Consider the following 252,384-nt stretch of genomic DNA (forward strand, 5'->3'; position numbering starts at 1 on the left):
GCCCTACATCCAAGCTTCTGGTCACTGTCTGGGATCCTACTCCAAACCACTTAGGCCACCAGGCAAGCAGACCTGTCACTTATTTAAAATCCCCATTACAGTGGTCACACTGGCTGAAGCTTATTCTCCCAACCTCGGGTTCAGCCATCACACTGCGCTGAGCTCAAATGCCCACGACTTTTAGAACACCCTCCACGGAGCCACTAGTGCAAGGTTATCACAAAGCGCAAACCTTAGAAACTACTTAGCTGCCTTGTCTTCCATCCCATCCCATATCATGATCCCTTCTCTTCCTTCATTCCTTTTCCTCCTCCATGTCTTCCTCCTCTTCTGTCTTTTCTATCTGTTCTTCCTCTACTTCCTTTTCTCTTCTTTCTTGCTTCTGCATCCCTGCATCTCTTTTTTCTCTTCACCTCCACACCCTCCACAACACTTCGTATATTTTATGATCTTGTTACAGAAGTTGTAACAATCTCTAGATCATGCCACCTTCTCTAGATCTTGACCACTAATCAGGTGAAGTCTTAATGATGATGAAAAATATCATCTGTTTCCTCTCTGTGTGTACCATTTCTAATTCTTACAGCCGCTCTCTCAGGGGCCGAGAAAGGACAGGCAACTTGCCAAAGGCTGCTTGGTTAAATCAGTGAATCTGAGATTTCAACCCATGTCTGTCTGGATACAAAAATCCAACCCTGTTACACCCAACTGCCCTGATTCCCCTGATATGGGTTCCTTTGCTATTAATACCGTAACCTTCTCAATTCCAAAGTAAAGCCAATCTTTCTCAAAGAGAATCTGCGAACAAGACTAATACCTCCCATGTGACTTTCTCATCCTCAGAAACCCCTGAATTAAGACAGAGCAGCCCTTTGCCTGTCCTGTGTGCTCTTCCTTCTTAAGTCTTACTAGCATGAATTTAAGTATTGCTGATTTGCTCATTGGCACTTTATTATAATCTTCTTTACATGTGATAGCAACATAATGAATTTTTTATTGTATGTCTTATATGTTATTTATACTGCTACTCTTGTAAATCTGGATTGTATTTTGGGGATGGATTACTTGGCTACCTACCAAAAGTCATTAAGGTATTTATATTCCTTGCTTCATTGGTACCATTACTGGGGATTGATCACAAGGAAAAAAAGCTACATATAGTGATGTTTAGAGTGGCATTAAGAGGACAATTTAAAATCAAAGACCCAAAGGTATTCTAAAACCTAGGAATTTGTTGAGGATGGTGAAGTAAATTGTATATGAATGATGGGAATATTATGTAGCCATTAAAATAATAAATATGATGGTTATGTCATAACACTGAAATAAATGAAAAAACTAGAGCACAGTTCTATATCAGACTATATGAAAGCTATATGCATGTATCAATACAGATTGGAATGGATTTCACACTCATAGATGTGATATCACGACGAGTGAGATTTCCTATTTTTAAAATTAGAATTTCTTTTTTTTTAAAGATTTTATTTATTCATGAGACACACACACACACACAGAGAGAGAGAGAGAGAGAGAGAGAGAGAGAGGCAGAGACACAGGCAGAGGGAGAAGCAGGGAGCCTGATCTTGGACTCGATCCCAGGTCTCCAGGATTATGCCCTGGGCCGAATGTGGTGCTAAACCACCGAGCCACCCCCGGCTGCCCTAAAGTTAGAATTTCTTTGCAACATTTAAAAACTGATGAAATGTGGATTGTCAAAGTTCTGAGGCAGTTTAAGAGGACTGGTCTTTTCATTAATACTGGAGTTCATCTATAGGTGACAATGGCTCTTCACAGTCTACTCCAGGTGAGGGCATGTCAGCCTCAGGCATCAAGCCTCGAGTGCTGGCTTGCTCAACAAACCTTATATCAAGAGTAACCTACTAGACAATTTAGTTTGGGATGAGTAAATCCCATCGACATTGGAGCATGAATGGCCAGGAAGAAAGGAATTGGGGTTGAGTTGCACATCATTTCAGCTGGAGTACTAAACCGAGATGGTCTCTATATAGGCAGGAACCTTCAAGGCAAGCCTGGTAAAAATTCAATCTCTCCCCAAACAAATTGGAGATTGTATAATTTTCTCCTCCCTAAATTCTTTCTAAGATCAACTCCACCCATGTGTTGCTAATATACATCCTCCTTTGCACAGTGAACAAGGTAGGAATTTTTAACGATGAGAGATTTAATGTCTATAACCAACACAAGGATCCAAATATTAAATGTCAATCAGAGCTGGTAAGTAGACCATTTGAAAATTCTTTTTCACGCAAATACCTCGTCAGCAATGAAATGGACATGACCAATCTAGTCCCAAAGACATTCAGAAGGAAGAGTCACCTGCAGAAGTCATCTCAGAGACATTCCACAATGATTGTGCATCCTACACGCCACAACGTGAAAGGATTTGGTCAGGCTGGAAGTCCACAGTTCTCTTGTGAAGCATTTCATGCTTGAAAACTAATAACATTATCTTGGAACTCTGAAAATGATTAATAATTGAGCTTTACCCTTCAGATAACACTTGGTTTCTCCAGGATATTAGAATCTCTGAAGATGGAAAGAGGGAGTTTTGCAGTTATATCATAGCATTAGAAATACTGAACTTTAGAAAAGGCAGAAGCGATGGATATTTGACTAACCTGAAGGGTGTGTCTATTTGTCACTGGGTGGATCGAGATGATGCATTAGTACTACTTCACCTACGGACAAAAGGGTGATCTCAGCCCCCAGGAGCAGCTCTGTACTTGGGTACACCTCTCATGAAGCTCAAGTTGAAATTATGTCTTTGCTTTATTAGTCAGGTACCAATTCTTCTTCTTTTTTTTTTTTTAAGTAGGCTCCACACCCAGTGTGGGGCTCGAATTCATGACCTTGAGTTCAAGAGTTGCATGCTCTACCGACTGAGTCAGCCAGGCATCCCTATCAGGCACTAATTATTCTTAAGACAAATATTCCATTCATCTTTGCCATGTGAGCTCTGAAGTTTGCAAGTCTCAACTTACTGACATACAGATTGATGATCTTGGACTGCATCTCAGTGGTTAAGAGGCAGGATGCTGTGCTCAACTGAGAAAAAGTGCTATTCCTAATGCACAGAAAGTGAAGCAGATGGCCAAGAGCCAAGGACCTGACATACAAGTGCAGTTACAATGTGTATGTAGGGAAAGCACCAATAAATAATTTAATGGCTGTGAGAACAAGAAGCTGTGTCAGTGCAGGTCTTCCAACAATGAGATGTCAAACTGGGATTCAATGTGCAAGGATTTGGGTGGAGAAAATGCCTGAGTAAGAGAAAATTGGGAGAAAACCAAGTAGGGCTGGGAGAACCGTCAGACCACCAAGTACATGGAAGGTGAGATGTGTCCTCGACTACCGTGCAGTCAAAGGAAGGCTTAGCAAGGCCACCTGGTAGTCTGGAAGCTAAAGTCAGCTTTGGAGAGTCTTCCCTGTGTACAGAACAGCCCGTCTAGCATCTTTGCTTCCCTCAGGCACCTACCGGGAGCAGCCCTTGGGAGTCATCACTCAGCTTACACACTTTAGTAGATTTCAGAGCACAGTAGCAGGGTCCTTGGTGAGTTACACCCCCAAAGTTGGAGGTCTGTGAAGCATAGAATAAGGGCTGTCTCAAAGCTGCCTACAAACCCAAACCCATTAATACGGAGAAAAGGGTGATTTGTGATACGTATATAAATAAAGTGTATGTGGGCCACCGATGAAAGAAAACAAAATAAAAACCAAATCCATGCTTTGGAAGAAAAAAGATGAGCAGAGAAATGGTAGGAAATTTCTTATCTAACTACTACGAGCAGAGTCTACTAACATGCTAACTTGACCCACACACACACACACACACACACACACACACACACACACAAAAGACACCTGAAACTGATACTATTTTGCAATAACAAAGTGAAGATCAGTTAACTAGTACAGACAAGGGCACCTGGGTGGCTCAGTGGTTGAGTGTCTGCCTTCAGCTCAGGTCATGATCCCCAGGTCCTAGGATTGAGTCCCACATCGGGCTCCTTGCAGGGATCTAGCTTCTCTCTCTACCTCTTTCCTCTGCCTCGCTCTTGTGTCTCTCATGAATAAATAAATAAAATCTTTAAGAAAAAAACTAATACAGACAATAGTTATGGTTTGGACTTTAGCCTCAACAGATGACTGGATTTTAGCAGATGTAGGGCTTTAGAATATTTTCCCCAAAGAGCAATTCATATGTTGAATATATTGCTCTGGATAGAGTTCGAATAAATTTATGCTAGAGTCTTGGATATCTGCCTGTTTATTTTTTATAAAACTTGACTAATATAATATGGACCAAAGCATCTAAGACAGATTAATAGAATCACATGAAACACACAAAAAGACCCACGTGCAAATAGAAGTTTACTACATTGTAAGAGTGGCATTTCTAACTAGTAGAATAATAAATTGATAAATTGGGTTGGAACAACTGGAAGCCATCTGGAAAAAAATAAATTTGGATTCTTACCTCATGTGTTATCCCATAATAAATTCAGGAAGGATTACAGATTTAAATATCAAAAATAAAATAAAAATAGGGGCGCCTGCAGGTTCTGTCGGTAGAGCATGCAACTCTTGATCTTGGGGTTGTGAGTTGGAGCCCCACACTGCGTGTAGAGATTACTAACAAAATCTTTTAACTTTTTAAAAAAGATTTTATTTATTTATAAATAAATATGTCTCTACCTCTCTGTGTGTGTCTCTCATGAACAAATAGATAAAATCTTTAAAAAATTAATATATAAGAGATGAATTGGGGGACATTCCTATGAAGGAAAAAAGGGAAGGGAAGCCAGAGGAGGGAGAGAGAGGCTTAGGACCAGGATCTCTGTGAAGGGGAGAAGGAAGGAAGGAGGGAGGGCTGGAAAGGGTGAGTCTCAGGCTGCAGCACGGTTATAAGGGGGTTTGGCTAGGTGATGGAGAATCCCTGAGCTAAAGAATCCCAAATTCTGCAGGAATGGGCCTTCTCTTGTACCCAAGCTGCACTCAGTCCCTGGCTCAGAGCAGGGAAGTCCACCCTGAGTGCTTGCACGGTGGCGGATTACAGAGCACAGCAATAACTACCTCTTTTGTAGCAAGAAGTCTGAGTGGTGCACTTTCAAGACCCTCACACAGGCTTTGTTAGCAAAGGTAGAGGGAAGCAGGCCTTCTCCTATGTAGCTGATGGGACTGTAACTTGGGATAACTCAATGGAAGCTAGCACCTCTCAACATTTTACATGCACAAGCCATTTGAGCCAGCAATCCCACTTCTACAAATTTTTCCTAGAGACACATCTATATCTGAGAATAGTCACTTCGGCATTGTTGGTAATAGTAAAAGATTGATAACAACCTAAATGCACACTCAATAAGGAACTAGTTAAATAAATTTTAAGATATCATATAGAAACAAAGGAGGAAGGTCTTTGGGTACAGACATGGAATAATCTTTAAGATGCCTTATTAAGTGATGGGGCAAAGTGAAGAGCAGAGCAAGTGACATGCTACAATTGAGGTTAAAAATTTTAAAGGAGGGGGAAAATGTCTGGATGGCTCAGTCAGTTGAACGACGAACTCTTGGTTTCAGCTCAGGTAGTGATTTTAGGGTTATGGGATCAAGCTCCATGTTGGCTCAGAGCAGAGTCTGCACCTGCATCCTGGCAGTGGCCAGAATAAGACTGTGACTGATGCTGATATCCCACTATTGTTAAGTCTACATGAAGTCCTGCTGACAACCTGAACTCAGTCATGGGGAAGCATTCCCCCATTAGCTGCAGCCCCAAGGACAACACATCCTAAGACACGTGGGAATCCCCATGATAACACACAGCGTTGTAGGAGATCCTCCTATTACTGTGTCACATGCCAAGAAACCACCTCACTTCCAATTGGTGGGGCTTAGGAAATTTGCTTTTACTTTTCCACTAATGTAAAGACTGTAATTTGGCTCACATGTTATAAAAATCTACCAACACTAATGATATTCCTATTACAGTTCATTGACATGGATAGGAACTACTTTAGTTACAAATTATCAAAGATACACTTTAAAAAATCCCTCTGATTGTTTTAATCTAAAAGATAATTTTGGGATTAATGTAAATAAAGTGTATCTTATATTATTTTAAACTTCTGATTACTTTATTTTGGTGAGGCTTCTGTGTTCAATACCATCATTGTGTCTGCTCGACAAAGTTCATTGAAAAACTAAATTTGATTTGCACTATGATGAATGACCTATTTCAGGTTCATTATTATTTCCATTTGCAAAAATGCTTCATTTCTTTTCTGAGAAATAAAGCATTTATAGTTTTAGAGGCTTTTTGAATTTTTATTTGTATCTATTTTTATTTTTAAACATTATAAATCAAGAGAATATTATAATAAATCCCAACATAACACTCACCTGTTTAATAATTGACATTTATTCATTTTTGCATCATCTGTTATACAGATTTCATAAAACATTTAAAAGCAAACCCCAGACATCATAATATTTACCTTCACTTATTTCAGTATGCATCTTCTTAATAGTGGCATTTAGGGGTGCCTGAGTGGCTCAGTCGGTTGAGTGACCGACTCTTGATTTTGGCTCAGGTTGTGATCTCAGGGTCATGGGATCTGGCCATGTGTCAGGATCTTCTCTCTTTCCTTCCCTCTGCCCCTCCCCCCATAAGTAAATAAATCTTTTTATTATTATTTTATTATTCAAAAAAAGTGACATTTAATTACATAACCAGAATCCTATTATTGCTTCACAAAAGTAACCGTAATTCTTTAGTTATCAAATACCCAATCCATATTGAAGTTTTTCTAATTGACCCCCAAATATCTGCCTATAGTCAATCAGTTCGTTTGAATCAAGATACCGCATGCCCACATGCTATGTTTGGTCAAGTTTTGCATTAAAAGCTCTTTAAGGGAAATTTTATTGTCACTCTCCTCCTTGTCCAATATGTGAGGATATTTGACCTTTTATAATAATGATTTCATAGAGTGCGGAGGCAATACATATACATGTAGCTAGAGCCTTCTTAAGGTCAATGGATGCTTGAACTTAACTATCTCATTTGGAGAAAGTATTCCCATAGCCAGAGTGGTTCTCAATGGCCTTAACAAGTGTAGCCTTGCAATCTATTTTTGGAAACACATCTGTCCACTGCAGTATCTAACTTCCTCCACAAAAATGTGGGATTTTCTTGTTCGAAAAGGAACATTTTCAGAGCTGTATTTCTTTCACTTGTGTCAAAATTTTGTCAGTCTTTAGGAAATGCTTTCTAAGCTTACAAAGCTACATCTGCAGCAATACCTGGAAAGCAAGCCCACGAGTGGGAAACAAACCATTACTCAGTAGTGCTTCCTATGGAAACCCGAACACCCCCTAGCTCTCCCACCAAGGCACTTTCTCCCAAGAAAGATTTTGCATGTTACTGTTTTCCTTCCACCTTACCGACATTCTGGGAGACCACTACAATCAGTGCAGGCAAAGATCTATATATGTGTTTAATGAGGCCCCAGGAGGTTAGGAGTCATAACCTACCCTCGAAGATATTCGAAGGAGTAGATGGGTATTCTGAGTCTTCCAGCGAAGCAAAAGGGTCTTTTACTTCCATGAAGAAGGAAATATTTTTAAATTTACAGCTGCTTTGGGACACCTGGGTGGCTCAGTGGTTGAGCATCTGCCTTCGGCTCAGGGCGTGATCCCAGTGTCCTGGGATTGAATCCCACAAGGGGCTCCCTGCAGGGAGCCTGCTTCCCCCTCTGCCTATGTCTCTGCCTCTCTCTCTGTGTTCTCATGCTATGTTTGGTCAAGTTTTGCATTAAAAGCTTTTTAAGGGAAATTTTATTGTCACTCTCCTCCTTGTCCAATATGTGAGGATATATAAGTAAAATCTTAAAAAAAAAAAAAAAAAAAAAAAAAAAAGAAAAAGAAAAAGAAAAGAAAGGAAAACAGACCTGTGACCTAGCCAGGGGTTAACATACAGAGAGCTGCCAACTCACACATGCCAGTGATACATCTTGGCACTTTGAGGACTCTTCCCTTGGAATTGCCTTCACTCCCATAGGAGCAAGGCGACCAGCCCTAGTTTATTTTCACTCAAACCTCCTTTTTGAACCAATCAGGACGTCCCAGCTGATTCATCCATTTTATCTCTAGACTTAACCACAAGTGACTTTAAGCTCTTGATGAAAATCAAGCCCATCTTGCTGGTTTTGTTATTGCCCAGCTGTGTGACATTCGGCACGCCACCTGATGTCTCAGGTACCAATTTATGTGTCTAAGCAAAGCAATTGGATTAAATGATTCCCAAGATCTCTTTCAGCTTGAAAATCCCGGGACCAGGTGATGAATGAACGATGACCAGCCAATGTCGAAAATGCTCACAAGAATGTGCCACAGCCTCTGAAGGGAAAAAATTTAGAAACATCACAATAATCAGTGCATTTCCTTCCATGCTGATTATTTTGAAAAAAACAAAAAACAAAAAACAGAGGCCCAACTATTCAATTCATTCATCCAATGGATCTCCAAGTGAGAAGATACTAGATGTTGGGTTCTATGCCCCAGGCTCACGATATTCAGATGAGCAAGGCAAGTTTTCTACCATATTCGACAACAACAATAATAAAAATAACTTCCTTTTACAGAGTTTCTTTGATGTGCCCATCACTTTACGACTCTAATTCCCACAGTCTAGGAGAGAGACAGACTCTAATTCCAGCCCAGGAGGGAAACAATCAAACCAATGGATTATGATGCGCCATGATAATGGTAGCTAACATTTACTGAATTCTTACTATGTGAATGCATAATGCCAGTCACTTTACGTGAATGACCTTGTTTAATTCTGACAGTAAACCTATGAAGTAGTTCATTCTTGGCCACATTTTGTAGATGATGAGGCATTTGAGATTTGGGAAGTTATGTAATTTGCCCTAGGTCATAGATAGTAGATATGTAAGGTTAAATGGGGCTGCTTCTGAGGAGTAGGATAAGAGGGAAAAAAGGCTGAGGATTTATAAATTCTCTACCTATCCAATATTTGAAATATGTGAGAGTGTGTCATCATATATGCAGGCCATGAGCCAAGAAACAGACAAGTATCCTTGCAGAAGGAAGCAGGCTAGGACAGTGGGATACTCAAAGTGGCCTGGGGAAAGTAGAAATGAGCACAGCACCAAAGACAGGCATTCGGGACCCAGACTTCTCGAGACATTCATCATCTCCTTCTGTCTCATTGAGTGAATGCTCTGGGAACTTCTACCTCTGGGACAGGATGTATTATTTATGATCCATAAGTGACAAGACAGTTTAAGAGAAACTCCACCCACCAGTCCATGATTTCCAGACCATTTCTTTTTTTTTTTTTAAGATTTTATTTTAATTTATTCATTAGAGACACAGAGAGGCAGAAACATAGGCAGAGGGAGAAGCAGGCTCCCTGTGGGGATCCTGATGCAGGACTCGATCCGAGGACCCCGGGATCATGACCTGAGCCAAAGGCAGATCCTCAACCATTGAGCCACCCAGGCGTCCCTCCAGACCATTTATGTGTCATAGATTATACTTCCTTCACATACTCCCTCCGTGGCATCCCCACCTCCACCCCAACAACCAACACTTGCAGAGTATGCAGAAGTATAGAACAGCCCAGACTGGCTCCCCTCTTGTTCCAGGAGCTCCTCCTTCTTACTTAGGCTGCTTTCTGTGGTTGATTAGATGTAGATCACATCTAGAAGAGGAATGGCAGGCAGGATCATAGGGACAGGAATCTGACTGAATGCTTTCACACTTGGGCACCTGGCTGGCTCAATTGGAAGAGCATGCAGCTCTTGACATTGTAGTTGTGGGTTCGAGTCCCACGTAGGGTGTAGAGATTACTTAAACACATAAACTTTTAAAAAAGTGATATAGAGAGAATTGTCATCTGTTTTTTTGTGAAATGAAAGCAAACACCTCTTCTGGAGGAACCACAGCAGCAGAATAAGCATGGTGGGAATGGGGATGTTACTACCAATCCCACCACACATGGGACCAGAAAATTTAAAGCTCCATCCAGGGGGCACCTGGATGGCTCTGCCAGTTACTCTTGGTTTCTTCGGCTCAGGTCACGATCTCAGGGTCCTGGGATCAAGTCCTGTGTCAGGCTCCCTGCTCTACAGGGAGTCTGCTTCTCCCTCATCCTCTGCCTCTTCCCCTTCCCCAGCTTGTGCGTGCATGCACATTCTCTCAAATAAATTCTCTCAAATAAAAAAATAAATAAAGTCCCATCCACAGCTCCCCTCCCTTCTTCCCTCCCTCCTTTGTGCCCTGGACTCTCTAACCCCCACTTCATGATCTCTCTCTGTCTCTCTGTCTCTCTGTCTCTCTCTGTCTCTCTCTCTCTCTCTCTCTCTCACACACACACACACACACACACACACACACACACTCTGTCTTTAACTGAACCTAAATTTACTTAGAAGACAAGCTATCACTTGCTGCTCAGTACTGTTGGTTAGGTGTTATCAGGAAGTAGAACAAGAAAGCCATACACAAAGTTGTCAAAGGGGGCCACTTTGCATGATGTGTTCAAAGTTCATCTAGAAAGAGAGAAGATTAAATTAAACATGCAGAAAGAGATGAAAGATCACAGGGTTAAAAGGAAATGAGACTGTAATTTGAATTCTTGACTTTCTAGACTCTGGCGACAGCCCTTCATGAGACCCGGGGTACTTAGCTCCCCAAAGAGACATGTTCTTCCAATACGCTTCTCTTTTTGTGGCAGCCAGTTTGAGTTTCTTGCAACCCAATGACTTCTGATTAAGATATTCACTTTCCCTGCTTGGCAAACTACCCCTGAGCCATTAGGATCCAGCTCAAATGTCCTCTCGAGTGTGAAGCATCCCCCAGGATGGAAATTGCTGCCTCCCACCTAACTGGTTCACACGACCATGGGAGTGTGGCCCACTTTCTAAGGCATCTGGCACTTCTTCCCTTACCCTGGAACCCCTTGTTTCTGAATCCCTAGCAATTCCCATAAGCACTTCATGTGCCAGCTGCTCAGTAAACACTTAATAAATGAGTAGATTCATTAGCAAATGGGGTGTGGGTTGCGGGGGGAGAGCTTTTCCATTTTCTATCAGTGATCTCTATAGAATTAAAACCAGATTGCTCTGGTTCCCCTATACTTACCCATACAAGTTCCAATATGAAGCCTTTGCAAAGGGTTATATTCCCTCGGAAAGGCCTATGGTTTATTGTGGGCCTCTTCTCACCTTGTTTTGTCTTGTTTTCCGCTAGTTCCATATCATTCCTGAGCCCAGGTTCAAGAACTAAGGCTATTCAACATCTGGGGATAATCTCTTTGCCCTCTCACTGTGGGTTGCAGCCAGTGTGACTTGCCAAGCTATTTCTAAGCCATTTCTAAATGCCGGTCCAGGCATGTGCTATTCCAGAATCAGCCCAGCCCTGGCCTCCTAAATGTCTGTAGGAGAGAAGAGTCAGGAATCGCTGTTTCAAAGAATGGTCAGCTGAGTTGAGACACTTGGCGAGGTCATTGTGCTTATGAGGGTGAGTTATGGGTCTATGCACCAAGAGAGACCTCAGGGGCGCCAGGATGAGTCAGTCAGTTAAGTGTCTGTTGATTTCGGCTCAGGATGGCTTCCAATCCCACCTGAAGTATAAACGTAAAGACTCCCACCCAGCCATGTCTCCCAACCTCTCTCTTCCTCACTATGGTTCCTGCTCATCCTCTACTTCAAGGGCTCCTCCATGCAGCTCGCACAGTCCATTCCCAGATCATTTTCACCTTTGGATTTCCCCCAGGGCTGACTCTCCAGCACATATCACCCCAGCAACTTTTATTGTTTTCCTGCTCCAATGTCCCTGTGGTCCTGGCGCTCCACCTAAGACTGTACTTCCACATATACTCATATCACACCTCTAGCCTTCCCTAAATAACAGCAGCAGGACGAGTAACAATCAGTTACCACTGGCTGAATGTTTCATTTGAAGATCTTAATTAATTAATTAATTAATTAATTAAAAGAGCAGACAGAGGGACAGAGGGAGAAGGAGAGAGAGAGTAATTCCAACCAGACTCCCCGCTGATCATGGAGCTAGACACGGGGCTCCATCCCATGACCCTGAGATCATTACCTGGGCCGCAATCAAGAGTCAGATGCTTAACCTACTGGGCCACCAGGTGTCCCTGAATGTTTCTTTTGTATGTGGGGGTCACCAAGCCAGGCATTCTACACATATTATCTCATTTCATCCTCACAACAACCTTGTGAAACAGATACTATTGTAACCACTTTACATGTAAGCCTGTGGGCTTGGATAGCCAACGTAAATACAGCAAGCAAGTTCCAGAAGTAGAAAACAGACCACACTCAGTCCACACCAAAGTCTGCTTTTCTTACTATGCCACAGTATGGTAAGAGCCCAATATTCTCGGCAAATCCCACCTGCTACATCCTAGATCAGTTCCACAGAAAAAAACGGTTTTCTCTTGTATCTAGGATTCACCCTAGGATTCGGTGACTCTTTTGTGAAAGCTGCTTTATGCCTTAAACGGAGAAGCATAATTCCAGCAGACTGTTATTTATATTGCTTATTTTTGTGCCAAAAAATATAGATGAATCAGGGCAAATCCATTATCACCCTTAGGAAAACGATTCACACGCATGTTCCAATTTGTATGGCTTTCACATCCCAAGGCCACCACACCCCAGGTATGTGAGCTTGAACAAGTCACTCTAAACTTTCTCTCCTAAACTTTCTCTTTATTTTTTATTGATCATTATAATGAAGGATAATGATAATTGTATAAAAATATTATTTTTAATAATAAATAGGGTTATTATGAGGATTAAATCATAGAACTTTGCTTGGTAAGTAGTCAGTATCAAATAAATGGTACTATTAACTATGGCAAAATATCAATGCTTTTTTAAAAAAATATTTTATTTATTTATTCATGAAAAACAGAGAGAGAGGCAGAGACATAGGTAGAGGGAGAAGCAGGCTTCCTGCGGGGATCCCAACCAATGTGGGACTTGATCCCAGGACCCCAGGATCACTGCCTGAGCTGAAGGCAGATGCTCAATCACTGAGCCAACCAGACAACCCGAAATATCAATGCTTTTGTGGCAGATGGCTTGGAGCCCTTCTGTAGATGAAAGGTTTTTCTTGTCTACTGACTATTCACTAAAAACTTTTGTACTCTAAATGTGTGGAGGGTTTTCTTCTCACCAAGTAATTCTTCTATTATCAAGGGATCCCAATTGCATTTCTTACAGTTTAACTCAATTTTGACACTATCCATCCATCAGATGATACAGGTAAGGGCTCAATCCTACAAGACTGTCCTTCTGGGGGTCTGGGGTGGCTCTGTCAGTTAAGCATCTGCCTTTGGCTCAGGTCATGATCCTGGAGTCTTGGGATCAAGCCCTGCATTGGGCTCCCCACTCAGCAGGGAGTCTGCTTCTTCCTCTCCCTCTGCCTCTGCTTGTGCTGCTCTTTCTCTCAAATAAATAAATAAAATCTTAAAAAAAAAAAAAAAGACTGCTCTCCACTACCTTAGAAACCAGTCTAGGTTGTCACCATGTTCCTATGACCCACTCCTCCATTTGATCATTTGCTTGAACAGTTCACAGAACTCAGAAAAAACAGTTTATACTTGACCTTCAGCAACACAGGTGTGAATTGCATGGGTCCATTTATATGTGGATTTTTTTGGATACGGTACAGGACTATAAATGTGTTTTCCTTATGATTTTTCTCAACAATGATTTCTTTAGCTTACTTTATTGTAAGAATATAATATATAATACATATACAAAATATGTATTAATTGACTATATGAATTATGAGTAAGGCTTCGGGTCAGCAGTGGCTATTAGCAGTTAAGTGTTTTGGGGAGTCAAAAGTCATATATGAAATTTTGACTGTGTAAGGGGTCAGCAGCCCTAATTGACCCCATTGTTCAAGGGTCAACTGGACTTACCAGATGACTGATTGATTATAAAAGAATACACCTTAGGAACAGCCAGATGGAAGAGATGAATAGGGCAAGGTATGTGGGAAAAGATGTGGAGCTTCCATATTCTCTATGGGTGTACCACCCTACCAGCACCTCCATGTGTTCACCAATCTGGAAGCTTCCCAAACCCTATCCTTTTTTTTTTTTTTTTTAAAGATTTATTTACTTATTCATGAGAGACACAGACTGAGAGAGAGAGGCAGAGACATAGGCAGAGGGAGAAGCAGGCTCCTCACAGGGAGCCCAATGCGAGACTCGATCCTGGATCCCGGGATCATGACCTGAACCGAAGATAGGTGCCCAACTGCTGAGCCACCCAGGTGTCCCTTTTTTTTTTTTTTTTTTTTTAATGGAGGCTTCACTGTGTAGGCCTGATTGAATAAATCATTGGCCATTGGTGATTTATTCAACCTCCAGCCCCTCTCCCTTCCCCCAAGTCAGGGGTAAGAGGAAGTAGAGCTGAAAGTTCCAATCCAATCACATGGTTGGTTCCCCTGGCAACCAGTCCCATCCTGTGGCTTTTCAAAAATCACCCTAACTCACTGTTGATGCTCTGGAGCTATTCCAGGAATGAAGGACAAAACCCCTAATATTGTAAGGAAAGATGATCCTATACTCTAATCACTTTAGGTAATTACATGTTTTAGGACTTGTGAGCCACCAACCACGGATGGACACCAAAATACGTATTTATTGTATGACAACACAACACCCTTCCAGGGAGAGAATTATACCTTCCTGCCACAGTGATGTGAGGCTAGACCATGTGACTTGCTTTGTCTAGTGAAGATCAAGAAGTGATATATGCCATTTTGGAGTCAAAGCTTAAAGAGCTTTTGTGTGGTTTGCCACCTTTTCCTTTCCCTATGTCACAAATCTGGCATTATCCTGGCCAGGGGCTGTTTCATCAGCCTAGAACTCAGAATGCAAATAATAGCAGCCAAGTCACCACCAGGCTGTGATGGACGGGTCACATGAGTGAAACATAAAGCTCTGTTCTTATAACTAAGATTTGAAGGTTATTGATCATCATGATGTCACTTAGCCTCGGCTGACAGATACGGTTGTTAAACAGGATTTATAGAAAACCTCTTATTTGACAGTATTTGTCTGTTCTATCATTGCTCTTTGACCCTCTGTAGACTTGAGCCATTAGCAGTTCTTCCATCAGCCCAGTACCCACTTCTAACCAGAATACATCAGCTATTTCCAGGGTCCCCGGTATATTTATCATCAACTGCCAGTTCTTCAGAACCCATGGCGTTTCCAGTTTCTAAGGTAAAGCACGATTAACAAGCTTCTTCTAACAAAGAGCATATGCATGAAGGGGCGCCTGGGTGGCTCAGATGGTTAAGTGTCTGCCTTCAGCTCAGGTCATGATCCCAGGGTCCTGGGATGGAGCCCCGAACCTGGCTTCCAGTTCAGTGGGGAGTCTGCTTCTCCCTCTACCCTTCCCCCCACTCATGTTTTCTCTCTCCTTCTCTAAAATAAAAGTCTTTAAAAAAACCCAGCATATATATATTAAAAAAAAACAGCATATGCGTACAGTGCATATACTGGCGCACACAGCAGCTGTATTAGTTAACTAAGATAGTCTTTGGGGATTGTAGAGATGGTTGAAAAGAACATCTGGGCAAGGCTGTGCCTTTGGAGAAAGGCACCCACCAGTCTTTCCATAGCTCAGCCCCAATCCAGGGTTCTTCTCAGGCTAAGCCAGCTCCCCAAAGAGCCTTTACTTCTACCAGCAGGGTCATGACCTCAACAAGCTGCCTTCCAAACCCTAAGCTTCTTTTTCCTCTGACTTTCGAGTGGGACACTGTCTGCTCGACTCTCAGAATTTTCCTTGATGTTGCTCAAGAAAAGCACTTGCATGCTTATTATCCTATTTTTATATAGGCAGGAATAAGGAAAACACCAAGCATAGGTATCTTAGAAAGTTCCAGATTCTTCTTAAGAAGATGTTATTGGTACTTCTGAGGGACTCTTAGGAGGGCTGATCAGCACTGACATACTGAGGGTTTACCCTGTTGGGGATTGTTCTAAGGACTGCTTTTCATTTCATACTGTGAAATACCCCAGACACCTAGGGAATGTGGGAGGGTCCCATGTACTGAGTCATGTTGAGTAACCTAGGCTCACTGAAGAGAGTCCTGATCCATAAATAATAGTGATTGTAGGGGATCCCTGGGTGGCTCAGCGGTTTAGCACCTGCCTTTGGCCCAGGGTGCGATCCTGGAGTCCCGGGATCGAGTGCCGCATTGGGCTTCCGGCATGGAGCCCGCTTCTCCCTCTGCCTGTGTCTCTGCCTCTCTCTCTCTCTCTGTCTATCATGAATAAGTGAATAAATAAATAAATCTTAAAAAAATAGTGATTGTGGTGGTAATATAACAACGACACTTGATGCTTATTTTACCCTTACCCTGGTCAGACCCTGGTCTAAGTGTGCCTGGCATGGCGAGGTAAGCGCCATCCTCATCACCATTTAGAGATCAGGCAATGGAAGCAAAGAGAGTATAAATGACTGGAATAAGGTCACACAGCCTGCAAGTGACAGAGCTGGAATTTGAACCTGAGTTGCAGGACCCAAAAGTGAGTGTTTTCATTTCCTTTTTCGACATGCTTATCATCTGTGCGTATCCAACTGTAAATATTACCCTTCTAAAGGGACTTATGGAAGGAAGGTGATGTTAGTAATATTTTGTGTAATTTATTGGCACTCTCCATGCTGACAGAATGGATGGATTAGTTACTGTTCATTGAGCATCTTGTCTTCTCAGTCACATTGGTGCTCTTCCCAGGCTAATTCTATCCTCACTGTAGAATCTAGGAGCAGGAATGTAGCTCAGCCTTGATAGAGCCTAGAAGGCTTTCGAAACCCCAACAGGTCTCTGGGCCCTAAGTGTCCTACACAACGGCTTCATGATTATTCTTCTTCAGAGCAGCATTCTGATCCTTCTGTAACTATGAAAAGAACAGCCAGTCTGCAGCCCTCAGGTTGACTGCTGGGAGGTGCCAGGCCCCATTCACAATGCTGTGATGAGAACTTCACAGGTATTAACTCATGTTTTCCTCATAACAACCCTGTGAAGTCAGGGCTTTTCCTATCATCAATCACCATCATCCTATTTTATGAATAAGGAAACTGAGGCCCCAAAGAGTTAGTATAGATTTTCTTGCTCAGAATGGGAAGGTTCAGAATTCCAACCAGACAGTCCAATTCCAAGGGTCACACCCTCTGTTACAACCCTTAGAGTTCAAAGCCCAGATTTCCAGGGGGAAGAACCTGATAGACTCAGCATGTGGCAGGAATAGCCAGGAATACTGGCAGGTGGGGTTATACAGTACAAATATGGCAGCTGAAGCCTAGGAGCCAAGGGGTGAGGGGAGGGGAGAAGGAACTAGGAAGGTAGAACATTGTACATCAGGCATTTACTCCAACAGGCATCTCCCACGTCCTGTGTGGTAGGAGTTCAGATTCCCCATATATGCATGAACCTATTGAAGATTAGTGGGGGTTAAACAATTAGTTCCAAGCTATGCGTTAAGTGAGACAAGATTTGAACACAGCCCATCTTATTCCTAGGCCTTACTTTATTACAACACACTTCCAGAGGAGGATGGCCAGAATAGAGGACGAGAGGTGTTACATGGCAGATTGCATTTTCCATACAGGACTGCAAATATCACCCACCCCACACGATCTTCTGAATATACTACACTTTGACATTTCCCCCATTGAGATAACAAACAGAATGATAGTCCTCACCTTGGATTTGGAAGGGCCGTGATACCAGAGGACTTCTAAGGTATGTGCTGGTGGTACTCTTGAAATGCTCACACTTGGAACCTCACCACCATGCTGTGAGCAAGCTCAAGCCTACCCAGGCAGAAAGGCCATATGGAGACAGAACCTTGAGACCACTTAGAGACAGAGTAAACGCTGGCCTGCTCAGCTGTTCCAACCCCCTCATGGTTCCTGTAGTTACCATCTGACTACAACCTTGTGATAGAATAAGAGCCAGAACTGCCCAGGTGAACCCTTCTCAAATTGTTTTGAGTTGCTAGATTTGGGGAGGATGTATTATATTATACACAACAGCAAAACCCAGAACAGCATACTCAGAGGAAGAGAAGTTTTCACACGGACACGAGAGCCATCTTCAAGTATCTGAGGGGCTGTCACATATAAGAAGACACTGACTCGGAGAGTGAAACTCTAGGAGACAGCACTCATGTCAACACTTGGGGTTTACAAAGAGGCAGATTTGATTCTTCATGGAGATCCGCTACAACTATATAATGTTGGAATAGTCACCCAGCAGTGAGCACTGTACCACCGAACATACTCAAGCACAGGGAGGACCATTTTGGGGGATGTTATAGAAGGGTCTAGAAGACCCCCAAAAGGCACTTTGTCACTCTAAAAAGATATGATTCCAAGTGAGTTAAGCCTAGACTGTCTTGAAGAATAAAACAGTTTAGTAAACCCTTCTTAGAAGAGGTGAGGACTAATCTAGACCTTTAAAGTTGGAGAAGTTTGGGAAAGGAAAGCAGAAGGAAGGACCACTCAGCAAAGAGCCACTGGGAACTGTTTAACTAGCAGCACCTTGTTAACCATTCCCCCTCTTCCCTTAAGACTTCTCATCCATTTGTGATGGGTTATGGGCCATGATTTTTCTAGATCTTTCCCTAGCCACCAGCACCCCTTTTCCTCCCCAGTCCTCACATCTCATCGATTGCTGTCATTCATTCCACTCCTTACAATATGCCCCACATCTGTTATTCCTGTTCCCCCTGCACTGTTGCTGGCTTTGTTCTGGCCATTGCCACCTGCCATTGAGATGACACAACAGCCCTGAGTCATTCCCCAGGATGCTCTGAACCTGTCAGTCTCCCGCTTCCAAACCAGAACCTTCCTTCAATTCCCATTGCCTTTAGAAGTGAAACTTAAAAAAAAAAAAATTATTTGAGAGAGAACAAGTGAGCAGGAGCAGGGGGAGGCACAGAGGCAGCTCCCCGCTGAGCAGGAAACCAGACTCAGGGCTCAATCCCAGGACCCTGGGATCATGACCTGAGCAGAAGGCAGATGCTTAACTGACTGAGCCACCCAGGTGCCCCTAGAGCTGAAACTTTTTAGTCAGAAATTCCAGGCTTTCATGATGTAGCAGAGGGGAGGAGGAACACAAAATAAAAAGTACTGGGGTTGGGGGAAGAAACACTAATCTCTCTATTTGTTTCTTAGGGTCACTGTAACAGATCACCACAAACTGTATGGCATAATACAACAGATATTTATTCTCTCACGGTTTTGGAAGCTGCAAGTCCAAAATCGAGGTTAACACCTCCAAAGGCTCTAGGAAAGAATCTTTTCTTGCCTCTTTCTAGCTTCTCAGAGCTTCTGGAAATTCTTGGCAGTCCTTGGCCTATGGCTCCCATTACTTTGATCTCCACCTCCATCTTCACATGGCCATCTTCTCTGTGTGTGGGGTTCCAAAACTCCTGATTCTTTCTCTTATAAAGATACCAACCACTGGATTCAAGGCTCATCCCAGTTTGACCTTACCTTAACTTGGTTATGCCTGCAAAGGCCCTGTTTCCAACAAAGGTCACATTCACAGATTCTAGGAGTTCAGGCTTGAACAAATCTTTGGGAGGCACAATTCAACCCTCTATAATTCACACTGATGGAAACTACAGAACAATGGCTTCGCATGGGGATGGAATCCTGCTTGTGAAAAGGTTCTGGATGACTTTAGGAACAGGGGACATAATATTAAATAGGGTACTAGATCACCAGAAGGGGTTTTTTTGAGCAATGGAATAGTATGCATGATGAAAGGATTATCAGGAAAAAAATCAGTCGGGAAGCTGGATTTAGGGGAAATTATAGGAGGTAAAACTAGGAAGTTAAGAGGATGTCTGAGTAGCTGGAAGGTGAGGAGAGACGCACAGAACTAGCTGGTTGACCTCAGGAGGTTCTTAATCTTGCCTTCTTAAATTCAGCATTATATTGCAAGAGCGTAGAACAGGGTCACATAGTAGGTCCTCGGGTCACATTTGTTGGGGAGGCGAATGGGTGGACAAAGTAGGCTTTTGCTAGTAGGAATGGAAAAGAAAGAAGATGCCGCAGGCCTTTCGGAGGTGAGCTGAATTCGTGGACCCTAGAACAAGACAGAAGTGAGGTGGGGCATTATTTAAAGGCAAGCCCACGCCTGAATTGAACCTCTCACGCCACCTGCGCACACAGTGGCCTTACACCTGACTCCCGCTCTAGTTTTCCCCGCCACAGAGCGTGTCTGGAGCACGGGACGCCTCACTTTACTCCTGTCTGTGCATCTTCTCCCGCACTCTGCACACAGTGGGCCCGCAGCTCACCTTTCGGCGAACGGATGAACAACTGAATTCCCACATCTAAGCAAACTCTCAAGTATTTCCCCCAGATTCAGACTCTTGAATTTTAAACTGTCCTACACTTCAAAATGCCTGGCGCACTCTAAGCTCCCGATAAGCACTTGTTGAACCAAACCGAAGAAGTCAGATTCACCCAGTTCGGCCCCGGCAGCCAGCGAGGTCTGCATTTGGCAGGACCACGGAGCCCAGGGCTCGTACCTGAAGGACCGTCCTGGGCTCCCGGGCGCGTGGAGGGGGAGGGAGGCGAAGGGGGGAAGCGGGGCGAGGAGCACGGGCTGTTGGTGGCGGACGCCCAGGCGCCCCTCGCTTCGGGCGCCCGCTGGGACCCGAGAGCACCGCGGCGCGCGGGTGCGGGGCGCGCGGGGTGCGGGTGCGGCGCGTGGGGGATGCGGGGCGGCGCGCGTGTGCGGGTGTGCGGGGTGCGGAGGTGGGGGCGCGGCGCACGGGGTGCGGGGGTGCGGGGCGCAGAGCACCGGGTGCGGGGCGCGCGGGGTGCGGGTGCGGCGCGTGGGGGATGCGGGGCGGCGCGCGTGTGCGGGTGTGCGGGGTGCGGAGGTGAGGGGCGCGGCGCACGGGGTGCGGGGGTGCGGGGCGCAGAGCACCGGGTGCGGGGCGCGCGGGGTGCGGGTGCGGCGCGTGGGGGATGCGGGGCGGCGCGCGTGTGCGGGTGTGCGGGGTGCGGAGGTGAGGGGCGCGGCGCACGGGGTGCGGGGGTGCGGGGCGCAGAGCACCGGGTGCGGGGCGCGCGGGGTGCGGGTGCGGCGCGTGGGGGATGCGGGGCAGCGCGCGTGTGCGGATGTGCGGGGTGCGGAGGTGAGGGGCGCGGCGCACGGGGTGCGGGGCGCGCGGGGGGACGGGGTGCGGGGCGCGCGGGGGGGGCGGCGCACAGGGTGCGGAGGTGCGGGGGGCGCGGGGGGGTGCGGCGCACGGGGTTCAGGGCGCGCGGGGTGTGGAGGTGCGGAGCGTGAGGGAGGCGGAGCACAGGGTGCGGGGCACGCGGGTGCGGGGCGAGCGGGGAGCGGAACATGGGGTGCGGAGGTGTGGGTCGCGCGGGGTGCGGGTGCGAGGCGCGCGGGGGACGGCGCAGGGGGTGCGGGGCACCGAGGTGAGGGGCGCGGCGCACGGGGTACGGGGTGTGGGGCGCAGAGCACCAGTGCGGGGCGCGCGAGGGGGCGGCGCACGGGGTACGGGGCGCGCGGGGAGCGGAGCGTGGGGTGCAGAGGTGCGGGGCGCGCGGGTGCGGGGGTGCGGAGCGCGCAGGGGGCGGCGCACGGGGTGCGGGGTGCGGGGCACGCGGGTGCGGGGCAAGGGGGTGCGGGCGTGCAGGGGGCGGCGCACGGGGTGCGGGGTGCGGTGCGGGGCACGAGGTGCGGAGGTGCGGGGCGCGGGGTGCGGAGGTGCGGGTGCGGGGCGCGCGGGGTCCGCGATCCGGGCGCGCTCCGTGCCGCGGGTGAGGCCTGCCCGGCCGGCCCGCCCCGGAGCTCCGGGGTGCGGGAGACGGCGGCCCCGCGGGGAGCTCGGGTCCCGGCCGCCCGCCCGCCCTCCGCGCCCTCCGCGCCCTCCGCGCCGTCCGCACCCGCGCCGCGCTCCGGGGACACCGGCCCTTCCCGGCGCTCGGGGCCCGCGGGCGGGGCGCGGAAGATGGCGGCGCGGCGGGGCCCGGGGCGGGCGCGAGCGGAGGCGGGCGGCGCGCGCGGCTGGGCCGGAGCGGCCAGAGCGGCTAGAGCGGCGCCTGGGCCCGGCGCGCGGCCGCCGCCTCCGCCTCCGCCTCCGCCTCCGCCTCCCCGCCCCGCCCCGCCCCGCCCCGCGCGCCCGCCCGCCCGCCCGCCCGCGCGCCCGCCCCTCCCCGGCCGGGCCGAGCCCCGCGTCGCGCTCCCCCGGGATGGCCCGCGCGCCTCGGCGCTGCCTGGCGGAGCTCACGGCGGAGCGGCGGCCGTGCTCGGGGGGCGCGCGGCGGCGGCGGCGGCGGCGGCGGCGGGGCGCGTGAGGGGCGGCCCGGGGCCGCGCGGGCGCCGCCAACATGTCGGACACCAAGGTAAAAGTTGCCGTCCGGGTCCGGCCCATGAACCGGCGAGGTGAGGAGCTTTCCGCTCGTTTTTATCCGTGGTCGGGCGGAGGGCGGGGGCAACTTTGCAAAGTGCGGGGGCGGCGGGGGCGCGGGGGGGCGGGGGCGCGGGGGCCCGGGGGCGCGGGGGCGCACGGCTGCCGCCTGGGTCCGGCCCCGCGCCCCCGCCCCCGCCCCCACCCCCCCTCCCCGGGGACAGCCGGGCGCCCGGGGCTGCGGGCGGGATGCTCGGCGCGCAACGGGCCTCTGCCCTCCGCTTTCAGAACTGGAGCTGAACACCAAGTGCGTGGTGGAGATGGAAGGCAACCAGACGGTCCTGCACCCGCCTCCTTCCAACACCAAACAGGGAGAAAGGTAAAGCGGGCGCGGCGAGGGCGCGGAGGAGGAGCCCACCCGCCGGCTCCTGCGAGTTGGATCCCGGAACACGGGGGGCTCCTGCCCATTGTTAGGAGGCCGCCTCCAAGTTTGTCGCACGCTCCCGGCCGAAGCTGCTGCAAGTCCAAGTTCCTCCCCTCCCGCTGCCCCCGCGCCCGCCCCCTCCCACCGCGAGCGCTGCAGCCGGGGCGCCGGGGCCGGCCGGGTGCACGCGGGGGGCGGGGGGCGGGGGGCGGTGCAGCCCTCGACGGCCAGTTCCACACTTTACAGATGAGAAAACTGAGGCCCGAGGCCGGCAAGGGACCATCCCAAGGCCTTGGTTTCGTGGAACCCAGTGCCCCCCCCCTCCCCCCCCAGCCACTGCACAGTTTGCTTTATTTGGCAGAATTGTTTTGGGACTTTGTACGTAAGATGGGGGGGAGCCCCCCCCCCCCCATCCATCATAAAGCAGAACAGTATTGTAGGATGCGAGCTCAGGCGTGGACCATTTAAAATCTATTATTTTGTTGGTGCTGGGTCGAGATAATGCCTGCATGTAATGCGCGAATTTTGATTTTCAAGGAAACAAAAGTAGTGCCCTGAGCTGTGTAGACACTGGGGGGGATGTTTAAAGGGGCTGCATTTACTAGATGGCAACATATTTGCATTTGAAAAGTGGTAACTCTTGGATCCTTATTAATTCCGCTCTCTTCCACGCAGCAGTATGGGAAAATGCCTTAAAATAATCTGAATATTTGGCATTTTTCTGGTAAGCCCCTGAGAAGAAAACGGTTGGAATTCATTCAGTATAGCAATGCAGTAGCTTGTAAAAATAGAAAAGGAGGAAAAAAAAAAAAACAAAAACCCGGGAGATTTGACAGAATTAATTCCTCTGGGACGTGAGGATGCGTGTGTTTCTAAAAGTCACCTGTTGATTGATGTGCTGCATTTTAGTGGTTTTTGCTCTTGGGAGATTTTTCACTGAGTATAGACTGAAGTAGGGTTTGTATATTTTACCGCTAAAGGGAGCAGCTGCGTCTGTTTTGTAATCATGCCATGTTCAGGCACGGTTTTGCTAAATTTTGGGGAAGAAGTTGTCGGGAGATAAGCCGAGGAGGTCTTGGCTTTTTGTGTTGAGGCTGGAAATTTTTATTCAGTTTGCAAACATTCTGCTACCTATAACAGATCGTCATGGTGATAGGAAATAGCTAAAGTTATATTGAAAATGATGTGTGACTAAATGCTTTTCGGTGATAGATGTATCCTTGGATAATACTTTTAGATCCATTTTAAAGATTTATAGTATTTTGGGTACGTTTGTAGTGGTGTAGTATATTTTGCGGTGCTAGTGAACTGAGTAAATTAAAAAATTTACAGATTTAATCAGATGCCCACATCAACATTTTTTCCCGCCCTAAACCTGGATATTTTTCTATTGTTTCCTCCCCAAATTCTGCTGGGTCAGATTCTTCAAGGCAGCCTGGGAAACAGGTAGAATGTTAGCTCCTGTTAATGTAGCCACTGCTTCTGTGCTCCTTGCTGGCTTGGCACCTGCTCCTTGTCACTCTTAACCGTAGGGAGTATTACTGTTAGCTACTGTTTAATGAAATGAAGCTTTGTGATTTGTGGAGGGAAACATTTAATTTTGTGGTACTTGGATGGGAACGATTTAACTGTAGAGGATTGGTTAGGAATGCTAAATAATGAGTTGATCATTTTTAGGGCCACCACTGCAGTTATGAATCAGGACATTTTAAATAAAGATTTGTAGGGTGATTTGGGGATTCATCCATCTGCTGGCTTATTGGAATAGCCCCTTATCTGAAATTGTTAAGAGCAGCATTGAAACCTAGGCGTTCTGTTGTTTCGTCCTCCTGACAGATAGGATTCTTTGGTGGATGGACCCTCTCTGTGGGATTCTGCCTGGGGACTGGTCACTCAGTTTATAGAAAACTGGAGTGGAGTCTATCCAGCAGTGCTGCTTGTAGGTTAGGATTACTGTCTTTGCAAGGATGGAGACACCAAATGCATTTTGATTTTCATTATGCAGCTTGGTTTCATATTTCTCCACCAGGTTTTCCCTTAAAGCAACAGTGCATTTAAAAATAGAAAGGATTCCTCCCTTGGGCTCTGGGTTGATTAATTACAACAGTGCTTCGTGTTTGCATTTCATTTCTATCATTTGTTTTGAGATAGAGCTCAGGGAAAGGTGGGAATATTATTTTTCTTACCTAGAAGTTCAAGGCTTGAAGTATAAGAAGTCTTTAAATAATATTGGCAAACCCGTGTCAAAGTTAGAATTATTATTTTCCTGAAAATTGCCAGAAATTGTTAATGTATTAACCACAAATAGAATTTTTTTTAAAGATTTTATTTATTCATGAGAGACACAGAATGAAAGAGAGGCAGAGACACAGGCAGAGGGCGAAGCAGGCTCCATGCAGGGAGCCTGACGTAGGACTCGATCTCGGGTCTCTAGGTCAGGCCCTGGGCCGAAGGCGGTACTAAACCGCTGAGCTACCCAGGCTGCCCACGAATAGAAATTTTAAATTAGTAAGTGAGAGTTTTCAGTTCTCCCAGTAAAAACAAGCAGGGATGTTTTGATTTCCAGGGAAAGAAACAAATAGGCTTAGCTTTCATAATGTCCCTTCCCCCACCCCCATGGAATCAAAGCCAAGACTACACGTTAAAGGCTAAAAGACCATAGAGCTTCTGAGGTTAAAGATATTTGTTTTGAAATTCTAAAATTATAATACAACACAGAGGTCCTGGTTAATACTTGAGATATATATTGATCACCATTTTGAAACATTAAGATATATATGAACATGTTTTTAAAAGTAATACTGCATTTATATCCAGGAGATATTTATGAAGTTTATATCACATGGCTCCCAGCACAGAGGATCCAAAGATCACTGTGGGCCTAGTGCCTATATCAGAGGTTCGCACCTTTGAGAGATGTGAGAAGGAAGAGGGAAAAATAGAATACAGTGAGGTAGATTATGTAGACTATACTTTTGTCATCATATGCACTATATTATTTGGAGATTACCTGTTTCCTCTTCTGTCTCCTCCTGAGGATGCACGCTCCCTGAAGGCAGGTACCTTATCCTGCTTACCTTTGTGTCCCGTGCCCTGAATAGCACATCGCAGGTGCTCAGCAAGTGTCAGCACTGAGTAGGCTCCCTAGTGTGATGAGGGTACTGAGGAGGGGCTATGGAAGTGACCCAGCCTGCAAGGAAGGTGGCATTTGTGCTAGTCATGTGGGTGCTAAGAATGTAGGTTCACTTTTTCAAGATTAGGAGAAAGTCTTCTGTCAAAGAAAGTGACAGCATGCCTGCTGCAGATTACTTCTGGCTGGTTGTGTGTATGTGTGTGCACGCACACGCGGTGCATGGAATAGGATGCAGAATCAAGGCAAGTCAGCAGGGGGGAAGAGAATGAGAACCTCAGTTTGCCCAAATTAATGGCTTAACAACCAAAGTATGAACAGATACATAGGGTAAAGTCTTCTTTTGCACTATTACCTCCCGTTCTTCTCATCCCCTCATCTCTCCAAAAAAAAAAAATAAATAATAATAATATTTTCAGACACACACAAACACACATACATGAATATATTGTTTATGTATGTTTCAACAAATGTCTTTTCTAACTTTACCCATATTTTAATACTCATTCTTTTTGTTTTTTTTACATCTAGTTTGGATGAGAGTGGTGTTTTAAAAACATAGATGGATGGGATCCCTGGGTGGCTCAGCGGTTTGGTGCCTGCCTTCGGCCCAGGGCCTGATCCTGGGGTCCCAGGATCGAGTCCCATGTCCGGCTCCCTGCTTGGAGCCTGCTTCTCCCTCTGCCTGTGTCTCTGCCTCTCTTTTCTCTCTCTCTCAGTGTCTCTCATGAATAAGTAAATAAAATCTTTAAAAATATATGTATAGATGGATGGCTTATGCATTTGATTTTTATAACTTTTAGGAAGTAAAGCTTTATCATGAAGAGAGTATAATGGAACTTGTTTCTATAGAAGTTTTTGTTCTTGTTTTATATAAGTGAATCTTTGGGTAAGCATTCAAAGCGAGGTGCATGTATAACTTGGCTGGGCTAAAAGAAGAATGGGATAAATTTAGGCTCTTAGTAAAAGAGCATCAAAGTTTTAGCTACTTGCCCAATTTTTCCATACTGCAAAATGTGCCGTGTAGTGTGTAAAGTGTATCTCCGAAGGTCAGTGGTAGAAAGCTACGTTTCTTGGTTGACTGGTTGACTGTATATATATTTTTTAGTTCATGTATCGTATGTTGCAATTTTTTTTCCAAGCTGGCTTCCCCTGCTATTCCAGTGGCTTCTAGGATGGCTCTTTCTGCTTGAGTATATTTGCAGACCAGAAATTTAGAAATTAGTGAAAGTCATGTGAAATTTAAAAAATAGATCATCTAAGAATCAGTAATAATTCCACCTTATAAAATTATTTGATTTTGAATTCTCTTTTGTTTCCTTGTGGTTGTTATGTTTCTTTCTAGCTCAAATATTAGAGTTGGCTGTAAAAAAGCAGAGCATTTAGATTTCATTAATATAAGAGTGATTATTCTTCATGCATGACATTAGTGGTATTTTATTTATATATATATATATTTTTTTAAAGATTTATTTATTTATTCATGAGAGAGAGAGACCCAGGCACCCCCCATTAGTGGTATTTTAAAGAGCATTATAATGGAATATTGTCATTAGCTGTCAGTGTTTGCCATGCCTTTGTTTTATTTTTTTTATTTTTTTTCTTTTTTTCCTTTGTTTTAAAATAAAGGTAGAGGGACACCTGGGTGGCTCAGAGGTTGAGCATCTGTTTTCGGCTCAGGTGGTGATCCTGGGGTCCTGGAATCGAGTCCCACATAGTCTCCTCTCAAGGAGCCTGCTTCTCCCTCTGCCTGTGTCTTTGCCTCTCTCTCTGTCTCTCTTGAATAAATAAATAGAACCTTTAAAAAGTGAAAGAGATTTCAATCTACCTTTATATATTTTTTTAAGATTTATCTATTTATTCAAGAGAGACACACAGAGAGAGGCAGAGACACAGGCTCCTCAAGAGGAGCCTGATGTGGGACTCGATCCCAGGACTCCAGGATCACCACCTGAGCCGAAAACAGACGCTCAATCGCTGAGCCACCCAGGTGTCCCTGGAATCTCTTACTTTTAAAAACAAAACTAAAACTAATTATAATGCAGTGTAGATTAGAGTAGTGATTTAAAAATCATTTTGTTCACAGTCCACAGTTAAAAATACATTTACTATCACGGACAGTGTGTGTGTGTGTGTGTGTGTGTGCATGCACGTGCGCACTTGAGTGAAGGTTCATGAAAATATTACTGTGTGCAGCGTATTTGTTACTTCCTATCCCTCTCTGTTCTAATTCATTTTAGAAATGATGATTGACTTACTGAATTAATTTCACAGTCCATTAATGATTTTTAAATATATAATTTGAAAAACAAGGTTAGTGGTTAAGAGGTTGGGTTCTGAATGTGTGTTTGTGGTTGCACACGTACATGTATATGTGTGTGTATGTAAAATCAGTGTATTTTAGTGGTGCCTGGGTGGCTCAGTGGGTTAAGCCCTTGCCTTTGGCTCAGGTCATGACCTCAGGGTCCTGGGATTGAGCCCCGCATGGGGCTCTCTGCTCTGCAGAAAGCCTGCTTCTCCCTCTCCCTCTGCCTGTCGCTCCCACTCCTTGTGCTCTCCCTCTGTCAAATAAATTCTTAAAAAAAATGTAAATTCAGTGTACTTCATTTTTTAAGTAATCTCTTTTGATTAATTAATATAAGGGGGCTTGAACTCATGACCCTCATGATCAAGTCTCATATTCTTCTGACTGAACCAGCCAGGTGCCCCTAGTGTACATAATTTAAAGTGTAAAGTAGATTTTATAATTTGTAAAATCTATGATAAAAAGAAGGAATCCTCTTTTTTCATTTCTTTCCTCAGAAGCAACCACATATAGCAATTTTAGCTCATCCTTTTGGAATTTTCCTCCATATTTCTAACAGGCTGGTAGTGCTAGTTTTTTTTTTTTAATTTTTTTTATTTGCTCTGTGTTTTCATTCTATGTCCCATCCTCCCCACCCCCAAATTCTTCCCATCCCCCATTTTCCCAAAATACTTATATGGTAATTTTGGTTGTGTCAATATTTAGTGTTTATATTACTTATGGTTATATAATATAGTCAGCTACTTACAGTTGAGCCATGTGCTCTTCTATGATTTCTTTTACAGTCATACAAAATTTTTTGTTTTCCCTGGAGTTAACTATTGTTTTTCTTTTTTCTTTTTTCCTTAATTTGCTTCGTTTTCTATGTACTTCTCCTTAATTCAACATTTAAATTTTCTGCCCCTTGCATAAATCTCCTTTCAAGACATTTAAACACATCAGGTACTCTCTTGATTTCATCTCCTTAGAGACATTTCTTCTTAAGCCTTCCAACATGCTCCTTATGAACTGGCAGTCTTCTCTGCCTGATATAGCTGTCATCTTGGGGTTGCCTGTCACATCATTTTGAGGATTTTACCTCTCTTCTATGTGGAATCTGTTGTTTTTTTGTTTCTGTTTTCTTTCTTGGTTTACTGCCTTAATTTTGTAGAGCATATTATTTAGTAGCTTCCTTTGAAAGGGTGTTTGGAAGGTAAAGTTTTTGAAGCCAAGAAAATATCTATTCTACTACTCATCTCATTGGTAGTTTCCATGGGTATCAAATTCCATTTTTATAGACATTTGGTTGCTCTGTTGTCTTTTACTTACCTGTGTTTCTGTTGAAAAGTCCAAAGCGATTTGGGTTTTTTTCTTTCTTTTTTTTTTTTTTTGAATTAAAAAATTCTTTTAAATTAAAAAACATTTTCTTTAAAGACTTTATTTATTTACTTGACAGAGAGAGAGTGAATGCCTGTGTGCCCACAAGCTGGGGATAATGACAGAGGAAGAGGAAAAAGCAAGCTCCCCACTTGCTCTCTGCTTAGCAGAGAGCCTAATGTGGGGTTTGATCTCAGGACCCTGGCTGGGATCATGACCCAAGCCGAAGGGAGATATTTGACCAACTGAGTCAACCAGGTGCCCTGCTCTTTGGGTTTCTAATCTTTTAGATGTGACATGGATTTTTACTCTCTGGAATCTTGTAGAATATTCTTTTCTTCCCCATTTTTGAGAAATCACAGTAGGTCTTTCTAACCTGGAAATGTATATGCTTCTTGTCTTTTTGTTCTGCCTTCTGGGAGATTTCCTCTTATCATCCATCTTCTATGTTTAATTTTTCTTTTACTTTATCATTTTTAATTTCCAAGAGCTCTTTTTTTTTTTGGTTTCTGGCTTTTTTTTTTTTTAAGATTTTATTTATTTATTCATAGAGACACAGAGAGAGAGGGGGGGGGGCGGGGCAGAGACACAGGCAGAGGGAGAAGGAGGCTCCATGCAGAGAGCCTGACATGGGACTCGATCCAGGGTCTCCAGGATCACGGCCTGGGCTGCAGGCAGCGCTAAATCGCTGTGCCACCCGGGCTGCCCATCTGGCCTTTTTTTTTAAATTAAAAACTTTATTTATTATTTTTAAAAAATTTTATTTATTTATTCATGAGAGACACACACAGAGAGGCAGAGACACAGGCAGAGGGAGAAGCAGGCTCCATGCAGGGAGCCTGATGTGGGACTCGATCCTGGGTCTCTGGTATCACACCCTGGGCTGAAGGCGGTGCCAAACCGCTGAGCCACCTGGGCTGCCAGTAAATCCTATAATTGAAGGTAGTAGCTGCCCTAGTCAATGCTTAATTAATAGCATTCATGAAGATAATTAGCTATAGTCAGTACAAGAAACCATGTAAGTAGGAATATCCTGTTTCTGTATCACTAAAATTTTAGTTGATTTTTTTTTTTTGAGTTATCTTTAATTTAAAAATATCTATGTTTGTTTGGCTGGGAAATTTTTTCTACCTGATACCAAACTGGCCAGTTTATCACTGTACCCGTTAAATTGGCTGTTTTTGAAAAAATCTAGTTAGAGATAAGCAGATAACTTGGATTGTTTCTGATGTTTAACAAAATTACACAGGCCATGCACTCATATTTTTCAGGAATGAATTATATTTTTCAGAAATTTTTCAGGAATGAGTTTCCCCAAATAGGCCTTTTGAAGACATCAAGGTTTCTCAGAATTATTCAGCCACCCCCTTCTCAAATCTTCCCTCGAGCTATACTAGAGAAGGTGTTTATGCATTTAGAATTTATTTATTTACTTATTTTCTTAAAGATTTTATTTATTGATTCATGAGAGACATAGAAAGAGAGGCAGAGACACAGGCAGAGGGAGGAGAAGCAGGCGCCATGTAAGGAGCCTGATGTGGGACTCCATCCCAAGAATTCAGGATCACACCCTGAGCCAGAGGCTGCTCAATGGCTGAGCCATCCAGGTGCCCCTGCATTTAGAATTTAAAGGAGTTTGGAGAACATTACCAGCATAGGAAACAGAATAGCAGAGAAACCAACACAGAAACACCCAGAAAGATTACATTGTGCCTTGACAACGTAAGAAGTTCAGTTTATTAGCAACAGAGCTGTCAATAAAGGAAGTAAGGCTAAAATTTATATGAAAACATCTATTAGGGGCACTTGGGTGGCTCAGTTAGTTAAGCATCTCCCTTCAGCTCAGGTGATGATCCCAGGGTCCTGGGATTGAGCCCCGCATTGGGTTCCTTGCTCCGGGGAGCCTGTTTCTCTCTTTACCGCTGCCTGCTGCTCCCCTGCTGTACTTTCTTTCTCTGTCAAGTAGATAAATAAAACTTAAAAAAACCAAAAAACATGTATTAAAACAATCAAGAATTGTTTTTTTTAAAAAAAATTATTCATTTATTCATGAGAGAGACACACAGAGAGAGAGAGAGAGAGAGAGAGAGAGAGGCAGAGACACAGGCAGAGGGAGACGCAGGTTCCATTCAGGGAGCCCCATATGAGACTCTATCCCGGTTTTCCAGTATTATGCCCTGGACTGAAGGCCGCGCTAAACCACTGAGCCACCTGGGCTGCCCAAGAATTGATTTATGTGGGATTCAGGAGTTTTTTTGTTTTTATTTTTGTTTTTTGTTTTTGTTTTTTGTAAGATTTATTTATTTATTTTAGAGAGCACATATGTGTGAGCAAGGGGAAGGGCAGAGGGAGAGGGAGAATCTTCAAGCAGACTCCCTGCTGATCATGGATCCTGACAAGGGGCTCAATTACAGGATCCTGAGATCATGACCTGAGCCAAAATCAATATTTGGTCACCCAACCAACAGAGCCATCCAGGTGCCCCGGGAGCTATCTTTTCAGAGAAAATCACTCTACAAAATATTTCTGGGGTTTTAGACTTGCAAATGTAAGAAGAAAATGTGAGAAATTCCTCCTTCAGAATTAGTTTATTTGGAATTTTATCACCCAACAATTCTGTGAAAACTAAATAAACAAGTTAAGTATTCACATCTCTAAAATTTTACTTGTAAAAATGCATAATTCTTCCATTTGATTGTTGGATCTAAGGTTAAGAGGGAAAGTAGAGGGAAGATATCCTTGCAGACTCTTGGGAATTGGACAACCCATCTATGCCTCATTATTTGCTTGAGTCCTGTCTGGATTTCATGTTTCTATGAAATGAACAATTCAGTAAATCATGATAAAAGTAGTAGAACTGTTTTACCAGATTATTCTTGCAGTGGATTTTTCACATCAAAGCACAATTATATCTTTTAAAACGATTGCTTCCTCAGATACTCTAAAATTTTTTTTTCATAGGTAACTTTATGAGATGTATGGCAGAAAGACAAAGGGGTGGGGGTCATTGTCTGTCCAGACCTAACCAGTTCTTTTCCCTCTACCTTCATTTTGTCTGTGTCTAAGTAATACACAAATTTGCAGTCACAGTTTTGTGTTTTGCTTTTCTCCCATTTCTATTCTGTTATGCTGTATAATTTTCATAATTATAATTTTAATAGTTCAGTAGTCTGTTTAGTTTCATAATTTTTAACCATTTAAATGATTTTTAGACCTTAAGGTTTCTCTTAGGATTATAAATAACAGCATCTTTATGACGTTTTTTAGAATCCTTTGCTAACTGAAAGGTGTTTCTTGTCAAGCACACATGCTAACAAAGAAATTTACCTTTGAAATGGTTATGACCAGCATGAACTATTCTCTTACATTATAATGGAATTAAAAGTTGATAATTTGCAGATTTAAGTATGCTATATAGGTCATGAGAAAAATGATTTTGTTTGGGCAGTAACAGAACCAGGAGTTCTCACTCTTGAGTGTGCATCAGAGTTTTGGAGAACTCCACCTCAATCAAAAGGTTCTGATCCAGTAGGTCTCAGATGTGGCTTGAGAATTTACATTTCTAACAAATTCCTAATGATGCTGATGCTGTTAGCTTAGGATCAGACTAGTGGTTTAGACTAGTACAGACTAGTGCTTTAGGTTGAGACAACTACTGGTTTAGACTAGTACTGTCCAATAGAATTTTCTGGGATGATGGACATGTTCTATATATCTACATCCAGTATGGTAACCACCAGCTGTATATGATAACTGAGCTCTTGGTATGTGGCTGGTGCAACCAAATAACTGAATTTTAAATTTTGCTTAATTTTCATTAATTTAAATTTAAACAGCTGCATGCTTGTGGCAGGTGGCTACCGTATTGGACAGCAGCGGTCTGGCCATGATTGCTCATTAGAATCAGCTGGGGTGCCTTAAACAGATGCCTGGGTCCTACCCTTGGAGCTTCTGGCTGAATTGGGCTGTAATACACCTTAGGTATTGAGATTTTTAAGTGCCTTTCAGATGTCCCAGTAACGATCATTGTTCAACTCATTGCCCCCAAACTTAGTGGTTTCTAAAATAACCATTTTCTTATGTTCATGGATTCTGTGGGTCAGGAATTCAGGCAGAGCAAAGCAGGTATGACGTATCTGTTCCACAAGTCTGGGACCTCATCTTTGAAGACTAGAAGTCTGAGGGTTTAGACATCTGAAGGTTTGCCTGGGTTGAGTGTCCAAGGTGGTTAACTCACACGGTTGGCAGTTGATTCTCGTGTGTAGCCAAGATTGAGAATGACTGGTCCAGTTTAATAAATCAGATTTGATAGCCCAAGTGTCACACCTTGTCCCTTGGTTGGTTTATTTTGCCACTTTGATTGTGATCATGTACTCACAACTATTAACTCTCTGAAAATTAATGTAGGAAAGCTCATAAAATTGGCCTACGTATTTACCTTATTAAGGTAATTTATGGAACTTTCATAGGACTTTCCTGTGCCAAGGGTATATATTACTGTGAACATAAAGTCTCATAAAGCTAAATAAATTCTCTCCCATTAAGAAGAAAAGAAAGAAAAAAAAAATGCCTCCTACTCCCTAGCCAGGTGTGTTTAATAAAAATGCCTCTCCTGATTCGTTTTTTCTTGAATTCCGGCAGCAGGGGAAGGAATTACCTAAGTTATCTAGATGCAGAGTACTTGCCTCCTGCCTATCCTTTGCCTAGATGCTGACTTCTTGGGAAGCACGGGCTCCTCAGCTTTCGAGTGGCCTGTGGGCCACAGTTCCTGCTTATAGGGCCGGTCACGGTGCAGCCCTTCAGCTTCAGCTCCTGTACAGTCGCGGGGCCTGGGGGCCCCGTGTATATGGAGGGTCAGCATGGCGGGATGAACTGGCAGTCGAAATGCTGTCTGGTTCTGCCGCTAACTTGGCATATATCCCTGAGCTAGCCATCAGGCCTTTTCCATCTGAATTCCTACATCTGTATAATGGAGGGCTAGACAAGGTAATCTTAAAATTTTTTGAGGCCTAAGATTCAGATTTATCCCACCTGTACTTAATATGTAGCGTTGAGTCAAACAGGGTAAGTAGGTAAGATTAATAGGAGCTTTGTAACTTGCTTCTCGGAGCGTCAGGAAAACCGGGGTGGGCAGGGCTGGTGTTCTCGACAGGCTCTGTTTGCCTGCAGTAGCTGATGCAAGAATTGAAGGTGTCGAGTGAAATAAGACAGCCACTTGCTCTTGCGCTCTGAAGTCGTTACCAGCTAGCAGAGGAGCCTGGGTCCCTTACAGACATTCTCCATGCCTCCTGCCTCAGCTGGGGCAGCAGCACATATAGAGCAGTATGCGTGGGCCGGGATGGTCGATCATCTGATTTGGACTTTTCGATTAGTTTTCATCTTGTACAGTTGGGGTTTCTTGGGGAAGCAGTGTTTTTTTTTAAGCTGTTCCTTGCAGTCATGCAGCTGTTTTATGCAATAAGCGTCTATATACCGGGGTGTAGAAATGACATTACCAGAAATGTTTGCTTCAAGTGTCCTTGGGCAGCTTATTTTTGTTTCTTAGGGTTCTATTAGAACCCTACCAAACTGTGATTGATCCTCATTATTTCCTGTCTTCCACTGTGGGACCAGCTCTGGTTAGTGTGTGTGTGTACGTATTTGCCCTCTGGTTTGTGCTTTCCTAACATTTCTTTTATTTTTTTTGATTATTTTTAAGATAATTTATTTATTCATGAGAGACACAGAGAGAGGCAGAGACAGAGGCGGAGGGAGAAGCAGGCTCCCTGTGGAGAACCTGATGTGGGACTCGATCCCAGGACCTGGGATCATGCCCTGAGCCAAAGGCAGACGCTCAATCACTGAGCCACCCAGGTGTCCCTCCTGGCGTTTCTTTTAAAAGCAAAGTGGAGGTATCGATTCTGGGCGGCCCTTTGGTGTCTGGTCTGTAGGTGTGATGAGCTTTGCTGCTGTAAGAAGCAGTGTGAGGAAAGCATCTGTGTGCCATTCCCTTGGCGGAAGAAGTTTGGAGTCTTTTTTTTTTTTTTTTTTTTAAGACAGGGAACAGGAAGGAAGCCTTTGAGGAAAGGGAAGCTTTACTTTTTGCTGTTAGCTCTTTGTGTTGTCTTGAAGAGACACTCCCTAGATTGTACTTCCACCACCAAGAACCACAGATATTCCTGTATCTCAAGCTGGGAGCCTCAGAGGAAAAGGGACATACAGAAGGGACACAATGGTGACACTCACAGACATTGCAGTACTAGTACCAAGTAGTTTTATCCCAAATTTTGGAAGGGCACAGTGAACACACATATAGTTTGTTGAACAGATTAATGAACCTTTTAACAGACTTACATTCTGTGGTTTAATAAAGCAAGTCTTCAGAATTGATGCTTTGTGTGCCTACCTATGTATTATCCCAGCTAAACAGAGAATGTGTAAAGATTTACAGGCTGAACCTCCAGTTGAAACTGCCCTTTTTAAATTGGATAACAAACTGTTAGGATTTTTTGTTTTGTTTTGTCGTTTTGTTCTCTATCTTGAACTTCTATTTATATATTTAATTAAAGTTTAGAATTCACTATACAAATTGTAACGGAATAGTTCCGTTACTACATTGAGAAAGATCCTTAAAATTACTTGTTTCAAGGGTAATGTTTTGAGTAAGTAGGGAGGAGCATGGTCGGGCAAGCTATCAAGATAATGGTGTTAAATTTGAGCAACCCTATCCAATTTGAAACATCTGCTTTTTTGATCTAGAGTTACAGTACAAATAGGTAGTATTAGCATGGCAACATCACTAAGTATTTTTGAAGCCTTGAAGTATTGCTGGCTTTGATAGTTAGAATAATATTCCTCTCTTGAGGATGACAGCTTAGTCTGTGCTTTTATGATGAATTATGCAGTGGAAATAATTTTCCAAAATTGCTGGTCCTGCACTGTACTCCTAAGGGACTTTTTTTTTTTGGTTTTGTTTTATTTTTAAGTTCTCTAGCCAGGTTATTATTTAACTAGCTTTTTCAAAGAGTGACTTCTAGCTCTCCTTGCTCATTGGTTCCCAGACTTGAGAGCCAATTTTAAAAAGAAACCGTAGAAATAAGGGCACCTGGCTGGCTGAGTTGGTAGAGCATAGGGCTCTTGATCCTCGGGGTCATGAGTTCAAACCCCATGTTGGGCAGAGAGCTTACTTAAAAAAAAAAACAAAACAAAACAAAAATTAGGGGCAGCCCCGGGGTGGCTCAGCGGTTTAGCACCTGCCTTTGGCCCAGAGTGGGATCCTGGAGACCCGGGATCAAGTCCCACATCAGGCTCCCTGCATGGAGCCTGCTTCTCCTCTGCCTGTGTCTCTGCCTCTCTCTCTCTCTCTCTCTCTCAAGAATAAATAAATAAAATCTTAAAAAAAAAGTAAATTAAAAAAATTGTGATAAAGAGCTTCTAACTTCTTTTAAATGTGCCAAGCAAGCACGCTAAAACAAAAACACTGCGTCTTGATATTTCATTTAATAAAATAAACCTCTTAACAACAGAAGGAAGGACATAATTAGCATTTAAACATGGGCTAAATTTAGTTTTGTAAAATACTCAGCACATTGTTAACTTTCTCCTTTCCTGGGAATTGATGGAAACATTACCACATGTCACCTGTAGACTGTGACATGCATTTCAATGACCCTGGTGTCTGTGATGTCTAGTAGGACATCACCTATTATATTATGATTGTGAGCATCTTTGCCACCTTTAATCCTAAAAGCCAAAGCACATACTATGAATGTTAAAGGAGTTTTGTCTTTTAAAAATTGAACAAAGTGGGGCGCTGGGGTGGCTCAGTCTTTTAAGTGTACAACTCTTGATTTTTTGGCTCAGTTAATGACCTCAGGGTGGTGGGATCAACCCCATGTAGGGCTCTGCACTCCGTGCAGAGCCTGCTTGAAATCCTCTTTCCCTGTGCCCCTTCCCCCCCCCGCTCTCTTTCTCTCAAATAAATAAATCTTTAAAAAAATTGAACAAAGCATCCTCTTTATTTGTATATATCATTGCATTTTTGGAATGGTACAGGAAACATCTTTGCTTTTGTAGTTTGGTGGGTTGAAATAAATTTATCAATCTAGGTAAAAGTTAGTTTAAACAGAGTTTAAAATTTCATAAGTATGGTAAATTACCTCATATCTGAGCCAGAGCCTTTATGCTCAAGGAAGGGAAATCTTTTATTTGCCGTCTGCAGTGTTTCTGTGGCCATTAGTTGGGTATAAACAACGAAGCATCGTGACAGAATGGTGTAGTGGCCAAGAGCCCCTTTGGGGGACTTTGGAGGCTAGTTGCTTGCATGTGAGTCACTTACTGGCCATGAAATGTTGGGCGAGTCCCTTAACCCTCATGCCTTGGTTTCCTCATTCATAAAATGGAAATAGTGAGAGTGCAGACATTGTAGGGCTTTGGGGATTAGCACCATGCTTGGCACATAGCACATGCTAACTGTAGATAATTTTATTATTTTTATTACTGTGGGACACTCAATGCTCATTGACCTGGGTTTTATTTATTTTTTTTAAAGATAGATTTATTTATTTATTTGTTTGTTTGTTTGTTTTAGGGAGGGTCAGAGGGAGAGAGTCTCAAGTGAGCTCTGTACTCAGTGGGGCTGATCCCATGGCCTTGAGATCATGAGCTGAGCCGAAACCAAGCAGTTGGATGCTCAACCTACTAGCCACCCAGGCACTCCCAATATGGGTTTTGTTTCTAATCTTCTTACTCATTCCAAGTTTAATAAATGTTTTTTTTTTAACATTCATAAAACAGCAATTAAAGTAGGAAACTTTACCATTCCCATTCTTCTTTTAAAAAAATATTTAATTTATTTATTTAGAGTTGGAAGGAGAGGCAGAGAAGAGAGAGAACCTTAAGCAGGCTCCATGTCCAACTTGGAGCCCTGTAAGGGCTTGATCTCATGATCTGATGAGATCATGACCTGAGCTGGAATCAAGTGTCTCGGACACTTAACTGACTGAGCCACCCAGATGCCATGAAAACCTTACAGTTCTTTTAAGTATTATAACGTTTCTTGTTACTTTTGATTGAAATCTCTATACTTTTGTCTTTGCAATGATTATGGGCCTATATGTCTGTGTTCTAGTTATTGGATGCTGGTCATTATTACCTTAGACACAGCATGATCTCAGAAAGTGTCTATTGTGCTAGACTATATTTCTATTAATTGGATGTAATGAATGGTTAGTAGATAGACTTTATTTAGTGTAGGGGATTTATAGACGGCTAGTACTCCCTAGACATAAACTGACTTCTGAGGAAATCACTCTGAAGGTACTGAAACATCGTGTTCACTAATGTTGGGTTTCTGTGCTTCCATTTTTCTTCCTTGAGGCAACCACCTGTATTATTCCAGTCCCAGGCTGGTCACGTTTGTTCCAATGGTTTATTGGAGACACGGACTCATGGCCTCTCTATTAAAAATTCAAAATAAAGAAGTGTTTTTACTTATCTGTCTGGCTCTCAGGCACCTGTTAAGTGAGTGTATTTTATCCTTGGACTTATTTATTATAATCTTCTTGGTTTGGCTTTTTTTTTTGTTTTTTTGACACTCTAAAATTTGGAAAATATATTTGAGCTGTTTCCTAGAAATACCATACAGTAGTTTACTTTGAATTTACTGGTTGTTTTCTTAAATATATATATTTTAAAGATTTATGTATTTATTTGAGAGCGAGAGCACACAAGTGGGAGGGGCAGATGGAGACAGAGGGAGAGAATCCTCAAGCAGAATCCATGCTGAGCCCTGATTCCAACCCAGGTCTCGATCTCATGACCCTGAGATCACCACCTGAGCTGAAACCAAGATTTGGATGCTTAAATGACTGAGGCACCGAGGCACCCTGTTTCTTAAAATATTTTTCCAAAAAAATGTACCATGCAAATGTGTACCATGCATATATGGTGGCCCTTTTAACAAGGGAGCAATGCACGCCCTCAGAAATTTTGATCAGGTTATCCAGTTGTTTGCAGAAATACCCCAAAACTGAAGAGGAACAAAATGAAAAGTATTGATATTCTAAATACTTTGTATGTTTACTTGAAGGAACGTGGTGTGTGCGCTTGCTTTTCTCTTTGCTCTTGGTAGGCGTAGAACATCTGAGCCATTGTCTGGGCTTGGGAAGTGGGGAGGAGTGCGGGCTGTGTTTCTCCCATTGGCCTCTCCCTCCCCTCAGGGTGCTCTCTGAGTTCCCTGCTACCACCCCTTTGCTCCACCCCTGGAAGCAAAGAACTGGATGGGGCAGAGGAAGCAGGAGGAGTGCCAGCTTCGTGATGGCCTGGACTTCTCAGCCTTTCCCCCTAAAGCCATCTCAGTGATCTGGAGCCGCAGTGGGCCAAGTGGGAAAGCACAAAGCCAGGCTCCATGTGTCTCACTCTGGAGCTGGAATGTTTTAAAGTATCTGAGGGATGTATTAGATAAGCTGCAGTTTTAAATTGGAACAAAGCCTTTTACTTGATTAGTCAGCCTGGGTGATTAAACAGCTATTAAGCAGCATGTATCAGATCCTGTCAGAAAGTATCATTCCTGGTGTGACGCTGACCACAGAGGAACGTTTTTTGTTTCAGGATTCGGAGAGAGGAGATCTAATGACAGGGTGAAAGTAAATAGATTTCAGATCAGTTACATGCTTGCAGACCTTTGCCTGATTCCATTACCAGGTTGTTTGTTTGTTTGTTTTAATTAACTTGAATGCAGTCTTTGACTTAAATGTCTGTGGATCCTGGAAAGGCTTGGCTGTGGGTGGTGGCGACCAGCATCTCCTCCCTAAACCTTTCTCTTATTTGGTGAATTCTTTCTAGGGATGTTGGTGACTGGCTTTTATGATTGTTGAACCGAAATAGGTTATACTCATTTAAAAGCATTGAATCCATTCTCCTTATCATTCTGATGCCCTTCCTCCATCCATGTGGCCACAACCTGTTGCCCTGAATAATGGGAAAAAGAAATGTTGCAGAGGGCCAGCTTGTTCACATGTGTTAGCGAAGAGGGGCTGCTGGAAATGCAAGCCAACTGGTTCTTGATCTGAGAGCCTCTGGGAGCAGTGTGGTGTAGGGTAGGGAGGGGGAGAGGGGCCTGAAAACTCTTGTAAGAATCTGAAGTAGAAATTTGTTTGTTTGTTTGTTTATTTATTTATTTATTTATTTAAGATTTATTTATTTATTTATTTATGATAGACACAGAGAGAGAGAGAGAGAGAGAGGCAGAGACACAGGCAGAGGGAGAAGCAGGCTTCATGCCGGGGGGCTGATGCGGGACTTGATCCCTGGACTCCAGGATCGCCCCCTGGGCCAAAGGCAGGCGCCAAACCACTGAGCCACCCAGGGATTCCCCTGAAGTAGAAATTTAATCAAACCAAAGCTACCTCCCCTGGCACCTCCTTTATTGCACCAAGCCCCTGTGTAGAATGGGGCTGTTGGAGAGTACTTTTGTTTCTCGCAGGGTTTGTAGTACAGAACGCTTGCTGGCTGGAGCCTCGAAGTGTTGAGCATGATGCTTTCCTCACTGCTCGTCCCACTGGTGTCCTGGTGCCCTGGTGCCCTGGGCTTGTCCCACTGAGCCCTGGGCTCAGGCTGCCCTTCTGGGAGTGACATGAAGTTGAGAGAGGCTGTAGTTTAGGCTGAATTTCAGGGCCTGTAAATTGGGGAAAAATAATAACACATTTCTAGTTTTCTAAAGAGGTCTTTTTCATGAAAGCTCTTCAGTTGCTTGTGGCTTCTCTCCTGCAGAATGTGGCCCTGTAATACAGACTTCTAATTTTACAGCGGGGTATTACATCAGCACACAGAGCCACATGGCCCTGGAGTCATAATTGTGAATGTCCCTGCATGAGCATCGTTAGCGGGGGCAGAAGGCCTGGCTGGTGTGTGGCGCTGTCTGCTCTGGGGGCTGCTTTGGGGAGGCAAGTGGAGCTCTGGGGGCTGCTGTGGAGTCCCCAAGTGGAGACTGCCTAGCATCTCATATGCTCTGACTGGGGTTGGCAGACATATGCAAGCAGGGCCCCATGCCACTTTGCACCATGTTAGCAAATGATCATTGGGGTTTGTTATCTTCAGAACTTGGAGCACTTCTCATTTTGGCCAGGCTTCAGCCACAGCACTCTTCTGGAGTTTTGGGAGGGAACATGGCATTTTATTTTTTAATTAATTGTCCAGCCTTCCTTTTCTCCATTGGCAATTGAGGAGCTCCGTGGAAGGTGGACAGGAGATCGAGCCCATATAGGAATCATATGGGTAAGCCGCCTCCGCCCTAAAGGTCAGCTGATCCCCTTAGGAGGTGGGCAGAGCTGGACAGGCATTGAAGTCTGGGAAGAGCTGTTCCAAGGCTTTTGATCCTTCTCTAGTAGTTTCTGTAGTATTTTACAGGTTTGAGGCACAGCTTACTGTGAATGTTTTGTTGTGTGCATACATGTTTAATGTGTTTACTTGTTTACTTGCTTATCTTACTACAAGCGAAATGATAGTGGTAAACTGCCCTGTATTCTTTTACTATCAGTTCATTATGGTTCTGTGAGTTCAGTCACCGAGTGCTGGGTAAATTTTCTAAACACTTGAGCAGAGGATAATAGATAATAACCAACTCCATTCCTGAAGAGTGTGTGCTTTTGGCTTATTGCCCCTTCTAGACTGAACTTGAGGTAGAGGCCTGTGTCTTCGTTATTGATTCTCCCCTCTTCATTCCCCCCCCCCCCCCCCCCCCCCGCAGCAAGCACATGCCCTGTACGCAGTCCGTGTCCCTCTAGATGCTTTACGACTGGGTGCCATGAAAGATGTGGATATGCATTTTAGGGGAAGAGTTGTGCTTCGGTACATGAATGAATCTGTGGGTGGAATGTTTTTATTTCATCCTCAGGCTGTCACATCACTTGTGGTTCTACTGCTTCTGGTCTGGGACCTAGGAGACCTTTAATTTCTGTATTGGATTATTACATAATGATAGGCTCTGCACTGTTGTGTGGCTTTTTTGGATAATGGCAGTATGAATGTGGTTCCAGACCCTTACAACTTCAGCTCCTGTTGCCTTGGGCTGACAAGCAGAGGCTAGAGCTCTTAGTACTACTTCAGCAAAGACTGATCAGCCAAGGAGTCATGCAGACTTTGACAAAGTTCATTTTTATTTTAATTAATAAATTGGTTAATTATTAATTTTTAGATTTTATTTATTTGGCAGAGAGGGAGAGAGAGAGCACAAGCAGGGTAGTGGCTGAGGGAGAGGGAGAAGTAGACTCTGGTGAGCAGGGAGCCCAATGTGGGACTCAATCCTAGGATCCCAGGGGATCATGACCTGAGCTGAAGGCAGATGCACAACCGACTGAGCCACCCAGGTGCCCTGAAAGTTCACATTTTGAATGTCCTCTGGCTTCAACAGCGAGCTCTGTGCAGGTAACTAGTGAAAGAGAATACTGTCCTGGGCAAAATGATGACTTCTTATAGTGCCATAGCTGCTGTCTGCACGGGGCTGGTATGTGGTCCTAGACTTGGGTGGACACCTATACCACCCTGACTTAGTGAATCAGATTCTTGAGAAGTGTTGTGGAGTTTCCTACATTTGTCATGGAGAGAGGAGGGGAAGATACTGGAAAGTTGGCCACATACCTCTCTCCAGCCTCACCGGGAGTTGGGTACCTCTTAACCTGGGACAGCTCCGTGAGTGGCAAGGGCTGCTGGCCTGCTTACTCTTCTTTCTTCTGGTGGGTAGGGGAACTTCTTATTCTACGGTTGCTGAATGGAGCTTAGATTGATGCTGCATCTTCTGCTCACCCTCATGGCAGTTGTCATTTTTTTTTTTTTTTTTTAATTTTGAAGCATTTATATCAAATGAATGCTCCTAGGTAAGTCTGAACCCCAGGGATTCTGAGGATTGTGGGCAACTTGCAGCATGCACACAATGTCTAGAAATGCACGTTGGAGTGGAAGTCACATGAGAATGGTGTTCTACAGGGATGGCTTTGAATCTGTTTATATTTTTAAGTAAGCCATTACAGACTTTATTAAGTCTTTATGAAGACTATACAGACTTTATTAAATAAGCCATTACAGACTTTATTTAATAAGCACCTCATTAACACGTTACTTTTGATATATCTCCCAACAGTTATGAAACATTCATGAGTCATAGCTTCATGGCTGGGTCTGGTTGGTTCAGAAATCAGAGCAGGAAGACAGAAGAAGCTCAGTGGCTAACCATTTGAGAGCAGGAGCAAACCCCCTGCATTTTTACCTGCAGGGATTGAAAGAGGAGGGGCAGCTCAAATTGTTACCAGTAGCAACAGCTGGCTGGTGGATTAGTTCCTGACTGGAGGTTACCTGGCACCTCAGCTCCTGCAACCAGCAGTCTTCCAGAAAGGCTTCGGTTAGTTTCTCTGCCTCATACAAGTTTGGTTTTCCTGTCTTTGTGCAATTAAGTATGAGATGGACTCCTGTTAGCTTTCCTTATTCAAAGCACTTGTAAATTGACAACATAGCAGACACAACAGTTCAACTTTTATTATTATTATTTATAATCCAAGTGTCTGTGTGGCTGACTTTTTAGGGACTCAGAGCTGACTTTTGCATGGCACAGGCTTTCTTCCTGCAAGGCCAGTGAGAGGCATGTATCCTTCCTTCATTTCTTTTGGAAATCTCAAGTAACTTTTTAATATAGATTTTTTTTTTCTAATTAGAAAAAGTGGTGCTCAATCATTGTTAAATAACTTAGAAAATATGGGATATTAGAGATAAAGTAAAATTTTGCTCATCATTCTATGAATATCTTGATGCATTTCCCTTTTTCTGTGCATATTTCATACCCCTGGAGATGAAGAACTTATTTCTTTTTTTTTTTTCTTTTTTTTAAGAACTTATTTCTTAAGTGAAATCACAGCAGTTGCACGCTGCCTCTTGGCTGTACCACCATCTAAAAATTGAGAGCACTCAGCCCAGCAAAGCATCAGTCCAAGTCAGAGTTCTGGCTTTTGTTTTGTTTTATGTTTCGTTATCTTCCTTCATTGCAGTTTTTCTCTCCTTAGACTACTATTCCCCTGAGAAACTGTGCTCAGTATCAAAAAGAAATAGAATGCCAAGCCAAGTTACGTGCCATTGGAATATTTGGAATTTTCATTCCCTAATTGATGAAGCAGCATCAGGAGAACTAGGTCTGCTGTGTAGGCTCCTCAGGAGTCAATCTTGGCACCTGCACTTGGTAGCGGAGTGATCCTGAGCACACTGCTTAACCTCGCTGTGCCTCAATTTCCAGCTTGTATACAATAGATAAAGCACTTAGAATAACTTGTAGCGCTTGGTAAATAATAACTGTTAACTCTTTTGATTAGTGGATTATTATTATTATTAATGCAGTAGTCAGAACCACGAGGCAGAGGGAGAATGCTGAAGTATTGTGATGCCTAATAGTGATGAAATCAACCAGACCAATGATTTTTCGAAATGATCTGATGGAAAGGATGCATGTAGTCAAGCGCATCCTCGCCTGATCTGTGTTGAAATAATCAGGCTTTGTGGTGTATTTGGATGAGCTCTGTAGCTACTTTCTATCCACACTCCTTTCTAGTGCATGCTCAAATTGTCACATCGTGACCAGTGCTCATCTTAATTGTGTTTTCTCAGCCACTCTTCAGAACTTTGAAGTGGACTTGCTCACTAGCAAAAAATGTTTCAGAATAAGGAATACTTACTGTTTCAGGATATAACTCCATTCAGTGGAAAAGAACATTAGCGACAAATTAAATGCTAATAGGTGCACTGAGGCATTTCTGATGAGTACTAAAGTTAAGTCACTTTGAAGGTGGAATTAAAGATACAGACACATTTTTTTATGAGTTGACATTGATCATTTTCCTTTTAACCGTATCTTTCTCCTACTACCTACCTATTGGAAAATTTATAGCCCCAATCTAATACTACTTCTACATGCTCCTCAAAATGTAATTATTCCTTAATTTAAAATTATGACTAAAGTTAGTGTGTTATCTGTCACCACGAAGATCAATCTCAAGTAAAACAACAAGGGTAATACCGACCGTGGTAATAAAGGTGCTGGATTAAGTCACAGGATTTAACATCACAGATGTCTTCAGTGGCTGTGCTTTGAAAGCCTCTCACTAATGAAGCACAGTTAAATTACTTTGTTTTGAGTCACTTGTAATCATTTTGTTTTCCTTCCTGCTTCTAAAAAGAGAATGGAACTTTTGACTCAGTAAAAGCAATGTGAAATTCTGTAAGAACCCGAGAACCAGCTTCTATGTCTGAACTCCGAGTTTCTCTCCAAAATTGTTGGAATAGGGGCTTAAGGAGATTTGAATCAAATAGAACAAAAGTCTTACTCTTCCCCATCTATGATTTTAAATATTTAGATACTCTTCTCAGATTGTTAAGGTTTAGATGGTTTGCATGGCTAGCCTTTCTGGAAACATTTTTTAATCACCTAATGAAATTTGCAGACGCACCATATCTAGAGATGAAATGTGACTGAAAGTAAGAACTATTAGGAAGAATTAATCAGTGGAGACATGTGAGCCACCTTTGATTTTTTTCATGCCTTTCAGAATTCTAAAAACAGTTATCTGGGATAAAATCAAGCCAACTTTGAAGCTTCACAGATGGCAGTAACCTAAGCCCATGAAGAACTTGCCAGACTAGTATCATTTTTGTCTAATTTTGCATGTTATTAACACACACAAAAAAAATCCAACCCCATAAACTTCTGGGTTTCTTTTCAAGAAAACAGCATTGGTATATAATTTGACAGAATTACACTTATATTTTCTTTTGTTCTTTTCCACTTATATTTTCACTTTTTGGTATAACTGAAATTTTCCACTATTTTTATGAATTTGATTTGCTTGTCTTTAATGATTGCATTCAGTACTTTTTATTTTTCTTTCTTTCTTTCTTTCTTTCTTTCTTTCTTTCTTTCTTTCTCTTTCTTTTCTTTTTTCTTTTCTTTTCTTTTTTTTTCTTTTTCTATGTTTGAGGTAATAGGGAATAAGGTTTCCTGGTGTCAACTTCTAAGAACCAAAGACCAGATTTATTAAAACATCTTTTTAGGCCAATGAATGATCATAGCTTCTAAAAAGGAGACACATTTTCATTTTGTGTACAATTTGAAAGTATGGGTTTTAAGTGCAGTGGCTTCACAATATGAATATCTAAAGAGACAGAAGAGTGTTACTGGAGCTGATTTTACCCCAAACTGAATAATTGGTTCCTAGATGATATTCTTTCAAATCAGCTTTAGTGAGGTATTATTTACCTACAACAAAATGCACCCAAGGCAGCAATAGTCAAAGTTGTTCATTTTGGAGTTAATGTGGAAGTTTAATAAATGTGATTGAAAATGATCCATCCTGCCTAAAGTTGCTGTTTTATGTCCTCTCTTTTTCAGGCAGGATAGATCTCTACTTGCTGGGGAGAAAGCAATCAGTATAGAAGGTGTTGAGATCCATCTTATTTTGGGGTTGTTTGCAGTGACTGCCTGTTTCTAGCCAACTTATTTTTCTTAAGAGTTTCTTTCCTGTGGGGCACCTGGGTGGCTCTATCAGTTAAGCGTCCAGCTCTTGATTTTGGCTCAGGTCGTGGTCTCAGGGTCATGAGGTCGGGCTCTGCGCTCAGAGGAGATTCTGCTTGAGATTCTCTTTCTCTCCTTCTCCCCACTATGCTCTCTTTCTCTCAAATAAGTAATAAATAAATCTTTAAGAAAAAAAAATTTCTCTCCTGCTTTCCAACTTTTAATTCCTATGTGTTCATTTGGAGAAACACATGGTATTCCAAGACTTTTCTTTTTGGTGGCAATTGAATATTTTATACTCTTTTTGCATTGCAGCCCCCAAACCTGATGTAGCTCAATTACTAAAGAGCCATTTGCAAATGTACATACAGTATATGGGTGTTTTGTATGGGTATGGCTGAGTTTTCCATGTAGGCCCTATAAACATAAATTAGAATGTCTCTAGAAGATACAGAAGTTCTCATGAAGCTTCAGGTCTCATGTCAGTTTTGCTTGTTATTGTATACCTAGCATGAAGGCTTATAGTAAACACTGAAAATGTGGTCAGACTTGTGACTTGTATATAAGTTAAACAACATAGCAATTTTTTATTTAGAAATAAATGAGAGAGACAGATCATCAGAGACTTAACTATAGGAAACAAACTGAGGGTTGCTGGAAGGGAGGGGGTGGGGGGTGAGGTAACTGGATGATGGGCATTAAGGAGAGCGTGTGATGTTATGCAATGGATGAATTACTGAACTCTACATCTGATACTAATGATATACTATATGTTAACTAATTGAATTTAAATAAAATAAGTTAAAAAAAGAAATAAATGACAAATATTAGCATTGCCCAAATAATTTTATAATTTGGTTTTTGTACATTCATGAAAATGGTGGATGAAAGTCAATTTAGTGTTCGGATGAATTGAAGAGTAGATTAGATGGAATAAATGAAATTAAAGTACAAGAATAAATTATATGCCAGGCTTGGGGCACCTGGGTGGCTCAGTTGTTTGAGCATCCATCCGACTCTTTATTTTGGCTCAGGTCAAGATCCTAGGGTCATGCAGTTGAACTCTGCATTGGGCTTTGTGCTGGGCATGGAACCTGCTTAAGATTCTCTGCCTCTGCCCCTTCCCCCTGTGCATACACACTCCCTCAAATAAATAAGTAAATAAATCTAAAAAAAAAAAAAAAGAATGAATTATATACTAGGCTTAATCAAGACTATCACATTATACATTCAAGGTGAAGAAGAAGAAATTGAGCAACATTGTCCAATTTGAAATCTAAGGATAATTGGTGGGAAAAAGTAAATTACCGTTAGAATCACCGAATTGTAGTCTTTGCATCTTAAAATTCAAATAACAGCTGTACTACATTTATAGAGAATAGTTTTTACTATTTATAGCTTGAGAACTGATGTTATAAGCAACAAACTATGTATTGAGATATTTATAGATATTTTACTTAACAATTTCAGATACTCAGAAGTCTGTTGCATCTGGTTTTCACCAGATACAGCATTAGATGCATGCTATACAGAACACCCCATGCACATGTAGGTATTATTCAAGAGCAAATTGCAAGAAACATTCCTGCTGAAAGGAATGGTGGGCCAGAGATACAAGTTTTCAGGGAGGAGTTTTTGCAAGCCACTTTAGTATCTTTTGAGGAATTTAAGTTAATTTGATGATCATCTGGAGATAGTAGAAGAAATTAATGTCGCCAAAGACAAATTACAGTTGATTAGAATAGCTGGTGATTTTTCTTTGGTAAAATCCCTCATTCTGCATAAGGTATGTTTGTAACAAGATTAATGGCTTGTAGAGGCAGGTGTCTATTCCCGTGTCAGGTTATCAGACAGAAGGCTGCTTCAGTAGGATAGTTGGTGATAGTTTTTATAGACAATTCACTACTGAAAATGTTCTCTGGATGGTTCTTGGAGGAAGACTGGCCCAGGACTCCAGAATAGCCTTTGAAAGTTTTTTGAAAAAGTGTATGAAGCCATTGAAATGGTGAGCTTCAGGAGAGTGTGAACTGGAGAAGACATCTGTCTAGCTGTTAGATACTCCTTACACATCGTGTCTTCGGATGTTGTGATAGCCCTAACATTACCTTCATTAACTGTTTCATTTAGGTAACTTGCCTCCCTTATTAGATGGTAGATTTTTTGCATATAAGATTGTGTCTTAAATTTCATGTTTCCAACTTGGCTGTTCTTAGAGTGCTAGGCACAAAGTAGGTGATGGATAAGACTTTACTAGTTAATTTAGAAAGTGAGGACCACAAGTAGGTGGTATTGACAGCTGCGTGGGTGATAGTCTCTGAAAGAGTGTGCACATGCTGGGTTTTCTGGGCTTTATTCACAACCGACCTGTTCTGAAGGGTAGTCTAGAGCAGTGGTTAAAGTCACAGACTCCAGAGCCAGTCCCAGCTTTTTCACATATTGCTGTGTGACCCTGGACAAGTTACCTGTCTTCTTCATGTCCACTTTTCTCATTTGTAAATGAAGGTAATAGTATCCATTTCAGAAGGATGTAAGGATTATATGAGTTCATATGTGAAGAGTGCGCAAGACAGTGCCTGGCACCAAACCTAATACAGCTTGCCTTGCTTGCCATCCATCCTCAAACTGCTAGACTATAAGATTTAAAGTAGTGCCTGCTTTTGAAAAAATATTGTGTTTATGATCTGGAAAATATGGCAGTCTTTTCAGGCAAACCTGTAGATGAGGATAGTAATCACTCTTAGTGGCATCATCTTTAAATATACATGACAGTGGTTGATGTGATGAATTAATTTGCATGTGCTTAAGCAATAATGTAGATATTTGAATACCAAGTTGGCATAAATTAGCTTGTACAGGTTATTGTACGGAAACAACCTGCATTGAGTTGGTATAACTCAATCCTCGGACTTTTTTTTTTTTTAAGATTTTATTTATTTATTCATGAGAGACACAGAAAGAGAGGCAGAGACACAGGCAGAGGGAGAAGTAGGCTCCTTGCAGGGAGCCCATTGTGGGACTCGATCCCATCTCCAGGGCCATGCCCTGGGCTGAAGGCTGCGCTAAACCATTGAGCCACCTGGGCTCCCCTAATCTTCGGACTTTTTAAGGAGTCACAATAAATAGAGAATTGCTAGCTTACAAACCTAACACACATTTTTTTTAAAAACTAATTTGAGTAGGGTGTGGAGCCCAACGTAGGACTCAGACTCATGACCCTGAGATCAAGACCTGAGCTGATATCAAAGTCAAGACATTTAACTGACCGAGGCACCGCTAATACACATCTTCTTTGATTTAATAGACCATGACTTGTTTTTCTTAGCTCTTATCACATCCAAATAGACCAATCATTAAGAGTAGTTCCATTGGTGTACAGGAGTAAGATACATTTCAATCTAGAAATGGCTACTTCTTGTGTTACAGGTAGGGTAGTGAATGCATGTTGCTATGTAGTGCCCAAGAAAAGCACTTTTTCAAGTATATTTGTGAAAATTATACGGTAGATTTTATTTATTGTATATATAATTTGTTTTTTTTTTTTTTTTTAAGTTTTTACTTATTTATTCATGAGAACCAGAGAGAGAGAGAGGCACAGACACAGGCAGTGGAAAAAGCAGGCTCCATGCGGGGAGCCCGATGTGGGACTCGATCCCAGGACTCCAGGATCACGCCCTGGGCCGAAGGCAGGCACTCAACCGCTAAGCCACCCAGGTGTCCCTGTATATATAATTTGTTAAGTGAGGTCCAGTTTGGTGTGAGAGGGAGGAAATCCCCATGAAACTTTGCCCTGTCATTTACTCAGCCGAGTACTTCAGAAATGAAAGAAAGCAAAGTGGCTGTTCATTGAATCGATAGAATAGATTCATTGTTGTTATGTTTAAGGAAACACAGGTGGAACCGTGGTTCTGGGTGCTAGTCCTGGCTCTGCTACTAATTGAAAGACCCTGGGCAAGTAACTTAACATCTGCAGAAACAGTCCCTGTTTGTAAATTGAGGAGGTTGGACTAGATCCTACCTAAGGCTTCTTGTAGCTCTCATGTTCAATGAGTATGAATTTAAAGAATTATGTGGAAGGCCTTGTAAAAATGTATGTAATAGGCAGGTGAGCTTTGGTCATGAACCAATATAATTCTCCTGTTGTAAAAATGTATCAAGTATAATATAAGATATAATATTGAAAAGAATGCAAAATCAGGTAATTAGAATGAAAGCTAAGGAAAATTTTCCTGTGGACATGTAAAACTATATTTTAAATTATGCTGACTCTTGTACTTAAAGTGGAATACTGGTAGCAGACTTAGTATAAGCTGCATTTGTTGGACAACTGTCTTTAAGGAATGAAGGGATCTCTGAATAGCTTAGGACCTCTTCCATCCCCCACAGAAGGACAGAGATGTAGTCCTTGAACCATAGGAGTTTATTACCTGTTCAAAAATGCTGATATGACTAATTGTTTAGTTTTCTAGGAATTTTTGCAATTTTAATTAAGTGATGGCTCTCACAGAGTGGCTTTTAAGATTTTTAAAAAAGATTTTACTTATTTGTTTATTTGACAGCGTGCGCAAGCAGGGGGAGAAGCAGAAGGAGAAGCAGGTTCCCCACCTAGCAGGGAGCCCGATGTGGGGCTCCATCCCAGGACCCTGGGATCATGACCTGAGCCAAAGGCAGATACTCAACTAACTGGGCCACCCAGGTGCCCTGCTTTAATTTAAAAACTTTTATTGTTACTATTTTTCCTCTTGGTTATTCAGAGAATAAATTATAAAAAACAAGTAACACCTTCCTTCCTTTTAACTTCTGAAGGGCCAGGCACTTTTGAAAGTTGGGGTGTATCCTTTGAGAAAGAAAGAGAATATGGGTGTATATTCAGGCACCTGTGTCTATGTGTATATGCATGTAATTGTATAAATATAAAATCTATGAACTGTTCTTTAGGCTGTCTTTGTTTTTTAGAAAGAGCAGAAGAGGAGGAAGAGGAGAGAGAGAGAGAGAATGAGAGAGAATCTCAAGCAGACTCTCCACTGAGCGCAGAGCCTAACATGGGGCTTGATCTCATGACCTGAGCCAAACCAAGTCAGTCACTTAACCACCTGAGCCACCCAGGCACCTTGGGCTGCTTTGTAATTTAGGATAGTGCTTTCCTTTCCCTGCACATGTGGCTACCTCATTCTTTTAAACTGTATTTCATTATACTGATTAATGGTTATTCACTCAATCCTCTAGTGAAGGATATACATGGATAATTTTTTGCTTTAACATTATTCCAGTGAGCATCATCGTATATTCATCTTTGCTTTTTTTTCTTTTTTTTTTCATCTTAGCTTTATAAATGTTTAATATTAAGTTTTTGAAGTAGAAGCCTACCTAGGAAGGGGACATTTAAATTTCTATTTTAATTAGATTTCTAAAATTTTATTTTTAAGTCATCTCTACACTTAACATGGGGCTTGAACTTAGAACCCTGAGATCAAGAGTTTTATGCTCTACCAACTGAGCCAGCATGGCGCTCCTAAACTTTTAAATACAAACTACCAAATTGCTTCTAGAAAAGTTGTACATAAAAATATTTTTGGAAGTCTAAAAAAAATTTTTTTTGAGAGAAGATTTGATGAAAATGAGGCTCTATATATTTAAACAACCACTGATGAATGGATAAATAAACTGTGGCATATCCGCACAATGGAATGTCATTTGGCAATAAAAAGGAATGAAGTGCTGACGCATGCTACCACATGGATGAACCTTGAAAACATGGTACTAAGGGAGAGAAGCCAGTTATCAAGAATCATATATTGTATGATTCGGTTATATAAGATGTTCAGAACAGACACGTCCACAGAGAAAGAAAGCAGGTGGTTGCCTTGGCTCAGAGGTGGAGTGGGGCGGGGGGGCACGATTTGTGGAAAAATGGAAAGTGACTTGGGAATGGTTTCCTTTTGGGGTGTTGAGAACGTTCTGCAATAAATTGCGGTGATAATGGTACAATTCTATGAATATACTAAAAACCATTGAATTGTACCCTTTGAATGGGGGAGATTATCTGGTGTAGGGATTATATTTTCATATAACCATTCTAAGAAAAAAAATGAAGTGGGGTAAATCACATCAGATAGACAGCTCCTTAAGAGTGGGTTCATGTGGGATCCCTGGGTGGCGCAGCGGTTTAGCGCCTGCCTTTGGCTCAGGGCGCGATCCTGGAGACCCAGGATCGAATCCCACGTCAGGCTCCCGGTGCATGGAGCCTGCTTCTCCCTCTGCCTGTGTCTCTGCCTCTCTCTCTCTCTCTGTGTAACTATCATAAATAAATAAAAATTAAAAAAAAAAAAGAGTGGGTTCATGAGATCCCAAATGTTTTATTCACAGATGATAGTATTGTATTCTTTTAAGGAATTCTTTCAAAAAATTTAAAATTAAGAAAACTTTTAAAGAGTCCTTCAGGAATTAGAGGTTTTTCCTCGTGAGTTGGTTAAGGGATATTTCTGATCCTTCAAGTATTTTTTAAAGTTTTTATTTACATTTGCTTAGGCATGATTAAAAGTATATTTAAGGATTATTAGATAAATAAAGGTAAAATCCTAAGATTGTTGCTTTGTAATTTTGTCAGATGCTCAACTGTTGAATAAATGATGCTTTTGTTAAAATTCCAATGGGGCACTCATCCAGAAACCAGTGTATAAGAAAGGAATGTGTGTTTGCGTACTTAGGTTCCATTATCTGCTGGTTCTGAAGAGTGTAAGATGGTAAATTTGACCAGTGAAATCCATAATTACAGTGCTTTATTGGGTAATCCATTAATAAGTTATTCTATAATAGCACATGTATTTGGGTAATTATATTTTAATCTTCTGTATCAGAGATAAAATTTGCACTCAGATTTGCTCAAATCCCCTCTGGTTTGTTAGAATTGAATCAGATTGCTCTCAACTCTACTTTTCCTTACATTTTAGCAGGCAGAGATTTGTAATTTTGTATTTACAGAGATCAACAGAAAAAATCAGATTCCCCCCCACACTCTGAGATTCTGCCAGATGTAATTTACATTTGAACAAGGATTTACAAAAGAACAAGGATTACGTTAAACAATTAGAGCAGTATGCTACAGACTATATCCTAGAAAAACTATTTAGGTCAATAGTTTTTGTTTTCAACAGACTCTTGCATTGTGACTGCCCAGCAAATTGGTTGTAATTAATAATTGTCTGAGTGCAAGTCTTTGTTTAGGAAGAAGGGAGCTACTAAAATAAGTTCATGACTGCATTTTGCAGGAATGTGTGATGTTAGGTAATCAGTGAATTTTATTAATATAACACCCATTTAATTATTATTTTTAAAGTCCACCAGTAGTGTGTTTATCATCTCTTAACTGTGTTTAGCTTTGGACTCTTAGTTTATCATTCTTTAGGCATAAAACCTTGTGACCCTTTTTTTTCTACCTTAAACGAAGTATTATGATGATCTCTGTAGTGCAGAGCATTTTAAACTTCGGTCAGTGAACCCCTTGAAATTAAACCTAAGATAATGTGTTTGTGGATTGCATGTGTAGTTTCCAAGGGTGAGAGTTCGTATCTTTGATCAAAATTTCAGACCTATCCACAACTCTACAAAATTAAGAACACTGACGTATATTTTATGGTTGTATTTAGAAGCATGTTTTTCTTTCTGTAACTGCTTTCCCTCCTTAGGAGACCTGCACTGACAACAAAGTACTTTTAGGGACCTGCATACAGCCAGGGTCTCCAGTTGTCGATACAGGGTCTCACATTTGTCTATACTGAAGTGCAGAAATACCTCAGCAGCTGCCCATTATTTCTCTAATCACTCAGTCATCAGAATTAAAATGTTGTGGGTGGCTTTACTTCATAGCAGGAAGGCTTTTGTGGTTATTATAATAAACATTAAGCAGAACCTTCCCCAAAGCCATTGGTCACATGCTTTGTCTCACCAGTAATTAACTTATCAATGAGCTATGGGACACTGCGTGACTTTTTTGTAAAAGATTTCTACAATGGCAAATGAGGGCATGATAAATTTTTCTGTGGAAACTGCCATTTTGACCCAGCAGAGGCTAATGTAAATTTCTAATGAGCTATGATGTATGGCAGTAGGTGGGTTTCAGCATCTCCTTTGAGATGGCATACACTCTCCTGTCATTTGTTCTTGTGTATCCTTAAATCATGTTGTATATTGTACATTTGACTTCCGTGCTCATGTTGAATATAATATTGTAAAGCAAGGGGCTGTTCATCTATTATCTATTATAGATCATCTAGGGATCTATTAGAATGTGGATTTTGCTTTGTTTTTTAAAGAATTATTTATTTTAGAGAGAATGGGGGATCAAACGTAGGGGCAAAGGGAGAGTGGGAAAGAGACAGAATCTCAAGCAGACTCCTTGCTGAGCGTGGAGCCTGATACATGGTTTGATCCCACGGCCCTGAGATCATGACCTGAGCTGAAACCAAGAATTGGACGCTCAACTGAGTCACTCAGGTGCTGCATGGATTTTGCTTTATTTATTTTTTATTATTTTTTATTTTTTAAAGATTTTATTTATTTATTCATTAGAGACAGAGAGAGAGGCAGAGACACAGGCAGAGGGAGAAGCAGGCTCCATGCAGGGAGGGGGACTCGATCTTGGGTCTCCAGGACTATGCCCTGGGCTGAAGGTGGGCGCTAAACTGCTGAGCCATCCAGGGATCCCCTGGATTTTGGTTTAAATGAGCTAAATTCACTCTCTTGGGCAGCCCTTCTATTCTATAAAATATATTCTCAAATATGTGTCAGGTTTGGGAACAAAAACATTTCTCTTCAGTGTTCATGCAGCATAACTTACTTTGCTTTAGAAGACCTACAATGCTGAGGGAATGAATCTATTTGTGTCATTGTTTTCTGAAGTCGGGAGACATTTGGCTCTTTGTATTTCTTCTCCAACAGAAACAATATTCTTTTTAGACAGAAATGTGTAAATCTACAGCGTCCTCTCTCAAAGTGCCAGCACATTTGGTACCATAGGAAACCACTTTACTACTCAGTGACAGTTCATTTTAGCCATAACACTTTAATAATGAAGTCAAGCTTGCTCTGGTGCCTTCAGTGTTCTAGCACCTCTTGGTCTGAGGCCAGTGGTAGGGAGCAGGTAACTCAGGTATGTGATTCATTACAATTAAAAAAAATGATTTGAATAGGAAAAGGCATAAAAAGTATGTTCTCCATATCACATGGTATTTCCTATGCTGAGATTTTAGTTTCTCCTTGGGCAACTATTTTAATTTTGAAAAAAATGTGAAATTGCAAGAATAGCAGACTTCCAGATTTTAAATCTTTGCTGCATTTGCTTTACCATTATTATTAGTATGATATACTAATGCACAGTTTATTTTTTGAACAGCTTGAGAGCAGGTTGCATGTGTCACAGCCCTTTAGTCCTTAATACTTTTTAAAAATTCAATTAATTAACATATAGTGTACTGTTAGTTTCAGAGGTAGAGTGCAATGATTGACCAGTTGTGTATAACACCCAGTGCTCATTACATCATGTGCCCTCCTTAATGCCCATCAATCACCCAGTTTAGAGCTTAATACTCAAGGGCACATTTTTGACAAAAATAACAGAATTTAGGAAACTTAGCAAAATTTTGTAATTTTGAAGTTAAGGAAGAACCTGAAGCAAAACAAAGTAGTTAGGCCTAATTACTAATTGTTTAAAATTTTGCTAACATAAATTTGTTCTCTTTAGTTGATCCCTCTAAAACAGAACTATTTAAACTTCCTTTATTTACGATTTTTTGTAAACATTATAGGTGTAATAAGAGAGTCTATCATTTCTGTTTGGTTTTAGTGGTTATGAAGAACTTAGGTACCCTGTATCACCACCCACTTTGTACTTTTGAAGCTCCTTGTATAACTTTTTTTTTTTAAGATTTTATTCATTTATTTATTTTTGAGAGAGAGAAAGTGTGAGGGGAGGAGGAACAGAGGGTGAGGGACAAGCAGCCTCTCTGCTGAGCATGGGGCTGGACATGGGGCTGGATCCCATGACCCCAAGATCACAGTCTGAGCCAAAATCAAGAGTTGGAGGCTCAACTGACTAAGCCACCCAGATGCCCTTCCTTGTATGACTTTCTTAATTACATTCCTTTTCATTGGCCCAAAAGGTAATTACAGTTTTGAATTTTGTATATTTCTTTCCCTTAATTTTCTTTATAACTTAACTACATTTAATTTTATGTTTGTCTGATTTTGGTCTCTTTTGTAAATGGGATGATCCTCTTTGCACTTTTTCCTCCACTTTATTTGCCCAGCTTTTGAGGGAATAGCTTTATTAAGGTGCAATTTACATATAATACAGCTACCTATTTTAAGTGTACAGTATGATGGGATTTGGTAAATGTATACCATTGTGCAACCAGTGCTGCAGTTGACTGTTTTGACTCATTCGTCCATGTTGATCCGTGGAGCTGTGAGTTTATTCACTTTTGCTGTTGTATGGCATTCCACTGTATGGCTCTACTACAGTTTATCTTTCTGTTGATGGACATTTGGGTAGTTTCCAGGTTTGAGCTTTCATAAGCAATGCTGTTGTGCAAACTGGGATTGCTGGATGGTAGGATAGGTGCTTTTTTTTTTTTTTTTTTTTTTTAAGATTTTATTTATTTATTTGATAGAGCACAAGTAGGGGCAGCGGGAGAGGGAGAGGGAGAAGCAGCAGGATTCCCACTGAGCAGGGAGCTGGATTGCAGGACCTGAGCTGAAGGCAGATGCTTAACTGACTGAGCCATCTAGGCACCCAAGGATAGGTGTATATTAAACTTTACTATATATATGTAAAATTGTTTTCCAAGATGGTTATATCATCATCAGTGGTATATGATAATGGTACTACTTATAGTAATAATACTACTTAATATTATCAGATTTTAGAATTTTTATCAATTTTGAGCCTGTGAAATGCTATCTCAATTGTGATTTTAATTTGCATCTCATTCATAATAAAAATTTAACATATTTTCATTTATTTATTGGTTATTAATTTGCTTTTTTTTAATTAATTTGCTTTCTTTTAAAAAGTACCTGCTCATTTTTTGCCCATTTTGCTCATCTTTTTTTGCCTTTTTCTCATTGATTCCTAGGAGTTATTTACATACTATTGACTTACTCTTTTGTCATATGCAAATATCTTTTCCCAGTTGTGATTTCTCTTCTCAATTTTTATTTCTTTTGATTATAACAAGTTCTAGTTTTAAGAATATTCAAATCTAGGAGTGCCTGGCTGGCTCAGTTAGAAGAGTATGCAACTCTTGATCTCAAGGTCATGAGTTCAAGCCCCATGTTGGGTATAGAAATTACTAAAAAAAAATGAACTTAAAAAAAATACTATAATCTCCCCTTTACCTTTATATAAGGTTACTGTTTTCTTTCTTGTTTTAAAAAGATTTTTACTATCCAAAGGTCCTAAAAGTGCTGTCTTGTGTGCTTTCATTTTAAAGTTTTGCATTTCACATTTAAATCCTGGAAATTGATTTTTTAAAATATGGTATGAGGTAGGGATTCATTTTCCCTCTATGTAGATAATCTATTGCCCCAGCACTGTTTATTGATAGCATGGCCTTTCCCGCTGATCTGTGATACTAAGTCTGTCAAATCAGTTTTTCAGATAACTGAGAGTCATTTTCTGAGCTCTTGACTCTGTGTCAGTGTTCAGCTTGTCTAGTTGAGGCAGTATCACATCCTCCACATTACTCATCACTACAGGACTAGCTTCCCTGCTGGCTTCTGCTTCACGGGTAGCTCGGTTCTTCCTATAGATTTCTGTGTAGAACTGTCTAATGATTGCATTGCATATATATAGCTCAATGTGGAAAGAACTGATTTCATAGTGCTGAATTTTCTAACCCAAGAATATGGTATAACCTTTATTTTTTTCTTTAGTAGTAGAAATTTTAAATTTAGGAAGTCTTTATAAAGTTTTTACTCAGCTTTGATTAGATTTGTAATTTGTACTTAGTTTTTTTTCATTATCATAAGTGGTCTCTTTTAAAAAGCTTTTTATTGAAGTATATAATATGTGCATTTGTATGTATAAATGTGTGCTTGGTGAATTTTGAAACCAAACACCAGAACCCAGGTCAAAAACCAGAACTTAGGGGATCCCAGGGTGGCTCAGAGGTTTAGCGCCTGCCTTTGGCCCAGGGCACGGTCCTGGGGTCCCGGGATCGAGTGAGTCCCGTGTCAGGCTCCTGGTGTGGAGCCTGCTTCTCCCTTTGCCTGTGTCTCTGCCTCTCTCTCTCTATGTCTATCATGAATAAATAAATAAAATCTTAAAAACACAACAAAACAGAACTTAGCAGCTTCCTAGAAATCCTCCTCATGTTCCCTCTGCATTACTGCCTTTCTCAGGGGCTGGCATTGTCCTAACTTCCAAAGGCGGGGGTCAGTGAGCTGTAGCATATGCTTGCTTCTGTACCTGGCTTTGTTGGCTTACTGTTGCTTTTGTTATGTCTAATTTGTTGTAGAGTGTTCATTCTTATTACTTGACCTCGAGATGACTAGAGGGAGTCATTTTATTTACTTATTTATTTTTATTTTTTAAAGATTTTATTTACTCATGAGAGTCACAGAGAAAGGCAAAGACATAGGCAGAGGGAGAGGGAGAAGCAGGCTCCCCCTGGGGAGCCTGATGTGGGACTTGATCCCAGGACCCCAGAATCAGGACCTGAGCCAAAGGCAGATGCTCAACCCCTGAGCCACCGAGGTGCCCCTAAAGGGAGTCATTTTAAATTGCATTTTCTGAGTCTTTTTTGTGGTAGCTTCAAAATTCTGTTGGCTTTCATATATCCTGATTTTTATTGGCAGTTAACTGTGCTAAATTCTCATTAATTTTAGTATTTGTTTGCAGATTGTTTAGGACTTTGATGGTCTTATTGTTCGTAGATATTGATATTCTGGTTTTATTTTTTCCTGGCCTTTTTATTTTCATTTTTTAAAAAAGGATTTTATTTATTTATTTGTTTATTTGAAAAAGAGTGAGAGAGCAGAGGGAGAAGGATAAGCGGATTCCTTGCTGAGTGCAGAGCCTCAGTCAGGGACTGATCCTACAATCCTGAGATCGTGACCTGAGCTGCAACCAAGAGTCAGAAGTTCAACCGACTGTGCCACCCAGGTGCCCCATGCTTTCATTTCTTTTGATTGAAATAAGAAGCATAAAACAAGTCAGATGCAAAAATCATGGGATTATATATTTCATGGCTAAGTTAGGCTGGTTTTGTTTACTTTTTGGAAGTGGAATTGAACTAGAATTTCTAGTGTACTTTTTATGGCTCTGGAGTTTTGCTGCCTTCCAGTACCTGTGAAGTTTGGTAGGAATTAGACCTGGGGTACAGGTTACTTTGTCCTTGACCTTCAGTTCGTGAGTGTGAATCTCTTTTGTGTGGTCTTGACAAGCTGTCACAATTGGTTAATCTCTGCTTGGCCTGTCTGTTCATCTTGGATATCCAAAAGATGTAGGGTAGTAATTTTTGTTCTGGTGTATATATTTGTTGTTTAATTGAATGAAATTAGGTTTGTGGGCAGCCCGGGTGGCTCAGCGGTTTAGCACCGCCTTCGGCCCAGGGCATGATCCTGGAGACCCAGGGTTGAGTCCCGCGTCGGGCTCCCTGCATGGAGCCTGCTTCTCCCTCTCTCTCTCTCTCTCTCTTTCTCTCATGGATAAATAAATAAAATCTTGAAAAAAAAAAAAAAGAAATTAGGTTTGAGGCATATTGAACCCTGAAGGCAGTCATTCCACTCTTTTGGGTCTACATCTGAAGGACTTTAGTGTATATGCATCAGTTTGAAACTTCTCCCAAAAAGTGAGATTTTAAGAGAAAGTCAAAGTCCTAAAAAGTCTTGAATCACAAATCACCATGTGATTTCTCAGAAGATGACAGTAATAAAGACAGTGAAGCTTACTTGGGAAGTCAGGGAGTTTTTTTTTTTTAATACCCACAAATTAAAGCTGGATCAATCACCCTGTGTACTAATGTAATTATAGCCTGGGATGCCAAGTAGTGAGAAAAATCTTTAATAAGTATGTGATGATTGAGAAAGCATGTATTTCCAGCTAATGATTCTTTTGTCCGTCTATGCTGAGGATGATGCAGTAAAGTGATAAACATCAAGTTAATGTAGTTGAAGTTTTCAGAACTGTTGTCTGTTTTACCAAACTCACGGTTTTAACCAGTGCTCCCTGCCTTTCTATAACACAGTGGCTACAGTGAGTTGAGTGTCCAAGGACATCCCACTTGGATGCCCAAGAACTTCTACCTCTCCCTGCGGAGTTGTAAGCCACTAGGCATCAGTAATACTTGTTTTTAAGCTATGGAATTCAATGAATTATTATGTAAATTGATGAAGTATGAATGTAGAAAGAAACACTTTTTAAGAAAGAATCAGTGAAGGTCACTTCTCAAAGTGTGATTTCCAGATCAGCAACATCAGTACCTTCTGGGACCTTGTTAAAAATGCAGATTTCTGGGTCCCACTTTCTGAATCAGAAACTCTGGGGGAAGGGCCCAGAAATCTGTGTTTTATCATGCCCTCCAGGTGATCGTGAAGCATGTTAACATTTGAGAGCCCCTCTGCTAACAAATACTGCGGTTAAATTAAGTACAGGAAGGAGAGGATTAGAAAAGTATGGAAGGCTTCTGCACCCAATTTGTTAAAGATCTTTTAGTTCTTGATGCTCTTTAAAGAAACAGAAACCAAAAACTGATGCTGTGCCATGGTGTGGTTTACATAGAACTCCACTCAGCAGACTATTCTCAAAGATACGATCTTTGCCTAAGATCTAGATTGGTGAATGAATGAACTTTTGTATGATTTAAATGAACATAAACATGTTTAAACATACAGGTGTCAGTTTTTATGATTCCCTGATTTACTCTGCTTCCACTTACTGCCTATCTGCCACAGCTAGTCCTGTAACAGAGAAGGGCTTTGATTATCTTGATTAAGAACTGGGACTGTTAGGCCAATATGTGCTGGAAGATCCCGTCAGCCAGTGTCTGATCTGAAATACCTCATTTAATTCTTAAAACAACTTTTATGAGATGAGTACCCATTTTAGATGTGGGACAGAACTCAGATTTGAAGATTGTACAGATAATTAAACAGCACCAAAATTTAAACTAGGTGCACTGCAAGTCATTCTGCTGGCAGCATAGTCTAAGTGTCAGTGAATGGAAATATGTATGTTGATAGAGAATACCTTGCATCATTGAGTATAAAGAGAATAAGTAATTTGGTAAATACCAAATTGGGGGGGGTTTCTGATTCTGACCATGGGTATCCCCATGCCCTCGTTTCCAATAACGTATATAATGAATAGTGCATACACCCCTTTTTCTAAATCACGTAGAGTGAGTTTCTGCTGTTTTTCACTCTGTATTGAGAATCAAAGCAAGAAACTAAAGTATTTGTTTGCCATAATAAAGTACCACAGACTGTGTGATTTCAATAACAGAATAGAACTTTATTTCTTATAGTCCTGGAGGCTAGATGTCTGAAATTCAGGTGTGGGTAGGGTGGGTTTCCTCTGAGGCTTCTCTCTGGTTTATAGATGCCTGTTGTGTCTCTGTGTCTTCACATGGACATCCTTCTGTGCGTGTCTATGTTAAAATCTCTTCTTGTTATAAGGACACCAGTCATGTTGGGTTAGGGTCCATCCTAATGACTTCATTTTAATGTAACTGCCTCTTTAAAGACCCCATCTCCAAATCTAGTCATGTTCTGAGGTACATGGGTTGGGGACTTCAACATAGGAATTTTTTGGTGGTGGTGGGGCATAGTTAAGCCTTTAATAAGCAACTAAGGTGTTTTTAGGTAATTAGTTTCACCAGAAGGTCAAGCTGTTTGATTTGAGATTTGAATGACCTTGACTTCTCTTTCTTTAATATAATTAGACCAGAGTTCATGGAATCAGGCTATTTGAATCCAAGTGAGAGCAAATCAGCTTCTTAATGGGTTTTAGGAGAGTAATATATTGGGTAGCAGTATAGATTCCATCCTTCACAGACCAATTAAAGCTTCTTTGATGATTTAGAATCACATATGTTAATCCTAGCCAATTAAAAAGTTTGTCATAAAAAACTGCTAACTTAAGGAATTCTTGTTATAGGGGAAAAACTTGTAGGACTTGAAATGCAAATAATCTTGTTTTTACATCAAGTTAATTACGCAGCCATTACTCCCCAGCCCTGCCTTCAGCTGTATTTTCCATACGCCCCTCCTAGGAGAGCTGCTCCTGAAAAACCCATCAGTTGTGTCTGGTAAGGGGCTTTGGAAGTTCTTGCTTAATTCTGCTGGTGCGTCTTGAAAGAGGAGAGAAACAGTGATTGCAAAGACAAAGCATGTATTTCCTAGGGTGGATTTTTGATCCCTAGCTAGGTTGAGTCAGTTAAATAACTCTTTATCCTTAATGAATAATTTGCATGCCAATTCCCTGTTACTTAGTGTGGCTTCTGGACCACCAGCATAAGCATCTCCTGGAAGCTTGTTAGAAATGCAGGATCCAGGGCACCTGGGTGGCTCAGTCAGGCGTCTGCCTTCTGCTTAGGTCATGATCCTGGGGTCCTAATATTGGACCTTATATCAGGCTTCCTACTCAGGGTGGAGTCTGCTTCTCCCTCTCCTTCTGCTGCTCCCCCTGCTTATGTTCTCTCTCTCTCTCAAGTAAATAAATAAAATCTAAAACAAAACAAAACAAAAGAATCCTAGTCCCCTTCCAAGATTTAGTAGATTGAAATCTATATATGTATATGTGTGTGTGTGTGTATATATATATATATATTTTAAAGGCTTTATTTATTCATGAGAGACACAGAGCATGAGAGAGAGAGGCAGAGACACAGGCAGAGGGAGAAGCAGGCTCCATGCAGGGAGCCTGACGTGGGACTCGATCCCGGGTCTCCAGGATCACAACCTGGGCTGAAGGCGGCACTAAACCGCTGAGCCATTCGGGCTGCCCGAAATCTATATTTTAACAAGGTAATCAGCATATATATTCAGGTGTTTAGGAGCACTGCTCCGGATGGTGCTAGTAGCAGGACTTTAAATTTTTATTAAAAAATATTCAACAGTGCATTTCCTCTCTGTTTTTTGTTCCAGTGTTCACCCTGGTTGGTCTAGGCAGACCACTGATGACCTCTGTCTGGTTCATCCCTTACCAATTACATTTCCTCATTTACAAATGAGGATATAAGACCTTAGAGCTGAAAGACTAAAGGAATAAACCATCCAGTGTTTTGGGAACAGTGTTGGGCACACTAAGTTCAGTCATGTGGGCTTTTGTTATTATTATTATCTTTATTAATTATTACCACTACTGTCACTGCTACTATACTACAGCCAAGCCAAACAGCAGCTGCTTAGTCTAGGAGGATGCCTACTGCAGAAGTGAATAATGAATGTTACTATTACTTCATGATGAGCAGTTCTCATCAGGAATACAAATGTCACACCAACCCACCAGATAATTTTCCTGAACTTAAATTTTTTTTTTTTTTTTATTTTAAGTAGGTTCCACGCCCAATGTGGAGCTTGTACGCAGGACCTTGAGGTCAAGAGCTCTCTACCGACTGAGGTGCCCCAATTTTAAACCTCTTTTATTTTTTTATTTTTATTTTATTTTTTTAAGGGGTTAGTGGAAGAGAGGGAGAAGGAGGCAGAGAATCTTAAGCAAGTTCCACTCCCAATACGGAACCTGATGTGGGGTTCAATCTCACGACCCTGAGATGACCTGGGCCCAAACCAAGAGTCAGATGCTTATGCAACTGAGCTACTCAGCAACCCTTTTAAACCCCTTTTAAGCCCTCTTTGAAACAAACACAAAAATGTAACAAAATATTTGAAAGCTTAAAGGAGAAAAGATGCCCATGAGCCATCTATATATTTATTTTTTTCTTGCCTGTCCTCCATGAAGAAAGTAAAGAAGAAACTCAGGCTTTGTGTTTTAGCTTAGGAGTTCTTTGTTTAACAGAAATCACTGTGTCCCCAGCAGGAAAGCTCTTGGTTGGGAATAGTTGGGGTGTGTGTGTGTGTATTACGACTGGCAGTCTGGCAGCCTGGGCTCTGGTACTGTTTACCATGGACGAGCCATGCTGACCTGGGCCAGGTACATATATGTGAAGTGAGATTGCAGTGGGTCATTGCTAGTGTTCTGTGATCCCACAAGTGTGTGTAGTATTCCAGGACAGCCCCTGTGAGATTTCATTTCCATTTCAAATGGTTAGACTCAGTCTCTCAAGAAGATTGTGTTCAATGATAGAAAGAGGGTTGAAAAAATAAGCTTGAGCTGGAATGGCTTTAAGGAGCTATTATAAATAAAAACAAATCAGATATAACTTAACATTTTTTTTGTTATGTTACAATGAAGTATATCATCACTGCTTTGCTGCATGTTGGATTTCAGATCTACTAAAACATCTGTTACAAAGTATGCACCAGAATGTTTTCTGTCTTCTTTGCAGGAAATATTGTTTATAGATGTCTTCTGTTGTTTTACTGTTGTTAATATGTAGCAGATGCATGGGAAGGAGGGCAGGGGAGAGGATGGTGAAAGCATCCTGGAGCACCTTAGAGTTTTTCCAAGATTTAAATTGGCTTCCCTTTGAATTTTTATTCTATTGGCACAAATAATGGAGGTCTTAAAGAAGAAGGAATTTGTGCCAACTTGCTCACATAGCAGTTGCATATATAATAGAGTTAAATGGCTCTTGTCTTTATCATCATGGGGTTTTTGACATGCAGGGCTATAAAAATTTCATGAGAGTGATTGACTATATTGAACTGGTTTTTTACAGAATGGGTAAATAAAAATTAACCGAGTATATCCCATGTGTAAAAACACTACCCTTTGTTTGCTGGGTAAGATGTAGCCTCCAAAGGAGTTAAAGAAACTTAACTTTAAGTTTCAAGATAATGATTCAAGGAAAACCTACATATGGCAAGAGGATGGAGGAAAGAGATTTTTTTCTTAAAGTATCATATTGAATCCATTACAGCTCAGAAAACTAAGATACTAGTTTCTGACATTTCAGTGATATTTAGTTGCCAAATTTCTAGGGGGGAAGATTAGTTAAAAGTTAATATTTCTTTATTCTTTGCATGAAGTTTATTTTATTTATTTATTTTTTTATAAAAATTTTATTTATTCATGAGAGACACGCACACACACACACACACACAGAGAGAGAGAGAGAGAGAGAGAGAGAGAGGCAGAGACACAGGCAGAGGGAGAAGGAAGCTCCATGCAGGGAGCCTGATGTGAGACTCGATCCCAGGTCTCCAGGATCAGACCCTGGGCTGAAGGCAGGCGCTAAACCGCTGAGCCACCTGGGCTGCCTGCATGGTTTATTTTAGATCAAGTCACCAGCATTATGTTTCAAGGCTGTCATAATAAGCTTTATTCTTCATTAGGGATAGACTGACAAATTTCCTCATCTTATAGGACCAGTATATATATATATACCCTCTTCATGAAGACCTCTGTGATTTCTCTTCTTCTGGGGGCCGTCTAGACTTCAGGAGCACTTCTTACCTTTCTTACTGCATTTATTGCATTTTATGTTATTTTACCATGTTTGTATGCTGGTTTCATTATCATTCTTCCTTCCACCATCATTCCTTAAACAGATTTTTGTTGAACACCTATGTGTCAACTATGTGTCAGGTGTTTTCTAATTTTTTTTTTTTTAGATTTTATTTATTCATAGAGAGAGAGAGAGAGAGAGAGAGAGAGAGAGGCAGAGACACAGGCAGAGGGAGAACCAGGCTCCATGCAGGGAGCCTGATGTGGGACCTGATCCCCGGTCTCCAGGATCACACCCTGGGCTGAAGGCGGCACTAAACCTCTGGGCCACCCGGGCTGCCCTGTTTTCTAATTTCTAATTGGATTGTAATCTGTGTGAAAGCAGATTGTCAGTTTTTACACTGCATAACTAATAGATGAATATCGATGCTTGAGATGCTGATGACCATCTCTAGAATTCTGTAATTTCACTTATCAGAAGCCTGAGCAAGTCACAAAGTTCTTTCTACATTTTAAAGGCACCTTTGCTTCCCATAACTATGTGAAGAGACCTTTTGTCATTTTTTTCAAACAACGCAATTAGACGTACTGTGTCTTCAGGGCTGTGGCATAAGCTCTTCCAAGTGATATGCGACAGTTATAAGAAGAAACATCTATAGGGGATGAAGGAGTAAAATAGAGGTCACTGCTAACATCACTAAAGTCACAATGTAATCCATATTGAGAGTATGCTTTGTTGGATTTAGGACCAGCCAGTAATAATAGCCTTGGAATTACCAGAGACTTCCAGTTGCTGTTCTCCACTATGAGTTGTTGGTGGCCAATGTTGAATTCAGACTCTATTTTCCTTTCCTCTAGAAAGTTAGAAGTTTCTAGTTGCTGGTACCCATTTTTTTTTTTTCCTGAGGGGATGCAAACCCATACATAAATCTGCTTCCTAGAAATCCCATTATGCTGGTCAAAATGGATGATATGCTTTTTAAAATGATGTGTTAATATTATTAATTTTACTTGTGATACAGGCAGTTGAGATTGTTGCATTGCTGACTTTTGGGATGTTGGTTCACTTCCCTGAGACTCATCTCTATGAACTAGGGTAATAATAGCCACATTATAGGATTACTGTGAGTAAATGAAACAATACGTGTAAAATACTCAACACTGGGTGTGGCACAGAGTGCCTGCAACGCCTTCTATTTCCTTTTTCTTACAACATTGCTTGGGACGATGGCACATCAGATGGTGTATACATTTAAGCCTCTCAAAGATAGGAGACTTGTGGAGCATGGAGGTGGGGGAGTTGAGGGGAGAGAGACAGAGACACGCCTTACTGCATTATTGCAAGTTTAGGGCAATGTTAGAAATGAATTTATCTTGTGACATCTGGGTGGCTCAGTCAGTTAAGTAACTCTTGGTTTCTACTCAGGTCATAATCTCAAGGTTGTGGGATCAGACCCTGCATCAGGCTCTGTGCTCAGCGTGGAGTCTGCTTGAGATTCTCTTTCCCTCTCTCCTACTCCTCCCTCTGCTCATGCATGTGTACACTTTCTCACTCTCCAAAATAAATAATCCTTTCTTATTTATTTATTTATTCATTCATTCATTCATTCATTCATTCATTTTTTTAAAGATTTTATTTATTTATTCATGAGAGACACACACATAGAGAGAGAGGCAGAGACACAGGCAGAGGGAGAAGCAGGCTCCATTCAGGGAGCCCGATGTGGAACTTGATCCCGGGTCTCCAGGATCACGCCCTGGGCTGCAGGCGGCGCTAAACCGCTGTGCCACCAGGGCTGCCCAATAAATCTTTTTTTAAAAAATAAATGAGTAATTTATCTTTTTAAAAGCCTCATGTGGGCATGAGGCTTAATTTTAATTTGAGATAATTCAAATTCACTTTCCTTTGGGAGTTGCTGTGTAGTAATTCTCAACATCAGCTACATGTTAAAAATCATGTGGGTGCTTTATCTACCTATTTATTTTAATTTTATTTTATTTTCATGTGGGTGCTTTAAAAGAAATACTGTGTACAGGCCTGAGCCCAGAGTTCTCAGCTTCTGATCACTTGGTGAGGACAATACTAGATGCAGTTCTTTCCTCAGGGCTCCAGTGAGGACCCAGCTCAGCTGCCTGTAGGATTGTCTACCCAGGTTTCTCTGTATCCCCCTCCCCCAGAGAGTTGGAGCTGCGCCAAGGGTCAGTGGTACTGAATTTCCCTCACTGAGCCCTTGGGCACTCGAGGCTTTTCTGCATCCTACTGCCTTGGGCCTCAAGCTGGCTATCCTTAGCAGGAATTTATCTGCCAAGGACAGAAGGAGGTTATGCAGGGACCATTATTTTCTCAAAAAGAATAAATGTTTCTTTAGTATCTGTGATGTGTGTTCAGGAGAGGGACCAATTTAAAAGAAAAGATTACTAAGGCATTAAAATGTTCATTGTAGAAAATTTAAGAAATATAGAAAAGCACAGACAAGAAAAAAATGTTTTTTTTTTAAAGATTTTTTTTTTTTTAATTTGGGAGAGAGAGTGAGCAAGAGAGAAAGGCATAGGGAGAGGGAGAAGCAGGCTCCCCACTGAGCAAGGAGTCCTACATGGGACTCAGTCTCAGGACCCCGAGATCATGACCTGAGCTGAAGGCAGGTGCCCAACCGACTGAGCCTCCTAGCTGTCCCTATGTATATTTCAATAATACACAATCCCACCATGTTGGTCTCTTAATGCCCTTCCATCTCCTGCCAGGTAAATGGTGAAAGTAATATCCAAGTTGCTGTTACTCTTAGAGTCACAAGAAGTCTGGAGTTCCAGGTATAAAGAAACTTGCTTCAGGTATTGCAGCTAATAAGCCCGTGGAGGATCCACCTGACTGCAAGGTGGGGGGCTTCTCATCCCCGTGAGACCAATATATTTATATTTGTGTATTTCTTAAATAAAATTGGTCACATTCTATGTTACAGTGGCCATATTTATGACATGCAGTTAGCACAGGAGTATTATTTTTAGGGGTATCTGGCTGGCTCAGTTGGTAGAGCATGCTGTTCTTGATCTTGGGGTTGTGAGTTCAAGCCCCACGTTGGGAGTAGTTAACTTTAAAAAAAAGTATTTTTTTTAGATGCTGCCTTTTTTTTTTTTTTTTTTTTATAATGACGTTACTGGGGAGTCTGTGTTTATGATATTAGAATACACTTGCCAGAATGTTTCATTTGACTTTCTGGCTGTGGAAGCGTGTGGTAAATTCAAAGTTTCTGACTTAGGAATGAGGCAGTATTGGTCGTCTCCAGTCCCTGGCAAGCAACTAGTTTAGGTTTCTCCCATGACCACCTGCAAGTGAGTGGGTGCTGCAAGTATGGGTCCTCCACTCCCAGCCCCCCAGGGGCGGCGCTTTAGGATTTGGCTAAGTCCAGCACCCCTGGCCATCAGGCAGGAGTGACCAAAATATGACATCCTTTACAATTACAAAGAAAATCTGCCCTGGATTTTATAGAACTGTTTCCTCTTTTTATTCTTTTCCTCTCAAATGCTAAAAATAAATAAATAAAAATCAACCCTCAATGACACAATTTAAATGGACCTGAGTTATAAAAAGCAGCCCTCTTTGTTTATAAGAGAAAATATAACTCTCAATCTTATGTTTCCATAGTTACATTGCATTGTAATAAGATAAAAGTCCAAGTAAAGGATAGATCTGAAAGGCACCCCAGGAGCTGACGGAGATAAATGGTTATAAAGCTGCTGTGCCAGGTCTTTAGTCAGGAGCTGGGCAGGCAGGTAGAACTGGTTGAAAATTCCCATTGGATAGAAGAAAGGCATTTTTAATGCTTTGTGTTGAAGGTAAAAATGGATCAAGGAAACTCTGACTGCGGCTTCTGTGTTGGAAGTTTATATTTCACCGATACCTACAAACACAGTGTGCTAGAGTAATTCCTTCTGGAAATATATGCAATATCCACCCCCCTCAACCCCTCCCCATGAAGGAAATCAAGTGAAATTTGTTTATTTATTTTTAAACTTTCTATTTATTTATTCATGAGAGACACAGAGAGAGGCAGACACACAGGCAGAGGGAGAAGCAGGCTCCATGCCGGGAGCCCGACGCAGGACTTGATCCTAGGACTCCAGGATCATGACCTGAGCCAAAGGCAGATGTTCAACCACTGAGCCACCCAGGTACCCTGGAGATCAGTAGACTTTGAAACCTAAATTGCTGGTTTGATCATTCTTTTTTTTTTTTTTTAAAGATTTTATTTATTCATGAGAGACAGAGAGAGAGAGAGGCAGAGACATAGGCAGAGGAAGAAGCAGGCTCCATGTAGGGAGCCTGACATGGGACTCCATCCCAGGCCTCCAGGATCGTGTCCTGGGCCAAAGGTAGATGCTTAACTTGCTGAGCCACCCAGAGATCCCTGGTTTGATCATTCTGATTTCTACTACTTTTTTGCTCCCATTCATTTCATTATTTTCTTATTCCAAGTATCTTGGAGACTTCAGGCTGAGTGTGTATTTTGCTTGCCTCCAACTTTTAATTCATTTTGCTTATTTAAACTACATTAATTAAAAAAAAAAAAAGAACATCGGTTACTTTGTGGGTGTTTGTAGTTGGATTACTTGAGAGGACCCAGAGTTGGGGAGGGGTGCTGAACTGGTACCTGGTAACAGAGAAGCCAGCAATGATACTTTTTATTTTATTTTATTTTATTTTATTTTTTAAAGATTTTATTTATTCATTCATGATAGACAGAGAGGGAGAGAGAGGCAGAGACACAGGCAGAGAGAGAAGCAGGCTCCATGCCGGGAGCCTGATGCGGGATTTGATCCCGGGACTCCAGGATCATGCCCTGGGCCAAAGGCAGGCGCTAAACCACTGAGCTACCCAGGGATCCCTGATACTTTTTATTTTAAAGGTTTGTTGTTGTAGTTTTTCCACAGTGAAACCAGGCAGCTGAAGCATCCAGATTGCTTTATTTTTGTTTTGTTTTCTAAACTTGATGTGATCTGGAGAAAGGGTGAAATGAAGATTTGGTATAAAAATTTCTTTTTTTTTTTTTTAAAGATTTATTTATTTTTATTTATTCATGAGAGAGAGAGAGAGAGAGAGAGGCAGAGACAGAGACACAGGCAGAGGGAGAAGCAGGCTCCATGCCGGGAACCTGATGTGGGACTCGATCCTGGGATCCCAGGACCCACCCTGGGCCAAAAGCAGACGCTAAACCGCTGAGCCACACAGGGATCCCCCGGTATAAAAATTTCAAATAGTCAGGGCACCTGGGTGGCTCAGTTGGTGAAGCATCTGCCTTCGGCTCAGATCATGGTCTCAGAGTCCTGGGATCAAGTCCACATGGAGCTCCCTGCTCAGTGGGGAGTCTGCTCCTGCCCCGGCTCATGCTCTCTCTCTCTCTCTCTCTCAAATAAATAAAATCTTACAAAAATAATTTCAAGTAGCAATTCATAATCTCCATATAGAGAGTTGTTATGGATTGGAGACCAGCCTCTCATGTATTACCTTTAACTAGCTCCTCCTTGGTGGATCAGTGTAAATGTACCAATCGCTCTGAGTATAGTCATTGGTGTGCATTTGCACGGCTCTCAATAAACCTTAGAGATGAGCTTATGCTCGTTTCTGGAGACGGACCTAAAGTTTCATGGACTCTCTCCTGTTTGACCATATCACGGTTCGCCCTGCTGTGTTCTGTGTGATGTGCGAGAACTTCAACACCACTGAAGATGTTTTTAGAACTTGAAGCAGGATTTCGGGCAGGCCATTGTTAAGGTTCTACCATTTGTGGAGCTGTTGATCTCATTGATCGTCATTTCCTTAGAAGTCTCCTTTGTAGAAGAAGACTTGTCTAGATCACGAGAAACCCAAAGGTATTTTCTGTGTGATTAAAAAAACCACCAGTTTCCCTCTAATCAGGGGGAGGATATAATTCATTATCTGTATCATCAAGTTAAAGAGACATATTAATAAAAATAAACTAAACTAAAATAGGGGCCCCTTGGTGGCTCGTTGGTTAAGCATCTGCCTTTGGCTCAGGTCATGATCCTGGAATCCTGGGATTGAGCCCCACATCGGGCTCCCTTCTCCTCCTCCTGTGTCTCATATTAAAAAAAAAAAAATCTTTAAAATATAAAATAAAATAAAATAAAATAAAATATCTAAAAGTAAAACCCCAGGTTGGAAAACCTGGTTACTGACTGAATTACTGTCTTAAGAAGAAGCATATACAGTTTCTTCTCTTCTTTTTTTTTCCTGTGATTAGTTCCAGGAAGTATCTGCTCTGAGTCAAAAGCAGGATTCTTCATCTTTTTCACATAAAATGTATTATAAGCCTGGTTTTATTTTCAGAGCCAGGTCCTGGTGGTTATAGTTCCATTCCTTCCTTCAGCTTTCTGTTCTTTGAAAACAGTCCTCCCCAGGGCCCATCCTCATTATTTTCCCACCCAGGTATTGATTGCACCTGTGTTAGCAGGGACTGCTACTGGAGATAGTTTTCCAGAGTCCTCCTTTCTTGAATTGTGTATGACATTAGGCCACAGCAGGAACAACAGCCACAGAAAAATAAGATTTTATTGAAGAGTCAAATCAAAGAGCTTTCTCTAAATGAAACTCTTAATTATGTCGCATCATCTCATGGTAGGGAGAACAGTCAAATTATGGATGGGGAAAATGTTCATGAGGAAAGGTATGTCCTGTGGTGTTTTCCTAGTTACCTGTCAGGGGAAATAATGGTGTCATCAATTTTGGTCCTGGCATGTGGATTCTCATAGTATTAAATTGCTGTTACTATTACTACAGGTGGAGTGGTTGCTTTCTAAAGAAACAAAGTCTGCCATTAAAGCAAAACAAAACAAAAACTTGAAGAAACAGCTGTTTTCATAACCCACATACACAGAATACTTCACCACACAGTTTTTGTTTTCAAGGAGGATAGCCTCTGAGTAAAGCTGTGAATTCTGTGGTGCGGCCTGGGTCTGGTGAGCCCCTCTGTCCATCCCCCGGGTCATCTCTCCTCATCCAGGCTGCTTTCCCCCTCCTGGTGTCCACTGACCGTCCACACTCCCTGCTTCCTGTGTTGAAACACAAAAATGTTGGATGATCTGATGGTCTTCCTTCAGCAGATTTCGTGCCTTACCCAGAGCTTTTATTTAAAGTGTTCCTTCTGTTTAAGACTTAACCATTAGGACTTTTACTGGTCACTTATTATGTGGCTGTTTCCTGTGCTAGGTTTCTAATGGTCTCGTAGGGTAGATGAAGTGTATCATTTTATGACAGGAGGGCCGTAAATCTCAGCCTAAGTGATTTGTTGGAAGCCATGTAGCTCAGAAATGGAGGTGCTCCCTCTTGAATCCAGATCCTCTCCTGACCTGTAGCATTGAGTCTTTCCTTGGAGCACCTTTGCCTTTGATTTCAAGTCATGGGTTGCAGAGTTGCCCTTTGAAAGGTGTTGGTGTTGTAAGCAGGATGGTGAGTAGCCTCTGCTAGGATTTAGGACTAGCATGCCCACTTAACTGATTCAGTCTGTTGTCTGCCTCTTGGTGACCCCAGGTCAGGCAGGTACATATTTCATGTTTCCTAACACATATGTTACATTTTAATGAGGTCTCCAGACCACAGCCGCCTCTTATGCTCTACTTCTTGAGTAGAGCATTCATTCCATATTACTCTTCATATTATTATTCATAGCTAGTACATATAGATAAAAATTGTTCTATGTGCTTTACGTAATCATCGTAAAGCCCTATTAATCCCATTTTCTAAATGAGGCAACCAAGGCTCAGTAGAGTTAGGTAGTTGGCTTGAGCCCCCCAGCTGGTTGGTGGTAAGACGGGCGGCAGGACGTGCAGGCTCTCGTCCACATGTAACCCCATTCCCCACGGTGCCTTTCATCCTCTCCCTGCTCTTCCGTGTCTAGCTCTACTGGTGCAGTTTCTAACAAAGAAGAATGCAGCTGGAATGAATGTACTCTTTTTGTCATTGAGAGGAGAGATCGCTGTTCAATAAATCCTTTACAGATGCTATAAAGTCTTATACCTGTCTGTTCTGGGGTTTCCTTGGCTGTCATCAGGGGACAGCTTTTAAAGCCATCTTCTCTAATCATGTCACTTGTAGAAGAGGAAACCGAGACCCACAAATGTTCACCAGTGTGCCCGAGGTCACCAAGCTTTTCTCTTGTATAAAGGAATAATGGTATATTTGAGATACTACTATTTTACCGTGAAGTGATTTTATTTTCCCCCAGTTGAGCTTTTTGGATAACCTTGAACAAATAAAAAGCTTGACTTTTACCTCTGATTCATGTATGCTGTTGTGGTTTCCATGGGGCTGGCAATGATTTTCAAAAGGTATGGATTCCCGAGCTCGAAAAATAATTTGTCAAAGTTAAACACACCCTCCAGGGGACTTTGGTGCTACCGACTCCAGTTTTCTTCTCTCTTGGACCTCACGGATGTCCTCCTTGCTTTGATCCTCACTCTGTTATCAGAGTCACAGCCCCTGGGCCTGTATGCAGGCTTCCAGAGCTTGCATTGCTTGTCTCAAATTTGTGCAGAAGTGGTCTGCTGTGGCGGGGCAGGGGTGACACGTGCAAGATGGTTTGGGTGATTGTCCCAGTCTGTGCAGCTCAGTGGGTCAGGAAGCTCTTCGCTGGCGCCAGCATGTTGGATAGCAAAGGCAAGTGTCTAAGGAACAATTTCCTTCCCCCCCGCCCCCAAGTAGATTCATGGACAGGATGGAGAAGCTAATACAGATGTTCCCTGTGTTTTTTCCAGAGGACATCTAAAAACCTTATATAACCACTCAGAGATTTCTAGAAATGGATTTTGTTAGGTACCCACATTGCAAAGTGACTTATGTAGGCAACCGTCCATGTTTTAGTTTGGGTGACTCTGTTGTTTAATTGCATCTGTTATATGAACCATTTTGTGATACTCTTCACTATGCCGAAGATATTCAGGCATACTATAGAGCATGTATGCAGTATTTAGGTAGTTTCCAAAATGTAAGCTTGATGCCAAATATGAATTAAATTTTTTTTAAAAGATTGTATTTATGCATTTGAGACAGGAGAGAGAAGAGCACACACGCACAGGAGTAGAGGGGAGGAGCAGAGGTAGAGGGAGAAGCAGACTGCTAAGCAGGGAGCCCCTAGTGGGGCCCCATCCCAGGACCTGGAGATCATGACTTGAGCTGAAGGCAATCACTTAACCATCTGAGCCACTTCGGGTGCCCCTAATTTAAAATTTTATACAGTATGTACACCACGACCCCACTTTTGAATGGGGGGAAGGTATATAGGTGTGTATATAGCATATGCTAGTGGTTCTCAAACTTTGGCACATATGAGAAACATCTGGAGGGCTTGTTAAAATACAGATAGCTGGTCCCACCCATAGAATTTCTTATTCAGTAGGTCTGGGTTGGTGTCTGAGAATTTGCTTTTCTAACAGGTTATCAGATACTGATGATACTATTCTAGGGAAGAGAAGCATAGAAAAAAAGTCTGTGAGGGTAATTCAACATAATGTTAATAGCAGTTATCTCATATCTGAGTAATGGGATTATAGGGGCTCTTAATTTTTTTTTATACTTTTCTGTTTTTTTTTTTAACTAGTGAGTATTACTATTATCAGAAAAAACAGCATTTAAAAATTCTTTTAGTTTCTAGTACTTCTCATGAACACATGTAGGTTTGTTTGTTTGTTTTTGAAGTAGGCTCTGTGTCCAAGATGAGGGCTTGAACTCATGACCCCAAGATCAAGAGCTGCATGTTTTACTGAGTGAGCCAGCCAGGCACCCCCACGCATAGTTTCTATTGTCTAATCTTATACTACTGCCATTATAAAAACAAATCTTCAAGAAATCAGTGTTTTGTGTTCCTTGTTTTTATTTTGTCCTCCCATGATGTGAGCTTTTAGAAGGGCATATTTGTCACATGGAGTTATTTCTGTCATAAATACATGGTAGGTGTTCAGTAGGTTCTCAACAATGTAATTTGTTAGAATATGAGATACTTTTATGCCACATGACTTAAGGCCCAAGAGATCCTATATCATTAATACTAGTTGTATTTGCTATCCCTTTGGAAGAGGAAAGTCTCCTCAGAATCTCAAAGATGAGTAAAGAATTTGTCTAAGGCAACAAAATAAGTCAGGAACTAAATGGGAATCCAGCTCTCATGGCTTCAGAATTAATCAGCCAACCACCGATCCAAAAAAACAAAAAACAAAAAACAAAAAACCACACACTTGGCACTGAACTAGCACTTTATCACATAATAGGCCCCCCTTAGCCTGGCCCTTCTAGTTTTAGGAATAATATGTGTGTAACAGCAGACATGAAAATCAAAGCCTTAAGAATGTAGTGTTTTCCCATAAAAGAGTGTTGTGCATATATGCGTGTTTCATTGACATTTTAGGAAGACCTTCTTCTCATTGGAAATAAATTCAGCTGTTGGCTAGTTGAGAAAACAGGACTTAGAATCCAGAGAACTAGTTTCTAGGTCTGATTCTATAGGCAAGTTACTTAGCCCCTTGGATTAAGCTCTGGTGTGTGAAGGGGAACATCAGCCCTGTGGAGCTCTTGACAGTCACAGTGATCAAGGAGCCAGTGCTCCAAAAAGCAAGTTGGAAACATACAAAAATAAGCCCTATTAAAACTCTTAAGGCAGGGACTCCTGGGTGGCTCGGCCAGTTAAGCTTTTGACTCTTTGTTTTGGCTCAGGTTGTAATCTCAGGGTCCTGGGATTGAGCCCCACGTCAGTCTCCTTGCTCAGTGGAGAGAGTCTGCTTTTCTCTCTCTCTGCCTCTGCTCAGGCTCCCTCTTCCTTTCTTTCTCTTTTCAAATAAAATCTTTTTTAAAAAGCCTCTAAGGCAGTGTTGTGATCTGAACAGTGGAATCACTGCAATCCCTTTCTTTCCCACAACCCTGTGTGGCATCTTATGGACATTTACGTAACTCTGGTCCTTCTGCTTTGGAGAAGGTTATGGCCAAGTTTGGCGGACTCAGGTTCGTGTCTGCCCTCCATCCTACACTCCCCCCCCCCCCCCCCCCCCGCAAATTTGGCAGTAACACCTCTCTATGAACTCTGAGGTCAGACAACTTCAGGAAAAGCAGGATAGTTTCTTACCAGTGTTTTTCCTGATGACACCATACCTCCTTTCAAAGGACGGTGTCTCCAGGAAATTAAAGTAGTTACAGTCTCTATGGAAATTCATGAGTCTGTTGGATAAAAGAATGATCTCTTACCTGAGGAATTTGTCACTTCATTGTTCACTGCCTCTGTTAGGAAGGGCAGGAGGTCTCCCTTGTAAGCTCTTAAGAACTTCACAGTTCCAACTAAACTGACGCTTAATTCACCAGCTTCCAGAGTCCATACTCTGTGTGATTGATGTATATGGATGGCAGTTTCAATATAAAGTGTGGTTTTTTCCAGGGAAGGGATAACTTTGCTCTGCTTTCTAGTTCCCATGACACCTGTCCAAGGTTTGGCTCCCTGTTCATTCATTTTATCTGTCATAGGGCCAAAGATTAATATGTTTCACAAATGGCATCATCTTTTTGAATATCACAGGGAGACTGTAATCTCATTTTTAGTTCTTTTTCTGTGACTTAAGGTTTCATGAGTCTCATGGAACAGTCCTCTTACTTGTCAGCTGTCCTTCAGCTGAGCACTGTCTTGAACCTTGATTGAGACACACCTGCAGTGCTTCCTTCCTGCCAGAGAGGAGCTCAGAAAGGTCAAACCAGCCTCCTGGAATACAGTTTTTAGCCTAAAAGGTACTTTATTGTAGTCTTTGTGAAGCAGTTAATGATTCAGAAAATTAATCTTGAGAGTCTTGTACCTTATTCTTGAAGGGCCCCTTTGTTTGTTGGAGAAATTCTTTTCTTTTGAGTTACTGCTTGTGTCATGAGCTCGTTCTGGAATGCTCACACGATCAAATTGTTTGTAATCTTGTGTTTCGCTTTTATGTTACTTAGAGTGTCTGTGATTTTTACATTGAATTCTACCTTAATGATTCCATTGTAATTTGGTCTTTCTAAACTTACCTTTAAAATATTAGTGTGACCCAAATTAGTCTGCAGTTGAAGTTTAGGGTTTGGTGTGCCCTCTATTTTTTTTTTTATTTTTGATAATGTCATTTTTAACATATCTTTTTGGATGGGTATCTTAGGATAATATACAACATTGAGAGGGAGGAAAAATAATTTTCTCTCTATCCTTTTGAGTTCTTGGCTGAGACCCCAGTAATAAAAGACAGATTAACAAGAGAAAAACTAACAAGCTCATTAACATGTAAACATGGAAATATACATAGAGAATGCGTAGGTGTTTCAGGTGGCCTAAGCTACTACCTTAAGTGCTGCCTTCATCTAAAAACAAAAGAAAGAGGGAGGTGCCTGGGTGGCTCAGTCAGTTAAGCATCTCACTCTTGATTTCAACTCAGGTCATGATTTCAGGGTTGTGGGATTGAGGCCCACCCATGTCCCCATGGTGGGCTCCATGCTCAGCAGGAGTCTACTTGAGATTCCCTCTGCCCCATGCCCCCCCCACCAAATCTGCGCATTCACACACTGTCTCTCAAATAAATAAATAAACGTTAAAAAAAAAAAAAAAGGCAATGTGTGCTTGTGTGTACATGTGTATGTCCGTTGGGCTGTTGTGGGAAGTTACCAGGAAAAGCACAGGTGTAAATGGGAGTAGGTTTATTATGCAGAATTTAAGTCCCTGCCATCCCCATTAAGAGTTTCTTGTGATTTTCTTTTTACTTTTTTTTTTAATGATTATTTATTTATTTGACAGAGAGAGAGAGAGAGAGCAAGCAAGCAAGCACAAGCAAGGGGAGTGAAAGAGGGAGAAGCAGGCTCCTCTCTGAGCAGGGAGCCCTAGGTGGGGCTTGATCCCAGGACCCTGAGACCATGACCTGAGCTGAAGGCAGACACTTAACTGAATGAGCCACCCAGGTGCCCCAAGTTTCTTGTGATTTTAGAGTCATCCTTCTCTTCCTGGTTCTTAAAAGTGGATATTTTCTTTACAAATGTAAATGTCCCTTAAAAGGGGATAACATGTCTGGGTTTTTTTTTTTTAATTTTGTTTTAATATTTTATTTACATTCAATTTGCCAACATACAGTATAGCATTTGATGCTCATCTCATCACATGCCTCCCTTAGTGCCCATCACCCTGTTACCCCATCCCCCGCCCTCCTCCCCTTCTGCAGCCCTTTTTTTTTTCCCCAGAGTTAGGAGTCTCTCATGGTTTGTCTTCCTCTCTAATTTTCCCTCAGTTTCCCTCCTTTCCCTTATAGACATGTCTGTTTTTGAGCTTCTCCTGTATCTGCTGTTTCTCAAAGTAACCCTAATGCCAAAGGGGGCATGTTTTGGGTGGTATAATCTGCTACCCTTGAACACTTATGACCTTGCTCTGAGCAGGGAAATAGAATTTCTTGTTTTGTGTTGTTCTAACATTAAGATGTCTTGGACAGCTTGATACAGAGCAGCAAAGGAAAGGTATTTATAGTGAGGCTTTTCACTACTTTATATTCTCCTTGTAGGATAATATATATAGCAGAATAAAATGACCTCTGAATTTCCTTTTCCCTTGCTCCCTAAGTATCACTTTGGTCAGTGAAGTAGAACCAATTTGTGGCTTCTGTTCCTAAAGCACCCCTTTGGTGGCATCCTCTGATGCAGCGAGCAAGCTGGTCTTGCCAGGTGCTCATCCCTTTTTACCAAATCCCCAGGTTTTTAGTGGCCTGGACCTGCCCTCACCCCCACCTCAGTCCTCCTAAGAGTGTCCTGATTCTCTCCAGTTATCTAGTCTGACTGGTGTGAAAATGTTTCTTTGAACTTCATCTGAGACTGCTTTGGAGTACTTCAAACATTTTGGGGAATAAGAAACTCCAAGAATATGTTCACACAAAGAGCTGTAGAGAAGCACATACACACCAGAGGGTTCACTTTGGTCTATCCAGCCCGACTGTCCAAAGCCCGTTGGAGCTGAGCTGAGCTGACTTGCTTATTAGCTCACCTACCTTGGTTTCAAGCAGCCTGGGAAGTATAGACCTGGACTTTCATAGGTGATTTACAGCTTGTATACAATGCATCTCCTCACTGCACTTTTGCACGTTATCCCTGGTAGGCTGATTCTCAACTGCCTTGCTCCCAAGGCTGTCTTTCACGAATCACCTGGCTGATGATTATGTGTTGTCAAAATGTTGTCACCGCTTGCCAGCGTCTGCCTCTGGGGCGTTTGGGGCTGCGGCTCTGGAGCTGCAGGGGCTCCCACTGCGTGTTTATACTAAGACTCATCTTGCCTGGGCCAGCCTCCCCTGTGTCTTCACCATCGTGTTCCCTCTTGGAGAGAGGAGGAATCTTGCTCCCTTACTGTGTCTCAGTACCCAGTGATTATGGAAGTAGGGATTGTCTGTAGTCTGATCAGATTGTTTATTGTGATGAAATATACATAACATTAAATTGACCATTTTAACCATTTTTTAAGTGTAGAGTTCAGTGGTGTTACATTCATAGCGTCATGCACCATCACTGTTTTCCATGCTCAGAACATTTTCTATCATCCCAAGCAGAAGCTCTGTACCCATTAAATAATATCTTCCTTCCATTCCCACTCCTCAGCCCTGTATTCTATTCTAGCTTCTCCTCTATTTCTTGTCTCTGTGAATTTTTTTTTTAAAAGATTGATTTATTTGAGAGACAGAGAGAGAGAGCAAGCTGCCTCTTGAGAGGCAGAAGAGCGATAGTCTTAAGCAGACCTTGTGCCGAGCACAGAACCTGACTTGGGGCTCGATCCCACGACCCCGAGATCATGACCTAAGCCAAAATCAAGAGTAGGACACTTAACCAACTGCTCCTGTCTCTAGAATTTGGTGCTCTACCTCATATACATGGAATCACACAATATTTGTTCTTTTGTGTCTGGCTTATTTCATGTAGCATGATGGCTCAAGGTTTATCCATTTTATAGCATGTGTCAGAATTTTCTCTTTAAGCCTGAATCATATTCCATTGTGTGGATAGACCACATTTTGTTTACCCACTCATCTATCAGTGGACACTTAGATTACTTCCATGTTTTGGCTATGGTCAGTAAAGCACATGGATGTACAAATACCTGTGTGAGTCTGATTCAATAAATGTCACTATTTGTACTGCTGTCAGTTCTTTTGTGTATACCTAGAAGTGGGATTGCTGGATTCTGATTACATTTTAAGGCACCACTTTCAGATCTGATTGTAAGGTGTCCTCCATCTGAATATATCCTGGTTTGCTTAACCATTCTCTCAATCATTACACACTTAAATTATAAGTCGTTTTTGCATCAAAGAAAGTTTATCTTCTTATTGGTCCTTTGCTTTCCCAGCAAGTGTGTAACTGGTGGTGATGTCTTCTAGCCAAGAAGCAGCTAGTGAAACTTTGTTTTAAACACCGAAAAAACCATCTAACTGTGTCTTAAGAAATGCACCAGGAAATAGATAAACAGTGGAACTCCTGGAACTTTACAAGAACTGAATTTCTTGGCAACCTCCTATTTTACCAAAAGATAAAGAATGTATTTCTTTTCACAATTAATAGAAACTTGGACATAATGACCACTTCAGTTACACGTTTGATTCTGACATTTTCATTATAAGATGAATGGTTTACACAAGGGTGCCATAAGTAGGGCTGTCTCTTCTGGTGCCTCTTCCAATCACAGTGGATTGTCCTAAGAGTTGGGTGAGGGGCAAGGTAGAAATAATTGACAACTTTAATAAAGGTAACTATTTGTATACTAAGTGGATCTTTCTTCTGATTTGCCTCTCTCCCCTTTCTTAGCCAGGTATCCTCTCCATTTATAAGTAATTTCCAGAGCAAAATGACACCAGAGTGTCTTTTACTCATATATTATAAGCCCTTCAAAGAGATAACACTGTTTGCCTTTGTCATTGTTCTTGTGGCTGGCCTATTCTTAATGATTGCAGTTAATCAGACATATTCCTTAATTAAGCATCAGGGTGACCACCTTTGTTTAAATACACTGTACACGTATGCACACACTGTTGATCACCTGCCCCTACCCATAGGAATGTGTTGTTTATGCTCTGCTAAGTACGCAGGGAATATTCTGCTTTCTCTTGTGAAACTCCCAATAGACTGTGTCTTCAACATGATGGAGAAATGGGTTATTTACTCCCTGCAGTCTTGGGATGGGTCTGCTCTGCAGAAGACACAATATAATCTCATCTGGGCACATAGCTTTCAGCATCGTCTTTATTCTGGCCTCTTGTGTATGCATCTAGACTGTCCAAGTAGGTGTCTGGTGGACATCTCAAAGTTAGCATGTATAAAAACAAAGTCCTCATTTCCCCCACCAAGCTTGCTCTTCCTTCAGCCTTCCCATTTTCACAGAAGACAGCCCAGGTTTTCCTTTTGCTCAGGTGTAAGATGTCAGTCTTCTCATTGGTTGCTCTTTTATCCCTACACCTTTCCATCAGTTAATTCATCAGCACATCCCTCAGCTCCCACTGTCGGGTAGCTTGTTTGCCTTTCCATCCCCAAGCACACACTTTGCCTTGGTGTATACGCCCCTCCACCCTGAATATCTTTCTCTCAGTTAAATGCTGGATAGATTTGAAGCATTTGCTGTTTTTTTTTTTTTTTTCTTTTGGAAAGTATGTTTGGAGGGCCGAGTGGTTCTCGGCCATGCTTTGATTCTAATATAGAAACCATGCGTGAAAATAATGTATTTTCTCAATGGTATATCTGTCTGTTGCCTGCTTCCTTAGATATTGTACATCAGAAGGTATAGAAGAAATCAGGCAACCAGATCTTGTAGGAACTTGCTGCTATTACTTCTGAACCAGCCAAGTGTTCACTTCATACCCACCTACAACCAGTAATAAGAGAAAAAATTGTGTGTGGAATATAATCATAATTATGCTGTGTATACTTCCATCCACACATGGGAGACTTTGCTTCTTATTAATAGCCTTTTTATAAGTTTCTTCTTTGTCTTGTCTTGCCCTTTCAGACCTGTCTTGCCCTTTCAGACCCCCCTCCCTTCTTCTCAGAGCATAATGCTCTCCTTCCTATAACTCTTTGCTCTGGTTCTCTTGTGTTTATAAGAGAGACAAATTTTTTCTTTGGGCAAAGAAAGATATTTAGTCCAGTATAAGCACAAGCTTTATTTAAGAGGAGCTGCCCTTGGTAGGAGGTTTGTTTATTGCTTATAGACTTTTCATTTTACCTGCCAACTCCTATTACTTGAGACTGAAAAAATCTGCAGTTTATTTATAAAAGAACTTTTATTGATTAATCCAAGGAGAAACATAAACTTTTAAATCAGACAAAAGGAGAAGAAAGCACACTGGTACATACAACTTTAAATTAACAGCATTGAGAGCATCATATGGGCCTGTAGCATAATTTATTTCACATCCAAGATTAGAAGTTATACAGAAATTTTTAAAAAGTCTGTTTTAAGCAGCTGTAACAGGTATTGTAATTAGTGGCAGGAAAACATTCCAAATCAAGTATGGGTCTTGCTGGAACCTGTGTGTGTGACTTTTCTATGCATGTCAATAAATGGCATTTCAAAAATGTAATTAGAAGTATAATCTCTGCTTATGATCTCTTTTCTTCAGTGGTCCTGCGTTGTTTTTTTTTTTTCTTTTTCCAAAAGTTTCAAATAAAAATAATTTTAAAATTGTGGAATCATTCATATATATGCTTTTATATATATTTACATATATATATAAAAGATTTTATCTATTTGAGAGACAGCATGAGAGTACAAATTGGGGAGGGGGGGAGAAGGAGAAGCAGGGAGTCCAATGATGCGGAGCTCAATCCCAGGCCCCTGGGATCATAACCTGAGCCAAAGGCAGATGCTTCACCGACTGAGCCACCCAGGCACTCCTACAGAATCACAACTTAAAAGATTTTTGAGTACTTCTACATATTATTTACTGAGTCCAGGTGCAGAAGATGCTACGAGATTGAGATGTGGCCAAACCCCAGAGAGCTTGCCGGGTAAATACTGGTTGTTACAGTGCAGAGGCTTCCACTGCTTGTTTATGCCAAGACTCTTGGTCTTAAGGCCGAAGCTCCTACACTGGATGAATTTTAGGGCCAGAGTTTTGAGAGTTGTGCCTGCATTGACATCTGAGATCAGAATTGAAGACTGCTAGCAGAGCCCCAGCTCAGACGTTGGTAAAAGGGTGATTGGAGAATTGGAGGGAGATGGGACAGGGTTAAAGGCCTCTTGTATGACTCCAAGTTCAGCTTGCAGAGAGTTTGGCAGGCTGCCTTTTCTCTGTCCCTTGTTATTTATCTGAGTGGCTCTTTGCAACTTGGGTTCCTTCATTCAGCATCTATGAGAAAGGGTCACTCGTAAGTACTGTACATTGTCTTTTCACAAACACGAAGAACTCTAGAATACCAGCTGCCAAAAAAACCCACCAGAGACTCATGTCTGGCAGCCTCCAGGTCTCTGGAACAGGGAAGATGTCACGAATTTCCTGTTTTAATTGCAAAGATGTATTGAATTCCAGGGGCATTCTTGACCTGACCGTGGTTGAGGAATCTCTCCTTGTTGAAGTCGCCTGACTCATCTAGACCGTTTTCTAAATGTGATTTTTTTTTTTTTTTAAGGACCTGAGGAGAATCACTGATACTGTTTTATAACCAGTATATAAAACATATGTGTAACGTGTGTATAATCAATAATAAAAATGAACCTCTGCATGCCTTCCATGCAGGTAAAGAACCAAATAACCTGTATTTAAGAAGAGCAGACAGAAAAAGGAGCATTACCTTAAAAACAATCTCACTTTCTTGATTTCTCATTTTCTTGATTCCTTGGCTTTTTTTTTTTAAGTTTTACATTTAAAAATGTATGTGTCCCCAATCAATACATTGTTTAGTTTTGCCCTTATTGGGGAACTTTATATAAATGGAATCAAACTGAATATATTATCCAGGGCTTCTTTATTAATCTTTTTTTAAGATTTTAGTTATTTGTCAGAATACAGGCTGGGGTGGGGGAGCTGCAAGCAGCGGGAGAAGGAGAAGCAGGCTCCCCGCTGAGCAGGCAGTCTGATATGAAGCTGGATCCCAAGACCCAAGGATCATGACCTGAGCTGAAGGCAGCCCTGTAAGTGACTGAGCCACCCAGGCGCCCCAGGGCTTCTTTCTTTTAACATCTTGTTGCTGAGCTTCAGCTGCATTGTTGTGTATAACTGTAGTTCATGTTCTTGCACTGCTGTGAAGTATTGCATTGTGTGGATCACCACACTATCTTTCTGTTCTCCAGGGTTGTTGCTTCATTGGCATTTGGAAAACATTGTGAACCCCAAATTTAGCAAATCCACTTGCCATTTAAAGCTTCAAGGACTGACCCCTTCCTGGGCAGATCTCCTGAGTCAGGATTGGGAATTTCCTTTTTTTAAATTTTTTTTTTAAAGATTTTATTTATTTATTCATGAGAGACACACAGAGGCGGAGACACAGGCAGAGGGAGAAGCAAGCTCCTCACAGGGAACCCGATGTAGGACTTGATCCCAGAACCTGGGATCACACCCTGAGCCACTCAGGTGTCCTGGGGTTGGGAATTTCCAAGCGATTTGGTTTCATGAGTGGGAATACTGGATGTCCTCATTTTCGGAGTCCTTCTAGAGAATAGGCCGGTTTTGAGTTCTCTGGGGATTGTTAACTCTTGACCCAATTCTCCTATGTCTGGAATGGAAGACCTGTTTCTACAGAATCTTATGGATGAGCCCTTTCTGTGATCACCACACTCCTTTTAGGGCTCATCAGGTTTTTGGTTTTATTTTTGGGGTGTTTCTGTTTGTTCAGTTTGTTGTTTTGAGCTCTAGGTCGATTGGGGCTAGTTGGGAACTCAAATGCTTTAACTAAACCCATGCTAGTCTTTAGAACACAGGAAGACACTAAGAATATTTCTCTTTCCTGCACTTGGCTGTCCAAGGGCATTCTTCTGTCTTCCTCTCCATCCCCGCCTTGTTTCTCCTCAGTTACTGGCAGATGTCCTGTTCTATTGTCCTCCTACAGAGGAGTCATAGGAGGAGCACTCCCATTGTGGAGTTTGTAAGTACCCCTGTGGAAATGACCAAAGCTCTAAGAAAAAGCTCAGCTGGTTACGTTTATTTTCAAATTTAGAAAATTTTTCTGGAGACGTTGTTCTAAAGGGTTACTGGTGCCATTGTTGTAGTCGTATGACACTTCGGAAGTAGGTCTCTGAGTGGGTTTTTCCTCCTTCATAAAGTGTAGAGCATGACTGGGTTTCTCTATATTAGCTGGTTATTGTTACTTGAGTTCGGTACAGCTTTCCTTGGAATGTGTTCCCTTGAGCTGATGTTAATGGTTGCCACGTAGGGAGAAATGGTTCTGCACAGAGATAAAGTTAAATCACTTGCTTTGCTGCAGGACATCTTAGAGCCTTTGACACTTTGTCCTGCTTCGTGAATATTTAAATGGAGAGCAAGTAGAGGCACAAGTTCAAAAACACATTTGATTATAGAATTCCTCTCTTCCCCCGTGGATCTTGCAGTCATAATCCTTCTCTGCACACATAGGGAAAGGCATCTTTAATATATTCTCCACTGTTTGCCCTGGTCCCATCTACCTAGATGATCTCAGGATTGCTCTGGAATTTTCTGGTAGCGTAAGATATGTCTGTTAATCTTGAGTGAGGTTGGGGTACCTTTAAGGGCAGACTTATTTTTGGTTCACTTTCGATTCAGAACATGTAGGCCAAATAGTTGTGTGTGTGTATGTGTGTGTGTGAGAGAATGAGAGTAGAATGAAGTAGTTTTGTAGATTGACAGGGAGAGTAAGATCTCATGTTTTAAAAGATATTCATTTCCCTTGAATACCATATTCTACAAACGTAGGAGAATAACAAAAAGGGCCCAGACCAAAATAATCTTTTTGTGAATGCCTCTGGCAGAGAAAGATTTTGTGTATAAAAATACTAATAATGAAATGGTTATTCTGGGGCACCGGGGTGGCTCAGTGGGTTAAGCATCTGCCTTCGGTTCAAGTCATGATCTCAGGGTCCTGGGATTGAGTCCAGCATCCCTGCTCCATGGGGGCCCTGCTTCTCCTTCTCCCTCTGCTTGCTGCCTCCTCTGCCTCCTGCTTGTGTTCTCTCTCTCTCTCTCTCTCAAGTAAATAAAATCTTAAAAAAAAAAAAAAGGGTTTTTCTTCCCAATGATTGTAGAACAAGCAAGTATCTTTCCTCCCTTCTCTATCCCTCCCCTCCTTTTTTTGGTAAGTGGGGAGAAGTAAAGAGGAATGTGTGAAGGATGCTGATTCATCTTTTTTGTTTTGTTTTGTTTTGTTTTGTTTTAAGGTGTGTTTTATGACAGGTGTAAGGCCTGCTGTTGTGAGCATTTTGGATAGATTTCAGGTTTTGCCTTGTTGGGAGTATGTTTTCTTCTGTTGGTCACTGGTCTGTGATCCCTGGGCCTTGAACATAGAGACAGAGACTAAATGAAACTATGTGTAATTATACCTTTTCTACCAAAATACAGAAACAGAAACTGGGTAAACACAGTCCTAAACGGTTGAAAATTGGCTAGAATCTTAACCCAGCAATTTTTTTTTTCTACTGGTGGTGTTTTCCCATCCATGAGTTACAATTTTAACCTAAGTTAATTTTTCAGATAGTTGGAACTTATTCTTTCAAACACCAGAGCTTAGCTCCTTTACCTCATCTTCCCCTCCATCTGAAGCAGAGGCCAGATGCTGCTGGGTGTGATCGTGAACATCCATTATCTTCCATGTGGTGAAAGGAGCTTGGGCTGCTTCCAGCTTCTTGTCTCTTGTCACAGTGTTGGGCTGTCAGGACGCCCTGTCGCTCCCCTCACAGCCTTGCATGTTGGCTGTCCTGTCTGCTCTGTGCTGGAAAACTAGCTAATGGAGGTGACATCGGAGGGAGTAAAGCAGCCACAGAATGATGCATCAGGAGTGGAGATGTGACTGACTCGTTGGGGCTGTCGAACATTTATTTCTAGTGCTCATAGGATTTCTTCTGGATACAGGAGGGTCGAGGACCTTGGGAAAGGGAGAGGTTCCTATTCCCACTACCGTGTAAAATGTAGTGAGCCCTCTGAAAATTTCTAATCTGTTGATTGCTTGTCCAAACTGAACATGAATCTACCTTGGCTTGGATGTTAATATAACTTTTGAAATTCTCTAATAGCCATATCTCAGGACTGGCCAAGTACTGATAATTGTTGAAGATGGGCCTGTTCTGTTATGTTGTTATATAATGGGAAGAGGCGTGAGGTGTGTTGCTGTGTGATGTTGTTGTATTCTGTTTCCTGTCCCTTTGTGTGTGTGTTTGAAATTTTCTCCAATAAGCATTTGTGGAAACACTGCAATGTGTATAAATCCAGTTGGTTTTTTTTTTTTTTTTTTTTTTGGAAGATTTTATTTGAGAGAGCGCACAAGCAGGAGGAAGGGCAGAGGGAGAAGCGGACTCCCCACTGAGCAGGGAACCCGACTGACTCAGGGCTCCATCCCAGGACCCTGAGATCATGACTTGAGTCAATTGAACCACCCGAGAGCCCCTATCTGGTTGGTATTTAAATGCCAAAGAGTAGAGTCTTTCAGGGAAATACCACCATTGTCCCAAATGTTTCTAGTAACCTGGTGATGTGAGCAAGGACTTCATATATTCATCATTTATTCACTTAACACATACTCATTCAGGCACTGGGAACATTTCAAGAAACATGATAGACAAAGCCACTATTACCAGGGATCTCGTAACTGGTAGATGTAGGGAGACAGAATTCATGAGATGGTTTAAAATGGGCAACGGAGATGTCTGAGTGACTCGGTTAAGCATCTGCCTTTGACTCGGGTCATGATCCCAGGGTCCTGGGATTGAGCCCCATATGGGCTCCCTGCTCAGTGGGAAGTTGCTTCTCTCCCTCTGCCCTTCCCCTTACTCATGCTTGTTCTTTCTTTCTCTCTCAAATAACCGATGAACACAAGCTTCCATAAGAACCTACCATACAGGGGCGCCTGGGTGGCTCAGTCGGTTGAGTCTCTGCCTTTGGCTCAGGTCGTGTCTCAGGGTCTTGGGACTGAGCACCCCATCTGGCTCTCTGCTCAATGGGAGCCTGCTTCTCCCTTTGCCTCTCCCCTCTGCTCATGCACACTGTCCTCCCTCTGCTTCTGCCTGCTGCTCCACCTGCTTGTGCTTCCTCTCTTTCTCTTATTTGTCAAAGAAATAAAATCTTAAAAAAAATAAAAAATAAAATAGTTAGCATTGCTGTGAAGGCAGTAGAGCAGAGTGCTGTGGACTGAGTAACAGAGCCAAGTAAGTGGAGGTAATGCGGGGGTGCAACCACCCTGACGTGGAGGGTCAAGTGGGGAGGTGGCTGTGGGGAGGCCAAGCCAGGAGAGGTTGCTGCTTGTGCAGATGCCCTGCGATGTGAATGTACTCTTCTCTGAGTGATGCCTCTCTGCTTTAGGAAAGCAGCTCCGGAGAACACATAGTGCAGCTGGTTCATGTGACACGCGTGCTCACTGAGGCCCAGAATTGGGTATTCGCTTTTCTACTCAATACCTGCTATTTTCAGAGCTATTGAGTAACCCAATAAATAAGCCAATCAACACATCCTTATAGAGAGGACTTTGAAATTAGTGGCTAGCAAAATTAGTATACTTTTCTGGAGTAGTAAAAGTTCACAGTTTTTCATATAAAACTAGGCCATGCATTAAGCGTGGCGTAAGTGGCCTGTGGGCATCTATGCTCTTTTTTGGTAGATGGATCTGAGGTTATTTTTTATGCATGTGTGTGTTTCTTCTGTGAACATTTATTCTCTCCTGCACATTGAGCAGACTAGACAGGAGAGTGTGACCCAGCTTCTGCCCCAGGGGCACTCTTAGTGGGCCAGAGATGGGGTCTCTAGCTAGACTGGATGCTCACCTTTTGGCAGGCATGGGGGGTAGATGGTTGGGAGACCCAGGTGCAGCCCCGTTGTCAAGCTGGATGTAGACCGACACCCACAAAGTCCAAAGGTGTCCTGAGGAGAACTGATAGTGAGTAACAGGGGAGTTTGAGATTGTGGGGGGCAGGGGAGGGACAGCCTCTCTAGGGAGGTGATATTTGTGTCATGTGTGAGAAAGAACACAAAAGAACATTCCTGGCATAGAGAACAGCTTGTGTGATGGCTCCGAAGCAGGAGGGAGTTTTATGAGTACTCAGTAGGCAGAAAGAGGGAAGTGACAGAGGCCATATCCTACAGACAACATTAAGGAACTTCCTATTTCTTCCAAGTACAAAGGGGGCGTCATTGTAGGATATTAAACCAGATGAATGGTAGGATATTTTATTTTATTTTATTTTATTTTATTTTATTTTATTTTATTTTTTTAATTATTTCATTTCATTTCATTTCATTTCATTTCATTTCATTTCATTTCATAGATTTATTTGAGAGAGAGAGAGAGAGAATGAATGAGCAGGAGGGGCAGAGGGGGAGAGAGAGAATCTGAAGCAGACTCTGGTGCTGAGCTCAGACCCGATGTGGGGCTTGATCCCATGACTGCGAGATCGTGACCTGAGCTGAAATCAAAGAGTCGGCTGCTTATCCGACTGAGCCACCCTGGTGCCTCAGGAAATTTATCATTCTGGTTGAAGGATAGATGTGGGGTTAAAGGAGGATACCAAAATATCAGAACTAGGTCTTAAGCCTAACTTTGCCATTTACTTGCAGTTTACTCCTCTGGGTATGGGGCTAATCAGTTCTCCCTCGTGTTGTGGTGAGGATTGAGTGAATACAAGAAGGTGTTGAGAACCATGTGTAATGGACAGATGCACAGTAACATTAGTTACCTTCTCCCTGTCCCTCCTCCTCATAAAATATATGAATAAAGTATTCTGGAATCAGTGTCTGGTGGCCTTAGGGACATCACAACCAAACCCAGTGGCAGCCCCATGAAGTGATGGGTACAGTGTCCAGCTGTAGAACCTTTTGTTTTTCTGTTTGAGGTTGATCTGGCCCATTCCAGGATTGGATTAGTAATGGTGGTTTTACCATAACTCATTGCAACTGAGATGATGAGTTTAGTCTATGTAACAGATGAACAGATTTCCCCCTTTTTTTCTTCATGCCTTTTGAAGGAGAGAACTGTTGCTAATGCAGTACTGTTGTTGCTCTTTTACTCATAACTCTCAGCATTATATTAGGGAGGTGAATCTGCTAGACTTTAATCCTTTTGTTCATATCCTGGAAATCTCATTTAGACTAAAGGCATTTTCTTCACTGGTCAATTTATTTGAACTTTCCGTTGTTTTGTGTATGTGCTGCTGAAGCGAGCATTTTCCTGTTGTTTTGAATCTCCAAGTGTCACAAATAATCAATTTCCTTTATAATTTTGAGAGCATTTAGTTCTCAATAATTCCACCATAATGATGGCGATGCATTCATTAGGCCCATGGTGTGACTTTACCTAATGTGTAAAAGATATGTTTGTTTTCAACCATGTAAATAGTACCTGCAAAGAAAATGCTATTAAGTGGTATGGGAGTAATAAAAATAATCCAGAAAAAAAAATCCAGAGATGGCAGCTGTCCTGGAGGACTTTGTAGCTTGATCACAACCTTATTTTAGCAATCTGAAACTGTGAATCAGTCTCAGACTTGCCTGTAGCCAATTCTGCTCTGGGATGGTGACAGGCATTGTATACAGGGAGGTTACACATGCTATGTGGATAGGTGTTTGTTTTGGCTTAGATAAAAATAATTGTTTTTAAATAAAAAAAAAATTAAGAGCTATTTTAGGTTCATGGCAAAACTGAGAGGAAGGTAGAGATTTCCCATATACCCCTTGCCTCTGCCCCTGCATAGCCTCCCCCCAGCATCAAGGTCCTGCCCCAGGTTACAATTGATGAACCTACACTGACATGTCATAATCACCCAAAGTTTATAGTTAATATTAGGTAAGGCTCACCATTGGTGTTGTACATTATGGCTTTGGACTAATGTAGGATGATATATATCCATCAGCATATCATTCAGAATAGTGTCACTGCCCTAGAAATCCTTGCTGTGTTCATTCCTTCTCTCCCCACCCCAGCAACCCATGGCAACTACTGATCTTTTCACTGTCTCTGCAGCTTTGCCTTTTCTAGAATGTCATAGATTTGAAATCATTCACTATGTAGCCTTTTCGGATTGGATTGTTTCCCTTAGTAGTATGCATTTAAGTTTCCTCCATGACTTTTTGTGGCTTGATAGCTCATTTCTTTGTAGTGCTGGGGTTGAATATAATTTAAAATCAATGCATGGATCCTGCCTTAAATGCTTTTAGATATATATGGGCTTTAGCTTACTGTCCATGATGAAGGGTATGGAAAAAAAACCCTTCATGCTTCCTAATGTAAAGAATCACATTGCCATGAATGCTCACCACTGCTATGACTTTTGTTACAAACACATTATTGCCAGGGGCTCATAAGCAGCTCCCTTGTCTGTAGTGTAGACAGGGATGAGGGATGCCATCCTGCCAGTTAGCATGCCATCCTGCCTCCTAAAACCTCTCTCGTATCAGAGATGGGAGTTACTGGAATTGCAATTTCCCTGCCTTTGTGCTTTGACCGATCCGGTGACTTTGAAATTAAGTGGTCCTGCACAGCTGTCTTACGGCGTATGTGGGCTGCTGAGACAGGAGTGCCTCGGTACCACAGCACTCAAGGTGGTGGCTCATGTAGACTCTCCAAGTCCACCAGCATCTGTTGTCAGCAATGGCAGCTATTTCTGTGGCAGATGGGAAAGATGGAGATTATAGGTACAACAAGTGGCTGAAGGTGGGAGGTTTGGGAATCTCTTGTGTAACCGTATTATCTTTAAGGGCATCATGTATATTAATTCATTTAGCCCCTGCATCCAAGGTCACATCAGTAGAAAGTGGTGGGGAAAAGAATGGGACCCCTGCTTCTGAATTCCTGCTGTTCATGACCACCCTGGACTGGATTCATAAGGTGTCATTGTCTGTCCCACTAGGACTCTTCAGCTAATATCCCTCCTTTTATGACACTGTTGCATTAGGCATGATGTTTGGTTCTGACTCCCTAATGGTGGCAATTGAAATGATCATAAGCACTCTATCATAAGTGTATGCTCTCAAGGTGCAAGCTCACATCCATGGAGACCTAGTCTTGGAAATAAAGAGATAACCAGATAGTTAAATGTATGTTTCTTCCAAGCAGAGTATTAATTGAGGTCAAATCTATTAGTAGCAGATAGACTGAGAATTAGCCTCAGGGTGACCTCACAGAGGTGCTTACTTCTTGATTTCAAGTCAAAAATTGGTGCTTTGTGCTGCCTTTTTTTTTTTTGAAAGCCTCACTGCATGATACTTTTGAAGATGCAGCAAAAAAATTGCCCAAGAGCCATGTTTTTTCTCTGCTTGGTTTTGTTTTGGCTAAGCTGTTGTGCATTCTTGCCAGCTTTTACCCGGCTGGGAATTGCAGCTATGGCGATGAGGGGCAGGAGTTGCTTCAAGTGGCCCCAAGAAGGCTCCACAGAGACGCCCCTGCACATGGGTTTCCCAGAGGCCTTGGTTCACAGCTGTAGTTGGCCGCATTTGGTTAGGAAGAACAAGTCAGGTGGGCCTTTCTTTGACCATATTAGGCAAAAGGCAGGGGAGCTGTTAGTGATGATAGCGATCACATGAAATAGTGTTGTATAACTTGAACAACTTTCCATTGCTTTGTGCACCTGTTTTAATTTTGGAGATGTGTATAGACCATATGAGAGCATCATTATATTGGGTTGATAACCACTGTGGATATACTTGTGTATTCATTTCAAAGTTTGCATTTGATTGTAATCCTTTTATTTTTTCTTAAAAGATTTTTCTATTTATTTATTCATGAGAGAGACAGAGAGAGGCAGAGACATAGGCAGAGGGAGAAGCAGGTTCCCTGTGGGGAGCCTGATGTGGGACTGGATCCCAGGACCCCGGGATTACTACCTGAGCCAAAGACAGACACTGTCACTGAGCCACCTGCTGCCCCATGTAATCCTTTTTTTTTACCAATTGATTATATAGAAATTAAACTTTTCTCTGAAACATCTACTTGGCTTCTGGGCAGCAATTAAAAAAAAACTTTCAAAGGACCATTTCTTTTTCCTTTTTAATTTCTAATCCATCAGGGACAGATACTTTTGTAAGTGTTGGATGAGGGATGGCATCATGGCATTTTACCTCTAAAGGAGGATGAGAATGGCCAGGAACTTGGAAAAGCTTCTTAACTCCTCCAGGACTGGCATTGTTCGTGGACTGACACCTGCCCTCAGGAGCACAGAGCTGGAGATATTTCCAGATTTGTTCAAGTAGTAATGACTAGAAAGGGAAAAACTGTGTTTTGTCACTCTGTTCTCCATACTTCTGGCCACCAAATGAGCAGGGCTTGTACCCATGCCAACCAGTTGCCTAGTTCTCTGTGGGCACCAGCGGGATGTCCTACAATTCAATTCAGTTCTGACACCTATCTACCTGGAGTCAGTGTCAGATGTCAGGGGTCAAGGACTCAGTCCCAGGAGACTCCTCCTCCTCCATCCCCACTTCAGGTGCCAGTGTAAGTCCTGGGTTGTCCCCTGCGTTTCTGACTGACCTAAGTTCCCACAACCCCCTCCTCAGGTTTGGTAATTGGCTACAGTGGCTCAGAGAACTCAGGAAAACAGTCTATTGCTAGGTTATCAGTTTATTATTATTATTATTATTATTATTATTATTATTTATTCAGATCTATCTCAAACAGCCAGATGCAAGAGATGACATAGGGCAAGGTGTATGTGGGAAGGGGCACACAGTCCTCGTGTCTGCTCTGGGTATGCCCCCCTCCCAGTACCTCCATCACCTGGATGCTCTCTGAACCCCATCTGTTAGGATTTTATGAAGGTTCATTATGATTGAAGAAGGCAGGATTGATTAATCCCTGGCCATTGGCGATTGGTTTAATCTCTCACCCTCACCCTTCCTCTGGGGTTGGGGTTTTTAGAGAAGTTAGACTCCACTCGAATGACTTTAATTCTGTTTATTAAAAAAGTATTTTTAGCCAACAGAGTTTTTTTTTTTTTTTTTTTTTTTTTTAGAAGCATAGTTATAGTTACCAGTGTTATAGAGAGGTGAACCTGGTATTAGGAGAGGTTGGTGGTAACCCATTGGTTGATTGGGTCCTTTAACCAGACTTCACTGAATACAAATTATTTGTAAGCCATTTGATGCATACCAAAGGGGCTTAAGTCAGTTCCAAGTAGAGAGTCTTCACTGCAGGTCTTCCCTAAGTGAGTGCAAATGGTATGGCCTAGGTCATCTACATTACGTCTTGCTGGGTGGCAGACAATTGTAGACAACTGTGCAGAAGGAAAACAATGATTTAAAAAGTTAGAATTTTATTGTGTTATGTTTGCGCACTCTTAAGGCCTAAAATGCTTTTTGGAATCATCAGAATTTTAAAATAATACCATTAATTTATAAGACCTGAGTGGATTAGGAAACCTCCCATGGTAATTGTAAAGGCTTTGCTATTACTTTATCTCAGAAGTTTATTGCTTCTGTTATAAAGTTGATACATCTTTATTGCAGAAGCTATTTTTGACAACAACTAACAGAATGGCAGTTTTTTGGGTTTTGGTTTTTTTTGTTTCATTTTTTTACATCGCCTAGTCTTGCTGTTATTTCAGTGGACTTCGGTAGTAAACCGTAAATATTCATCCTGGCCTCTAGGGCACATCTTACATTGGTAATCCAATTCTGTTCCTTGGTACTCACTTGAAAATTTAAGTTGCCATTTTAGGAAAAGGAACCGAATCCATTTGCTCCCTGGGTTCTGTTTCTGCTGCTGACCCCTGCCAGCTTTAACAGTACTTCCATTCCAGGTCCATTAGCAAGTGGTTTGGTGAATAACCATTACTTATTAGACTGAGAACATAAGTGACAAGTTTTTAAATACGAGGTCATTTATTAATAAAGACTTTCTTAGAAATCTACCTCATTATTCCTGCGGCCACTTTGCAAGCTGTCATGGGGGTTTTACTCACCCTGTAGTTCAGGGCAGTGGTATGAGAACAGACGTCAGGTGTGATCAGCTTGATGGAGTGTGCTCCAGTGTTTGCACTAATACACCTGCTCTTGATTCTTTTCTAGAAAAAGTAATATAGTTTAGTTCTTATAAAAGTGTTCAACTTTATACATGTTTATCTAATTATTTCCAAGGGATTTTTTTTCTATTCTTTTCCTTCCTTTATGATACATGTTTTTTAAAAAAAACAAAAAACAACTTTTTTTCCAGAAGGGATAAAATCCTGTTTTGGAAGCACCCTCACAGACACAAATCACTGTGGCTTTGGTAGGATGCATCCTTTGGGGTACACCATCACTGGAGTAAACAGAACGACAGGGCACCTTGCAGAGCCTGGGGTCCCCTCCCACCTGGAGCTGGCAACTCTGTTGCTGCCAGGTGGTCCTCAGTGCTGCCGATCCTCCCAGTCATTCTCTCCCCAGCAAGGAAGTATAAGACTCAGTACATGTTGTATTCAATTTAATGTTTAAGTTTTTTTTCTCTAAACCTCATTTCTGAGCATTGAAAATATTTTGAATATCTTGAACTTTTTTTAAAAGACCATAATGACCATCTGTGTATCTGTTAGTTATGCTCTAATAGTTATCAACATTCTTTCCTTGTTTGAAGAGTATGTTTTTAACATCATGAATTTTCTCTATCACCAAAAAAAGTGTTCTCATTCTTCACCTCTCTGTAACATTTTCCTAGATGAAATGGAGTTTGAGCTATCTTGACATTTTGCAAGTGTCATCCTGAAGGGCTAATGGTGTGTAATGTTCGCTTTGCTACCACATGTCATCCCTTCTTGGTCCTGCAGGAGTGCTCTTCTATCCCCATTTTATAGACACAGAAACTGAGGCTCAGAGGAGTTGAATAAATTTGCCCAACCTAAGATGGTCAGATGGTGGCAGAGCTATAGTTGTTTGGCTCCAAATTCTGATGCTTCACTACTATCCTATTTTACTTCCAGAAATTCCAGGGTCTCTTGGCTGGCTCAGTCCGTGGAGTGTGTGACTCTTGATCTCTGGGTTGTAAGTTCTAGCCCTGTATTGGTTGTAGGGATTACTTAAAAATAAAATCTTTTTTTTTTTTTTTTTTTTTTTTAAGATTTTATTTATTCGAGAGAGAGAGAGAGAGAGAGAGAGAGGCAGAGACAGGCTGAGGGAGAAGTAGGCTCCCTGCAAGGAGCCCGATGTGGGACTTGATCTTGGATCCTGGGATCATGCCCTGGGCCAAAGGTAGGCTCTCAACTGCTGAGCCACCCAGGTGTCCCCCAAAAATAGAATCTTAAAAACAAAAACAAAAACAAAACAAAGAAATTCCATGTAGTCATGCCAGAAGGATATAGTGCAAATATACCAAAAAGAAAAATTCAAACCATAAGTTTTTCCATTCCAATACAATATTAATTGTTTTTCTTTTTGAGTTTTATTGCAAATAAAAGCAGGTTAAGTGGACTGATAATTTTTTAAATGATGCAGTTCACTTGGTGATGGGCACTAAGGAGGGCACTTGATTGTATGAGCACTGGGTGTTGTACTATATGTTGGCAAATTGAATTTAAATTAAAATAAATAAATAAAGCAGTTCTTTGTAAAGGAATATTTGGATTATTGGGATTTTATTACAAATGCATTTGGAATTAAAATTTTAAACTCACAACATACTAAACACTAAGATAATTAAAGCTGTCTTAGCCTCCATGCTTCTCATCAGATCTGCCTTAAGATCTGAGATGGAAGGACCGTGTGCACTCACTCTACAGTCCCCAGCAGTGTCTCCATCCTTGCCGTCATCGTGGGGAGGCTGGTCATGGTCGGGAGGCTGGGCGGGTGGGCCATGCCAGTCAGCAGGTCTTTTTTTTTTTTTTTTTCTCTTTTAAGATTTTATTTATTTATTCATGACAGACAGAGAGAGAGAGAGAGAAAGAGAAAGAGAGAGAGGCAGAGACACAGGCAGAGGGAGAAGCAGGCTCCATGCAGGGAGCCCGACGTGGGACTCGATCCCCGGTCTCCAGGATCACACCCTGGGCTGCAGGCAGCACCAAACCGCTGGGCCACCAGGGCTGCCCCAGTCAGCAGGTCTAACAGATTCCTCCTTCAAAATAAATGTCTTTTGTCCTCTCCATTCTCTTGTCTTTGCAGTGGTGCCAACTTTGTGGTGATTGGTGCCCCTTCGAGAATCATTAGTTCGTATCTCTCTGCTGACCCTGTAGATCATGTGGCCGGCCTCCCTCCCTCCCCCTTCTTAAAACACATCTGACTGTGTTATTCTCATTGCACAAACCGTCTATGGCAGTTGCTTCTGGAAAAAGTCAAAGTCAGCATGGTGTCCAGTGCTCCATGCACTTGAGTTGTTATGTATTATTTCTTTTATTGCTTTCAAATACCTCTGTCCACCTGCTACTTCCTGAACATATCGTGTGCTCTCCAATTTTGTTTTGGCTGTTCCCTGCCTAAGATTTGCTCCCAGTGCATCTACATGCACTTTTTGTGGCTTTATTGATAGCTTAATCCAGAAGTGCTCAATTTTCTGCCGTCCTGAGGGAAGTGGTAGTTTGCAGCCTTCTACTGCCACTCCTTTCTTGTACACTAAAGCCATTTCTCCTTTGAGATTCTCCTATATTTTTATGAAAGGCCTTGGCACAGTCGGAGCAGTAATTGATGCCATTAACCACATGGATCATCTCTTTGAGATGGACATTTCACATTACCAGCACCTACATGGATTGCCAGCCAGTGCCCTAAGCTTACAGAGCTTTCACTGAATTCTTCCAGACTCAAGAGACGCAATACTCTAGCTGTTTGGAATGTGTGTGTTGGGGAGTAGACTTGGGGTATACAGCTAGAAACTGCCCAGATTTGAATCTAATGGCACTGCTGCCAGTTGTGTGACTTTGAGCAAGTCATGCCATTGTTGTACTTGTACCTTGGTATTTTTTATCTGAAAAATGATAAAGAGAGCCTTACAGGGTTATCAGGTATGTTAAATGAGTTAAATTAAGTGGAAATAATAGAAACATATCTGGTACATAGTTAGAATTCAGTAAAGGGTAGCTTGTTTGTTTGTTTTTTTTTTTTTTTAAGTAAACTCTTCACCCAAGATGAGGCTTGAACGCACGACCCCAAGATCGAGTCGCATGGTATCAGTTAATCCCGCCAGACACCCTTGTAAGGGCCATTCCATTTCACAGGTGTGTGAAACTATGACCAAGTCAGAGTTTAGAACACCCTGAAACATTCTACCTCTGAAATACTGTATCTTGCGCATTGACTGTCACATCTTCTCTTTCCACCACACCAGCATCGTTGCCCTTTAATTTTATCCAGGCCATGAGTTTCTCATCTTTCCATTTTCTCCTAGTCTGTCTGCCTCCTGACTTTTCACATCCTTCTCTACTCAACCTGGGCCCTATTGGGTCATCCCGCTGAACCATATCAGCCTTTCACCCACCGCTAGGATTTGTGTTCTTGAAAAGCACCACAGTTAGCAAAGTCCATAGGTGGCAAGATCAAAGTCTTATAGGGGTAGGGGATTAAGAGAAACACAACTGAAAAATGATATTAATTATGTATCTTAAACCCAATAGATTCTAGAAGACCTGCTCTTTCATAGCAAACTAGAATACTGCTCTGATAGATAATGCTTCCCTTGAATGAATCGACTTCTTTGTATGTTCTAAAAATTTTTCTGTAGCTTGCTGTGAGCTTTATAATCTCCTAACTTGTTTTTAAAGTTTTCAAACCAGCCTTTGTCATGGAATTTAATGTTTTTGACATTTACATTCTTCTTGTAATAGTTTGTAATAAGCCTTCTTGTAATAGGCTCTTCAAAGTGCATACGTAGCCCTTTCTGCTTTTATAATTTGTAGATGTCCTTGTTATATGTTTTAAATTTTTGGATATATTAACTTGTTCGTACGCAGGCATAAAAACTTCAAGCTGTAGTCAATAAATCCTGGTTGAAGAGGAGCCTTTCTACCCACCTATTTGACAAAACCCCAATCCTGTATCATCCTATGACCCAGCATCTCTGTTTCTGTGGCCAAATTGCTAAACTTGACAACAGAATAATCTTATAATCCTCTGGTCTTCACTTGGGATGTATGTTCTGATACTTTTTTTGCACAGACAGTTGCCCCTATTGGGATGCCATTGCTTTGCCATGTCAGACTGGTGACTCTTTTTGCCTTCTAAATTCTCCTTAGGGGTTTTCTCTTCTGAGACTCTTCCCCTCTTTTTCAACTGATCTCACCTTTTGGGGCTGTTCCTGTGCATATCACATCATATTGTAATATGTGTATATAAATTCTGTTTACTGTTTGAAAGACAACATATCTAATTTATTTTTATACTACAACAAAGTAGCACACAGTGGATGTTAAATATTTGTTGACAGAATAGAGCTTTGTTTCTATCTGTGCTGTGACACTTAATTACAGTCCACTCAGAGTCACTTATACGCATGTGTATCTGTCTCTCTCACAAAGTATTAGCCTCTTGGGATTAGAGAGCATCCCTCATTCCCCTGGACATCCCTCAAAGCACCTATATTTTGCAGCATAGGAATTGGTACTCAATAAATATTTGTTGGTTAACAGAGTACTTGGACAATTTAGGCAGCTCAGTGCTTTCTTCCCTATGTGAAAGTGGAAATGGTGATCAGGGACTTCATGAAATACATGTCCTTGGACTAATCTCCAGGAGTCGGATGTCATATATCCGTACATCTTTCAGATATAAGTTGTGGCAATCTCCAACATTAAATCAATAAAGTAGTTAACACATGGAAGAGAAATTCCTGTTTCAGAAGAAGACACTGAAAAAGAAAAAAAAAAGAAGACGACACTGATCCATCATGTCTCTTGTAGCATTGACTCGTTTTAGGATTCATGCACATTGAGGTCTTTGGCCATCTAACTTCTGAGTAGCTAACGATAATTGATAAGGTGCAAGAAATGGACAGAAGACTCCTTGTCCCATAAATCTTCCAATGTGAGGTATAGGGAAATATCTACAGCTCTCTAGGGTTATTGTGGTGATATGCTGTTTATACTGCTTTATTTCACTTGTTTGTTAAACTTCCCATGTCTGGAGTAGCTACTAAATTAAGTACCAATTCCTCATTTCAAGACCTGGCCCAGTATAGGTCCACCTTATTTTTACAGTCCTATTTCCCTGTGTGTGTATCTCCTGTAGTCTTACCAAAATACCGTTCTGAACTTAGTTGACCTCTGAAACTTTTGAGGGTTTAACCCTTGTTAACATCCATTTGAACTTCTCAATATGAAATGCTGGTCTAGAGAAATAGCTATTTTTAAATAAGTCATTGAAAAGTCTCCATTTGCTAACAATCTCTAAAGTCCTCATTACTATTAAATGCAAGCAGTCTTGCGCCCAAATTTTGGGATTGTGGTGGTAATTGAAGAAAATCTTCACATCTGGATTATGTTTAACTCACTAATGTAAAAAATTAGTTCTGAGTTCTTGTAATGCTTTCAGTTCTGCATGACTGTGGGATTGTGGGTGGAGGTCACAGAAGTAGCATGTATGGCATGACCTCTCCTTTCAGGGAGTTTAAATTTTAAGGATACATGAGATTCAAAGATAGAATTACTGAAGGCTACAGGACTTTGTGTGTGCTTGTAAGTGCTAAGTTGTTTTGTCAACCATAGAGATCCTGGCTGTGTGTGTGTGTGGGGGGGTCCTACCAGTGATGGTAAAGGCAAGGTGTTCTCAAAACAACACTCGAGAAATTGAAGTAGTTGACCTGAGCTTTGATCTATGTCTTGGAGAGTAGGAAAATTTGGTCTGGCAGACCGGGGAGACAGAAATGGCATAAAGGCATGGAAATGACAGGGGTTGTGTGTTGAATATACCTGATATGGGTGACCTTAAAGGGATCCACAGACTTGCTTATCCTGAGAGAGAAAGGCAGCTTTAGTGTTTTGTAGAATAGAGCTACCATCCATGTACAACTACTACTCTTTTCTTTTCTTTTCTTTTTTTCTTTTCTTTTCTTTTCTTTTTTCTTTTCTTTTCTTTTCTTTTCTTTTCTTTTCTTTTCTTTTCTTTTCTTTTCTTTTCTTTTCTTTTCTTTTCTTTTCTTCTTTCTTTCTTTCTTTTTTTCTTTCTTTTCTTTTCTTTCTTTCTTTCTTTCTTTCTTTCTTTCTTTCTTCTTTCTTTCTTTCTTTCTTTTGGAAAATGGGCAGAAGTCAAAATTTCTTTTCACATGTAATAAATGTTAGGGAAAATTTTGAAATGATACACTTACTGAAAATTGTACATTTGATTTAAAAATAACTTCCTTCTTCATGGACTGTACAAAATTACAAAATGGCTCAAATAATTCCTACCAGCGTTTCTAACATCATATATTACTGTGAAACAGTTCCTGAGTAGGAAGAGATTGGAGACGTTCTAGTCCAACCCCCTCATTCTATTTTGTTTTAGTGTTTAAGTTTTGGATGTGATCCTCGGGTGACCTAGCATGCACAGGACCATAAACATCATGGCTAACATTTATTGAGGGCACTTGAGCGCCAGCGCAACGTGTACGTCCTTATTTTCTCTCCAAATCCTAGGATCTAGAAACACAACCTTGTTGGCTTCTAAAATGCCAAATTGTGTTTGCTTTATTTCTTTGGAAGACATACACACACACACACCCCATCATAACTTATAGAGGATTACAGGATTTTTTATTTTTTTTTATTTATGATAGTCACAGAGAGAGAGAGAGAGAGAGAGAGAGAGGTAGAGACATAGGCAGAGGGAGAAGCAGGCTCCATGCACTGGGAGCCCGACGTGGGATTCGATCCCGGGTCTCCAGGATCGCGCCCTGGGCCAAAGGCAGGCGCCAAACCACTGTGCCACCCAGGGATCCCGGATTACAGGGTTTTTAAAACAGGGACTTATTTTGAAGCTGAATGAGATGGGAAGTGGAGAGTAGTGGTTGGTACACATACCTTCCTTTCTCTGAGTGTCCACAGAATGCTCCACTCTCTGATAAGTCAGCAGCCAAGTCTCTCTGTGGGTCAGTGGGGTCTGTTTGCAGGGGGATGTTCTTTATAGTTAATTGAATGTTTGCTTGGCCAAGGATGTTTCCTCTTTCTGAGCCATGCCGGGATCTGCCATAGGCTGGACCTTACTGAGAGTTAGATGAAACTCTTTGTTGAGATGACTTTACTGATAAAATCAATGAGGCCTTAATTTAAAAATATTAATATTGAGTATATTTGTGATACATGATTGATATTATTCATCCTTTTTCATATACATGTATGAAAGCTTTTATCTTTACAGTGTCATTTCATACTAATTTTTTTCAAGGGATAACATACTATAGTTAGTTATAGTATAAGTATTACTCATATTGGAAACATTTTTCTTCACGACTACCAGAGAATGTCATGTAGCCTCTGGGGGCTGGGATAGTAAATCATGGTTCTGAATTAGGATGACTTCATTGCTGGACTCTTAATTTAAATTTTAAGAAAGATTTACCAATTATGAAGTACAGTTGTAGCACATGGAGTGACTTACTTTTCCTTCTTTAGTAAGGATCTTTGTTCTAAACTAAATGATGAGTAAATTTGGATAGCATCAGGTCCATTTAGTGACTTCCCTTTTACCCATGCTTCCTAGTTTCCATTTATTCTTTTTTTTTTTTTTTTTTTTTTTTAAAGAGCGGGAGAAGAGGGGAGGAGGGGCAGAGGGAAGGGGAGAGAGAGAGTCCTACACAGGCTCCTCGCCCAGCGTGGAGCCTGACATGGGGCTCAATCTCACAACCCTGAGATCATGACCTGCGCTGAAAAAAGAGTCAGATGCTTAACTGATTGAGCCATCCAGGCTCAATCAACCCCTCTATTTATTCTTCAGCAGTCCTGAGAAACAGAGAAAAAGGTAGCAGAAGCATGTTGCCATTCCCATATTATGTGCTGTCTCTCTAAGTGAAAGGTGTATATTTTTAATAATATTTATAACGCTGAAATAAGATTGGTTGCCTAAGACAAATAAAGAAAGCCACACTGGAACATCACTGAAGATAGAATAGCTTTATTGTTAGACAACTCAGGAGATAAATATACTACTGGTTACAAACCAGCATTTGTTCTTTGCTGGTGCTGCTGATCATTTATACAGTTGCGGCATAAAGGGAGCACACGAAAACTCTAGAGAGATCCCTGTGATTCCTGTTAGCACGTTCTACCCCCATTAGGTTGCTTGGCTCATTGTAGCCTTAATGTGAAATGTTTATTTTATTAACTTGGTCCATGCTGTCTCATCTGATTGCCTTATGATCTCCCAAGTCGCTTCTCTGTCCTTTGTTAAATAAAGCAGTGATTTAAATGGCTTTTAAAAAGTAAAGCAACTAAAATAAGAGAAAGTTTAGTCAAAAGTACTGTGCACAGTGTTTTTATTATTGTTGTACCTGCTCGGAACTGATGCCCTCCAGAGCAGTGTTCCACTTAAGGAAAGTTTCTTGGCAGAAATCTCCAAAGTTTATGCACAAAGCTCTGTTGCTTTGTTAGAATTAAAAGCAGTCATGCATTTTTATTCTAACATTCATAAATGTTTATCCTGTTTGAAAGGGTAGACAGAATGTTGAGACTTATTTGATGGCAGCCAGAGATACCAGTTTTTCTAGAGAGGGTTCCCCTCTAAAACCTGAAGATCAGGGCACCTGGGTGGCTCAGTGAAGCATCTGCCTTTGGCTCAGGTTATGGTCTCAGGGTCCTGGGATGGAGTCCCATGTCAGGCTCCCTGCTGAGCCTTCTCCCTCTCCCTCTGCCTGCCTCTCCCCCTGCTTGTGCTCTCACTTCTTTCTCTGTCTATGTCAAATAAATAAATAAAATCTTTTAAATAAATAAATAAAACCTGAAGATTAAAAAAAATCACATTCTCATTGTGCCTGTCTGAGGTAATGACCTAAGGGATCCTTTTAGCTCAGTCATACAATTTCAAGAAGATGGTATTTCAGCATGATCATTATAGGAATGTCATGGTTTTCTTCCCCTACATTTAAAACATTCAAGTTGTCTACCTGCTTTTGGAATAAAAAAATCAATGGACATTCTTCTCTTGCTACTGAGCTCTGGGTTTTATCTAGGGCCCTCAGAGCTCCTTGCCAAGTGTTGGGCGCAAAGCTGGAGAAAGGTCACTGTGCTATTTTTGCCTCTACCTTTTGATTTTCATGCCCTCTGCCCTGGAAAATCCATTTTGTTTTTCTCCAGATTTTATTCCTCATGAAGAAGGAATAAAGCCACAGGAAAAATTCCCTCATTTCTATTTAACAGTAATTTCACGATTTATGAATGGATGATACTGGAGGTTGGTTAAAAACAACCACATCAAGAAGGTGCCGAACCACCATAGGATCGCATTATATAAAAATCATAGTTCAGCTCTTTAATTTTATATACATGGAAAACATATGCAGAGCCAGCCGGTCAGCCTACTGGCTTGTTACTCTGAAAACTGTTTGCTTTTTAGAGTTTTCCTCCAGGTGGCAATTTCAGTCATTTTTGAGATATCAACATGCAAAAGTGAAAGTTTAAAAAAGTGCGTGTGTGGCTGGTGATTGGGGGGGAAGGCATAAATTTCTTAAATTTCTCTTCAGTGTTGAAATATGTGAAAATTGTTGAGAACCATGGCTTTTATTTATTTATTTTAAAGATTTATTTAATCATTTGGTGGGGGGTGGCGGGGGAGAGGGAGAGAGAGAGAATCTCCAGCAGACTCTCCGCTGAGTGTGGAGCCAATCTCATGTCTTGATCCCGTGACCCTGAGATCATGACCTGAGCTGAAACCAAGAGTCAGACGCCTAACCAACTGTACCACCCAGGCACCCCATTGAACAAATGTAATACTTTTTCACACTCACACAAAATATAATAGGTTATCACTTCAGGCAGTGAAGTGAATTTGGCTTCTCATCTTTGTAGAGTATCTTTCAGATCATGTTATCAAGATGCTGAGTTTCCCTTATGTTTTTTCTCTTTCATTGCTTCCCTCTGATGTGGCTGCTGTGTTGACAACCCTTTCTACTTCTGCTGCTGAATTTTTGTTTCCATCATTAAGGAAACCTCCCAAGGTAAGCAGTGATGCAGAATTTGGCATGCATACTAAGTGCACAAATGTCCAGGACTTCATCCATCACAGTAACCCATGTGGAACACCTCTCCTATTGGAAGAAAAATCAGCATTCTAATTAAAACTTAAACCATGAAAAAAACTACGTGTGTAATGACATAAAATTAGAATGCTCCTCTACATTCACAAAGCACTTACATACATTATCTCATTCTTGGAATTAATGCTCTGGTCCTCAGAGCAAATCTGTCAGCTTACTGTTTCTGTTTTATTGATGATGAAATGAGGCTCAGAGAGTGAAATAGTGTGTTATTTTGCACATTGGGTAAGTGGAGAAGCTGGGACTATAGAGTATCACTACCTAGAAAATAGACCAAACTGGTGACATCATAGAATGATGATTGACTGGATGATAATCTTTTCTGTATCCTACCAAGAATAGTTAATAGGATTGGGAAAATTCTCCACTTTCAGATAGTGTTTTAGCCACCCACCAACTCTGTGTGCTCCATTGGAGTTTCTTGCCCCTTCCAGACTCCACTGACTAGAGTTGTTCTTGCTCTGGCCAGTCTTCAATGGCATGTTCACCAGTGAGTAACCCGTAAGTTAGAGGCTAGGTGGGGGAAAAAGAATATGAGAAGGAAGGGATCTGAATGACCAACTCCTGAATAATTGAAGGCTGATTTTGTTACCAGTGAGTATTTTATTGTGTACCAAAGGGACACCTAGTGCCAAAAGGAAGGAGAAGTTCAACCACTCCCTGACCAATAATGCTGGTTATAGCTTTGAGATGGAATCAAGACAGGATAACCACTCCCCCCCTCACCCCCCAACCTCCACCATTATATGGTTAGAATATAAGACATGCTGGGGAGGGTAAGGAATCTATAATAAATTTGGCTTATGTGCCTCTGGGGGTATGAAGGAAACTCTAACTTAGCTTTTAGAAATGGAAACCCACCCAAATGCTGAATGTCATCCTTTATGTTTATTGGGGGCGATAAAGGAATTGTCCTTGGCATGAAGAGTTTCAACTCCAGCAAGGAAGGTACATATGGAGCACATACTATGAGCTCTTTTAAGAAAGAGGAAATAAAAGATGTTATAGAAATGTAAGCACTGGCATCTGGCCAACTCTGAGGAATCAGACGTTCTCCTTGAGTACTTACTGATGTGGACATATAGTCCCCCAAGAGCTACAACCAAAAAAGTGTCTCTGTTACTCAGAAAAATGTGAGTTCCCCTAAGTAGTTCTTCCTTCTCTTACTGTAAGTCCTGGAGGTTTCAGAACAAACTGTCCACCTTGTGATACATTTAATTCTTGCCCCACAGAAAAAGGCAATGAGATCCTAATCAATTCCACATATGGCTCCTTAGTGAAGGAGGAGCACTAAAATTACAAAAAGGCACAAAAATACAGTTTTAAAGAATCACTAATTCTTCATACACAAAAATTTCCTTTCTACTCAGTATATAGAGCTTAGTGGTTTCCCTAAGTGTTCTATTGATAGTTACTAAGAAGTATCATGAGATTTTCAAAATAAAATCCTTGTGAAATTACCGCTTTTATATATATACATATATACTTATATATATACACACACACACACATACATGTCGTAAGGCACACCTGAGAAGTATAAAGATCATCTTGAAATTAAATAAGTGACCCAATAGAGTCGTATTTTGAAAAAAGACATTAAAATAAATAAGGTCTTTTCTTGCAGAAATTGTAACATTGATAGCAAACAGGAAAGGAAAAAGTGTTTTTGATGATTACATAAAATTTTATTGATTTAGAACAATTCGATTTTTTTGCAAATGACATATCTGATAAATCTACAAAGAACTTCTCAAACTCAATACCCAAAAAACAAATAGTCCAGGTAAGAAATGGGCAGAGGAAATGAATAGGCGTTTTTCAAAGAAGATACCCAGAAAGACATCCAGATGGCTAACAGATGCATGAAAAGATGCTCAACATCACTGATCGTCAGAGAAGTACAAATCAAAACCATAATGAGATACCACCTCACACCTGTCAGAATGGCTAAATTAACAATACAAGAATAATAGATGTTGGTGAGGATGTGGAAAAAGGGGAACCCTCTTGCACTGTTGGTGGGAATGCAACTTGGTGCAGTCACTCTCGAAAACAATATGGAGGTTCCTGAAAAAGTTAAAAATAGACTACCCTATGATCCAGCAATTGCACCATTATATATTTAGCCAAATGGTAAAAAATACATATTCAATGGGTATATGGACCCTGCTGTTTATAGCAGCATTATCAACAATAACTGAACTATGGAAAGAACCCAAGTGTCCATCAACTGATGAAAGGATAAAGAAGATGTGGTGTACATATACAACAGAATATTACCCATCATAAAGAATGAAATCTTGCCATTTGCAACAACATGGATGGAGCTAGAGAGTATTGCGTGAAGCAAAATAAGTCATAGAAAGATAAATACCATTTGATTTCACTCATGTGGAATTTAGGAAACAAAACAGATGAACATATGGTAAGGGGAAAAAAAGAGAGGGAAGCAAACCATAAGATACTCAGTGATAGAGAACAGAGGGTTGATGGAGGGATGTGGGTGGGGGATGGGCTAAATGGGGGATGGGCATTGAGGGCACTTGTTATAATGAGCACTGGGTTTTTTTTTTTTTTTTTTTTTTTTTTTTTTTTTTATTAGAGACACACAGAGACAGACAGACAAGCAGGCAGGCAGAGGGAGAAGCAGGCTCCGTGCAGGGAGCCTTACATGGGACTTGATCCTGGGTCTCCAGGATCATGCCCTGGGCTGAAGGCGGCGCTAAACCGCTAAACCACCGGGGCTGCCCAGCACTGGGTTTTATATGTAAGAGATGAATCACTCGGGATCCCTGGGTGGCGCAGCGGTTTAGCGCCTGCCTTTGGCCCAGGGCGCGATCCTGGAGATCCGGGATCGAATCCCACGTCGGGCTCCCAGTGCATGGAGCCTGCTTCTCCCTCTGCCTATGTCTCTGCCTCTCTCTCTCTGTGTATCATAAATAAATAAAAATTTTTAAAAAACCCAAGAGATGAATCCGCCAATTCTACTCCTGAAACCAATACTATGTTATATGTTAATTACCTAGAATTTAAATAAAAATTTGGAAAGAAAAACAAAAAAAAATAAAACAATGAAATTTTGACATGAATAATTAGCAAAATACTCAAAGACTGATTGGTTCATTTTAACAAATAATTGTTCTGGGCAGGGGACAGAATGTTGTATGAATGAGACCTGATCCTAGCATTCTAATGGGGGTGGGGTAGGGAATAATTTAATATAAAATCAAGTATGTTAAAGGCCATAACAGGCAAAATTCTTGTAGAAGTCATAGGATGAAGGGTCCTATTCTGATTTCTGCAGATCTGAGGACAGCTAGGACCTAAAATTAAAAAAATATACTTGAAAGCACTGGAGAAAGACAAAATTAGTGAAGAATTACCAAATCAAGATCCAAGAGATGGTGGCAACTTAGAGAAGTGAGCCTGGTTTTGGGGGTGTATACCATTCAGATAGAGGAGCTTACAGGCAGAGTAGTGTTTCTGACAGCCTCATGGGGTCTGCAGAGCCTAAAAGGACAAAAATATTGGAGTTCAGAGTTTTACCAGAGATGGAATCCTTGGTAAACTCTTTATACTTCGGGTTGGCAGAATAGATTCAGACCCAGCCTTGGCTGGGGTATAAAGATGAAACAGAAGTAAACTAACCTTCACATGGATTTCTGTGTGGTTCTAAGTTCTTTGTGTGATCCGGGAAATCGCAAGCACTAAGATTGGATCAGAGTGAACCTAGAATGGAGGTTCCTATAGGCATCTGGCAGAAGCAAATGTTACCTGTTATCTCAAGTCTCTAAAGATTCCACAGGCCGTTCAAAAAATACAATGTCTGGCACACAAAGATAAAGAGGTACATTACAAGGCAATGTGAACAGGAAATAGCAAAAATAATAAACAGTAGAAATAGACCTACAGATGCTTCAGATGTTCACATTTTTAAGCATGAACTTTAAAATAACTCTGCTTATCATATTCGAGGTGATAAAAGATAAGACTTTAAAATGTTGGAGAGGACTAGAAATTATAAAAAGTGACAAAACAGATTTGGAAAATAACCAAGTAGAAATTTTCACCCTGACAATCCCAACCAAAATGAAGAACTTTGTGTTAGGGTTTAACAGCAGACTAGATCCAGTTGAAGAAAGAATTAAATGACTAGAAGGTAGGCTAGCAGAAATGTCAAAATGAAATGCAGAAGAGACAAGGTGCTGGGATAACTGGACATTGGCATGCACAGGAATGAATTTAGATATGGACTTTATACTCTTCATAAGAATTAACTCAATATGGATCATAAACTTAAATATAAGGTGCAAAATTGTAAAACTTCTAGAAGTTAGCATAGGAGAAATCGAAAAGATCTTGGGGTTGCTGATGACGTTTTAGATGCAACTCCAAAAGTGTGACCTGTAAAAGAAAACTTTTTGCAAAGGCACTGTGAAGAGAATGAAAAGAAAGCCAGAGATTGGGAGAAAATATTTGCAAAACATATCTTGCAAAGGACTCTTATCCAAAATATATTTTAAAACTCTGAAATTCAACAGTAAGACAATGAACTACTCAATTAAAAGATGGGCAAAAGACCTGAACAGACACCTCACCAAGGAAGGGAATCAGATAGCAAACACACACATGAAAAATGGTTAACATCATGTGTCATTAGGGAATTGTACATTAAAATGACAATGAGATGCCACTGCATACCTGTTAGAACAACTAAAATCCAGACATCTGATAATACCAAAGCTGGTGAGGATGTGGAGCAGGAGGAACTGTCATTCATTGCTGGTGAGAATGAAAAGTGGTATAGCCACTTTAGAAGGCAGATCGAAAGTTTTGTTCAATGCTAATCATCTTTTTATCGTATATCTATGTAATCATGCTTCTAGGTATTTACCCAAATGAGTTGAAAAATTTTGTCTGTACAAAAGCTATACATGAATGTTTACAGCAGCTTCACTTATAATTGCCAAAAACTCTAAACAACCAAGATGTTCTTCAGTAAATAAATGGATGAACTGAGGTATTTCCATACAGTGGAAGACTGTATAGAAGACTATATGAATTAACAAGCCATGGAAAAAAACATGAAGGAACTTGAAATGCATATTGCTAAGTGAAAGAAGCCAATCTGAAAAGGCTATATACTTTATGATTCTAACTATGTGACATTCTGGAAAAGGCTTAAACTACAGACATTATAAAAATTATGATGTACCTGGGACAGTACCCATAGCACATGGCAGCTACAGAATAACTGTTGGATGAATGAGGAAAGGAAAGAAAGAAATAGAGATCTGCTGGAGCAGAAGGATACTCACCACTTTAGCGGAAAGAAAGGTTTGAGCCCAGCTAAATTTTACTCCCTTTTACTGGGATAGAGCCACTTTGCTAACGGTTATGCCAGAGAACACTATCTACCCTGATTGCATTCTCAAGAAGATCCAAATGCCTGGCTAGTCCATAATCTGGATGCTTGTTTCTAGCCTGACCCGAAAGCACCCATTAGATCTTACAAACCTCACCAGCAACATGGATTCTCTTGTCATTGATTTGGGTTATGAGGAATATTTTTTTGTATAGTTAGTTTGAGCAGTTGTTGAAATTTTGTCTAATTAAGTGATGATGGTAAATAATGATAGTTACCTACCTGCAATATGCACTGTTTCTATTATGTATAAGGATTTTGCACGTTTTACTAAGAAATGTTCTAAGGTAGAAGTACTGATTAGGAGAAGGGAGGGACTGTCATTCTGAATATTTATTTGAGTTAGCACTATTCTGACCCAACTGTTGTGCAGGAAAGGTCTCATAGTCTTTATATTCATCCCTGGTACTGTACTCTTAGAATGCTGTTTCCATTGTTACTATTAATAGTATCAGTCTTTAACTTAGTACTCACCATATACCAGATTCCCTTTAAATCCAAATTAAAATTCAGTGAAAACTTAGTTGCCTTCAAAGGAAAAAAACTCCAAAACAATCAGTGGTTGCCAGGGGGAGTGGACGTTAATTATTAATAATGTATCAGTATTGGTTATAATTGGTTATAATTATAACAAATATAACACACTAATCAAGTTATTAATAGATGAAACTGATGAGGGACACTCAAAAAAGACCAAAATAGGATCTCTGCACCATCTGCTCAGTTTTTCTCTACACCTAAAACTTCTTTCAAAATAGTCTATTAATTATGAAAAAAATAATGTAAGAAATAAAAACGATATGATCACCTCAGTGGATATAGAAAAAGAACATTTGACAAAGGTCAACACTTATTTATGATACAAACTTCAAGCTACAGAGATGCAGAAACCTCATTAATATAGTAAATGGCATCCATTAAAAATCTACAGCTGTCATCATAATTAGTGGTAAAGGACTGACCACTTTACACCTAAGATAGGGAGTAAGGCAAATATATTACTTTAGCCACTTCCATTTAGCATTGACTAGCGCTCTTTGCCAGTGCAATAAGGCAAGAAAAAGAAATAGAAGATGTTTAAATTGGAAAGGAGGAAGCAAAAGCATCTTTATTTATAACTCCAGTCACATACTTGGAAAACATTAAGAAATCTCCCAACAAGCTCCCAGAACTTATAGATGGCAAGGTGGCGGGAAAAACGTCAAAATACAAATTGTATTTTTCTATACTAGCAATGAACAATTAGAAAATAAAATGTAGGGGATCCCTGGATGGCTCAGTAAACCATCCCTGGATGGTTTAGTGACTGCCTTCAGCCCAGGGCGTGATCCTGGAGTCCTGGGATCGAGTCCCACATCGGGCTCCCTGCATGGAGCCTGCTTCTCTCTCTGCCTATGTCTCTGCCTCTCTCTCTCTCTCTCTCTCTCTGTCTCTCATGAACAAATAAATAAAATCTTTAGAAAAGAAAAGAAAATGTAACAGAAGCCCAATAATTTACAGTAGCTTTAGAAACATTAAATACTTAGGGATGTACTTCGTGAAAAATGCACAAGACCTTTTTATTAAAGCTCCACGTATATTTGGTCATCTGATTGTAGGTGGATGTGCCAAGAGAAAAGAGCATCAGCTGTGTTCATAGAATGATAAGGCACAGAATTGGGCATGATGGGCAGTCTTAGGTGACACATCTAGAAAGAGGTTGAATGCAAATCCAGCTTTGGAAGGCCTTGATGCCGGGGTTGTTCCTTGATACCTTCAGTGTTTCTGTCTCCTGCCTGTCTTGAACAAAACAGTGGCTTAGTCAAGGCTCTGTTTCAATAGGTTAATGTGAAAGCAGAACACAGAATAAATTGTGTTTGGTTGGATGAGGGGGCAGAGCTAGAGCTAGAGATGGCATTCAATAAAATGTGCCAGGAAAGAGGTAATAAGGGCCTGCAGTGATGCAGTGCTAGGAAACTGAGAAGAGGCAGCGTCAAATTATCAGAACATCATGAAATACAGTATCCAGGACTTGGATGCTGAGAGCATATAGGAGATGATATAGCAAAGGGAGTCAGAAAGGACTCCGGAGTTTGAAACAGAGTGACTGAAAATCCAGCAGGAGGAGAAGAAAGAGCTGGTTTGGTGCAGGGAGAAGTTGATGGGTTGGATTTTAGAGTGCGTTAAACTGGGAATGATGGCAGAGCACTGATATCAATGCCTAGCGATTGTGCAAGGTTTGCAGTCTTTGCCCTGGAAAGGTCAGGTAAGTTCTTATGAGGAGGAGAAAAGAGGTAGAAGGAAGGGGGTATCTGTTATGTTGTCAAGGATCAGAAGATTAAAGGAACAGAAGACATGAGAGCTTAGAGACTAGGCCTGTGGGACTCCCCATGCTCTGGAGAATGGAGACAGGAGGAAGAACCAATAAAAATTAAGGGAAACCAGATGCTCACATGTGGTCTTGCTGCTGGTAGTGGTGTCTAGGAGAATATTTAGATACTTTTTCTTTCCGAATTAGGTTTCTTTTGTTCTTCAGAGTCATTATTATTATTTTTTCTTCCTAGTGTTAAAGCAAGGAAAAGGTGAAGATATTTCTCTGGTTTTTAAAAGATCAAAATTTTTTTTTTAAATATAGCATATATATGTCCCGTGTTGGGATGGAAAGGGAAATTTATGTTTGTATAAATTGTCTTGTGCTGTGTATCTGGACTTTTCTCTTTAGCAAGTGTTACATTTTGTAAGTATGTACTCCTGAACTGAGAGACATTAATTTTAGCATAGTCCGGAGCACATACCTTTAATCCTTTCTCCAGTAGCTCTTATGCAATGTTTATAGGAGTGTGTCCTATTTCCCTTAAAAAGAAAAGCTTTTAGACAAACATGGAGACACCTGCTTTATGCCTTCTCATTAAAACAAAACAAAACAAAAAACAGGTAAAGAGGCTTTGTCTTCTAATTTTCAGTGTGTGAAAGTAGGTGTGTTTTTCCTTATCAGTGTGATTACTTTTGAGTCCAGAATATTGTCTTAGAGGTATTAATTGCTTGTTTGTTCAGCCACCTTCTCATAAACTTTGGATTTTGGGAAGAGGTGGTAAAGAGGGGGAGAAGACACACATGTATGGAGAATCACTATCTAGGCCGTCACGCTTGCTCTGTTGCTGGAGGACAGGAAAATGTCCTCAATCACAGTAGCCAATAGTGTTGCCTTTAGAAAGAAGTGGATTATAGTTCTCCCTGTTGGCCCTCAGAATGTCTGGCACATTCTAGGAACCTTGGCTTCTCATGCTTTGTCATATCTGGCACAAGTGTCTTACTCTCCTGAGGAGCTGCATTGAAACACGCAGAAAAACAAGTGAATTCTTCCTCCTTTTTCTGTTTTCTCCTCTCTCTCAGTATTTGTTAAACACCTTCCATGTGCCAAATGAGCACTGCAGGCCTGGAGCAACTTTCTGAACTCAGACTATTCAAACCTGCTTATTCAAAGAGGAGATTGATGCTCAGGAATGAATTTGGCCAGAACCATCCAGTGACAGAGCTTGGCTCCAATCCAAGGCCTTCTGATTGCCTGTACTTTCTATCTGTTACACCACATGGGTGTAAAGCAGCTTTTCTGTTTGTTGGGTTTTATGAACAAAATAGTAGGAAGCAATAAGAAGGAAGAAATGTAAGGGATGGCTTCAGAAAAGATATTCCATCTTCAGCCATGTGTTTGGCCACAAACAGTGCTGTCCAATAGAAACATAATGTGAGCCACATATGTAATTTAAAATGTTTTCTGATGTACATTAAAAAAATAGATAAAATTCTTTTTAATGTTTTCTATTTAACCAGATGTATCCAAAATATTTATCTTCTATATTTTTTTCTCATACTAAGTCTTCGATGTCTGGTGTGCCTTCTACATTTGTAACACATCCCAGTCCTCAGCAGCCACACAGCACATTTCTGCCTTTCTGGGTTCACGGGTATTGACTAGTGACAGCCTAGACTTCCTGCTGTGTGATTTTTCCTAGGAATCATTTTTTTTCTTATCCATTCAAAAGTCATTTATTTCACAAATATTAATTGAGAATATTTGTGAAAAGTCTCATATGGGGAGGTGGTGGGCTTCAAGAGGTGATTAAACTCATGGTCCCTGCTCTCGAGAAATCCAAATGGAGGAAGGAAGATTAAACTTATCAGGCCTGTAGGTAACAGAAAATAGATTATGATATGGGGCACCTGGGTGGCTCAGTGGTTGAGCATCTGCTTTTGGCTCAGGGTGTGATCCCAGCGTCCTAGGATTGAGTCTCACATCAGGCTCCCCACGGGGAGCCTGCTTTTCTCCCTCTGCCTTTGTCTCTGCCTCTCTCTGTCTCTCATGAACAAATAAATAGAATCTTTAAAAAAAAAAGAAGAAAATAGATTACGATAAACATCATTGACTATTTCAGTATTTTATGACTTCAGAAGAAGAAAGGCTTCATAACTACAAGTGGGGCTCAAGGAGGACCTTCATGTATGGGTATGGCTTCAAAAGATAGGAATATGGGATAGGAATCAAGATGTGTTTGAGGAACAGAAAAAACAAAGTAATTGATGTTAAGGGAAAATTGTTTCTCTAGTCACAACACTGATCCAGCTGTGTGACATTTCCACAATAAGTGGTTCTCTAATTCTCTTTGGACACCAACTGGATATCCTATAAGGCAGTTCAGTGTTGACACTAACTGCCTAGAGTTAGCCCAGATGGCAAGGTTAAGGGCTCAGTCCTAGACAACAGTCCTCACTTCAGGCATGGTCATCACAAGTAGTGTGTCCCCAGGTTGTCTGTACTTCCATCTGACTTTGCTACACATCAAGGCTTCTCAGGACACCCTCCTCAGGTTCAGTTTTGCTAGAATGCCTTACAAGACTCAGGGAAACATTTACTTAGGTTTGCTGGTTTATTATAAAGGGTACAGTTGAGTAGCCAGATAAAGAGGTATGTAGGGCTAGGTCTTGGAAAGGTCCCAAGCACAGAAGCTTCTGTTCCTGTGGAATTGGGGTGTGTCACCCTTCTGGCACATGGATGTATTCACCAAACCTGGAAGCTCTCTGAATCTTGTTATTTAGCAGTTTTAATGGAGGTTTTATCATGCAGGCATGATCAATTATTAACTAATCTCCAACCTGTCTCCTCTCCCCAGAGAACTAGGGGGGTGTGGGGTTGAAAGTTCCAAGCTTCTAATAAAGCTTGTTCTTTCTGGCAGCCAGCCCTCGCTGTGAAGCTATCTAGGAGTCTACCAGGAGCTGCCTCACTTAAAACAACAGAGGCTTCTATCACTAGGAAAATTGCAAGGGACTTAGAAATTCTGTGTCAGGCATAGAGGTCCTCGTATCACTTAGAAACTCCAAGAGACTTAGCTCTGTATCAGGAACCAAGGAGGAAAACCAAAAATATATTTACTACCATATCACGGTTGCCTTGGGAAATGCAAACTGGTTAAATTGTGGAGTATAAGGGAAAAGAGGTTGCGTATTAAAATATTGGGAAAGAGGGCAGCAACTGGGTGCCTCAGTTCAGTTAAGTATACAACTCTTGATTTCAGCTCAGGTTTTGATCTCAGGGTCGTGAGATCAAGGCCAGTGTCGGGCTCTGGGCCCAGCATGACGTCTGCTTGAGATTCTCTGGTTCCTTCTGCCCCTCCTTACCCCACATGCACTCCCTCTCCCTCCCTCTCTCTCAAAAAATAAAATACAGTTTTAGAGTCTGCTGTCAGTCTAGTGTGAAGAATCATTTAGAATTTTTGTGTAAAATGTTACGTTGTCACACTAATCACCAGGGAAATGCAAATCAAAACCACAGTGAGATGTCACCTCACACTAGTAAGAATGGCTAAAATCTTTTGATAACACAAGGAACAAGTGTTGGCGAGGATGTGGAGAAAAAGGAACACTCTTGCACTGTTTATGGGAGTGTATCCACCCTGAAAAACAGTGTGCAGGTGCCTCAAAGAGTGAAAAATAGAGCTACCCTATGATCCAGTGATTCTACTACTGGGTATTTACCCTAAGAATACAGAAACACTAATTCAAAGGGACCTATGTACCTTGTGTTATTTTAGCGTTGTTTACAATAGCCAAATTATGCAAGGAGCCCACTTGTCCATCAATAGATGAATGGATAAAGAAGAGGTGGTGTGTGTACACACACACACACACACACACACACACACACACAGTGGAACATTACCCAGCCATGAAAAAGAATGAAATCTTGTCATTTCCAACAACATGGGTGGATCTAGAGAGTATTATGCTAATTGAAATAAGTCAATCAGAGAAAGACAAGTACTACATTATTTCACTTGTATGTGGAATTTAAGAGGCAAAAGAAAAAAAGGAAAACAAAAACAGACTCTTTTTTTTTTTTTTTAAAGATTTATTTATTCATGAGAGACACACAGAGAGAGGCAGAGGGGGAAGCAGGCTCCATGCAGGGAGCCTTATGTGGGACTCTATCCGGGGGCTCCAGGATCACACCCTGGGCTATAAAGGCGGTGCTAAACCGCTGAGCCACCCGGGCTGCCCCAGACTCTTAATTGTAGAGAACAAACCAGTGGCTACAGAAGGGAGGTGGGTAGGTGGATGGATGAAACAAGTGAAGGGGATTAAGAGTAAGTACACTTACTATGGTGAGCACAGAGTCATGTACAGAACTGTTGAATCCCTGTATTATGCCTCTGAAACTAATAGAACACTGTGTTACCTATGCTGGAATTAAAAAAAAAAAAACTTTTTAAAAAGTTACATGATCAGAACATGCAAGAAATGGATTTGGCTGCAGGAGGTTGGATAAGTTGTCAATGGAGAATATTGGATGATAGAAGTCTTGGTTCACTTTATAATAACCACTTAGTGTGTCAGTCAGCTTATATGCTATGTGATGCAGCAATAACTACCTCAAAAGTTCAATGGCTTGAAACAGCCAAGGTTTATTTCTCAGATGTTCTGTGTCAATCAGAGTCAGCTGTGGCTTTGCACCATGTGACTTCAATCCGGGCTCCAGTCCAAATGGACACCCCGTAGCTAGGATGTGCTGTTATTGTGGCAGAGGAGAAAGGAAGAGAACCATGCAGTGGTCTCTTCACTGGCTCTGAACTGGCGACATCTCTTTGTCCACATTTAATTGGCCAAAGCAAGTCACATGGCCAAGCCTGATGGTAATAGGTCAGGAATTCTATTCCTCCTACCAGAGGTGCTGCAGTCATATGGCAATAGGTCGGGATGGGGAGTCTTCTCACAGAGAGGACAGCGACTGATCCGGAATAGTAGTACAATCCACTACACTTTGTCATTCCAAGTCACATTTGTAAAAAAAATTCCCAAGAAACAAAAAATCCTCAGAAACACGGTGCTGTGTGTTCCTTATTGAAATTTCTATAGGCTCTGCCTCTCCTCTTTTCCTTCTCCTTGGCTTTGTACAGAGCCACATGTTCCCAGCGGTCCTGTGTGCCTCTCTAGATGCCTAAAGATACAGCTGACCGGGAACCAGATGCATAGGCTACGGGCCCTAGGGAAAAAAGATCCATCTCCCTTCTTGTCATTGATCCATCTCCAAATCCAGAACAGTAAAAATCTACTGGACCAGGCAGGCTCTCAGGAATCTCTCCCACCTCCCCACCACCCAGCTTGGGTCATCCCCCCCAGAGTGAACTATCTGCCAACCTTCCAGTTTGATCTAACTCTACAATAAGTGTTTACAATCCCTGGGGTCTTGGAGTCCGCCCTGCCTCCTCCTCTCTGTGCTGGACCACCAGCAGGGGTGATGGACAAAGGACTGAGGTACTGGTCTGGCAATTCTAATCCAGACCCAGAGAGATTGCTCATGGTAGACAATGTCTGGGTGACTCAGATTCCATCTGGGTTTTATTATTCTTTTTTTCCTTTTCAAATGAGCAACCACCATCATTTAGTAGGGACCACAGATGGGATCATGCAGCATATGCATAGACATTTGCAGTTTATCTTTTGGGCTGCTTTGGTTGATGAAGAAATACTCTTGCATTGAAAACACCTAAATCACCTTGTGAGTGTGCTGTTGGTGAAGTTCTTTGGGTAGCCAGTTTTTTGTTGTTGTTGTTTGTTTGTTTGTTTGTTTTTTGAGGTGAAGCAGTCAGCATGAAGGAACCAGAAGGAAATAACACAGATTATACATTTGTGACACCTCCACCTCTTCCCTCAGCCACCAGTGAAGCAGATTTTAGAACTGAATGATAAAGGGATTAAACATGAAAAGAATGGAGTATTGGAATGGGTGGGAATTCAGTTAGTACTGCATTGTTTATGCACTACTGGTTTTGTATGTTTACAGTATAGAATGGGAAGCTCTGTGCTCTCTTATAATATTGGTCTAGGATTTGGGGAAACCCATTCCTGCTTTCAATTTTATTGAAACTCTGGATGGTTTTCACTCCCACAGGGCTGTTAATAGTCACATGGTTCCTTCAGTCCTTTATTCAAGGCTGACCCATCCTAGTTACTTCTTCCTTTAACATCTCTGATGTGTATTCCTCTTGGTAGTAGTTGAGAGTCTCTTAGCTGAAAGTGACCAGAACTCAAGCTAGATGGACCATAAGATCAGAATGAGTCTGGGATGTCTGAACTCAAGGACAGGAAGTGTCTGGGTTTCACCGTGTCTCCCCATCTCCTGTCTCCATCCCCATGTGGGTCCCTTCATTTCTGTCTCACTACTGTCCAGCTGTGTATGCTTCTGTGGTTCATGTGACTAGAAACATGGCCTAACGTGTCCCAGATTTTACAGCTCCAGTCATTTGAGAGGAACTGGTTTGGCTTCCTTGGTCCCAAATCCCAAAATCCCGAGTCAGACACCTACTTTAGGACCAATCAACTATGGCCAACAGATATGGAACTGAGTGGTCTCCTTTGCCCCTGTGTGCCTCTCCCTGCCTTCTCCCCTGAACAATCATGTATAGAATTTATTATTTTATATGTTCCCTAAGAACATGGGAGTACCTTCTGGGAACCAAGTGGCTAGAGTGGTAGTTGGTACAATTCTCCAAAGAAAAGGTGCTGCTTCTAGAATAAATAAGGTATGTGGCTCTGAGAAAATTAAAAAAAAAAAAAATGACTTTCACTACAGCTTCTCTCTATTCCCTGCTGAGCCTGAGAATTAAAAAACTTTTACCTTCATCATGATAATTTGCTAATTGGCCTCTTTGTCTTCTTGTCTCATGCCTGTTCAGTCCATCTTCCACATTGCTGCCACAGTGATCATTCCAAAGTGAGAACGTGGCCCTGTCATTTGCCAGGAAACTAAAGTCCAGGCTTCTCTGTAAGGTGCATGAAGTCTCCCTTGGCTGGCTCACCAGCATTTGTCACTCTTCCCTACCCACTGCTCTTGCAAACTACTCCCGTCATGCTCACCTTCTTTTCTTGTTGCTTGCCAGCTTCCCTCTTTACTTGGAATGGATTTCCTATTTGTCTTCTTAATAATGATCTATCAATGTTCAGCCCAAGCGTTGCCTTCTCTAGAAACCTGCCCTGAGCCTTGCCCCACAGTGTAACCATTCCATCTTTGTAGATCAACACTGCCTTCTACATATCACACTCTTTTCCTTTTCTTGGTTACTTCCCTCCATTGGAGTGTGAGGGCTTGACAAATGGGGGCTGTTATTTCTGTCCTAACCATCTCGGTAGATTATGACAAAAAATCAGGTCTTTGAAGACCTTCCCCATTCAAACTGCTCTGTGGAGTGGCACTTACCTACAGCTTAGCTATTTCCTACAGAAGATCGTGAATTCCCTGAGATCAGGAACACTACCTTGGTCGTCTCTCGGTGCACAACAGATGCTGTTGGCTAGCAGTGAGTCTTGAGGATGCTGTGATATCTTTGCAGTTGGGCAGTATTGACTAATTTAAGATGTTGTTTGCTGTGCACATCTAGGCCAATGTAAAGAAGAGCATTAATCACATTGCAGAATGAAAGCAGTTACTTGACAGCTTTTCAAATGGAAAAGTGGTATCTTTCAGTAGAACTTGCCAGTAATAAGGGTGACTATTATGGCACTTCTTCGGTGTACAGGAGCAGGTATGCTCGAGTACGGGGCTTGGAGTTTGTGCTGGCAAAGCTGCATCTGCAAATTGCAGTGCTTTGGAAATGGTTCAGGGATCAGATAGGCTTTGGTGACCCACTGTCCTTTCCATTTCAGTCCAGCTTCTTCAAGATGAATGACATTTAACTATTCTCTTTTTATGATTCTTCACCTCTCTGACTTAGGAGAAAGAGATGAAAGGGGAAAGTGTTGAAACTTGGCACTAAAAGGATAATTTCAACATGTCGTGAAATAGAGTAAGTTTTGGGAGATGAGGGTAGGGTCTGACTCAATTCTCAGAATGGTGTAATAAAATGTGCACACACTTGACACTCATCTTTCATATTAATTGTGGCCTTTCAACTTGACAGAATTGAACATCAGCAAGCCAGTATTTATAAAACTGGAGAATGGTGGGTTTGCAAAGAGATCTCAGGCTCAGTTTCAAACTAGATAGTTGCCAGGACAGGCTGTTGATAGCAGCTGGGTCTGCAGATGTGAACAGTAGATTAATTGTGTAAAGAGAGAAGGGTGACCGTATAGAACGAGAGAAGAGAAACACACTCCTTCATGCAGAGCAAATCACATCCACACAATGGGAAGCCCTTTAGATTCTGGATTTGGAAGGTAGGAAGTAGTATGCTTTCCATTGATACTTTTGATACAGAACTTGGGAACTAAAGGAACTCTTCCACTCATGGCTGTTCGGACTTTGGTTGCCTTTTTATTTTTCTCTTTACTTGATTAAGTAAATCAAGCCATCAAACTGTCTCTTGCATCTGTACCTGTGAAAAATAAAGAAATGAGTCACAGTCCCTCACTCAAGGGAGGTCCCAGCTGGATGAGACTATAAAACACATAGGATGGTACCTGGTACAGAATAAAAACTCCACAAGTAATAACTCTACTGCTCTCTGGGGAGAGGAGCCCATAGTGGATGCTATTAATGCTGGTCAAATTAGCTGCTGATACTGAGTTCCTGTTATACACTAAGCATTGTGTTGGTAAGTATTTCGCTTAAATTTCCACAACCCCACCTGAATGTAAAATGGGCAGTTATTTCTGTAGAAGTTGTGTTAGAGAGGTAATACTTTGGACTAAGCACAGAGGAGGGAAGTTGAGGAAACATCAGAGGAGGTGACCCTTGGGCAGTCCTTGAAGAATGAGCTTGTAGCTGAATGACCCTTGTGCAGAACTTGAAGAATGACTTGCAGCTCACTGAGCAGGGAGGTGAGGAGAGAGAGGTAGTTACAGGAAGGAAGGATTCCCTCATATGTCTACATTCTCTTTTCTTCCCTTTGCGCCCGGACTTCCTACTGTTCTTATCATGCCCAGAGGATTTCTTGGTCCTTGATAGAAATTCTGAGAACTGAAGACTTGGCTGACTCTGGACATAATAGATGAATAGGGGAGCTTACTCCTGTCTACTTGGGAAAGGGGTGGGAGTCCAGTAAACACAGCTGTGTCTGTAGGGTGACACTAGTCCTGTCACTTCCACAATTGAATGAAATCAGAGGCTTTACCAGGGTACCATTGTGGTGTCTTACATGGTGCAGTGCAGCTGAAGGATCCCACCAACCAGCATGCCCTGTTTTAAGCAGCCATCGTACATGAAAACATGAAAACACAGATTTACAGGATCATTTAATTAAAGGGTAGTTTACCAAGAAGTTGCTTTACAAAGTAAAATCTCAAATTTTTTTGTTTGTTTGGTGGAATTATGGACAATAAAAACATTAGGAAAACTAAAGTCTTGGCCTCTAAGAATTAATAATGTAGCAAAGAGAATGAATCTCTCTTTCTTGTATATGCTCCCTGCTCCCCACAAAATCTAGTTAGATAGGTAAGAAATTCAGACTAATAAGTATCCTTCAGAGGGTTTTCATAAAGAAGTAACATTTAAAACATCATTGAAAGATTTTAATTTGGAAAAATTGAAAGGGAGTGGGCTTTTACACACTGCCAAAAATCTGATATATGTGTTTAGAAATATTTCTTTTTTTAAGATTTTATTTATTTATTTGAAAGAGAGCATGAATGGTGGAGAGAGGCAGAGGGAGAAGCAGACTCCCTGCTGAGCTGGAATCATGAACTGAGCTGAAGGCAGATGCTTAACCTACTTAACCACCCAGGCACCCTTAGGAATATTTCTTTGCGTAAAATTAAATTATCTTGATAAAAGTTGGGGTTAATCACTTTCTGCCTGGAGAGGGGGTATGAAAAGTATAAAAATGATTTTGGGGGAAAAAAAGATGCTTTTTCCCCCCAAAGATAATTGTTTTATGTTGTTATTTTTAGCTGGACTATAAGTAACTAAAGTACAAACAACATGCCTAATGTATATTTGAGTTCCCTATAGTACTTAAAATTGAGGGGGGGTAGCAAATAGGTATTTGTTGATTGCTTTGTGGATTAATCATTGTACAACTAGAGAGCTTATTGGTGAATGCACACAATTAGAAGGGATGAATGGAAGGTAGTTGGGATTGCAAGTTCCTGCATGTTTGGCTTTTATGGGTCAGAAAATGATTATAGATCACATTTCTTAGAACGCTGATGCCTTCTGGTTCTTCAAGGAAACACAGAAGATTCTTTATTGCATTTTTAAAAATTGAATTTTGTTGAAATGTCATCAGAGATAGGACTTTTAGATATGACCAGAATTCGGCTAATTACATCCTGCTCATAAGTCCTGGAACTATTCCTTTGCCTCAGAATATGTATCACTCAACACATTTGCCTTATTAAAAGCAGCTGCTTGTAACTTTACTAGATGTTCAGTGGTTCACAAAGATGCAAAGCTAACATTTTTAAGAGCAGTGAAGGTGGAACAGATGTGAACAGCAAGCAACAGGGAATTAAATGCTGGTAGGAGTTTTACAAGTTGCAAACTAAGAGGAAGGAGTAGGATTTTAAGATGGAGTAAAATTTTCTTAGAAACAATGAAGACAGTGGCTTTCAGATTTTAAAAGCAACTAGAGAGCATCTGTCCTTTTGACTCTTCTTCTAATTGAAGGCTGTTGGAAAGTATGGGCGCTTTAACAAAAAATGCTCACCATATGGATTGGCATAGACAAAATAGCAAATTTATGCCTGGTTTCCAAATTTGCTTGCTTGCTTGCTTGCTTACTTGCTTGATTTATTTATTTATTTATTTATTTATTTATTTATTTATTTATTTATTTATTTATTTATGAGTTTATTTATTTACCTATTCATGAGAGATAGAGAGAGAGGCAGAGACACAGGCAGAGGGAGAAGCAGGCCCCACGCAGGGAGGGACCCCGGCGTGGGACTCGATCCTGGGTCCCCAGGATCAGGCCCTGGGCCAAAGGTGGCACCAAACTGCTGAGCCCCCTGGGCTACCCAAATTTACTTTATTGTTTTAGTCAGTTGTATGCATTAGGATGTCCCCCATCCCCTCACTCCAGTTGGGATGATAGTAACTTCATAATGAATAAATGAACTAAGCATTTAGGAATTATTAACATATTTAACATATTTCTTAACATATTTCTCTAATATAATGTGATGGCTTTGAAAAAATGATTTTTCTTTTTAAATTTGAAGTCATTTCTCAAGAAAATGGTTTTGTTACCTCTTTTGAAGTGTCAGTGGATTTTTGTATTGGAAAATCAAAACTTCTCAAAGGCCAAAGAAAATCATGTCCCCTTTTGTTACGAACCTCTTGTGATTAAATCATAATTAAATTTGGCCATGAAAAGAAGGATAGTTTATTTATAGGACTAATGAGATTGTAAGAGAAATGATTAGGCTACATAAAACAAATTATTTTGAATACCCTTGAAACTGTTGTAGTAACAATCATAAGAAGTAACTGTTCTAACAACAAACAATTTTTCTAATCTCTGTGTAAGCTACAAATGATACACGATGTGGCCATACTTGTTATCCACCTGAACCACAGAATAATGGAGCCAAAGTGGACTCTGCTCATCTCGTGACCAAATTTGTATTTGACCATTGAAGGGACCAAGTTTAAAAACATGGATAGAAAGTATGTGTGGGTGGCTTTGTTGGTTAAGCGTCTGACTCTTGATTTCTTCTTGGGTCACAATCTCAAGAGTTGTGGGATCAACGTTGGGCTCTGCACTCAGTGAGGAGTCTGCTTGAGATATTCTCTCTCCCCCCCCAACCCTGCTGCTTGTGCATGCTTTAAAAAAAGGGAAAGAAAACATGCATATGAAAGTAATGAAATATCTAAACATATACCTTACAGTTGAACTTCTGCTTATTCTTATCAGTTCTCACATCTGTTTTGTGTTCATGTCTGTATTCCAACTCCTTTTCCTGGTATTATGTTTTTTTACTGAGAAAATGCTACATACAGTGGCTGCTCTGTATGAGACCCTGAGCCAGGCACTATGAGGTTCATGAGACCAGTCCTTGTCCATAAGGAGCTCATCGTTTAAAGTGGAAGTAAGACCCACACAGAAGAACTGAGGCATAAAATAGAACCACGTGTGAACCGTGCCACAAGAGCTACAAAGTCAGTAGAATTTCATGGAAGGAAGATCACTTGTAGCCTGTGTTAGAGGAAACAATTATAACAAGAATTTTTCTGTTACGTGCTTCGAGTTTTAGGGAAATCCTCAGGCGTCTGGACTTCAATGTTCTTAATGATAAATATTTAATGAAGTAATAATCTACACTCCATGGTTTGAGGGATGGCCATTCAAAAATGCCTACAATCAGGGGATCCCTGGGTGGCTCAGTGGTTTAGCACCGCCTTCAGCCCAGGGCGTGATCCTGGAGTCCTGGGATCGAGTCCCAAATCAGGCTCGCTGCATGGAGCCTGCTTCTCCCTCTGCCTTTGTCTCTGCCTCTCTCTCTGTGTGTCTATCATGAATGAATAAATAAAATCTTTTTTAAAAAATGCCTGTGATCAAAGGTGGTGAAATTTGAGATATGATTCGGGTCAAGGAAAGTTCAGTATTTGGTAAGTGAAAAGCAATCATATCCACCAGTACTGTCACAGGCCTTTTCTCCTCTGCAGGGTTTTCTTTGTTTTTGTTTGTTTCTTAATTTTAAAACTTTTCTGCAGAATTTTAACATTTGTCTGAATTTTAGGAGGCAAGTGCTAAAAATGAAAATTTTTAAAATCTTTCTTTTTATGAGCAAAATTGGACTTTATTAACTGCTAGAGATAGAAGTTGGCACAGAATATGTAATGATTGTTACTGAGAGGTGGACCCTCAAAATTTGGAGAGGACTTCATTTTATTTCAAGTAGCGTTACTGTGCATGTTACTCCGTGGCTTTCTTGCCCCAGGGGCAAGCAAATGGTTAAAAGTAAGTTTTTAGGTAGGAATGAAAAATCAACATATGGAGAATAAATGATTATTTCGTTATATTAGCAACGACTAAGGAATTCATTGAAACTCTGGAGGAAAACCATGATGATACATAAAAAATTGGAAAAAAAGCCTCTCTTGGCTATTTAAAGCCAGGAGAGTTGAGTTGACTTAGGTCAAAAGGAAGGGAAAAATGACCTGAGAATGGAAGTTACATGTTATAAGATGCCATTAAAGGGAGATTGTGGAATCTCCTTTTCTGGAAATGTTTAAAAACAAGACGGATCATCATGTCACAGGAAAAGTATTGAAGTCAGTCCCGCCTAGAGGCAGGAAGATTAACTGTATTTCGCCTGTGTGGTCTCTTGAGTCATCGGAAGAGCCCTGAAATGCAGTAAATATCCCAACACACTCTATTGACTGAAACCACTGTTCGTTTTAACCTTGGTTACTCTAAGACCAGAACAAATAAGTGTGTATAAGTCACAAAATTGAATTTGGATTTGAGATTGATGATGTAAGCTGTGTACATCGTATGTTCCTGAATGGGTTGTAACAGCATGAGAGTGCATTCAGTGCTGAAACTATGTAGAGCATAACTTGATCTTTTTATGATTTAGAAAGTACCTGCCTTATTGCAGTGTCTCAGTACCATTAATCATTCAGTAAATAATTATAAATAACTACTGTGAACACTGTAGGATAGAAGCATGAATTGGGTATTGGGTTCGTATCTTCAAGGAACTTAAACTACTAGTGGAGATAAACACATGCACAGATCATATACATGAAAAATGGAAAACAGATCACTAGTATAAGAGTCACACAAAAAAGGATTAAGCGGCACTATAAGATTTCAGAGAAAAGAGATAACTCCTTTGGATTTAACCAAGAAATGTTTCCTAGAAGGAAAATGTGTCTAACTAGACCTTAAGAAATAGGAAGCATTTTGACAGGTGTAAATGTAAAGGAGAACAAGACAGGTGGAATCATTCTTACCAATTCCAAGGTACAGACAAATTCAGCAGAAGTGTAAGGAAGTGAGGGGGCAGGGGCTGGAAATGCCTCATTGTGGCCAGCTCAAATGCCAGGTCAAAGAGTTTGGGTTCTGTTTGCACAATGCTTACAATCCCGAGGAAATCATTAAGCACTAGAGGGTTCCTGTCTGTGGGAGGTCTATAATTTGTTGCTTGGACTGCCAGGGGAGAAGGTTGTATCAGGGAGCCCAGGAGAGTGGCTGCAGAGTCCTCTGAGCCAGAGTTTGCTAAAGGGTATGCTAAGAAACAGTATTTTCAAAGTATGTTAATACACGTCACTAAAGAAAGAGTCTCTTCACTAAAATGAATTGGAAAATAAAAAAGTTAAGTAATTAAATGGATTTTTTTGCTGGATAAACTTTCAGAGCCTTTAATATTGAGAATTGCATTGAGGATCTCAAACAGGGTAAAATGTACACCATTGCCAACACAGTTTTTTCATGGAATAGCTCCTGAAACTACCGTTTCTTGGAGCAGACTTTGGGGAACATTGTCCTGTGCATTTGGTAATGATGGCTGGAACATGAGTGGTAGTCCTATGCATGGAAGCAATGATTGGATGAGAATCCCAATGCACTGTACGTTGGCGTTTCCCAATACATGGTGGTCATTCCATAACTACAGAAAATGCACACAAGTGTGGGTTATTGGTTTATTAACAAGACTTGGCCCCAGATGACATGCTGAAACAGAGGGAAGGGAGTCCAAGGTGGGAATGTGGGAAGTTTGGAACTCTGGCTATAAACGGTAAGCTAGAAGAACTGATTCATGGAAAACTAGAAAGGCCGATTCAAACACAAGTTTATCACTTTCATGTTACTTGAAAAGCTGTGAAAATCCAGCCAAGGGCTTGCTTCAGCAGATGGGGGAACTGTCGACTTGGATGAGAAGTCATTGTTGTTATTTTTTTCTTTACTAAAGTGCCATTAAGAATATTTTTTTGGTTAAGAAATCTCATTTGTGTTCTGGATAAATAGCATTTTTCATATGCAAATGACTCTAACAGTAGTAGGATAACTATCAGTTGGGGACGCCTGGGTGCTTCAGAGGTTTAGTGCCGCCTTCTGCCCAGGGCCTGATCCTGGAGACCTGGGATCGAGTTCCACATCGGGCTCCCTGCATGGAGCCTGCTTCTCCCTCTGCCTATGTCTCTGCCTGTCTCTCTCTCTGTGTTTCTCATGAATGAATAAATAAAATCTTAAAAAAAAAAAAAAGATAACTATCAGTTTAGTCCGAAAGAAGCTTTAGAAGTAACAAAACATCAAACCTATAGTGTTTTTTTTTCCTAATCAGACAGTAACAGGAACCTTCATATATATCAACAAATCTTTTTTTTTTCAGTCTGATTTACTCAGAGAAGTTAATTTATTTTTAATATTTTGTTCTTTCAGGTATTTGCCTTTGATTATTGCTTCTGGTCCATGGATGAATCTAATACTACAAAATATGCTGGTGAGTTGGCTCCCTCTCTTCACTTGATTTTTGGGCCTCAGGCTTCTTCTTCGTCTGTTTTCTTTATTCTGGAGTTCTGTTTTTCCCATAAAATTCACACTCATTCTTTCCAATTCTAGCATGTGGACTTTGAAGTCAACAAGATTTGATTTCAGGATCTGGCTCTGCCACTAACTTGCTAAGAAGTCATGGATGGGTTTGTTTATTTTTAAGTGTTAGGGTCTTTCCCTGCAAAGAGGGTGGTAGTATCTTCAGAGATGTTCCAACAATTAGAAATAACCGGGCACTGCCTCAAGCCAGAAATGGTAGCTGTTGTGATTATCACATGAAGAAGAGTTTTAATGTGTAATATCTTTCCTTGTTGCCAACGTTTTGGGAATGCATGCTCCGTTGATAGAAGCAAAGCACACATGGTGCTTGTTTCCAGGACCCACTCATGGCCTGAGTGTTCTGATGGTCACTGGTGATATGAACTACACATTCCACAGGGAAGCATGACTTCCCGGCCCCACATTTCACTAGTGTTCCTTCCTTGAGACATTTCACCCCTTTCCCTCAAACACAGATGACTACTGATTTTATTATTTGGTGAGAATTGGCTCTTCCAAGGAGTCCGTCACAATTGCTTCAGCTCAGGAGGGAAGCATATGTGTAAGTGGAGGAAGTTTGAGTCCTACTTTTTGATTGTTCTGATTTCCTTAGATAGTCTTAATGATTGTTTTCTCCTCGTTTTGACTTAGAAGAACGTCAGCTGAATGACTGTCTCATTTGCTTTTTAAAAAGAAGAATAGTGAGGAATATGGAGATGATGCAGGTTTTACAGGACTAGCAGGCAAGAGGAAATCACTTGCTTGTAGGGAATTTTGTTTCATGACAGCCTTTTCCTTGCCGCATAAAGCAAACTCGTTGAGAAATCATTCAATTTAAAGTTTTTTAAAAAGTTAATAGTCTGGAAATAGGGCTCACGGTGGGTAAATTAGGCTTTCTTTCTAGACATCACTACTACACCTTTGGCAAATGGTATTTCATTGAAGTGAGTAAGTACTTCATAATGTTGGTTGTAATTAATTTGTCTTTTTTATTGGTATATTAGGAATTCAGACAATATATTCTACAGAGTCTAGAACAGTCTGAGTGTTTGCACAGTGTGTATTTTTGTGTTGGGTGTGTGCTTTTGGATTTAAATAAACTACAGAAGTAAAACATTTCCTACTGTAACAGAAATAAATGCCATGGCTATCCAAAGCCCACTCTTTGTTCAGCTGATGTTATTCAAGATATAGCCAGATAGATCTTCCTGATTTAGCTCTTCTTGTGCAGTTTTGAAATGCTTTCAAGGACTCTTTACCACTTGTAGAGGAAAATTTATATTCCTTGGACAACATGTAGGGTCCTTTATTATATATCCTCAGTCCATTTTCCTCACCGTCTGCTCCATGACTCCCAACCACCCATCCTGCGCCCCCTGCCCCATGCGTCATTCATCTTATATAACCCAGGGAGCTGGTAGGTCTCAAAACAGTTTTGAAGTTCTCATGAAACCCCTTCGGTGTGTGCAGCCTCAGAAAGCCCTTGAGAAATCACAAAATTAAGTGGAAAGCAAAAGAGTGTATCACCTCCAACAGGAAACATTTTAGGATAGTATTTAAACTGTCTTACAGATTTCAGGGGCTGGAGAAAACTCAAGGAGGGGCAAAATCTGGAAGGGCCGAACATATAACCTGGGAAGGCATCACAGGGGAGAAGAAACTGAAACCAGGCGTGAAAACAAAGCGTAGGTATAGTAAAAGCCAGCCAAGAGGGTTTCTATATGGGAGAACCAACATGGACTTCGATGTCAGCCCTGGGTTTAAATCTCAGGGACCCCTTCCTTGGTTCTCTTCCGTAATCTCTCTGAGCTACCGTTTCTCTTCTGTAAAATTGGAAACATGGCAATGTTCCCTGTCTTAAGTGTTGTTGTAAGGGTTAAATTGCTAACTTAGTGCGCTAATGGAAGGTGCACTGGAAGCGACACCTCATTTGGCTTTTCCATAAGCGAAGCTGCAGAAGTGGGAGTGAGCGTGCTATGTAGCACTTGCCTTAGCAGGAAGGTGTGTTGTGGGGGGAAGCAGTGGGAAGCCTTTTGTACTTGCAGTGAGGCTAGTTAATAGGAAATTCTGAAGTCTAAACTGAGTTTAGTTTAGACTGATTATTGGTTGATAATGGTGCAATACAGGAGCTGTTGCAGTGATGTGGTTAAAGTAATGTTTAAGGGTGGTTATTCTTTGTCGTGTCTTCTAGAATCATATCCTCCCTTATTGCCCACAGAGACCATTTGAGCCTTCTGCAATATATCGCTCATATCCCTGAACGTAGGACAAACTTCTTTTTTAAAAAGGTTTTATTTATTTATTTATTTGAGAGAGAGAGCACAGATGGAGGGGGAAAGGGAGACAGAGTGCCTGGTGAGCAGGGAGCCTGGCACGGGGCTCAGTCCCAGGATTCCGGGATCATGACTTGAGCAGGAGGCAGATGCTTAACCAACTGAACCACAGGCACCCAGGATAAACTTTTTTTTTTTTTTTTTAAGGAGGAAATCACTTTATTAAGTACAAATAATAAAACTTACATGTGAAACTAAAGATTTCTGGAGCTCTGCCTTACAAATCAGTCTGCTCAGAAATTTTTAAAAGATAAAAATGATTTTTTTTTAAATTTTTATTTATTTATGATAGTCACACAGAGAGAGAGAGAGAGAGAGAGAGAGGCAGAGACACAGGCAGAGGGAGAAGCAGGCTCCATGCACTTGGAGCCTGATGTGGGATTCGATCCCGGGTCTCCAGGATCGCGCCCTGGGCTAAAGGCAGGCGCCAAACCACTGCGCCACCCAGGGATCCCGATAAAAATGATTTTTAAACTACTTTTAGTTTGCATGATCACATCAAATAATGCATTCCATTCATCCCTGAAATACAGCACTCTCTCGGCTTCTAGAGCAATGTCTACATATAAAATGCGGAGAGGAATTCTCTAATTCTTCAGATTGCCCTATTATTGTACAAATCCAGTGACCACCTTAGCAAAAAGTAAGATTCTTGCTAGCTGTTGTCTCAGGTTTGTTTGCATTCATTATAAACAATCTGCCTACTAAATACATTACTGGTAGATTAGTTTATTGGTTTCATACTAACTTGATTTCCTTTCTCTTCATTAAAAAAGAAATAGCAATTCCTTCTTAATGGTGAATAGAAACGTTAAGATAGAAGCCTTCATTCTCTGATGAGAAATAGAGGAAATGTAGAAGGGGAAGCGTGGATTTCCTGAAACCGACCTATTTGTCAGGCTCAATGAATAATGGCGTCATTGATACTGATGAAGAGCTCTCAAGGCAGCTCTCAAAACTTGGGGGGCAGAGGGAAGGAGGGGTAGGGAAGAGAGAACGAATTGAAAGCACAGGGTTTGAGACGGCAAAGAGAGGCAGGAGCGCTGAGTTTCATGTGGGATGGTCAGAATGTTCTCTTTTTGTTAAAAGTGACCATGGCACCTTTCATTCTTAGGCTCTCCGACATAGAAATACACAAGTCCATAGAGGGCATAATGGCATGGCAGCAGGCTGTTGGAGTGCTGGGAGGGAGAATGTGGGGTCCTATGCCTGACTGCCCAGCTTCTAATCCTGGCCTCACCACCTTCTACTGATGTAAGGCACAGTGACCCACTGAATCTCACTGCACTTTTCTTGAGGATGATAATCATTCCCTCCTTATAGGGATGATTTGAGGACTAAGTGACCTGGTCACAGAAAATACAAAAGCCAATATTTGGCACATAGGACAATTTCACTTTATATTTATTATCGTCTTTATTGTGGTCACATTGTGGCAGTTTTGAGGATAGTAGCGTCAGCCCTGTGGAAAGAGAATGGATGGTACTGGAATTGATGAGACTTGGTTTTGCCACCAGCTGCTCACCTCTGGGGATCTGTTTCCTCATCTGTGGAAGGAGGAGCTGTGGCCTAGGATGATCTCAGATCCCCTCTGGCTCGCTGATAAAACATGAATCAGACATTTTATGCTGGCCACACAGCTGTTGCAGTGGACTTTTCAGAGGCAAGTCAAAGACTTGTTTGTTAAGCTGTTTGAATTGCATTGAATCAGGCTTTGAGATGTTTTACACTTTAACTGTATTATCTCTTATTATATATAACCTTTGGGTTAGGTAGGCATAATAATGCTTGTCTGGTGGATAATTCTGAGTCTTTAAAGCAAAAATGCTTGTGCCAGGATGAAGAAAAAAAACAAGTAACTGGCACAATTAGATAATCAAACCTTCGCATATTTCTACATAAACTCATATCTTCCCCCACTCTTCACCCCATATGTACATGCATGTAGACGTAGATCCACGTTTGGGATAAAGTTATTATAGTGTATACTGACATAACTTGAGAGTGTCATAGGCTTTTGTAAATGGTTCAGTTACTACCAATTGTAATTAATGCCTTCTTGTTAATGAATCAGGCCATGATTTATCACTGCCTAAAAGGTGCCACATTGGTAAATAACTGATTTCCAGCCCCCTTGGTGTCAGTTTTCATCCTAGTGGGGGAATATTTTTCACAAACCTATTTTTCTATAAATCTTGATGCCAGAAATAAAAACCAGTCTGGTGAGGCGCAGGCACCTGACTGGCTCAGCCAGTAGAGCATACAACTCTATCTCCAGGTTGTAAGTTCCAGCCCCCATGTTGGGCATAGATATTACTAAAAAAAAATAAAATATTTAAAATAAAACAAACAAAAAACCCCAAAAAAACAGTCTGGCGGTGGCATATCTGGGAATCAATGGGGACATGAACATTTCCAGGCTCAGAGCTTCTAAGCTATTGACTTAGAAATTATATAACAATTCTCACCATATGGCATATTGCTCAAACTTGCTGAAGCCATGTGTTTTCAGGCATTGTTAATGCCCTGCAGGTCAGGAGAAAGGTTATATGTCTGATTCTTGTTCTGCTAGCGTAGCTTTCTGCTGTGTGCATCCGAGCCGTGAGCTATTGCTGTGGGGAAAGCAGCCGTGTTTGATTCTGTTCCCATGATGGGACATTTTATGTGTCCAGAGGTAGAAATGATTTCTCTTTCACACTGTTTAACTGAAGCGAGAATAGTAACAAGACAAAATTTTTATGTATCAAAATTTATATTCTAAAACACTTATGAAACAGTCTGAATGCAGGATTCTTTTAGGATGCAGGATTTCTTTTTCTTTTTCTTTTATATAGTCTTTTGAAAATTGTCTTACCCCATACCAAATTTGATAATTCTTCTAGTGACTAAGCCTTCTCAGGTTGTTCCCTAAGCACCCAACTTTATTTTCTTAGAATCAGCAACTGTCTTTTTACATTTGTTAATTAAATTATGTAATTACAGAGAAGTACAATTGACATAAACCAGTGTAGGAGCAAACACAGCTGACCCTTTGTGAGAACATAACTCAGCTGGTGGGAGTCCAGAGCATGGCCTACCAGCTGGAGTGATTTAGGGCGCAGTGGTCACGCCTCTTTTTACAGATAGAAGAGAATGTCGGTGAATTCCGAAAATTGGGTAAGAGTGGAGGTCAGTTCAGAAAAAAAAATTTTTTTTTGTATCACAAGAATCTTTAATGTTTACTTTCAATTTTACTCCTGGTGGGATTGTATTTGTGTTTGGTAAAGTGTGCCAAGTGCCCACATTGAGACTGTTTCAGTTCACATCACTGCGGTCCACACAGACGTTTCCTTCCCCAGTGAGGTCATAGAGGAACCTTGACTTTTTTCTTGGTTAGGCCAGCTTTACTGATGAGAAAAACTTTTCTGAGATAAATGAGCTAAGCTAATATTGTTAGTTTTTTTTTTTTTTTTTTTTTTTTTTTTTAGGATTTTATTTATTCATGAGAGACAGAGAGAGAGAGAGGTAGAGACACATGCAGAGGGAGAAGCAGGCTCCATGCAGGGAGCCCGACATGGGACTTGATCCCGGGTCTCTAGGATCGTACCCTGGGCTGAAGGTGGTGCTAAACCGCTGAGCCACCAGGGCTGCCCCCCACCTTTTTTTAAAGAGAGAGAATGTGTAAATGTGTGTGAATGTATATATAAGTATGTATATATATGTGTCTGTATGTTGTGAGCGTGTGTATATTTGACTATAAGTGTGTATATGTACATGTGCTTGTGTGTGTGAATATAGGTGTGTGTAAATGGGTGTTAGTGTGTGTGTATATATGTATGGATGTGTATGTGTGTGTGCAGACTGCTCTTTTTTCTTGCCTCTACTTATAGTTTTTTAAAAATAGGTAGGCTTCATGCCCAATGTGGGGCTTGAACTCATGACCCTGAGATCAATAGTGCCATCCTCTACCAGCAGAGCCAGCCACGCACCCCTCTACTCCCATTTTTTAATCCCATCCAGCCCCCCTTCATACAGGCTTTTCTTCCCTTCATCCCCATCTGTTCTTTATTTATTGGGACCCAGAGACATCATGTAACTTAAGGGTATATAGAGCTAAATAAGAATCACAGTAGACAATATACTGGGAGCAGTAGGTCCCCAGCACTGTGCTCTTCCCTTTACTGCAGTAGGTTATTTAATTGTCAATCACCTGATCACATAGAAACGACTACTGTCCCCATTTTACAGATAAGGAAACTGCTACCAAGGAGAAAGCTGAAAAGCAGCTGTAAATGTGGGTTTTAAGCAGTGACACTTACGCATGAAGATGGCATGAATTCTCCTGCAATCCCAGGCTGTCCCATCTTCTCTGCCATCCCAAAATGTGGCTGTGTTCGGCAATTACGTTACAGTGCTCTGGCTTGGAACCTGGCCAGAAACTGTTCTAATAGCATTATGTTAGATGTTCTCCAGAGTCCCGAAGGTCTGTGTTTGGTTTGGGCTTTGTTTTAGTCTCTCGTCGTGTGCTGTAAATACTGTGCTCCCCACAGTCCAGAGGGGATGTTGGGTTTGGTGTGTTCCAGTACCTCAGAGAACATACCAGACAGAAATGAAGAGCACTTTCTCAGTAGATGCTTTATGTGAAAACTCCCTACAGAATAGCTCAAAATACATCCTCTATCAGACAGTTTTCACAGGTAAGGTGGCTCCTTTGTTTCCTCCATCCTGGGCACCAATATCTGACCCTCGCCTTGGTGAGTCAGCCACCTCACTTGCCAGCAAAAAAAGGAGCCAAGTTTCACTACCAGCTCATGACTTGTCCCAGTGCTATTGCTGGGGTGGAAACGTCCATCTGGGTGAGTCACCCCGTGCCATGCTGCAAGCAAGACTCCCAGGCACCGCAATGCTGATCACCCTTGGACGCCTCTATGGAAAATAGCCCCATGCTCTCCCTTTACCCTCATGGCCCAGTTTCTCAGGATCCTTTTACCAAGCTCATTAATGGCAAACTTCTGTAGTTGATTAAAACTTAAATCTACTGTCACCGGGTCAGTCCTTAAGGCCTTCATTTTTAAAAATCTGAACTCTGTAGTTTTTGGTCATTGAGCTTAAACCAGGTTTAACTTTACTACATGGGGTAGTTTCTCAGTTGCCCTATTTGGGAGAGGGATTTGCTGAAGCCTGGTCCAGGTTAGGCATTTCTCCCCACTGCATGGATATGTGGAGAAGACCTGTCTGGTCTTGCACTTGTCCAGGTGCTCTGATTTGGACCTGGGCCACCTGCCAAGCCCAGACTCATCAAAATCGCTGTGGCTGTCAGCCCTGCTTTGAGGTGGAAAAACATCCTTACAAACAAGCAGGCCTAGGAGTTCCACATCACAAATATGAGCTCTTTTTTTTTTTTTTTTTCACTCCAAACTCCAAAGAGAAAAGACAGGAAAGAAAGAATCAGGAGATTCCGTCTACACTGATAGAAAATATCTGTCGTGTTGAAATCTTGAATGCTTTTCCATGTTCCTGCCTTAGAAAAATGAGAAATATTCCATGCATATGTCTTGTCTAGCCTCCTAATTGCCATACTTATTGTTTTATTCGGCCATGATCTATATGTGACTGCCTTGTTTAATGCAGATTGTAAATATGACAAGGGTTATGCCCTCCCATTTGGTTCTCTCATTTCTAAGAACGTAGCTCACTGTAACTGACCCTGTGCCTCTTTGGTAGTCAGGTGTTAGGCATATGAATGGTGTGTGCATTTTTCTCTTCAACTCTAGTTGGTCTTCTGTGCTTTGCTATCAGGACCCTTCTATAGAGAGGGGATTACCTTGGTTACTCGGTTCCCAATGCACACATGTGACAGCTTTGATCACAACTGTGATCCCCAGTAGGGACAAATTATGCATAATTGTGGAGACTCAGATCTGTATTATATATGTGACTTAGGGTTGAGTGGGTCAGGTGTATAACCTTGGTTGCAGAAGTTCCAAATAGGAGTCTTCTCTGCTGTTGTGATACTGTGTTACAGATTGCTATGAGCATGCCTGTGTTTTAAGACTTGTCCATATCATTATAGGAGGTTTTAAGCATAAACCCCACAGAGGAAATTGACATCTTCTTGATCATGGCTGTTAACAACTGAGGGAGGTTTGCCCTGAGGATACCCTGCACCAGGCACGTGGAGCTGACATCTGTAAAAGGGCCACCTCCTTTCTGGCATTGGTCCTGCTGAAAAGCCACAAGCCTCTTGGGTTTAACAGTACTGTGGCTTTGCTCAGTTTGTCTGGGATAGTCACAAATACTCGTAGATCCTCCTGCTTCCCACAGGACTTCTGAACTTTCCCATATGGGCTGGTGTGCATTCCCCTAGACAGAGCTTTGTTCTATTTGAGGGTGAGGTATGGTCAGGAGACCTGTAGGTCAAAATATTGTGTCTTTTATGGATTCCCGGATTCCCACCATCCAGCATCAACACTCCTGTTTTTTGTGTAGTGAGCTTCAAAAAGCAGTTGGCAAGTCGTTTTTTTTTTTTTTTTTTTCCTGTGCTGAAAAAGGGGACGTCTGTGTTTAAAGGATGGAAAGAACAAAGTAGGAAACCTTCAGTCTTTTGGATCAACCAGACTCTCCTTAACAGACTGTTCTTTGATATTTAATATTCTCTCTCTATCACAATTAACTATAGCCTTCATTTGTGTTTGATGGAGAACTGATTATGTTGAGGAAGACAGGAGGCTGTATAGAGTCCACAGTGCATGGCTTTGGTTGACAGTTGTTTCCTACCAGACCAGTCATGCCCTTGAAAGTTACCAGACCGAAGCATTGATCAAATATAACCACAGCCCAGGAGTCATACAGCTCAAAAGTTACTAGATTAGAAAAATAAAGGGGAATCTATAGGGTATGTTTCTATCCATAGTTTTATTGATAGGATATATTATGTTTTTATCCCCTATACCCTACTGAGATAATGTTAGAAAAGTAAATATTTTTCCTCCACTGGACAGTATAAGTTGACCTATCCTGTCCCAAATAATACCTTTCTTTTTTCCTCTCCTCGTATGTCCCAATGTAACACACATACACACACACATGCACAGACACACATGTACTCCTAACACACACATCCATATGCCACAGCATACATGCATATACATATATATCCCTATACATGCCCCCACACAACCCAATACACATGCACCACACATACACCCCCAGTACACACACATATACACATATACCCAACACACATATAACCCCATATATACCCAACACACACATACCCCAATACATACAAAACATAACACCCCACCACCATATACTGGCTCTCTCTCTTTCTCTCTTTCCTGTATTAGAATACTCCACCATTATATTTGGTCAGTAGAATTTTAAAAGTGAGAACTAGGGGATCTAGAGAAACAGCAGTAGGTGATTCCTTTAAAAAAAATTTTTTTTTAAAGATTTTATTTATTTATTCAAGAGAGACACGGAGAGAGAGAGGCAGAGACACAGGCAGAGGGAGAAGCAGGCTCCACACAGGGAGCCCGATGTGGGACTCGATCCCAGGTCTCCAGGATCATGCCCTGGGCTGAAGGCGGCCCTAAACCACTGAGCCACCTGGGCTGCCCTTAAAATTTTTTTTTCTAAGAATAGCTGTCTTTTCTTTTATCTTTGAAATTGGATTACCTGACAGATAAGTTGCAAAGATAAAGGAACTACTTTAAGAAAAAATAATTCTGTTTACCTCCTTCTTTATGGCAAAATTAATTATAGTTGATTAAATATTTAAGGGAAGATACTGATAATGGATATTAACTAAAATATATTCTAGATTGTGGCCAGGCACTGTGGTAAGCTCTTTACCTGTCTTGCCTTGTTAAAAAAATCATACCAGCAACCCAGTAAGGTAGTAGTTATTATTCGTATTTACTGATGAAGAAACCCAGAACTTGACCAAGGTCACAGCTGGTAAGGAGCAGAGTTCAGGTTTGAAAATAAAACTGTAAAAAAACAAAACCAAAAACAACAGAACTAGAAGAAAAGACAGATGAATCCCTATATAATTTGTGGTAATAACAATACAAAAAGATTTTGGAAGCATAACATAGACTGAGGGAAAAAATCACAAAGGAAAAGATTAAAGATTTGAATATGGACAACCAAAAGCTTTTGTATGACAAAACCAACATGAGACTAAAAAGTAAATGACAGAGTAGGAAGCAGTATTTACAAAGTATAATAGATCAAAGGTTAATATCCTTAATATATGATGAACATTTTGGGGGTGCCTGGCTGCCTCAGTCCAGAGAGCACATGACTCTTGATCTCGGGATTATGAGTTTGAGCCCCATATTGTGTCTAGAGATTACTTATATAAATAAATAAATCTTTTAAAATATATATGTATATAATACAAATATGTATAATACTATTATATATGTATATATGATGAGCATTTTTAAGTAAAGAAATCAATGACTAAACCAATTTATTTGTAAAAAGAAACATAGGACCCAAATAATCAGTTCACTAAAGAATAAGTACAAAGTGGACAATCAACAAAGGAAAGGAAAATTTGAGTTTAGACAAAAAGAATGATAATAGCTGTGTTGTTGAGGGTACATTGCTAGAGGACATAGTAATTTGGATTTTTGGAGTTTTTCTTGGTAAAGAAAATAGAAAAGTGCTCGGAGATAAATATGTAAGGATAAATATTGTAAAGAAAAAGGAAATAATCTAAATATCCATAATAGGGAACCGATTGCATCACTTAAGCACACAATGGAAAGCTAAGCAGCTATGAAAAAATATTAATGTTGACATAACTTTGTAGGGGTGGCAAAGTGTTCATTATTTCTTGTCTTAAAAGAGAATAAATTTCCCGTGAGACATGAAGCCATAGTGATAAAATGTATTGAAGTCTCTCTAGAATCCAATCTTGCATAGAATTGTAAAGATACATGAACTTAACGGTAGTTCTTTTTGTTCATCCTTTTATAAATTGTGCTTCAAGATAGTTTAGTTAAGGATGGAAAGGAGATGAATTCTTTCCACAAATACAGTAAAATTGTTCTCTACTTTTTCTTATTCTATTTTGTATTTCCCAGAATGTGTTCCTTTCCTACTTATAACTAAAACTTCATTAAATATAATAAATCTGAAATGTGTTCTGTCAAGCATAACTGTAAGTATCTAAGAAAACTTGACTTTTTGAAGAGCATATGCCTATATATAATTATATATAATGGAAATCAGAGAGACTAGTTTGTTTTTTTCTGTCTCATATATTTTGTTTGAATGTCCAGGAGGTTACTATGGGTGCCAGGGAAAGCATAATCTGTAATTTTTATCAAAATTATTCAGTTAGTAGATACATATTATGTTAACACCTCTATTCACATCTATCCCTGGTGCCTTTTTTAACCAAGGATACTGTAGTCTTTAGAGGCTCATTAAAATTTCAAAAAGAGTCATACTTGATCAAGTATAAACTCTAAAGCAATTGAATCTTTTTTTTTAAAAGATTTTTATTTTTAAGTTTTTTTCTATACCCAACGTGGGACTTGAACTCAAAACCCCAAGATCAAGAGTTGCATGCTTCACCGACTGAGCCAACCAGGTACCCCAGATGTTTCTTTTTAAGTTCAACAAACAGTATTTTGATGCCTCAGCACTCACTAATGAGGAATGCCCCCCCCAATTAAATATTCTTTCATCTGAGGACAGCTTTGTCAACATAGGAATAACTCAGGAAATCAAAGTGCCTACTGTGTGCCAGGGACTCTGCTAAGATGAAAAAGAACCCATTTTCAAAGGAGCTCACAGGATGCCTGGGCATCCAACTCTTGATTTCGGTTTAGGTCATGATCTCAGGGTTGTGAGATCCAGCCCCGCATTGGGCTCCATGCTAAGTGTGGAACCTGCTGGAGAGTCTCTCTCTTTTCCTCTCCCTCTGCCCCTTCCCCTGCATGTGTGAACTCTTTCAAATGAACAAATAAGTAAAATCTTAAAAAAAAAAAAAAAAGAAACTCACAATCCAGTGGTAGAGGATAAATAGAAAAAAATAGGGTACTGTAAGTTCTAGAGTTTATTAAAACAAAAACAAAAACTAAACAAAACCATGGAGACCAGAGGTAGGAGTAACTGATTCCTGGTGTCGTGTAATATGAGTCACCAATGGTGGATGAGCATCTGCTTTAACGTTCAAGAGTCAGTACAAACAGACCCGGGACCTGCCACTCACTATTGGTATGATCTTGAGCAAATGACTCCCTTCTAGAGCCCAGCCTCCTTACAGATCTCAATCCATACCTACTGGCCCTGGGGACTGCAGGGTTCAATGATACAAAATATGTAGAGTGCATTTGCTAATTGGGCAGTTGATAAAAATTAATTCCCTTCTTTTTAGTCGCATAAATAATAAAAGTATACAAATGTCAAAGGTTAATTTCATATCCTCTTTAGTATTTGTAGCAATTTAGACATAGGTAAAACCAGTTTATTCATGTATTTTTATATCCTGGAGAATTCTTTAATCATTTGGTTTATTTTTTGTGCAATGTTAGTATACAAATCCTGGATTATTTGCGGTTTTTTTTTTTTTTTCACTTGACATTGTCATAAACCTATTTTTTTTTCATAAACCTATTTCATTTAGCTTTGTAGCATTCATTCTTGGTGTTTTTGACCAGTGATCTTTAGTTTAAAAATCCATTTGTACCAAGGAAAAGAAAACATTGTGATTTGCTTCTAAAAGAATATGGAGTAGTGCCTGGGTGGCTCAGTTGGTTGAGCATCTCACTCTTGGTTTTGATACTCAGGGTAGTGAGATCGAGCCTTGCATTGGGCTCCACTCTTAGCAGGGAGTCTGCTTGGAGAGTCTCTCCCTCTGCCTTTCCCTCTACTCACTTTCTCTCTCTCTTTTTCAAATAAATCTTTAAAAAAAAGAACATAGAAAAAATAATTCTTCATACTTCCATCCTACTTAGCTTCAGGAGCAGAAGCTAGAAGTATTGCATCTCACTACCTAACACAGAAAGAGAAAGGTTCCTAACTAAGTGGCCACAGGCCCTTGCATGGCCATGGTCAGCTGACCACAGTGCTCCCTGCAGTTGAGTCCTTCAATCAACTCAAGTGCTTGTTTTTTTTTTTTTTTTTTTTCTCTCTCTCTTTTTTTTTTCCAAGTTACTAAATATGAGTTGAAATCATGAATTACGGGCAGGATGTTTGACCTGACCAAGTCTTAAAGCATCTTGTCTCCACCCTCACCCCCTTCCTAAGAGGCTGGTTGACCAGAGCCTGCGCGTGGCACTTGGGTCTGGCTGAGGACCATGGTCGATTCTCACAAGCCTAAGCACAGGCTGTGTTTAACTCCCTATATTCTACACTGCAGGGCTCTGCTCCAGATTTAAGGCCTGCTTTTTGGCATGGGGAAGTACACGGAATAAGGAAGATCCTTTGAGGAAACATATGAGAAAAAATATTGATGTAGTGGATTATAATTTTGACATTATCTTACTATTTTTCAGAATGCATTTATGTTTGTGCACACACACATCTTTAACTAGTCCTCACAACAAACCTGTATATTTGGGAGTGATTATACCCTTTTAAAAAATCACATATTACACTAACACGTTTTGAATACCTTTTAGGTAGCAGGCTCTATGCTGCTATATGAAGTCAGAATTAGAGAAATAAGGTTATATAAATCTGATATTTTTCTTCTAATTTATTTTTTAATTTTAGTGCTTATCACTTGGTCTGTCTCGGCATAAGTATTTTACATTAAATGTATATATGTATATGTATTTGAATGTGACTTTTGTCAGACTCAGCAATGTTTGTTTTTTTTTAAGCAATGTTTTTGAATTTTAGCATTGTTTACACACGCAAGTGTGTTCTATTTGGGGTTAGTTTTTACATGGTAGGTGATATTCTAACATACAAAGTAGTCACATGGTATAAGGGAAAAGAGGGAAACTGAGTGGGGAAAAATTAGAAAGGAAGACAAACTATGAGAGACTCCTAACTCTGGGAACAAACAAAGGGTTGCAGGAAGGGTGGAGGATAGGGAGGTGGGGTAACTGGTGACAGGCACTAAGGAGGGCACTTGAGATGAGCACTGGGTGTTTTCTTGGTTTGTTTGTTTTTTGTTTTTTTTAGCACTGGGTGTTTAATATTGGCAAATTGAATTTAAATAAAATATTTTTATTTTATTTTTTTATTTTTTTAAAGGGTTTTATTTATTAATGAGAGATACAGAGAGAGAGAAAGAGCGGCAGAGACACAGGCAGATGGGGAGAAGCAGGCTCCACGCAGGGAGCCCGACGTGGGACTCAAACCTGGGTCTCCAGGATCAGGCCCTGGGCTGAAGGCGGCGCTAAACCGCTGAGCCACACGGGCTGCCTTAAATAAAATATTTTTAAAAATAAAAAGTAGGGATCCCTGGGTGGCGCAGCGGTTTAGCGCCTGCCTTTGGCCCAGGGCACGATCCTGGAGACCCGGGATCGAATCCCACGTCAGGCTCCCGGTGCATGGAGCCTGCTTCTCCCTCTGCCTGTGTCTCTGCCTCTCTCTCTCTCTCTGTGTAACTATCATAAATAAATAAATAAATAAATAAATAAATAAATAAATAAATAAATAAATAAATAAATAGTAAATGGAAAAAATGCAAAGTAATCACATTTTTCTTCTCTACTCCCTTACGAATGGGCATTTAACTTGAATCCAACTTAGAGAATCAAAATAATGCTGCCATGAGCATTCTGTTACAGGAGTCCCTTGTGAAAGTGTCTCTAGGGTAGGTGCCTCATAGTGGGTCAGAGTATAGACATATTCTCTCTTATAGGTTCTGTCAGGTTTTCTTAGAGTGTGCAGCCCAGCAGCAGATTATAAAAATACCCATATTTCCTCAGTCCAGCTATATTGTTGCCAAAATTTTATTTTTTGCCAGCTTCTAATGGTTGAAGACATTTGATTTGCATTTACACATTTTTAAGAATCCCATTGTGTAGCCAGATGTCCAAGTGTAACAAGAGACTGCTAAAATCAGATCCAACTTTGCATAAAGGAGGAAGTACACCTGAAAGCTTGTGTTATGTTTCAGTATTTCTGAATCTAAAAGGATTTGTGTAAGATAAAAAGGTTCAGTGGACTCATTTTTTCAACAAACATTTATTAAATATTTTGTGCTAGGTCCTAGGATTACAAAGATAAATTATAGTCTCTGACATCAATCAAGAGGTTCTCGGTCCAATGGAGGGGAGAGGGAATACAGTGGTTTTGGCAAATACTGTAATCATGAATGTTTGGGACTATGAGAGCACAGAGGAAGAAGAATATCATTTTAATTCTCTTAATGATGGGAGAGTGAATGTTAGAAAGTCACGAATTTCAGAGGATAGTGCTACCTTAACTGTTTAAAAAGATTTTCACGCCTGGGGCGGCTGGGTGGCTCGGTTGGGTGTCTGACTCTTGATCTCAGCTGGATCTTGATCTCAGGGTTGTGAGTTTGGACCCTGTGTTGGGTGTGGAGACTAAAAAAAAAAAAAGAAAAAGTTTTTCACACCTTTACTCTTCAGTCGGATGCTACTGGCTCTATAGTACATGACTGAAAACTCCCAAGAGCTGCAGTAAGCTGTAGACAGGCTCACAGAAGAGAACTTGTCCCCAAACTTACCATGGGAACACAGGTGAGAGGTGCCTGTGCTCTACACATCACCTCCACCTGCAATGAACAGTTTCTCAGCACTTGGCATGCATTTAGCACTGTGCTAGGTGCTTACCCATCCCAAGATGCATCTGACAAGGTTCATCAGAATCCAGATGAGGAGATAAGACTATGTAGGTTTAATGATATTTTAATAACAGCTCATGAGAAGAAGCTAAACAGAATTTATTTATTTATTTATTTTTTTATTAATTTTTTTTTAAATTTATTTATGATAGTCAGAGAGAGAGAGAGAGAGAGAGAGAGGCAGAGACACAGGCAGAGGGAGAAGCAGGCTCCATGCACCGGGAGCCCGACGTGGGATTCGATCCCGGGTCTCCAGGATCGCGCCCTGGGCCAAAGGCAGGCGCCAAACCGCTGCGCCACCCAGGGATCCCGAAGCTAAACAGAATTTAAACCATGCTTCTGTATGGGCCACTGACCATGGAAAGGAAACTTTAATGCCTAGAGAAATGTCTGGGAGAGAAGGAACGGGTGGAATCATGAACTGATCTAGGAACTGAGCTCTTAGTACATAGCCCTGCATGTAGTAAGCAAGCAGTACACTTTTTAACATCTTTTTGGATTGAGAGAGCGTTGTTAATAATTGAGACTCGGTTATTAATCCAAGTATGTCAAGAAAAATCATTCTTTGCTTTTGTAAGTTTTTTATTTTTTGTTTTGTTTTTTAGGTCAAGAAGTGGTTTTCAAGTGCCTTGGGGAAGGAATTCTTGAAAAAGCCTTTCAAGGGTATAATGCTTGTATTTTTGCATATGGACAGACAGGTAAGTGGCTGCTTTTAGTTATAGTCAATGATATTAAATACGCATGTCTTAAGGTCTAGAAATAGAAAACACTAGCAAAGTGACGGAAACATGCTTCTGACTTTGTGGGTTTAACTGAGTTAGATGATCAAAAGTAACCCTCTTTTTGAAGGTTCAACAATTTTTGATAATTGAGTAATTGAGCCAAAGCTAGTTTCAAATTATTGTCATTTCCTAAATTATAGTTTTAACCTGCATTTGAACTAGAAAATAATTACCAGTTTCTCAGTGTCAAGGTTATAGTGAAAAGCTATAGAACAACTCTTTGTATCATCCTGTGGAATGAAGGACCTTCCCTGGGATACAAGAGTGTTGATAGATTATTAAACCAAGACTGTGGGACAGGTGCATGGAACATGCAGAACAGAAGCTCACTATGGGGTTAGCCCTTAACACTGTCTCAGCAAGAAAGTTAGAATAAGTCATAGCAATACTGCCTGTTGTCCCATCACAAGACAGCTCTGAGATTCAGACAAGAGAATGCATATCAAAGCATTTTCACAAACATAATATATTTTGGGGGTAAAGTACAGTCAGTGTGACTTGATATGACTTGATAATGTATAGTTGATATTTGCTATACACACTTCAGGTTTGCACATCTATAGTGGTTGTATTTGTAGGCATCTCTCTGTCCAGCTGGAATTGGTGAACATTATAGAAAGAAGAGTAGCTTGGTTGTCCACGGGCATGGGCGTGAGGGCTGAGTTTGCCACTTGTGCTCTGTGACCCTGGTGGATGAATGTAGAAAATGTATAATGTGGAAGCATTATGTTTCACTCCCTCTGTTGTCCTTCCTTTCTGCTTGCTTTTCTTCAGGTTCGGGAAAATCCTTCTCCATGATGGGCAGTGCTGAGCAACTGGGCCTTATTCCAAGGCTCTGCTGTGCTTTATTTAAAAGGATCTCTCTAGAGCAGAATGAGTCACAGACCTTCAAAGTCGAAGTATCCTATATGGAAATTTATAATGAGAAAGTTCGAGATCTTTTAGATCCCAAAGGGTAAGTTAGTGGTTGAAATTAAGCCTTGTCACGGGAGTAATAATTGTAAATGATCCTTACATTAAAGCTGCAAGGGAGTAGATTTATTTGGTCACTGCTCCGACTTAAGTGCATTCACTGAGAAATCGTCTGCTTCTCAGAGCCTGCTGGTAGACCCAGTACATGTAGTTTATCCTATACTCGTGTATAAAGTTGCTTATGCATGCCATTTAAAAAGATGTTTTTACTATCGGTATTATTTTTGCTACCATGGCTTGTTCATAAAAACTAAGTTAACAATGACATAGTGGTCCTCCAATTTGTGTTGGAAAGGAGCAAGTCTAAATTGGAAGGAACTGCTTCAAGGATTGAAACAACCCAGCCTAGAAAGCCATTCTCTTCCTGGGCCATGCACTGGAATCATGGTTGGGGGGCTTTTTAAGGATATGTTGGCCTGAGCCCCACCCATAGAGCCCATGATTCAGTGGACCAAGGGGGAATCCCAAATGTGGGTATTTTTTAAAAACTAGGTGATAAAAACCACATAAGTTTGATTCACAGAGAGAGAAGGCCATTTACATTTTTTCTTTAATTAAAATTTTTTTGCTGGTTTAAAAATAATACATACTCTTGGAAAATTTAGAAAATAGGCAGAGTATAAGAAGAAATAAAAATGACCTATAGTCCCACACTCAAAAATAACCATTGTTAATACTTTGGTCCATTTTGATCCTGTGTTTCAAGTCTGTCGGGGGTGTGTGTGTGTGTTGAGGTCATTCTCTAAATACAATTCCATATCCTGAATTATTTATAAAAACTTTTAGCAGCTGTGTAATCCAGGATATCATCATAACACCAGAACTGTATGTGACAAGGAATGAAGAAATCATGGGAAATGTTTATATTGACTTTAAAGTTATTAACTATTTGCATATGAAAGAACATTTATAATACATGTAAGATAAAAAAAATAATAAAATTGACTGTTCTACTTACCATTTGGCTTAATAAATGGAACATGACTAATATTTTTAAAGCCTTGATATGATTCTCTTGAATTCCATTCCATTCTCTACCCCTCCCCAAGGTAGCCACAATTATGAATTTTATATTTCTCATTATCTTTATCCTCCTTAGAGTTCACACATAATTTTGCACAATTTTAAACTTTGTGTAAGTGACATCATAGTATATATGTCCTTTGTTGACTTGCTCTTTTTCTCTTGATGAGACATTCATTCTGATAGATGAAGTAATAATGCATTTGTTTTTACTGCTCTTTAGTGTTTTATTGTATGATGATAGTCTGTCTCATCTCTTGTCACTTGTGTGGTTTCCACTTTTTACTGCTACAGCACTGCTCTGAGTATTCTTGCACACTTCTCTTGCTGTGCAATTGTAGGAGTTTCTAGGGAATACATCTAGGGTGGACTTGTGGGCAAAAAGATACTGAATCTTTGCCTTTATGGGGTGCTCCAGAATAGCATTAAAGAATCTCTGGTTGTGCAAGCTGAGCAGAGTGAAGTTTCAGATCCATGTGCATCCTGCTAGCTTTTTTGAAGATGTGCATTTGATCTGCCCCTATTGAGAGTACACAGAATTACTCATTGTTACATTGAATTCTTCATCTGTAAAGGTAGTAAAACCTATTTTATAGATTGCTATAAGAATAAATGGGATAACTAAAAAGTTCTTAGGGAACAATGCCACAACTTTGGGAAGTACTCAGTAAGTCTTAGCCCCCTTTTTCCACACTTGAGTGATGCCAAACATTGACACTTGATTTGAAAGGTGATTGATATCCGAGGCAATGAAAAAGGTGACAAATGCAATATGCTCATGTTATATATAGATCTGCTTTAAAAAAAAAAAAAAAAAAGATCTGCTTTTAATCCTAAGTATCTATGATGAGCTTTAAATGGGTCCCAAACCAGGTTTGCCATTTAAAAATTCAAAAAAGTCTTAAAGTCTTCACCAGCAGAGCCAATTCTAAATATAGGATAAATGTCAGTAACTGCAAACAACTGCTGTACTGCTCTATCACTTGCTGTATAAAATTGTCAGCATAAAAGCACCATAAATCAATGGAGCCTTTAAAAAACAAATGAAAACACTTTAATACTGTTCATTACTTGATCAGAACGTTAAGACATGACTTACTAAAACTGCGAATGTGCTTATGTATGAACGAATCTTAAGGTTAAATTCCATTCTGGCATGTTCTTTGCTTTGTTTTCTTGCTTGCTTTCTTCTGTTTCTTTTTCCTCCTTTGTAAAACTGAAGTTCATCTACTAAAGCAGGCATGTTAGCCTAACCTCATATTCTGTGTGCTAGCTGTTTAGTTTGGGAGTAGAGATAGAATTTTTAAAATAGTAAGTTACTTTAAATAGAAACCAGAGTATAAAAGACATTCCTCATAAGGAATGCTGTTTTCCTAATCCAAATAAAGTAGCTTTTAGAATATTTTTTGATCATTTAAAAAATTGCAGTCTTCGTTTCTGAGTAGTTAAAAAAAAGGGAAAGCTTCCCAGTTGGGTCTGATTCATTCATTCCTTTTTCCTTCCTCCCAAAGGAATAGGCAGTCTCTTAAAGTTCGAGAGCATAAAGTTTTGGGACCATATGTAGATGGTTTATCCCAGCTGGCTGTCACTAGTTTTGAGGTAAGTGTCATTTTGAAAAAGTCACTAAAAAGCTGGCAGTAAATCAAAACGTTTAAGTGATGTCAAATGCATTTGTGAATGCTTTGTAGCATATTGGTACCTTGCATGGTCTCAGAAACCCAGTAGCAACAACTCCCACTGGGGAAAAAAGGGCTTCTGCCTGCGTGGTTATGAAGGCATCACGGTGTGGCCGAGAGGCTCAGCAGTGTGACTGCTGAATACTTTCTTTCATACCGCCTTGTTGAAACTCTCCTCCAGAGTTGTCAGTGATGTCCTTCTAAAGAAACCTGGACACATACAAGCAGTGTTGGGTAATTCATTCATTCCCGTCCCTCTGACAGGGTCCCCTGTGCTCATTCCTATTACTCTTTACTCTTCCTCGTTCTATTTTTCTGAATTGTTTCTCTCACCATTGACTGACTGGCTCTCCTTTTCCTACTCCCTTTTAAGTCTTCCTACACCTCAACTTGATGTTTGTTTTTTTGTAAAGATTTTATTTATTTATCCATGAGAGACACACAGAGAGAGGCAGAGACACAGGCAGAGGGAGAGGCAGGCTCCTCGCAGGGAGCCCGACATGGGACTCGATCCCTGGATGCCCTGGGCCAAAGGCTCAAATACTGAGCCACCCAGGTGTCCCTCGACTTGATGTTTTACCCTGACTTCTATGGTTACTGCTTTGGAAACCCACTAAAACCAGCTGCTCTGTGTTGCTGAGGAATGCTGACAGAAGAGGGAGCAAAGGCATCCTGTGCCTCGTTCTGCTGTCCAGGGCTTGTGGCCGTCCCATCATTCCCTCAGACTCAGAGTGATGAAAATTAATCTGAGCTAACTCCCTCCAGCCATTTAGAGGAGGACATTTTTAGTATTGCTCAAAAGAGAAATAGAGTGTAGCCATCATTTTAAAAGCACCTAGATTCTGAAATGGATGGAAACCTCTCTGGTGTAAAGCCGCTAAAAGTCAGCACCTTTGCTCAGGTGCGTGGTTCAGAGCTCTGCGTGTTGGGGTCAGTGTTCATCTCACCCTGTCACTTATTAGGAAGAGCCAAGGAGGGATCCCTGGGTGGCGCAGCGGTTTAGCACCTGCCTTTGGCCCGGGGGCGCGATCCTGGAGACCTAGGATCGAATCCCACGTCGGGCTCCCTGCATGGAGCCTGCTTCTCCCTCTGCCTATGTCTCTGCCTCTCTCTCTCTCTCTCTCTCTCTCTGTGTGACTATCATAAATAAATAAAATCTTTAAAAAAAAAAAAAAAAGGAAGAGCCAAGGAGCTTGTGATTCATATCCCCGCTCTTCCTTTTACTGGATATGGGAGAAATTACTTGAGCCCCATGAATGTCAGTGTTCTGTGGGTCACATCAGGAGAATACTTCTTTGATAAAGTTCATGCATCTAACATTGTGTAAGAAAAAGCCCGTGGTGGCAGGTGTTCAAAGGCAGGTGTGCAAAGATGAGTAAGGAGCATTCCCTGTCCTTGGAGAGCCACAGTGTTGGAGGAGGGGGCATATAACATACAAGCAGTAGAGGATGCCTGGGTGACTCAGCGGTTTGGCGCCTGCCTTTGGCCCAGGGTGTGATCCTGGAGTCCTGGGATCGAGTCCCACATCGGGCTCCCTACATGGAGCCTGCTTCTCCTTCTGCCTGTGTCTCTGCCTCTCCCTCTCTCTCTGTCTCATGAATAAATAAATAAAATCTTTAAAGATAAAAAACAAGCAGTAGATAGCTCTGCAGTCATTAAGCACAGGAGACTTAGAATAACATAAGGTTACTACCATTAACTGAGTATCTGGAGTGCTCCAGAAATATTAGCTCTTTTCTCTCCTAGGAACTTTCAAAGGGAAAAAAAGCTGCTAAGCAGAGAAAGGGGACAGTTGCGGGATGGCCAGAATGGTGGTTGGGGGGAAGCATTTCCTATTCTAGCAATCGGTGAGAGATGTGGAGGCTCACCCTGCGCTCCAGGGAAGGCAGTCAGGGAGCAGGTTCTTACAGAGGAGCGGTGCCAGGTGCGTCCCAGGGATTGTAATTACCACGTACACCTGGTGGGCAGGACTGCATTCCTGTGTTTGGGCTTATAATGTGTTCCTTCTGCTTTGCCTCTAGGATATTGAGTCATTGATGTCTGAGGGAAATAAGTCTCGGACAGTAGCTGCAACCAACATGAATGAGGAAAGCAGCCGCTCCCATGCTGTGTTCAACATCATAATCACGCAGACACTTTATGACCTGCAATCAGGGGTGAGGGACTCGGAGAGCCTCTGGTGGCAGTGAAAGAATGCAAAAATCCTGCAGAAGTGAAGGGTTCATGGCTGGATTTGGTTGCTGAGAATTTTATGCTGGCTTTGCAACTTATTAAATAAGCTACTTTACTTAAATCTCTCTGTTTATTAGGTCCTCCTTTTTACATAACTTCAAAAAAAAAATTGGATTTCTTGTGTAAACTCCCTAGAGAGCATGGTGATGTCACTATACAGCTTTTAACATGTAACCTTTCACTCTGAAATTCTCCTAAAAACTGAGTCTACCTCATAGCCATTAAGGGCTATTAAAGAGGAAACCACAACATTTAGCCTAAAGAACACTTTTTCAAAAGAACAGGGACTTGACCTGAATAAACAGGAATCCTCAAGTATTGGCGTTTCCTCAAAGCACAGAAAATCTCCTGCTTTCTGACTATATCCTGGAAAGCTGAGTGTGCCTGCCCCCCAGCTACAAAACAAACGCTACATTCACACGCCAGTTCAAATCTGACTGATGGGGTGGGTGCCTGGCTTGCTCAGTTAGAGGAGCATGTGGCTCTTAATCTCGGGGTTGTGAGTTTGAGCCCCACACTGGTGTAGAGCTGACTTAAATAAATAAAACTTTAAGAAAGTAAAAATTAAAAAAAAATAAATTTGACCATGAAATGGCAAGTCCACTAGTTCCTCGCCTGCCCAGGCTGTGCTCAGTTACTGCGTGGACATCTTTGGAGACGTGTACATTTGCACTCATGTGTGCTGTTTCTCTCTTGTTTCCTGCACCCAGAACTCAGGAGAGAAGGTCAGTAAGGTCAGCCTGGTGGACCTGGCAGGTAGCGAAAGAGTGTCCAAAACAGGAGCCGCAGGAGAGCGACTCAAGGAAGGCAGCAACATTAACAAGTAAGGTGCCTGGTGGGGCTCAGCTTCATACCCAGCTTCTTGTGTGCTGGGGGGGTGGGGGAGGGGGGGTTGTGATGCTAGAAAGGATCAGATGGTCCTGGTGGCGGGTGCTTCCGAGTCCATGGAGCTTTCGTAACCTGAGTTGAAGACCAAGGGCCCTGCCTCTACTGAAATGCATGCAGTTTATTTGAGTGAAGCTACGCGCTGCAGCCCTGTGTAAACAGTGCACAGTGTATCATCATATCTACTGTAGTCTTAGGTAAATGCACATCACAATCTTGTCAATCAAATCATATCTTAAATTAACCCGAGGAGCTGACTCTGAAAAGAAAACCTGTTTTGAGTCCTTTTATACAGTGAATACTGTTTAAACACCAGTGCCTAACAAGATTTAACAGTTGCTTAATAACTGCTATATCGAAATCTTTTTTGCTTTGGGAACCTGCAGTGTGCCCAGGGACATCCTATGGGATGAAAGAGAGCAGGGTGGTGCGGGATGCATAGGAGGTTGCCAGGTAGAAAAAGGAGATGCAGGCCTTCAGCACAGAGGGTGTAGCCAGTGCACGTGCAAGTGAAGGGCTTGTTCTTTTCAGTAATGTAGTAATCCCAGGATGGTTCCTGCTGTGTGAGAGGAAGTATTTGCTTTCCAGCCCAAGAGGGAGCAGAGTTTGTGTGTAGGAGCAGAGTTTGTTTGTAAGAGTGTGCACTCAAGTCAGACTGCCAGAGTTTTGTCCTTCCCTTCACCTCTCTGTGCTTTTTATCCTCCGTAAATGGGGATCATAATAGTCACTGCTTCACAGAATTGTCCGAGCTTAAATGCCCAGAATGTGCTTTGAACAATGCCTGGCACGTACTGTGCACTGAATCAATATTAATTGCTGTAGCTAATATTTTTATAATCTGTACAAATAGCATAATCATTATCATTATTCCAAGTTCAGCAGAAAATAGTTTCGTTTGTACTTGTAACATGTTTCTGTTGAGACATAATAGCTTGGGGTTTCGTTTAGGACAGAGGGTGACAAGAGGTAATCTACACAGGAACATGTTTGTGCAGCTTGCATTTTAAAATGATGCTAGTACATTATAATTTTAGTGTCCTGAAGTTTAAAATTAGAAGTAAAACATCACCGCCTCTATCAGCTGGACACAGTGGCACTCACTGCAGAGACTGCTGCTTTAGGGAGTTAATCTTCCAGTCATTCTGTCTCCTGCTCTCACAACAAAGGGTTTTGCTGTATTTCATGACCAAGCACTATAGGAGCCCAGGCAGGCACTGCAACTCCGCAGGCCATAGGGAGCTCAAGGGCGGGGATGGGAAAGCAGAAGTGGGGGTAGGAGGAAGCAGGTAAAGATTGCCACCTCTCCGAGAAATTTGTTGACTGGTGCTAAGCCATGCCAGCCCTTTGCCTTCTGGCTGGACTTGTAGGGAAACACCGGAAGTTCTGTGCTGGGAATTTGTAAGAATTGAGAGTATGGCTGGCTTTGATGTGTAATGATCACTAACTTCTGCTGATCTCTCACTGTGTTTTGGGTGCTGTTCTCAATGCTCCATATGTAATAATAACTCATCTGAGCCTCACATCAGCAATGGGAAGGGGGTCTGTTATCCCTGCTTTACAAATGCAGAAACCAAGGCAGGGAGTGGTTAGATAAGTTGGCCCAGGTCTCGAGGCAGTAAGTGTGGAGCTGGATGTGGTTGCAGGCAGTCCAGCTCCAGAGCCCTGTGTTGTTGTACCTGGGGTGACCATGTATTTTGTTTGCCTGTAAGAGTCCTAGTCGATATGTTTGTCCCAGAGTAAACATTAATAGTGCCCTCTTAAATTTGGGCACTGAATTATGTAGTGTCCCAAACTGGACTACCCCAAAGCTACATAACATGATTTAGAATCCCCAGTGACTGACTCTCTTCCATAATGGCTTATTGGATTGAATCAAATTCTCTTAGCGTCCTGCTCTCTTTCCTTATTTATATACGAGCTCTTTCACAAATGGATGTGTGCATTCCCATCTACTAGTCGGTGAGATCTGGTCTTCATTTGTAGGATTCTTTATAGTTATCAGCGAGCACTTTCATAGGCATGAATTCATGTGAGGCTCCCAATGGGTATTTTTATCTCTGTTTATAGATGAGAAAACTAATGGTTGGAGACATTTAAGTAATAGGAATAAAAGCCAAGCAGACATATATTAAGTCTCTGCTATGTGTCTGGCACTGCATTAGATGCTGGGGATGCAAAGGAAATTTAGATATTCTTGTAGACACTACTGCCTCCCTGCCTCCGCTGCCAAATACATCCTGATCCTCATCCCCAAAACTTGTGCACATGTGACCTTGCAAGGCAGAGGACAAGGCAGATGTGATTAATTTAAAATTTTGAGAGGAGATTATCCAGGTAAATCAGATATAAAAAATAAAGCTCCTTAAAAGTGACAGAGGGTGGAGGGCCCGAGAAAATCTTTACCTTCCATTTCTTGTTTGAAGGTGAAGGAGGGGACCGGGACCATGAGCCAAGGAATGCAGGCAGCCTGTCAGAGCTGGAGCAGGCAAGGCAAGAGCCTGTCCCCTCCAGCCTCCAGAAGGAGCACAGCCCTGCTGACAGTTTTTTAGCCCAGTGAGACATATCTGGACTTCTGGACTTCCAAAACTATAAGATAATAGCTCTGTGTTGTTTTAAGCCGCAGGGTTTGTGGTTATTTGTTACAGCATGATTGCTGCCCTTGAGCACATGGTTTAGGACAATAGGAGGTCGCTTCATTTGAACAAATGAAGAAGGATTTTTTTTTTTTTTTTGACCAGACAAAACTGAGGAATGCTGCATAAGCTGACAGTTAAGCATGGAACTATTTTTTTTATGACACCTTTGCCAGTCTGTGGATGTTTGTTAGTTGGTCTTATGCTTTTCCCAAAAAAACTGGCTCAGAAGGAGTAGAGCTGCCTCTGATCCTTTTCCACTGTAATTCAGTCCAGGGCTATTGTCTTTTACCCTACACACCTCTCTGATCTCCTTGGGTATGTGCATATATGCCCCATGAGCCCACTCCGGACCCAGGTGTCCAGCAAGTGTCATCTAGGTTCTCACCGTGGTCATTGGCACAAATGGGACATCCTCTCGCCATTACATAGTACCCTGAGGTCTGAATAGCTGCCTTAGAGACCTTCATGGAAATTGGCCCTCTATCCCTTTCCTGCCATTCCAAAATCCAGAATGCGCTGAAAACCAAGTGCTTTTCTTTTTTTCTTCACAGCTTGCATGTTGGTAGAGCCTCACCTGAACTCTTACAAGGCTGTCTCTAGTCTTTATCTGCATTTATAGTCTTTGTTGATTCCTCTAGCATGTCCATTCGTGAGTTTAGCTGTAGAAATGTAAATGGATCTTATTATGGGCTGCTGCCCCAAATCTGCCCGTGGTCATGTACAGTGTATGCATGTATATAAACCCAAACCCTAATCCTCCTACCTCCTGCATTGCAATAATGGTTTAATAAACACTTTGTGAAACAAATCGTAAGTACATACGCACACATCTAAAACTGTGCTTGGAGGATAAAGCAAGTTTGAATTTGTGCAAAAAGGATTAAATATTTCTGTCTTCTGGAAAGTTATTTTGTATTTTGCTTTCTATTAAAATGTTAGGGTTTGGGTTTGTATACACGTATACATTATACAGAGGTGTGGAGTGGTGCTCTTTTGATCCATTTAGCCAATATGTGTTGAGCACTAACCAGGCATAAGAACACAGGACAGAGTAGATGGGACCCTGGCCTGGGGAAAGTCAAGATCCAATGGGAAAGTATTACTCCATCAAGTGCCATGGCAGCTTGCCCAGAAGGTGCAGTGGGAACACGGTGACAAAACAGCTGGAAGGTTCGGGGAGGGCTTCCCAGAGGAGATGTGGAATTTCTTCATTACAGAAACTAGCTGCGTGACCTTTCTGTGCCTCAGTTTTGTGAGCTGTAAAACCTGGATGAGGAAACAGCCCTGTGAGCAGGGCTGCTCTGGGGATTAAATTAGTTACTATTTGTAAGTGCTGCTTAGAACCATGCCCAGCATGTAGTAAGCTCTGTGTAAGTGTGTACTAACAAAGTAAAATAAATAATAAATTGAAAGGGCTGCCTGATGGCCCCACAAATGGCTTTTTAAGCCTTAAAATCAGTGCCCCATCGAGTGCTAAAATTAAAGAAATCTCTGACATGTTTCCTAAGCTTTCTCTCGGCCTCCTATTTGGGCTTCTTTTGATGGAACATTAGTAATCCTCTTAAGCAGACCTGTCAGGGACTTCACACACACATTAGTGTCTGCTTAATGGGCTATGGATTTAGGAGCTTCATCTCTCCGTAAGCTTTTAAGAGCTTTAAAGCACAACATTATTCCTTCATTTGAAGAGCGAAGGCACCATGGGGCCGCACCACCGTGGCCTGTTGAGGGCGTGGGAGGAATAAGGTCTGTAGACCATCCTCACAGGGGAATACATCTGAAAACCCAGTCTGTCCCTCCACCTGTCTGTTGAGAGTGAAGTGAGGAAGTCTGTCCCCGCTACTGGAGTCCAGCGGGCAAGCTTCTCCAAGTGGTCGTTCAGAGCATGGGATGCTTGCTAAAACCCCTGGGAATGTCATTGAAAAAGGTTCCATCTTTCTCAGCAGTGGCCCATTACTAAGTGCAAGCAGTGTTCTTCCAGCATTCCCAGTCTCAGTTCCGTTAAAATCATTGTGGTTGATAATAAAGTATATACTATACGTTTCCCCAAATGGGTTCTAAACATTTGTTCTGGGGACATGAATATATGTTTTTCTTAGAAGTCTGTCAAATAATTTACATGACAATATAGTAAATTGTAAGCCTAGTATTTCTAATGTGTCATGCGAGTCAATCCTCTTTTTTTTTTCTTGAGTACTTCCCCTGACTCTTAATCATTTCTATCTGGAAATCTCACTTAAACGGGTTTTTGCCTTCCTAACGAAACATGAACTTGTACCTGGGTAGAGTACAAATGGCCTGATTCTGTCCATCATTCAAGGGCTGGTGGGGGTCCTTATCACTTTACCACTTATGCATTGTAGGGGCCAAGTATGTGGGGGAAAAGAATCTGAATAAGCATCTTTGCATTTAACTTGAGAGACCCACAAAGGACAGAGCAAAAATCTCCTTGGGAGGCAGTAGCCACATGTTTTGGGGCACAGTGACATTGTGACTTCAGTGTTTCTCAAAGCGTTTTTGGGAAATACTAGTTCATGAAGTGGCTCTGGGAGAAAAAGGATCCTTGGACCAATAATTTTGAGAAAGGCTGTTTTAAAAGCCTCCCTTTGGAGATTCACGAATCTCATATAACATCAGCTTATTCCCGAAACTTATTTGATGACAAAATTCTAAGTATAACATCTATTAAAATCTCCAGAACAAGTATCCAAAAGAATTGATTTTTTGAAAATGTTAGTGTATACTTTATTTTACCATGGCACTTGAAACAGAGGTGAAACTGGGAATGGTACTTGTTAGATGCACTTTACTGGATTTGAATGACTTGCATCGGCCACTGGAAACTGCTGTGGGTGGGGTGGGGGTGAGGCCTATCCTGCAGGATCACAGCTTGCTCTCCTCTCCTGCCATGGATGGGATGGTCTTAGCCCTTATTTTGCCACACATACTCTTTGCATTTCTCCTTTACCCGTTAAGAGTGGAGACCTACAGGAGAAAAGTACTAACTCAAGTCCAACTAATTCTTCATCATCTTTCAACTAATTCTTTAAAAGAGAAGGATTGATTGCATTCTCCTCTAAGCAACAGCCATAGTGATGACCAAATGATGGATTTCTTTTCCTCGCTTAACAAGAAATGCAGAGGCACTTCTGCTAGAACACCCCAAAAATGCTGTCAGGCACCCAGCTCGATGAAGCTTAATGTGTTCATGTTGTCCTCATGACCTCAAGATGACTCTGTCATTCCAGGCATTGTATCCTTATCTGTGCTCCACACAAGAGGAGGAAAGGAAGGGCAAAGGACCACTGGCTTCTGGCTTATGTCTACTGCATATGGACGTTTTCTACAAGAACAATAGTTTTCTTGGAAGCCCCACTCATTAATGTCACCCTAGATCTTATTGGCCAGAACTGTGTTTCATGGCTTCCCAGAGCTGCAGAGGACTCTGAAAAGTGGAGTTTTGAGGCCGAAGTAAGCTTCCCAGCAAAATCAGGGTTCTTTTAGCAAGTAGGAAGGACAAAAGGGATATTGGACCAACATCCACAGAGAGTACCAAAGCCATCATTGAATTAGTCCTCTTTAGAAAGATATCCATGTTCTATTCTTTCGTGTATTCTAAACTCAGTTTTACTCAGCAGAGATATTGATTGTTATCTGTTAGCCAGGCACGGTAATGATATGATATAGAATGGTCTCTGCTCTCAAAACAATCATGTATACAGGGAACTCTAGCAAAGTTTAATAACTACTGCACTTATGACTTTAGAAAAAGATCATTAGAAAAATAGGTAAAATAGGGGCAGACCAGGTGGCTCAGCGGTTTAGCACTGCCTTTGGTCCAGGGCCTGATCCTGGAGACCCGGGATCGAGTCCCGTGTCGGGCTCACTGCATGGAGCCTGCTTCTCCCTCTACCTGTCTCTCTCTCTCTCTCTCTGTCTGTGTCTCATGAAAAAATAAATAAAATCTTTAAAAAAAAAAAAGAAAAATAGGTAAAATAATATATTTGAAATATGTCCTAGGGAATACAAGTAACTCACATCATATCATATCCACTCCTAAGGGAAGGACTCTGGTGGTTAGGGTTTCAAGGGAAACTATGCAGGTTGGAGGAAGGTGTAGAAAAGGAAATTAAAAAAAACCAACCTGAATTATGACCATGTTTTTCTCATTGATTGTATTTATTGAAGCTGCTTCTATTTTGGTTTTGGTCCTCCTTTTTTTATTTACTTCTTATCTCAAATTCTCCACTGTTATAGTTAATAGGTAGATTTTAAAACTTCTATCATAAACCATGGCTCTCAGGTCATAAATCCCCTAGTCTAATCCTTCTGTACTCAGCCTCTCCCCATTTACTGTGTGCCCACTGCCCCGATCCAAGAACTCATGGAAACGTTAGGAGCTTCCTTACTATGTCCACCTCCCTTAGGTTCAGGGAATGGTAGAATTAGAAAGATTCTGGGGCAATTTTTTCAGCCCCTAAAAATTAGGAAACATCCCCACCCTGTCCTAGAAACCATGTGCTGCCCCCTTGCTTCCAGCATGAGAAGACAGCACTAGCAGGATCTACAATTTGATTTCATTATATTCTTAAGCTCCCTAAGAATAAAATTACTATTAAAATACATAAGCCCATTTTTCAGTTTTTTTTTTAAAGATTTTATTTATTTGATGGAAAGAGAGAGGGGAATGAGAGAGAAAGAACACAAGCAGGGGGAGAGGGAGAAGCAGGCTCACCACCCAGGAGGGAGCCTGATGTGGGGCTCCTAGGATCATGACGTAAGCTGAATGCAGACACTTAACTGACTGAGCCCCCAGGCACCCCTGTTCAGTTTTCACACATTGAAGGCTCATAGTTTTTGAGACTCCACAAGCCCGGGGATCATTGCTCCCAGGTAGAAGGTAGCAGAAGCGGTGGTGTGTTACCCTGGTCACTGGGTGACCTGGTTACCTCTCCCCCATCATGGAGTTCCCTCACCCCCAAGGAGACAGTAGGTTGATAGAGCCCTTGTTTTTTTTTTTGTTTTTGTTTTTGTTTTTTGGGTTTTAAAAAAGATTATTTATTCATGAGAGATAGAGAGAGAGAGGCGGAGGCACAGGCAGAGGGAGAAGCAGGCTCTATGCAGGGAGCCCAATGTGGGACTCGATCACGGGTTTCCAGGATCACACCCTGGGCCAAAGGCAGGTGCTAAACCACTGAGCCACACAGGGATTCCTCCCCCCCTTTTAAATATTTTATTTATTCATGAGAGAGAGAGAGAATAGTTTTTTTAGGGTTTCTGATATATATCTTGATGATACCCACCATTTCTTATTTTTCCCCCTGAATTTATTTAAGTAAGCTCTATGCCCAATGTGGGCTTGAACTCATGACCCTGAGATCAAGAGTAGCATGATCTACTACTGACTGAACCAGCTAGCCACCCCCAGAGCCCTTGTTTTGAATGTGTGCCCACTGTCAGGTAAAAGGCTTCTACTAGTGATAAGCTTCCCTAACTGGGTAAGGTACAGAGCAAAGTAAACACACAGTGGAGTCACATGATCATCCTGCCCCACCCCACCCCATCCCTCTGCTGAGGCAGCTCCCTTGCTGTCCACGCTGATGGGACTCAGGACTCGAAGTGTGCATCTGGTGCCCTGGGCAGTGATGAGGGTGTTTCCCTTTCCCTTTTTCCCTCAAAGCACTTGTTTGATTTTTTGTGTCCTTGTTTAGGAGTGCCAGGAACTTTCCCTTTTTATTCCTGATACTATCAAATTACAAAATAGAGGTTGCCACAGGATAGTCAGATTTTGTCCCAGTGGTGAAAAATATGTGACAACCCCAAACACCAAAAGGTGTCACATATTTTTCACCACATTGGGCATAGTAGCCCTCCATGTGCACTTGAGAATGGCCAGTATTGACCTTGAAATCACTGCGCTCTTTATAATCTGTGTGGATTAAAGCAATTTCTACTGTATTTCAATATTAAAAACTGATACAGTTCAAATAATTGTTTTCAACTGAAAATTTTATTTCAATAGTTGCAAAATATGAAAGATGCCTTAGCCTTCTATTCCATATTAAAGCAGAAATGTGGTTTCACTTTTTATTAAATTATTGTTTTCTTCTATTTCATATATATCACATGCTATTTTGTTTCTTTTTAAATTTAATTTATTGTATACTCTTTAATTCCCATCCCCTAGTTCTCCAGGGTTAAGAGTTGTTTCTTGGTTTGTCTTTTTTCCTTTGTCCATTTTGTTCCACATATGAATGAAATGATATGATCCTCCTCTTTCTCAGACTGACTTATTTCACTTAGCATTATATTCTCTAGCTCTGTCCATGTTGTTGCAAGTGGCAGGATTTCATTCTTTTTTATGGCAAATATTCCACCAAATATATATATATATATATCCTCTTTATTCATTCATCTGTTGATGAACACTTGGGCTGCTTCCATAATTTGGCTATTATAAATGACTCTGCAGTGAACATAGGAGTGCATGTATCCCTTTGAATTAATATTTTTGTATTTTTGGAATAAATATCCACTAGTGTGATTACTGGATGGTAGGGTAGTTCTGTTTTTAATTTTTTTGAGGAACCTCCATACTGTTTCCGCAGCAGCTACACCACTTAGCATTCCTACCAACCATGCGTGAGGGTTCCTTTTTCTCAGTATCTTCACCAACTTGATGTTTAGTTATTCTAACAGGTACGAGGTAGTATCTCATTGTAGTTTTGATTTACATTTCCTTGATAATGAGTGATGTTGAGCATCTTTTCATGTGTCTGTTGGCCATTTGTGTGTCTTTGGAGAAATGTCTTTTCATGTCATCTGCCCATTTTTTAATTGGATTATTTGGGGGTATTGAGTTGTATCAGTTCTTTATACACTTTGGATACTAACCCTTTATTGGATATGCCATTTGCAGATATCTTTTCCCATTCAGTATGCTGCCTTTTAGTTTTGTTGATTGTTTCTTTTGCTGTGCAGAAACCTTATTTTGAGGTAGTCCCAATAGTTTACTTTTGCCATTTTCTTTCTTGTTACCTTGGGAGGAGTGATGGAGTGATTGAACTTGATTTTTTTTTTTTTAACATCTATATTGAGAAATAGACATATACTGTATTCACATACACATACTTTATCGTTTTAAAATTTGCAATTCAGGGGGTCCCTGGGTCGTTCCCGGCATGGAGCCTGCTTCTCCCTCCTCCTGTGTCTCTGCCTCTCTCTCTCTCTCTCTCTCTATGTCTATCATAAATAAATAAATAAATCTTTAAAAAAATTTGCTATTCAGTAGCTTTATTATTTTCAGAGTTGTATAACTGTCATCACAATCTAACTTGAAAACATTTTCATCATTCTCAAAGAAACCTTGTGTCCAAGTCATTACCCATTTATACCTCCCCCAGCCCTGGACAACCACTACCTAATCTCTACAGATTCACCTGTTCTGGGTATTTCATATAAATGGAGCCAGTATGTGGCTGTATTAGTTTTCTAGTGTTACCATGACAGGTTACCACAAACTGGGCAGCTTACAATAATAGAAAATTATATTCTGGAGGTCAGAAATCTAAAATCAAGGAATTGGCAGGGTTTGTTCCTTCTTGGGGCTCAGAGGGAAAATCTGTTTCATACCTCTCTCCTACTTTCTATAGACTGGTCGCTGCAGCTGCTTGACCTTCCTTGGTCAAGGTCAAGGTCATCTAACCTTCCTTTAGATGCATTGCTCCCACCTTTGCCTCTATTTTTACATGACCCTTCCCCTGTTCCCTGTATGTCTTCACATGGCCATCTTATAAGGCACCAGTTGTTGGATTACAGCCCTCCCTAAGCCAATATGATCTTGTCTTAACTAATTACATCTGCAGAGACCCTAGTTCCAAATAAGTATTCATCTGAGGTTCTGGTGAACATGAATTTTGGGCAGACACTGTTCAATCTAGGACACTGGCCTTTGGTGTTTGGCTTTTTTCACTTAGTGTAATTTTTCAAAATTCACCCATGTTGTAACATGTATCAGAATCTTCTCTTATGGCTGAATAATATTCCCTTGTGAGGACATACCATGTTTTATTCATCCCTTCATTATTCTGGCTGTTGTAAATAATACTGCTATGAAAATTCATGTATAAGTTTTTATGTGAGTATGTGTTTTTATTTTGGGGGCGTGGATTTAACTTTTGTTTTGTTTTTTAGATTTCTTTCTTTCTATCTATCTATCTATCTATCTATCTATCTATCTATCTATCTATCTAAGAGAGAGGCAGAGACACAGGCAGAGAGAGAAGCAGGCTCCATGCAGGGAGCCTGACATGGGACTCCATCCTGGTTCTCCAGGATCAGGCCATGAGCTGAAGATGGCACTAAACCGCTGAGCCACTGGGGCTGCCCTGGATTTAACTTTTGAATCTGTCAATTAGAGTGCAAATATTCACATCACTTTGCAGGAATGGCTGTTATTAAAATTCTGGCTCATTTTTCTGCCTCTTGAGTTTGCTTTATATTTCAGTGACTTTTCAAACGACTCACCTTTAAGCAATTATGTTTTGTGAGAAACATGCTTTCTTTCAACTCATTTAATGGAAGTCTGTTGTTAGAAAGTTATCTAGTCTTAGTCTTTCATGCTTAAACTCTGGTCACTTGCTGATTTGTTTTGATTTGCTGATTTGGTGTGTTTTGATTTCTCTTTTTTGTTTTTATAAATAAGTAATAACATTTCATTTTTTAACCATTCACAAAGCATTTTCTCTTTGTGATGTCTGGTAAGCTTGCACTCCTGGGAAATCTCCCGAGGCTGCTCTTTTCTGGCTGCTAAACTTGGGATCCAGTTGATTTACTTTTAAAGGCACACTTGGTACTTATCTGTGACACAGGAGGAGGTCTTCATCCCTCAAATCCACAGATCTGTTGTTTCTATGGTAATCTTTTCTCTGGGTGCAGAGAACGTACATTAACTACCAAGGAATAGCCCAGTGGTTCTTAAACTCCAGCCTGCACCAGAATCACCTGGAGGGCTGGTAAAAGCACAGGGTGCTGGGGCCCACTACAGGTGTCTGAGTCAGTAGGTCTGGGTTGTGGTGGGGCCTGAGAATGTACATTTGTAACAAGGTCCGAAGTCATGCTGCTGGCCCTAGCCCCACGTGTTGAGAATCATGGGCCTAGATAACTAAATACATGTATCACTTTGGGTATTGTTCAACTAGGGCTTCTTAAAATTTCATATGCCTATGAATCACCTGAAAATATCTTTAACTGGTTCCGACCCAGTAGGCCTGGGGAGGCTTCCAAGAGTCTGGATTTCTAACCAGCTTTCCGAGATGCCAGTGCTGCTTTTTGTAGCAGGTGTTGAAAGAGTAGCCATATGCTGTCCTCTGCATGGGTAGGTCTTTGTTATGTACAGCTGTAAAAACTCCACATTGAGTTGTGAAATAAGCTTGCCAGCTTTAACAAACAAGCTTTTACCTTGTGTCGTGTAGAGAAAGGTTCTCTTCAAGTTATGTGGTTATCACGGAATACAAAATGAGAAGCCCGATAGTCCAAATTAGCCCCAAAGAGTAAATGGTTCAGACTTTTCACGTCACATTTGGAGTAAATTAAAATTCTCTGGAGTGACCTTTTAAATATATGTTTCTAGGTTCTGAAAGGTTGGTCTCATAGGTCCTATGATTAAACAGAATAGACTCTTACAGGGATTCTGAATTAATTCTTTCAAATGAATGGAGTTACTTTTTTTTTTTCTTTTTCTCAGGTTCTTGACAAATTAACATAGACTCAGTGGTATCAACTTTAGGGCCTTGTTCTGCATATTTTATACTTGTTCCCTGGAATGATCACGATTTAGGGAAACAATATAAATATTCCATAAAGCTAAGTTAAAAATGTTTTTCTTTTGGCAGATCACTTACAACCTTGGGGTTGGTTATATCATCGCTGGCTGACCAGGCAGCTGGCAAGGGTAAAAACAAATTTGTGCCTTATCGAGACTCAGTCCTCACTTGGCTTCTTAAGGTAATTCATTGTTCTTGTGTTCCTTTCCAACTAAAACCTGGCTGTTTCAGAGCTGGCAGCTGAAAGGTGTGTGCAAAGCTAACCAAATACACAACAGCCCCCTGACAGTACTCCAGTACTGTTATCCTAATTCTTAGGAATGTAGAATGAAAACTCATTTCTATTGCCTTTTTTTTTTAACCCCCAAGGTCCTGCTGTTTGACAGGCATTATTGTTGTTACTATAGGGAAACCACATCTCGTCATAAAATTATTTGCAAAATACAAGCCCATTTCCACAACATGTTTTCTTCTTTATAGAAAATATCCTACATCCGCGTTTTTAGCTTTCATCCTAGATGTTGTGCACAGAATGGGGCTCATTGCCTAAGATGCTACTGGAAATATTTTGTAGGACAACTTGGGAGGCAACAGCCAGACCTCTATGATAGCCACCATCAGCCCAGCAGCAGACAACTATGAAGAGACTCTCTCCACCTTACGCTATGCGGATCGAGCCAAGAGGATCGTGAATCACGCCATTGTGAACGAGGACCCCAACGCCAAAGTCATCCGGGAACTACGCGAGGAAGTAGAAAAACTGAAGGGGCAGCTCTCACAGGCTGAGGTGAGATCATCCTGGAGTCCCCTGTTTCTGAAGTCCCTGGCTTATGGTCGCCGAGTGGGAACCCATGTCATTACCTGCAGTTTTAGGTTGTCTGGATGCCATTCTGCATTGCTGTGTTGATTGGCATCTTCTGCATACTAAGCGTGGTGAGGCCAACATGAATAATACCAGCCTTCTGTCCTAGGAACTCAGCCTCCAGCTGAGGAAGCAGACAATTAAGAGTCAATGGTCACTGTATTGCTTAAATGTTTGCTGTAGTAAATCAGTTGGCCGTTGGCCATGGATCTCCTCCAATGTGAAATCCGAAGAACCAAATGTGTTGTTTTTATTTTATTTTTTATTTTTTCAAGATTTATATATTCATTTTATAGAAAGATAGCAAGTAGGGGGAGCAACAGAGGGAGAGGGAGAGAGAGAATCCCAAGCAGACTCTCTGCTGAGCTCAGAGCCCGACATGGGACTTGATCCCAGGACCCTGAGATCATGACCTGAGCTGAAATCAAGAGTCCAGACTGAGCCCCCCAGGCACCCCCGCAATGAGTTGTTTTTATTAACATTGTAAACTGTGTGCCCATAGGCATTGCAGTTTTCAGAGAAATTGGTTATGTATCATTTCTTCCTGGAGTCAGGGAAGACAAACATTAGCAACAATTCAGAAATCTCCTTTTATTTTTTTCATATATATCAGCTTCTGGCAGGAAACAAAATTGGTCATCTCTCATTGTTACCATCTTTCCTTGGCTTTACCCAGCTTGAATAATCACACCTTCTTCTAAGTAACTGTTGCTTTTTTGCAAGCTGCTGGGTGAGGCACTGTCTCATTTGAAATAGGTAATAGGACTGAAATGAAGGCCAACTACCTTAGCTTAAGTCACATGCTTGTCCATGTCACTTGGGTGTGTACCTTGGGCTGCTAAGGTCACATTCATTCCTACCACTCTCTTCTGACCCCTCTTCCCTCTTTAGTTAGGAGAGTATTAAGCTGTTGGGGAGGAAGGGTAATAGATATTAATTTTTGAGTGCTTGTGTACCAGCCTATCTATCAATCTATCAATGTATCTAATCAGAAAGGTAATCAGTAAGAGATTGAGACAGACAGACTAGAGTCAAAAGCCAGGGATCTGAAGGGTCTCTTCATTGGTAATGGTGAAGTTACATTGTAACAGCATGTTTACATGTCTCTTCTTCCAGCTATGGGCTTCTGAAGTGCAGAAAGCCTTGTTTAATAATTATTTTCATCCTTAACTTCTAGTGCAACATTGATACTGGAAAGCACCACTTAGCATAATGCCTGGCAGCATTGTAAGTGCTCAATAAACATTGCTATGTTTGTTATCATGATTATAATCATTCCAGTGCATCAAGCATAGCCTTTTATTGATGCCAGGAAGGGTAGCAACACACCTGAGAATGAAAATTCTGATAAACTTTGAAGAGATTTGTGATCCTAGGAGGAGGGTGCAGTGGCTCTTGGAATTCGTGTATCGGTGGATGAGCTTGTCTTCTTGTCTCTGAATTGTCTCTGAATTGAATCTTGTCTCAAGATCCTCTTGTCTCTGAATCTGCATTTCCACTGGGACCACGTAATCCAGGCCAGATGGTCAGAACCATGACCATGCCTGGACAAAGGGAACAGAGGGGAGCCACAGGAGGTTCACCAAGATAGAGTTTTCATGGGTGTCCCTTTGTACCCAGCACTGAATGTCACTCTCAGCCTCTGTGAGACTCTGACACCTCAAGGAGAGTTCACATCATCGCCACTTGGACTTCCTGTCCAAGTCTGCCATCTTTCCTGTTCCTTTCCTTATTCTTAGAGGCTCCTGTTGCTCTGGGATGTCAAAGCATGTTGTTGCCAAGTAAAAGCCCCAGAAAATTTTAAGATGCATATATATATCTGTATTTAGACCCCTTAGTTATTCTCACTGAGCAAACTCAGAGGGAAATTGCTGCCATTTTACCCAGAGGTCCTGTTTTCCAAGAGAGTGATAAATATACCAAGTTTATTACCATCAACAAGAAAACTAGTTTTAACATCTGAAACCAAGGATGTACTTACTATGTATTGGCAAATTGAATTTAAATGAAAAACAAAACAAAAAAAGAAAAGTAGTTTTAAATTATCCAGAGTCAAATTTTAAAATGAATATTTACCTCTCCTGGTAGGTTATCACTGGGGTGTGTTTATTGGTGATGTGTATTGATCTCCTTCTTACTGAAAAAGAAATCTGCTTATCTTTTTTTTTCTACACTTCTGTTTTGACAATTAACTAGCATTTTTTAGGTCTTTAAACATGAAAGATGCCTAGCTGGTAGAGCATGGGACCCTTAATCTCAGGGTTGTGAGTTTAAGCCACATGTTGGGCATGGAGCCTACTTGAAAAAAAAAAAAAAGGTTTTTAAATATGAAAGGAAAAAATTAAAAAAAAAAAAAAACCTCTGTAATGATTTGTAACAGTTTAATTCAGGGCACTGGTGTTCATTTTCTCCTTTAAAGAGTAGCAGTTATGTATTCTTACATTTCTTTTGATTAATAAAGATCTAAAACCCACCCTGACAGTGTATGACTTAATTGCTTCCAACAGACGGTTGCTAGCCATGTATGAAGGACCGTAAGGGATTGTTTTATAAATAATGGTGGGAAAAGTTAGAAAATCAGATATCTCTGGTTTCATTTTAAAGGCTATGAAGGCCCCTGAACTGAAAGAAAAGCTTGAGGAGTCTGAAAAGCTGATCAAAGAGCTGACGGTGACTTGGGAAGAGAAGCTGAGGAAAACAGAAGAAATCGCACAGGTAGCTTGATCATTTAAGCCTAAAATCTTGTGATTCTTTTTTATTTGCTGTCTTTTCTGTGTAGCCACTTATCATCCTCAACAAGTCATTTAAGGACCTCTTTCGGCTAATTGAGACCTCAAAGATCAGTGTTAGAGGCTGATTCATTGTCTTTTTTATTTTATTTTATTTTATTTATTTTATTTTATTTTATTTTATTTATTTTATTTTATTTATTTTATTATATTATATTATATTATTTTAGACACAGAGAGCACAGGAGCAGGGGGAGGGGCAGGGGGAGACGCAGACTCCCTGCTGAGCAGGGAGCCTGACACGGGGCTCCATCACAAGACCCTGGGATCATGACCTGAGCTGAAGGCAGTTGCTTAACTGACTGAGCCACTCAGGTGCCCCAACTTCCTTGTCTTTATCAGCAACCATTTGGTCCACTTGTTTGCTAGATGTGCTGGAGAGCGCTGAGTTGTAACAGGCATGATATACAGGAAAACATTGAATCTTTCCTGATTTTCCATTTCATGATTTTGGATCACCTGGCAAAGCATGCCACCTGACCAGCAGAGCATTTACAACCCACATCATAGTTTTTTTTTTTTTCAGTGTATTTGATTCTCTGGGCTTGTGAGAAAATGCTACATGAACTTTTCTTGAGATGTAATATAAGGCAAAGACTAATGCTGCATTTATGTGTAAGTGTGTGTGTTTTATGAATCTACACAATGCATTTTGTGAACATTTTAATCTCACTGACCACTTGGTAAAAAGTAGACCATCCCAGTTAGGTACCTTGAAAGCAGTAACTGGGACCTAGTCAAGCCTTCTGCTTATATGTTTCTTGTATTATTCACACACACATACACACACAGACACACTCACACACCCATACACACATGCCCCTCACTCCCTATCTCTTGCACACTGCTTTGTGCTGCTTCACAGCATTTATCGCCATTGGAAATTCTGTATTTTATGTGTCTGTTGTTTCATAGTCTGTTTCTTTCTACTAGAATATAACTTTTCACAAAAGAAGAGACTTGTTTACTGTTGTATTCCTCACCCTAGATCAGTACCAAAGACTTAAAATATTTCATGAATGAATGAATGAATTCAAGGCCCCTGAGTAAGGAACGAACCTACTCTTACAGCCCCATCTCTCCCATCACTTTCCCACGTTTACTAGGGTTCTTGGCACCTGAAATCACGCAGTATGCAGTCTTTACTTTCCTATCCCCTTCTGTCAGAACACCCTGCTCTTACCTTACTACTGCCCCGTTTCTTCCTTATAGAGAAAGAAGACATTCTTCTTATGCTTCAAGAAACGTCTCAAGTGTATTTTTTTTTTAAGATTTTATTTATTTATTCATGAGAAGCAGACAGAGAGAGTCAAAGACATAGGCAGAGGCAGAAGCAGGCTCAGAGCCTGATGCAGGACTCGATCCTGGGACTGGGATCATGCCTGAGCCAAAGGCAGACACTCAACCACTGAGCCACCCAGGCGCCTCCTCAAGTGTATTCTTTTCCTGAAGCCTTTCCTGGTCTCCGAACCCACCTGATTTCCATCCTCGGAAGCTCCGTAGTACATTGTTCCTCTCCAGTAGCGCAGGGCTCTTCTCTTCTGATTTAGATATGTCATAATCCCTTCTACTAGACTGTAAACCCCTTAACAGGAAGATGGTGTCTGGTTCACCCTGTAGCATCCTGATAACACTGACAAAAAATGTCACACATGTTAAACGCTCAGTAAACTTGGTGGTAATGTGTCATTTCATTGGCATTGTCCCCAGAAATAGTGACTTAAACTTTCCATGGATACCTCATGTGGATAGAGTAACAAATAGAGTCCCCTGTTTTTGTCTGTGTTTGTGCCCAGGAGAGACAACGACAACTTGAAAGTATGGGCATTTCCCTGGAGACATCGGGTATCAAAGTGGGGGATGACAAGTGCTACTTAGTCAACCTGAACGCAGACCCTGCTCTCAACGAACTTCTGGTTTATTATTTAAAGGTAGGAGAGCATATAAATAGATAGTTGCAATCCTGATTCATTCACATTCAACTCCTATTGGAATCTGGGTGCCCATACCCATGATTTTGTTTTTTGTATCCAGCTTATTAGCACTCATTAAAAGTAAGAGGATAGATACTGCAGTGTGGTTACCATTGAGAGTGAAAACCTCCCCTCTGGCAACCATCAGTTTGTTGTTTGTATTTATGGGTCTGTTTCTGCTTTTTCTTTGTTTGCTTCTTTGTTTTTTTTTTTTTTTTTAAGATTCCACATAAAGCGAAATATGTGGTATTTATCTTTCTCTGTCAGGCCACACTTTTGGAAATGCTGGCATATTTTGTTAAGTGAAATAAGACATTTGTTTGAAGTAGGCACCTGATAGACACTGATAAGGGGCACCCCAAAAGATATAAGACACTTCTAATATGTGCACACATGCACACACAATTCCTGAGGTGTAGTGATATATATACAAATACATGGCAGTATTTAAATAACTCTCAAGGATTAGAGACCAGAGGACCTGAAGGCTGCTTATCTAACTGTCCACACACCTAAATCTCTAAATGCAGAGGTATTACCTGCTTGACAAAAGTTAAATAGATGCCTAGATAAGGATTATGATCTGCCTTGAACGAATATAAAAATGCAATGGAAAATAAGCTGGAATTGAAGAAAGGAGCCCCAGTTTTCCCTTATCCTTTTTATTCTACTTTTTCCAAAGACCTAAATATGGTGCAAATAGCCCTTGACATAGTGAGAGTCCACTAATGAACTTAAGGTCTGTTCGCTATGACGTGATTAAGGCATAAGGAATTTTGTCCAAAATCCTAATATTGAAAGACCAGGCCTTTCTATTGAATGGGGAAATACTCCTATTGTGGTGACTCAATGATTTTTAGAGCAATAGAAAACACAAAGGGATGAGCAGTGGACCACTTCATGGGAGTGATAGTCCTCATATGCCTAAGGTTTGAGGTATCCACAGGCTTCAGGACTCTATCTAATATTGGTATTCAGAACTCAACTACTTCTGTCATTTAATTTTTATTTTTTTTTAAGATTTCATTTATTTGAGAGCCAGAGAGAGAGAGCATAAGGAGAGAGAATAGTTAGAGGGAGGAGGAAAAGCAGGGAGCCTGATGCGGGGCTCCATCCAAGGACCCTGAAATTATGACCTGAGCCGAAGTCAGACATTTAACTAATAACCAAGCTACCCAGGCACTCATTTTTATCATTTTAAGTTATATATTTGAAAATACCATTTTCCATGAAACTACTGTTTAGTGGTTCTTGAATTTATATAGCTATTTTCAAAGCATTTTCAATGTCAATTCAGGTGAAAGAATCCCACAAAGTATATCAAATTGATGGTATTATCCTTGTTTTTCAGAATAAATAGAGAAAGATAGACCAAGGCTTGCTTATAGCCATGTAAATAGTAAGCTGTCAAGTTAACATGGGAACTCAAAATAGTCTACTGTCAAGTCTGATTCCCTTATATTGTAAAACAATATCTTTTTGCTTTTTAAATAATCTTTTCATTTTTCTTTTAAGATTTTATTTATGGGCTACCCCAATGGCTTAGTGGTTTAGCACCACCTTCGGCCCAGGGCATGATCCTGGAGACCCAGGTTCGAGTCCCACATCGGGCTCCTTGCATGGAGCCTGCTTCCCCCTCTGCCTGTGTCTCTGCCTCTCTCTCAATCTCTCTCCTTCTCTATTTATTCGTGAGAGACACAGAGAGAGAGGCAGAGACACAGGCAGAGGGAGAAGCAGGCTCCATGCAAGGAGCCCGATGTGGAACTTAATCCTGAGACTCGGGATTATGCCCTGAGCCAAAGGCAGACGTTCAACCACTGAGCCACCCAGCCATCCCTGTAAAACAATATCTAATCACTGTTGGTTGGTGGTTTTTTTTTTTTTTTTTTCATAGCGTTTAAACATTTTAAAAATGCAGTGTCTTACGGTAAGCTTTGGACTTACAATGCTCCAGGTATCATGCATGTCCTGTCTGGTTGATTTAATATTATCATGCAGATGCTCTTGAGTTATTCGTATTGATTGTGATAAATTTGTGTTGAGTTACTTGTAAGTGTAGTTTTTTCCCTTTCATTCCCGATCTGTTACCAGGACCATACCAGGGTGGGTGCAGATACCTCGCAGGACATCCAGCTGTTTGGGATAGGAATTCAGCCCGAACACTGTGAGATAGATATTGCATCTGATGGCGACGTTACTCTTACTCCAAAAGAAAATGCACGGTAAGAGAAGTAAAGGCCCACTTCACATATCTGTGAGCCTGATTTTCAGAAGGAGTAGACTGCCCCATTTCTATCTGTCGCCTCAGTTATATCAAAGGTAGGACTTCACTGGGTTCTTGGGGATAGTCTTTCCCATTGTAGGGAGCTGTATAGCAACACTGAGAGCACCAGCTCGGGGGTGACTGGTTCTGCCTGGACAGCCTGGGCTATCTTAGGTAAGATCCTGCATCTAAACTTCAGTTTCCTCAGGTGAATCATAATAGTAGGCAAAACAGAAATCACTTGTTAAATGCCTGACACGTACAAATATTGAATAAAGTTAGTTGTTACCCAGTATAATTCATTGTATAGAAAGCAGTTAATCAGACGCATCCATTGTATGAAAAATTCCTAAACCACGCTATAATATGTAGAAATTTGAGAACTGACAGGATAGTATATTTACTTTTGAGTTTCTATTAAATGCTGTCTTGAACTGTTACACAATCAAGTATAAAGTTTATATGAAGTTCTATAACAGTATTTATTAACACACCAATATCGTGACGAGAATACTCATTTTTTTTCTTTTAAAGATTTTATTTATTCATGAGAGACACAGAGAGGGGGTGGGGGTGGGGCAGAGACACAGGCAGAGGGAGAAGCTGGCTCCATGCAGGGAGCCTGATGTGGGACTCGAACCTGGGTCTCCAGGATCATGCCGTGGACTGAAGGTGGCACTAAACCCCTGAGCCACCCGGGCTGCCCCAGAATACTCATATTTATCAGGAAAACCTTACACTCATTTCCAATTATTCTATTAATATTGGCCATATCAATTTCTAACTGATGACAAACTGAGACTAACAATAATGGCATACATGAGTCATGAAAGTTTATAGGTCTTATGTTAGTTACAGTGATATCATTGTTGAGATATTTAATGGCAAAAGGATGCTATTCCTTAGTTTTTAACTTATTCTAAGTTTAGGTAACCGTTTGCCTTATGCTGTGTTCCCCTATATTTGAAACTCTGGATTTTTTTAATATTATGCTTTTTAATTGACAAAATTATATATAAAGTGTACAGTATAGTGTACAATATGATTGGATCATACTCTTTTAACACCATATCTCAAAATAACTTTATTTTATTTTATTTTTTTAAGATTTTATTTATTTATTCATGAGAGAGACAGAGACAGAGAGGCACAGACACAGGAAGAGGGAGAAGCAGGCTCTATGCAGGGAGCCTGACACGGGACCCAATCCCAGGTCTCCAGGATCACACCCCAGGCCAAAGGCAGCGCTAAACCCCTAAGCCACCCAGGCTGCCCTAAAATTAACTTTAATCAGCAAATTTCCTCCATTTCCAGTTCCAGTGGCACAGTTTTTTATTCTGTTCTTTGTCTTTCCTCACCTTGCTCAATCTCCTCCTTTCCTGCCCTGGGGCAGTGGTGCATTCATACAGTATTCTTTGTTACAGGCTCTGTGCAGGGAATGCCCAAGTATAGGGACTCAAAGCCTGGTGGAGGAGAATGAGTAGAAACAACAGTGATTATACAAGAAGATAAGTGCTTTTTCCTGCAGATCTGATCACTATGGAAATGTGTGGGGTTGCAGGACTGGAGATAGGGAGATCTGTTAGGATATTATTATGATATTGTCATGGGAACACAGCAAGTGGCAGAAGAAGTGAAGAACAAAATGTATTGGAGAATTATTTGAGGCAGCCAGGTTTAGTGGTGTGCTTGGGGACAGGATGGGGAGTCAGTTAGTAAAAGGGTGAAGTCAGCAATGGTTACAAGGTTCTGTCTTAGGAGACTAGATGAACAGTAGAGATCCTAAACTGAAGGAAGGAGTTACAAGAGGAAGGACAGGCTTTGAGGATGATGGGTAATGAGTGGTAATGGATTCACATTGAGATCCTGTGAATTTGAGTATCCTTGGGGTATTAGTGTGAATGTATCCAGTTGGACATTGGATTTGGGGATGTAGAGTTACATTCATGGTATAAAATCGGCCACTAGTGTTGTTGCCTGTATTAAAAGTGGATCCAGAGTGTGTAGTGGAAGAAGTAAACCAATGTTTCGAGGATGGTCTGAGGAGCCTGGAGACAAGGGATTCAGAGAGGCAAAGATACAATGATGGAATCCGGGGGAAGAAACGAATTTTAAGGAAGAAGAAGTCAAAGTAGAGGTTAAAAAGCTTCTGTTGGATATAGCAGTTAGGGAGACACTAGCAATCTTGGGATATTTAAGAGCCAGGTAGATGTAGGTATAGAAGGAAAAAATGCAAAGAAGAGAGAATGGGGGAGTGGCGAAGTTGAACTGAGAATCATGGTTGTGAAGATGGATATGGGATTGGAGACAGAGCAAGAGAAGGACATAGGTTTAAGGGATAATCACTGTGTCTTCAAATCTGTCTTCAAATCCACTTATTCTCTCTTTAGGCATGTCTTACCTACCACTTAACCGTTGCATTGAGTTTTTAATTTCAATGTCTCCGTCTTTCATTTGCAGAAGTTTAGAACATCTTTTTTGTTGTTGTCGTTGGGCTTGGTCTGTATTGGTACAGTCTTGTTTGTACTGCACTGTGTGCCTTCAATAATTATATTTTTACTTATTTTGGTCTGTATTTGAAACACTCTCTCTGAATTTGTTGGGGTTTCAGCCGGACTGTCACATCCGCTGGTAACTTTGCTTCCCTAGAGCAGCATGTGATTCCTTAAGTGTGCTCATCTCCAGCAGGAGGTTATCTGTAGGCGTCTTGTGGCCTGGATGAGGGAGCATAAATTCCTGCAGAGACATTTTGTATTTGCTTCTTAACAAGTACCACAGGCATATGTCCAGCTAGAAATAAATTTTTATGCTAATTTCTTGGCTTGGATACATTACCAAGCCAGGCAATTTCCATAACTTTTTCTTTATATTATTGTAATAACAGCATACTATAAATGCCAAAGTGATGTTTTCTATGTGTGTTCAGAAGTAGGTGTGTGTGTGTGCATGCGTGTGTCTGCATGCACACACACACCTGTATAAGGGTCCCTTCAAAATAGATATGATCACAAAAGTTAACAATAAACAAAAAAGCAAAGTGTATTATATTCCTCTCTATTTGCTCTGGAACTATTTTTTGTTTTATTCTAGAATAATACTGCCCAATAGAACTTTCTGAGATAATGGGAAGGTTCTAGATATGCCAAGACCATTTCAGTAGCCACTAGTGAGTTGGTGTTTAGGGGTATCAAAATGTAGCCAATGAAAAAAAGAACTGAATTTTTAAATTATAATTTAGAGTTTAAAATAATAAAGGACACTGATGGACACATTTTTCTTCATCACTGCTATTCCTAGATGTTTGATTATAGCTACATTAGATATGTCTAGATACCCATCTATCTATATATTAGATTATTAAATCTTTTTTTTTTTAATTTTTATTTATTTATGATAGTCACAGAGAGAGAGAGAGAGGCAGAGACACAGGCAGAGGGAGAAGCAGGCTCCATGCACCGGGAGCCCGACGTGGGATTCGATCCCGGGTCTCCAGGATCGCGCCCTGGGCCAAAGGCAGGCGCCAAACCGCTGCGCCACCCAGGGATCCCTATATTAGATTATTAGATAGATTATTTAGATACCTTAATAAACTGGGAAGGTATTTTCCTTGAAAACTGACTAATCAATGTTTAGTTTTTAGGTAGAAGAGGTGAGTATTCTGTTAAAAATTTTCCCTTCAAAAAACAACTTTTCATCATCCTTTTGGCAAAAATACTTATATTTTTTAGACATACATATATATTCTGATCTCATTTTCCAGTTTTTGCAGATGAATAATTCAGTCCATAATTCCAAATAGATGGATACAGACCTTTGGAGCTTGAGTTAGCATTGAAAGTCATTTTCATCAGCAAGAATAAAGGGAGCATGTTAGTGTAAAATATACACACCAAAGTTTTATCGTGTTCATGTATGATAGATTAAAAACATTTGAGATGGTATTTCCAGGGTATTTTTCTCAATAAAAATTTACTCCCTAGACTTGAAATATTACTATAAAGGTGGGTTTGTTTTCATAGGTGACTTCTTATTCTATAACTCTGAGCTAGAGAGTCCTGTAAAGATTAGGAGCCAGATAATGAGATTCTGCAAGAAAAGTAACTTACTAAAAAAAAAAAAAAGAAAGAAAAAAAAAGGAAAAAAAAAGTAACTTACTGAAAAACTAAAACTCAGAATAGTCAACATTATTTTTTTCCATCAAACTCCACCTGACAGTCCTTTAGCAAATTAAACTTTAATTTTTTCATACCAGCAAAATCTTTTTTTTTTAAACGAAGGAAACATTTATAAGAAGACTAAAATTGACATTAAAAATTCTGGAAGACTTTTCCTCTTCCCTAAGAAAAGTCGCAGGGGCCAGGTTTTGACTATGTTAAAGTTGATGAGATCAGTTGATGAGATCTCCTGATTGGCAGGAAACCCTATGACTCTGTTACAGTGAGTTACAGCCCCTTGTCACTAGTTAGCTGTAACAAAGCTGAAACGTAGGGAAGCTGCAGTCTTGAAAAGTGAGCTCCAAATGTCCACTGGACAGAGCTGGGACTTCAGGATTTGTTTGAGGCAAATGCCGGATGCATAGGCCAACACAAACCCAGAGACACGGCACCCGCCATTGACGGTGTGACGCATGCTGTATGACAAAGACTGTTGTTTCCTCGTGTCCTTTTGTTTGTCGTGTTTTTACAATGTGTTTGATAGGTATTTAGGCTTTAAACCTGGTATTCTTTTTATGTTTTCCCAAGTTTTTATTATGGAAAACTTCAAATATATGACATAGAAAGAAGAATATAATGAACTTCCATATATCCATCATTCAGCTTCAAAAATGAACACCCCACAGACAATTTTGTTTTTATTTATATGCCCTCCCCATCTCCTTCTCCCTACGGCCCCTCTGGGTTATTCTAAAGCAAATTCCAGACATTATAACTTTGTGTCTATAAATATCTCAGCTTCTATCTCTAAAAGACAAGTATTCTTGTCTCCCCACCCCGCCCCCATGTTGAAGATGAGCTCCGCCTCTCCATCCCCAGGCTAGATAACCTGGAGCTGGCCTCCTGGCCGCCTGTTGGCCCAGTGCCCAGTCCAGCAACTTCATGCAAATAAGCTCTGCCCCCTGCCCACCAGCAGGACCTGTTGGCCTGAGGAGATCCTGGGCCCTCCCCCTGGCCGGCTGGGCCACCAGCTTCCCTCCTCTGACTCTGGGGGGGTCCACATCCACTCCAGGGGGGTGTCATCTCCCCAGTCCTCTCTCACACACCTCCTTTGCTGAATTAAAGTTTGTAAGTAAATGGTTTTAAAGAAAAAAAAAATACCATCACACCTAAAATAATTACGGATCATCCCTTACTAATATTCATATATTGAGCTGGTGTTCAGATTTCCCCAATTGTATCATAAATGTTCCTTTTCAGTTCTTTCTTGAAATCAGGATCAAATAAGATTCAACCATTGTCATTGGCTGTTATATCTCTTTTGGCATACAGGTCTCTCCTCCCTCCATTCCTCCCTGTCTCCCCACCTCATCCTTGCATTTTATTTGCTGAAGATACCTGGTTGTTTCCCACAGTCAACATTTTGCTCATTTCCACCACCTTCTGCATTTCCCTAAATCGGCATTTAGATGTGAAAACTTGATCAGGTTTGGCTCATATTTGGACAGGAGTATTCCATAGGCATTCTTGTGTCCACCTCCATCAGGAGCACATCACGTCAAGTTGTCTTAGGGATATTGGCAGCCCTTGATCATCATTGCTTAGATCACCTCTTTTAATAGTGGTTTTAAAGCTGCTTTTCCTTCTTTAGGGATTAGGAGAATACATCTGTTAGAAGAAACTTCCCCATTTATCTCTTTGGCTACTAGGGCTGGGTTTTGTCCTTTTTCCGATTGAGCTGACATATTCCACGGTATTCCTTCAGGTCCTGTGTAAATGGCACCCTTGTCTGCAGTACCACCCAGCTGTGGCACGGCGATCGAATCCTGTGGGGAAATAACCACTTTTTTAGGTAACATCTTTGTGCTTCCTAATATTTTCATTTATTTTTTTCCTGTTACCGGAGTATAAAACAAGTCAATTTTCTCTTAATGATGGAAAACCCCACAGAATTAATTTACCTAAGAGGAAACGGCGAGATTGGTTGAAAGACTTTGAAAAGGAGACAGGCCCACCAGACCATGACCTGGACGCAGCCAGTGAAGCTTCCTCAGAACCAGACTATAACTATGAATTTGCGCAGATGGAAGTTATCATGAAAACCCTGAATAGTAATGGTAAGAGCTTACGTCCAGATTCCTCTGTCTTGGGTAATTCCTGTCTCACACAGTTCAATGAGGGATGCCCTTGCGTGAAGTGGAAGTGTCATTCTGAAATTTAGACACATCAAATTGCTAGGTTTTTTTTTTTTTTTAAATGATTTTCTTCATTTGTGAGACAGAGCATGAGCAGGAAGGAGGGATAGAAGGAAAAACAGACTCCCACTGAGCAGGAAGCCAATGGGGGCTTGATCCCAGGACCCCAACATCATGACCTGAGCTGAAGGCAGGTGCTTAACCAACTGAGCCACCCAGGTGCCCCCCCATTCAGCGATTCTTTGAATACCAACCTTGAACCACGGAGGACCTCTGGAAGCCTCTGTCTGATGGTGCAGGGACAGCATCACGTTTTCCCAGTGGGGCTCTCCCCTGAAACATTTACTTTCTGAATGCTATCTTTGGGTAAGCCTATCTGAGAAGAACATGAGCGTGGCTGGAGAATGTCAATCAGATCTCTGGCATATCAAATTGAGGATTTCATTGCAAGAATAAAGACTTTGACCTTTTTTATCTCTTTGGATTTTTAGCCCCAAGGACCCCCTCTTTTCAATTATAAAAAGGAAGTATAAAGAAAAGGCTAGATTGATAAAAACAGGTGTGATGTATTAATAGGAAGATTATAGAACAAGAGTAGAAAAGAACATCTGTGAGATTAGGGCTGCACATCAGCTGCCAGGGCTTTGGACACTGCACCGCAGGCCGGACCACAGCTAGAAATCAGAACTCCATCCGCTCTGCTACTGGCTCACCAGTTGGGCAGAATTCCAAAAGGCATTCCAGAGTGATGTTCAGACATCAAAATCACTTTCATGGGCCCTTTTCCGACATGCCTGAGCAACAAGTCTCCTGTGAGTAATTTTGGATGGATACAGGGTGTGACAGGAGGGCGTGGGCACCAACTCCAGGTGCGGGAACACCCGATGGAAGAGCATTACGTCTTTTACCTGAGATTACAGAATTCTAGAGGTCTCCGTTGCCCAACTGCAAAGCATCCCAATGGTAATTTAATCGTCTCTTGTCCCACATCACAGATTTCTAATTTTATTCAATCACTATGTTCTTATCATATTTATATGAAAGCCCTGACTAACCGAGGAGTAGTTAGTATCTGTTAATTCCTCCAATCCTCTTAGCCAAACCAATTAGTCACCGGTGGCCTGACTCATGGTATTAACACGAGTTATCCATTTGTATTCCACATCAAGCCTTGTTCCCCAGTGTTGATTTTTTTCTATTTAAAAGCAGCGTTTCCCCCTCCCAACTCTTTACCCAGTTCCCCATGTAAGTGGGGCTTCCCTTGGAGGCATGCAGACGTGCTCTTACTCAGTGCCGAAATGCCAGTGGCCTGGTGGTGTTCATGGAATTCACCTCTACTGCTAGGTGGCTTCCCGATAATAAGCCTGTCTGCCTGGTGGTCGTCCCCCTGGTGGTCCTATTTGAAGATTCTCTTCCCTCTCCTGTGGTTTCAGACGAAGCTCCTCCACAAACACTGGGATAAAGGTTTTAACTGATTGGTGTTAGCATGGGGGAGCTTGAGTGGTTTTTAGCAGGGCTGCTGACCGATGCTTATGCCTCATGCTTTGGCAAAATGTAACTAACACAATGGGGAAGAAGCTGAAGTTTTCTGCCTGTCCGAAGCACTCTATTCTTTTTTTTAAAGATTTTATTTATTTATTCACGAGAGACACAGAGAGAGAATGGCAGAGAGAGAGGCAGAGGGAGAGCAGGCTCCTTGCAGAGAGCCCGATGCGGGACTCAACCCCAGGACTCTGGGATCACACCCTGAGCCGAAAGCAGATGCTCAGTCACGGAGCCACCCAGAGGTTCCCAAACCACTCTATTCCTGGTTGAGGAATGCACCCTTTTAAATTATGACCCCCTCCCTCCCCCATGTCCCAGCTCCATTGACATCCCATTGGTTACAATCTAATCTAGTAGCTGGTTTTACCCTCTATTTCCAACAGCATACAAGTGTCACTGGTATCATTGCTCCTGTTAATAATGGCTGGCTGACCCATGTCAGCTCAGCGGTTCAAGGCATTGTACTTGCAGATAGTGACTATCCTTCATGCCAGTAATAGGCTAGAATGATGTATTTTCAAATCTCTAAATAATGATCTAAAACCCAAGTCACTGGAATTAAGAGTGAAGCAGACCTAGTATCTGTGGACGATAATGTGTTCTTCTCAAAGGTTCAGAAGAAGAATTAGGCACTCATCTGTTGTCATAGAGTCAGTGGTAGCTTTATTTTTTTTTAAATATTTTATTTATTTATTCATGAAAGACCCAGAGAGAGGCAGAGACACAGGCAGAGGGAGAAGCAGGCTCCAGGGAGGGAGCCCGACGTGGGACTTGATCTGAGACTGCAGATCACGTCCTGAGCCAGGGGCAGGTGCTCAACCGCTGAGCCACCCAGGTGTCCCCAGTGGTAGCTTTAAAGTTAAGAGCAATTAAAAGGGCTGATGACAAGTCATTGAGCTTATTCTATCTGGGATTAAAGCTGTGTTTTTCCCCCTCCCCCAAAGGATCTGCTTCCCTTCAATTTAGTGATTGGGCACCTAGGTGTGAACGAATACTGATTGTTTATCACATCAGTACCTTCCAGCCTTTACTACTGGCACCCTCTCTTTTTCCCTTCTCGGGGCAGCTAAATAAGTGTAAGCACCTTACATGAATTACATACCAGATAAAAGGATAAACTAATGAAGAGAGAACATGCTATGCCATAATAAACATGATCCTTTCTCTCTTCCTAAAACACCTACCTTTTTGGTATCTCGGCCTTAGGCTCCAGACGCTGAGTTTTAAAACCCCTCATTCAAGAGGAGGAAAATGATAGGGAGAAAAATAAACTGTAGACAGTTTTTTGATGGTTGATTGGTTGGTTGAAAATAGGCTAAATGGTCTTTGGTTTCTGTCGTAGGCCATTATCATGGAGTCAGACTGACCTGCCGATTAGGGTGATCTATTTAAAAAATATGCTATAGAGTGATAAAGGCTTGAACCTGGCTAATTGCAAAGATGATATCAAATATATCTAAGAGAATGACTTGTGTTGAAATCAGAGGTTGAAAAAAGGAAAGATAGACAGACATGGAGAAAGAAACCTTAGTCCCTGTATCTCTGCCCAGGCTCTGGGTCGTGTGGTCTGTCCCAGTTCCCTAGGGCAGGGCTTACTTGGCTATACTGTGGCAAACTGAGGGGAGGGATACTTTGGCTCCTTCTTCTATATCTCTTAGTGGTTTGTGGCCACTGATGAAGCCTGGTGAATAGTTATGTCATGGCACCTGCTAAAGCACTTTTTAAAAAAATTTATTTATTTATTTATTTATGATAGTCACACAGAGAGAGAGAGAAAGAGAGAGAGAGGCAGAGACACAGGCAGAGGGAGAAGCAGGCTCCATGCACCGGGAGCCCGACATGGGACTCGATCCCGGGTCTCCAGGATCACGCCCTGGGCCAAAGGCAGGCGCCAAACTGCTGCGCCACCCAGGGATCCCCTGCCAAAGCACTTTAAAGCAACCTTGGTCACATTGCCTCTGCATCAGCATGGAACCTTGGGGTGAAATCCTCTCAGCCATTTGGGATCATGTGTGTGTTTCTACACACCACTGACTAGCAAGCAGGAATAAGGATTAAATGTCCTATCCAGTGTCTTTTAGCAAATATGTTAGAATATTAATTTTATAAATGGTATGTTTTCCAATTTTCTCTCTCTGGAAAAGATTTATGAAAACTAAGGTAGGGCTCTTGAAAACCAGGCTCCATGGAAGTATAAATGGATGGCAAAGACCCTGTCCTTCCTTTTTCAAACCTAGAGCCTAAAAGAGAAAAATTACGTACTGTTTGAGAAATGCATTTTTAAAAAATACTGAGACAACTTTTCTTCTCTAGTCTTATGTATAAAATTCCTTCAGACTCCTTCACCATATTATTCATATATTTTTCATAAATTTACAGGACAAGGTCAGGAGTTCTAATGCTTTGGAGTACGTAGATGTCTTACTCTACGGAAAAAGTCTTCCCTCTCATGGTCTGTCTTTAAGAGTTTGGTATTTTTTAAGAGTTCATTTTCCATCAGATTTTCAGGTAATATATTTTAGGGACTCTGTTAGGACTCTATGAAGAAAACTATTTCTGCTTTGAAAAAAATGCTGAATTTTAGAATTTTATATCTGTAAAGAATTGCAGTATTCTTTAAAAATACTCTTTAACAGAGTACTAATTCTGAGCCAAACATTGGAAATAAGAATTCACTCTCCGTTTATTACTAAACTAATGTCCTACCCCTGTTAGCTCTGATAGTTAGCTCTGATCTGAGTCCAGAACCTAGCTCTGTCACTTATTAGCTCTGTGATCTTAGGTCAGCATCTTCAAAATGGGAATATATCCACCCTCAGGTCTGTTGCAAGACTTTCATGAGATGATGCATGTAAAGGCTGTAGTGCCTCTACCTGACTTATAGCAGCTAGTCGAATTCTTATTGCCATGTGGTTGTCATTTTTTATTAAAACAACTCACCTGTACTCTATGTAGATATCTAGTGATTTTTTTAAATTACTTTCTACTTTTTGTTTTGTATAATTTAACCTTATTAAGCTAACATACTATCTCTTTTTCTTACTGCTTACATAGATGATGAGTATAATTTGCATAGTTATTTCACAAAATGATAGATAGGGCCTAATGGAAAAGTCAGTCAGGAAACATAATCAGGTGATACAAAAATCCATCTTGTCATCTTTATTTCTAATTCTTATCCTGGAAATTAAACTGAGAGTCAGTGTGTGGGAATACAGCACGAAAAGCACCATTTGAACAGGCAAAGGTACGAACGAACTCAAGGCCAGTCTGAGAATACGAATGCATCTCCTCCCCATCTCGTGTGCTTTAAGGAGATAGTTACGATGATGGTGGTTTTCTTATTTGCCATCCAGATAGTCTGACACAATTGCTTCTCTACAGTCTACTCATGTAGGGATGTCAATAATTTTCTCCTGGGATATATGGTCAGCGCTTTCATTCTCCAGAACACGTAGGTCAGTGGTCATTGCCAAGCTAATGTCCAGCCACGGGCGGTGGCCACTACCTACACCACAGCCACTGCTGGCCTTGGGCATGACCCCTTTGAACAACATATTTCTATACTTTTTTTTTTTTAAGATTTTATTTATTTATTCATGAGAAACACACAGAGGCAGAGACACAGGTAGAAGGAGAAGCAGGTTCCCTGCAGGAAGCCTGATGTGGGACTCAATCCCTGGACCCCGGGATCATGACCTGAGCTGAAGGCAGACCCTCAACCTCGGAGCCACCCACACATCCCTGTATTTCTATATTTGTTCACCACATATATGTTGGTGATCTCTGGATCTGCAAAAGCAAAAAGTCATAAATGGCCTTTTGTTTTTGCAAGTGAATTCATCCCTTCCTCCTCCCCCTTTTTTCTGCTTTCTGTTTTCTTTTTTCAAGTTAAATTGCCTTCTTGGATTTCAACATCTAAGAAATCATATATTCAGTATTTCCAAACATGTGCTGTGATCTATACATTCCCTCCCACATTATAGAAATTCAGGAGTAATAAGATTTGTGGTTAAAATCAGAAATATCAAAACCCTTTGCCATATACTAAAACTGTTGCTAAACGGGCATAGAAAATGACTACCATAAAATTGAAATCTTGTGTGGCTCTTTGAGGCTGTCTTAGAGTTCATGAAGCTTTCCTCGATGGATAGGAGCCCATCCCCTCTACCGTCTGCTTATAGTGAATTACTGATCCATCTACACATAAGGATGAGCTCGCCAAATTGAAGAAACACAGTAGATGTGGGGAATATTTACATGTAGGACACTTATCTGAAATGTTAATAAAAAGGCAGCTGGGAAGATTTCATCTGGCAGGGCCCCTGGGCCACTCAGAGAAAGCATCTTCAAAGGCTAAATTCTGAGCAGGGAGACAATTGTTGCTGGAAGAAGCACAGCGGGCTGCCCTGTCGTAGCCACCGTGGAAGACACTTGCCTTGTCTCTTGGCCCACCAGACCCAGTGCAAAATGTGGTTCAGGTCCTGGAGAGACAGTACCTGGAAGAAAAGAGGAGCGCCCTGGAGGAGCAGCGGCTCATGTATGAGCGGGAACTGGAACAGCTCCGCCAGCAGCTGTCCCCGGAGCGACAGCCCCAGAGCAGCGGCCCCGACCGCCTGGCCTACAGCAGCCAGACGGCTCAGCAGAAGGTGACCCAGTGGGCAGAGGAGAGGTAAGAATGGGACCCATGCCATCAGGGCCTTGGGGCTTTGGGGGGGGGGCATGGAAAAGGGGCATCACCCTAGCAAGGAGACAAATGCTAGTCCCATATCTGGATCATTAGCAATTGCCTTTCCTTTTCAGGGATACTGTCCGTTCTCAGTCTGTTTACTATCACTGGTTAAAGACCACTCCTCCCCCTGCTTACCTTTCAGTAAAAATAGCACTAAGTTAGAATACCATCAATAGGTATTGAAATAGAGAAAGTTTGAATATTCCTTTAGCATAAAAGGATTTCTCAGTTTTATTTTTTTGAGATGTTATTTATTTATTCATGAAAGACACACAGAGGCAGAGACACAGGCAGAGGGAGAAGCAGGCTCTCTGCAGGGAGCCCGATGTAGGACTCAATCCCAGGACCCCAGGATCACGCTTTGAGCCAAAGGCAGACAGACGCTCAACTGCTGAGCCACCCAGGTGTCCCGCATTTCTCAGTTTTAAATTTCTCTTTGGAGTCTCTTTAAATACAACTATAATATTAAAAAATATATTCAATGTGAATTTTCAGAATTTATGATTTAAGTATTTATCTCAGGACTGAGGTAGTAGTGGGAGGAACATCAGCCATGAGGACAGTAAGTCACACTCTTGGGTTCTCTTGTGTTCTTAACGGCAGTCTAGGCACAGTGCTCATGTAGCACTCCCAACAGCCCTCTGCCCCAGGGACAGTTATGTCTGTCCTGTAGACCGGGCACTCATTCTATGTATCTTCCTCAGTCACCCACCTGGTCCATGAAAAGGCCAGCATTTGAACCCAGATCTCTTCAGTCCCCTTACTGATCCCCACACTGTTAGAATAATAATAGCAGTAACCAAAGTAGCACCTGCCGTTTACAGAGCCTTCCTCACGTGCCAGGCACTGAGTGCTTTACGTGTATTCATCTACTCTTCACACCTGCTACTGTATTTGATCATTTGCACCCCATTTCATGCATGAGGAAACAGGCTGAGAGGTTGAATGGTTCCCCCAAAGTCATTTAGCCAGCACGTTGGCAGCAGGATCAAAGCCATGGCCATCGGAGTCCGGGGCCGGTATCCTAATCTTGCAGTCACACTGCAGCTCTCTCACAAGCAATGAGACACTTAAGCCTGAGCCACATCCAGGAAGGTGAGCCCCTAGAGAAGAGGGAAGAGGGAAGAGGAGGAACCTGACCCTGCACAACAGACTAGCAATAGTAATGCACTTGATGGTCTGTTCTGAATTAGAAGAACGCATTGCGTTTTCCCCAGGAACCTGCCTGCTCATCTGTCTGGATACTGAAGTATGAAGATTTATCCTACATGTAACACTTTACTCTGTATCTTTTACTGTGCAAAAGAAACCCAGGTTGTCAGTGCTTCTTCTGAGGAGCTGTCTTCTCTGCCTTTACTGTGAGCTGGTGGCTTTCCTTCCTCTAAGCAACAGCAGGCTTGAAAGTCATTGTTGTGATCAGACCCGCTGGTACCTTTCTGTTTCTTCCCCCTAATTGCTTCAATGTCCTGAAGACTGTGAAAGACAAAAAAGATGCAACAGAAAAGGTGGATTGTTTTTAATGATAGTATTTTTCAGTCGGGCGTTATAACTTTTTTTTTTTTTTTACTTACCTTAATTCCAAATTGATTTTCTTGGAGGCTCAAGGTCTTAAAAAAAAAAAAAAAGAAAAGAAAAAAAAGGAGAGTAACATGGATGATATTTTGGGGATGTCACTCAAGGGGAGGAGAATGGTCACAATATTGATTTCACCTGAATCACTGGATAAAATTAAGATGTCATTAATGGTGGGTAGTTATTATTAGGAGCGGAGACTCTTAACCTAAATAAATGTTGATGGCTTGTGAAATATTGAGGGACTCATACCCAAATAAATGTTGGGGGTCTGAAATCAAGTATCTTTAAGAGCTAGTGAGAATGTCAAAGAAAACCAGAGATGTGGTTTATTCTTCCTGGATAATCACAGTGTAGTATAGAGCAAGATACAAATAGGTGAAAAGTACACCGTAACAGTAAATTAAAAACCAGTTTTGTCTGGCAAAAGAAAGTGTTGCGGTTCCATAATTATCCCTTTGTCATTTATCCCTGATCTGAAAAATAACTTCCAGGGGCAGGGAACCAGCTTCAGTCATTAACATGTCCCCAGTGCCTAGCATGATGGTGTCTTTGGTAGGTGCTTTGGGAATATTTATTGTGTGAGGTTATGGAAGTGATGAATGAGTATGTGCCTGGGCAGGGAGCACTGTGAGGTTAGTACATGGTTAGCAGACAGTGGGACCCCGTGCAGTGGAGCCTTTCTCCAGCTGGTTCGTGGAGAAGGAAGGATTTCAGGCAAGGCTGTAAGGTGGCAACTGGACAGATAGACAGGAGGTGGGAGATATTTTGAATGGAGCAGGTTGTCACAAACAAATGGGAAGCCATGGAGAAGAGGAAGATGTGCTTGGGGGATTACACAAGAGCTGTTCTTCTGTTCGATCTAAAAGGTGACTTACAGAGGAGGAGGGAAAGCTACTCCAAAGCTCTTCTGAAGGGTGAAGAGGAGGTTTTTAACTCAGGACTGATGTGCAATGGGCAAGGATTTATGTGTCTGTTGGTAGGAAAGAGGAGAACCCAGGGACAGTGAGGTTATCGGGAGGGTGTGAGGAAGGGACTGTGAAAACAATACAGAGAGAGATTTAGGAGATATTTCAAAAGAAAAATTAACAAGGCTCTTTTTCTGGATGTTGTGGAGAAAAGACTGAGCTGGCTAGAAGAATTCAAATCCGGGTAACTGAAAAAAAAAAAAAAAGATAATATCACTCAGAAAAACCAGGCAGGTGAGATCCATGTGTCACATATCTTAGGTTAACTTTATATTAACATCTTTGCAGGGTGCCTCCTGTGTCACTTCTAAGGTGATGAGAAAGGAGTAGAGATGGGGCGTTCCAAGCTCATCTTTGTCCTATTAAGGGAGGGCAGGAGGTCTATAAATGGGAGAGAAGAGAAGCTAGGTAAGGCTAGAGAAACAGTCTGTTGGCCCGGGTTACCATTGAGCACAAATCCACATGTGGAAATCAGAAGCTCTCTTCTTTCAGAAGAAAGAAGGTAGTGGGTAGTTTGAGGGTATCCCACAGTGGGCCGTGCACTTGGCCGAGAATTAGGTATAATGATAAAAAAGACATAGTTCTCACCCTGGGGTGCCTGCAGCTCCATAGAGGAGACAGGCATTAGCCATATAATTATTACAAATAAATGAGAGATTATAACTAGGACAAATGCTGTGGTGCTGGGAGACCATTTAATAGGGTTTTGACCTATTCAGTGTCAGAACAATAGAGAAGGTCTCACAAGGAACTGCTTTTGTGCAGAGTTGAAAAAGTTGAATCTCTGGTGCTACTGAAGTCCCCATTTTTTGCCTTTTACCAACTGAAGCAATTGTGTGGAACACTGTCTACTTCTGGACTCCAGATTTCTCTCCCCGGCCCTGCTCTCCTGTCCCCACCCCCAAAAGTACACAATAAGTCGTAATCAGTTCTTATCCTGAAAGAATTCCTTTTTTGTTTTTGGGGGGCAGCATAATGTCAAAATCTAGCCATTTTCAAATGTTAGAGGGTTTTTTTTTTTTTTTTTTTAAGATTTTATTCATGAGAGACAGAAAGAGAGAGAGAGAGGCAGAGACACAGGCAGAGGGAGAAGCAGGCTCCATGCAGGGAGCCCAGTGCGGGACTCGATCCCGGGTCTCTAGGAACATGCCCTGGGCAGAAGGCAGGTGCTAAACCGCTGAACCATCCAGGGATCTCCAGTTAGAGGGTTTAAAGTATGGTTTTTAGTTAAGTCCCTCCACATATTTGCTCTTTGTGGGTGATACCAGCAGAGAGCCTGCAGTACGCTGGTGGGAGGAGAGAAACATGAACAAGTGTTGATGTTGACAAAAACCAGTTAAAAAATATTGCCTGGAAGGAGTTTTCTACCACTTTCTAATAACATGACTCACTTAGAAACAGGATCAGTTTCCTTTTCTTTTAGATTTTCTCATTTCCTTTGCTGCTACCCCACAGGGATGAGCTCTTCCGTCAAAGCCTGGCAAAACTTCGCGAGCAGCTCGTGAAAGCAAATACCTTGGTAAGGGAGGCCAACTTCTTAGCTGAGGAAATGAGCAAACTCACTGACTACCAAGTGACCCTGCAGATCCCTGCTGCAAACCTCAGTGCCAACAGAAAGGTAAGAGTGTTTTTAAAGAAAAGAGAGCAAAACATACAACAGTATATTCTCCAAGATAGAATATAAACCTGATATCCAAAGAATATCCATGAGGAGATCTTGATGTGAGCCAGAGTATTTATACTTTTTAAGATTTCCTCTCTTAATATTGTATGCCAACAATAGTAAAAAGTTAAAAAAAAAACTTCAATAGTTAAAGTTAAAAAAAAAAAAAAAAGATTTCCTCTATAGAATCCCCCCTCAAGTATACATGCTCTTAGATGTGTTAAAACTAGAAATAGATCTAAGTTCGGGGCACCTGGGTGGCTCAGTGGCTGAGCGTCTACCTTTGGCTCAGGTCGTGATCCTGGGGTCCTGGGATTGAGTCTCCCATCCGGCTTCCCACAGGGAGCCTGTTTCTCCCTCTGCCTATATCTCTGCCTCTCTTTCTGTGTCTCTCATGAATAAATAAAATCTTCTTAAAAATTGAGTAATTCCTCTTGCTTTTCTTTTTCCTATAAATGTTCCCTTCTGGAATGGGAGCTAGGTATAAGTTTTGTTACAGTCTTATTTTTAAGAGTGGATTCTACAAGAAAGGAAGACTTGTAGAATACCTTTCTTTTGTACACAGAACGGCCCTTTGCAGTCATTGGGAAGTTTACCATCATTTCAATTTGAGGAATTTTTTCTTTAAAGAGAAATGTCGAAAGAAAATAATCTTTCATCCATTTATATTTCCCTCCAGCAAGCAAGCAAGAAATGAGTCAGGGAGTACTCCATTAATCTTTCTGTATTTCAGTCCTTTGGCCAAGCAGTTCTTTGAGAAATTGATGTTAAATCCAGTCATAGAAGTGTTCATAAAGATTATGTACTTTTTGTCCAAGGATGCCCATCATAATGGCCTTTAGAGTAGCAAAAATTCAAAATAGTCATGATGTTGAACAATATAATAATTTGTCAGATGAGTGGTATATCCATATGATAGATTTCTATGTTTCCATTAAAGATCATGTCTGTGAGGGGCGCCTGGGTGCTCAGTCAGTTAAGCATCTGACTTTGACTCAGATCATGATCCCAGGGTCCTGGGATCAAGCCCCACATCAGGCTCCCTGCTCGGGGGTGGGGATGGGGGTGGGGGGTGAGGGGAGGGTCTGCTTCTCCCTCTGCCCCCTCCCCCTGCTTGCACGTGCTCTCTTTCTCTCAAATGAATAAATAAAATCTTCTTAAAAGGAAAAAAGTGTCTATGAGGAATATTTAACAACACAAGATGATCATAATATAAAAACTGGAGAGAAGAGATTTATAGTTTGGTTTCTAGTGATAAAAATAAAAAGCATGTGCATAGGTCTACACAGAAGATTTCATTAATCTTTCTGCAGTTGAGTTGAAAATAATCCAGAATATTCCCTAGAATTTTCTGTGTGGTAGAATTTCATCTTCCTGTATGCACGAGGCGTCTTTTTCCAGCTTGCTACTTGACGATAACCTACATTGCTCAAACAACCCAAAAAATCACAATAAGGTTTCTCTGGTTTGTTGTTTGTTTTTTGTTTTCCTTCACTCTGCAGAGAGGAGCGATTGTGAGTGAGCCAGCTATTCAGGTGAGGAGGAAAGGAAAGAGCACCCAAGTTTGGACCATTGAGAAGCTGGAGAATAAATTAATTGACATGAGAGATCTTTATCAAGAATGGAAGGAAAAAATCCCTGAGGTAAAAGAGACAAAATGTAAAGGAGATTTGACCATGTTGAAAGCACAGAGTGTAAGTGATACCACCATCCAAACGCGTGCGCGCGCGCACACACACACACACACACACGGTGGGAAGTATATGCAGTCATGCTTTGGACGTGCATTTCAGAGAAGTAACATAGAAGTGACCCTGAGAGGGGTCCTGAATCGGATCGGTCATAAAGCCTGTGACTCCCACATGAACAGGAGCTAAATAAAGAGAACACACAACATATTCTTGTTTGTCAGGGGTTTTTGCTGCATTTCAAGTGAACTGGAATAGAACAAAGTGAATCTGTGAACAAATAGAATCAAAGTGATCTGTTTGGTCAGTGTTTTAAAACATCCATGTGGATGGAATCGGCTTGGATTCTGTATTCATTCATGCTCTCCCAGTTGTGATCATGGCACGAGAGATTACAAAGAAGAATCTTAGAAAACACAATCCATTTCTGGGGATATTGGTAATGGAAAAGAAGCCTCGGTGAAGGAAAAATGAGGCAGAGCACAGGGAATGGAGTGAAAAAGACTGCACGTGGAGCGTGAGAGGGAAGAAAGGAAGGAACTATGGAGGAGCTCTCCACGAGGACATCCCTCTTGGAGGGATAGTCCCCCAGCTGTCAAGCCCCTCCCACAGGCTGCTTTTGTTTTATTTATGCGACGATTGCGATTTTACTTCTTTTTAATTTCTTTAGATAAATGCTTTCTTTTTTTTAATGTAAATGCTTTCTTTTTAAAAACATTCTTAAGGGCTAGTTTTAAATAATATTATCCAAGTTGATGTTTTGTTTCCTACTCATCTTCCTCCCTGCCCACCCTACCCATCAGGCAAAGCGTCTCTATGGGAAACGAGGTGACCCTTTCTATGAAGCCCAAGAGAATCACAACCTGATTGGCGTGGCTAACGTGTTCTTGGAGTGTCTCTTCTATGATGTGAAACTTCAGTATGCAGTTCCTATCATCAGCCAGCAGGGGGAGGTAAGGACAAGCCAGCCTTGGAAGAAACCATTGATTGTGTCGTGTGTGTGTGTGTGTGTGTGTGTGTGTGTGTGTGTGTAAGAATCCAATTTAAATTCTGCTTGAGGTCCATCAGGAAACTACAGTGAATAGTCAGGGTCACATTCATTCTCTGTTCATATCAACAGAAACTACCAAAACTAAATCATGGTTTCTTAAGAATATAAGATTAAAATCACATAAGATGATTATAACATTTTTTTTATTTATGGTTCACGGGTTTTTTCCTTTGTTTCAGTCAAATTAGAAATCTTTTGGAAACCAGATTCAGCTCTGTCCCCATGTTCCTCTGCCTTCATCTCTTACGCTTGTTAATGTACTCAAATTCTTTGCCGGCTCCCATGTAGTCTTCACAAGATATAACTGGGAGCATTATCTTTAAATCTAAGATATTCAAGGAAAACAAGCTTAACTCCTTTTTTGAAAAGCAGAAGAAAACAAAACACCTCACACTTCAGTTATTTACATGCATTGGCCTTATGTGGGCCTAAGACGTTTTAGAAGATATTCAGGTTCAAACTTTTTTATTTTTATCCATTTCATCAACTGATGTTTTTATTTTAAATTTAGTGACGTCTGTAGTCTTCAGTTTGCCCTTTCATAACATATAGAGCTGAAATACTTAGCTATTTTTTGTGATCCTTAGGGTAGGCCGCAAGTAGGATACCATTCTGGCCAAAGTGAACCAGAAAACAGAGCCCAGGTTCCCAGCTATGGTGTGGAAGTATACAGCTCACATTCTGTGTGGCAACCCCCCTGGGGACATGCTGCTCCAGAAGACCAGTGGGCTAGAGTTGCTTTGTCCCACGTGAAAAATGGGCAAAACTCCTGTGGCAAAGGAATTCAGGGTTTTTTTTTTTTTTAATGATTTTTAAATTTTTACTTAAATTCAGTTAATTAACTTAATGTATTATTGGTTTCAGAAGTAGAAGTCAGTAATTCACCAGTATTCCATAACACCCAGTGCTCAGTCCATTATGTGTCCCGCCAAATGCCCCGCCATCATCCAGTTACCTCATCCCTCACCACATCCCCTTCAGCAACCTTCAGTGTGATTCCTATGATTGAGAGTCTCTTATGATTTGTGTTCTCTCTGATTTTGTCTTTTATTTTTTCCTCCCTTCCCTATGATCCTCTGCTTTGTTTCTTAAATTCTACATGAGTGAAATTGTATATATGTCTTTCTCTGGTTGACTTGTTTCACTGAGCATAACACCCTCTAGTTCTATCTACATTAATGCAAATAGCAAGATTTCTTTTCTTTTGATGGCTAATATTCCATTGTGTGTGTGTGTGTATAATATTATATATATAATATATATACACGAATCTTCTTCCATTATATATATATAATACATACACTATATATATATTATACATACACATATTATATTCATATATAATATGTATATATATATGAATCAAATCTATTCATTTGTCGATGGACATCTGTGCTCTTTCTGTAGTTTGGCTATTATGGACATTGCTGCTATAAACATTGGGGTGCAGATGTCCCTTCGTTTCATCACATTTGTATTTTTGGGGTAAATACCTACTAGTACAATTGCTGGTTCATAGGGTAGCTCTATTTTCAACTTCTTGTGGAACCTCCATACTGATTTCCCAAGTGGCCGCACCAGCTTGCATTCCCACCAACATGTAAGAGGTTCCCTTTTCTCTGCATCCTTGCCAACATCTATCATTTCCTGACTTGTGAATTTTAGCCTTTCTCTCAGTCAGGTGTTCTTAAGCTAGGGTCTGGGTGGCGCTTTGAGTGTTCCATTCATCCCTCTGAAATTATTTTAAAAATGTATCTGACTCTCAAAAACATTGAAAAAGAGCTTGAAAATGATTATTTTCAAACTGATTTCTCCTGTTCCCCTCTTCCCCCTCCTCTAACTGATTCCTCCATATTGGTCTCGCTTATCCAGTACCACTGACCAATTTCTCAGGTCTGTGCTGCCAATGCCAGTTGCTATGTGAAAGTTGGGTCTAACCTGCCTTTAAAAATGAGGCTTACTATTTAAGATGACACAGCACTGTCAAAATATGTGTCACCTTTACAGCTCTAGCCATTGCAACCCTAACCTGTGGCTGAAAGATAACTTGGCCAGTTACAGCTCAGGGAATGCCAACTGCAGGATAATTCTTGTCCCTTAATTCATTTCTATGCAACCAGCTATAAGAGAGACAGCACTAAACTATGCCTATCCAGAGGACCACCAGAATATGGAGGATATTTTAAGTCTTTGAGGGAGGCAAACTGTTTTAAAGGAACGGTTTCCTTATAACTTGTTATCTTTGTACTTGTCAATCCTCCTGGGATAGGTCTCATTCCCTAGGGGAGCCTGCCATCACCCTGCTCCCTCCTCCCCATTGAGTTACATACCTATTCTCTGCTCCCAAGAGAGTGGACACTCCCATGAGCCTGCTATGTCTTCCCATTTACTTTTTTTTATTTTTTAAGATTTAATTTATTTATTCATGAGAGAGATACAGAAAGAGAGGCAGAGACATAGGCAGAGGGAGAAGCAGGCTCCCCACAGGGAGCCTGATGTGGGACTTGATCCCAGGACCCTGGGACCACGACCTGAGCCAAAGACAGATGCTCATCCACTGAGCCACACAGGTGCCCCTCGGTTTACTGTTATAAGTGCAGAACTTAGTGTAGTTCCTGGCACACAGCTGATTCCTGGATCACTTTATCGCATAACAACCCGCACAAATCTCTGGACTAGTTGTCTTGGTATTCCCATGAGGCAAGTATTTGATCAGAGGAGTTAAACGAATGAATATATGAATGTGGAAAACAGACAACTTCAAGTAGAATATGATAGCTGGGTGTGCTCAGTTCTTGGGCTGCCTGGAAAGAAGGACGGGAACAAGGCTGATTCCAGAAGGCAAGTGGCAGAGAAGCAAATGGCTCCAAGTCAGACAGGGTGATTGCAGGGGCAGGTGAGGGGATGGACTGGCCACAGAAAGGGTGAGTTCCCCATCGTCAGAAATGGCCCAGCAGGAGCCCCAGGGCTGCTCCCTGGGAGTGTAGTAGAATGCTCTCTGTCTTAGGTCAGACTCCACAGGATGCCTATCAATGCCCAGACACTCTGGTCCCCACCTCAGGTTGCAGGGCGCCTCCATGTGGAAGTGATGCGAGTGACAGGGGCTGTCCCAGAGCGCGTGGTGGAGGACGACTCCTCGGAGAACTCCAGCGAAGGCGGGAGCCTTGAAGTCGTGGACAGCAGCGGGGAGGTCATTCACCGAGTCAGGAAGCTGACCTGCCGGGTGAGAGGACGAGATGGGTAGGCGCCCATGAATGACCCTGTTCATCCAAAGCAGTTCTACAGAAAATCTTAGAGGAGATTTTCTTAGGGCATAGTAAACATTAAACAGTCTGATCTTAAGTACAACGGTGGGCAGGACTCTTTCCAGAAGTAGAGCACACTTCCTGAGGCCAGTTGATGAAATTTTAAAAGCCCTTGTGCATTTAGCATGCAGGGAGTGTATATTGTTCAGTGAATCAGGCTTTTCCAGCAAGGGTTGCATCTGTGTCAGAAACTCAGTCACTAGGAAAATTTAAGAGGATGTGTGCCTTTGTTGCCAGGTCCTCATGCTATCGTCATGGTTCTGGTACAGACCTGTTATTGGCAGAAACCTTCATGTGCCAGATATTTTTCAGATGTCAAGTGGATAACTGATTTCTGTATTTCCTCACTGACTCTTAAGTTTAAAATACTTGAAGTAAGAATGTATACTTTAATGTTATCTTTCTTTCTTTTTTTTTCTTTAAAGATTTTTTTATTTATTCATGAGAGACCCAGAGAGAGAGGCAGAGATACAGACAGAGGGAGAGAAGCAGGCTCCTCGAAGGAAGCCCCATTCGGGACTTGATCCCAGCCCCCAAGACCATGCCCTGAGCCAAAGGCAGATGCTCAACTCCTGAGCCACCCAGGCATCCCTAATGTTTTTTTTTTTTTTTTAAAGATTATTTATTTATTTATTCATGAGACACAGAGAGAGAGGGAGAGAGAGGCAGAGACACAGGCAGAGGGAGAAGCAGGCTCCACGCAGGGAGCCGGACACAGGACCCGATCCCGGGTCTCCAGGATCACGCCGCAGGCCAAAGGCAGGCGCCAAACCGCTGAGCCACCCAGGGATTCCCCCCTAACGTTTTCTTTACGGGAATTATAGTGCATGTTTTTTTTATTGTTGTTATTTTATATCTCTTTAGGTAAAAATTAAAGAGGCAACTGGGCTGCCCTTAAACCTCTCAAATTTTGTCTTCTGTCAATACACATTCTGGGACCAGTGTGAATCTACAGTGGCTGCCCCGGTGGTGGATCCTGAGGTGAATTCCCCTCAGACCAGGGATGCCCAGTACACCGTGACCTTCTCTCACTGTAAGGTACGGGCACCCTTACAGAATGAGCTGCGCGGGAGGCAACCCGGGTGCCATTCAGAGCTCTTCTTATAACTTAGAAGTCTCCTCCTAAGAATGTTTAAGGAATGTAATATGTGTGTTGGACTTTTTAACCTCAAAATGTTCTTCAGTACAAATTCAAATGGGAAGTATTTAAAATAGAGTCTGAAAGACCTCTACCTGAAGTCTTATGCCCGAGAGGTGGAATGGCCAGTGACAGTTTGTACACCTTTAGATAAACTTTCTATGCCCTACAACTTTTATGTGTGTTGTCAATACATGTTCACACACAAATGGGCATAGATACAGTCTCTTACCATCTTGAATGCATAACTTTTAAAGTTTTTATTTATTCATGAGAGACACACAGTGAGAGAGACAGAGACATAGGCAGAGGGAGAAGCAAGCTCCCTGTGGGGAGCCTGACGCAGGACTCAATCCCAGGACCCTGGGATCACAACCTGAGCCAAAGGTAGATGCTTAACTGCTGAGCCACCCAGGCTTCCCACATGTATAACTTCTTGCAAAAGTTTTTTTACCAAAAATGTCACATTATTTGTATTGTAGAATTATGCCTTTTAATATATGTGAACCTTTTTTCATTCTTTTGAATGTGGTATAGCATTTCAGGCATAGCATTCTGATGTGCCATATGAGGTTTTAAAGAAAATGTAAATGAACAAGGCGAATTTCTGGTGACTGCTGGTTGTCTCTGTCTTGTGGCTATAAGCTCCCCTTCCTGACTTTCACGTCAGACTCCCCATGGGTTGTTTCTGACAGACAGATGCTACCTTCTGTGTAATTTTGGTTTTCCTTGTACAATCCTTCACAGATACTCCAAACCCCTTCCTTTGGAAATGGTGCTTTTTCTTTCTGGCTCTACACATACCAAATTTCACATAGGTAAAGACTGTCAAGTCTTTCTTTTTCTGAAAACAAATAGTCCAGTTTTTTTTCTTTCGCTTATATTCACCAAGTTTGTTTCTCAAAATCCCTATTATTTTTTTGTTCTTGTTGTCTGGATACTCTGAAATATTCCCCATCTTTCTTTGGATCCACAAAGCTGTTCTTGTAGAAGGATGAAGTCTGAATTTTAAGTACATTCTAGTTAACAACTGGTTTGATAAACACTAGTCGCAGAGTCCTTGGATTCACTGCATGACCCTGGGTTTTTTCCATCAATAAATGTGTAGATTGTATTAAGTGATCATTAGTTTGTTTTCCTTCTAAAATTCTGGCTCTGTCTCCAAACTAAATAGACAAGAAGGTAAGTAGTAGCATGTTCAATCAGTATAGCACAGGTCTTTCCAGAAGCCACAGAGTTGTCTTCCCCAGAGATTCCAGTAAGATGCTGCTGGAAAGAAGCTCGGTGTGGCCCCTGCCGCTTCATTCAGTGTGATTTCCATACTTTTCAGTCCACGCAGCATTCACTTCCTCACACTCCTCTGTCTGCTTTTTATGATGAGCTGGAGTGGGAGACTTTCAGAGTAAGAGCACAGAATCATGAAGTTAATCATAGGAAATTTAATTCTATTTTCAGTCTCCCAAGCCAGAGCAAGGAGCAGTCAGACGTTCTTTTTTTTTTTTTTCCTTTAAATGATGTGCTGATTAGTTTATAGCCTTGGGAGTTCTGAGTGGTCCTGCAGAACCAAGAATGCAGATTCCCTTCTGCACCCCACAGGCACTGGAATGTGGGACAGGACACATTCCTCAGTGTCCACATTGATTGAAGAAAGAAGTCCATTAAATCATTTCTTCCTCACTAGTATGAAGAGCTGGTATTTTGGGGTTTGTTTGTTTTTTTTCTTTTTTAAAGATTTCATCTGTTTATTCATGAAAGACACAGAGACACAGGGAGAGGGAGAAGCAGGCTTCCTGTGGGGAGCCGGATGTGGGACTCCATCCCAGGACCCCAAGATCACGACCTGAGCAAAAGGCAGACGCTCAACCACTGAGCCACCCGGTTGCCCCTGTTCCGGGTCTTTAACACAGCACAGGTGGTTTTCCAGTTGGGATTCTGCAGACTAACAGCCTCCAAAGTGAATCTCTATACAATCAAAAGGTAACACGGAAATTTCACAGATTGCTCTGTGAGTGATTCTTGCCGTTCTTCCCTTGCTCCCGCTTATCCCAGGACTACGTGGTGACCGTAACAGAAGAGCTCCTGGAGTTCCTGTCTGACGGAGCCCTGGCGATTGAGGTGTGGGGCCACCGCTGTGCTGGGAATGGCAGCTCCATGTGGGAAGTTGACTCTCTTCATGCAAAGACGAGAACGTTGCATGACAGGTTCGTACTTGGCTGGGCTGGATGCAGGGTCACAACTGGCACCAGGACAAAGGCTAAGGGGAGGAGTCCCCAGACCTGTCTCCTCCTTTGGGAAATGGGAAGGATAAAAGGAACTAGCAGGCATGGAAGACATTCAATGGCGAAAGGAAGGTCTTTTCAACAAACAGGACTAAAACAACTGCATATCTCCCTATAGACAAAACCTACTTTGATCTTGGCCTTCATGATACACAAAGCTTATTTTCAGATGGATCAGAACCTTCAATGTGAAAGATAAAACTGTAAAGCTTACAGAAAAAAAAAAAAAACCAGAATATTTCCCCTTTTTTTCTCCCTTTTATAGAACAACATTTATACTCCATACCCAGCTACCAAGGAGTACCTGTTGTGCTGTGGGTAGTGGCTATGGATGCCAGGCCTCTCTGGCTTCCCACCCTCTGTTCCATGATGGGGGTGGTGGTCAGAGAGGCTTTGGGGGCCACGCTGCTCACGTGGTGAGACACAGACTTCTTAGGGCCAGTCTCATCATGTGGGTCCCTGGGAAGCACAATCTTCACTTTGAGGCCCAGCTCACTCCATCTGAGCTGCACATGGCACACTGCAGTGTCACATAGCAGTTGACAGCGTCCCCATGGAGAGTCAGCAGGCCATCCACAAACTTCATGGATATAGCCCTCTGCCCTGGGAGTTTCCTAGATACCACAACCTCACTGTTCTTTGGCCCCACTCTCCATGATGGACCATGGCACAGCATTGCAGGCCCTCCACACAGCAAGGCCTCCTGGGAGCTGGTCATGCAGAGACTCTGCCTGGGTCATAGCACACAGACTTCCCATGGCCACCCTTCCAGCATAAAGCTCTCCCCTGCCCTCAGGAAAGCCAAATCTCTGCTGAACCACTGCAGTCAATTCTCAGATCCACCAGCCCTTTTTGCCAAAAATATCATGCATCCTGGTGGCCAAGATAATAATTTTTGTTCTGGTTGTGTAACTTGCACCTCAACTCCAGAGTAGCCATCTTCAGCCAGTTCCTGAATGAGAAACTCGTTCATTTCAGCTTTGAAGGTGCCTTGGGCCCCAACTCCCTCTTCTTGGAAATTTGCCCCACCATATTGCCCCGCAAGAGACCTTCTTATAAAGTTGATCCTCTGTCTCTTCTGTGATCCAGCAATCCACTTCTAAGTATCTCCGCAAGAAAAATGAAAACATAAGTCTGTAAATAGACTTGTTCACAAATGTTCTTGGCAGTTCTTTTTGTAATATCCCCAAACTGCCAACAACCCAAAGGTGTGAGAACGTTTGATAAGCCAATTGTACCACTAGTCACGTAATAGAATATTACTCAGCTCTAATAACAAGGAAAAGGACTATAGCTCCCCATTTGAATGAATCGCAAAAACATGATGCTAAACCAAAGAAGCCAGACCTAAAAGAGCGTACTATCCTTCCCTTTCTGTGAATTTCTAGAACAAGCAGAACTAATCTCTGGTTATATGGCTGCTGTGGGATGCTGTGGATATTGAATGGGAAGGCCATGAGCAAACTTTCAGAGGCACATGGTGGGGGTCCTTACAGAGGTGTGTGCATTTTCACAATTCATCAAACTCAAAAAAAAAAAAAAAAAAAAAAAAAACAATTCATCAAACTCTGTGCTTGATATCTGGACATTTCACTGAATAAAAGTTATATACCTCAATAAAATAAATACAAAAGATGTATACCATCTGGTTGTTTTGAGAGGTAGATAAGAAAATCTACAGGACACACATAGCATGATGCCCAGCCCATAGTAAGTGCCCAGTGGATAGCGGTTCATTCTTACTTCTCATAATGTCCCTGGACGGTGACACTTGTTCATTGGAATGTGTTTTCACAGGTGGAATGAGGTAACACGAAGAATAGAAATGTGGATCTCCATATTGGAGTTGAATGAGCTAGGGGAGTACTCTGCGGTGGAGCTTCACCAGGCAAAAGATGTTAATACGGGAGGCATCTTTCAACTCAGACAGGTACTGGGCTTGCTTTTGCTTGTTGGGTGTTTCCTTTGGGTCCCACGCTTACACACACTTTTTGGGAGTTCCCCAATTATGTGCCTCTGTATTCCCTGATTCTCTTCCCTTTCTTTACCCTCTTCCCACACTCTGCCATTCCCATTCCTGGCGCTCATTGGTGCATCATGCCCCCTGCCCCACCCCCACCTCTACAGGGTCATTCCCGGAGGGTGCAGGTCACTGTGAAACCTGTACAGCATTCAGGGACCCTGCCACTCATGGTCGAGGCCATCTTGTCTGTCTCCATTGGCTGCGTCACCGCCAGGTCCACCAAACTGCAAAGAGGGCTGGACAGTTACCAGGTAAGACGAACAGATTTGGAATAGTATGTACGAGGCTTGGCTAATGCAAAGTTAAGGCAGCAGTGATCTTGATGGAGACTTTTGGGGAATATGACAACTCCTTTTCTTGACCTTGTATCTGCACCTCTCCCTTCAAATTTCCATTTATTGCCTTTTTACTGGATTTTAAATACTATACCAGCTTAGTGTCCAGTAATAATAATTGTATTTGTAAACATACATATGAATGCTATGTTCCTCATTTACTTTACATAGATTTCATTTTCTGTCTGGCTCCAGTTATGTTGGATATTTAAGGCCACTTGTTAACTGGCCTGGTCCACTTTTATTAATACAAAATTGCCCCCATACACTGGCATAATTAAGCAGGTCTTTGAAAGCTTTTCTCTCTTTCTTTCTTTCTTTCTTTCTTTCTTTCTTTCTTTCTTTCTTTCTTTCTTTCTTTCTTTCTTTCTTTCTTTTTTAATTAGAAGTTGTCCTCACGATCATTTTTGCCCATTAAATCCTTTTTTACTAATTCTTCTGTTCTCATTTTTAAAAATTGACCGTGATAGGGCACCTGGCTGGCCCAGTTGGAGGAACATGGGACTCTTGATCTGGGGGTTGTGAGTTTGAGCCCCATGTCAGGTATAGAGATTATTTTTTAAATAAACAAGTATTTTTTTTTAATAAAGAAGTATTTATAAAAAGTAAAAGATGAAAGGATCTAAGAATTGATCTTCATATTACCAGTCACAGCTCTTTATCACTTTGTGAGAATAAACTTTAAGATTAGGAACTTGTGGGGATCCCTGGGTGGCTCAGTGGTTTAGTGCCTGCCTTCCGCCCAGGGCATGATCCTGGAGTCCCGGGATTAAGTCTCACATCGGGCTTCATGCATGGAGCCTGCTTCTCCCTCTGCCTGTGTCTCTGCCTCTCTCTCTCTCTCTTTCTCTCTCTCTGTCTCTCATGAATAAATAAATAAAATAAAATCTTAAAAAAAAAAAAAGATTAGGAACTTGTCTGCAGTGGCCAGGAAGAAGACATGTACTTTTGCTTAGTCCCTGGTTTACTGTCAGGTATGAATTAGGGACTGGGAAAATCAGCCCATTGAATTCTGGCTCCCTCACTGCACATGAGAGAGAGAGCTCTCCCTGCTGTGACAGGAGGAAATGTTTCTTTGTGGAGTCTGCATGGAAGCCCAGCCCGTCTTGAGAATGATTCATCTTCTGTCTCAGTTTCCTTGGGCTCCCTGGCATTCAGGCAAAGACAGCATTCAGGCAGAGACCGCTCTGAAAGCAAGAAGGAGCATTGGCTTGGCCTATGAGGCCTTAAGAAGGCATAATTTTGTCAAATACCGCCTTCTCTGTCTCAGGCCAAAATCGCCCCTGGTTCCCAGAGCCAGGAAGAGTATGAAGGAAGGTATAGGACAGTCTGCTATTTTAGGGCAGCCTTCTCACCCAGATTTTTCCTCATGTGTAGGGTAGGAAATTGGGTTGTATGGATTCTCATCCCTGCTGAGTCCCTCACTCGGCCTCCAACTTTGGGGGTGGCTGCAGGGCCTGGTAGAAAGGTCTCCAGCCTGGAACCAGGGGGCCTGGATTATCTTTTTTTTTTTTAAGATTTTATTTATTTATTCACGAGAGACACAGAGAGAAAGGCAGAGACATAGGCAGAGGGAGAAGCAGGCTCTCTGCAGGGAGCCCAATGTGGGACTCAATCTCAGGACCTTGGGATCCTGCCCTGAGCTGAAGGCAGATACTCAACCACTGAGCCACCCAGGCACCCCAGGACCTGGATTCTCAAGTGTAGCACAGCCTTCCTGGTTACCTTGTTGGGATCATGCAAACCTCGAATTCCCCTTCTCTCTTCTCCAGAATGATGAAGTAAGCTGAATAATTCCCTGAGATCCCAGTCTATACTAAAATTTTGTGGCTTAATAAATCTCTAATCTTAGATAAAACTTTGAATTTGCATCCTTAATCATGACCTATGAAACAGGTATCATCAGCTGACTACATATTCCCATTTTAGGAACCTTACAAAGATTGATTATATGCACTTTTAAAACCACTCTCCTCCTGAGTTAAAACTGATTTTTGAGGGGATCCCTGGGTGGCTCAGCGGTTTAGCACCTGCCTTTGGCCCAGGGCGCGATCCTGGAGTCCCGGGATCGAGTCCCGCATCGGGCTCCCGGCGTGGAGCCTGCTTCTCCCTCTGCTTGTGTCTCTGCCTCTCCCTCTCTCTCTCTCTCTCTCTCTCTTTCTCTGTCTATTGTGAATAAATAAATAAAAATCTTAAAAAAAACTGATTTTTGTCAAAATTTGAGCATTACTTCAATATTAGGTATGCATTTAATAAGTTAGTTATTCAAATGATAGTAGTGGTTTCCAAACTAAAACAAAAGTTCATATTTGAAATCTATGCAGAGAGTAAGTTTCACTGTATTTTTAAAGCACTTTTTAAAAAAGCAGTATATTTTGAAGTATATTTACGTATGAGAGTAATGTAATTATATTTTTAAAGCATTTGGGGGAAAAAAACAGTTTGTCTTTTTACTCCTAGACCATTTCACTGCATGTTTGAGTATTACCCCTCCAATAACCATATAAAAAAAAGACGATTGTTATGTGGGCCAGCATTCCTTTTGAATAGAACTCGCCACTGTATAGATGGTTATTCCCTACAAATAGGAGTTCCTCTATTCTTATGTCTGAGGAAAATAGTCCCAACTAAATCCTTTTATTTTCAACATGGTGATTTTGTTTTGCCAAATGTTTTTGTCAAAATGGTTATTTTATTACAGTTATTGCAAACTCTTGCCATGGGTTTAAGACAGTTCTGATTTTTCTCAACTGATTGGTGTGATGCTAGTATAACCAGTAGTGGATAACAGTAGGTCCATATATTCAACATGGCGGGCTGTGATCTTGTGGCAGTAGTACAAGGCACCACCTTGTCTGTGAATAGCCTGAGGCTCCCAGTGGGCTTTCACTTGTGATGATTTCCTCCTTGCATGTGCTATAGTGCAGAGAGGAGGACGCCAAGTGGAGAGACTCACAACCTGGCTTCCAGTCCTGACTCTACCACCACTGTGTGATCATTTAATTCTCCAGGAGCCCTGGCTTGCCTCATGGCTAAGCTAAGACGTTGAACAATAGAGTCTAGTTTTGCCATTTTGTCTAAATCCATTCCAAATCTCAGATAGCCCACCCAGGAATGCATACCCACCCTTCACATAACAATAGGGTAAGGCCTGGCCCAATGATGTTGATTCCTAGTCCCATCTAAGAGAGTTCTTGTTTTATAAATGACTGTTTTCTTTATTAAAAACATAATGAAACAAAACTCAAACTCAAATTCTTAATTATAGACAAGTGAATTAAATCCACTAAGCCTTTCTCACAATTCACTTAAATGTTTTATTATACTGGTGTTATGTGGTTATGTGTGCTGTCCATTATAATGTGAGTGTTACGCTTAAAGAATTATTTGTGTGCTGTTTGAGAAACAAAATGCATGTCCTTTGTGTTTATTTTTTTCCTACCAGAGAGATGATGAGGATGGTGATGATATGGATAGTTATCAGGTATCACTGCTGCTGTCATTCTGTGGCATGGGGCACAGCTACTGCTAATTGCCAGCATCTGCAAAGCAGAGGGCAGGGAGGAGGAAGGAGGACCATCGAGGAAGAATACGCAATTTTTCCCTCGCTCTGGACTTGCTTTAAACATAATCGGGGATACGATACTCTTTCTGTAGATTTCTCTGTCCATTCAAAATTTGTGATCAAATACTGCACTGCTGCTGTGTCATCTTGAATTACCTTGTAAAGACTTTCTTCTTTTTTTTTTTTGTAAAGACTTTCTAAGCAAGACCATTATTGCTGTATTAAAGTAATGATTTTAAAAATCGTGCAACTATCCATCCATAATCCTTAAGTAGAATTCTATGCAAAACTGCGCTTAGCTCCTCAGCCAAGAGAGTAGTATTGTTCTAATACGCTGTTTTAGTTTAAAAGTCTCTTGCTGGATAGGAAATTGAAAACATTTCATGCACGTTGCTTAGCTGTGGTTAGCCAGTTTCCTTCTCGCATTAGGACCAAGCTTAATTAACCGTAACTTGGAGAATTTAAATCTCAGCCTTTTCTTTTGGGAAATTTAGAAAAAAAAATGCAACTGCAAACTTGTATCTAGTCAGCACTGGCTGGCCTGCTGCCATGGAATGTGGAATAAAAGGAACAGGCAAGGCAGCAAATCCGGGTGAAGTGTTCTGGGTTCTGTCCCCAGGCTTTGTAATGATTCTCCAGTTTTCCCAGGGTGCTTTCCTGCCTGGAAACCGTGGGTACGTTGTAGATAAAACCTCAGAAGTCCTCCGCTGTCTGCTCTTGATGTCTTCAGGGTTAGACTGGAATTAGGCAAGTCAGAGAGCGTTTTGAGTAGAATTGATGGGTTTCTTTCCCTCATACCTTTACTAAGAAAGAAAACAAACAAAAACTTCAGGGGAAATGCCAGTCTCCCCTTGGATCTCAGCAATGCCATTAACTAACGTCCTGCCGCTGTGTGTGCGCTTCCTGCCGCGTGGTTCACGGTGAAGTCCCAACAGCTGCTTCTGGGAGTTCTTAAAGCATGGCTGACTGCATGTTGGGTGTTTGCATGGGTGATTTTTGGTGAGCCTTATGGTAGAGGTTGGAGGTAAAATCTTTACAGCAAGTTTGAAAGGTTCTCTGCTGATCTATTCTTTGCATTTTAGAAAATACATGTTTTCAGGCCATTGAACGATAAACTATAAAATGCCTGTGTTTTTGTGTTTTGGGTTTTTTTTTCCATTCCATTTGCTTTTCCATGGTTTGGGCTCTGTTCATGATGTCCTTCTGCTTGGAATCACACATCCTTCAAGTGAATAGCTCAATTTAAATACACACACACACACGATGTAAGAATCATCCCAACAGCTGGCGTAGTTTGAGCTTCTCTTACTTTTAAGTATAATTATCCTTTTGGAAATCCAGGGGCTCTGATTTCTGAGTAATGGGTTCCTCAATCAGCATGCTGTGTTTCTGAGGTCTCTGCTTTCTTGCATATTAATCACACAGCAATGTTCAATGGCCTTTCCTAATGAAAACCCTCCTGATCAATGTAAACATCTTTGTTAAAAAAAAAAAATAGTCGTCTGTGTATTCTACAGGAAAATGTTTTCCCTCCCTGATGTCAGGAAGAAGACTTAAACTGTGTGAGAGAGAGGTGGTCTGATGCACTCATCAAACGACGAGAATACTTAGATGAACAGATTAAAAAAGTCAGCAATAAAAAAGGTATGTGAGGGGCACCTGGGTGGCTCAGGGGTTGAGCATCTGCCTTTGGCTCAGGTCGTGATCCTGGGGTCCTGGGATCAAGTCTCACGTTGGGCTCCCTGCAGGGAACCTACTTCTCCCTCTGCCTATGTCTCTGCTTCTCTCTGTGTGTCTCTCATGAATAAATAAATTAAATCTTTAAAAAAAAATTTTTTAAAAGCTATGTGGAATTAAACTCCCTCCTGGGAGTAGCCCTTTCACTCCTAGACAGTGGTGGCAGGTTTTCTTCCCTCAGTTGGACAATAACATATGAGTGTTTTGACCATCTTAGTAACAATTACAGATAGTAGCAAACCCTTTTGTACAGTGTGGGATCTGAAAGTAATAAGTATTCATGAGCCTGTCCTGTGAACTGTGACATTAAACATTAAACTCCCATTTAGTTGTGATGAATGCAAATGCAGTATCTCTGGGTTTTGATCTCATTATAAGGCATTCCAGGCCCAGAACCAGAGGCTGACAGCAGCTGGGGGGAGGTCCCTTCTGAAACCACAGCACTTGCAGGTCAGCGCCTGGCTCCTGTTGGGCGGCAGCCATGCACTCAGTGCGGGTGAGTCTGAAGCTGGCCTGCAGCTCCCACGACCACTCAACTCTAGGGATGCAGTTTGCTTCTGCTGGCAGCAGCTGCTAGAGTTCCAGGGTAGAGCTGTGTTCTTAGAACCCTTAGTCTTTCATCCTATGATCCATTCATTGTGGTTGGTTCTGCACCAAAGGACACGTTATGAATGTTAATCTGTTCTAGGTAGAAGTTAACACAGGGGTCCCCCTCAGTAAATCCCTGTGGCTCAGCATTCTTGGTGTCAGTTTGTGGATGTGCTCAGCTTTGCTCATGGAAACTCACTTTGACTCTACCCAGATAGCTCCAGGGTTTAACTATGAATCAGACAGTTTGCAAACATGTTAAATAAAATCTCTTCTGTCAGGAGCATAAAAGGCAAAGTTAGTTTTACAGAATATGGTATGTGGTGTGTTTTAAACCTCTGTAAAGCGGTGTATACTCATAAAGCAAGGCAATATTCATCATTTCATTGGATCTTTCCAACAAGTGTGTAAAGTAGACATGACTTGTATTGTCCCTGTTTGACTACTAGGAAGCCCGGACTCGTCTGTTGAGTAACTTCCCCAAGAGTATAGAACCAGGAAAAATAACCTGTGTTCTCCTCCCTGTCCCAGTGCTTTCCTCCGTGTCCTTTCCTTGAAAGTCCATTGAGTGTCCTAGACTCACCAACCTTGTCTGGGTGCTCAGGCTGGAACATCGAAGCCTCATCTCCTTTTTTTAAACATGATGGATGTTTGAGCCACTTGGGGATGTCACCAAGTGAAAACCTATTTGTTTTATTTAAAATTTGGAAATTGTCTTTTCCCCCATATTGCTGCTCATCCAGTCATTTTGTCCTGCAGAGAAGACGGAGGACGACATGGAGCGGGAAGCCCGGCTTGTGGAGCAGTGGGTGGGGCTCACTGAGGAAAGAAACGCTGTGCTGGTGCCTGCGCCGGGCAGCGGGGTCCCTGGGGCGCCTGCCCACTGGTGAGTGTCCTTTTGCCTACGCAGGCTGGACAGGATGGTGCGGATGGCCTGTGCTGGTGTCCTGCGAGTGACTTTCCAGGACTGTCACAGTATATGCTAAGTGCCATGAGCTGCGAGGGGAGGGGCCACCCAGCTCTTGTGCAGCTGACTTGCTCTCCCAGGAAGCCAGCGAGCATCTATTTGTTACTATTTGTCCAGGAAGTAAATACCACACGTCTCAGTTTCTCCACATGAGCAGCTTGGACAGTTTTCTGATCTCCAGAAATTCTCTTATGTTGGCCTGAAAGAAGGCTGTTTCCAGAATCCACGTGAAGAGGGGAGAAAACATATTTTCTAATGAGCCCGCATCCCTGCTCAGTTTGGTCATAACATAGAGTCCGCTCTTGAGCACTAAATAACCATGGCCAGTCAAGTGATTGATCGGTCCATCCCGATGCAGATCAGAAACAGCATGGTCCCCTAGGCTCTGGACTCAAATAGATCTGGATTTAGTTTCCAGCTGTAGCTCTGTAAGTGTTAAATGTTAACTTCTCTGAGGCTTTAGTCTTAATCTATGAATGGAGCTCCATTTTTGGTACTATTTTAAGGATTAGAGATATTGTATTAAAAACACCTTGCCCATGATCCTCATTTGTTAAGTGGTGACTACTCTTGCTGCATCTGATTCTCATTCTTATTGTAAGAATATATCCTAGGACGCCTGATGGCTCAGTGGTTGAGTGTCTGCCTTTGGCTCAGGTTGTGATCATGGGATCAAGTCCTGCATCAGGATCCCTGCAGGGAGCCTGCTTCTCCTTCAGCCTGTGTCTCTGCCTCTTTTTCTGTGTCTCTCATGAATAAATAAATAACATCTTAAAAAATATACATATGTCCTAGGCATTTAGGAGAAATCCGATTCCTTTTGAACAGAGAATGTACATGCCCAGATAATCTCTAGGTTAGGCATAGAAACATCAGCGGTGTTATTTGTGTCTATAACAATAAAGGGAAGTATAACGGATTTGATGGTATTATGAAACCAGAAAATCTGAATTTGCTGGCACTAAATTTGTAATCTGATGTTTCTCCCTGCAGATTGTCCCGCTGTCCTGGAATCCTGCAGGGCACACATGCAGTCTGTCTGCCAGCCACGTGTTGCAGACAGCCACCTCATTCCCTGAGGCCCTGTCTAGACCGTCTGTCTCCTTACCCCAGTCACTTTCATTTGAGTCATTTCCAAACTTTAGATTGTCTCAACTGTTTGTAAGATGTGGAGTCCTCAGTCCTGTCCCTAGGTATTCTGATTCACAAGAGAAAGGATGGGTTCAGGACTTTTCATTTTCAGAGTCCCCACCCCCACCTCCCAGGTGTCTCAGATGCACACAGGCCAGTTTTTGATAAAACACTGCTTTGGTCTTTTCATACACAACCCTTCCTCCTTTGATAGGCCTTTTGTCCTCTCCTCAGTGTTGTCTTCTTGTTTACTTTCTCTGGGTTCTGATCGTGTCCCCTGTCTCCAGTATTAACAGCATCCCTTCCCTTTTTCCCCCTCACTAGAACTATTTCTAGAAAGCCATCAAATAATCTATGTTTCACTTAGTTACATCTGATTCACATAACTGGTAGTTTTTTGTGGAAGTCACATAATTCTCATGATATGTATTTACAGGGATGTCAAGAAATGTGCAAATATTTCATGAATAGAATTACTGCCTCCACAGTGGTTCTCTTCTATGCCTCTATGTTTGATTAACATGATGTAACACACATATTTTGTGATGATTAAATTTTGTTATTAAATTTAGGGTCCCACCACCTGGAATGGAAACCCACATACCAGTTCTCTTCCTTGATTTGAACGGTAAGCAGACCCCAGGTTCCAGGGGCCCTCACATTTCATTTAGGTTTGTAATCTCTTCAGACCACCTGATTGTGATTCCTTAAATTACTTCTCTAATCACTCATGTGCTGTATCTAGGTGACATTTATAGTGCAAGCAAATGTATAAACCTTGACGTGTAGCATCACTAGGGAGAGAGAAGTGGATATTTAATCTTAAAAAGAGAGTTCTGAGAGTTAAGGAACTATACACACACACACACACACACACACACACACAAACATTAAAACAGTTATGGTTGGGAGACTTAACGGACAGAGGTTCTGAATCTTCAGGCTTTGCAAGGGCCTAGGAATCTGCATTTCTGACTAGTGCCGTTTGCTCCCCACCCCCCCATAGTGCTGATGCCAGAACGTGATTACAGCATAAACCCTCTCTTAAAAGTGGTTCTTTACTATAGCAATGGGATTGAGCCTGCGTGAACCAAGAATGATGGTTCTCAATGGATTTTAGCGGTAAAATCCATTTTCAAAATGAAGTCTTAAATGGAACCCTCTATGTAGAATACAAAGGCAGAATTGCCAAGTGGGGAGATGGGTGGGCTCAGGCAGGCTCATCTGCCTGGCCCCTGGTATCTCAAAACACAGCCTGGAATTCTGTTATTTGGAGGGAAGACCAGCCAATGACTTTGGCTCTTCATTGGCAGAATTGTTTAAAAGCCTAAAAGCAGAATGTGTGCCTCGTGAAGTGGTGGGTTTCCTGTTATTGAAGGAATAAGAGCAAATGTTGGATGACCACTTACAGATATTTGTGATGGTTCCATCCCATATGGCGTAGGGCATTGGGGGAAGATGATTTTTGCATTTCTCCCAAGGGCTTAGAACTTTGATTCTAAATTGATTATTTAGCTTTACAAATGTCTAACCATGTGTAACTTATGTAAGTAGGACACAAGCCTAACACCAAGTTACCACAAGGAATTGACCTTAAAAAGCAGTAAAGTGTCAGCTGTGTTTTTGTGGGGAAAATATTTGCTCCTGGACTACGTATGGAATATATTTGTCCATGTTATTGGAGATTCACAGGGTACCTTTTTGGCTCTCATAGTTGTTTCTATAAAGAAAAAACCTATCTTGAATATCAGAATCTGTATTTCAACTGTGGTATCAGGAAAGAAAGAAAAACATGAAATGCATTACACGTAAACTTCATCTGTGAAAAGCAGATTTAAAAATTTTCAGTGCTTGCTTTAAAAAATGACTTCTCCTCCCACTTGTCTTTCTGTGCCATGGACTTGGTCAGCGGATGACCTCAGTGCCAATGAGCAACTCGTGGGCCCCCACGCATCGGGCGTGAACTCCATCCTGCCCAAGGAGCATGGCAGCCAGTTCTTCTACTTGCCCATCATAAAGCACAGTGATGAGGAGGTACTTGACCACTAAGGTTCCGTTCATGGGCTTCAGATTAGTGCACATGCCTACAGGCCTGTCTTCTAATTGAAGTGTTGTGATCTGCTTTGGGGGAAAGGGTTGGAAACATTAAGAAGTTGGGTGTGTGTTGTCACACAGAAAAAGTGAGGAGATGTATGATTCCGCCGGGTTGCATTTCTCTTCTCACTCTCACATGCGATGTCAAAGTGCTGCCCCTGAGCCGTGTCTTTTCCCTGTCCCCAACCCTTCTCCTGTTCTTAGGTTTCAGCCACAGCCTCCTGGGACTCCTCAGTGCATGATTCCGTTCACCTGAATAGGGTCACGCCGCAGAACGAAAGGATTTACCTAATAGTGAAAACCACGGTCCAGCTCAGCCACCCGGCTGCTATGGAGTTAGTATTACGAAAACGGATTGCAGCCAATATTTACAACAAACAGGTAGTAACGGGGCCTGATTCTGCTCTTGTGCATGTGAGCTCGAAGTGTCTTCCTTCCCTCTATCACAAAGTCGAGTTTTGTGGTGTTGATAGAGTGGATATGCAACACATAAGCCAAGTTACAGTCTTATCCTCATGCTCCCAGGTAATGGGGCATGAGGATAGCATAGGCAAATGTCACCCACCAAAGGGCTTTCCTCCTTGGCTGACTTGAGACCCATAATCCTAGGAGGCAGTAGACTGTGACATTTCAATATTTGAGAAAGGTTACATGCCAAGTCCAAGCAGGTTAGTGACGAAACAGGACAAGGAGCAGGCTCTAAACAAATCCCTGCTGCTTCCCCAGATCCCATCCTAGAGGTGCTGTTGGCAAAATTGACCCTCTCCAGTTTTTTTTCTGTGCGAGGATACATTGATTAAACCCTATCAAGATTATGGGGCATCTGAGTGGCATAATTGATGGAGTGTCCAATTCTCGATTTTGGCTCACATCATGATCTCAGGGTTGTGAGATTGAGCCCATATCAGGCTCTGCGCTCCATGTGGAGTCTGCTTGAAAGTCTTTCTCCTGGGGGATCCCTGGGTGGCTCAGCAGTTTGGCGCCTGCCTTCAGCCCAGGGCGTGATCCTGGAGTCCTAGGATCAAGTCCCGCATCCAGTCTCCCTGCATGGAGCCTGCTTCTCCCACTGCCTATGTCTCTGCCTCTTTCTCTGTGTGTTTCTCATGAATAAATAAATAAAATCTTAAATAAAAAAAAGAGAGAGAGAGAGAGGTTCTTTCTTCTTTTCCCTCTATCCCTCCTGCTTCTGCTCTGTCTCTCTCTAAAATAAATAGGGATGCATGGGTGGCTCAGTTGGTTAAGCACCTGCCTTCAGCTCAGGTCATGATCTCAGGGTCCTGGGATTGAGCCCTATGTTGGGCTCCCTGCTCGGCAGGGAGCCTGCTTCTCCCTCACCCTCTGCCCCTACCCCTGCTTGTGCTCTCTTTCTCTTTTTCTCTTAAATAAGGAAATAAATAAAATGTTTAAAAATTAATAAATTTTTAAAAATAAATCCTATCAAGATCCAAAGGAAGGCTGCCAATGAGAGAAAAGCAACCCCCCAAAAATCCTGAATCAGCTGCAAATTTGTAATCTAATCCCGAAATAACAGCTGGAATCTGTTGTCCTTTAGGGTCAGAGATGAGGATTTTTTAGCTCAGTTTTTCTGAGTATTGTATGTGTATCAAAAACATAGTATTTGTTAATGCTTCTACAATTTGTAAAATGCCAAATAACTTACATGTTTCACATTGCTTAATCCAGCTTTCCTTTCCTACCAGAGTTTCACCCAGAGTCTGAAGAGGAGAATATCATTGAAAAATATATTTTATTCCTGTGGTGTGACCTATGAAATAGTATCTAATATACCAAAGGTAAAAAATATTTTTTTTCTTAAAAATATTTCTTAAAAATATTCTTTCTTAAAATATCAAAATAGTATTAGAGAATGTGTTCATTTCTTAGAACTTCTAAATTGTTTTCTCACCACAATTTGGATAAAAATATTGTTCATGTAAAAGTATTGTAATTGCAAAAACAAAAACAAAGTATAGTAATTGCTTTCTCATCCCTTCAGGCAACAGAGGAGATTGAGGACCGGGAAACCCTGGCTCTCATGGCAGCAAGGAGCGAAAATGAAGGCACTTCAGATGGAGAGACCTACATAGAGAAATACACGCGTGGTGTGCTGCAGGTGGAGAACATTCTGAGTCTTGAACGGCTCCGGCAGGCAAGTGACAGCAGTATCTGGAGCAGGGGGCCAGAGCACCAGCCTTCCTCCCAAATGGACCAAGATGAATTCATGTACCAAATGCCTTCCCTGTGCATCCATCAGAGGAGGATAACTTGAGTAACATTCTTCCTAGACAGAGTGGTTACTGTGACAAAATAGTAGCAAAAATGAAAATAATGTCTACATTCTATTGAATACCTTCTACTTTTGCTCTCTGTGCCCAAGTAATTTAGATGTGTTCTTTCCTTTAATCTTCTAGATTGCCCTATGAAGGAGATAAACACTGTTAGAATCCCCTTTTGTAAATTAGAAAATTATGGCCAGCGGAGGTGCACTGCCTTGCCCATGGCTACACAGCTAAGAGGTGGTACCAAGTCAGCTGTAAACCAGGAAGGTTCGACCCCAGAGCCCCCATGATAGCCATGTGCTATTAGTGTTTTCCTAATTTGGGGGGGTCTGGGTTACCTTCTGCAGCAATAGTAGGACATTTAGGTGAAACTAACCCACTAGGTAGTGGAATTCTGAGACACGAACTGTCAACAGTAGGAGCAGCAGCTGAAGTTTGTAGAAAATGCATTTTTAGCAACAAGAGGACTAAGATTGGCATCTGTCAGAAAAATCTTCCTTTAGTGGAAGTCCCACTGAAATGGCTATGCGAATAAAACACAAACAGCATCAAAGTTAATGATAGTTTTGCAAAGGATACATATAGTTAGGGGTGTTTCTTCTACATTTTCTCTGTCTACCCCTGTAAAAATTCCACAACATAAATGTCTTTAGTTCAGCAGTTTTCCTGGTCTTGTAGAAAGTGTTTTTGGTAGATGAAGGCAAAAGAGGTAAGTGGGTACAATAAGATTCTAGCTTTTGTGAATATGGGAGGGAGTGTGGGATTGAAATGATGTGTATTCCTGTATGTTCTAACCTTCCACAATAAACATATTATTTGTCATCAGAGGGGGGGAAAATAAATGCTCTTTTGACATTTACAGGCAGTCACGGTCAAAGAAGCACTGTCCACCAAAGCCCGGCACCTGCGGAGGAGTCTCAGCACGCCAAATGTTCATAATGTGAGCACACCCTGCCGAGGGTCTGTTGCTTCTGTGACATGTCTCAGGGCTTGGGGTGTGGTATGTGAGGGCCCTGGGGCCAGGGTTCACTGGTGTGGGCATCCCGTATTGCCAAGCCTCTCCCCTCTCCTAGGGAGGCACACGCGAGAGTGTGCTTATGGTCACATGCCTGAGTTTTTAGTGGAATCTTCCAGATTTCTCTTCAGAAAGTTATGTCCTTGGTAGAAGTTTCTTGAGACACAAATTGAACGTAGTTGGTTTAAGGGTGGTCAAGTCAGCTAAAAATCCTGGCTATCATTTTCTTAAAGAGAGGAGGTGGGATGCCTGGGTGGCTCAGCAGTTAAGCATCTGCCTTTGGCTCAGGGTGTGATCCTGGAGTACCGGGATCGAGTCCCACATCGGGCTCCCTGCATGGAGCCTGCTTCTCCCTCTGCCTATGTCTCTGCCTCTCTCTCTGTGTCTCTTGTGAATAAATAAAATCCTTTTTAAAAAAAAAGAAGGGAGGAGGAATTCCATAATTTTTAGAGATTCACAGAGAAGTATTTATGGATAAAATTTTTTAAGTCAAAAAACAAAATCAGAATAAAAAATTTTAAAGGATAATAAAAACTAGAGCAGAATTATAATATATTCAAAGAAGGAAATAATAAAGATTAGAACAGAGGTGTATGAAATAGAAAACCAATGATAGAATCAACAAAGCTGAGAAGCAGGCTTTTTGAAAAGACTGGTCAGGGCAGCCCTGGTGGCGCAGCGGTTTAGCGCCGCCTGCAGCCTGGGGTGTGATCCTGGAGACCCGGGATCGAGTCCCACATCGGGCTTCCTGCATGGAGCCTGCTTCTCCCTCTGCCTGTGTCTCTGCCTCTCTCTCGCTCTCTCTGACTGAATAAATAAATCTTTAAAAAAAAAAAAAAGAAAAGAAAAGACTGGTCAAATGGACTGACTTAACATTAATTGCAGAAGGAAAGAAAATATTGGGATAATATAATTCCAATATTGGCAATAAAAAGAGACATATCACTAGAGAGGACAGAGATTTAGACAGGATAAAAGCAAACCTGAAGGTTATATCAGTAAATGTAAAAGCTTCAACAAAATAGAATTTTCCTACAAAAAACAAATCATATAAGAAAGAGAAAGCCTGAATGCAACTATCACCATAAATAAAGCCTAAACTCAAGGAAAAAGACTGTTCAGTCATGGGAACACACAGTATCAAAGAAAAATTGGCACATCGCCCTAACAGATCTATAAATTCCCAACATGATTTCTCATAGAATTTCATAAGCTGACCCCAGAATCGCTATGGAAGAGAGTGTTGCAGGTGCACACAACTTTCTCTACAGCCCAGAGATTCCAGGCCTTAATATGCACTCTAAAGCTTCTCATAGAAATGTGAGATGGGGGCACCTGGCTGGCTGACTCAATCGGTAGAGCATGTGACCCTTGGTCTCAGGGTTATGAGTTCAAGGCCCATGTTGGATCTAGAGATTACTTAAAATAAATAAACTTAGGGGCACCTCTGTGGCTGTGGTTGAGCTTCTGCCTTCGGCTCAGGTCATGATCTCAGGGCCCTGGGATCCAGCCCCACATCAGGCTCCCTGCTCAGTGAGGAGCCTACTTCTCCCTCTCCCTTTGCCACTACGCCCACTTGTGCTCTCTGGCTCTATCTCTCTGTCAAATAAATAAATCTTTTAAAAAATAATAAACGTAGAAAAGAAATAAACATAGGATGTATTTAAAACTACTGAAATGGTATATATGTCAATAATTGTGGGATACAGCTAGAGTGATACTTAGGGATAGTAACAATAATTTATTTCATCAGAGTGTGTAATAGAGAAAAAGTAGCAGTGGGCTAGATATCTACCTAGAATAGAACAAGTAAATTATGAGACTAATGAAAAAGACCATTCATATATGGTAAGATACCACTTATTTAATTATAAAAAGATGCAAAATATATGTTACATGTGCCTATATATTTATATATAATATGTGCATATATTTTTATATATAAATCAATTTTTATGTATATATGGTAACTGTACAAAGCCTGTATGGGAATAATCAACCCCAGATTTAGTACAGTTGTTACTCATGAGGATTGCAGAAAGGAGGTTGAGAAGGTCATACAGGCTTCAACTGTAAAACTGGCATTGCATTTCCATATTTCTATGTAATTTATGTTAAGTACATCAACCACATTGATAAAACCATGGATCTCTTACAGGTCTCCTCCAGTCGACCAGACCTTTCAGGCTTTGATGAAGATGATAAGGTGTGTACCAGTAGTGTGGGCATGGCTAAGTTACTAGCAGAATCAAAGTCTGAAAAGTTAGGGTATCTTGGTCTTTTTAAAATCTCAGGACTTCCATCTTAATCTGATGTGGATCTTTGTCTCCACGTGTCCATTTCCAAGTACAAAGACTTGATGTGGAATTGCTTTGTACTTAGTGTCAATGTTGTACCTTAGCATATTTTCCATACCCAGATAGTCCTACACAGAGCTGAATATCTGTGTGTTTATGGGTCTACCTCAATGATTTAAGAAAGTATTATATCTACCATTGCAAAATCAAAATTATTGCAACTAGGTATGTTAGGGATTTAAAATTAAGGATGTTGTGCAACATGACCTTGCTCAGCAAATATTTCTTGGAGCATATATTATATTTAATTTATTATGCTGGGGACTGAGTGATTCAAAGAGTAGAATCACCAATTGTATCCAGAAGTTTAAAATCTAGTCTTTAGATAAGGCAGGCAACTCCAGAGAAATATGAAGATGAAATAAGCTTATGATACACAAATGGAGTTTTCCTTCTTTACTATACCAGTATCGTATGGCAGTTTGATACTTTTAAATCTTGGGCTTATGTAGAGTGACCATACCCTCTGGTTTGCCTGGGCAGTCCTAGCGTGTGCCTGCTACCAAAGCGAAAATTATTAATGGAATCTATTCACTCCAAAAAGTGTTTTCATTGTGGTCTCTCAATTATCTGGCCACCCTAGATACACACCAAATTTATCAATGTCACTCCCTTTGTGGGGGAAGGGAGGAAAGTGGATGGGACCTCTGGGCTTCAGAAGGGGATTTCACTCCACTTGTAATGAGTTTATTAAACCTTGGACAAATATAATATTAACTCTTGACCTATATCTTGAGTAGGACACTATTTGGCATATTATTCAGCCGCTCATACTTTTCTATGTTTAAAATATTCTATGTACTTTTCTATGTTTAAAAACAAAGAAGAGTACATACTGCCATTAAAAAACGGGAAAAGGGATCCCTGGGTGGCGCAGCGGTTTGGCGCCTGCCTTTGGCCCAGGGCGCGATCCTGGAGACCCGGGATCGATTCCCACATCGGGCTCCCGGTGCATGGAGCCTGCTTCTCCCTCTGCCTGTGTCTCTGCCTCTCTCTCTCTCTCTGTGATTATCATAAATAAATAAAAATGTTTTAAAAAAAAAAAAAAAAAAAAAAAAAAAACGGGAAAAAACTGAAATCTGGACTTCATTTCTCACTTTAACAGGACTTAATTACAGCTAACCCATATCTTTACCTTGTAGGGTTGGCTAGAGAACCAATTAGACATGTCTGACTACAGCTCCAGCTATCAAGATATAGCCTGTTATGGAACTTTACCCAGGGATTCGCCTCGAAGGAGTAAAGAAAGTAGTGGTGAGATTTTTTTTCTCTGAGTTCTTTGTTTATAATTTCTTAGGAAAAGCATGAGGGGCAAATTCTTTTACGGGTTGGATTTAATAAAATAGGAACCTGAAATTTTAATAGACTGGATGATTCTAAACTATCTTCTTGAAGAGAATGTATCATGTTCGCTTATGTGATTTCCTTTTGCTTTAGATCCGGTGTATCATCCAGATAATAATAATAATAATAGGCCTTTTGTGTATCACTTCAGAATTTTCAAATCGGTTTTCCCACATCATTTCCTGAATTTGAAGTCCCTTTTGAGACGCAAATCTTACATATTATGATCAGACTTCATTCTTTACCAAAAGAATATATACCTGCATAATGCTTTTGTACTCAAAAGATTTTTTAGAATTTTTTTATTCCTAAAACGGTTTCAAAAATGATACCAGAAATGAATTTGATCACTGACAGCATTATTACCTAACTATATAATCTCCCAGTGCCCTGAAAGGAACAGCATTCTCTGAAAACATAAATCAGCTCTGTCACCTTATACACCTTATACATTACCTACTAAGTGACATCATATACCAGTGAATTAGGAAGAAAACACAAAGGAGGGACAGAGGTCCCTAGAAGTAAGAAATGAGTAAAAGCAGGAAAGCAGAATTGTTCTTTCTTAGTCATATGGAGCAGCAGGGTGACTTGAAGAAAAATGAGGCTTGTAAGAAAATTTATACAGTATCCATTCATTGAATATTTATTGAGCCTCTTCTTGCTATAAGCAGTGAAAGATACAAAAAGATCTAGATCCTAAGATTGAACTATGGAATGACTAAGTGCCCAAGTGCCTAGAAGGGTAGTAGACTCTGGGAATTCAGAGCAACATGAGATCAGCATGAGTTGAAATCAGTCTAGTAGGCAGCGCTTAAGGGGGATCTTGAAAAGAAAGTAGATAATTCAGTGTCTGCTTTCTTCGATGCTGCCCAGGCCTTTGCTGACTTCTTGTGACTGATAGATATGTCTCCACCGCTGCCCCAAGTCTGTTTTAATCCTTAGCCAGATCTTAGCCCGTTGATTTCTTTGCCATTGCGGATATTCCCGTGGCAAGATGGTTACCAGGCTTCCTGTGCATCTGTCAATCCATGCCTGTTTGTCTCTCCAGGTTGTACATCAGAGAACCCCCACGCCTTAACAGTCAGTCCTTTTAAAGCATTCTCTCCCCAGCCACCAAAGTTTTTCAAACCCTTAATGCCTGTAAAAGAAGAGCATAAGAAAAGGATAGCTCTGGAAGCGAGGCCGCTCCTAAGCCAAGAGGTAAGTGCTGCTCGTCTTGTACTGTGTAGAACAGAGCAGAATCATGCTGCCTGTGGCATGGTGACAACGCACCTTAACAAATCGAATGCTGCCCGTAGATGTGTGTGGGTCATGCAGGTTCCTGGTGGGATTTCTTGCGTGGTGGTCTTGCTGTTATTTTCTGTTTGTTTATGGCTTTTCAGAGTTTTGTTTGTGTGGTTTTTTTTTTAATCTTCAGTGAGAAAAGAGACGTTCCCCAGGTGTTTTGAAAATATGACAGGCTTTATTTATGTATTTATTTGTTTTACATGGCTAAAACCAACTATGCTATCTGCCATAGAGCGTGTGTAGTCTCGTCAGACTCCATCAGTGGTTTAACCGCAGCCTGCCAAATTACACTACTCACACAGGATAGAAGTGTTTGCCTTGCTTTTCTAACTGGCACGTACTTAACTGTGTATTTCGGCTGTCGGCGTCTTCTGTATGTGATGCATCTGTGTGTCTTAACCTTTGCAGAGCATGCCTTCACCTCAGGCACATAACCTTGGCTGCATTGTGCCCTCAGGAAGCAATGGCAACAGCATGCCAGTAGAGCACAATAGCAAACGTGAGAAGAAGATTGTAAGTTCTGGAACCGTTTCTGTCATCTTGCCTGGTGGTGGGGTTAAGGCCTCTTTCACAGACAATCATCCAAATCCTTTAGAAGACATTAAGAAAACGTACTGGGCCTTTACTTTAAAAAATAAAAAATGTAATCACCGGTAATGAGATATTGCATGACTACGGCCGTGACCTGTGATTTTTTTCTAAGTGTTCATTCTGTTTTATCTTTTTGCTCGGTAGCAACTTGCTTAGGGAAAGGGGAGAAGACACTCTTACTTGTTCTAGTCTTTAAAAAGTGTAACAAAGAGATCACTCTAACTGATTCAGCATCTTTCTAATGTGCCTATGCATATTGCCCAGATTCTGAAGTTAATCTACCTAGAGGAGTTGCACTTACTTGGAGTGAGTAATCATGCACTTAGCTGTGGGTGTGTTTGAAGGCTCCTTCTGCACTGCCTGATGGCCTGGACAAGCTTATTCCTTAGCTTGTAGCCCCGCTACAAGCCTGTGGTGCCCCCACCATGCGCCTAGCATCTCAGGTAGCCTGTTCCTTCTTTGCTGGCAAAATAGGTCCTGCCTCCCCTTCTGTCTGTCTTGCTTTTGATATGGCCACAGGTAGGTGGAAACTCTGCCTGTTGAAACGTCATTTCCCAGCACTTGGTTTTCAAATTACAGATTTGAAAATAGTTTCTTTAATATGCTGAATACCAGGCACTTTGGATCATAAATGATAGCTCAGTTAAATGAAAGCAAAACTAAACAAAAACAAAAACAAAAAACCACTATTTTCTGGCCCAGAAACAGATTTCTCATTTTGTGTCTCAGCTTTCACCTTCCTGTGGCTTCGTAGGCTTTGAGACAGTGAAGCAGCCCTGAGCAAGACAGAGCTGCTGGATGTTGGTATCTGTGCGTGGTCTGATCTGTGGGCAGCGCGTGGGAGGCTTCCTCTCCCGGCCGCACCGTAGCACACCTGGCCCATAGACTGGTTGGTGTGAGGTCCTCTAGCAGTTCTGAAATGCACTTCCCCTGCATACTGTGTGAACCTAGCAGGAGCTTAACCCGGCTGTGCAGTCGGCCACCCAGCTGCGTGCATGAAGTGCTAGCACATCTTCAGAAATGCCCCTCCCATCCTGCCTGTCCCCTGAGGACAAAAGAAGGCACCCTTTCCCCCTCACCTCTGTCCCTTTCCCCAGCATCTCTCTGTTTTCCTGGCTCCTCCATCCCAAGCCCCAAGATAGTTCCTGCTGGAGAAGAGGGTGAACGTCAGCAGCTGCCCCTACATCTCTGAATCCTGATGAATGGCTCCATCACTTACTTGACTTCTCCATGCTTATTAATTAGCAAGGCTGCAGCGTGGGCTCAGAAGGCCAAGGGGCTAGTTTGTTACCCTTTCAAACTCACTGGCTGATTGGATCTGTGTTGGTTGATGTGGAACCTACCACCCTGATGCATGGGTATTAAATTTAAACCTCTAGTAACAGTATAATTTGGGAGGGGGCACTGGGTGGCTCAGTCGGATGGGCATCTGCCTTTGGCTCAGGTCACGATCCCAGGGTCCTGCTTAGTGGTGAGCCTGCTTCTCCCCCCCCCCCCCCATTCATTCTCCTCTCTCTTTTTTTCTCCCTCAAATAAATAAAATATGTTTTTAAAAAAGCAGAATACATTTTGGTAGAACATACTACCAAGAGACTGCTAGATGACCTTTCTGGTTCTGCCCAGTAGATGGCTTCACTGTTGACAGAGTTTGCCTCATTGTTTTCTTTACTTTCCTTGTAATATTTTTAAATAAAACCCATCTCAGAACTTTTTAGCTAGCAGAGGGTAGGTTGGAACCAGCTTCTCGTAACTCAGCAACTCTCAGCAGCAGTTAGGCTCTATGTGATCAAACACACCTTGAAGGCCACTGAGCAGCATTTGACGGTACAATCTTGCTGAATCTTGAGAGATCTACCTCGACTCTCCTTAGAAATCTAGCTCAAGGGATGCCTGGGTGCGGTTGCGCATCTGCCTTTGGTTCAGGGTGTGATCCTGGGGTCCCGGGATCGAGTCCCGCATCAGGCTTCCTGCAGTGAACCTGCTTCTCCCTCTGCCTATGTCTCTGCCTCTCTCTCTGTGTCTCTCATGAATAAGTAAATAAAATCTTTAAGAAAAAAAATAATAAATCTGGCTCAAGACAACAACATCTTTTAAAAAAGAGAAAGGGGTACTTGGCTGGCTGTGTGGGCTGGCTCGATCCCAGGACCCCAGGATCAAGGGGCACACAGACGGTAGTGTGACTCTTGATCTCAGGGTCATGAGTTCCAGCCCCAGTTGGGTGTAGAAAGTGCTTAAGTAAATAAAACTTAATGTTTTTTTTCAATAAGAGAAAGAAGTCTGGGACACCTGGGTGGCTCAGCAGTTGAGTGTCTGCCTTTGGCTCAGGGCTGATCCTGGAGTCCAGAGGTCGAGTCCTGCATCGGGCTCCCTGCATGGAGCCTGCTTCTCCCTCTGCCTGCGTCTCTGCCTCTCTCTGTGTCTCTCATGAATAAATAAAATCTTTAAAAAAAGAGAGAGAGAGAGAAATCTGTCTCGGTATTCTTCATCTTCGAACCTATTTAACTGATTTATTTCAGATAGCATTTTCAGGATGTTTTGATAGATTTTAAGGATATCAGTTGCTTGATCTGAGGTTCTGATTGTCTTTGGGAAGCTTTCATTTTATTTCTCCTCTTACAAATGGACATACTGTTTTATCCCTTTGTTCCCCCATTCACTCTCCTTCCTTTTCCATTCTTGAAGAATCATAGTGTGAATCAGTGGTTTGGTCTGATCCAGGGAGGTTGAAGTAATTTTTTATAATTTCACATAAAATATATAGCTAACCTTAATTTTTAAAGCAGGGCTTATTGTTTTATCAGTTTGGGAAGATACATAAATGTGCCTCATGTCTTGTTTGAGTAAGATAAAGACAACAATATGCTTTTGGAGTCCATCTTTTTTTTTTTTTTTTTTTTTTTTTTTAAGTCATGAAGCAGAAGAGTAGAAAGTAAATCACTTCTCCCTCTTCTTGGGTCTTGCATAGACAGCATATGGTTTATTTCTCCTTTTTTTTTTTTAAGGTTTATTTATTTATTTATTCATGATAGACACAGAGATTGAGAGAGAGGCAGAGACACAGGAGGAGGGAGGAGCAGGCTCCATGCCGGGAGCCTGACGTGGGACTCCATCCCGGGACTCCAGGATCGCGCCCCGGGCCAAAGGCAGGCGCTAAACTGCTGAGCCACCCAAGGATCCCTTTTTCTCCATTTTTTAAAAGATTTTTTAATTTATTCATTTGAGAGAGAGAGCAAGCAAGAGCACGAGGTGGGGTGCAGAGGGAGAGGGAGGATCAGACTCCCCGAAGCGCAGAGAGCCCAATGTGCGGCTCAATCCCAGGACCCCAGGATCATGACCTAAACTGGAGGCAGATGCTTAACTGACTGAGCCACCCCGACTCCCTGGTTTATTTCTCCATTTTACAGAAAAAGAAACAAGGGACTTGATGAGTGGCTCACCCAAGGTCTCACAGTTGGTGAGAACAAAGGCCCCATCCCTCAGCAGAATTGGGCTGGCCCCAGTGACTCCAGGTGCTCCCCCAAATAGTGCAGTTTCAATTGCCCTGCTGCTGCTGTTTCCAAAAAGCTGCCGGCCTCTTAGCACCATGGACAGAAGTACTGGGGCCCTAGGCTGATACAGTCCTTCCGAAAAGAAACCATCTCCCTCCTGGACAGCACAGACCCCATTCCAGTGGAAGTGAAATGACTTTAATCAAGTGAAACTTCTTGCAAGGAGTCACTGCTTTTATGGGGGTTTGATCCCTTCTTAAAATCAAGCTGTTTTGTCTATACGTAAATATCAGTTGCATAAACTGAATTGCAAAAATCAAATCATGAGGACTGTAGCTATAGAGAGGCTTGAGAACTTGACTCCATGCTTCACTTTTAGGTAGGGTTTTAGTCTTTCTTGTCCCTAAGACATTGTAGGAAGGTGCTAACCTTCATCTCCTTTAAGACAAAATGATAAATATTTCTGGAGTAGGAAGTCTATCTAACCAGATTCCTTTAAGGTACAGTTTAAGCCAATTAAGTCCTCTTTGTCCCTTGAAGGCAACAACTTGATAAACTTTCAGTCTGCTTACATGTTGGGAAATGTTTCATCTCGGTTTTCATGTTTCTAGAAGTACTTGTCCCTAGTCCTCTAGCCTCTTTCTTTGAGTCATTCCCTCCAACAGTCCTATCCTAAGTACACAACTATGTACTGATCCCTAATTGAACTTAATGTCTTGGGGGTTTTTGTCAATGCTTCAGTTTTACTAAGCTCATTCTGATGCTTTAGGAATAATGTTTTTATCTTCACAAGTTTGATAAATGTGCACCTGTTTCTATACAGTAAGCTCATGATTGAATATTTCATTCAGCAAAATTATATTTTAGGATGACAGGTCTTTCCTCAGGCTTTAGAAGAAATAACTGCAGGCATAAAAAGGAGCTTCAGATTACTAATTCTTATATTCAGATTTAGTTTTCCTTGCAATAACTAACTTTTCAGTAATTAATTGCATCAAAGACTCCTGGGCTTGGGAAATTATATTTCTTTGCCAGCTTAAAACAGAAGGAAATACAAGGCAAGGCATCTGGCTGGCTCAGTTGGGAGAGCATGCAACTCTGACTCTAGATTACAAGGTCGTGAGTTTGAGCCCCACGTTGAACATGGAGCATACTTTAAAAGGAATAGAAGGAAATACAAGGATACAAACACTAGAAATTCAATTTTGAGTCTAAATATATCAAGTAGAGAATCTAGAAAATACAGGCAAAAACTACTGATTCGATCTGTCCAATCTTTGCTCCTTTCCAACTATTCCCTCAACCCCCTTTTTTTGACAGTGGTAGTCAATGTAGAATGTAGCTAAAAGTAAGATGGCAAGATTAGAGTTGCTAAAAATTTTGTTTTGCTAACTTCCAGAATTTTTATCACTGATACTTGATATTCACCTTTGATTAATAGCCATGGAATTAAGACAACTGATGCTTTTACGTAATGTATATTCAACTTATTTCAAAACCTAAGGAGCACTGAAGAGTATTAAGGTATTGATTTAGGTAGTTAACATCTTATGCAAAAGAAATTACTATAAAATTCAGTAGATGAAATTTATGTTCATTTGTCAACTGCCATCTGCCATGTCCTTTGAGTATGCTCTTCTTCCCCTTCCCCATCCTCTCTCTCTGTCTCTCCTCAATCTCTTCAAATGATACTTGAATGAATAGGGTTAGTGCATTGGTTCTAGGTCTTTACAGTCTGTCTGCTTTTGTACCAAATAAAATTTCCATCCACCAAGATTCCATGGTCCAAGATTGTGCTAAGAGCCAGGGCTTAAAGTCATAACTGCATGAAGGCAGGGACTGTGCCTGTTTTTGCTCAACACTGGTATTCTCAGGTCTTAGGACAATGGCTGGCATAGAGTGGATGCCTGATGAATACTCACTAAACGTCATGTTTTAAGAGAAAAAGAATATTTGCAGGGTCATCAGATGCTTATGAGGCTAATTAAAATGACTAGGTAGTAATATCTTTTTTTTTTTCTTTTTAAGTATGCTCAACATCCAAAGTGGGGCTCAGACTCCCGACCCCAAGATCAAAAGCCACATGCTCTACTGACTGAGCCAGCAGGCACCATTTATCATTTACTTTTATTTGAACATAAAACATCCATATGTTTTATATTGTTTTCCACCAAATACAAAAGAATCATTGATTTAGAGACAGGCTGGGGAGCCGAGAATACCCACTTCTGCATATTTATCAGTGTTTACAAACAGAATTCTAAAGCTATTTGATGAAGGAGATTTTCAGTGAAATCTTAGTACCTTTCTCACCTGGCCAAATCCTCCATCCATGTTTCTCCAAACCCCTAGAAAGTGTTCATTGTAAGGCTATTAGTATGTTATAGCCTTACAGTGTTTAATATAACACTGGGAACGAGTTTGAAATGGTGTTCTTTTGCCACTGTTGAGGTCCTGATTTTACTGCCCTCTCTCCCCATAAAATAGTTCTGAAACCTTCAAAGCACTCGCTTACCTGCATGTGGCTTCCCAAAGTGAGGATTGTAAGGACAGGTGAAGCAACAGCTTTTCTCTGCCTCCAGCTGCCCCTTCCTCATTCAATTACAAAAGGGGAAAACATCACAACTGAAAGCTAATCAGTAATTAAAATTAATTGAAAGTCTCCTGCACTTCAACCAGCAAAGGAAGCATTTCCAATTAGCCCTGAGTGAGCACAGAAGAGAGAAATCTCCGTATTAGGTGATAATGGGTTTATGCTCACAGACCTCTGAGAATAGTGTACTTGTATGTGCCATAGGTGACAGCATCTAACCAACATGGGGAGGGGGGAGTGGGGGGGGGATGAGAGAGAGAAGAAGAAAGGAAGGAAGAGAGAGAGAGAGAGAAAAAAAAAAAGGAAGAAAGGAAGGCAGGCAGGCCCACTAAACATGTGACTGTGAATGTCTTTAATAGGACTATATTGAAACTTGGCTCAACAGTGAAGTCGCCATAAGGAGCTAATGAGTGACTTTTCCTTCCTTACTATATAGGACTCTGAGGAGGAGGAAAATGATCTGGAAGCTCTTAACAGGAAGCTGATAAGTTCACAGCCTTACGTACCCGTGGAGTTCGCCGACTTCAGTGTTTACAATGCCAGCTTGGAGAATAGGGAGTGGTTTTCTTCTAAAGCGGATCTGGTGAACTCAAGGGTCTTGGAGAAAGAAGTGTCCCGTAGCCCTACCACCAGCAGTATCACCAGCGGCTACTTTTCCCACAGTGCATCCAATGCCACCCTGTCCGACATGGCAGTCCCTTCTAGTGACAGCTCCGACCAGCTAGCCACGCAGACCAAGGACACAGACCCCAGTGAGCATTGCGGACCGTCCCTTGTGCACGACTCCCGACCGTCCTCAAACAAAGAGTTGACTGAAGTCGAAAGAGGCTTGGTAAAAGAGAAGATCGCTCTGGTGCCACTCAAGGAAAACAGTGCCTTAGCCAAAGGGAGCCCATCACCCCAAAGCATCCCTGAGAAAAACTCCAAAGTCCTCTGTAGGACCAGCTCCTGTTCAGAACAAGACGCCTGCTCCAGCAGAAATGGCCAACCAGCCAGAGAATTTTACCCCAGGGAAGTGACCGTGGAACACACCACAAACATCCTGGAGGACCATTCTTTCACAGAGTTTATGGGTGTATCCGACGGGAAAGATTTTGATGGTTTGACAGATTCTTCTACTGGGGAGCTTTCAAGTAGAAGGAACCTGCCAAGTAAAATGGACAAGAAGAGTATCTCAGACGGGCCTCGGGACCCTGCCCAGCTGCATTCCTCGGCAGAGAATGACCAGGTAATAAATTCCAGAGGCTGTCCTCTATGTTCTGTACCATTGGTGAGCACGGCTGATTGTGTACACAAACCCCCAGAGGCGTTTCACCGCATGACTTAGTGGGAGAGATTTCCTCAGATGGTGCTGACAGGCCAGGTGAGCCCCCTGGGTAGCGAGCTCACCTCACATCACTGCCCAGCCGGCTCTCTCTGGCTGTGCACCTGCTTGCACTGTGTCAGAGTAGAATTATAGAATATCTAGGGCCGGTGGTGTTTCCATCTTTTTTTTTTCCCCAAGATTTTATTCATGAGAGAGGCAGAGCCATAGGCAGAGGGAGAAGCAGGCTCCCTGTGGGGAGCCCGATGCGGGACTCAATCCCAGGACCCCGGGGATCACGCCCTGAGCCAAAGGCAGACACTCAACCGCTGAGCCACCCAGGTGCCCTAACCACTGGTGGCGTTTCTGACTGGCTTATGGGTCGATGCTGAATAAGGATCATTCAACCTCACATTCATTCCCTGAGAAGTTTAAATACAGGCTGTCCCAAGGCATTCAGATAGAATCTGCCTTATGTCATCAAATCTGTAATTTCTCTAATTCTTAGACTAAACCATTATTTGATGCATCATTACCAAAAAACAAACAAACAAAACAAAAAGCTTCCAGTTAAAATGCATCACACCAGTAATTGTTGGACACATTCCAATTTCAGACACATTAAAATGGGGTATCAGGGGGGTCAGGGAGGAGGGAGGCATACATCGTAGAATTGTTTTAAAAAAAAAAAAGTCATTTGGTGCCCAGAGCAGTTGAAATTTGGGTTTTGGAAGGTACCATGTTGGTTTATTATAATGTTTTATTTTATTTTATTTTATTTTATAAATATTTATTTACTTATGAGAGAGACAGAGAGAGGGAGAGAAGCAGAGACACAGGCAGAGGGAGAAGCAGGCTCCATGCAAGGAGTCCGATATGGGACTCGATCCTGGGACTCCAGGATCACTTCCTGGGCCTAAGGCAGGCGCTAAACCACTGAGCCACACAGGGATCCCAATATTTCATTTTATATTATAGTTCAACAGCTTAATTTTTTAGTTTGATTCCTAAACTAAAAGAACAATATCGGGGATCCCTGGGTGGCGCAGCAGTTTAGCGCCTGCCTTTGGCCCAGGGCGTGATCCTGGAGACCCGGGATCGAATCCCACGTCAGGCTCCCGGTTCATGGAGCCTGCTTCTCCCTCTGCCTGTGTCTCTGCCTCTCTCTGTCTCTCTCTCTGTGTGACTATCATAAATAAATAAAAATTAAAAAAAAAAAGAACAATATGAGTATTTGCTAAGAGTACGAAGGAAGAGAGGAAATTGTGTAAATAAGAGATGCTCTGCTGTCCGTTTAGAGTCCGTGTTCTGGTCCCCCACCCCGACGGCAGCAGTGGGAGGGGGACAGGGTACCAGAACGCAGCAAAACCAGGCTCGGACAGAACTAGAAAGGTAATCTAGGAAGACGATCGATCAATCGATGGTGGTGCCATTCAGTCTCTGCTTTGTTGAGGAAATTATTCCGGTTTGGTGGCTCCCCCCACCCCACAAGCTTTACTCCCTTAAGATTTCAGGGTGTGGTCACTTACGCAGCTTACGCCTCAATAAACTGCAAAAACCCAAATGATGATTTCTTAGAATTAAAAAAAAAAAAAAAAAAGACCCCCACCCCCCAACGTAAGACAAAAAATAAAGTCACTCCTTATTGTTCTTGCAAACAAAACATTCGTTTCAAAGTCTTCGGCATCCTCCACTACTCCAGGCAAAATCCGCACTGCTGGTCCACCTCGGCCCGCAGGCCCCCCTCTGAGAAGTCCTTGGGGCTGACTCTACCCTCAGACAGTGCCTCTCAAACCTAAATGTGCAGCAGACCCACTGGGCGGTATGGAGGATGCCTCTTTAAAATTCAAAACCCCAGGAGTCACCTGGCGTTCTGCTTCAGTGCAGGGGGAGCAGGGGCCTCGGGGTTTCCCAGCGCCCTCTGCTGCAGTGACAGGGTGTCTGAGGGCCACATGGGGGAGAGGCAACAGTCCCTCCTCTGTTCCATTGCTTGGATTATTTAGAACCAACGAACAGGAACCCCACCTTTTGTTTTCAGACACTCCAGAATAGTGTGTTCCTGCCAAAGATTCTGCTTTCAACGTGGAATTTAACAACAGTATTTGTGGTATCAGGGTAATGTGGGATTGTGATGAATCTTCTTTTTCTTTTTCTTTTTTTTAAAGATTTTATTTATTTATTCATGAGAAACACAGACACAGGCAGAGGGAGAAGCAGACTCCATGCAGGGAGCCTGATGTGGGACCCGATCCCGGTCTCCAGGATCATGCCCTGGGCTGAAGGCAGGCACTAAGCCTCTGAGCTACCTAGGAATCCCCAATCTTTTTCCTTTAAAAAAAAAAAAAATTGTTTTAATATTTTTGTTCTAACATGATTTGGTTTTATTTATTTATTTTTTTATTTTATTATATTTTTTTACGATTTGGTTTTAGAAACTTGCAGTAACCAGTTTGTACTTTAACTTTGGGTCTTGCTGTTGTTACTTTTCCTAGAAGCCTCACCTCGGGGCTGGGTTTCTCCCTCGCACAGTGTAAATCCTAGAACTGGATTCTATAGTCTGTTGGATCCCATGGGTCCCTTCAGGGAGAGCCCCTCCTTGTGTGTGTGTTGGAGTCGGGAGTGAAGGAGGATCAAGACCTTGAACTCACCGGCCTCTGCTTGAACCTACTAGGGCAGCACGACCACTCGGTGAAAGGCGGCAGCAGGCGCTTCTCGCAGGCCATGGCATCTTCGCTCCGGTTGCCTTGTGAAAGCACCAGCCCCATCTTTGCAACATGCTGCGGCCCAGCCGGGACCAGCGTGGAGAAGCCATGTGCTCCATGGGCCACCTCCTTTCTCCTCCCGAGCTGGGAGAGGCAGCACTTTGTCACTCGGGTAAATCGGCAGCCTCTGCTTTTTTTTTTTTTTCCAGAAAGCCAGAGAAAACCGAAAACCCTGGATTGAATTCAGTGGCAGTATTTTTGTTTGCACTTGACTACTACACACACCCACTGTGTAGAATCCTCCACAGATTCAAACAGACTTTATTCTTGTACAATTAATTTTAATCAGTTCTTACTGTAGAATCTGGAGTCAATGCTTTTTTTTTAATAAATAATATATATGATGTATATGAAATGTATATCTATAGAATGTTCAGAGACAGACAAGACTGCACATGAAAATGCAGATAAAAGTGGTTTGTAGAAAATCATAAGGTACTGGACTTGGTTACAGAGCAACTTAGGTAATCTCTGATACGTGAGCAGATGAAAAAGATTCGATTGCCTAAGAATGAGGTTGCAGAGCCCTCTTTGCAGAAAAGGTTACAGAACGCTGTTCTTTACAACCAAAGAACTTAACATAAGACTGAACGTTTTTGCTGTCCACTCTTATTGTTATGTGTACATATGTGTCCTGACTGCAAGTTTGGTGCCATACTCCTCCTGGCTACCAGGCCACGTGTAGCCGTTCTCTATCCTGTCTCATAAGCACACTGAAAAAGCTCACAGCTCTATTCCCTGGTCTTCCACCTGGCCCACCGCCTGCTGACGTGACATTGTATTGTAACTCTCGACAATGCCTGGGGCTCTAACTCCAGCCTTCCTTATCCCTTGGTTTGGCCTGGCCAGGCAGGTGGGACGCAGAGAGCAGTATTACTTATTGTAAGCAAACAGGAGGACGCGTCTGGAGTTGGGTTTGGGGAGGGGAGAGGGTGTTGTTTTTTTTTTTTTGTTTGGTTTTTTTTTTTTGGTCTTTTTGTGGTTTTTTGTTTTGGATTGGTAGGTTTCATTGTGTGGTTTTGCTGTCGTTCTTTTACTTTAAATTCTGGAAAACGCTGGGGAGATGGGATGAGCTACAAAGTTCACAGGTGCCCGCTTCACCATGACCGCAGCAGATGATTGGAGTACAGAGGACACTGCTGTCCACATCTTCGTTTGCAAAGTCCTCCTGTTAACGGGGACGTCAAGGGATTATGTGTGTGGACATTTTTACAAAAGTACTTTATGCACCTATTCTGTAGATGCCTGTAAAGTTGGTGTGGATGTACAGCAATAAATACATTGTGGGAGAGAGAGAATGTGTACAGCCTGCTGTACCTTTTTCTTGAAGTTCTTAGCATCAGTAAAGGAGTAAGATTTTGGGAGACTTTAATGAAAAGCTGCTGTTCATGATTTTGTGTATAGTGAGCCGACTGTAGTGTTTTACTATTGTCTGTTTTAAAAAAGAAAAACTGTAATTTATATGCTCTTTCAACTTTATTGTATTTAATTGGTACAGATTATGTGTGTGTGTGTGTGCGCGCGCGCATGTGTTAGAATACAGACTGTCTAATTCGGATTTTAAAACATCAGTTGTTTGTCTTTAATAACTCTGCCACTAGCTGCAGATCTAATCTCCCATGTTCATACGTACATTTGGGTCCTCGTAGCCTGAACCAAAATTATCCAATATGAATAAGCCAATATTCATTGGGAGTTTACTGTGTTCTAGGCACCGTTCCCAACATTTGATATTTATCACAGCAGTGGGTGCCATGGGTGCCGCTGTTATTACGTGTTTACTGCTGGAAAACCAAGAGAGAGAGGTGGGGGGAGCGGGAGGGTGGCAGGCTTGCATCAGTCTCCCCTCCGTGTCGTGTCGTGTCGGGTGAGAACAGGCCTCTGAAGGAAGGACAGAAGGCCTTCAGAGTGCAGAAGGGCTGGCCCGAATCTCACACTTTCCAAACCAATCAATGCGACATCCACAGCAGACAGGACAAGGTGTGTCTTCCATGTTCACAGAGCACAGAGCAGTGTCCTGCCACCCGACACACAGTGGGAGAGGTTTATCTTAAAATGGTAGCACACAGCATTTTCAGAAAAATTGAAGTTGTTCATGGTAGCCAGCCTTTCTTAAAAAACAAAACAAAACATATATATATTTATATATATATGTATATATATAAACATTTTTTTTATTTGAGGGAAAGAAAATATGCCTGCACACAAATGAGGGGGAGGGGCAGAGGCAGAGAGGGAAGCAGACTCCCGCTGAGCAGGGAGCCCTAAGCAGGGCTCAATCCCAGGACCCTGAGATCATGACCCGAGCTGAAGGCCTGAGCCACCCCGGTGCCCCTGTAGTAGCCTTCCTGAAGACGTCAAGAATTAGACCCACGTAGCCTACTCTGGACAGAAGAGTATCTTACATAGACTTCCAGGCAAAAGTAGAGAGCAGGGAAAATCCGAAGTTATTTGAATTCCATAGCATAGGACTGAGGGAGGAAAACAGCCATTTAATATTTAAATAAATGATGGGTACAAATAGAATCAGGACAAACTGAGCAAATCATCATTCCTTGCACTAGCATGAGATCAGTGGTAGTTGGTCATCGACTTTGTCAGCATGACCCGGGGAGAGGAAACTGGTGTTAGCATATCGGATAGTCACATACAGGCATGTGTTTAACAGCTTATTGCCAAAGTACAGTATTACTAGTGGCCTCACATTTGTTTACAGTTATTTGGACACACATTTTATCATAACAAAAATTTAGCCTTGTGTTTCTAGGGCACCAACTTACAGGAAGAAGGATTTCATAAAAATACCTTTAGAGTTAAGTAAGAGGAAAATAATACTATCACTTATCCTGCTCTCATCGACACTTATTTTGAAAATTGCAATATTGAAGTTTTTGAACAGTTTGGGGAAGAATAAAAAAGACAACTAATGACCTGATTACATTCTTTATTTCTAAAAAGTAAAGCTTTCTGATCATGTCATTAAGGAGTCCTGAAAGAAGATGTAATTGAATAAGTGTTCTTGCTTTTCTGGAACAAAAAGAGCCTAAAACAGAAAAGGATGCTACCTGCTTGTCATCTGTTTCTAATCGCCTGAGATGAGGGGAAAGATAATTGTAGGTTCGAGAGCCACTTAACAGTCCTCCCCCGCCCCCCACCAGATACAGTGAATTAACTTAAGTTGAAGAAAACATTAGTCTTTATCTTTCTGATGTTCTGGAACACACACTCACCTCTGTGCCTGCTTGGAAGAACAAGTGATTTTTTTCCCATCTGTGAGGCTCACTGGGTGCCCCTGTCATTGCACACGGTTCTTAGATGACTGCAGCTCCAGAAGATGCTTTGGGTGTCCCAGTACCCATTATGTGAGCCCAGTTGGCAGCAACCACCATCTTGGAGCTTACTGTACGTTTTCTCTGAGCCAGATTGTGCCCAAGAAAGGTACTCTTGAATCCTTATGGGACCTTACTCACAGCTACTAGAACAATGAATGTTCTACAAAGAAAAAGCTAAGTTTTCAAATTGGAGTCTCTGGAAGAAAATCAGCTTGAAGAGGGAAAACAAAACGATCCAGTTTGGTTTTAGAGCAGTAGAAACCAATTCAACCCTTTCACAATACCTAAAACACCCATAACTACTTAGATTTTAAAACTGGAACACATGGGTGTTTTTTAACAACCTCAAACCATTATTTTGGGCCTTCAGTCTCCTAAATAGCTGCCTGAACCAAACCACATACAGATGTCCTTACATTTCTTGGTTATAGTTTGTCTTTGCTGAGTCTAGCATGGGCTTTTGAGGATGGCACAGGAGAATCGATGTATTTTTCTTTGACTAAAAATCCAAGCCAGAAGCTACCCCTTCATGTAATTGATTAGTTACCTTGTACTGTTCACCAGGTACAGGATAATCTGGTCAACCACAAAGAAGCCAAGCTCCTTGAAAATACCAGAGTTAAAATACTAGCCAGGGCAACTGTCAGGAAAGGAGCATTTCACCAAGAATGAGGCTGTAAGATCTAGCCTCAGTATCACTTGCATTCAAGACTGTCCTTTCCTTTTTTTTTTTTTTTTTTTTTTTTAGATTTTATTTACTTAGTCATGAGAGACATAGAGATGCAGAGACACAGGCAGAGGGAGAAGCAGGCTCCTTGCAGGGAGCCTGATGGCGGGACTCGATCGCAGCATCCTGGAATCACACCCTCAGCCAAAGGCAGATGCTCAACCACTGAGCCACCCAGGCATCCCTCACTCGAGACCATATATCTTCATGATGATAATGCCAATTTCCCACATTTTCCCCTTCTCCTTTTATATGTAGAGGCATATATTTGTGAGAGAGCTAGAGTAGTAGTTATCTGTTGCTGCAAAATGAAGTACCCTTAAACTCAGCAGCTTAAAACAACCATAACCATCTCATGCCATTTCTGTGGATCCAGAATTCAGGAGTGGGCAGTTCTTGGTAGTTCTGGCTGCAATTGCTCAGAAGTGGTGGTCAAGACATAGAGCTGCAGTCACCTGAAAGCTTGGTTGGGCTGAAGGACCCACTTTGAGGGTGACCTACACAGCCAGCAAGCTGGCGGTTCCTCGCCACAGAGACCCCTTCGTGCTGCTTGAGTGTTCTCATAACATGGTGGCTTCCTGGTCAGTGGTCCTGGAGGGCAAACAGGAGCCCCATTGCCTTTTATGACCTAGACTCGGAAGTCACACTCTGTCCCTTCCATCATTTTTTTAAATTTTTTTATTTATTTATGATAGTCACACAGAGAGAGAGAGAGGCAGAGACACAGGCAGAGGGAGAAGCAGGCTCCATGCACCGGGAGCCCGACGTGGGATTCGATCCTGGGTCTCCAGGATTGCGCCCTGGGCCAAAGGCAGGTGCCAAACCGCTGCGCCACCCAGGGATCCCCCTTCCATCATTCTAGTCATTAAAGTGAGGCACTAGAACAGCCCCACTGGGAGAAGGAAATTATGGCTCTTCCCTTTGAAAAGAGGAATGTCTAAGAATTTGTAGACCTATTTGTACGCGTCCATAACTAGTTAGGGGTTACGTAGCTGAGGTCTGCAGCCAAAGCAAACCTAACCAGAACTTAAGAATGAGTGTGGGAATTAACTCTTATTTATATAAGCAGGAAGGTCAAAAGGAAAGCCACAGTTTCATGAAATAAAAAGATACTGAGAAAAAAGTGAAAATTCGAGGATCATTTGAATGTGTGAGTTATAGCCAATAATCAAACTGCACCAATATTCCTGGCAGAGGGAAATACGTGGTCAGAAAGTAGTAATTACGTTTCTATTGATAGTTATGTTTTCACAATTGATTCTTTTCAGATCTGCTTCATTAGAGGCACAAACACATGAATATATTCGATGGCTTTCCTCAAAATAGGAAATGAATCCTAGGAAATTCAAGCACATCTCATTAAGGCCGGTACTGGTGAGGATTAGCTTCAGAAATAAGGCTGCCAACCAAAGAGTTGATAGGATTTTTTTTTTTTCTGAAGATGCTGACAATGGTAGGATTATTTTATTAAGATGTGATACACATCCAAATGTTTGGATAGAAGCAAGAGGGGTTCAAAGCTCTTAAAGCTCATGAAATGAAGCTTTAAGATTTACTTAGAGTGAACACAAGCAGGAGGGGCAGAGGGAGAGGGAGAGGGAGGCTCGGGCCGAGGCGCTGCGCCAGAGCCCAGCCCGGGGCTCCATGTCCCCGCCCTGAGGTCACGACCCGAGCTGAAGCTGAAACCAAGGGTCGGGCGCCTAATGGGCTGCGCGTCCCGGCGTCCCTGGACCTGAAACGCTAAACCCCAAACTGGGCAACTGGAAAAAGAAATGTAAAGCGCAGGGACGTGGGGGGCGGAGCTACCGTGGAGGAGGAGGAGGCCCGTGGGCTGGCGGCTGGACGGGCCCGTCGTTCTGAACTCCCGGGAGCCCACCTGAGGCCCCACAGCACCGACTGCAACTAGAGGGAGCGCCGGGCCGCGTCACGGGAGGTAGGAGGCGGGAGACGTGGATGGAGGGTGCTGGGGGGGGGCGCAGGGCATGGCTCCAGGGGGGCGCTTCCCCAGCGCCGCCGACCGCGAAGGCACTTTCGGGGGGCTCTGCGCCGGCGGGGCCCGGGCCCTGGAGCCCAGCTCGGGGCGGGCTGGCCGGGAGCCCCGGGGAGCCGCAGGCGGAGGCGGACGGCACGCCCTGAGGCTGGCGGGAGGCGCCCCGGGAGACCCTGCTCTTCTGGGAGCACACCTGGGAGCCGCGCTGCCTCTAGGGTGAAGGAGCGCCAGGTGCCAGGGACGCCGGGCTGCTGACTCCCGCCCTTTGCTCCCAAGCCCGTGCTCCTGCGCCCTGCTGGGTGGGCCCCGCGTTAAGCCCGGTGAGGCGACGCCCTCCCGCGGAAGCGCCCCACGGGTCCCGCCACCCCAGGTCCCGAGAGCGGGTCGGGAAGCTCAGCCTGGCCGGGGTGGAGCCCCGAGGCCCCGCGCTGCTCCGGAGACGCAAGCAGCCCCACACAGTGTGAAACCTGGTCGGAAAAAGCCCCTCGGATGCACGAGGAGAAGTTCTTCCTCCTCTGGGAGGGCTTCCCTGAGCGCAGCGAGCGTCAACTCCCCTCCGCAGGGACCGAAGAGCCGCCCGGTGCCGCTCCGCCCCCGCCCCCACCCCCGAACCAGCGACTTCAGGATAGAGCACGTCCCGGCCTGCTGCCGCCGTCCTTGGGGAAGTGTGCCTGAGAACCGCCCCCTCCCCGGGAAGACCGGGACTAGCACCCATCGCACCACATCGACGGACCAGAAGGTTCTGCAAAGCCTCAGCTCGAGTGGCGACATGAGGCCTCTCTGCAGTCCGGAGCACACCACCCCGGCCAAGGTCCAAAGGCTCCTCGCTGCAGGCGAGGACAGGCTGCCGAGGACTGACCCGAGGGCTAGAGCAGCCTCAGCGCAGCAGCAGAGCGCGCGGAGCATCACCGGAGACACTTCCCGAAGCCCCAGACCCTGGGCGCCTGTGACCTCTTCTTCAAAAAGTCATTACACTCAGGAGCGGGAGACATAACAGGCTTTCCTAACGCAGAGAAGACTGAGATCTAGACAAAATGCCAAGACAGGAGTTCATCCCAAAAGAAAACAAAGGTCATGGCGAGGGATCCAATCGAAACAGATGTAAGTAACATGTCTGATCCAGAATTTGTTTGTTTGTTTGTTTTCTGAGGCAGAATTGAAAGCAACAGTCATAAGAATACTAGCTAGGCTTGAGAAAAGCACAGAAGACATCAGAGGTAACCCTTACCACAGAGATAAAAGAGCTTAAAACCAATCAGGCCAAAATGAAAAATGCAATAGCGGAGATTCAAAATCAGTTGGATGCCATATCGCAAAGATGGAAGAGGCAGAGGAACGAATGGGTGATAAAGAAAATACAATATGAAAGATAATGGAACTGAGCAAAAGAGGGAAAGAAATATCTTGTGTCATGAATGTAGATGTAGGGAACACAGTGACCCCATGAAACGTGATAACATTTGTATCATAGGAGTCTCAGAAGAAGAAGAGATAAAAGAGGGCAGAAGGTTTATGTGAGGAAATTCTAGCTGAGTACTTCCCTAATCCGGGGAAAGAAACAAACATCCAAAACCAGAAGGCACACAGAACGTCCATCAAAATCAATGAAAGCAGGTCAACACCAAGACATAATGTAGATAAATTTGCAAAAATTTTGAGGTAAAGAGAAAATCCTAAAAGCAGCAAGACCAAAGAAGTCCCTAACTTACAAAGGAAGACAAATAAGGTTAGCAGCAGATCTGTCCTGGAAACCTGACAGGCTAGAAGAGAGTGGCATGATATAGTCAATATGGTGGATGGGAGAAATCTGCAGCCAAGAATACTCTATCCAGCAAAACTGTCATTCAATATGGAAGGAGAGATAAAGAGTTTCCCAGACAGAGAAAAACTAAAGGAGTTTGGGACCACTAAACCAACCCTGCAGGAATTTTTTTTTTTAAGATTTTATTTATTTATTCATGAGAGACACAGAGAGGCAGAGACAAAGAGGTAGAAAAGCAGGCTCGCTGTGGGGAGCCTACAAGAAATATTAAAGGAAACTCTCTGAGTGGGAAAGAAAGACAGAAAGCAGCAAAGACTAGAAAGGAACAGAGAAAAATCTCCAGATACAATGACAAAACAGTAATAAAATAGCATGAAATTCCTATCTATCAATAATTTCTCTGAATATAAATGGACTAAATGCTCCCATCAAGACATAAGGTGTTAGAATGGATTTTTTAAAAAATGACACATCTTGGGATGCCTGGGTAGCTCAGGGTTGGGCGCCTGCCTTCAGCCCAGGTCATGATCCTGGGATTGGGGATTGAGTCCCCCATCAGGCTCCCTGCCAGGAGCCTGTTTCTCCCTCTGCCTATGTCTTTGCCTCTGTGTGTGTCTCATGAATAAATAAAGAAATCTTAAAAAAAATGACAAAAAAATGACACATCTTGCTGCATACAAGAGACTCATTTTAGACCTAAAGTCACCTGCAGATTGAAAGTGAGGGGATGGTGAAACATTTACCATGTAAATGGACATCAAAAGAAAGAGGAGGGATGCTTGGGTGGCTCAGTGGTTGAACATCTGCCTTCGGCTCAGGTCATGATTCTGGGGTCCTGGGATCAATTCCCACATCAGGCTCCCCACTGTTTCTCCCTCTGCCTGTGTCTCTGCCTCTCTCTGGGTGTCTCTTATGAATAAATAAATAAAATCTTAAAAGGAAAAAAAAGGAAAGAAAGAAAGCTGGAGTAGCCATACTTACATCAGACAAACTAGATTTTAAACCAAACGCTGTAATAAGAGCTGAAGAAAGGCATTATATCACAGTAAAGGGGTCTATCCAACAAGGAGATCTAACAATTGTAAATATTTATTCCCCCAACATGGGAGCACCCAAATATGGAAAAACAACAACAACAAACAAAAAAGGAACTCATTGATAATAATAATACAATAATAGTAGGGGGGATCCCTGGGTGGCGCAGCGGTTTAGCGCCTGCCTTTGGCCCAGGGCGCGATCCTGGAGACCCGGGATCGAATCCCACGTCGGGCTCCCGGTGCATGGAGCCTGCTTCTCCCTCGGCCTGTGTCTCTGCCTCTCTCTCTCTCTCTGTGACTATCATAAAAAAAAAAAAAAAAAAAAAAACTTAAAAAAAAAAAAAAAGATTCTCTCTCCCTCTGCTTCTCCCCTCCACCCCCCCAAAAAAAAAAAAAACAATAATAGTCGGGGACCTTAACACCCCACTTACATCAATGGGCAGATCATCTAAGCAGAAAATCAACAAGTAAACAGTGGCTTTGAATGACACACTGGACCAGATGGATTTAACAGATATATTCAGAATATTCCATCCTAGAGCAGCAGAATACACATTCTTTTCAACTGCACATGTACATTATCTAGATCACATATGAGGTCACAAATCAGGCTGCAACAGGTACAAAAAGATTAAGATCATACCCTGCATATTTTCCAACAGCACTATGAAACTTGAAGTCAACCACAAGAAAAAAATTGGAGGTTAAAGAATATCTACTACAGGGCAGCCCCGGTGGTGCAGTGGTTTAGAGCTGCCTGCAGCCTGGGGCATGATCCTGGAGACCCTGGATCGAGTCCCACGTCGGGCTCTCTGCATGGAGCCTGCTTCTCCCTCTGCCTGTGTCTGCCCCTCATTCTCTCTCTGTGTCTCTATGAATAAATAAATAAAATCTTTAAAAAAAAAGAATATCTACTACAGAAGTAATAGGTCCACCAGGAAATTAAAGAAGAAATTAAAAAAAAAAAAACATGGAAACAAAAAATTTAAACAACAGTCCAAAACCGTTGGCATGCAGCAAAAGTGGTCATAAGAGGGAAGTAGACAGCAATACAGGCCTACCTCTAGAAGTAAGAAAAATCTCAAATGTGCAATCTAACCTTACACCGAAAGGACTGAGAAAAAGAACAACAAATGAACCTGAGAGCCAGCAGAAGAAGGGAAATGGTAAACGTTAGGGCAGAAATAAATGATTTAGAAACAAACAAAAAAAATCCAGTAGAACAGATCAATGAAAGTGGGAACTAGTTATTTGAAAAAATTAATAAAATTTATAAACCCCTAGCCAGACTTAATCCAAAAGAAAAGACTTTATCCAAAAGAAGGATCCAAATAAATGAAATCCATGAGAGAGAAGAAATCACAACCAACATCACAGAAATACAATTATAATAGGATATTATGAAAAACTATATGCCAACAAATTGGACAATCTGGAAGAAATGGAAAAATTCCTAGAAACATATAAAGTACCAAAACTGAAACAGAAGACATAGAAAAATTTGAACAGACTGGTAACTAACAAAGAAATTGAATCAGTAATCAAAAATCTCCCAAGAGGGATCCCTGGGTGGCGCAGCGGTTTAGCGCCTGCCTTTGGCCCAGGGCGCGATCCTGGAGACCCGGGATCGAATCCCACGTCGGGCTCCCGGTGCATGGAGCCTGCTTCTCCCTCTGCCTGTGTCTCTGCCTCTCTCTCTCTCTCTCTCTCTCTCTCTCTGTGACTATCATAAATAAATAAAAATTAAAAAAAAAAAATCTCCCAAGAAAAGTCCAGGGCCAGATGGATTTGCAGGGGAATTGTATTAAACATTTTAAAAAGAGCTAATACATATTCTTCTCAAACTATTCCACAAAATAGAAAAGGAAGGAAACTTCCAGGTTTCTTCTATACATCTAGAGTTACCCTGATACAAAAATCAGAGAAAGATGCTACTAAAAAGAGAACTATAGGCCAATGTCCCTGATGAACATGAATGCAAGAATTCTCAACAGAATATTACAAGAATCACTCACCATGATCAAGTGGGATTTACTCCTGGGTTCCAAGAGCGGTTCAATATTTGCAAATCAATCAACATGACACACCACATTAATAAAAGAAAGTATAAGAACCATGTGATCCTCTCCATAGATGCAGAAAAAACTTGACAAATACATCATCCATTCTTGATAATAAAAAAAAGAGAATAGAGATAGAACATACCTGAACATCATAAAGGCCAAATATAAGAAAGTCACAGCTAATATCATCCTCAGTGGGGAAGAACTGAGAGCTTTTCCTCTATGGTCAGGAACAAGACAGGGATGTCCACTCTCACCACTATTATTTAACATATTACTGCAAGACTTAGCTATAGCAATCAGACAACGAAAAGAAATAAAAGGCATCCAAATAAGAAAGGAAGAAGTCAGGCTTTCACTATTTGCAGACAACATACTACTCCATGTAGAAACCCCTCCCCCCCCAAAAAAAAAACTCCACCAAAAAATTGCTAAAAGTGATACACACATTCAGTAAAGTCTCAGGATACAAAAATCAGTGTACAGAAATCAGTTGCATTTCTATGCACCAATAATGAGGCAGCAGGAAGAGAAATCAAGGAATCGATCCCATTTACAATTGCACCAAAACCCATAAAATACCTAAGAATAAACCTAATCAAAGTAAAAGATCTGTACTCTGAAAACTATAAAACATTGATGAAATAAATTGAAGATGATACAAATAAATGGAAAAGCACTCTATGTTCATGGATTGGAAGAACAAATATTACTAAAATGTCCATATTACTCAAACCAATCTACACATTTAATACAATCCCTATGAAAATACCACCAGATTTTTTCACAGAGCTAGAACAAGCAATCCTAAAATTTGTATGGAACCACAAAATATCCTGAATAGCTAAAGCAATCTTGAAAAAGAAAAATCTGGAGGGATCACAATTCCAGACTTCAAATTGTATTACAAAGTGTAGTCATCAAGACAGTGTAGTACTGGCACAAAAACAGACACATATATCAATGGAACAGAAAAGAAAACCCAGAAATGGACCCTCAACTCTATGGTCAACTAATCTTCAACAAAGCAGGAAAGAATATCCAATGGGGGGAAAAAAGTCTCTTCAACACATGGTGTTGTGGAAACTGGAGAGCCACATGCAAAAGAATGATACTGGGCCACTTTCTTACACCATACACAAGAATAAACTCAAAATGAATGAAAGACCTAAATGTGAGACAACAGACCATCAAAATCCTAGAGGACAATACAGTCAGTAACCTCTTTGACATTGGCCATAGCAACTTCTTACTGGATATGCCTCCTGCCTCCTGAGGCAAAGGTAACAAAAGCAAAAAGAACTATTGGGACTTCATCAAGATAAAAAGCTTCTGCACAGCAAAGGAAACAATCTACAAAACTAAAAAGCAACTTCCAGAATGGAGAAATTTGCAAATGACCTATCTGATAAAGGGTCAGTAACCAAAATATATAAAGAACATGGAAAACTCATCCAAAAAAACAAATAATCCACTTTTTAAAAATGGCATAAGACATGACAGGCATTTTCCCAAAGAAGACCTACAAATGGCCAACAGACACATGAAAAGACGTTCAATATGACTAATCCTCAGGGAAATACAAATGGAAACTATAGTGAGATACCACCTCACATCTGTCAGAATGGCTAAAATTAACACAGGATGAAATAAATTGAAGATGATACAAATAAATGGAAAAGCACTCTATATTCATGGATTGGAAGAACAAATACAGGAAACAACAGATGTTGGCAAGAATGTGAAGACACAGGAACCCTGTTACATTGTTGGTGGGGATGCAAACTGTTGCAGCCACTGCGGAAAACAGTATGGAGGTTCCTCAGAAAGTTAAAAATAGAACTACCCTCAGATCCAGCAATTGCAGTATTAGGTATTTACCCAAAGGATATAAAGATATTGATTCAAAGGGGCCCATGCACCTAATATTTGTAGCAGCACTATCAACAATAGCCAAATTATGGAAAGAGCCCAAATATGTATCAACTGATGAATGGATGAAGAAGATATGGTATAGATACACAATGGGATATTACTCGGCCATCAAAAAAGAATGCAATCTTGCCATTTCAACAATATGGTGGAGCTACAGGGTATTATACTAAGCGAAATAAGTCTGAGAAACAAATACCATATGATTTTACTCATGTGGAATTTAAGAAACAAAATAGATGAACATAGGGGGTAAGGAAAAAAGAGAGAGAGGCAAACATAACACAGACTCTTTATAGAGAAAAAACAGGGTTGCAGAAGGGGAGGTGGCCAGGGAGAGGGGTTAAATGGGTGACGGCATTGAGGAGACTTAATTGCTTATTGAGATGAGCACTGGGTTTTGTACATAAATGATGAATCACTAAATTCTACACCTGAAACTAATAAAAAATAAAAATAAAGGGATTTTTAAAAGAACAGTTTAAAAAGGAAAACAAGTTAACACAAATTAAAATTGGCCAACAACAACAACAACAACAACCACAAAAAACCCAGATATGTAGAAAAGGATTCCTGGACAGCTTCTTTCTGTTTAAAATTACTCTTCCTTTGGCTCAAACTCAGCCTTGGTGACCTTTCTATCTCCCTTTGGTCTGTCTCCTGAGCCCCTTGGCTCCTAAGTTGGGTCTCCACAGGATGGGTCCCATCCTACAAGCCAGGATAGGCACCTATAATTTGTTGTCCTCTGCTGCCTCCTGCTGACCCCTGGTTGAGGAGTACTTTCTCCCATCTAATTTTGGGGCACAGACCTCTGTACTGGCTTCATTCACCACTGGTGTTGGTAATGGTTGGTCTCCTGAGAAACTTATTGCAGGACAGTTTCTCTCAGGAAACCTGGTAAACTCCCTCCACTGACCAGGTCTTGTTGGCCTTGCACTGGTAATTTTGAGACTCAGCCTTTCCTACTCCCAGATCTGGGCTATCCACCACATGGCCCCTGCCCTGGCACTTGGTACTGTGCCTTTTATGGTGAAGCCTGGACAGCCTCAGTGGCTCTGAACTCTAGGCTCTCTTTGGCATCACTCATGAGATGTCTCAGGAAGTCATCCATGCCACAAGAAGGACCAGCTGCCTGCTTTCTGGGGCCCATCTATCCATTCCCTCTTCCTAAAAAAGCATCAGCCTAGGGATTGAGAGATCAAATTGAGATCAAATTGAGAGATTTGATTGAGAGATCAAATTATCTCTCAAGCTATCTAAGCTTCTAATGGTTTTGGTAATGTCTCACCCCAAAAACATGGGGGACTGGGACACCTGGGTGGCTCAGTGGTTGAGCATCTGCTTTTGGCTCAGGTCATGATCCCAGAGTCCTGGGATTGAGTCTCCCATTGGGTTCCCCGTAGGGAGCCTGCTTCTCCCTCTGCCTATGTCTCTGCCTTTCTCTGTCTCTGATGAATAAATAAATAAAATCTTTAAAACAAACAAAAAACCAAAACAAAACATGGGGGACTGAGTCTCCTTTTATGAACCAGGAAGCCCCCAAATCACAAGCCACAAAATCAAAATTAAATGAGTGGGACAACATCAAACCAAAAGGCTTCTGTAGAGCAAAAGAAATGATTAATAAAATGAAATAGAATGGAAGAAAATATTTGCAAACCACATATCTGATAAGGAATTAATATCCAAAAATATGAGGAATTCATACAATTCAATAGCAAAAAACATTCTGAATAAAAAATGGACCAAGGACCTGAACAGACATTTTCCTAATGAAGATGTACACAAGGCTCACAGGCTCATGAAAAGATGCTCAACATCATTAATCAGGGAAATTCAAACCAAAACCACAAGAAGGTAGCACCTCACATCTGTTAAAATAGCTATTATAAAACAAAAACAAAAACAAGAAATAAATGCTGGCAAGGATGTAGATAAAAAGGAACTCTGCTGTGTTATTGGTGGGAATGTGAATTGGTCCACCAATATGGAAAACAGTACAGAATTTCCTCAAAAAATTAAAAGTAGAACTGCCATATGATTCAGCAACCCTGCTTCTAGGTTTATATCAGAAGAAAGTGAGGGGTGCCTTCAGCTCAGGTCATGATCCAGAGTCCTGGGATCTAGCCCTACATCAGGCTCCCTGCTCAGCATAGGGTCTGCTTCTCCCATTCTCTCTCCCTCTGCCTCTCCCTTTTCTTGTACTCACTCACTGTCTTTCAAATAAATAAATAAAATATTTTTTTTTAAAAAAGGAAGGAAGTGGGATGCCTGGGTGGCTCAGTGGTTGAGCATCTGCCTTTGGCTCAGGGAATGATCCTGGGATTTGGGATCGAGTCCCACATGGGGCTCCCTGTGAGAAGCAGGTTTCCTGAGGGGAGATGACATTGTGATCAGGGGACCTGGGACCGAGTTTAGCATCAGGCTCCCTGCTTCTCCCTCTGCCTATGTCTCTGCTTCTCTCTTTCTGTGTCTCTCATGAATAAATAAATAAATCTTTAAAAAAAAAAAAGAAGTGAAATGACTATCTTGAAGAGAAATCTGTACCCCCATGTTCATTGTCGCATTGTTTACAATAGTGAAGACACAGGAACAACTGTAGTGCCTGTCAGTGGATGAATGCACAGAGAAAATATGAAAAAAGAGAGAAGGAAAGAAAAAAAGAAAAGGTCATGTATATATACAATGGAATATTATTCAGCCATAGAAAGGAAATCCTGCCATTTGCAATGATAGATACTGTAGAAGAAAGAAAGATATGAGTATGGAAGAGATTTTAATAAAATTACTTAAAACATTGCATGGGGATAGAGAGACAGAAAATGTGGAATAGAGGTTGAGAGAGAGAAAGGATAAAATAGAAAGTCAAGTGACATCTAATATGAGTCTCAAATGATAGAAGCACACAAAGATAATGAAGAGGCAAAGGGTAAAGATGTAATAGACAAAATTTTTCCAGAACTGATGACTGATGAATGACATGAATCCTCAGATTCAGGAAGTACAGTAAGTCCCTACACAGATAACAGGAAGGAAGGAAGGAAGGAAGGAAGGAAGGAAGGAAGGAAGGAAGGAAGGAAGGAAGGAAGGAATCAACAGTGAGATTATTCTATGAAATTGCAAAACACCAGAGACAAATAAGAGAACTTAAATGTATTCAGAAAGAATAGATATTAATTACAAATTAATGACAATTAGATTTACAGCAGACTACCTAAACACGACAACAGAAGTCAGAGAACAATGGAATAGCTCCAATATTCGGAAACAAGAGAACCTATACTACAGTTTCCAGTTAGTTGATAACTCAAGAATGGGGACAAATAATAACATTTCAGGCAAAGACAAAGAATTTGTCATCTTTAGACTCTCCCATGTAAAAGACTATTAAATGAGGGATGCCTGGGTGGCTGAAGTTGGTTAAATGTGTGACTTGATTTCAGGTTAGATCATGATCTCAGAGTGGTGAGATTGAGCCCTGCAACAGGCTCCCTACTCTGCAAGGAGTCTGCTGGAGAGTCTTTCTCTCTGCCCCTCCCCCATTGCTTTCTTGTGCTTTCTCTTTCTCTTAAAATAATAAAAATTTAAAAAGACTATTCAAGAAGAAAAGAAACTCAGAAGGAATAAATAAATACATTTTTAAACGATTTTATTTATTTATTCACGAGAGACACAGGGAGAGAGAGAAGCAGAGGGTGAAGCAGGCTCCATGCAAGGAGCCCGACGTGGGACTCAATCCCAGGACTCCAGGATCATGCCTGGGCCAAAGGCAGGCACTAACCCACTGAGCCACCCAGGGATCCCCTAAATATTTTTTTTTTTTTTTTTAGAAAAAGAAGGAATAAATAGAGAAAGAGAGGTGAGCGAAGAAACTGGTCCATATCTGGTGATATCTAAACAAGCATCAACATAATACAACTTGTGTCGGAGTATGAAAATGAAATGCAACTAGAGTAGTGAGAGAAGTCAACTGCGAGAAAGCATTCCATGGCACTTTCATGGTTTTGGAGGAGGATAGATATACTGATCTTTTTTTTAATTTAATTTAATTTTTTTTATTTATGATAGGCACACAGTGAGAGAGAGAGAGGCAGAGACACAGGCAGAGGGAGAAGCAGGCTCCATGCACCGGGAGCCCAACGTGGGATTCGATCCCGGGTCTCCAGGATCGCGCCCTGGGCCAAAGGCAGGCACTAAACCTCTGCGCCACCCAGGGATCCCTAGAGATACTGATCAATTCAGAGAATTCATGTTAAAGTTTAACCTTCTAACCATTAGAAGGAAGGAATGAAGAGAGGGAGGGAGGAAAGAGGGAAGAACAGGAAAGCGAGAGAGAATGTTGCAGCTTACAAACTAATAGAAAGGAGGGAAAGGCAAAAATAACAAAATCATTGATCCATTAGAAGGCAAAAACAAAGGGGAAAAGTAGCATAGAAAAAGCAGGGTAGGGGCAGCCTAGCTGGCTCAGCAGTTTAGCGCTTGCCTTTGGCCTAGGGTGTGATCCTAGAGACCTGGGATCGGGTCCCACATCAGGCTCCCTGCATGGAGCCTGCTTCTCCCTCTGCCTGTGTCTCTGCCTCTATCTCTTATGAATGAATAAATAAAATTAAAAAAAAATAAAAAGCAGGGTAAATGGAATGAATGAAATAAGATAAAAAACAAATCTAAATAAATCCATAATCACAATATATGCACATCGTCTAAACTCACCATATTTTTTCCAAGAATATTTTTTCTAAAGAAGACTCACCAATAGCAGGTAAGCAGGTGAGGGTAGGAAGTTGCCGTGTTCTAGGCATAAAGCAGGGAAGGGGGCTGATTCCCATCCCATATTCAATCAGAAGATGTTCACTTAGGGGCACCTGGGTGGCTCAGTTGGTTAGGCACCTGCCTTTGGCTCAGGTCATGAGCCCAGGGTCCTGGGATGCGTCCAGGGACCTGAGTCGGGTTTCCTGCTCAGCAGGGAGTATGCTTCTCCCTCTCCTTCTGCTCCTCCCTCTCCTTCTGCTCCTCCCCCTGCTTGTGTGTTTTCTCTCTCTTTCAAATAAATAAATATTTTAAAAACTGGTTAAATGATTACTTCTGAGTCTAAGGCATTAAGTTAACAGATGATACATTAAAAAAAATGTTCACTTATACCTGCACACTTTTTCACTGCACAAAGTTCATGCCTCCTGGTTCAATTTCTCTAGACAATAAACCTCTGGATTCCTGTGAAGGTGGGAGGCAAGAGCATCCCGTGGTTGCCCAGGGTTGCCCAGGGTGGGACTGGGGATCCATGTGTGTGCACCTGGACTCTGAGCCGGTCTTATTCTCAGCCATGCTTTCCAGCTCTCTCTCCAGCTTTCCACACTGCTGGGAGCCTCCAGGAAGTGCTCTTCACATTTTGTCAGAAATTCTCTTTCCAAGTCCTTGGTTATAGTTTTCTCTGACTTGCTAAATGAGTGAACATTTTCTTATATGCTTGCGCACTCTGCAAACTGTGATGAAATCTTCTGTCCACTGTTGTCTTCTTTTCCATCTTTCTTCCTAGTGGTTTAATACCATTATTCGTTCATTATTAGTTCACTGCTGTCATGTGTGTTGGGTTTGGGTAGGAAGAGGACACAGAAGAGTATGCTGAATCTGCCTACGTTAATCAGAAGTCCTTGATTTAGCTCTTTCTACAGCAGTGAACTAATGTAAACCCTAGGAAAACTTGAAAGCCACTGCCAATAATTTGAAGCATTGTCACAGAAGAGGAATTTGAATTGTACACAACTCTCAGTGTAGAGACCACTGAATGAAAAAACTCTCAGGGAAAAAACCACTTGACTTTAACAACATAAATTTTGAAACAATCAGGGCTGTCCCAGGAGGTTAGAGACCAGAGGAACTCTACTCATCTCTTCCCCATCACTTGTTCTGGAAACACGTTTGTTCAAGTAATTGCCTTCGGTTATTTTTGGAGCCAGGTAGTAATGCATGTGGATATTCTGAGTTACTTGAATGAATAACTTTTTACATGGGAACATTAGTGTCTTCTCGTCAATTAAACTCAGGATCAAGGGCCATTATAAAGGTTCTTCTATGAAGTATGTGAAAAATCTGGGCAGAGCTAATTGGAGTTAAGCAGTCATTTTTTTTTAAAAGATGTTATTTATTTATTCATGAGAGACACACAGAGAGAGGCAGAGACACAGGCAGAGGGAGAAGTAGGCTCCATGCAGGGAGCCCAATGTGGGACTCGATCCCGGGATTCCAGGATCACGCCCTGGGCCGAAGGCAGGTGCTAAACGGCTGAGCCACCCAGGCGTCCCTAAGCAGCCATTTAGACATCAAATTTGTTCTGCTTGGGGCATAGGAGGCAATATAATTTAATGACTTTGGGGTCAGAAAGAACCTGATTCAAAAGAGCCTCTAATATTTGACAGCTTGTCAAGCAAACTTATGCAAGATACCTGACCTCTCTAAGCCTCAACTTCCTCATCTGCAAAATGGGAGCAATGTCACATTCTTGCCAGGATGGTTGCGATAAGTAATGAGATGACACTAGTGAGACTGGTGAGCCTGGTACACTGTAAAAGTTCAATACAGGTTATTTCTCTTTTGTCCTCTCCATACCCCCATCATGCCAATCCTTTGTTCCCACTCAAGGGAGAGAAGTAAGAGATGAATATAAAGAAGGAATAACAAAACTTTAAACAATCATTCAGTGGGGGCGCTTGGGTGGCTCAGTGGTTGAACGTCTGCCTTTGGCTCAGGGTGTGATCCTGGGGTCTTGGAATCGAGTCCCACATTGGGCTCCCCACAAGGAGCTTGCTTCTCCCTCTGCCTGTATCTCTGCTTCTTTCTCTGTGTCTCTCATGAATAAATACATAAAATCTTAAAAAAAAATAAGGCAAGTGTTGGGGGAGATCCCCTCTTCAGGCAAGAGAGCACAGTTGGCAAGGCTTGCTGAGATGTTTCCTGAAGGATCAGGTCCCTCCCAGGCTCAGTCTCCAGGGCGGCTGGGAGCTCACTCAGGAGCAGCCAGTCACCCAACTCCCACTCAGAGAGAACAGCTGTCACCAGTAGGACCACTCTCCACCCCTCAGGAAGCGCGGCCTCCATTTCCGGAGAGGAGAAAACAGTCTGGCACCTGACTGGAGTTGAAATAACTCACCCCTTCTTTGTGGGACTGGTCTAGCAGAACTCTGTTGTTCATCTCAACCTGTGGCATCTGATGTCTTTGGTCCCTAACTCCATCGCTGTATCACCCTTTCAGGGAAGAAGGACATCTTGTGGAGGAAAACTAGTTTCCTTTATTTATTTGTGT

General features: G+C 41.6%; 1 protein-coding gene, 1 long non-coding RNA gene and 1 pseudogene across 6 annotated transcripts; 1 reads left to right on the forward strand and 2 right to left on the reverse strand.

Moving 5' to 3' along the window:
- Positions 1–19,314: 19,314 nt before the first annotated feature.
- LOC144306382 (uncharacterized) lies at positions 19,315–20,772 on the reverse strand. The gene is made up of 2 exons (XR_013373442.1): positions 20,654–20,772; positions 19,315–20,205 (listed from the first exon to the last, which is right to left on the reverse strand). It is a non-coding gene; the product is annotated as an uncharacterized LOC144306382 (long non-coding RNA).
- A 1,644-nt stretch (positions 20,773–22,416) lies between these two features.
- On the forward strand, positions 22,417–233,810 carry KIF13A (kinesin family member 13A). 5 transcript variants are annotated; one of them, XM_077886252.1, is made up of 41 exons: positions 22,417–22,530; positions 22,784–22,874; positions 106,984–106,996; positions 130,322–130,382; positions 147,181–147,273; positions 148,132–148,312; positions 150,864–150,951; positions 153,050–153,184; positions 153,971–154,083; positions 166,675–166,786; positions 167,180–167,392; positions 170,072–170,182; positions 172,053–172,187; positions 174,321–174,451; positions 180,412–180,498; positions 180,597–180,763; positions 182,186–182,305; positions 186,845–187,058; positions 191,114–191,276; positions 192,824–192,964; positions 193,813–193,962; positions 197,122–197,283; positions 198,230–198,403; positions 200,553–200,704; positions 202,580–202,712; positions 202,910–203,056; positions 206,586–206,624; positions 208,250–208,349; positions 209,790–209,916; positions 211,701–211,756; positions 213,038–213,162; positions 213,427–213,603; positions 214,923–215,015; positions 215,219–215,375; positions 216,368–216,441; positions 218,675–218,722; positions 220,016–220,127; positions 221,269–221,420; positions 221,916–222,020; positions 228,616–229,407; positions 232,154–233,810. In XM_077886252.1, the coding sequence occupies exons 1-41, from the start codon at positions 22,476–22,478 to the stop codon at positions 232,172–232,174; spliced, it is 5,520 nt and encodes a 1,839-aa protein (XP_077742378.1). In that variant the 5' UTR covers positions 22,417–22,475; the 3' UTR covers positions 232,175–233,810. The 5 variants fall into 5 exon arrangements, with proteins under 5 accessions (XP_077742378.1, XP_077742379.1, XP_077742381.1 ...); XM_077886253.1 differs by lacking the exons at positions 182,186–182,305; positions 232,154–233,810 and adding an exon at positions 231,670–231,686 and having other exon boundaries at positions 228,616–229,435; XM_077886255.1 differs by lacking the exons at positions 182,186–182,305; positions 221,916–222,020; positions 232,154–233,810 and adding an exon at positions 231,670–231,686 and having other exon boundaries at positions 228,616–229,435.
- Positions 201,073–201,814, reverse strand: LOC144306439 (small ribosomal subunit protein uS3 pseudogene; annotated as a pseudogene).
- Positions 233,811–252,384: the final 18,574 nt, after the last annotated feature.

The sequence above is a fragment of the Canis aureus genome, chromosome 37, assembly GCF_053574225.1.
Source record: "Canis aureus isolate CA01 chromosome 37, VMU_Caureus_v.1.0, whole genome shotgun sequence".
NCBI lineage: Eukaryota > Metazoa > Chordata > Mammalia > Carnivora > Canidae > Canis > Canis aureus.

Excerpts from the sequence above, each read along its gene's own strand:
- KIF13A (XM_077886252.1), top strand. The coding sequence starts at position 22,476 with ATGTCGGACACCAAGGTAAAAGTTGCCGTCCGGGTCCGGCCCATGAAC. Across the intron at positions 22,531-22,783 it reads CCGGCCCATGAACCGGCGAG|AACTGGAGCTGAACACCAAG; the intron begins GTGAGGAGCTTT and ends CTCCGCTTTCAG. Across the intron at positions 180,499-180,596 it reads GGAAATAACCACTTTTTTAG|AATTAATTTACCTAAGAGGA; the intron begins GTAACATCTTTG and ends AAAACCCCACAG.